Source organism: Varanus komodoensis, unplaced genomic scaffold (genome assembly GCF_004798865.1).
Source record: "Varanus komodoensis strain SLA01 unplaced genomic scaffold, ASM479886v1 scaffold6_2, whole genome shotgun sequence".
Taxonomy (NCBI): domain Eukaryota; kingdom Metazoa; phylum Chordata; class Lepidosauria; order Squamata; family Varanidae; genus Varanus; species Varanus komodoensis.
The window spans coordinates 23,114,499-23,400,925 of NW_025336346.1; the positions used below are offsets into that span (position 1 = coordinate 23,114,499).

At 42.6% G+C, this 286,427-nt stretch overlaps 2 protein-coding genes across 17 annotated transcripts in view; both read left to right on the forward strand.

Moving 5' to 3' along the window:
- The first annotated feature begins 28,725 nt into the window (after nt 1–28,725).
- On the forward strand, nt 28,726–164,080 carry TMCC1 (transmembrane and coiled-coil domain family 1). 14 transcript variants are annotated; one of them, XM_044451391.1, is made up of 8 exons: nt 28,726–28,929; nt 31,192–31,266; nt 33,411–39,674; nt 39,841–39,897; nt 42,608–43,324; nt 149,246–150,177; nt 156,604–156,739; nt 159,496–164,080. In XM_044451391.1, the coding sequence occupies exons 5-8, from the start codon at nt 42,776–42,778 to the stop codon at nt 159,808–159,810; spliced, it is 1,932 nt and encodes a 643-aa protein (XP_044307326.1). In that variant the 5' UTR covers nt 28,726–28,929; nt 31,192–31,266; nt 33,411–39,674; nt 39,841–39,897; nt 42,608–42,775; the 3' UTR covers nt 159,811–164,080. The 14 variants fall into 14 exon arrangements, with proteins under 14 accessions (XP_044307326.1, XP_044307323.1, XP_044307331.1 ...); XM_044451388.1 differs by having other exon boundaries at nt 33,411–39,897; XM_044451396.1 differs by having other exon boundaries at nt 33,411–39,897; nt 43,077–43,324.
- An 88,415-nt stretch (nt 164,081–252,495) lies between these two features.
- Nucleotides 252,496–286,427, forward strand: part of PLXND1 (plexin D1) — a 183,428-nt gene continuing 149,496 nt past the window's right edge. The window contains exons 1-3 of one of the 3 annotated variants that reach the window (XM_044451307.1): nt 252,496–253,491; nt 253,579–253,857; nt 253,906–254,133. In XM_044451307.1, coding sequence (XP_044307242.1) covers nt 252,637–253,491; nt 253,579–253,857; nt 253,906–254,133 — 1,362 coding nt within the window. In that variant the 5' untranslated portion in view covers nt 252,496–252,636. Of the gene's footprint in view, nt 253,492–253,578; nt 254,134–255,003; nt 255,202–286,427 lie in introns of those variants that run through there. The other 2 variants (XM_044451304.1, XM_044451305.1) reach the window with 2 other exon arrangements.

The window sequence follows — 286,427 nt, forward strand, 5'->3', positions numbered from 1 at the left end:
GGTAATGATAAGGATGCCTGGAGACATGGGCCAACACATCTGGAGGGTGACCCATTGGCCAGCAAACACTGCAAAGATAAGCAAGAGCAAGCCACTCCCTGGGAAGGCCCAGAGGCTTTTGCATCCAAAACTCAAGCACAGCTCCTGTGGTACCTTCTTCATGCATTCCCTCAGGTATCATGCAATTCCAGCTTGCGGTAATGTTCTCTGTGCCCTTGCGCCAGTGAGGCTGAACACGGTCATCCAAAGGCCAGAATTTGGGCATGTTCATTCTGAAACGTTGAAATGTACAAATAAACAGCAGAGTTCATCAAATGAAATGTTGCAACTTAGAGAGCCACTTCATTCTCAGCTTTTTAATTTCTCTCTGTCTCCTTCCTCAAGCAATTATTTGTGCTGTTTGCTTCTCTTGCTATCGATTATCGAAGTCCATGTAAAGCCTTTCTTCCCTTAATTATGTTCTGCTACTAATTATTTTCTACTGAACTTTCTTCATTTTGTTTTAGAAAAGAAATCAGGTGAGGACACTGCTTATATAATTTATCCTTTTATTGAAACTGGTTTTTTCCCATTTGAACACATATGTGGTTACTCACTCTCCTTTTCTCCAAGCAGTAACAAGTGTCTGGGGCAGAATTTACCACGAGTGTTTGGCTTTCTTTAGTGGGGAAACCTATAGAGGCATGTGGGGTTTGGAGATATATTGACAAATCCATGAGTAGGACAACAGCAGAAGGACTCCAGGAAGCAGCATATCTCCTGCTCTCGCTCAGATTATGGGTCACTGCCAAAATAGCTTCCAACCTTCAAGCATCTGTCACTCTCTCTCTCTCTTTCAGTCAGTCTACATCTGTGCCCTGATTCACATGATGCTAAACCACAATTTAGCCTGATATGGATAAGATGTGAGCATCAGCTAAGCCTTGCTCTTGCACACTTCCCTTTCCTGCTCTACCTACCATGCTGTTCTGGAAGGGAACTTAATCAGGATTCAGGTTCTATCAATCCTGGCTTTTTAGTACATGTAAACCAGGAATCATGGTTTAAAACAAACTCTAGCTTTTTTAAACAGGCCATCCAAACTGCCTATTGTTTAATTCAGCAGTGTACAACCTAAGGTCCAGGAGTTAAATCCAACCCTTTAAGAGTCTCACCCCAGCTCTCCAGGGTCCTTACAAAGCCATAGCCTTTCCCCTGGCTCCACCTCTTCCCCCAAGCACTGATAGTTTGGTGGTTCCCTGGCTTTCATGAAGTTTTCCCCATTCTAAAAGACTGAAATGCCTCTTCTATGCTTAGTCACTGACAATAATATCTTTAAATGGTTCAGATGTTGACTCATTAAGTATTCGACTAAGCTTTGTTTCCAACCATGAATTCTGTAACAAGAGGGCAGGGATGCTGGAAACATAATTCTGGTTAAGTCCTCCTCTCAGCCAGACTACAGGCAGGGAGGGGAGGAAGGAATATGAAAGCCCAAGGCTTCTCTCTGGGTCTCAGAAGGTTAAAAATGCTGAATCATGCCTAAGTATCAAATTTGAGCATGAGCATTATTTGTTGAACTGCAGTTTCGTTTGTAACATTTCATACAGAGAGGAACCTTTTGTTAGTGTCCACCTCCTTACATCATGGGGGTCACAGGCATGCCACCTTGTCCTGGCCCTGGCAGATGATGGCTTCAAAGGTGAAACCCATAAGTTGGTTTTCATTAAGAAAGTTTTCTATGATCATTGTAGACCATAGTGATTCCTCTGAGAAGGGATACAGCTGGGCCAGCTTGCATACCAACTATTAGGAATTGCAATTCTCCCTATTTTTAGCAATCTACTTTTTCTAAATATGAATTTCCAACCTGTAAATTAAAGTTTCTGATTGTACCTTTTAAACAAATGCAACAACTCCACAAACATTCCATAATAAAGAATTGAAAAGGCAATGCTTTTCTTGGTTCCTGACCACCTGAGAATAGCTAAGAACCAGAATGGACAGTAGAAGGAGCCATGTCAAAATAACTATACTGTTCAGTAACTAAAGGCACATAATTAAATTCCTGCTTTGCCCCAACATGATAACAATTTATTTGCACTAGATTCAAGGTTGCTGCATGCCTGGATCTTATATTTATAAGACCTAATACTTTGAGCAACAATAAAAAGTTTGTTTGAGGCACATTGCCCAATGAATTCAGCAGTAAAAATTGGGCATTGCCTAGCAATAGTTGTTTGCAATCGTACAGCTATTTGCAATCATATAGATGTTATTAAAAGATTCCTTCCATTATTCTATAAACTGATTGCTAATTGCAGTTCCTTCTAAAAATACATTTTCACAAATGATATATCATGTAAGCATAATTTGAGTGTTTCATTCATGCATGGTCTCTTCTCTGATGAGAGAGTGTTGGAAGATCCATTTATTGGCAACGGTTCTTCTCTAACAGAAAAGTGTTGGCTGGGAACAGCTGGTCCTTTTTCTGGACTGAATGTTTGCTTGGTGACAACACATTTTCTCACTGAACATCTCTGAGCCCATGCTCCATTCATACAACAGGTTTCCTGTGAAGCTAAATGACATAAGGACAGGCGCTTGATGTGCGAATCCAGTCTTTTCAGTCACCTCTCACCTCTCTTTTTGGATATAACTTACTGGTTCACATGAGGCACAGGCAGAATACAGTATTGGTGGGAATGTGCGGCATTAGAAGGAGATGCGCTCTGTGGACCGTATGACATTCTGGCAGATTAATTACAGATCCCAAAATCACAAACTTATCAGAAAAAGGAACTAGTGTAATTAAAGACATTCTAATTATAGAGGTTATATAATGTGGTTCTTTGCAGATTTGGAGTGGTTTTCTACCTCTGACAGTATGGCTGGGAAACACAGATTCTCATTTTATTTGCAAAATATATATATAGTGACCTAGTCCAGGAAACTGGATTTTATACCTCATCAGACTACTGGAATGCACCCAGATTCAAACTCCTCTTTCTTCCACAGGATGGGTTTTGAGGATGAGCAATGAGAATCAGGATACAGCAGGGAGGACAGATGGCGCAGTGACAGAAGCCTCTCCTGCAGCTGCACTATTGTCCTGCCTGCATAGCTATAAGTCAAGCCAGCATGTTGAGTCACCTTTGCTAAGCTGGAAAACCACAGACCTGCAGCTGGATGGGGGACCACATGTGGAAGCATGTGGAGCAGGGGGTTGGACTTGATGGCTTTCCAACTCTGTCACTATTCTGTTCTGTTCTAAAGCCCAAGATGTAATCTCTGGGTTTTAACATGGCAATAGTGAGGCTTAACCTTTGCCGGTAACACTCAAAACCTTATTCAGCTTGGCTTCTTGGAGAAGTAGTAGTGAAGCTTAATTTTAAATGGGTCAAATATATCTCGCATCTTCTTGATTTGGGTGGGCCAGGCTATATTTCATAGCTAATTCACTAAGTAAGAACAAACCAATATGAAATGGGATGCCTCACCACTTGATTGTCCTAATGCTCAACCTGCATCATGGACAAAAACCTACTGTTAGGACAGAATAAGGAGAAAAAGAATGGCAAAGGCGTCGGAGAAGGTTGTATTTTATCTCCCTCTGTTCAATGCATACACAGACCATAGCATAAGGAAAGTTGGATTAGCATTAGAGAAAGAGGCAGTGAAACTTTGTGGAAGATGCATCAATAATTTAAGATTACTTCAGCGTAGGGCCACAAGGATGGTGACTGGATTGCAAGGAAAGCCATATGAGGCAAGACTGAGGGAGCTGGGTCTTTTCAGCCTTGAGAAGAGGCGACTCCAAGGGGCTCCGTTGGCGACATATAGGTACGTCAGGGGTGCCAATTGGAGGTGGGTGGAGACCTGTTCTCCCCTGCAGAGGAGGGCAGGATGCATTCCAGTGGAGCAAAGCTCAGGGAACCAAGGTTCAATTTGGATGCCAGGAAGTTCTTCCTGAAAGTTAGGACCCCGAGGGTATGGAATGGGCTTCCACAGGAGGTGGTTGAAGCCCCATTGGTGAGGGTGTTCAAGGTTAGGTTAGACATGCACATGGTGGGTGTCATGAGCAGAGCTGGCTGGAGCCGGGAGTCAGACTAAATGGCCCGGGAGGCCCCTTCTAACTCTGTTTCTATGTTTCTAAAATATGCAGGCAATACCATATTACTGCTAGAAATCAGCAGAGAATGGACATTACTCCTGATGAAAGTGAAAGAAAGTGAAAAGCAGGACTGCAGCTGAACATTAAGAAAACAAAAATCATGACCGCAGAAGAATTACAGAGCTTTACTGTTAACAATGAAGAAATCGAAGCTGTGAAGGATTTTACTCGTACATACCTCAGCTTAGTCAAATGGAGACTGCAGCAAAGAAATTCGGAGAAGACTGAGATGCGGAAGGGCAGCAGTGAAAGAACTGAAAAAGATAACCGACAACATTTCACTGGAGATCAAGGCCAAGATCCTCCATACTATCGTATTCCCTATCGCAATGTATTGGTGTGGAAGTTGGACAGTGAAGAAAGCGGACAGGAGAAAGACTGATGTGTTCGAACCATGGTGCTGGAGGAGGGCTTTGCAAATACCCCACACTGACAGAAAGATGAACAAGCAGGTCCTAGATCAAATCGAGACATTAAAAGCAAAAATGACAAAACTGAGGCTGCCATCATGAGAAGGCAAGACTCATTGGAGAAGACAATCATGTTAGGGAAGGTTGAAGGCAGAAGACAAAAGGGAAGGCCAAGTAAGTATGAGATGGATTGAATCCATAAAAGAATTCACAGCCTTGAGCTTAGAAGAGCAAAGCGGGCTGTTGCGGACTGGACATTTTGGAGGGCTTTCACCCATAGGGTTGGCATAAGTTGGAAATTAGTTATTTTCCTACATTCATAGAACAGTAGGTTGGAAGCAGCCAAGGAGGCCATGGGGTTCAACCCCCTGCTGTTGCAGGACACCAGGTTACTCCATCCCACTCAGATGGTTGTCCAGTTTCTTTTTGAATGTCTCTACTGTGGGAGAGCCCACGACCTCTCTTGGCAACTGGATCCACTATTGTACTGCTCTGACAGGAAGTTTTTCCTGGTGCCTAGCCTGAATCTGGTGTGCTGCAGTTTAAGTCTATTGTTCCATGTCCTACACTCAGAGATGAGTGAGAAGAGGTCTTTTCCTTCCTCTTTGTGACAGCCTCTGAGGTACTTGTAGAGTGCTACCATATGCCCTTGTAATCCTCTCCTCTTGTGGCTAAACATGTCCAGCTCTCTCAGTCTTTCAGATCCTGGATCATCTTTGCTGCCCTCCTCTGAAAACTTTCCAGTTTCTCTGCATCTTTTTAAAACTTGGGTGAACACAGTACTGAACTGAACAATGTATTCCAGGTGAGGTCTGACTAGTGCAGAGTAAAGGAGAAGTAGTACCTCTCTTGTTCTGGAACTGATGCTTCTGTTTATGAATCCCAAAATAGTGTTTGCCCTTTTTGAAGCTGCATTGCATGCTGGCTCATATTTAGCTTGTTGTCCACAGCAATTCCAAGCTCCTTTTCAGTGCAGTTGAGCCAAGTGTTCCCCATCTTGTATTGATGCATTTGGTTCCCTCCCCACCCCACAAGTGGAGAACTAGGCATTTGTCCCTGTTGCATTTCATTCTGTTGCTTTCTGTCCAGCATTCTAGCTTGTCTAGGTCATCTTGGATCATTTTGTTTTCCATACTTGACAGCAACAACATAGGAGAGTTAACCAAACCCCCACTCTCTTGGACTGAAACAAGCATAAGGGGTTGAAAGTATCGCATCAGCTAACCCTGCCTTTTACCTCCGATGTCCTCATTGGCCATGTGTATGGCAGTGTTTGAAGCTGAAGTATTTGGACCTGATATACACATGTCAAGCTCATCATATGAAGGAAATTCTGAGCTAATTAGAATTTCACTTTGTATGGAGGAGCACTAGGTATGTGTGTTGGGTGTGTGCATAGGGCCACTTCACACAACTGCTGGAGGCACAACTGGGGCACAGTGTTGCAGGATAACTGGTACAAGGCACCTTACACATGCTCACAACTCATTTGGAGGTTCCTACATACTCTTGAGTCTCTGGAACTCAAAAGAACTGAGAGCTAATCCAACTATCATTTGCCCAGAGCAATATACACGGTGCATTGGATCATGACTGTCTTGAGTCCTGTGAGGTTTTAATGGGTCTACTCCAAATAGGACTAAATAAATCTAACACTGTGTTCCCCTGCAAGCTTACAGAGACAGAATAGAAGTTCTTTGCCACAAGGAGTTTATGATCAAAATCATGCAGTGGGGACAACATAAGGAGAGACAAGTATAAAGACAAAGAATATGGGCAAATATATTTTCCTACAATTAAGGCTTGGTTATATTTGGAAATAAGTTTAAACAGGTTAAGGTTAATCCAAGAACAATTGTAAGCAACCCAACAGTTGTAATTCGATATATTGTAAATTAGTCCTGGGCTGTTTAACCCTAAAACAACCCAGGGTATCCAGGTTCAGATGTCACACTAATAACCTACAAACAGGTCTATTGCAAGTTGTTAAAAGAAAATGTCAGAGGAGAGTGCATCAGAGACAACGTGCCCTCGCTCTCACATTCACACTCACATATAGCTCTGTCACAAAGCCCATAAACTAGCATTATACACAAATAGAATCTTTCAATGAGCCAAGTCGCATAGGCCCTTCTTATGTGCACTTACACCTGGGAATATGTCCCACTGCAACTGTGGCTTGCTTCTGAATAGACATGTATAGGTTTGCCCTCTGCATTTCCCTGAATTTGGTGGGACTTTTATTCTGAGTAGACTTGCACTGGATAGTGACATTAGTTAGCTTTGAGATTCTGCAACAGGGTCTCCTCCTCAGTCCTACTCTGAAAATTTGATCCTGCCTTCTCCAACCTGTCATCCTTCAGGGGTTTTGATCTATAATTCTTATCAACTACAGCCAACGGTCAGGGAATGCTGTAAATCTAACTGCTACTACATTAACTACTAGATCTAACTATAGTCTCCATTATCCCTCTGCAAATAAGACTGCAACACCCATCATACCAAGAGTACGATAATTAAGCATGGATAGAGATGTGAATTCCCAGAACTGGGGAAAAAACTGAACATGTTCGGAAAAATTCAGCAGGAAAATATTTTCCCCCAATCTCTTTCCCATATATTTTTGAACATTGTAGGGAATACCATTTTCTCCCTGAAAGTTTCTGGGGTTTTTCCCCTATCCCTCTTTCCAATAGCCTTTAATTTTCATTGGTTTAGAAGCCAGTTTACATCGAGCTTCTCCAGGCTCACATAAGAAAGTCTGAGAAGTCAAATCTAGGTTATTGCTGCCTCCCAGTGGCTGTAAAGAACTATTGTTTCTGATTTGAAGATTACCTGGACTGGTGACTGCAAGCCCTAATATATTTGTTATGAATCAAGAAGTAGCATGCTGTTAGTAGGCTATGGATCCATAGTAAATGTCTAGCTTTACTGCAGTCCCTTTTAATTTTTATGGCAAGAAGTATGAAATATTATATTTCAATTTGGATTGTTTCATGATACAAGATACTTCTTGCCATAAAATTACAAAGGAATACAGTAAAGTAAGTCCTAGACTGAATCAAGGCAGAACTTTCCTGGAAGAAAAAATGACAAAACTTGAAGACTCTACACATTAAGAGAAGGCAAGACTTACTAGAGAAGAGGATCATGTTAGGGAAAGTCATGGGCAGAAGAAGAAGAGGAAGACCAAGTATAAGATGAATTGGATCCATAAGGGAAGCCACTGCTTTACATTTACAAGAGCGGAACAAAACTGTGAAACTCAAAGCATTTTGGAGGGCATTCATTTACAGGGTTGCTGTAAGTGGAGACAACTTGAGAGCACAAAACACAACAATAACAGCAGCAACAACAAATAGCTTGTGTACCCATGATATAAAATCATACAATTGGAATGGGCCTAGGAGGCCATCAGGTCAAGCCACCTGGTCAATGCGAGACAAGTCACCCATCCAGATTTCGGCCTGGTCCAACCCTGCTTAACTTCCAAAATTAGGCAGGATCAGGCACTTCGGGCTATATGGAAGTGATCTGATGCCATAGGGTTGAGAGGACAAACAGGAAGAACATAGGAAGCTGCCCCATACTGAGTCAGATCATTGGTCCACTCAGCCCAGTATTGTCAACACTGGCAATGGCTTCCCCCAGATTTTGGGTGGGAGCTTTCCCAGCCCTGTCTGAGGATGCTAGGGGTTGAACCAGGGCCTTTCTGTGAGCAAAGGTCGTTCTTTGCCACTTAACCATTGCCTCAAGGGCAAAGTAGCACTCTTGGTGATTGCCAGTTCAGCCAGTGGAAACCAAGCCATGCTGTTTGGGGATTCTTGGAGTTGTGGTCTAAAACATCAACAGAGCATTGGGGTGGGGGAGACTTACTTTAGATAGTGCCAAAGAAGAACAGGAGAAGTGGCCTCAGGTTGAGACGTTTATTTAAGTTGGTCAGTAGGACAGTGGCCCAGTTCACTAATGAGAAGCCACAATGGGTGAGCTTCCACACAAGATTTCTTATCATGCCAGTAGCCACCATTTAAAATATTTGGAGTCCTGCAAGGCTGCACCGTAGCTTTTCATTACATATAAACTTGGTGAGGGCAGGTTGTTGGACAATCCAGCCACAACCACACCAGCAACGCACCTTCACTGGGGTCCCCACATAATGCCAAGAGGCGGTATCAGTGCCTTGGATCAGTAATGTGGCATCTGCAGGCCCTGCAACCCACTGTGGGCTGCAGCAATTATGCAAACCAAGTCTCTGAAAAATGCCAGGGCGGGGCCAACTTGCAGTGAGATGAAGCATTTTTCAGACAGCTTGAGGAACTGGTTGGTGTCTGGATGGCCCTGAAAGACTTTTTAAAATTTTGGCCCTAGAAGGGAGGGAGAATGCCAGTTGGATTTCATGCCAGGCAGCAAAGTTTCCTGGCTCAGCACTGCCCAGGATCTCAGGCAGATGTAGGGTAATCACAGGCTTGTTTAATCTTAAAATGAAATCTCATGACAATGTGATGTTACACCTGTGTTTGCTTCATTATTTATTGAAATATTTTTAACCCACCCTTCATCCTACAATACCAGGATAGTAAGCAACAACAATGGCAATATAAGAACTAAAATATGCCACAAGTACAAAATAATAACAATGTAATCAATTATAAAGCATAAAATAGAAATAAATCAGAAACACACAATAGGAAAGCAGCTAAACCTCAGCTGGCACTACACCTTAACATTCTATTTATCTCTTTACAGGATGTTGACACAAGTAGTAAGAGCTTTTCTGCGTGAAGCTGTTCATCACGGTGTCTACTTTTCATTTGATTGCACATTTAGATTGAGATAGCAGAAACACATAAGGCAAAAATAGCACCATCTCCCGCATCCCCCTCCCCACCAAAAAAGCAGGAAATGCTCTGAGAAAGAAGAAGTGAGACTGGAGGTCTCATCTTAAGAGCCGGTAAACAATCAAGAGTAAGGAATCACAAGCACATAATAAATGAATAGTGTAGAAAAGCTCTAAGTCAACAAGCATAGGATTGGTCTGTGCATCTTTTGGCAAGTATTTCAGTTTCCTGATTCTATGTAACCTTTGAACTTTGGGGTTCCCTTTAAGATAGCTTCAAAAATAAAATTATTCTGAAATTATTCTTATTATAAAGACATTTATAAAGCAGGATGATAAAACATTAGCAATATTATTGCACCAGGTGGCACTGTAAGATAAATAATAGCAAATAGATCACAGTCTCGATTATTGATCACTTTTCCTGAGCTACTTCTTTGATGCATTTGACACACCTATTGCCAAACCTTGTTTAGTTTTGAATGAACCTGTGCAGTGCTTTCTTGTTTCTATTTTACAACCGTATGGCCAGAGGGACAAAGAGCAAATATCATGGCAAAATGCTTTATTTTGCTTTAGTAGCCACAACTGGATATGGTCTTGATATGTATCTCTGTCTATAAATAATTTTCAAGATTCTTTCATTATTCTAAACTGAACAAGACATGACACTTTTTCAGTCAACCTGCCATTTGCTCTCTTGTTGCTACATTCCTCCTAATTCTCTTAATCCCGCACTATCTGCAGTTCTGCAGACCTGGGATAATCCTGCAACATGATTTATAGTCTATTCAGTTTTAAATGATTGTGCCCCAATTTCAGGAAATCCTCTTTGAAGACTAAAACAAAAACACACAGAAAATGAATCTGAAGTAATTCTGGTGAGAAATGTATCTTTTTCTCATACTCTGAGATGGGTGGTTAATTTCATAATAATTCTTCTATGTCATATAAACTGGAAACACATGTTTTCTTAAGTCCATAGTTCAGCAAAGCAGAATATTTTCCTGTCTGAATGAACATCTCTCTATTAAATGTCTTGTGCCATCATAGAGATACCTAGGTACAAACCACATGCGAAGTGCAAACTATTAGTTGCAAATTACACACACACACATTTTATTTACAACTGGTCTTTCTAAGATAGGTAGAAAAGGGGACCAAATACCTTTTTGTGTGTATTTTTAGGGCTGTGACAGCTCCCAGGTCTTGTGCGCTTGTTTCCCATTACCTCAGTTCTCAAGAAGAATTGGGTGAGTCTCACACACACACACATACAACACTCCTTCCATCTCCTCCTTTCCTTTTTACATCATATCAACTTCCTCATCTGCCACTTCAGAAATTTCCTGTTAGGGCAACGCCAAGGTATTCAGCCACTGCAATGCCACTGACAATGTTTTGCTCCCTTTATGAGCTTGGCTGATCCTAATCATGGCATTTCGATTGTGGCATTTCTGTCACTGGCTGCCAGAGTTCGGTCTCTGCATCAGATGCTGGAGTGGCCCCAGGAGAGACTGCGTGTGGGTCTTGGACAAAGGGGCATGTGGAAAACACTCCACGAAAGAGGAAGGAAGAATGCTGCAGTCCAAAAGATGTGTGCTTGATTGTATTAGGTGACTGACTAATGCATAAACACCAGGAATTTGTGGAACTAGGTAGGAAGTGGTGTCCCCAGGACTAGTTGTGACACAAAGCAGCCTTCCTAACCAGTTATCCTCCATGCGTTGCACAACCACCCCCATCATCTCCAGCAGCACCAGTTCTGGGGGTCTTGAGGGGCACTGGGCAAGACGCTCTCAATGGATCCTCCTGATCAGTACGTCTTCCTTCCTGTGCCATTGCTACCAACTGCTTTCGCTCCACATCCACCTTCTCACTGTTGCTGCCACGTCTTTGCTTGGCAGGCAAAAGGCCAGCGAGCAAGTCTGCTTGGGCACCTTCTGCTCCCCCTCGCCACACCACCACCGCTGCCTGGGCCAGAGCAAGAGGCAGAGGAACAAGCAGCTGCAGTGAGGAAGAGGGGCGGCAACCCCAGGGGGCCCATGCACAGGGCCCAGCTAAGCCTACCTTTGCTGCTGGCCCTGATCTCCAGCCCACACAGCCGATATAGCAAGCCATACTAAAACCACAGCACCATGCATGCTTGATAGACAGATACAGCTTAAAAGACCTGGAAAACCAAGAAGGTCTTTGCCCAGTGCCAGAAAGATATTAAGGCTAGGTATTAAGAGGCAGGCTAACACTTCTCCTCCTTGCCTTTTCTAGGCCTCCTTTTTATTATTATTATTATTATTATTATTATTATTATTATTAATATTATTATAACATTTCTATGCCGCCCCTTGCCAAAGCCTCGGGGCGGCTTACAACACAATAAAATACATTGAAATACAATAGAACATAATAAATTACCACTAAAATTGGCTTGGCTCAACTGCTTGGCTCAACTGCTGCCTCCTCTTAGAGCTGAATAGCACTCAGTGGAAATACTTGCAGTTCCAACGATGGGCAAATTGTGAGGGAACTTCTCCTGAGCACTGTATCCTTGAAATCAAAAGAACTTCAGCAGGTGTTATTTTAGGAATGGAGCCTATCATATTTCAGAAATGCTTTTTATTTATTCAGATATTCAAAACACGCACATTGTGATAAGGAAAGAACATATTTGCTCCAAACTAGGAAGGAAAATCCACACATGCTGTGAATGGCAATGCATATATTGAAATATACCCAGCAAGTCTCTCTTATGCTTGACATCAGCATCTGTTAGCACATCTGGAGTTGCATAACAAAATCTCAGGATTGGGATGGTCCATGGCCACATGGACTCAGTTTCAGACTACTGTAGGACAGCTGACCTATTGGACAAATCTGCATCTGCCTCCAATCTCACATAAACTGGATGTCTGGGCATATGTTTGGACCCAAAAGAGGTGCACAGCTGAGGGAGAGCAGAGCCCATTCCATGCCTTCTGAAACCTCTTCAGCCAGGGGCCTATCTCCCAGCTTGCACAGTTCTGTAACCAGAGCAGTTTGGGCTTACAGGGGATATGATGAGCCAGCCAGCAAAGATGCAAGCAGTGGGTGAGAGAGGCAGCATCACTGCTAGGCTTGAGAGGGTCCTGAGAAAGACACCCCCTGTCTTTCCCAGGCAAACGAGGGGGCAAATTGGGTGTTACCAGCACAGCAGGCAGTAGTGGGAAGAAGCAATAGCACTCAGCTCCACACTCCAAAGAAAAGTGGCAGGCAAGGTATCTGCACATGTCACCTTAATTGTCCTAGAATCATTATATGACTCAAGGCATTCTGGGAAAATTAAGATGGCTACAGCTGCTTCATCTGGCAAGTTCAGAGCACTCAGCAGGAAAACAAAGGTGGGAGTGCTAGCACTGATGGGTCCTTCTAGGCCTGGGCAGTTATCCCCCTATGCCAGGTGGTGCTGGTTCCAGGCTCGGAGAGAGGACTGAATGCCACACATCTGTGCACTCCTTTTGCTCTAGCCTCCTCCCTACATTACAGGATTGGCAGACCGGCCAGCGTTTGTCGCCAATGCTTATAGTTGGATCCCAGCTGACCACAAAGGCCGTGGCTTCAGAATGGCCATTTTGGGACTGCCATTTTACGGGTGAAGCCCCATTTTATGAGCACCTTCCTCTTAGGATGACCCAGTTAGCAGCAGGTATCTTGCAGGTGAATGTCCTTTGAAGTAAATGAGTGTGCTAAAAATAAAGGCCATGCTGGGCTGACTGTACTCTCTGTACTCTTCAAAGTCAGAAGCATCACACCAACAAATTGCACCCACTGGAATGGAGACTGTAACCTAGTTAAAGTACCAGGAAGATGAGGGAGAAGGTATTTGATGTATGAGTTCCTTCCTTGTAGAATGCATGCAGTGGGGATGATAATCCTTCACTGTGACAGCTGACCTGTTTCTTTCTGATAATAATTTGACTTTGCATAGAGATCTTTCTGATTTCCTTGGTTAAGAGCATCCTTCATGCATGTTCAATTTCTAACTTAATGAGTGTCCTCAACTGTAATATCTTGCAAAAATGTAAGCGAGGGCGGGGGGAGTCAAAAGTTGACAGCATGGTAAGTTGACAGTCCTGCCTGTCTTCTTGGCCATAAAGCTCACAGCGTTCAGGACGGCTTACTTCCAGATATGTGTATGGGGTTGTGCTGAGTCTTCTGCGTAAGAGTAAAGAATAAGAACTGTAATAGGCAGGGGTGTCCCACTCCTGAGCCACCTGTGCTGTTTTGCCTTGTTTGCATTGTGGAATGATTAATCTCTTTGGGGTTGGGAGCGTACAGAAGAAATGCTTGTAGAGCAGCTTTTCGGCAGTCTCCAGTACTGACATGAAGTGCTCCTTTCTGCATTCACATGCTTCATCCACATTTATCCAAAAGCAGGGGCTTTTTTGGCAACTGCCTTCAGTGTCAAATACAGGGAACTGACCTGAAGGTGGTGGCCACATACGGGAGCAGCCAAGAGTGGAGTTCCAGGTCCTCTTAGCTGCTGGCCTTTGGAGCTGCAGCCGTGTGCTCCTCTGCTGCTGAGAAGATGATATCTGAAGTGATGGGCCAGGGCAAGGAGGCAGACCAAGTGTTTGCCTGCTGGAAAGTGCCTAGTACAACTCTCTAGAGTGCTGAGCACCCAAAGCCTGACTAAGAGCCACTCAGAACCAGCCTGGGCCAGGGTAGGCTCCCTGGGAATCTCTGTCCCACAGAAAATTCAGTGGCTGAAAGCAACTGGTGAAGCCCTCCAGAAAGCACATCCAGAGGCAATGGAGAGAAGGCAGAGGAGGCCCAAGGTGATGCAGGGGAAAGCATAGAGAATAGGAGATGAGATGAGGCCCAACAGCAGCAGAGGCCAGGAGGTAAGCAGACAGAAGCAAAGTGGCATCTGGGGGACAGAAAGTGAGGAGGGTGGTTGATGTTGCTGAGGTGGGGCACCCAGGCACCCTCTCAGAAGAGAGTCTGCTTGGCTAGAGCCAGTGCCTTGGCCGGTTCCTGGACCAGGGACTAAGAAAAAAATTCGATGGTGATGACAACCCTTGACTGGGCTGAGGGTCTGCGACAGGATGCATGCTTGCTCTGTTGCATGGGTCCCGCCGATGGAATTGTGGAGATCACCAGGAAGATGGTTGCATTGTTGATCCCGAGGGTAGTGCTGGCAACAGCTACCACAGGGGTGGGTTAGATAGAAAGGAGGCTGTGTCTGTGTTTGGGGTGTCAGACTATTTCCTTACCCAGGGTGCCAAAATAGCTCAAACCCATTTCTATGACTGGCATGCTTTGTTGTGTCAAATCAAGGCAGGCTCAAGATAGATTATATCAACTGCTCCCACTTCAACAACTAATCATGCTGTGGTTTCCTGGTCTTTGTGTGGTTGTTTTCCTAGCTGTAAAAGGCTGAAACACCTCTTTCGAGGCTTACTTGGAAATAGCAAAAGCATCCTGGTATTTCTGGCATATTTGCTCCTTTTGCCCCACCTGCTTTGCCCTCATCCACACCCACCACTGGAAGGGGGCCTCCAAGAGCTTCTCCAGATTGGAATTCAGCCTTCGGGCTGGAAGAGTTCCCCACCCCTGCAATAGCTGCACAACATTGGAGCTATGCAGAGCTACTAACGATGCATGGATTCCACCCATGCATCCATGGTACATAGTACTAGGCCTTCTGCATGTAGGTACTAGCCCTATTCTTGGTGGCTTGCAATGGCTGCACCCAACTAGCTGACCAAAACCCAAAATGCTGTCATGTCAAGGCTCAGTGGCTGACAATTACCAATTCATGTAACTCAGAGTGTCTGCTCCAAAACGAGAATGGCACATTTCCCAGCAACTGTGAAAGGACAAGGTTTGCTTGAGGTATCTGATGACATTTCATTGCTGGCAGGCAGCACTACAGCAAATCCCATGGGTTGAAAAGAAAAGGGATAGAAACTGAAATGGTAGCCATCGCTGTCATGTATGTGTTATGTGTCATCAAGTTGTCTCCGATTTAGGGAGACCCCATGAATGAGAGCCCTCCAAAATGTCCTGTCCATGACAACTTCATTCAGCTCTTCTAAGTTCATGGCTGTGGCTTCCTCTTTGGATTCAGTCCATCTCATACTGCATACAATCTGTAGTACTTGTATGTTTGTTTATGTATTTCATTTCTATACCACCCCACAGCTGAAGCTCTTTGGAAAGTTTGCACAGTCCATTAAAAAGTTGATAAAAGTACAATAAAAATATTAAATCAGAAAAATATTAAAGTTTTAAACAGCTAAAAACAGACAACAAGGAATAATATAAATTTTAATAATATCAATATAAATCATGGATGCAACCACATTTGGAACATTCTTTGCACATCTGGTCTCTCCATCATAACAGAAATGATCTTGTAGAGCTGGAAAAGGTGCAGGAAAAGGGGGATAAAAATATTGAAGTGTTGGAACCATTCTAAGAGGAATCTCCACATTTCCTGACTATATGCCTCTGAAAACAAATTGTTGCAGGGCTAGAGGGCATCTGCAGATACTGCTTGCAGGCCTTGCTTGTGGACTTTTGCAGAGGAATGCTTTGGCTGTCTTCAGAAACAAAACCTGGATAAAATGGGCCTTTGGTTTGATCCAGAAAGGATCTCTTTAGGGGCTCTTCAGACTCCCCTTTCCAACCTCTTCTGATGCATACTTGTGCTTTGCTTGACCACAACCAGTGAAGGCCTTGGTTGGGGCTGGGGTGATCAGGTTGAACTGGCATTCTTCTTACACTGAGACCCAGCCTTCCCAAACCTGGTGCCTTCCAGAGGTGTTGCACTGTGGCTCCCATCATTCCCAGCCAGAATGGCCACTGGCTAGCCGGGAATGATGGAGTTGTAGTCCACCACCTCTGTAAGGCACCGGATTAAGGAACAATGGCATAAAGCAAAAGAGTTAGCCAAGCAGCTTTCTCATTCAGCACACTGGCACCTCCTTCAGGGTATCCCACACCACTGGACCACTTATTTAAATACAAGTTTTTATTGCTTGTTTGTGTATTTCTAGACTGTCCAAAAGCCAAAGCTCTGCGGGGGTGGGGGATTATGGCATAAGGCAGTACCTGGTTAACACAAACAGGAGTTAAAAAACGCAAAGCTGAAACTGATGTGAACACCTAACACCCATGCTTATTTGGCATCCAAACATATTCATTTTCCCTGTACCCATTTTTTATCTTCCTAAGCATTACTGGAAAAGCACAAAACTACACAGCTTATGTGGATTTGCACTGGAGTTTCTGAATGACCCAGGGCAAAAGAAATAATATAAACTGAAGGAAAGTCAGTGCTATGAGAAAATATAATAAAAGCTGGAATGAATAATACCCCCCCACCCTGCAGAGGATTATGATAATATATGCGAAGTAATCAAGTTACGGATGGAAATTGCTTTCAAGGCAACTTCAGTGCAGTCTGATTCAGAGATCAGGCCAAGATAACTATTGACGTAATACAGGTTTGGTTGTATTGCAGTCAGATAAGGGGATTGGGTGAGATCCTGCTTGCTTGGCAATTTTCTGCACAGAAGGTGAAATCGAGTCCTTAGCAGCTTGCTAGGAAGTGACGGTTTTCATGTGGGAAAGGAGGTGTTCATTGTTACCATAGCATTAATAGCAAGACAGCTGTACTTCAAGAAGGAAGACAATTTGCAGAATCAGTATGCTTGTGTGTTTATCATCCTATTACTGTATTATGCCATTGTCAACAGAGTAAAGTGAACCCTGCAGGATATTACAGGCTATAATTTCATTTCTGGTTTATTAGGATAGCTGGGCCATGAGAGCATAGCTGCCTCAAATGAGTCACAAGAGTCAGCAAATTACAGCTCCTTCTAGCATCCAAGGAAGGCTCTGCTGCTGTGATGTACCCTTACCTGCACTTTTTAATCATTGGGTTGCCCTTTTAAGATTGCCACTTCAAAAGTATTCAAACCCCAAGGTAGCTTGTCACTAATCTTGAGATATTAATTTAGCTTCCCGCATAGCATGATTAAATGCAAATAAAATGGTAAGTCTTCTCCACTTACGTGTATTTTATTATTTCAAATATCTCTGTGCCAATTGTGAAGAGAGATTTCCACAAATGTGACTTTCCCCATCCTTGCAACAGCATGATGGGCATAACTAGAAGAGACACACACACTTCCCTGAGGTGTAGTGCAGACTGACTTTTCGGTTCTCCAGGGCACTGGTCCTGCCTCCTGTCAATTAGCCCCTTCCTTGTTTGGCTTGAAGATCCTTGGCAAAACTTGTGCAGGTAATACCAGAAGCCATGGATGTGCCAGTGCACGGAGGGTACCATTTTGCCAAAGTGATCCTCCATAACTATAAAATTCAGAAAAAAGAGAGGATCTAATGTTCCACTAGAGGGAGTCCATACAGGAGCTGTTCATATTTGCATTGCTTTTTCCACTGTTAGGCACTGTGCTGAAATGCAAAGAGAATGGTTTTTTTAGTCCCCAAAGTGCATTACATATAGTAGGGATGTAGGTATGTGACATGCATCAGAAGTGCTGCAGTGCTATGGTATATTTATTTCCACATCCACACAAGCACACACTTTGGAAGGAAGTTTGATTAAAATCAAATTAAGCCACTTCTCATAAAAAAAACTGGGCTCTACCATCAACACCTGATGTGCCTGCATAACTGCAGTTGTCCACAAGGGAAGCCAGATTGAAAGGGGAAGCAAGAGAAGCCAAATTGAAAAGAAAAAAAATGTAAATATTTGCAGAATCTGGGTGGGCCAAAAATACTGCTTCATGTTTCCAGGACTGCTAACTGCATAACTATCCACTGTGCCTTATAAGACATCATATTTGACATGTCATGAGAACCCACCATGAGCTTGTCAGGGTGACTTAAGATTGGCTTATAGGCTACCCTGATAGTCCATGGCTTCTGGTAGATTCTGTTTGATCAGATCTGGATGATATGACCCAAACAGAGAGTCTTTTGGCAAGAGAACCCCTTTGCTGCTCTTTCCAAGTGGCTACTAGGCGAGCACCGGTGCCACTTTTTATTTGAGAAGATAAACTAGTTTGAGGATTTCCCTTTGGACAGCTAAAAACTGTCCCTCTAAAGTACCCCAGCAGTACCTTGAAGGACTGCCCTGGTTGTGCAGCATGTTTTTAAAATTCCTTTAAAAACAAACCACTTGTGATTGTGTGAAAGCATTCATTCACTTAAGTGCAATTGCTTGAATTTCAAGTCTCAGGGCAGCAAGTGTCCATTTTAGATATTGCCCAGAAAAGGCTGAAATGCAATCCCTCCTAATTATCTCAGTATCAGCAGGAGTCCAAGGTGCTTTTTTAATGTCTTCAAGGAGGAAGAGCCCAGAACTTCTCCAGGTAATAGGTTCCATTGTCGTACTCTGACAGTCAGGAAATTCATCCTGGTGTCCTGTCTAAATCTGGTTTCTTTTCACTTAAATTTGTTATTCAGTGTCCTGCACTCTGGAATGGATGAGAAGAGATCTTGTCCTTCCTCTTTGTGACAGCCTTTCAGGTACTTGTACTATCATATCTTGCCTCAGTCATCTCTTCCTGAGGCTGAACATGCCCAGTTCTCTCAATCTTTTCTCATAGGGCTTTGCCCCCAGTCCCTGAATCATCCTTGTTGCACTATCCTTTCCAGCTTTTTTGCATCTTTTTAAAACAGGTGCCCAGAACTTGACGTAGAACTCCAGGTGAGGTCTGACTAGTGCTGAATATAGTCGAACTGGTACTGCTGGTACCACTTATGGAGAAGGTTGTCAATGGCTACCAGTCCTGATTGGCTATTATGTTACCTCCAGTATCAGAAATACCATGCCTATGTCCACTAGTTGCTTGGGAGCATGGGCAGGAGGGTACTGTAGCGCCTGCACCTGAGTTTCCTGTGTACAGCTAGTTGGCCACTATATGGAGAGAAAGTTGAACTGAATGGACCCAGTTCATCTTGAATCCTTACAGGAAAAAAGTCTCCACTGTTTCAGACAGCAAGCTCAAAGAGAAGCTCTTGGGAAACTCTGTTTTGTCTTTAGAACATGCACTCACTATCCGCGGAGCAAAGGCCCTCACCAGGGTCTGGCCAACAGCAATGATTATGGGAACAAACATCTTTCCCTTCCAGTACGAGAGAGCAAGCACTAAACCCTAGCAAGAAATTAAAAAGGCCACAGAACATTTTTCTGAAATAAAAAAAATCTAGTAGCTGTAAGGGCAATTCCTGCAATAGATATGGGCATGTCTACAGGATCAGGCAGTGCCCAGCCTTTGGAGAGATGTGCAAGTAACCTGCGGGAATTAACCATGTGGTTAAAATGTGCAGGATACAGCCTGAGGCTTCCCATGTCACTAAAGATATGAATGCCCTAATATGGGAATAAAGATTAAATGTCACCAAGGCAAGCACACAGGAAGGCCACATGCCTGGCATGGCACAGTCACTGTAGCTGGCCTTCCAGTTGTTTTCTCAGCTGGACTCCAGTGCTGATACAGTATCACCCCCAAGGACATGTCAGAACATTTGCAAGACAAAGGGCACAAGTTAGCTCTGGAGGACCTGAAGTCCAAATGAGGAATGACAGTGTAGTTTCCGGCAAGAATAGTCCCAACACATACAATCTGACATTCTATGTTACAGACACAGGAGATCCACGCCTCCTAGGTAGGTCAGCCTTTGTAACACTTGACTTGATCAGACAGGTACACATTGGAGCCCTGCATTCCTCAGCCCAGATTGAGGGCTTCTTCAGATGTTACCCTGATGTTTTAAAAGGCTTTCTTCAAATGTATTTTAAAAGCCTGTGGTGGTTTCCAGGTGTGCATCACTTTTGTGTGGATCCTTCATGGATTGAGAATGTGTTCTTATGCTGTCACTCCCCCTCTGGAAAACAACCTTGGAAGTCCAAGGAATCATTGCAAGGGTGTCTAAACCAACATCATGGGTCAACATGAAGGAATAAAGGCTCGTTCAGATTATACCTAGACCTCAGGAATGTCAACAGGACACTCACACAACAATACTTCTCAGTTCCTGTGATGGAACATGTGCAGAGGAACCTTGCTGGGGAAAAGTATCTTGGATGAGAAGGATGGCTATTGGCAGGAAGCCCTAGACAAGGAGTCTGCAGAATTATGTGCTTTCCACATTCCATAGGGGAAGTACCACTTCAACAAGTTCCTTTGGCATCAAGTCAGCCAGTGAGGTCTTTCAACAAAGAATTATGGGGAATTGGGGACATTCCTGGCATTCACATCATTGCAGATTGCATGATCATTGCAGCATCCAGCAAATAACAAGATAATCCAGAAGGCCCTTCACAGAGCACAGAAAAGGGCAAAGTTAAGGAACATGTGTTTGATAGTATCTGGACACTTTAACAATGTTGTGCAGCCAGCTGACAGCAAGGTGGAAGGAATTGTCAGACTACCTCCTCCTGAAGACAAAGGACTCCAAAGGGTTCTGAGCACCGTCCAATACTTGGCCCATTACTTATCCAATGAGTCCAGTCTGACAGTTTTTCTTAGGACTCCTTTACAGCATGATGTCAATTGGCAATGAGGGTCTGAATACCAGACAGCTCCTGATGGACTCAAGCCAGCCTTCACAAAGGCACCAATCCTGTAGAATTTTAAGTTCAAGAAGAGTCTAGGGCAGTGGTGGCGAACCTATGGCACACATGCTACAGCGGGCACGGAGAGCCCTCTCTGTCGGCATGCAAGCCAAGTCGCCGCAGCATTGCCCCAGCAGCCGAGCATCAGCAATTTCTCAAAGGACTGCAAAATCTTCATCCTTCTATTAGGCCGGTTATGCCCACATGGAGTCTTTCGGTTGTCCTTCAGGCACTTACAAGACCACCGTTTGAGCCCTTAGCGACTGTCGATATGTGTCTCGTGTCATGGAAGATGGCCTTCCTCGTTGCAGTGACATCAGCTCGTAGAGCCAGTGAACTTTGTGCTTTTCGAATTGATCTGCCTTATCTCAACTTCCATAAGGAAAAGGTGGGTCTAAGGTTGGATCCGGTTTTTTTGCCTAAAGTTGCCACACCGTTCCACCTGAATCAAGAGAGTGTGTTGCCTGCCTTCTTTCCGTCGTTGTCGAACCTGATCAAAAGGTTCTTGCATACCTTGGATGTACGACGATGCTTGGCTTTCTATAGATCACGCACAGAGTCTCTTAGACGCTCTAATAGACTTTTTGTAAAGTACTCTCAACAGGACCAAGGATCACCTGTTTCATCTCAGAGACTGTCGAAGTGGATTGTTCAAACCATTTTGTTAGTGTACCAGCTTGCAAAGATGGACTTACCTGTTGTTCCAAGGGGTCATTCCACTAGAGCGGTGGCAGCTTCCTCCACGTTTGCCGTGGGTGTCCCAATCCAGGAGGTCTGCAAGGTCGCAACTTGGGCTACTCCCTGTACTTTTGCAAAGCACTATCGCCTTGATGTGCGTGCCAGAAGAGACTGTTCCTTCGGGAGGGCTGTTCTTTCTGCTGTTCTTCAATGACGACACCGCCCACCACCATCTCTGGTAAGCATGCTATTTACCCATATGTGTGATGCACAGAGGCCATGACGAAGAAAAGCAGGTTGCTTACCTGTAACTGATGTTCTTCGAGTGGCCATCTGTGCATTCACACAACCCACCCGCCGGCCCCCCTCGGTGTCGGTGAGTGGTTTTCTTCATCGGTACCATATGATACTGCTTCGGTACCTCATACTTTATTATATCATCGGTACCGTGGTTGACTACGGCGGTACCTGATAAGTTGTTATGCCATCTTCTTCCATAAGTTGGTGAACGTTCGGTCTCCAAAGACTGGAGAAAATGGCGGACACTCCGCTCTATATATACTACCGAGGAGGAGGGGAGCGGAGTTTTCCCGCCAAAACTGTTAGCTTTCAATCTTTCTGGCTTAGGCACTGCACAGGTGCAGCACCCATACGTGTGAATGCACAGATGGCCACTCGAAGAACATCAGTTACAGGTAAGCAACCTGCTTTTTTATTGCATTGTTTGCACTTTGCGATAATAAGTGGGTTTTGGGTTGCAGTTTGGGCACTCGGTCTCTAAAAGGTTCATCATCACTGGTCTAGGGGCTTAGGCTGATGCTTCCAAGAATGATTCAGAGCATGCTTATTCCATTGTATTCATATTGTTTCAGTGCTCCCCCACCCCCAAGTATGCACTAATCTTTCCAAGGAGGCCTGCCTGGCTTCCTCTACTCTCAGGCATTTGACATTAAAAGGGTATTCAATTATGTCCTGGATTTTCTATTGTTGATTGTTTAAAATTACCTAGTGCACACACTCTCTCTGTGCATCTATGCCTGCATGCAGTCTGCTTATATGTAAGTGCTTTTATAATATACATAATATTGCATTTTTAAGGTTAGTGCTCAGAAAGCTCCAGCTATTGGGCTGCATATAACTGTAGTTAATGAAATGAAATGAACATGAAACTTCCACTTACAAGTTTATATAGAAAACAAAAACAGTGAGTAGCTGTCAATGAGGCCTTTCCTTTCTCAGTGCCTTGCTGGAAAGATGGAGAACATTTTTCAAATCAGGGTTCCACAAGTGACTAAAAATGATATTATGTTGAACATTTTTCACTGGAAACTGTTCCTGCTTTGGATTTGATATTTGGAATTGCCAGCTATGGTGTAACGAGAAACTCTGTTCAAATACCATCTGAGGCAAACAGAATCTGAGTCATCACCTTCCGTGCACAAATGAGGCTGGTTGGAGGCTTTGAATCCATATCCCATCTGTTCTCCAGTGATGGTTTCTATAGTGATTAATGACCAGCAAAGAAAACGTTGGTTTATTTAAACATACTTTTTCAGTGCAACACACTGAGTGTCATCATCCTTTTTAGATTATTAGAGTGACAGATTCTAATCAACCTAATGATTACATCTTACACAAACCAGTGTTCCTGTAGATACTTGAAGGACTTTATTATTATTGCCATCAAGCTTTTATTGAGTTTATTTTTCTTGCTTTAACTGTTTCAAATTTTGCATATTGGCATTTCATGTTTTATATATTCTATTCTATGCATATTTGATGTCATTGATTTTTACTATTGTACTTATGTTTATGAATTCCTGTGACCACCCAGAAAGCCTTGGCTTTTGGGCACTATAGAGATGAAATTAATAGGCATAGTTGGGCACCTGCCAAGGGCTTACATCCCAGCAGGGACCCAAATGCCACCCGTGTGGTTGGTCCTCCAGCTGTGCAACCTGCTTGTTCACCTGCCTCTCACTTTGACCCAGCCAGTGATAGTGATGAGAAGGAAGAGCACAGATGCCAGTGCCTACTCGCTTAGTGGCTGTCACCGTGTCACATAAGCAAGTGCTACAATTGATAAGAAAGTACAGGAGGAATTAGTGGCATTGGTGCCAAGAAAGTAGAGGGGTCCCACCAAGTGTATCTTGCCCAAGGATCCCTAGAAACCTGAAGCAGACACTGCCATCAATGCACATGGGGTTGGATCCCACCTTTATTATTTGGTGGGAGCAGATCCTGAGCAAATTCCACTCAGAATGTTCATACTGGGGGAAGAAAAGAGAAGGTAATCCTCAGAATTCCCACCCACCCACTGCTTCCCAGCCCTCTGGATGATCTCTGTCTGTCTGTCTGTCTTTTTTTGTGTATAATGCATTCTTGGGGAAGGAAAGAATGAACAAATGAGCAGTGCAATTATTCCATTGGACCAGAAACCTCCTGCAGAAAAAAGAAACCCCTCTGCCTGCTGGAGGCTTATGCCATGGTTCTGTACAGGCTTTCAAAAGTGAATAGAACAGCTTCCCACTCCTAGGTGAGTAGGGCTTCTATATACACGGCGATTCAGCCACAGCTCTTGATACTGTGGTAACAGTTGGTTTCCTAGTAACTACTACTGCAAGAAACATAGCCCCACAATAGACCAGATACTTTGCAAGTAGAAGGCTCAAGAAGCAAGTAATAGGAAAGACCTCTTCTGGAAATCCTAGAGAGCTGATTTCCATCAGAAGAGATAGCAGTGAGATGGACAAAGTCAACTACACATAAGGCAGTCTCCATTGTTCCTAACACTGTATGGAGAAGCAAAATTGGGGCTGGCTTTCACACCAGGATGGATGCTATTGCATGAATTCCTTCCTATGTAACTCTCTTTGCAGGTGGGTTTTAGCATGTCATTTGATAATATTAGCTGGTTCTTAGTTAGGATTGTGCTACTTTGATTAGTACGATTGTGAAGAGTTTACTTATTTGAAAGCACCACCACATGAAGCCATGTGCCATAACAAAGCTTACTATCTCTAAAAGAAGGCCTGAAAGACTCATATTCTTTCAAAGATGGTGAGTATGGGTGTGAAAGAGCCCCTAGTGCATGGATGACACATAGCTTTCCCTGTCTTCCTCCCTGGTCTTTAGTCTAATCCCCTTTCACTTCCTGCTATCCAGAAGAGTGCACAGCAGCTGAAAAGGCTGGGTGAAAGGACCAAGGAAGAAATTTGCGAAAGAAGCTGCAGCAGTCTCATCACTTGCTTACTGACTCAATAGTTAAACTTGCATACTGGCAGTCTAGGTCAGTCACAGAGCAGGTGATTTCCTTATGGAATGACCACCAGCATCTGATTGGCCACTGTGAGAAACAGGATGCTAATGGTGTGATCCAGCAGGGCTGTTCTTACAAACAATCATAAACAATCAAAGCCAGGCCAAGACCTTTCTGAAAGGCAGTTACCGCAAATCCAGTAATCCTGTGTATTTCTCTTTTCAAGAAAAGCTGATAAAGTGCACATGGCCCAAAGATTTATATGGGAAAAATGAATTAGCCAGATCCAAGGAATGGCTTCCACTTTCCACTGAAATACAACCCCTCCCTCCCCACTGCTGATACACTAATTGTATCAGACAAAGATCAAGGGCACTCTTTCCCCATATCAAATTGGCTTCCCCTCAAAGGGGTGTAGTTGTCTAAAAATACACAGGACCAGTCACACTGGATAAATATCAAAGGCCCAAGAGACTACTTGCTGTTATATCACTACTAGATGTATTTCAAAAGGTTCTAGGAACAAACCTACATATTCTGTGATTATACAAATGAATATCTTCTACTTTTCCACATGCCTGAATGACAGCTGATGCACAGTACTAACACAATTGCAAGAAAAATGTGTAGCGTTTCAAGGTGTATAAAAACATGTTTTCCCCCACTTCTTAGCTTGGCATAGAAAATCAGAAGGGTTATGTTCTCTCAGATCACTTGGGGCTTTCAGAAGCATCTACATGTGGTAGTTGATGACCATATTGTGAGGGCAAAGTAAGGAAGAAATATCGGTTATCAACTGATAAATTCAAGAAAACAGTTTCAGTTGTACTGTTTTCTCCAGAAATGGAAGAAAAGCTTGGTTACAGCTCAACATAGTGAATTAGATAAAAGGACTCTTGACACAAATGAATGAGGGAAGGAGAAATTGAGAAAATTGAGAAATGTGAAGCAAAGTCATAAATGTTTTGTAGCCACTGAGAACCTGGTTAGGATCATGCCATACATGACATGCAGTATAGAAATTTTTGAAAATAAATATATACAAGTTATTAGCTTGCCTGTGATTTGGCCTCAAATGTCAGTTATTCTCCATGCACCATTCCTCTCAATAGACGAAACTTTAGGTTAACCTAGTGTTAGGTTCATTAAACCTTGTCAATGAACAACAAAATCAATTTCCTAAGGACGTTAACTTGGTTCATTTGCAAGTTGTATACAACTAGCATATTGCAGGAACCTGGATTTGTTGAAGTATTCTGTTTTTATTACACTTGCCACAAAAATAGGCTCCCTAAAAAGACTGCAATGCTAGAACAGTTCAGAAGTGAGGACTAGCACCAAGCTATGAGCAACCCAATATGGACCCCAGCATACTACTCTCTTTCAAAAAGGTCTAAGGCTGAACTGAGGCCTGCTTCTTAGGAAGAAAATCAAGGTTGCCTAGCAACCATTTTCACCTTAAGCTCTACTGTGAAATGAAACCTGCTTATCCATTCAAACCAGGATGTGGAAACAGGAATCTTACACCACAACATTCCAAGGCCAAGTGAACTTAATGTGGAGGTGTTCTGCCACACCTAGTGTCATATCAGTGTCCATGCTGCCAAGTTAATTTGAACAACTTTGGGTACCTGTATATTTTGACAGTGCAAGGCTTCATTATGAAATGTGCATAAATCCCTGCATATGGAGTGGCATATCTTGATGGCAGGCTACCTGCTCTGGCAGAACTACCTTTCTAAACAAGGGGCAGATTTCCTCACTCTCTCGGGCCATTGAGCCATGATCTACAGCCAACATTTTCTGCTGTGAAGATGCCAGTATTTGTCCTGGTTTTCATAATACGTTTAATGTAGCTGTAAAGATTCTGTACCTGTATCAAATACCTCCTCTGGAATTTGTACAAGATACAGTATTGCAGATATGCTATATGTGGTGGTGCCAGATGACCAGAGGACAGCGAAGATGCAATCAGTTATGGGAAGAAGTGAACTACATTTCATTCCTAGTCCCCTCAGATGATCCAGTAAGAGACTATGGTTGATAGTATTGAGAGCCACTGAGAGATCCAGCAGAACCAATGGGGGCACACTGCCCCCATCAAGTCTGAGCTGTAGATCATCCACTAGAGTGACCAAAGCAGTTCCAGTTCTGTATCCCACTTTGACACCAGTTTGAGATGGGTCCAGAAAGTGATGGCACCATGCAAAACTACATCAGTATTTACTATAACTTGCTTATATTCATTACATGTCAACATTTTGAACTCAAGGGTGAGGGGAAACCATTTTAAGTAACCTTGGCAGAGTTTCAGAGATCAGAGGCAAAACGTGTACAGCTTCCATTTCCCATCTTTCCCAGGAAATACATGATATCCTAAAAAAATGGCTTGGAAAGCTAATTTCTAAACTATCTAATCCCACCAACTTCCCAAGTTCTAGTAGATCGGGGAAATTGATGTAGCAAGCCACAAAGCTTGGAGATTATGCATTGCATTACTATTGCAAACTGTTTTCCCCATCCACCCCAGAACGCGGTTTCTTGGAATTTCAGGATCTGTACAAAATATGTGCCTATACTGCATCATTCCATCTGATTCTTTGTGACTGGTAAGATGAACTGGTTTGGCTTTCTTGAAAGGTGGCACTCCAAGGTGTTTTCAAAGGGTGTTTTGTTTTTTGTCAGAACAGATACTGGAACATGATTTCTGTAGCCAGATGTAAAATACGGCTTGAGTTTCATCTGGTCTAGTAAGGCTTGTGAATTTCTTTTGTTTGTATACTTCGGAAGTTAACCTGTCGGCCCATTTTTATGCAATGCCGCTTATTGCCCAGAAGACTGTAGCATGTGCTTTTTGTGGGTATTTTGTGGCTTATCGCATTCATCCTAACCAGTCACATGTTGCTGGTGGATTGGGCTTGGCTAGCTTAGACCGATAAAAGTGCAATAGCTGATGGATTTCAGCCCTTAATTATTCTCCTCGGGTGTCCCTAACACACTCGACCGTTTGTGGCATTAAGTTCTATAAAAAAAGGGCCCGTTCTGCCTTTACAACATCCTAGAGAAAGCCAGGAGGATAGGCATGTAATCAAATTCGGTGACGATCCTTTGTAACGTTGAGCACGTGCCCGCGAAAGCTGAGCACAAGAAAGGGCCGAAGGTGCATTTCTAGGATTCGACTTGAGTGCTATTTACTGGTACAGGCAGAGTGTAAATTGGATGAATCGGTAAGTAATAGGATCACGGACATAACACCAGCGTGCAAGCTGCTGCAGAAGAAAATATACCTGGGGGGCGGGGATAGGGACAGCCAGTGTTGACATTTAAGAAATGATATCCTAAAACAGAGGTTAAACAAAATAAAATACAAACTAGAGGATTGGGGAGAGCGATGAATAGGGAGGGATCCTAGCGAGCCCAAAACAAAAAAATATGCCATGTGTGCGTCCCTGACAGAAAATCGCTTGCCCACCCGCCGGCAGTCGAACACGTGGGCTTGGCACGCAACGAAGCGTGCGCCTCCCGCTCTGCAACCGTGGGAAAGAGGAAGCACGTCGGCCGCTCTCCTCGCCGCAGAAGACGAAGCCTCCGCAGGGAGCCGGGCGGGCCCCGCCCCCCGCCCCCCGCCGCCGCCGCCGCCGCCGCGCCGCCAATGGCGCGAGGGGGAGGGCGGGGCCAGCCGCTCGAACGGCTCCCCACGCCGCCCCTCCCCCTCGCGACGCGCTGAAGTGGCTCGCGGTGACGTGCGCGGAGAGTTTCTGAGTGTGGGTGTGCGGCTTGCGCAATAACGCGGCGTCGTCCCCTTGGCCGAGAGGCGGCAGCGGGGGAGGCCGGAGGCCAAGGAGGGTTGGCGGCGGTGGCGGCGCCGCCGGGAGCCGGGGCATGGAGGAGCGGCAGCCCCCGCCGCCACCAGCGCCGCAGGAGTCGCTGGGGCGTCGCCTCCCCCGACTCCCTCAGCCGGTAAGTGGCCGAGGCTAGCAGCTTTCTTCTCCCCTCAGCGCCTCCGTGCCTGGGCAGCCTCCAGGGCCCTGCTGCCCTCGCAGGGGCACGCGGGGCCCTTCCCTCTCCCCGGTGTCGCCTCCCTTCGCCAGTTGGCCGGTTCCCGTGTTGCCTACCTGTTCCCCGCTTCTCTCTTCCTCATCCCCGACATCATGTGGCTCTTCCGGACGGGCCCCTCTCGTTCCCTCAAAACTCCGGGGCAGGCTGGCGCCTTGCTGTGTCCCCCTCCTCCGCCCGCGCGCGCGCGCTCGTAGCGTCATCGGCTTCTGAGTAGGGGGCGAACCTCTTCCCCGAAATTCACCATGGCGGAAAAATAGTCGCCGAGAGTTTGCATCCTCCTTACTTCTTTTTCTTCTTGGTGGTATTCGGGCTGTTTCTGAGACTGCGTAAATTTTTGCATTCTACAGCCTTCTCTAATCTGATGTCCTCCGGATGTTTTGGACTTCAGCTCCCATCAGCTCCAGGCAGCATGGCCAGTGATCAGGAATGCTGGGAGTTGTAGTCCTAAACATCCGAAGCCTGGCCATATTGCATAGGTTGTGAAACAGCACTGTGTCATGTTTTTGATGAATAATACAGCAAAATCCTGTGTGGTGTTTTGAATGGGCTCTTATAAGTGTCACCCTTCCTTCCCCCTTTTCCTAGAAATCTTGCTTTCTAGCATAATCCCATACCAAGAGTAAACAAATAGAGAGGAAGGCATGAGGGGAAGCTGTATTTGTTAGGTAATACAGAAGACTGTCCTTGGTAGTGTGGCTGTCCCATTTCAGTTGTTGGTCAATATTTCAACAACATTGTGTTGAGTTCTTCTGAGTCCTGCTGAGTTCTTCTTCGTGTGTGTCTTTATTATTTGTGTTTCTGCATTATACATGAAGTTAGTAGCAGATACCTTAATAAAATACTGGCACATCCTTTCTCTCATTTATGAATTAGAGAAGCAGTAGAATGGATAGGATTGTAGGAAGAGGAATGGACTTCGAGATTACAATGCAGGTACGTTTTAATCTGAGTGGGAGGAAGGACTATACAGCATTATTGGTATTACAGATGCTGGAAATAACTTGCAGAGAATGGAGCCTTCTAAATCAAGCATCTATCCAAAGCATTTTTAGATAGTTTGAATTATCAACAGCATATAGCTGTGCCTCTTGCATTTGCAATTTAGGTGTGTTGGTGATGTGGAAGTCCTTAGCATCTGTCTTGATGCTTCTTGGGGTGAATTGCTCTTTCCTACTCTACTGTTGCCCAGAGTACAATGACTTATTAGGCAAACAAATAGTGTAATTTAAAATATCTGTTTTCTTTCTAATTTTCTTTTGTTTCTCTTGTCATGAAAGTAATCTTTTCTATTAAAATTAATGAAGGGTTTTAAATAATCCTGATAGAATTTTAATAGATTTGCAGTTTTGCCAGCAATCATAGAATTTCATCAGAAAATACATTTACATGGAAGACAGCTTTTTAAAAATGATGGGTTTGGTGATAGCATGCTGGATGGTCACTTCTGAAGGAAATAGTTGGTATTTTACTGGTATTGGAAATTAAAGTCATTCCACAGTAAACTTCATTATATGTCAGTTAAAAGGATTGGAAACAATTCTTGAGAACTGCCTAGTTCAAATGCATAGCTGCCTGTTTAGTAAGATTTTTTTTACATAAGCGTATGATGGTTTCTTCTAGATTTCCTTTAGATTTGGAACTCAGAACTGTAGCTTTCCTATGCTGGCAGAGCTCCTCTTCTTTTGCAGAGCTTTAAATACTTTAATGTGATCTGGTTGGCATTATATAACTGAACTTAAGAGAAGCAAGCAGTAGCATACTACTCATGTTAAGCAAAATTAACAGCTATGAATTCCATAAATTGAAACACTGAATTAAAATTCCTGTTGGCAGTGAATTTGCTTGAAGTTCTTCTGATTCTCAGTGTCTGTTTTACTCATCAGTCAAAATGGAACTGGTGAACTATACTGTGCTTTAGTTGTGGGGAAAATAATGTAAAATGTCAGTTTAAAAAAACTACCTTTGTTGCATTTTCTGGATTCTGGATGTTTTCTGTTGATTTACTTTGGATGGAATGGGGATAAGTTATAGTCTATGCAACTTACCAGAAAAAAAAACCAACAGCAGCAGCAACAGGAAAAATTAACATGTTTGTTTTCCACAATCAAGGAAAAAAATTGGCTTTCCCCCTATAATACTTTTGATGTGATTGTTCTCTTTTAGGAGGAAGGTAAGAGTCCCAGTCTTGCACGAGTCAAACAACATAAACAACATCAACAAACAACATAAAATGGAAGGGTATGATCCTGTTAAAAAGCTAAAGTTAAAAGTACTCATTGGACCAGTTTATGCAACACAGCTAACATATCAGGGGTTATTTAACCCATGATGTGCTGTGGTGTATGTTGGGTATGCTTGACTGCCATTTTGAATGTGCAGCCCCTGATTGGAGCAATTGGGGGTTATATAGTGTTGGGTAAACCCAGCAATGCTGGGTTTACCCAACACTAGAGTTAATCTTCACCTAATCCTACTACTAATTGAGGTTTATTTAATCCTAAAACAATTGGTGATAGGCAAGTTTACCCAACAAAGAATAACCTTTGATGCCCCTGCTCAGGAGTTGCACATTCAGAATAATGGCTATATGCATCCAGTGCATGTCATGGCTCATCACAGATTATTTAACCCACAATAAACTACCAGGGTGCATTTAAGAAACTTAGTCATGTTAAATGCATGGCATTTGTTTTGCTTTACTGTTTAAAAAGAGAGAGTAATGGTGTTCTTTTTGGGTGGTTTCGGAGTAGAATTTAACCCTTTCCCCTGTGCTGTGGTTCTTCATATTAAAATTTAATCCCCTTATTATAAAAATTGAATCCATTGTGGGATTTGCATCCCAGCAAATTGTGGGTTAATTAAGCTACTGTTTGCCACCATGACATGTAATGATGCTGGGTATCAGGTGCTTAGAGGAAATTTCCTTCATACTGTCTTTGTGGAGTTCTTAGAGGTATTTAGTTAGCTGCTGTGGAAACAGAATGTTCTACTGCTTGGTTTTTTGGTCTGGTCCAGGAGGTTTGTCTTATTCATAATGAAACATACTTGATAAAAGCATTCTGCTTTGCTTATACAGTTTCCAACCACATACCTATGGGAAGCCCACAACAGGACATGACTGTAATAATACCCTGCTGGTTTTGTTCTCCAGCAACTGGTATGCAGAGACATGCTACCTCTAATGCTGGAGGTAATATATAACCATCATTATTAGTAGACATTAATAGTTTTGTTCTCCCATGAAAATATTCTTATGTTTTCTTGACTTAATCTCAAGAAAATGTGTGGGATCAAGCTGTAAGGGAAATTTCTGCATTTCTGCTTAGAGGTGTTACGGTGAAAGCTGAAATGTTTAGCCCCATAAATAAGACTAGGCTTAGAATGCTGAATCTTTCATTTATCTTCATGCCATCATAGGGCTTCTCTACTATTGGCAAGACTGCCATAGCTGCTAGAAGACAGTAACAAACTTGTATTTCTACTAGTAACAACCAAAATGGTACCGGGGGGGGCGGGTGTACATCCATGTATTATGCAATTTGTAGTATCATAGAATCATAGAAATGATTTCTTCTCCTTTTTGTAAATAACGTGGATTTTGGATTATAAGCACTATTTGTAGCAGATCCTGAGTTGGTTTAGCCAACCATCAACTTGTTATGGTCCCATCACAAGTTCTTCCTTCTGTGTGAGGAAACACTATGGTAATAGTTATTTTGAAGCTGACCTACAAACTTGACTACATCTCTGTAAACATGGAAAAGGGGAAGACACTGCTACTTTGACTGCTTTCACAGCTCTTTATATGTAAAGCAAAACTTTAATTTCGAAACCTCATTTTAGCAAGGTAGCAATATCTAGTACTTTAGGAAATATGTCTTAATATTTGATCAGATCTTGTCAGTTTCTAAATGTTGTCACCACTGATATTTAAGATAGTTAAACTTGACAACTAGATTACAGTAGTTCAGTTCCGCATCTCATGTCTGTCCATAAGGAGAGAGGCTAGAAGCTTTGATTATTGGAAGCATTATATGTAATTTCTTTGCCTTCCTGTAGGAGAGCTTCCTCTAGCAGGGTATTAAAAAAAACATGGTGAAGAAATAGAATGTGATATGACAGCTTTTCTTACCCTAGAAGGAGTGCCAAAATGCCTAATGACATGTGGTTGTTGCTAAATACAAATAACTAAAACATAAAGAACACTGGAGATGAAATTAGTTGAATATGCACATGTGCAGTGAAGCATTGCAGTTCTGCTGCTTGCGTAATAGTGAATAAATTGACCTCACTTCAACTTAAGATACATAGTTCCAAAGGTTTTTTTTAAACAGTAGTTTTCTGTAAATATAAATATTCTTATTATTTCTCTTGTGTGGCAGGTGATGTGTTGCCTGTGTAGAGCTTGGGATATTGAAGCACAGTGGAGAAGTGACTTACTCCTGACAGAAGTATATCAGAATTAATTGGGGTTGGCCCCTCCTGTGGAATTGTCAGAAAAAAATACTTTGTATTAATAAAGTATACCGGTTTGCTTTTGATGTGTCAGAATGCTTTACAAACTTCAGTGATTTCAGGGTTACCGATACAGTCTTGAAATAATAAAACATTTTCACATTGGATAAATGTGCTCTAAAATTGAATGTGGTATCAGTTAATATAATCTTGCCCAGGAGCATTAAACATGCAGCAAAGGTTTTAGTTTATTCTCTCCATTCAAAACAAGATTACTCTTTATTTTTAAAATATTTCTATCCATCTTTTGGTCTCAAATCTGCAAAGTGGTTAAAGAAATAGACATGAAGCTTGGATCAGACATATTGTGAAAAAGAATAGGCACAAATTTCCTTCTATCACTTTTCCAGTGTAGTCTCCATTGGTTCTCCCCATGAATGGAGCTAACATTCTGGATTAAACCTTAAGGGCAAATAAAAATAAAGACACAACAGGATAATTTTTCATCTCTCACTGTCTGTCTCTCTCTCAGTGGAGCAAAATTACAGATGAGATCTAGAGCTCTGATTAATCAGCCTAGATTTTGTTGAAAATGCAGAGTCTTTGATGTTTGCCAAAGGGAAAGAAGCAATGAAACTAGGCACTGTAGCTGTGACAAACTTCCTTCATAGGTGGCTGCCATTGCAGTATTCAAGTTTCTTCAGAATGTATACACCGCTGCTTGTTGATCTTTCTTAAAATTCTTATAGACATGTTAGCCTTTCCTATTTCATACTTTGGTTCTGAAGACTGCTTCTGTAAATTGTTTAATGTTGAATGTGGATGAAGCTTCTTGATGGTTTTAAAATAGCATTTTCAACCTCAGTCTGGACTGGGTCTACATTTGTAAAATATATTTAACTCAGACTTGTTTCAGTTTTGACTGAATGTATGCAATATCCAAATTTTAAGGCTAAGTGTATCGCTTCCCTCCTGCCTTCTCTAAAGCACTTACAATTTATTGCAGTGATAACAGGGGTAAACAGCCTCGCCCCTTTCAGTTGATTTGGACTACAGTTTCCCTAATCCCTGTTAATTGGCCATCCTGAGAATTATTCAAAATATTTGAAAGACACCAGACTGCCTATCCCATGACCTAAGTTTGAATGCAATCATAATTTGTGTCATAGTAAAACTCAAAACTTTTATGTTATACATGTTTATCCTAACACTCAGCTATATGGATCAAATTCCTGTTGATTGTTCTCCAGTTTGAAATATTAAAGTGTTTGGCATATGTGTGATCAGCATTCAGCAAACCAAGCACCCAAACAAAAATGCCTTGTTGATACATGCACTAAGCTGGTGTGCCTTAGTTGCTGTAGCACAAGGAAATCCTTGTCCCTTAAGGATGGGGTATGTTCTGGTGACCACACCTTTTTTATTTAGCTATCAAGATTATCCAGAATTTGTTTGCACCTGGAAACAAATGCATGTGAAGAATTTTAAAGCAATTATGGCCTGCAGTACCTTAAATACCCATTGAACTTAAAGCTTTACAGAGTTATATGAGGCAACATTTTAAATTGCATCCTCCTCCTCGAGTTGAACCAAGAACAATATGTTACTTGCAACCAAATGAGAGAAGGATTGAGCTTTAGAAAACTATGCTTCCAGATTTATCGTGTGCATGGGATTACAGCCCTTGATTTGAGGCACAGAGCTGCTTTATAAAATGCTGCTGCTGCTGCTGTAAGGCCATAGTAAGAGAACTGAAGTAGGAGCATTAGTGCAGCTTTGTTGGGCGGTTTCCTCTTCTTTGAGTGAAGCTGTAATAGCAAATGATCAGGACGTTTCTACCTATATTTTAGACTTAAATGTCCACTAGGATTAGTCCATGTCAAAAAGCATGGCTTAAAAAAAAACACTCTAGAACAACTGATAGGAGGCTTTTGCAATGACATATCCAACTGTTGCCAAACTTGACCTTATCAAATATAGTTAGAGGTAAATGAAGAATGTGAACTCAAGATATACCCAGATGAAATTACATGGATACATGATATTTTCTAACTGAAATACTAATGCTTCAAGGGGACATGAAGAATAGTATTCCGATGGGTTTTTTCCCTAAATCTGTTTTAATTTGTATTTAACCTTTGGCTATAGAGATTATATATTGAAGTACTTGAATGTTGGGAGTTGTGTTGTCTGCGTAACAATGATCTGATAGCTCTACAAAGGTAAAGGGATTATTGGTGTTACTACTTTTTAAACAAGAACTATTTAATGTCTAGTCTTTGCTTCCTAAATATGGTCAGTTTCTCAGTGCGTGAAAGCATAAATAATTTATATGTGAACTTGAATGTTCCCAGGAGGCTTTTTTCTTACACAGAGAGCTTTACTGAGTGAGCTTTCTCATCAATGATTCCTTGCTTGAAGTAGTGAACCTTTCAACTGGAAATAAATTGCATACATGTGTGCACACACCCCAAATATGCATATGCAGGTTGTTTATGAGATCAGTTTCTTTTTTGTTGCAAATCTGTTCAAGAAAATTGCTTCTGAAGAAATGGGCATTTCATTGTTGCATAGTAACATATAGAGAGCTGTCTTTTAGTTTTTTAGACAGCCCCTGGGATGCCATGGAAAGCTATGGATATCCTCTAAGCCTATAAAAAGAGCTACGGGCATGGAGAAGGAGATCTGATTGTGCATCTTCCCTCCCTCACTGCTTCCATAAAGCTTTCCTCATAAGTCAGCCTCATAAGAAAAGTTGGAGAGGGAGAAAAGGGGTGTATTATTGGGAGGAGTTTGGTGAGGCCAGTATATGCAGTATTTTATAGCTTTTTCAGTTCCCTTCCCCTCCACCAAAAGATAAATCAGGTAGACTGTGTCTGCGGTTCATTTAGCTGCTTTTTATTTTAAATGGAAAACTGAGGAAAAATCATTCCCCTATGTCCTGCATACATTTAGAGCTCCTGTTCTGTTGGCCCTTGCTCTATAATTTTAAGACATCTATGGAATGGAGAACTAGAAGACTTGTTGTTTTCAGGGGTGCTGCTTGCTTTCTGTGAAGTATTAACAGATTGATCTGAAGATTACTGAATAAATTGTAGTGACTGTTCTTAGTTTAGGCCATGTTGCTTTCTTCTCATCAGGAACTGGATAATCCCAACATAACTGAAGTTTTGTGACCCAAATAAACAATGTTATTAAGACAGGATGTTGTCGAAAAGTATATTCTTTACTAAGAAGAAATTATTGCTAATTTTCAGTATGAGTGGCCAGTAATGAATTTCAAATTCATCTGTGGATTGTGCAGAAGCAATTGCATAAAGTATTTCAGTGACTGTGAAATAAAACAGTGATTAGCATAGCAGTTGGATTTTCTTGAATTTTTACTTGAGTTGTGTGAGCTTTTGCTTAGAAGGAAATGCTTGGTATAGTATACACGTTTGCAAACAGTAAAGGCTACTTTTTATGCTCTCCAGCATTGATCAACACCAAATTTGGCTGCAACATAAGGTGTACCTTAGCCATGCTATAAAGTGAGGTATTGGTAAATTCTTTTTTAAACTAAATATTCACAACTCACAAAATACAGGGAAAGAAAAGATGCCATCATTTGAAAGTAAGAGCACTTTTGTCAATATCCTGAAAATGTTTAAATGCTGAATAAATTCAGTTGCTTCAAGTGGGATTGGCAATGAAATATCATGCGGCCCTACCTCTGAATAGAATTGCTCCTATTTAGAGTTCCTAGCCTTGAAACATTTCAATCCATCATTCTGCTGTGTGTGTTTTTTTCCAATTGACATTTAACATTCTGAGACTACTAAACATGATAAGATAATCTGGGCTGTTTGAGCTTTTCACTTCTTAAAGCAGCCTTTTCCATCCCCCACACATGTAGATCCTAATTACTGCTTGCTAGTACAAAGGAAAAGTGGCAGTATGCTGATGAACTCTGGCAGTGCGATTAAAGTGGAGGCAGTGGTATTCCTGCTGCCCTGGTGCAGTTCCATTTCAAATCACTGTTCCCCCTTTGCTCTAGTGAGCAGTATATTTGGCTTACACTAGCAGAACATAATTAGCACTGGGACACTACCCATAATATTTTGGACTACAGCTTCCATCAGCTCCGGCCAACATGGGCAGTGGCCAAGAATGCTTGGAGTTGAAGTCCAAAGCATCTGAAGGTCACCAGACTGCTTTAGGATTATTGCTGTTGCTTTAAATTACTACAAGTCTGGAGGTTTCCCCAGTCATCCTGCTACCTTTCTCTTGTTTCTCCGTGGCCACTTCTTGGCTCCTGTTGTTACCTGAACCATATTTTTGGTTGGGCTTATGCCACCACTAAAGACCACTGTGCTACCATAACCAGTCAGGTAAAACACTGAGCTGCCTGTCAGTTGTCTCCAGAGAGATACAGTGCAAGCCCATGCATGCTGTAGGTCAGCATGATATGTTTTGTTTTATGGAACCATCATGACAAAGTGAGTTCATTTTTATTCACAGGAACAACATATACTATGTTTTAGGGGTAGCCTTGTGAACCCTCATATCTTCATATGCACAGATTCTAATTGCACTGATAGAATGTTAGATTAAAGAATTAAGATTTCAGTCCCTTAATAAAATTCACTGAAACCTCAATAAGGTGTTCTTCAATAAGTTATATGTTTCAGAAATCTGGAATAGTTCAGGCTAAATTTAATTATATGCAACATATGTAACTGGACATGTAGCTAGTGCCATGTATGGAATTCCATTCTTATTACTACCTGCTTCATTCTGTTGTACTCTTATGTCCATTCATCACTGGGTAGTTTGCTAACTTCTTTTAAACTCAAAACATATATCAAATGCACTGGTGGCAGCTAAGGGCAACTATATAAATTCAGTGTTATTTTAAGAACTTCCTCCTGCAAAGAAAAAACTAAGCATATTAGTCTGGAAAGCATCCTGTACATGACACAGTAAAGATAGCTTGTCAAAGCAGGTGGGTGCAAGACAAAAATAAAGTACAGTGATTGTGCTGGGTCTATCAAATCAGTATTTTGACATTTTAGGAGGTAATTTTTTTCATGTCTGAAGCGAATATGACTGTAAACTTTGGCCGGACAAATTGTGAATATGGCAGTGAGCAAAACACAGAAATAAAAACAATACGGCCTGTGTGGACTGGGAATATCCATCTGTGTTTGTGGTCTCTTACTATTTGGAGAGAAACTTAAGTGTTGCAGGTGGACATAAACAGGATCGAGATTTCTGAGAGAAAGGGAATCCTTGCAGCATCTGAACTGTATATGCATAGTCCCTGGTTACCCACAGAAGGCCCTATGCAGCCATAAGGGCTGTAGAACCTGTGCACTCTGACACACAGGCTCCCCCGTTCACCTGCATCTACATCTATACAGGATCTCATTTCGAGGATTTCCAGACCCACAGAAGCAGATTTTCCAGGATTTCAGGGAAGTTGAGGAAAGGAAAAAGTGGGGAAACTGTTCTGTGAACTCTGCTTCTATCCTGCAAATACAATTAACTTCCAAGCCAAAGTATGGATAAAATGAAAGAATCTAGATTAGTGGGCCCTGAGTAAGAGAGGTGTTGCCACATCCATATTTTTCCATTGAGGTTTCAGTTAAAATACTGAGTGTGTTAAATTCTCTTTATTGAATAACTTGTTTGCTAGCACTGTCCTGATGCTGTACGTAGCCTTATGTCTCTAGATATGTGCTGCAAGCTTAGCAGAAATTCTGCTTTTCCTTAGAGGAGAAAATGCTATTGTAGACAATGCTTTATTCTAGTATTTCTCATGAAATAACCAAGTGCTGCTAGGAGAATGGTTGGGCATTATCTGTTTTTTTGTGGGGAAGCATTTGTAGAATGATGGGGGGGGGTTTCTTCCCATATTGTTACAGCTGTATTTGTTAGTGCTAAAACTGAATAAATGATTGCTTCAGAAAACAGCTTGAAAGAGAAAATACTTAAAAGGAGAGGCAGTTTTGTATTTGCCATTATGGTTTATCAGTGAAACTTCACTACAGCACATCTGTTTTTGAATAATTTGGGTATGTGGAAGGTTCACCTTGCAATATCCAGATGTTGGCTGCACCAGTTTTTAATGCTAGTTCTTCATGTCCACAGAGACAGAATAGGAGCAGACCCATGGAAACTGTGATTCAGCAGAATGTGGATGGCAGCAGGTGCATGGAAGTCATTGTATTTCTCTGCTTGGTTGCGGTTGGTGATACTGAAGCCAGCCATAACTTGGAGCTTAACACAGTGTTTGGCTTAAAGATGCTCGATATATTGCATTCTCTTATTGTATAAGTTTCTGTTGTAACATTGCCTGACTTTTTCTTTCCCAAGCTGCTGTTTGACAGAGGAGCCCCACCAGCCAATCATGTTTAAGGATAAGTGGTGGAGGTAAGTACCTTCTTTCCTATTTTAAAGTATTTTTTTCATTCTTGAAAGTCTCATAAATGGTATTCCAGTTGAAAGAATACTAGTTTTAATGTTCATAAATATGTTGCCCATTGGCTATACGGAGTTCTTCAGTTTGTTCCATCTTCTGGATTAAATAGAATGTATGCTGCTTATTAAAATAAACTTGCACATATTGTGGTATGAAACTTGCTGTCTGTGTTGTTACCGTAATAGAATATTGTAAAACATTCTACAGAAAAAAGTTCTGTACCAAAAATATTACAATATTCAGAATGTGAGGGGAAAAGTAGGTAAACGCAAATATTCTGAGAACATGAGAGTAGTTCTGACTCACACTAGAAATAATTTGCAGAAGCTGGCTTTGGTTGCCATTTGGTTCATTACCTACAAATGCAGTGCATTTTCTTCCAGCATGTGGTGACTCTTGAAATAACTGCATAGTGAGAGCCTTGTAGAAAAATGTTACATGGAAAGAACTGTAACATTGACCACAGGATCTATTGTGCTTTCTCTCAGGCTGGCAATTTGCACTTGGTTAATCTCTGGTACGTATGGGGAGAGTTTTAGACATATATATGTGATTACTACTCAGGCATTAAAACCTTCACCTTACTTGAGACCTATTACCTTTAGCAATTTTTTTAATTAGGGGGGTTAAAACATTTCTCTCCAATTATGAGGAGGAAATCTGCCAGTTTTAGAAGTTTAATAGTATTAGATTTGGATTAGGAAGTCTGCATGATCACAAACATAGAGGCTCATGAAGCCCATGTTGCAACTGAATGCTACCATTTGAGAACTCTCAAATCTTTCTAATGCCCCATGCATAATACCAATCATGAAATCAAGAATAGTTAGTTTGTGGATGATGCCCTGTTTACATTTGATGGTAAACTGATGCTGAATTTGATATAGAAACAGGGAGTCAGAAGGGGTCTCCCAGGCCATCTAGTCTGACCCCTCGTTCCAGCCAGCTCTGCTCATGTAATCCCCAAAATGTGGCTGTCCAATCCTTCCTTGAACACCTTCACCAATGGGCCTCAATCACCTCCCTTGGAAGTCCATTCCATATCTTGAAGATCAGCGTATCCAACCTACGAACTACATAATTCTGCATTACTGAGATTTCCTTAGACTTGAACTGATACTTTTGGATGCTGCATACACAGGTCTAAATCAGGCTATCAAGTGAGTTCAGGGATTTTCTATAGAGTTATAGAAATTCTCAAAATTAGTGATAGCCTTTGAAAAGTACATAGATATGGAACCCTGCTTTGTGCATTGCAGTGTAATTTTAATATAGTTTAATCATCTTACATAGCTTATGATGTGGTCCCATGAATCACATAACATCTGAATCTCTCTGCACTTCTTCAGCTTCTCCTTCCTGGGTTTTGGGCTCATGAATGGGGATACTAGTAGTATCTATTTTAGGATTGAGTTCGTTTCAGTATATCCAAATCAATGGGGGAAAGTGTTCTATATTTGGGGTTATTTTTCTTGATCCACGGTTGTCTTTTTTCTCCTTATTTGTGCCTTTGTAAAATGAATGTAATGTTTATTATAATTAAACATTAATAACCATACAAAATGGGTCATGGAAGTAACTGCTTATTGTTAGCTCTGTGCTTCACAGAATTATATCACTATTCATCAAGAAGATGGTGTATATTTACGTAAATTACTGATACGAATAAATGTTAGAGGTTTTGGTTGCAGATTTAACCTCCCAAATATTTACTACCCCCTCACTTTTTATTGCACAACGTGCCCAGAATGGGTGGCAAAGGGGCCACTATTTCTGTATTGGTAAAATTTTGTTTTATCAGTAATGTCAAGGCCTAATGTTTGAAATATGGTCTAGATCTTTTTCTCATCAGTTTGGGAAATCTGGTCTAAAAGTTTCTCACAAAACAGGAATTCTGAACTAGATCCAATATGTGTGGGCATCACAGAGATCTGCTGGATATTTTCTCCAATTTAAATATGTTCAAATGTTAAAAGACTTATTTTAAGAGTGCTGCTTCTGCCAAGACTGAAAATTTAATTGTATGAGCTGGTTTTCATCTTGCACAGCTTTTGCATGTCATCCCTCTCACCACATGTGAAATCCTTCTGCACTTACTGTTATCCTCAGATAATAGTTCCCTTCTAGGGGTGTTGCTTTAGATTCTCTTGCCTACTTCCCTGCTTTCATTCTTGCAGTGTATAATGGCTTCCCTGTTCCTCCTATATGAAGTTATATACTTCAGGGATCAAGTTTTAATATCTGCTCATATAACACTAAACTAGGTTTAGTTTTGTTATTCTACCATTTGCTGTTGCTTAAGTCTAAACATGACTTTTAAGGCATTTTAGCTCAGAGAGCTTTTGTTTGCATTCTTGGTACCCATAAGATCTTTTAGCCCTGACGACATGGCATACTGTCTCTGCTCAAAAGCAGATATTGTGCGTTTTTCTAAAACGTTTGTGGTAATGAGTATTTAATTGGAAATATAGAGCTGTGTGTCAGGTTACATTGGTCTTGCTTTGAATACCATGGTGATGAGTGCTATATTGAGCATAATGGGTTGCAAGGCACTTCTGTAATTTGAGTTAAGGAAGAATAAACTAATTGCATGTTTTCACGTGGATTATCTTAATCTGTGCATGATTTTGTAATTTTTTGGTTTTTTTGTTTTAACATTAGATAAGCATGAGACCAGCGTGGCACAGCTGCATGTGTATTCACTCTTGAAGCAATTGCACACTTTATTGGCTGACAATCTTGGCATTTTTTAGCAAAACAAAAAACAAAATTTAAAGACACAGGACATCTGTGTTTGATTTGTCAAATAAACTCGTTGGGTGTCATCTGATGGAGCCATCTGCTGGTGAACAACTCTATGATGACCCCGACCTTGGAGTCAAGTCTCAAGATCCAGAGGCCAAAAGGCAACATGAATCAGAGCAAAAACTGTCAAAAATTACCCACAATGCCTTTGAGAACATTAATGTGATTGGTCAAGGCTTGAAGCACCTCTTCCAGCATCAGCGTAGGAGGTCTTCAGTGTCTCCCCATGATGTTCAGCAAGTTCAGTTTGATATGGAGCCTGAAATGGAATTGGAAAACCAAAACACCTGTGCTGAAATTGATGGTGTCTGTACCCACCCTACAGCTCTAAACAGAGTTCTCCAGCAGATCAGAGTGCCACCTAAAATGAAGAGAGGAACAAGCCTCCATAGCAAGCGGGGCAAGTCAGATCCACCGAAAGGAAGCCCCCAGATCAACAGAAAGTCTGTTCAGGATATTCATTCAGGTCGACCCAGATCCTCATCAACTACTGATGCCCCTACTAATTTGACAGTGCTGGAGATGGCTGCTTCTGTTTGCCAAGCAGGTGAAGAGGTTGCATCGGCTGAGCGGGTGAGTGCTGTTTATAGTAAAGCATGTCAGATTCTAAACTGCCCCTTTAAAAACAAAACTGACTGGTCAGAGTAGGTGCCAGGCTAAATCTCTCTTCTCTTCTCTTCATTCCTTATTTTTGAAAGCCCAGCAGCTGAATAAAGGAGTACTCAAAAAATATAAAACATATTACTGGCTTGTCAATAAAAGCAGATGACAGGAATTACCACTTTAATACAGCTTGTGACAATTGAGAGCAGTAGATGCTAACTTGCAGTTTTATTTTTGGAAGCTATTTAGCTTGTGGAAATGGTGGAAACTCCTCAGGTAGACTCCTTTGAAGGTAGAAAAGTATTCCAAGCATTGATTAGGTTTTTTTGCTCCCGTAAATCTAGCATTGGATTGAATTTAAGATAGATTGGTCTATATAAGGTATCCTAGAAGTACTGCTGTAATATGAAATTCCAGCTGTGCTGGTTACTGCTGTTAGCCTTGGTGAGAGAATTTTTGATGATAAAGCAGCGTGTGTATTGTGCTGGCTTTGTAATGCATTCTCCTGAATAACTCACTTAGTGGATCAATGGATCAAAGAGAAATACCCAATTAGACTTGTATTTTGTTGTTGTTGCTGTTGAATTCCTAGTTGAAAGGCTGACTTTATACACCTTAGAATCCAAACCAATTTCAGAAACCACTTTCTGATTTTACTTAGACATTTTTAGCTTAAAACAATTGTTAATAATGTACTGGGTGTTCACATAATCTGATTAAAATGGTGATTTAGGTTCAAATTCTGTTTTGTTCTTTATTAAAATGATAATGTAATTTTGTGCATTTTTGTGTACCATGTTGGAAAGTATGCTATTCAGAAGATGGAGAAAAGCTTTATTTAGCATCTATTAAATATAATACTGTTTGTTGTAATTATTTTATCATATTAACTTGGATCTCCACATACAAAGCTTTTAGACTGATGAGAAGAGGTGCCTAGAAAGATTTCTGTGACTATTAGTAATAGTGTGAATGATTCTTATATTATTGCTGAAATTGAAGAATTTAACTGCTGTGGATGACTGTAACAACATTATGGCTATGTTCAATTCTACTAGGTACAGTTAATGAGTAGGGCTTTCCAAGCTTGTAGTTCTAGATCTATATTCGAAGGTACAAAGGGATTTCATGTTGCACAGATGTAGATGAGGCTTCTGGCAATTGTTGGCTGGAGTGCAGTGATGGCTTGGAATGCTCATGTGGTGTAGTGGTTAAGAGCGTGGGACTAGACTCAGGCGATGTGGGTTCTAGTCCCTGCTCGGCCATGGAGCCAACTGGGTGACTTTGGGCCAGTCACAGACTCTTAGCCCAGCCTACCTCACAGGGTTGTTGTTGTGGGGATAAGATGGAGGAGGAGATGTAAGCTGCCTTGAGCCCTTTGTAGAAAAAGGCAGGATATAAATCGAAAAATAAAATAAATAAATAAGTGCTTGGAGAATGAGATCAAGTATTTTTAGACTATCAATGAGGGAAGTAAAAGTTATTATGGTGGGATCTAAAACTTTAAAAAAATTTCTAGATACTAGGATCTGTGCAAAACAAACAGCAAATGTAATGATATTATGGTTAAAGGGCAGGGTGCAGAGAGACAAGGTCAGCATTGGCCTTCAGTCTAGGTGGAAAAAAGAGCTCAGGAAACAGGCAAAGAAGATAATGAACTCAGGACACTTAAATGTCAGAAGAATAGACGATACTGTGTGTTGATGATAACCGGGATGGCTGATTGAAGCAACACTGGCTGATGACAGAAATGTATGTGATAGCCAGTTCTGTGGGGTTTTGTTTTGTTTTGTTTGTTTTTTGTTTTGTCCCTAAAAACAAGTGTGGGAGGCTGAAATGGGAACAAAGGAGCAGCACTGAGAGATGATGCTGTTTATCATCATGTTGTTTCTGAGCTGAACTGGGACTCTGGAGATCTGGGTTCTAGTCTCAGCTCACCATGAAGCTTAGTGGATGGCTTTGTGAAAGTCGTAGATTCTCAACCTAATCTATTTACATGGTGGTTGTTAGGATAACATGGAGATGGGGAGAACCTTGTAAGATGCCTTGGGTTCCTTACAATAAGAAGAAAGGAAGGGTATAAATGTAATTTAGTAATAGTAGTAGTAGTTTGTCTAAAATCTCCAGAGCTTCAAATTGCATCAGAATCTATGACTGGCCCAAAGTTAGCCTCTAAACTTCATGGGTGTATTGGGACCACAACCCAGATCTCCAGAGTCTCAGTCTAACTCAGAAAGATTAACAACATAATTTCCATTGCTGCTCCTCTGTTCCCATTCCAGCCCCCCATGGTTGCTTTTCATAAACTTTTTCAGGCTACCCTACCTCTTTGGTAACACGATAGAGAGTATAAATGCAGTAAAAACACCCTTTTAATTTTCCTTACTACTGCTGCAACTATTTAAACGTGACTAAATTAGTTTGATTGAGGAAGGATCTTTACAGACAATGTGGAAAGTGAACAGTTGTTGATGCGCCTGCACATTATATTTTCCCAGCTCTCAAAGGCTAGATTGAATTACTGGTAGCAGGGAGCTACTCTTTTCCCTCCCCTCTAGTATATCCATTTCAGCTCTGAGTCATAATCTGGAATGTGCTTTCATGATCTATTAGTTAGGTCTTATGGTACCATTAGTTACAATCAGTGCAGCATAGTCTTCTGCCCACCCCACCCCCAGTGAGAAGGTGCAATGGGGACCAGAGTTGTATGCTATAAAATTAAATACCTAGTAGTGGTGACCTCTTAGCTTTACTGTAAAGCCACTACTTTCCTAGCCCTTTTAATAGTGTATTGTGTGTTTGGAGAAATGTTTGGTTTATTTGGAATCCCTAACATAGCTGTCTAGGACCATGGGTCTTAATAGTGCTTTGTTAGTCAGTCTTACAATATTCAAATATACCAGCCAAAAGATCCTTGAAAGTACACTTATAATTAAACATTAGACATAATTGCAATGTATTTTGCTGAAAGGCTTTTTCTTGCCTAAGAATGAGTAATATTACTAGGCCTACTCTGCTAAAGAAATCTGGTGATGTCCAGATCTTATGACTGTAATTTCCAAGTCTAAAAACCAGACACAGCAACAATTTTTAAGAATACTTGCATCTGTGCTTCAGATAAGTATCTTCAAATTCTGTCATTCATTTCTACTTGTATTAAAACTTTTTTGTCCAGTGATTTGTATTCTTGTGTAATTATGTTTGATTCCTGCCTTGTATCTGAAGATTTGAATATCTGATAGTGCCAAGAAGCTGAGAAAGAACCAAATGGCCCTATTATAAAAGCTCAAAAGAAGCAGAATACCTTCAAGCTGAAATACAATTTTCAAAATTAGTCCTGTGTACTGAATATACACATGTAATTGTATATGCTTGAATATTTTTTATTCTTTTTATAATACTTAGTTTCATAGCTCTATTTTTCAAATCCTAACTAATTATTGAATGAGCAAATCATGTTCATATGTTTTGGATAGTACATCTAAAACTTCATATGTTCCTTGATAGAGTATGAGAGACCATTCCTCCAAAATGAGGAGAGAGACAGCTGCAGGGTACAGAGTACTTATTTTATTATTTTATTTATTTTATTAGAACATTTCTATGCCGCCCCTTGCCGAAGCCTCGGGGCGGCTTACAACACAATAAAATACAATACAATACAAAAATAAAAATATAAAATTAAAATTAACAATATAAAATAAATAAAAAATATAAAAGATATAAAAGAAGTTATAAAAGAAAAGAAGTCGCCCTGGCCAGATAAATAAGTAAATATTGTTAACAATTAAAATGACGTTTAAATAAAAAGGTCTTCACCTGGCGCCAAAAACAAATAACGACGGCGCCAGGCGGACCTCTGCGGTGGCGCCCAATCTATGGAATGTGCTCCCCAGAGAGGTCCGCCTGGCGCCAAAAACAAATAACGACGGCGCCAGGCGGACCTCTCTGGGGAGCACATTCCATAGATTGGGCGCCACCGCAGAGAAAGCCCTCCTCCAAGTACCTACCCTCCTAATTTCTTTCACGGAGGGTTCCCGGAGAAGGGCCTCTCCCGCAGATCTCAAGGGGCGCTCGGGCATATATGGATGTAAGTACTCCTTCAGGTAACCAGGACCCAAGCCGTTTAGGGCTTTATAGGTCATAACCAACATCTTGAATTGGGCCCGGACTTCAATGGGAAGCCAGTGAAGCTGACGGAGGACTGGAGTCATGTGAACATAACGCCCCGTCCCCATCAGCAACCTGGCAGCTCTATTTTGAACCAATTGAAGTATCCGGACCATCTTCAAGGGAAGCCCCACGTAAAGCGCGTTACAGTAGTCAAGGTGGGAAGTCACCAGCACGTGTGTCACCGTCACCAGGCAGTCGTACTCCAGGTAGGGACGCAGCTGATTAATCAGCCGAAGCTGAAGGAAAGCGCTCCTCGCCACCGCTGTCACCTGAGCTTCCAATGAAAGCTCCGGGTCGAGGAGTACTCCTAAGCTGCGGACCTTGTCCCTAAGAGGGAGTGCAACCCCATTCAGGACCAGGTTAAATCCGCCCTCTCCGAAGCCCGATCCGCCAACCAACAGGACCTCCGTCTTGTCTGGATTGAGCTTCAGTTTATTGGCTCTCATCCATTCCATTACCTCGACCAAGCACCGGTTCAGCACAGCCACTGCCTCACCTGGATTAGTGGAAAACGAGAGGTAGAGCTGGGTATCATCAGCGTACTGATGATTCCGCAGTCCACACCTCCTGATGACCTCCCAGTGGTTTCATATAGATGTTAAACAGCAAAGGGGACAAAATGGAGCCCTGTGGTACTCCATGGCATAGCTGCCATGGCGCAGAGCCATAGTCCCCCAGCACTACCTTCTGGAATCGACCGTTGAGATAGGAGCGGAACCACTGCAAAGCAGTGCCTCCAACCCCCAATCCCGCTAGCCTATCCAGAAGGATACCATGGTCGATGGTATCGAAAGCCGCTGAGAGGTCCAGAAGAACCAACAGGGACGCACTCCCCCTGTCCTTCTCCCTGCACAGATCATCGTACAGGGCGACCAAGGCAGATTCAGTATTGTACCCAGGTCTGAAGCCGGACTGAAATGGGTCCAGATAATCAGTTTCATCCAAGAGTGCTTGGAGTTGTCCTGCCACCACCCGCTCTAACACCTTGCCCAGAAACGGGATGTTGGCCACAGGTCTATAGTTAGTGGCCATCTCTGGATCCAGTGACACTTTCTTCAGGACCGGTCGGACTACCGCCTCCTTTAAAGGGGCAGGCACCCGACCCTCCCTCAGAGAAGCGTTAACCACTTCCAAGATCCAGGTCCCAATCCCATGCTTGGAATTATTTATTAACCAAGACAGGCAAGGGTCCAATAGGCAAGTGGTGGGACGTACTCGTCCAAGCACCTTGTCGACATCATCAGGCCGCAATAACTGAAATTCATCCGATAATTCTGGACCAGACGGCAGCATTGACGTCTCCCCAGAAACCTCTGATTCATTAGTGGTGTCCAGCTCGTGACGAATCTGAGCGATTTTCTCCCTGAAATGCCTGGCAAAGTCGTCACAGCGGGCCTTTGAGGGTGGCATCGGATCTTCCTTAGGACCCGGGCGAACCAGGCCTTGCACCACTCGAAAAAGCTCTGCCGGACGGCATTGTGAGGAGGCAATGGAAGTGGAAACAAACTTCTTTTTCGCCGCCTTCACCGCCACAGCATAGGCCCGATAGTGGGCTCTCAAGTGTGTTCGGTCAGATTCATCCCGTGATCTCCTCCACCTATGCTCTAGCCTTCTCCCAGCCTGCTTCATCGCCCACAATTCAGGTGTATACCAAGGGGAAGAGCGGGCTCTGCCCGGTGGGAGAGGACGCTTAGGAGCGATCGTGTCCACAGCCCTGGTCATCTCCCCGTTCCACAGTTCGACCAGAGCCTCGACAGGAGCACCAGTCTTGTCAGCCGGAAACTCCCCCAGGGCTTTCAGGAATCCATCCGGATCCATCCGGCTCCGGGGGCGGACCCACACAATCGGGGCCGCACCCTTACAGAGGGAGAGGCCGCTCTCGAGCACAAACCTCACCAGGAAGTGATCTGACCATGACAGGGGAGTCAAACATAAATTCCTCACCCTCAGGTCACCCTCTTCCTGCCCCGTCAAGAAAACCAGGTCCAGGGTGTGTCCACGTTCATGGGTCGGGCAGGAGACATGTTGAGACAGCCCCATGGCCATCATGGAGGCCATGAAGTCCTGAGCCACCCCGGTCAGACAGACTCAGCATGGAGATTGAAGTCCCCCAGGGCCAACATCCTGGGGGTCCTCAACACCAGGTCCGAGATGGTCTCTGTCAGCTCAGACAGGGAGACTGTTGGGCAGAAGGGTGCATGGTACACCGACAGAATCCCCAATCTGTCTCGTTCGCCCAACACCAAGTAGAGGCACTCCAGCCCTGGCCTCGAAGGGACTGGAAGTCCTATGGGAGAGATGGAGGCTCGGTAAACCGAAGTGACCCCCCTCCCCTCCCCTCCCCTCTGGGCGTGAACAGTGCTGAACCAGATACCCGGGCGGGCACAGTTGAGAGAGGGCAACATCCCCCCCCCCTCGCCCAGGTCTCCGTTAGGCAAGCCAGGTCGGCCCCCTCCTCCACAATCAAGTCATGGATGAGGGAAGATTTATTATTGACCGACCTGGCATTGAGCAGCAGCACCGTCAGGACTGAGGGGCGGTTGACAAGGCTACCTGGCACCCTCTGGCTGGGGGAAGAACCAGAAAGAGGGACAGGTGTCAGCCATCTGTCCCTCCTTGCATATTTTATATACATAAGAACATTGAAAAACTAATTTCCAAAAAGTGATCTGTTGGGTAGTCCTTGTGTCAGTCTCAGTTGGTGCATTAACCTTTCCATAAGCTGCTAGACCTATGCAACTGTCTATAGAAAGGGTGGCCAAACTGAGTCTCAGGCACCACATGTGGCTCTTTAAATATATTTTGTGTCTTACCACATGGGTGTCCATGGATGCTCCTCCTCCACTCCTGCTGCCCACTTGCCACTCACCTCCTGCTGCCGCCATCCACGGGCACCTGCTTGCGGCTCCCAAACATATGACATATACTTTACGTGGCTCTTCAGCTGAGCAAGTTTGGCCACCGCTGTATAGCACAGAGGTGCAGAACCTCAAGCTTGGAATTCCAGTCCAACCCGCAGGTTTTCAACTGAGAGCCATGCATCCTTGGCCATGACCCCATCCCCTTCCTCTTGACCTCCATTGGTTTGGTTGTTTCCCACATTTTGTGCCATTTTTTCCACATTCAACAAGGTTTAAATGGCTCTCCTAAGGCTTTCTTACATGAAGTGCTTTAAGCTGGAATATGTTGGTATTTTTCATTTTGCACTTTGCCACTGGCCTTGTGAAGCACATGGAATACAACCCCTGAATGCTTCTCCAAAATGAAAGTTGGCCTAAGGCTGGAAGAGCTTTTCCTCCTCTGGTGTAACCTGTGGCCATTTTCACTTTTTTACTAGCACCATTCATACACCAAGCTGTCAACAAGAAAGTAGTGGGTTTTGCACAGCATGAGGCAATGTGTAGGTTTTTTAGTAATAATAAGCTAACCTAGCAGTGTGTTGTGTTACATTTTCACATTCTGCAACAAACTAACATGCAAATCTTATTCCAGCACTCTTTAATCACAGAACAGGCCCATCACATTCTGGAAAGAATCTTTCCAGAATCTTTATACCCTCTCCGACACAAAAGTGATAACCTGCTGCTAATGTAATGACACTTGCTTGTAGCGCAGTATTACATGTAGATCAATTAGAATGAGGATTCCCATGCAGGAGCTGATCCTGTTTTATTCTGAGGGTGCCACATGCTCTGCTTGGGTCACCTCAGGAGAGCACCTTAAAGAGCAGTTGGTATGGCAGCACCCACCCTCTGGAATACTTCACCAACTGATACTAAACAGGCCCCCACAGTTCTGATGTTTGATGTCTTCTTAAAATTCATCTCTTAACAGAGGCTTTAGCTGAAGTGTGATCCAGCCAGCTATGTGCTGTGCATGATTTTATTGCTGATTAATTGTATTGTGTGGTTTTTATTGTTATATTTATAGTTGTTTATATGGCCAAATGCTTGCTGTATACTCACCATTGTGATACTTTTTTAGAAAGCTATATATAAATCTGAATAATAGATAAATTATTGATCATTGCATATCTGCATTTCATAGTAAGCACTTAAGAAGCAAATACAACTAAGCATACAACCATGCTACTTATGAATAATAATGTGGCATTTAAAAGGAAATTTGGAGTGAATCGGCAATGTTTTTGTACTGTGAGCATTAGTATAAACTTGGATGAAAAGAGTAACCATAGTTCCCGTTGGACATATTGGCACTTATCTGACACATATCTGATACACACACACACACACACATTCCCAAAAGCGTAAAAATGACAGCCATTGAACAGGATGATGGTTTTATTATAATTATTAGTCATTTTAAAGTACTTAAAATTATCCATGTGCTATACACATATTAAATGTTTCCTTTGTAATACTAATTGTGCTTTTGACAAAATGATGATCACCCTTAAAAATATGTCAATCCAGGGACCTTTCAAGATATGAAAAAGTGTACTGAAGGTCAGGTATTCTGCTTAATGGAATTCAAGAGGAAGACAGTCTGGAAAGTACTGTGAAAATTTGTGCTGGGGATCCTACACAGTGGGAGAAATAATCGAAGCATAGTCTCTGTGGGCTGCTACAAAGTCTGTCATTATGCACTGCTTCTGTTATATTTTCCTCTACAATCTGAATATAAAACGTGTTGAAAACATTTGCTGATTGTGTTCCCCTTTCCACATCTGTTCAAGGACTTTCAAGGACATACTAATTTCTTCATGGTCATGCCAGTAATATGTATTGCATTCCTTGGAGGTCAAGTGACCTGCCTTTTAATTGTATGTTAAACACAAGAACTCAGATTTGCCCAATAATTTCTAAGATGCAAAAACTTGTGGTCAAATTCCTTTAAAAAATCATTTGGTAACATATTGTCTTAATCAAACAAATTAGCTGTGGCCCACTAGCATTGCAGAAATCCACTGTAATATGATCATTAGATCATTCCATAATGGTGTAAGCTCTTAGCCTAAAACTAGATTGATTACTGTGAAAACTGCCAGTGCTGTCCATCTTGGTTTTGTTCGAAGCCATAGTTTTCAACCAGTTAGTGGAAATAAGTTGTGTTCATGTTATTGTGTCTGTTGTGTGGCGGAGCAAAGAAGCATTAGTTTGCTGTCGCTAGTGTGTCCTTGAATCGGTGTTCAGCAGTGCTGTTCTGAGACGTCCTTAGCAAATGGGGCCCTGAACCCCTTAAAGACAACTGTGGCAACTGAGTCGAGAGAGGTTGTGCAAGCCCTAGAACAATGTCTGGACTTAGTGATGGGCTGGATGAGGGCCAGTAAACTGAAACTGCATCCTGAAAAGAAGTCCTGTGGGTAAGTGGTTGCCAAGACTGGGAGACGGGCTTATTGCCTGTTCTCCATGGAGTTGTATTCCTCCTGAAAGAGAGTCTGGGGGTACTCCTAGATCCATTGCTGTTGCTGGAGTCTCAAGTGACTGCTGTGGCCTGGAGTCCCTTTGACCATCTCTGATTAGTTTGCCAGATACATAGTTTGGTGACAGTGATACAGGTTCTGGTAACCTCAGTATTGGATTACTGCAATCTGCTCTATGTGGAGCTTCCCTTAAGGCCACTCTGGAAGCTGTAGTGAGTGCAGAATGCAGCAGCTGGGCTGTTACACTGTCTCTTTACAGTGTACAACTGCTGAAGGAACTGTATTAGCTATTGATTCATTTACTGGGCCAGGTTCAAGGTTTTAGTACTAGTGTAAAAACTGGGAGCCAGGATTCCTGAAAGAGTACCTTCTTCTTTACTGACCTGAGTAAGGTTACTGTGGTAATTGAAGGACATACTCTTGATGGTTCCACATGGACCCATGGCTCAAATGGAGTTCACTAGGAGAAGAGGCATTAGCATGGCAGTCCTATTTTTATGGCATTCCCTGCCTTAGGAAGTCAGGCAGGCACAACCAGTTTTGGCATTCACTAAAGGCAATCTTATTATTATTGCTATCCCACCTATTCCTAGAGACTGGGATCCTTGGCTGATCACAATATTAAAATTCACACTGTTAAAGCATGCAAAAAGCATAAGAAAGTTAAAAATATAATTAAATCAACTTCATATTAAAATTAAATCTCTATATAGCTTAAAAACCCTACAAAAATATAAATAGTAAGATTAACCCAGCACAAACTCACAGGTCATTCCCAAACGCCTGCTGGATTAAAAAAGCTTTAGCCTGCTTACAGAACCATAACAAGGAAGGCATGAACCTAGTCTCTCTAGGGAAGGGTATTGGGATAGGGACAAAGAAGGCTGTCTCCTGCGTTCCCACCAAATATGCATGTGAGGGTGGTGGGACCAAAAGAAGGTCCTCTGCTGAAGTCCCTAGGACCTGCACAGGCTCATGCAGGAGAATATAGTCTTTGAGATAGCCTGGACCCAAGTTGTATAGGGCTTTATAGGACATCACCAGCATTTTGAATTGTGTCCTGAAACAGACTGGGAGCCAGTGAAGCTATTTAGTTGTATGCTTCATGCAGCTAGCCCCTGTCTGGCAGGTCTCTGAAACAGCTGAAATTTCCAAGCTTCAGAGGCAGCCCCACATAAGAGCACATCACAGTAATCCAGATGGGATGTAACTAAGGCATGTATCACTGTGGCCAAATCAAACTGGAATTATTCTAGGATTTTTTTAACTGAGCATTCATGGTCTTAATGTTACTTCGTGTTTTAAGGTCTCTAATATATTGCTTATATTCTTTTGTTTTAGCCTTACAGTGTTAGCTGCTCTAGAATCTGTGTGGATATGGAACTGGTACCACGACTGAGTTTTATTGTTGTTTTATTGTCTGATGGGGTTGCCTGGGGAGTTCACAGGCGCCACAATTGGGGTGGTGTTGGGCAGGAGAAGATATGGCATTGGGGGATTAACACGTCATTATAGAAGAAGGAGGGGCAGATGCTTGGTATCTGTCCCCTCTTCTGGTTATTCCCCCAACCAGAAGATTCTGGGCAACTTTAGCAACCGCCCCTTGGGCTTGACAGTGCTGCTCCTAAATGCCAGGTCGGTCTCAATAAAACATCCCTCATCCATGATCTAATAGTGGATGAGGGGGCCGACCTGGTTTGCATTACAGAGACCTGGGCAGGAGAGGGTGGGGATGTAGCCCTCTCTGAGCTGTGTCTACCTGGGTATCTAATCCAGCACCAGCCATGCCCTGGGGGGGGGGGGCAGTCTGGTTCATCGAGCTTCAATTTCCCTCGTGGGGCTTTCTGTCCCCTCGAGACCAGGCCTAGAATGCTTATACCTGGCAGTGGGCGACCAAGACAGATTAGGGATTCTGTTGGTGTACTGTGCACCCTTCTGCCCATCAGACTCCCTGCCTGAGCTGACAGAGATTATCTCGGACCTGATGTTGAAGACCCCCAGGATGCTGGTCCTGGGGCACTTCAGTCTCCATGCTGAGTGTTCTGACCGGGGTGGCTCAGGACTTCATGGCTTCCATGACAGCCATGGGGCTGTCTCAACATGTCCTTGGCCAAACCCACAAACAAAGTCACACTCTGGACCTGGTTTTCTCAACGGGACAGGAAGAGGGTGATCTGGAAGTGAGGAACTTGTGTCTGACTCCCTTGTCATGGTCAGATCACTTCCTCGTGAGGTTTGAGCTCGGAGCTGGCCTTTCCCTCTGTAAGGGTGCGGACCCCATTATGATGGTCCGCCCTCGGAGCTGGATGGATCCGGATGGATTCCTGAGGGCTCTGGGGGATTTTCCAGTTGATAAAGCTGGCACTCCTGTTGATGCTCTGGTTGAGCTGTGGAATGGGGAAATGACCAGAGCTATTGACATGAGCGGTCCTAAGCATCCTCTCCCACCAGGCAGATCCCATTCATCTCCATCGTATACATCTGAATTGTGGGCATCTGGTCCATCTTTATTAACTGAATTTCAGTTAATGAGGCCTGATGATGTGGACAAGGTGCTTGGACAAGTATGTCCAACGACCTGCTTACGTGACCCTTGCTGTTCATGGTTACTTACCAAAGCCAAACACAGGATTTGTTCCTGGATCCAGGAGGTTATTAATACCTCACTGAGGGAAGGCTGGGTCCCTGCTTCTTTAAAGGAGGCAGTGATCTGACCTGTCCTAAAGAAGGCATCCCTGGATCCAGAGATGGCCACCAGTTATACACCAGTGGCCAACATTCCGTTTCTGGGCAAGGTGTTGGAGTGGGTGGTGGTGGGACAATTCCAGGCACTCTTGGATGAAACTGATTATCTGGTCCCATTTCAGTCCTGCTTCAGATCCGGTTACAGTACTGAATCTGCGTTGGTTGCCCTGTATGATGACCTGTGCAGGGAGAGGGACAGGGGGAGTGCGTCCCTGTTGGTTCTCCTGGACTTCTCAGCGGCTTTTGATACCATTGACCATGGTATCCTTCTGGATAGGCTGTCGGGACTGGGAGTAAGAGGCACTGCTTGGCAGTGGTTCCACTCCTACCTTTCAGAAGGTGGTGCTGGGGGACGTTGGCTCTGCACCATGGCAATTCTGCCATGGAGTACCGCAGGGCTCCATTTGGCCCCCTTGCTGTTTAACATCTACATGAAACCACTGGGTGAGGTCATCAGGAAGTTTAGGCTGCGGAGTCATCAGTATGCTGATGACACCCAGCTCTACCTCTCCTTTTCAACTAATCCAGGTGAGGTAGTGGCTGTCCTGAGCCAAGGTAATGGTCTGGATGAGGGCCAATAAACTGAAACTCAATCCATATAAGACAGAGGTCCTGTTGGTAGGTGATTCGAGTTTCCAGGTAAGTGACCTGGGCCCTGCCCTGGACGGGGTTGCACTTCCTCTAAAAGACAGAGTCCACAGCTTAGGGGTGCTCCTCAACCCGGAACTGTCCCTGGAAGCCCAGGTGACAGTGGTGGCGAGGAACACTTTACTTCAGCTCCGGCTGATCCATCAGCTGTGTCCTTACCTGGAGAACTGCCTGGCAATAGTGACACATTCACTGGTTACCTCCCGTTTGGACTACTGTAACGCACTCTATGTGGGGCTGCTCTTAAAGACTGTGCAGATACTTCAGATGGTGCAAAATAGAGCTGCCAGGATGCTGTTGGGGACCGGTCATTATTCTCACATAACTCCAGTCCTCTATCAGCTCCATTGGCTTCCCATTGAAGTTCAGGCTCAACCATTATTTTACAGTTAATTAATTTTAATGGTATATTTATTTATTTCATTGTAACCATGTCGTGGTGTAGCCAATTTATTTATTTGTTTAGGATTGGTGGGGTTTTAATGTTTGTAAACCACCCAGAGAGCCCTCTGGGCTACTGGGGTGGTGTATAAATGCAATAAATTAATAAAGTAACTAACTGTAAAATACTATAAATAAACCAATATGAGCACTTTGGAATAATGGCAGGATGCAAATGTAGTAAATAAAATGTAAATCATATAGAAATATGCATTTTGGTCTGATGCAACATCTTGTAGTTAGTCTGTTACATTAAAGCCTAAATTTATAAACGGTGTACTTTGTCCAGATCTGCTCTGAACTCCAGTATTAATGAAGAGGCAGCCGTTGGCACATGTATGCACACACACCTCCATCCAGTGGAAACTATTCACAATTTGAGCAAAACTGTTTTACTATATTTAATGGTCAGCAGGGTGGTAAATCTGGTTCTCAGGACCATAATCTATTTGGGATTGAAGGACGGTATAGCAAGGAATTGTAGAGCTAAACCACGTGGCTTTAGGTTACATATTTATCAGTAATGTTTCAAGTTACATGGGAATTAAAGACTGTCAGTTGTATAACTGTACAGATCAATTTTAAGACTTGCTTTAGGCATGCTGGAAAAATATCACAAGCCCAGTGCAAGTTAACCACTGCATTTATTTTGTTATACCTTTCCATTGCTCCCAAGCACATCTCCACAGTCTGGGCACAAGCTATCTCTTTATAACAGATGCTTACACTGAAGAAAACTTGTCACCCAAATTTGGACGTAATGTTCAGTTAGTGGTACTCAGTGTAGGAAAACCTCTTGCAGTCTGTCATTCTTTCTTCTACTGCCAGTGTAGTGCAGGAGTGCAGAAGAGAGATTTTGAAACCTGGTTTGCCTAATTACCCACCCTGGTGCATCCAGGTTCTGAAACCCCAATGATCCATATGCACAGTACCAAACTGATTTTTCCTGAGGAATGCAGATGGCGAGGAAAAAGTTTATAGAGCAAAATTACTCAGATGAAGAGCAAATAGAATGGCAGCATAAATCAGAAAGCAGCAATGTAGGAGGAAGAGAAATGGAAAGGCAGGTAGAGTGTCATACTTGTAGAATTCAGTACTCCAGTGTAATGTATTTAGAGAAACATTTAAAGTCAGTGTTGCTTTGCTTCATGTTGTATACACCCTATAATACATCATTCTGTCACCAGATTTGCTTTACTGTGTTCTACATTTTGAACCCAATTAATTGTTTAGCTATTGTTAAAAAGCATCTTTTGTTGACAGTGTACATTTTTTATTTTTTAATTTATCTGTTTTATAACCTAATATGTTTAGGGTTACTATATATGGAACACACAATAAGATTGAGACATAGAGCTGGAATACTTACTTAAGAGGGTGGTGTTAGACACATGCCTGCTTGTTTCCCATCAGCAGCTGGTTGACCACTCTGTGAACAAACACTGGCCTAGATAGGTCTGATTCAGCATGGCTCATATGGTGTTATATAATATTATTATTGGATCAGAAAGAATTTAGTAGGAAAATCATGTTTTGAGTTCAGACTTGATTTTAATTCTTTTCCCCCAAAATCTTACAGGTTGATACGGTCTTTTGCTTCAGTTGATATAAGATACTAACATTAGTTGTGAGCTTAAGTAGACTCCGGGGGATGGTGGAGGACAGGAAGGCCTGAAGGAATGTTGTCCATGGGGTCGCGATGGGTCAGACACGACTTCACGACTAACAACAACTTTCACATTAGTGATAGATGACGTCCTCAATTTCTGGGTTGTGTCATCTTTGCATGTGTTGACATTTGCATGTGACAGAAAGCCAAAAGATTTGAGTTAAGTCAGGATATGTGCTAGCAGAGAATACGTACATGCTAACCAACCAGTAGATTGGTTTTCTCTTCTCTTCCCAGCCCCACACCAGTTTCCATGTCCCTCTGGCTACTTGCTTCCATCTACACTCCCAGCTGCTTCTTGGTCAGTGAGAGGGACCGAGGAAGCAGGACGGAGCACCCTGCTAGTCAGGGGAGGGGCATTCAGCAAACTTCAGACCAGATGGCCTTTGTTGCCAGCTGCTCCAGGGCACCAATGAGGAGGAGATGGCAAGGCCACTCAACTCAGCTGGACCACTCTAGCCTGTGCCAGCTTCTGTACCCCTCTAGCTGCTTGCTTCCATAGCTTCCATAGCTGCTTTCTGGTCAGTGAGAGGGAGCAGGAAAGAGTGCCCTGCTGGCCTGGAGTGGAGCATCCAGCTGACTTTCAGCCAGGTGGCCTTTTTTGCTGTCTGACAGTAAGCGTGGCAGCTGAAGGGTAGTGCCAAAGGGCAGTGCTTGTTTGGCAATGGTTTGGGGTGGTTCTGAGCCTGGGTGGGTTTTTTCCCCCTCTTTCCCTTTTTTGGTTCTTGTCCAGTGTATTCCGTTATTTCTTACATTGTTCTGACCACAGTACCAGTTTTATGACAATACTATTTTTATTGTTTTAGATGATATTTTAAGATGGTTCTGGGAGACCCTGGGGGATGTGGTCACAGATAGGGGGAGGTATGATGTTGAGGGAGCAGTGGGCCAGCAAAGGAGAAAAGGGGTTACATATTTAACTGCTGTCCCCTCTTCTGGTTCTTCCACCATCTGGAGGATTCCAAGCAACTATAACAGCCTACCCTCAGGCTTGGTGCTGCTGCCATCGAAACCCAGGCTGTCCCAAAATAAAATTCCTCTCATCCATGATCCTATGGTGGATGAAGGGGTCGACCTGGCCTGCATTATGGAGACCTGGGTGGGAGAGAAGGGAGACGTTATCCTCTCCCAGTTGTGCCTATCCAGGTATTAGGTGCAGTACCAGCCTCACCTCTATGGTTGGGAGGAGAAGTAGCCATAATCTATAGGAATATACTTCCTCTCTCGAGGCTTTCTGTCCACTTGGAGATGGGTGTTGAGTGTCTGTAGCTGGTGCTGGGCAATCAAGACAAATTAAGGATTCTGTTAGTATATTGCCTATCCTGCTGAGCTGATGGACGTGGTCTCAGACCTGGTGTTGAGGACCTCCAGAATGGTAGTCATGTCACTTGCCACTCACTGATAGGGTTTTGATATGAGTCTGCAAGCAATTGATTTATTATGGGCTCTGTGTAGTCAAACTTCTCTGCTAATGATAATCTGTATTTGCAGGTAATCTGTATTTTCTATACAGATTTTCTATTTTCTGATCCTTTCAGGGTTTTTTTTCCCAAATAAGCACATTGTAGCATGGAGAATAAGCTAATTAAAGTTTTGGAACAAGCTGCTTACCTTGTAAATACAGTACTCTCCATGCTGTACTTAACTGTGGAATATGTTAAATATGTACTTCCTCCATAATATTGCTTAGCTGTGGAATTAGAATGACAACATTACACTTAGTTTCATGGATTGTAATGTACATTCATTCTATTAAAAGCCTAATAAATATAGTGAAAACTCTAGGATTAAAAAATGCTTAGGTATAATTCTGAGGAATGTGTCATGTAGTTGATTGTGAGTTTATTGAAATTTAGGATATTGGAATAAACAGCTACTAAAACATTCCTTAAGCTTGGAGGATTGGGATCACTATATCTGATTTGTCTAGAAATCATATTACAGCAAAGTTGCTGATTTCTTGTTGGATTTCTAATGAAGTATTGAAGGAAAAACAATTTTATGTTGATCTGCACAATTATACCAGACTTTGTAGACAGTGAGCCATTGATTTGTAACTAACAGCACCAATTTAGTAACATTTCTCAACACTCCTGTGCTCCCTTTGAGTTAACTGATTTGTCTCCACAAAAACTTGTATTACCATAATAGCTAGACTTTAACTCTGATTCCTATATTCTTGCTTATGATGCTTTGTGCTGCAGTAAAAATGAGATACAGCACAATCCTTCTGCCTTCCCAGGAACCTGTGTTTTTGCCCAAAGCAGTAGACAGATCTGGGTTACAGCTGGTCTTTGTTTTCAGAAACGAGGATCAGACCTTGCGCTTTTGTTCCAAAATCATAGGCGTAATCAGATTTATTTATTTCAGAAACGCAATAGGTCTGAATTTTTCTTCCCCCTGTTGTGAGCCAAGGTTCCTCCTTCACCAGCCAGAATCCTTTTTCCTTACAAATGTTCTTTATTGCCTCTAGTACAAGTCACTCCTACCAAATCTCTGAGCATGCGCAGAGCAGTTTGTTGAACCCAATCTAGTGATTACTTCCAAGTAATCTCTTTATGAAGAAGCCTGATTCCTCCCCCTGCAGGAGGAGTTGTCTGAAGGCATGTCCGCCTTCTTTCTGTACACTGCTCATCTAACTGGGCCTCTGGCCTCTGCTGGCACCTTGCCACAGGGTTCAGCTCAGAGGGAGGGAGCTGGTCTGCATCTGGGAGCCCCTCCATTCCATTCCCAGTATCTGTTTGGAGTGGCGAAGCGTCTGCCCTTGAGCTAATTGCCTTGGCCTCCTCTCCCTGTTGCATCCCAGGACCTTGAGCCAAAGCCTGCTCCCCAAACTCACTGAGACATTCTTCATCATTCAAACCTGAATTATCACCTGCGATGCAGTTGATGCCTTGTGGGAATGCTCACCCCATCCCTGTTGACCCCAACACCTGCCTTCTTTGACTTTTTATTAGTTCCTTCATGTTGATTTTTTTCTCTAAAATATTGCTATCCATATACATTAGATATGTATAAATACAGTATTTTCTAAATACTAAAAGCCCTCCATTTTCCATCATTTTGTTAGCATCTAAAAGTGTATTAAGAATCAATCCCTCATCCCACCACGAGTTACCGTATTTTTCGCTCTATAAGACACACATTTTCCCCCCTCAAAAGTAAGGGGAAATGTCTGTGCATCTTATAGAGTGAATGTGTGTGTGCCCAACGTCCAGGACGCTGCTGGCCACCTGCACCACGTGGCACCACGTGGCCGGCACGTGCTCGGCGCGCCCTGCTCCACCCCCCCCTCCAGCGCAGGTGAGAGCTGTGCCGCTCAGGGGGAGGCGTGTGGAGGAGGAGGAGCCACGGCCTTTAACCCGCCGGCTGCACAGAGAGCACGGAGAGACGGACTGCTCACCCCCACCACCTGGGAAGACCTGCCGCTGCCGCCGCCGCCTGCCCAGAAGACCATCGCCAGCACGCTGCCAGCCGCCTGCACCATGTGGCACCACCTGGCCGGCACGCGCTCAGCATGCCCTGTTCCGCCCACCCCCCGGCGCAGGTGAGAGCTGTGCCGCTCAGAGGGAGAGGTGTGGAGGAGGAGGAGCTGCAGGCTTTAACCCGCCGGCTGCATGGAGAGACGGACTGCTCACCCCCACCGCCTGGGAAGACCTGCCACCGCCGCGCCGCCCAGAAGACCACCGCCGGCACGCTGCTGGCCCCACGTGGCACCACCCGGCCAGCACGCGCTTGGCGCGCCCTGCTCCGCCCCCCCTCCTCCGGCACAGGTGAGAGCTGTTAATCACAGGTCGGTGTGTGTTTTCAAATGGCAACCCGTCTTTCAATGAAGCCCATGGGGAGGTGATGGGGAATGTGCCTGTGATTATCAGGAAGCTTTCCATGGATCAGTTATCTGTTAGTTGATCAGACACATTTTTTTTTAGGATCAGTGGATATTTGAACAGCATTACCTTCGTGTATGAAGTTTATTCTTCAAAGGCTACTTAGTCTGCTGTGTGTTTGATTTACCGTACAATATCTCATTTTTTGTCAGAAGTTTTTTTCTGTTATTTACTAGTAGGGCAGCGTGGACATTACTGGCTTTTTTAGATTTGTTATTGAATTGTCTGCAGCAACTCTTGTATAACTGGTGTAGATTGTGGATTCCTTCAGTAATTCCACTACTGTCTAAGAAAGTGATGTCAGTGATTGTGAGCAACAGAGCTTCATAAATTCTGACTCTAGTGATGATGAGTTCTATGGGTTCAACGAAAACTAGAAGAGTACTCGAACTTTAAAGTCTCTCTTTTGTTAATGACAGTGATGATGGTTCTTAATGCCACTGTTGACTGCTGTTCACTTTACAAGGTTGAAATACGGTATTACTATATTCTGTTATAGTTTATTAAATAGTTTAGTAAACCACTTGATTCAGAATATTTTTTTCTTGTTTTCCTCCTCTAAAAACTAGGTGCGTCTTATAGAGCGAAAAATACGGTAACTGTTCTCACTTGGTTTTCTTTCTTTTGCAGAACACTTGAATAAACAAGAATGTGACTAGTCTTTGATTTTGGCCACTAAGCCTATTGTTTGGATCTGGGTTTAAATAAGATATTTGATCTGAGGCTTTATTTATTGTATTTATATCCTGCTTTTTTCCTTTTAAGGAATTCAGAGCAGTGCACATCATTCGCCTCCTGCTGATCTCAATTTTATCCTCATAACAACAACCTTGTGAGGTAGTTTGGGCTGAGAGTTTATGACTGGCCCAAAGTCTCCTAGTGGGGAGTCTGGCTGAGTGGAGACTGAAACGCAGATCACCTGCATCCCAGTCCTGCACTCCTACACCACATAGACTCTCAAATTTAGTTGATAATATTTACAGAAGTACACACTGTACACACCCCTGCTCCCCCCCCCCACATACTCGGAAAGTGTGTTTCTTGCAGTGCACATCTAAAACCAGTAGGAGGTAGTATTCACTTTGAAAGAAGGACAGTTATATGGGACCTTTTTGTAGAATAAGAATGCTGTATACTAGTCTCTAGTCTCTGAAGATTCTTTCAGTTGTGATGAAAATTCTTTCAGTTGTGATGAAAAAAGGCTCAGTAAAATTCCCAAATTATCCATATTCCATGGAAGAATCTTGGTGAGTTTAAACTAAAGAAAGGTTGATGAGCAATCTTACCTCTTAAAAGTGGCGTGGTAGATTTTTTATTGTGGATTGAAAGTGTATATCCTGTTCCCTAACAAAATGGGACATCACTCTGTACCAGCTAGCAGATTTGTTTGGGGGTGGGGGGATTGTTTCATCTTAACATGGATGTTGATGTGTCTTCACTGATGATATACTGCGCTAATTAGAGGATTAATCTGCAGTTACATTGCACTAGCATACACACAGGCTACATTTCCTCTGAATGATATAAATATTTAAAATAACTCTTCTTGAAGTAATGTTTACCAGAAATGTCTGTGGAAAAAATCTGTCTGCACAGGAGAATATTTTGTAAGGACAATATGTCTCATAGGCTTGCTAGACTTGCTTGTAGCCTGTGGAACAGTAATAAAATATTACTGCAAAATATTTAAATAGCCAATCTCTCTTGGTATAGCGATCAGTAGAAAATTGAAAACTCCTTAACCGAAGAAACATGGAAGAAGATTTGGATAGCCCAAGATCTGAGGGTAAAGTGAGTAAAGATAATATTACTATCTCTGTGGTGGTACAGATTAAGTAAAGTTACCAAATCAAGGTTATAAAGTAACTGAATCAAGGAAGAAATTAAGAGTATGTAAATTGTAAGGTTTGACTTCTGGTATCTTCTGTTTCATTGAAATTATCTATCAGACAATGACTACTTTCCCGTATCAAAACTTTATCTTTCCAGTGTGTTTGTCTGCTAATTTTCAGCCAAGATTCAACTAGGTGACATTCTCAATGAATTCTTGGTGAAAAGCCAATGTTAATATGAATGTTGTTCTGAAAAGAATAGGTGTAGTTTAGCCAATGCATCTGTGTACCATAGTAGATGGTTGCCTTTTGGTACAGTTTCATCTGATTGTCATTCCAACTGTGCTACATTTTTCTGCATTATATTAATCAATTTAATTGGAATTTGGGGAGAGTTTAGGGGGAAAGGTAGTTATGTCTTGCAGTAATAGGCAACTGTCATTATCTTTGCTTGCCCTCATTTGAATATATAATGTCACATTTGGAATTCTGTGTACAGTTACAGTCATCACATTTTAAAAAAGGATTTTGTAGAACTCAAAAAAGCACAGAAAAGAAGAGCTAAAATGATCAAGGGACTGGAACAACTCTTCTTTGAGAAAATGTAGCAATGTTTGAGGTTGGTAAGATTAGTAAAAAGTTTGTATACGGAGACATGGGCTGCATGTTACCCTATGAGCTTTACATGTTGTTAAGCCTGTTGGCTGTCTTTGCTGTCTGCAAGGTCAATAAATAGATTTACTTAAACTTTTGGCAGTTAAAGCTCATAAGGGTTTTAAATCAGGTGTGACTACCCTTACATCCCCTTTTGCTTATTGAAAAGTTTTAGTCACTCAAGAGCAGACTTGGGCATCGTACGGCCCGCGGGCCACATCCGGCCCGATGGCTGACCCTGACTGGCCTGCATGAGGTTGCTGGCAAATTAAAAGTCAATGCAAATATATATCGTCATAATATAGATGCAAGCAATACAACTGCACTGCTTTTATTTTGAAGGATCTGCTAAATTGAATTGAATTTATTGCTTTTCGTGTAATGTTAATATTTTTGTGAATATTCATTAAATAGTGTTGTTTTGTGCTCCACATTTTCATTGTATCATTGTAATATTTCATTTACTGTTTTTATAGAGATACATTATGAGCAGAGCTGTAAGTGTATTGGTCCGGCCCTTAACAACTGTCAAAGTTTCTCATGTGGCCCCATAGGAAAATTAATTGCCCACCCCTGCTCAAGAGTATTCTCCTAAAGTACAATTCTAACTCCAGATCATAAGACTTATGTTTAATCTATTCTGATAAAATTTCCATACCCATTGCTGATGCTTTGTACAGAGATCAGATTACAGAGCAAGATAATTCACTGTCACAGGGCAGTGGGCTAACTGAATATTGAGAAGGTACTGTCTCAGCTGCAGGATTGTTTTATAGGCAGACTTTAATCTCTTTCTTTCTCCTCTGTGCATTGTGATAAGAGATCTCTTTTATACCGAGCAATAGTTTTGAATAAAAAGTATAACAAAACCTAAGAGTACATGCTGTTAAGAACAACGCATAGAATATTTGTGCATGCGTGTAAACCTTTATTATTAGCAATAAATGAATGAGGAGACCTTTTCTTATTGGGAAATCTTTATCCATTCCAAACATAACTCCATGATCAAGGTGTATATGCTGGTAAAAATATAAGCAGAACCTTCTGTCGTGCATAGGCTAGGCCTCCGCTTAGGGCCTGGCCCCAGAAACCTGTTTTTCAATGCTTAACTATAATTAGACACTGTGTGTGTGTGTGTGTGTGTGTGTGCACGCGCGTGTGTAAAATAGAGGGGTAAAAGTCATGCTTTTGTGCATCTGCAAACATTATTTTGGTATGTAATAACCATGTGCCTATGAGCTTCCTGTGGATAATTTCCTTAATTAATAATTTTGGTGCATCACCCGAAAGTATATTTGAGCCACAGGATCTCACCTACATTGTAGCAGGCACACAGTCATTCTCATGCACCTGCAGGTAAGGACATAGCAGTTTGTTTGTCATCAATCAATACCATTCAAGACACTGATAGTAGAAACAAAAGGAATGTGAGCCAGTACTCTTCCTTCTCTTAGGACACATTGTGCTGAGCTCTCTGGCTGACATCTCCCACTGAACTGGTAGTGGGACCATCTAAATTGCTAGATAATAAAGTAAAGAGGGATCAGAGTTTATCATCCATGAATTGGTCCAGATCTTTTTGATTCACGTATATATGCTAGGGAATAGACCTGCATAGTGTTTCTAGTAGAAGCAGATCATATAATCTCTCAACTGTGTCTCAAATGATGCTGGTTTACTTTGTCTCATAAAAGTCATAAGCCACTGAAAGAAAGAAGTCCCTATTTGCATAACTTCTCCTTCATCTAAATATTCCTCTTCCTGAACCTTAGTCACACTAAGTGAAAGGTTTGTAGAACAGTGGCTTAATGAAGAATCAAGCACTGGATGGATTCTCATGACACACTAAACCAGTGTGTGACTAAGCTACATAACAGACAGTGGGACTCACTGTGGATTGTTTTCCAGCTCCTTTCCACTTGGTCCTTTACCACAGTGGCCTGGTAGAACTGGTTTTGTCTCTGCCTCCCTGCTCTGATTGCTGTCCCTTTTTGTTAACTGCTGGGGCTTGGGGATGGGTATGCTTTTCAGAGCCTGAAAAATGCATAATTGGCGTCATTTTGTTACTATCTTTAGCCCCAGAAAATTATGAAATGGTGTTTATCATGTAAATCAAATATTGTTTTTTCAGAGATTCACAACGGTGTACTTGTCAGATTATATGTCAATGTTCTTGCAAGTTTCAGCTGTCAAATGGAAGGAAGTTCCTTTGTCATATAGGTTGAAATTGACAAGATGAGGCTACATGTAGGTTAACTTGCACACAGTTGCTGAGCTGTCAGTCGAAGATCAGGAATGAGGAAAACAGGGTCACTAAAGGAGGGTGGCAACATCCCACTTAGCAGTGGAATCTTCTGAATTTTAAGAGTTGACATGACCCTTCCCATTGTCCTCCTCATTTTCAATATTTCTCTGGGTCTCTAGCAACACCAGAAGTGGAAGATATTCCCTTCCCCTTTTAGAATGTAGTAACAGCTTCAATGACTGCAGTTCCCTGAAAATTCTTAAAAAAAAAAAAAAAACCCTTGACAAATTTCCACCTATGTTACCAAGTGCACTTTTCTCTCTTTGACGAAAACTTTCAAGAACATGGACTGGGCAAGAGTATGTATGGCATTGTAAAGTATGGCATTCATTTGAACAAGAACTAGTAACAGCCACCAATTTAGATAACTTTAAAGGGAAATAAATTAATGGAAGAGAAGGCCATTAATCGTGATAGCTGTGTGCTCCGGTATCAAAGGCAGTATGCATATGTATACCAATTGGAGAGAAAACATGGGCAGGACTCCTAGTCTTATCCAGTAGTGCGCTTACATTTTAAAGATGTGTTTGAGGAATTACTACTGATTTTTTTCTTTGTCATTGTTTATTAATAGGTACATTTGTATACTATGCATAAAGTGTGCTGTTTCATACTGTGTGGAATGTTAGTGCTAACTGCTGCTGAATCAAATCATGGGTCAAGAGTCCTATGAATACTTCTATGTGCTTCAAATACCAAGCCTGTTTGGAAGTGGGTGGATTTTCTCATATTTAAATAGGTGTTCAGAACAAAGCAACTGTCTTAGGTCTCTTAATTTTGTAGTTTTTAAATGTAGGTGGTTTTTTGTGTGAGCACAGATCAAGTTTTTTAAAATTTTTGATGTGTATTATAGGACTGTGAAAGCATGGGTATTGCCTTTTTAAGATTGCAAAAGCAGGGTCAATTCAACAGTGGAGAAAGGAGCAATTGCTGTAAATCAGCAGAAAAACTGGAGTTTAGGAGTTTCACAGAACTTTTCACATCTTTACAGTGGGAGTTTTCACATTCAGAAATCAAGATTGTGCAGTATGGAGACATTTTCTAGTGCTAGAATCTTAATATAAATCTTTTCTGGCTTAAGCTGTGCTAAGGCAATTAACAGAAATTTTCTGTGGCAATGGAAATTGTGACTGCTCTCACAGAAAGCAAATAACCATAGGGGCTTCCAAACTTTAGCATTATGCCAACAGAGGGTGCTCTGGGCCTTCTGAAAATGGTTAGCATCTCAAAATGGTTCATCTGACATATTTAGATAGGCTATTACATAGCTGTGATGCACACTGACCACTGTTATAAATAAACACGCCCCAGTCACAAGTTGCTATTGCTTGTTGTGTTGTCTGAGTCTGAATGTGTGCAGCAGGAATTATTTGAGAGTTAAATAACCCTTCCATAACCAACAAATAACCCCTGCACCTAGGTTCAGATGAGATGGAAAGTCATAGTAACCCCTGGGTGGGGTTTGCATATTCTTGCTGGTAGATAGCGCTCAGTTAATTAAGCAACATTGGGATGTTGTTTCAATCCAAACCGAAACAGTGATGTCAGTATCTTTTTATGAAATGATAATCAAATGTACTGTGGTTTTGGTAATTTTGTTTTTGTTGTATAAAGGTTTACATGTTATTCTTTTAATGTATATATGTTATGGAGAAAGGATGATAAGAGTTAACATCTCAACATCAAATATAGAGTAATGATGTGAGGTATAACAGAGGCAAGCCCAGTAAATAAAAACATCAGATTAAAAATTAGTGTAGTGGTTAGAGTGTTAGACTGGGATTCAGGAGAAAAAAGGTAGAATTTTGAAAAGTGGCAAAAAAAGGGGCAACCAAAATGTTCAGAGAGCAAATCAGCAATGAGAAGAAGTTGCAACATTTGGGCCTTTTTAGGTTAGAAAAAAGGCAAAGAACATGATCAAAGTTTATAAAATTCTATAGTATGGTTAAGAAGATGTATATTTTAGCATAATAAGAAGAGAAAAGCATCAGATTCAACCAGTGAAGATGAATAGTGGGTGACTTGGAACAGATTTAAAAGAGGTACCTCACGCAGCACATAAATCTGTGGTATTAACTACTACAAGATACTGACCAATATTTAGATAGCTTTAAAAGAGGTTATATGTGAGCGAGAGGGCTATTGCCTTTGTGGCTTCCAGTAGGCATCTGGTTGGCTACTGTTGGAAACAAGATTGTGGATTAGATAGCTTGTTGTTTGATTCAACAGGTGACTTTTATTGATTTTACTTGGCTTGTACCCTGCCTTTCTACCAAAAATATGGCACTCTACAATAATATTTGATTACAACAATAATAAAACAATACATTAAGGTACAAGAACAAAATTAACATTAAGCACAATAAGACCTGCTTAAATGCTGAAGCCCTGTTTGCATTAAGCAGCCTTTGCCTGTGGATGGACAGCAGAGAAGGAGAAAAACTACCCTCCCTTGGCAAGGAGTTTCACAGCCTAGGAGTGGTCACTGAGCATGCCCTGTCTTGCATCACCATCAAATGTGATTCTGAAAGTGGTGGTGCCAACAGAAAGATTCTCCTAAAGATCTTAATGCAGATTCTTATGGGAGAGGGAGATACTTCAAATAATGACCAGCACTTTTCAGTTGTGCCAAAAACAGGCAGGTAGCTGGTGAAGCTGTTGTAACAAGGAGACTGTTTTTTCCCCTATAACTGGCCCCAATAGATAGTTTGCAGCATTCTTGGCTAGCTGAAGTTTCTGAACAGTTTTGAAAGGCAGCTGCATGTAGAGCACAGTATAGTAGTTCAAACAGGGTGTAACTAAGGCATGCATTAGTGTGGCAGATAGGAACAGGTGCAGTTGGGCCTGAAAGACACTGCAAGCCTGAGTTTTCAGGGGAGTATAACCCATCCAGGACTCACTGAATCCCTATCCCCTTTCATCTGATCAGGAGTACCTCTGTCTTTTCTGGATTAAGCTTATATTTGTTTGCCCTCATTCAATCCATTACAACTATTAGACACTGATCTGGAACTGAAACAGCCTTCTTAGTTTTAGATGGAAAGTAAAGAGAGAGTTGGCTGTCATCAGCATATTCATGGCACTGAACCCCAAAGCTCCAGTCACTCTGTCTCAATGATTTCATGTATATATCAGACAGCATGGGGGATAAGTTTGGGACCCAGCAGGTCAGTGGCCACATCATCAGATAAGATTCTTGCTGTACCATCTTCTAGAAGTTCCCTTCCAGGAACAACCAGAGAGGAATGGCTGGAAGGCTGATTGATGCTATTGAAAGTGCTGAGAGGTCCAGGAGAACCAACAGAAACACTGTCCCTGTCTAGTTTCAGCATAAATTGTCCAACAAAACAACCTGTTCTATAATCATATCTGCACTGCAGCCAATTTGAAAGGAATCTGGATAACCCAGAAGCTTCAACGGCCAATAATGGAATATTGAAGACCGGCCAGAAATGATCCACTACAGTGGGGCTTGGGGAGGGTTTCTTTTTTTAATGAATATCTTACCATTCCCTTTTTTAGGAAAGATGAAATAGCATCTATTCTCACTTCTCTCTCCCCCTCCTTCACCACACCCTGGTAGCTCCCTGTCAGTGGGCACCATTGTGAGTGCAGATACTATAGCTGCTTATTTTCTGGCTGGGCATAGCAAATCTCTACTGTGGCATTCCCCAGGACCATTGATGGGGGTGATGGGAGATGTAATTGAATGTATCTGGAGAACACTACATTGGGGAAAGCCTTCTTTGCTGCACTGTCTCTTTAGTACCTCTAGGCAATTGGCATCAACCTTTTCCATTGCCCTTGGTTGATCCATTTGGTAGCACCAGCATACATTTCCCTCAAACTCTGATTCTCAGAGTAATTTCTGATATGAGCATATTTTTTTCTAGCCACTACATCTCTCTGGAAAAAGTCAGTCAGTTTTGACTGCAATCAAATCTAGTCTTAAAATGAAGAAACCATATGGGATTCAGTTTCCTGGATCCATGTATTTTCTCCAAAACAACCAGTTGTTAGTGAGGACCAGTTACTTTCCAAGCATCAGGGATGGGTTGAATGGCACAAGAATGTGGGCAGCTGGTAGAGATACTATTGGGTGACATCATAAAATCAGCCACATGACCAAATCGATTACTTTCTACTACTTGCCAAATGGGGAAGAAACCAGCTAGCCCTGATATCCATAACGTATTCTCAGTTGGCTGGTATATAAATGTAGTGGCATACACCTTTCTTAGGTTGCCTTAATACTGTATACTTTCCTAGGACTGGAAGCCTTTTTATTTTTATAGCTCTCCTTATAGTTCATGGATATTCCTGTGTCATTGAAGTCTCTTGCTAGTTTGCTTTTCTCCTGAAAATGTGCTTTCAAAATGTCTTAGTCCATTCCATCTTCAAGAACACAAAACAAGTTGGGGAAAAGTGATATGTGTAAAGGTTTCATGCATAAAAAGCACCCACTTTATGCACATTGGTTAATGTTAGAACATATTATCAAATTTATGCTAACTTTAAATAATTTGGAAGTAAAATTGACACGGTGAGTTCAGGTGACTTGTTACTTACCATATGGTGTGTATGTGCAATGCCTCCTTGCCCCAACCCTTGCCCAACCTAAGATTTCCTATGAATAACTTTTGATTAATGCATAGCAATGCCATTTTTGTTAATAACTCATATAGCTGATACTTACTAATTAATTCTGTTCCCTCTGGAACTATCATCATCTAGATAGCTAATTAGATCTACGGAGTATGGAGTTTGGTGGGATTTGACAATAAATGAAATACACTATGCATCCTGTTAATGAAAATTGTGTATCTCTGTCCCCAAAGATAATACCGCTGTATTCTAGACCAGGAGTCCTCATTTTTTTTTACCAGGGGGGCAGTTGAAAGCTGCCAGTGCTGGGTGAGGGCCGGAAAGGTGGTGCCGGCAGTGCGCGGGGGCCAGCAAGGGGGCGGGGTGCACAATGAGGCGAGGCATGGCTGGGCGTGTGCGGTGAGGGGAAGTGAGGCGAGGTGTGGGTGGGCACGTGCTGCGAGGCAGACGCATAAGGCAGCGGCTTGCTTGCTTGGAAATCATTTTCTCCAAGCAAACAAACCACACGCAGGGTGAGGTGGGCAGTGGTGGGCGCATGTGTGGGCGCGGGCGGTCCAAATGGGCATGGCGGACCAGATCTGGCCCCCGGACCTTAGTTTGAGGACCCAAGTTCTAGACTGTGAGCAGAAAATGACACCAAAAGGTGTTAGCTTTTATTATATAATAAAAGGCTAATTTATTTATAGTTTGGTGCCCATTTGAGGTATTTTATAATAATTTGGTGTCTGTGATGGCCCTTCTGTGGGTAGATTGGTTAGTCTTCTTTTCTAACCCGTCTAATGTTTTACTTGAATATTATAATCACTGGACAGAAGTTCCTAAAGTCTAATGAATTTACTGTGGCATAAGCTGTTTGGGCCAGAGCTCACTTTGTGAGACATATGAAGTGGTTACCTAAGAGGGAGGGTGTTCAGCTTCTACTTGACTGGTTGATTCCAAAAGGTGGTGCTGGGAGATTATTGCTTTGTGCCATGACAGTTACGTCATCAGTATCCCTTTTTACCCCTTATGCTATTTAACTTCTACATGAAACCGCTGGGGGAGGTTATCCAGAGGTATGGGCTGAGGTACCACCAATATGCAGATGCTACTCAGCTGTAACTCTCTTTTTCATCAAACCCAGCTGAGTTGGCAGCCACTTGAATCAGTGTCTGAGCATGATCATGGATTGGAAGAGGGCCAATAAACTGAGGCTTAGTCCAGGCAGGACAGAGGTGCTGTTAGAGGATGGATCATCTGTCCAGTTGGGTAATATCCAGCCTGTACTCCCCATAAAGGACAAGATTCATAGTTTGCGGGTGCTGTTACAGTTGGAGTTGTCATTTGAGGCACTTTTTATCAGCTTAAGCTAATATACCAACTACAATGCTATCTGGACAGTGAGAGCCAAGCTACAATTATTCATGCTCTAGTAACCTCTTGTTTGGATTACTGCAGTGAGCTGTATGCAGGGCCACCTTTGAAAACTGTCCAGAAACTTTAGCTGATCCAAAACAGGACAGCAAGCTTGTTAATGGGCACTGACTCACAAGAAAATGTTATGCCAGTCCTCTTGCAGCTGCACTGGCTTCCAGTTGAAGGCTAAGCCAAATTCAGAGTGCTAGTATGAACATTCAGAACTTTAAAACGGGTCCCCAACCTGTGGCTTGGCTGGCAGGCAGTGATGTGTATGTGTACCCTGCATTTAATTTGAAGCCAACTTAATGGCATATCCTCTGCTCCAGGCAGGAGGCTGCCCTGTCACTTGCTGTTACACTCTGTCTTCCCTTTGTTGGAGGGCCCCAATTTTTAAAGTGCTAGCATTGTGTAGATTTAAATCTCAAGGCAGTGTGTTTATTAAAAAATAAATCTCATAGTATTCATTGTACTTAGGATTGCAAGTCTGACATCTGGTAGGTCAAATTCATAATACATTAAAAAAAAATTATTCCTAGCCTGTGCTTATGCTCGATATTCCTTAGAACTGTAGAGTCAGGGGTCTCTTCTCTTCTTTCCCATGGTCGAAATGAAAATTCTCAGCTAACAGCATCCAGAGTGGGGTGGATTTGATGAGAATGGGAAGAGTTCAACTTCTATAGCTATGCTTCTCATATTTTTTTATTTATTCGAGGATAATACTGTAACTCTGCTAAAAATTCTGTAAGAGATGTCTGCAAAAGAAAGTGCTGCTTCAAAGAAATGGGAAATTGCCGATGAGCACCGTGTCTTTAATGACAAATGGACTATTGTGTACTTCTTTGTTTCAAACAAGGATAAAGCAGTTTGCCTGATCATGTCTTGAAACTGTCTCAGTATTAAAGGAGTACAATGTTAAAAAGCACTTTGTATCCTGTCACAAGAACTATTCAATATATCAAGGGAGGTGCAAGTAAACAAGACAAATTCTCCTGAAAATCTATGCTTTTGCAGCGAAGTAGTTTTAGAAAGCATATTGAAGAGAACCTATTGACTGTGAGGGTCAGCTATCATGCTACTAAATGTGTTGCTGAGCATGTTAGGCCTTCACTGAGGGTGAATTTGTCAAGAAGTGCATGGCTAAAGTAATGGAGGAAATGTGCCCTGATATCTGCATCTACAATCACCAGGCATGTTGAAGAACTAGAAGAACAGCTGCATATGTCACAGATTGTCAAGGCAAAAAGTTTTGATTTTTTCCTTTAGCATTAGATGAGAGCAATAACATTACAGACCCTGCTCAACTACTAATATTGATCTGGGGGAGAGATTCCAGCTTCAGAATTACAGAAGAATTGTGTGCACTGCAGAGTTTGAAAGTGCAGAAGACATATTCTTGAAGGTGTATGAATCAGTAGACAATCTTGGTCTGAGCTGGGGTAAATTGAAAAGCATGACTGCTGATGGTGCAAGAAATATGGTAGGAAGTAAAACTGGTATAGTTGCAAGAATTAGTGATGAGAGATAGAAATTAAATAGTACACTTCTCATGCAATTTCACTGCATCATCCATCAGCAAGTCTTGTGTAGTGAGATTCTTCTGTGGGAAAGTGTGATGCATATTGTTGTATCCAGCATTAATTACATCAGGCATCACTTATCAGTTTCAAAATTTTCTCTCAGAGGTAGATGCAGAATATGGAGATGTATTGTACCATGCAGAAGTTAGGTGGCTTAGCAGAGGCAAAGTCACCAAACATTTTTTCACACTTCATCATGGAGTTGAATTCTTTCTCAAGGAGAAAAGAAAAGGTCAAGAAGTACTTTCTGACTCTGGATGGATTTTTGATTTGGCTCTCTTAACTGATATCACAGAGTATCTGAACATATTGAATGCAAGGTTGCAGGGAAAAGCAAAGTTTGTGTGTGGCATGTATTCTCATGGAGCATGGCTCCTTCTCTCTGTTACTGTGTTTTTCTTTTAAGACAAAATATGTTAATGTATGAGTTGTTTTTTTCTAAACTAAAATTTCAGTATTCAGGTTTTATTGCAGTGTTGGCACTTTGTGATAAATAAGTGGGTTGCAGTTTGGTCACTCGATCTCTAAAAGGTTCTCCATCACTGCCTTAGGGAAAGATCTGTTCTCAGGCAGAATACATGTATATCTATCTTGAGACCAAATTCCAATTTGGTGATTTCTCATTTAGTCTTTCTTTGAAACATTATTCTTGTATGTCAGCTTTCAAGGTTTGATACAGTCTAGGTCAGTCGTTTTCAATCTTTTTACAGTTGGGGACTAGCAAAAATAGGAAAATTCTTTTGGGGACCACTGAGGCAGAAATAATAAGCATTATATACATAATACAGTATTTTGTTTATTAGTTTTTAAATATAGTACCAAAAAATGAAAATTATCTAACCAGAAACTGAACAGTAAGAAATGCTAATAAAAGAATTAAATATTGAAATTAAATGTAATTGCATACAGCTGAATTTTTTAGAGAGCAATATGTAATTCAAATAAGGCTACTGGGAAATCTGCTGTTGCTTCTTTTCAAGAATACTTGATCAAAAATTTGCAATAGCAAAATATAAAATCAATATAAATACCATACTGTGCTCATAGCAAATACAAATTCAAAAAAATATTAACAGCAGAGCAATACAAAATTGGGCAAAGTTACTTAATACAATAATATTCATAATGTTAAATAATGAAATGCAACAAATCCCTCACTCAAACCCCCGTGCACACCACCACAGACTGGCTGAGAAAACATCCTCAGGACAACCCTGCCTCAACATTTCTCTTCCCAGTAGAAAACACAGCAGAAAAAGGGAAAGGCCCGGTCTTCAGGGCCTTACTCAGAGGGTGGACCTGGCTCGGTACGGCTCCCAGCTGGCTGCTGTTGAGCTGCTTCTCCCCTCCCCAGCCTGCTCAGCAGAGGAAAAAGTGGGGAATCAGCAGCAAGAGCACAGCTAGCCCTATACTGGTTCCGGCAATCAAGATGCTGCTGTCATGCACGTGCACGACAGAGGCTCTTTCACGGACTGGGAGGAAATGTCAGCAGCCCAGTGCAGGTCCCAGATTGGTGGCTGAAAGCTACAGGTCTAAATCACTGGTTCTCAAACTTTTTTCATGAACTACTTGAACATTGTTGGGGTTACTTTGCAATTTTAACTTCCCCTTAAACTTGCTTGTTCTATGAACCAAAACACCGACCTATTACCAAGGGGTTTCTCTCGCTCTCGCCAAGCAGCTTACACACCACTTCTCCCAATCCACAGTGGGATTGGTCTTCTGGGGTTGGATGACATGCCAGCCCATCATGGCTTCAACAACTCCTACAAAAAACCACAGGTTGTCAGAGTGGCTTGTTGCAGTAAGCAGTCTGGCTTCAGGTGACTCTCTGCTCAACAACCTCACTCCTTTTCTTTTTCAATTCTGAGAGGCTTCTAACTGCAGTCTTTATTATGTTAAAGCTGGCCAGCCATGACTCACTTTGTGATGTAAAGAGACTAATATATAGGTTGTTAGCAAGTTTCATTAAGTTAAGACTCTAATTGAGGAGTGAGTTCTTTCCCATACCAGGAGTTGATCTAAACTGAATTCCCATCCTTCCCTCCCCACCAAATGGAGTTGGCTCCACTCTCAGGAAGGTTTGTACTGCTTGTGGGCCACACAACAGGAATGCTGGACATTACTGGTCTGCTCATTTGACTTGACATGGAAGCAAGAGGGTGATAAAATCATACCCTTCACACTCCACCCCTCCCTGTTCCAGAGGGCCTCCCATCCAAACCAAAGGCAGTCCGGTTCTGACCTTGAACCTCATTAACCTTTTCATTTCAGCTAAGTGGTCTGACCCTAAGTCTTCTACCAGTTTAGATTCAGAGTCTAAAACACCTGCTGTGGAATTCAGTATTATGGGAGAAACAGGCCCAGTCCCCACAACAACCCAGCATGGTTTGTTGCCCACAATGGATTTCTATATTGTCTGAATACAGTCATTGTCATGAAATATTATCTAGGTTAATCTGACTAGAAATGCTTGTCCTGAAGGAATTAGTATGTGAAACAAAACACACTTCAGTCTAGTTGGATTCCATGCTGAAAATAGTTATATGATGTCACAGCTGTGCAGGGTGAAGAAATTACATTTTATGTAATTAAAAATATTTTCTTTAATGAGCACTGATGGCTAGAAGTTAGCTGTTTGAATGAGTACAGGTAGCTTTTGATTCTAGTACCAGGCCAGGAAGTTCCCAGGTGTGTGGGCACAATTTGGAAAGTTTATGGATGCTGCCACAAAATGGTTGCTTGGAGGTATAGCCAGTCACAATACATTGAGTTCAAAAAGACAAACGAGTTATACTTAAAAGACAGACAATTTGCCCCAGAGTACAAGACAGAGGTGGGATCTAAACTTCAGCATACATAATTTCTTTGACCATTTTTCCCTCCAACAAAACAGAAGGCAAGCTTCTTTCTTTCTCTTTGACCATCATCTCTTTTATGATAATTAGCTCCTTGTAAATATTTCTCTTGCCCTAGATGGCATCCGTCTATACATGCAGACACACCCCTCCTTTCACTGCAGATCACCACATAAGCATGCATCCTGTGTGCTCATCATACACACCCCCTTTTTCCTCTTCCCTGCCCAGCCCCAGATCTTCACCATCCTGTTTTATCAAATAATAACAGCAGCCCTGTGGCCTCTGCCTTTTTTCTTTAATATTTTTCCAGGTATTTAGACAAGATAAGCATGCACACACTCCATTTCCTCATACTCCATTTTCATTATCTAAGAATGCCTCTGGGCTAACTTGGATATGTTGGAGAAGTAAAGCCTTGGAGCTTGGGGTTTACTTTGCAGCATATTTGACTACAGAGTAAAATAACAAAGAATTTAAAATAACAAAAATAAAATTCCAGCAGGGAGCAAAGGGGCCTTGGAAGGTATTCTGGGAGGCATCTGCAGGTGCCACAGAAACACACTGGAGGATCCAGCATTACCCACAGTACTGCATTGTATGGGGAAAAGTGGAAAACTGGCTGTTGGTCGCAAAGGAAGAGACAGAAGCCAGTGGTTTTGCTGCTAAGAAACTGGTAAAAAGCCAAACTGTAAAGAGTCAGCTAGGAGACTGGTAAAGAACCATGGTTAAGCCTCTAGTGCAGGGTTCATCAGCCTTTAACACTCAAAGAGCCATTTGGACCCGTTTCCCACTAAAACGAAAACATCTGGAGCCGCAAAACTCTTTTGACCTCTAAGATGAAAATAATACTGCATATATTGTTTTTTACCTTTATGCTATGTATAAAAAACCTATAGTGTGTTGCATTTATGAAACAGATTGGCGGCTGTGCTGTGCCGGTGCGGGTCGCAGATCGGCGGCTGTGCTGTGCCAGTGCGGGTCGCAGATCGGCGGCTGTAACGCGTATACAGAACAGAGGGATTCAAGAGCCACGTGCGGCTCTGGAGCCACGGGTTGCCGACCCCTGCTCTAGTGGCATGTTTGCTTTTGGGTAACTTATGCTGCTTCACAGACTAGCACTGTCTGGGTGCTTGTTTGGTCAAGTAAGTCTTTTCAACATATGCATTTCAAAATCACCATTAGTCTCAACTTTTTACAAGGAAACTGAAATGCAGCCCTTGGGAAGGGGAAGCATGGATGGCATGTGAAAGTGCCTTGTCTACAACACACAAAAACATGCTTTTGAGTAACTTTTTTTTCATTTTAACTTTCTTATCTAGAAGATTTGTACACACACTGTTAAGGAGGGAATGCCAGATCCTAAGTGCTAATAAGACTGGCTACCATGATGAGGCTCGCTGGGGAAGGTTATGTTGTTCTGAATTCTTGGCTCTCCCTGCCACCCCATTCAGATTGTATTTGATTCAGACAGTGCACTTTTTAATCCTTTAAAACATATTCTGTCAATACAAATAAAAAACAAGATGGGTAGTATGTCCCATCCTTTCCATCTTTGTAAGATAAATACTAGGATTTATATTACAGTGAGTCTGCCTGTCTCACTATGAACTTTGCTGGATATTAAGACCTGCAAGAAAGAACTTTTGAGAGCACCATTGCCTAAGGATTCTGGTTTGCCAGTCCTGCTTGCAAGGACCTTCTCTTGTAGTGCTCCCAAACTATGGAATGCATTCTCTTGCCATGAGTAGCCCCCACTACTTTGAACTTTAGAAATGGTTCAAAGAGGTATCTCTTCAATTTAGTCTTTTAAAATGTGTCATTTTAATGTTCTTAATGTTTTTGTTTTAAATAGCTTTTTAGTAGATAAAGTGCACTGCTGCCAAACTGCTGGATTTCACTGACATAAACAGCCCAGGGATTTTCACTTCTAGTGTAATCTATTGTGATATCCAGTCAATCTGTCTGGATGCATTTTTGTGAGGCAAAAATATGTCTGCATTTTTGTGAGGCAAACAACCCAGCATTTGTACCCCTGGTTAAACCATGGAGTAAGCTCCATGTACTTTGCTTTTGTATAAACATGTATAGGATTGAGTTGCATGGGTTTTCAAGTGTAAAGTGTTTGGAAAGGAAGAGTTCTTGAGATTTTTCTTTAATCCTGTGTCAGATATGATAGTATAAACAACTACCTACATTTATAAGTTTGACTGCATAATATAATGCAATTGAGGTAAAACGTAAAACCTAATTCTCAAAGGCTGAATTATCAATCCTTTTTCTAACCTATACTTATAAAATACAAGGCATCGCTGAACATGTTTCACTGGATGTACTACTTTTATATTGTCTCAGGTATTAATGCTGAGCTTACTAACTTGTTCCAACAGCTGTTAATACCACATGGTATGAAGCAAGACGGTGCATCTTAAATGGGTTAATAGTAAACCACACTACAACCATTTCTGATAAGGCTCATTGTACTAGTGTGAGTGCTCAGTTTTGTTGGATAAAAGTATAATAAAAGCTGAAATGGTGGGATCGTTATGGTTCTTTTGTTACCAACTCCATAATATTTCAGGCAGAACAAAGACTTGCCATTAGAAAGGGTATCTTTTAGCCCCTGTTGGATTTACACAAGTTTTGCTTCTTTAACCCATGAGCAGAGCTGGCTGGAGCCGGGGGTCAGACTAGATGGAACACGCTCCCCAGAGAGGTCCGCCTGGCACCGTCGTTATTTGCTTTTCGGCGCCAGGCGAAAACCTTTTTATTTAAGCGGTATTTAACTGTTAGTATTAACTGATTTTATCTGGCCAGGGCGGCTTATTTTATATTGTATTTTTTGGATTTTTAATGTTTATATTAATTTATTGTTGTAAGCCGCCCCGAGGCTTCGGCGAATGGGGCGGCATAAAAATGTTTAAATAGATAGATAGATAGATAGATAGATAGATAGATAGATAGATAGATAGAGGACCTGGGATACCCCTTCTGACTCGCTCTGTTTCTTGCCACCCCTGCAGACTGCTTCATAGGAGTGCACTGTGTAAGAATATATACCTATATTTCAGGTTAGCTTAACCAGCTCTTCAGTGCTAATAAGCATCCAACTCAGCTTTATAAAATTAGATGCTGCTGCTTGACTATGACACCATCATTTAGTCCTCATGATAATTGATTGGTTTGAAACCCTTTTGAAAGACTAAAAAGATGCCATCATTTAATTGGCCCATACATTTTTTAGTGCTCATAAAAATTGATGATGTCATATGCCATTTTGGAAGAGAGGTCTTCCACCTTTTCTTTTTTGCAGTCAGAAATGTATTTTTTGAGATGGCACCTCTTGGAACACAATCATAATTATTTTTTAAAAACTATTCCTTTGAAACATTTTATTCAGTTAGAACTTATATGATGGATTGTTTCTTTAATTGAATTACAGCCCTACTTTCTACCATCTAGGACCCTCAAAGTAGTACACATTAAACACAATAAAAGAGGTTAAAGCTGCATATTCAGCTTTGTTTCACTGTGTTCATGCACTTCCTTTGTGGGTAGGGTGTGTGCCCTCTGCTGACATTTTCTCTCATCAAAATTACCACAATCAAGCTTGGCTTTGCCTAAAATATTATGAATACATAAAGCAATCTTTGTAGAAAAGCAAGTAGCAGCAGAAAAAGCAGAGCCTTCTGTAAGGCCTTCTAGACTACAAAGGTCTTAACCAATCTCAAAATACTAATGGGTAGAGGACTGACAAATGCTTTTTAGCAGAAAGCTCTACAACTGGGATGTCACCACGGAAAAGGGTCAACAACTTACAGTGGCTATCCTAATTTCAGAATATTGAGACCATCTTGCCAGGCTCCTATCCGATAAAAATTGCATATGGGGAGATTTCTAACCTATCATTTCATTGTATTCTGTAACATCAGAAGGAAAAAGCGCTTAATTTCTAGGAAATATGAATTCGGACAAAGTGCATTTAAAAGCTGATCTAGTTTTCAGATGCTGCAAGTCAAGAAGTGCTTAAACAAGCTGATGTATCTCTGCATTTGAGAAAGCAACATTGTCATCATTCTCCAACTTGAATTAGTCATTTGAGAAAGTAGTCATTTTCTCTGGTGTGCATCCCAAGTGGCAGATTAGAAAGGGTCAAATTTAGAGGCCGTGCACAGTCCTTGGATAGATGAGATCCTCCTCTCTTCTCTGTCTTCTCAGCCATGCCTCCTGAGGGACAGTGTGGTGTAGTGGTTAAGAATGTGGGATTGGGACACAGGTGATCTGCGTTCTTTCACCCAAGTGATCTGAGTCCCCACTTGGCCATGGAGCCAGCTAAGTGACTTTAGGGCAGACACAAAGAGGGCGGTTGTTGTGGGGATAAGACTGAGAGCAGCAGGATTGGAATGAAGTAAGTTGCTTTGAGCTCTTTAATAGAAAAGGGCAGCACATAAATCAACTAAATAGATAGTATACTTTCCCAAAGTACTAGAGGACTCTGAGTGATTGTCATTTGCTGATTTCCCTCTTTCCGTCTGCAAGCTCCTGCACATAGCTGCCAAGTTTAGGAACAGCAGGGAAGGTGGCACAGGTGGGCTATACTAGAAAGGGAAGATCTGCAAAAATGGCAGCTCCCCCTCCCTGTTGTGTTGTGGAAATGTTTCAAAGGACATTCAATGAATAGAAGGAGAGCTTTGGAATACAACCTATAAAAATATTAGCTGCAAGGTTATTTCATTGTATCCTTGTTCAGCGAAGTTAAGATGGTATGGAAGATGCAACCATTGATCTCTGGCAAGCTTTATAATCAATGTGGGTTACTTTGGTCACAGTCACTGCTCATATACAGTAAAGTCATATTTAAATAATTGACAGGACTGTTTTCAGTGGCATACCACAGATTTTTACAGTGTTTAATACCTGGCTGTGCTTCATTGAGTTGAGATTTCAAATGCTGGTTTTATGCCATACCTCTGATGCTCAGATGTTCATTCTTGAAGCTGCTGAATTCACATTATGGGTGGCAGGGAATGGGTTAAAGATGCTGCCCTTTCCAGCTCTGAAAATCCTTTATTTGTATTGCAGTGGTGCCTAAAGGCCTTGAGTAGGCTGGGCTCCATTGTGTGATGTCTTATGCAAACATATAGTAAATTATCCTGCTTGAGCTAGTACTGTAGAGCTATATGTTGATGTTTTGTGTGTGTGTGCATGCAATGTTCAAAAGGCTATAACTGACTGTGGCATCTGTATGAGTGCCTTACACATCTGCATTAGTTTTCAAAATGCCCTATTCCTGGTTCTGCTGTTCTAGTGCTTTTGCCAGAACACCATGAAACGGTTTAGTCATTTCACACTTACGGGTTGTTGTTGTTATGTGGTGTCAAATTGTCTCTGAATTATGGAGACCCTATGAAAGAAAGCCTTCCACAATGACTTACCCATGACACCCCTGCTTAACTGTTTTAAATTGAAGGCTGTGGTAAGTGGTGTTAACTTGTTGCCACTTGCTCTCACAAGGGCAGTGCTTGGGGATATGAGTGCTGGGCAAATGAATTCCATTTCTCAGATGATGTTTTGGTTAAGTATCATTTGGAAAATATTAAGAGATAAAGCTAGTGAGTCTATAGAAATATAAGATTTAAACAAAGTAGTGATAAATTATTTTCCTTTTCTCTGAGGTGATGGTGTCTGAGTTTTTGTTAATGTTCAGATGGAAGTCGATTTCTTATTAATCATTTGCTAGGTTTTTTCACTCCCTGCAGCAAAGTAAACACCTCTAATTTGCTTTAGGAGACCAGCAAAGGTGGTGTCATTGCTGTAGTATGTGTCTTTGTACCTCATGATCATGGAAGAGGTGAACTCCCCTCCCCACATCATATGAAGAAGAAATGGGTAGCCAGTAATACTAGGCACAGCTGAGCCCAAGATATGAGAGTGTGGCTTCCTCTGAGCCATTGTTAATCACCTATCACTCCCACGCTTCCTGGGAGGTTTGAGCAAGATAGGTTGCATTTTGAAATGAGAGGGGTGTGTGTTTGTGTATCAAGCTGACACCCAGAAGAGCAGGAGGGAGAGCTGGTCAAATCTTTGTGAGGATCATTTGGCTGTTGCTTAACCTCCCTTGATACCGGTACTTCAGGCACATGCTTGCTAACCCCACCCAGTATTAACTAGAGCAGCAAGCCTGCCCCTTCCGAGGCTCAGGTGGCTCTGGTGTAACATTTAGCTAATGAATCTAGAGAGGGGGGTGGTCCATCTGTCAGGACCCCTCACAGCTGACTCACAGGAAGTGCTAAAAAGCTTGGCGCCGGGTGAGCAGCTCCAGGGTTCTTCCCCTCCTTCTATGCTGTCTCTGCCTGCATGTTTTATAAAGCTCTTTGGAAAAGAACAATGAACTGATTTGAAGTTTTCAAGACTAGGAGGGATCCCCTTGGAGTTGTCTGTCTAGCAGCCTGCAGCATGCATTGCTTTACACAGTCTTAGACAGCTGTCAGTCTCTCTTCTTTGGTCTTCTCCCCCTTCCTCCGTGGATTGCTTTGTCTGGACAAAAAAGGTGAACATGGTCCAACGCTTCAGCCTCAGGAGGCAGCTATCAAAGGTAGGTTACTTCTGCCATCAGGTTATGTTGGACTGTTCTCATTATATCACTTTTCTCTTGTAAATCTGTAAAATCACTGATTGTACAGAAGTGGGCGGGGGTCTCTATGAGGGAAAGCAGCTCTGCCTTTTGTTCATCCTTCCAACCGACACAAAGGTTTTTAAAGCAAATTGTCTGCAGGCAGACATATAGGTTTTTCCTCTCTAAAACAGAACTATGGACTTGGGTGAGCTTGTTATTACTTCCTTTCAATTTAATCTCTAGTGTGATTGTGTGGTATAAATGAAGTGGGGCTTGTATTATCATATCAGCATATGAGCTGATGAAAAAACAAGATAGGATAGTTAGAGCATATGGACTTTGGGGGTTTGATAGTATTTCATGGGGATCTGGTAGATCCACTTGGTAAAGCACAGGGCAGCTTCTGTGGCTTCAAAGTATCAGGCATGGTTTTTCTGTAGAAGGAAGAACAAAGGAGTTGGTCTGAAGAGATTTTGCAGCTTAATACCTTGCATCTTTTGTGTTTAATATGCTTTTTTGGGAAAAGAGACAGATTTGGGCATACAAATAACTTTATTCAGTACATCATTTTTTTGTTAGTTTTGAAATCAGTATATTTTTGAAAACTGACTGAATAAAATAAAATGCCTTCTGGGTGAGACAGCTTCTAGCTATAAATCATATGGGGGGCATCTTTGAATTGTAAGATTTTAATTGCCAAAGATTAATATCCAGAACTGGCTTATTTTAAAAAATAAATGTTATTGTGTATGTTTTGCATTCAAATGACTGTGAAGGCTTTCTTTTTAGTGTTAAATGCAGTGATCAGCTGCTGATCACTGCATTTAGGTCAAAATGCACCCCCTGCAGACTAGACAGTTGGGAAGCCTTATAGTAATGAACTAGCCTTTGGATGACAGTTTTCAGAGTTCATCAGCATTTCTGAAATTAATAAACTGTGAGCAAATCCATTATCAATGGAAAAGAGAATGCTACTCATCCTCCATGATCATAATTGCGGGTGAAGAAGGTTTGTATGAGGCTCAGAGATAGGGCAACTAGTGCCCTCCAGGTATTTTGAATTACAACTTCCATCAAACTCAATCAGCATGGCCCATGTTTAGGCATTGCCAAGTTGTAACCCAGAACATCTGCAGAGAGCCAGGCTGTCTGTCCCTGACAGTGTTCCCACTGTGACTTTATATCCTACTTCTAAACTCTTAATTTGGAAATAATTCCAAGTGGTGTGCTTACAATTTGGGGGATATAGATTATATCAGCACTGAAGATCTTTCTTAACAAGTTGGTATAAATGCTAACGCATGGCCTTACTGAAATGGTCGCTGTGTTTTAGAATTGGACTAGGCTTAGGCCCATGCACTCATCTGAGATAATAGGTTGTGGATGATCACTGTTTGAGCAGTATTTGGAATGTTGAGGAGTGGTCGTTCATTAGTATAGAGCTCTGATAGTTGTGTGGAAAGAGCAGTGTTGCTAAGAGTGTAATTAACACAAGCACATAAAAAAGCTATGTTGGGTCTGACCTGCAAGTGGTTCATCTAGTCCAACATTCAGTTCACACTGTGGCCCACCAGCTGTTTGTGGGAAGCCCATAAGTGGCACTCTCCCTCTCATGTTCCCTCCAAATGGTATTCATAGTCATACTGCCGCTAATACTGGAGGTATGTAGACATCAAGACTAGTAGTCTTACCTGCCATGAATTTGTCTAATCCCGCTTTAAAGCCATCCAAATTAGTAGCCATCATAACTTGTCATAGTGGATACTATTGTGTGTGCTGTGTGAAGAAGTACTTCATTTTATCTGTCCCGAATCTCTCACAAATTGACTTCATAGGATGAACAAGGGTTCTAGTATTATGAAAGGGAGAAAATGGCCCCTCATCTAGTTTCTTCATACCATACATAATTCTGTACAGCTTTATTATGTTTCCTTACCTTTTCTCTAAGTTGAGCAGTCCCACATGTTGAAACCTTTTCTCATATGGGAATTTCTCCAGCCTTGATCATTTCAGTTGCCTATTTTACACTTTTTCCAGCACTACAATATCATTCATTGAGTGTGGTGATGAGAGTACACTGTATTCCAAGTGCGGTTGCACCACAGATTTGTATAAGGGCAGTATGATATTAGCAGTTTTATCTTTAATTCCTAATAATGCCTAACATTGAATTTGCTTTTTTCACAACATTCACACACTATATTGACATTTGCATTTAGCTATTCAGAACAGCCACAATATCTTTTTCTTGGTCAGTCACTGCTAGCTCAGATCCGATCAGTAATATACACGAAGTTGGGATTTTTTGCTCTAGTATGTATCATTTTATACCTGCTAATATTGATCCCTTTTTGCCAGTTGATGCCCACTCTTCCAGTTTGAGATCTTTTTTGAGCTTTTTGCAATCCCTTTCTGTTTTAACCACCCTAAATAATTTTGTATCATCAGCAAAGTTCACCACCTCACCGCTCACTCCTAATTCCATATCTTTTATTAACAAACTGAAAAGTATTGGTCCCAATACAGATTCCTGTGGGACTACTTTTCATCCCTCCATTGAGAGCATTGACCATTTATTTCTACCCTCTGCTTTGTGATCTTAAACAGATTACTGACATAAGAGGCTCTCCCCTCTTCCTCCATGACTGTTAAATTTGCTCAAGAGTCTTGGGTGAGGAACTTGAGTGAAGCCTTCTAGAAGTCCAAGTAAACAGCATCTACTGGATCACACCTGGCCACATGTTTATTGGCATTAATTGTTTATTAATGTGAACTTACATTGAACTTGAAAAGTTCATTAAGACAGGACTTACCCTTTTACTCATGAGGGCCATAAACTTATTTTGGTAACTCAGAAGCTGTGATTCTCATCACACTAAGCTCTATTCCTAACACATTTTTGTGCATCTGCAGATCATGAAATCTGGGCTTGAGTTGGGAGGAGTTATCTGCCATCTGAGGGAGGCTATTCCTGTTCATTAGTAAGAAGTAGTGTTTGGGGATCCTTCAGCTTTAGGATTTATTATCCGTATTGATGAGTGAGCACATGGAAATGGAAATCTCTGCAGCCATCAATTATGACAAAATACAAACCCATGATGGGCTGTGGAAAGCCTAGTATCCATTCATACCATTCAGTGTAGATTAATTGGAGTGTATCTGCTGGAGTCTTAAGAGCAAGGACTTATAGCTGGTATGTCCAGACCATGGTGAGGCAGCAGTTCCAACCCAAATGCAATGGTACCTGAGTGAGACAAGGATACCAAATCCATGACCAAAGACTACTTGATGGGAGGAATACACACAACCAGCTGTGCTTAATTATTGATTGTGTGCTATTGGCAATACTTGCTTTGGTAATTTGAGTTTTATTATAAATGCTTGCAGCTTCACTAGTCTGGTAGACAAGGCAGATTTTCTAATGGGAAAATGACACAAATACTAAAACAGTCTATTTCTTTTTCACTTGGAGGGGTAGATGAACCCTGATGTTGTGGCTGGCATTATAGGTCCTGTGATAGTATTGCATGAGTAGATATGTCATCACATTGATATCTTGAGTTGTTTTGGGTTCTGGTTCCTGTGTTTGTGTGGCCTGCTGCAGTTGAGTAACTGTTTTATGCTAGGGAACTGCCCAAAAGTAAGGACAGGGCTACCATTCATTTTAGCTGGAAGCTGTAGATTGACGACAAGTGGTGCTCTGCTACATTTTTGCCTGTAGGTCCATGTTGGTAATTTCAGTTGCATTATAACTTTGGTGGAAACTTACCAGGGATTTATTATGAGACAGGTTTCACTACTTTTAAAAAATACTAAATTATATTACATTCTGACAAGGATCTCAAAAGTTAGCTTTTTTATATATTATATTTAATTGATATACAGTAGTAATGTAAAATAAGGAAAAAGGATGTGTACCATAATGTATCATCTTTAATCAGTTGGATTTAGCCTGTAAGATCCCATTCAAATAGGTACCACAAAATGGCAATACCAAACTGTTCCTTCAAACCTTGCAACATTTTTCCAGTGATACTTTTGCAAATTCTTGAAGCCAAAAAACTCCCTGCAAAATTCTTATAACTTATGTGTAGGTTTTGATCCACCATTTTGTACTCATAAAACATAGTAAATCCTTAATTTTTAGTTCAGGGTAAATAACTTATCTTGTATATGAAAATATGAAACACCTCCTTTAACCCTTGTTGGAACAAGTAATAGAAAAGGACTCATTTGTTGATTCATCCATTGTGCTGTACGCCCTTTACCCACTATTTCAGATTTCAGTTATGCAACATTTCTGAATGACCCCAAGCGGTTTAGATAGCTTGTCTATTAGATAACCAAAAATGTAAAAGTTAGTTGTTTGCAACATCTTCATTTATATGGCTCAAACCTGGGTACTTTTCCATTCAGTTCCAATAAAGTGTACAATATCACTTGAAATTCTCCACTCACTAATAGACTAGAACAGAATTTTTATTTAGATTTTTTAAAAACTTTTTGCGAACCACACAGTTCCCAAACTATTAACTATGGTGGATCAGTGCATTGAAAGCCAGGAGTAGATTTGTAAATAAAAAGAGTTTTTGTTTACTTCAGCAAGCATACTAGAACTTTGGAATTAACTGCTTCAAGCCACAGGCAAATTCAGAAATTGGAAAAAAAATAGAAACAGAGTGAGTCAGAAGGAGTCTCTTGGGCCATCTAGTCTCACCACGGCTCCAGCTGGCTCCGCATACGACATGCCCACCATGTGCATGTCCAGCCTGTCTTTGAACACCCTCACCGATGGGGCCTCAACAACCTCTCGCAAAAGCCCATTCCACACCCTCGGGGTCCTAACTGTCAGGAAATGCTTCCTGGCATCTAAATGGAAACTTGGTTCCCTGAGGTTTGTTCTGTTGGAGCGCGTCCTGCCCTCTGCAGGGGAGGACTGGTCTCTACCCATCTCCGTGTGACATCCCCTCACATACCTGTATGTTGCCAACATATCCCCTCTGAGTCTCCTCTTCTCCAGGCTGAAGAAACCCAGTTCCCTCAGTCCTGCCTCATACCCCATCTCCTGCAAACCAGCCACCAACCTTGTGGCCCTACGCTGCACTGGCTATATCCTTTCTGTAATGAGGAGCCCAAAACTGAGCACAGTACTCCAGTTGTGGGCACACCAGAGTCGTATAGAGTGGTAGCAATACCTCTCTTGATCTAGAAGCCACACTTCTGGCTATGCAACCAAGAGTTGTGTATGCCCTCTTGACTACTGCATCACACTGCTGACTCATGTTTAGCTTGCAGTCAACCAGTACCCCGAGGTCCCTTTCACAAGTGCTGCTCTCCAGCCACTTGTCCCCTAACCTATACTTATGACACCTATTCCTATGCCCCAAGTGCAAGACCTTGCACTTATCCACATCGAACGCCATCCTGTTGTCTCCTGCCCACTTCCATAGTCTGTCCAGATCCTTTTGGATCTGGAGTACCTGCTCCTCAGTTGTGGCCACTGCTCCAGTTTTAGTATTGTCTGTGAATTTGATCAGCAGAATGTTCACCCCTTCTTCCATGTCATTTATGAAAAGATTAAACAGGATTGGCCCCAGGACAGAGCCCTGAGGGACCCCACTTGTCACTGGCTGCCATCCCAATGATTCCTCACTAATGGTTACCTTCTGCTTTCGGTCAGTCAGCCATGCCCTAATCCATCAGACACTGCTTTGGTGTATCCCAAAACTCCTCAGTTTCTCCACCAGGATATCATGGGGCACTTTGTCAAAGGCCTTGCTGAAATCCAGGTAAACCACATCCACTGCATCCCCTCCATCAAGCCATCTCTAAACCTTGTCATAGAATTCCATGAGGTTTGTCTGGCAGGACCTGTTTTTGTGGAAGCCGTATTTTGTGGCTGCCAGCCTCCTTCCCTATCTAGCATCACTAGATCTCTCTCTATTATGAGCCTTTCCATTGTTTTTCCTACAATGGACGTAAGGCTAACTGGTCTGTAATTCCCCATGTCCCTTCTACTACCCTTTTTGAAAATTGGGACCACTGATGCCACCCTCCAGTCCTCTGGAACTTCACTCATTCTCCACGAGGCCTCAAAAATGGAGGCCAGCGGGCGTGAGAGAACCCCTGCCAATTCTCTAAGTACTCTCCGGTGTAACACGTCAGTGCCTGGCACCTTTGTAATGTCCAATGCCCTGAGGAGCCCCTCGACTTCAAGGGGGGTGACTCTAATCTGTGCCTCTAAGTCCCCTCATCTAATCTCCTGGCTTTATCTAATCTCCTGTGCAGATCTCCCCCATCCTGCTTTGGGGAGAACACAGAGGCAAAATAGTCATTTAGCATCTGTGCCTGCATGGGAGAAGGAGATTGGAATAGAAAGACAAATAAAATTAGTATTTTGCTTCTGATTCAGAATGTTGCTCTGGAAAATGAAAGAGCTGCTTTCTTTCAGTCTTAAAGGACAGGATGTGGAGAAGTTATTTACTACTTTTTACATCATGAAAAAATAGATCAGTGAAGCATAAAAGTTTACTTTGGCTGATCTATGTTTACATAACACCCCAAATTGCTTAACTTTGGTTATGTACTAAAGAGCTGATACTTTTCCTCCTACTTTTTTTGTAACTTAATTTGACCCACACCAACACTAGCATCAATAATTTGTTCAGCAACCTACATAATATAGGCTGAGTATATTATCAGAGCACAATATTTGTGTTGATAAAGGTATGTAATATGGGCATTACAGCTGCCTAATAGAGACAAGTGTTAGCTTTATTTTATAGACTGCTGCTGTAAAGAGCATTGTGAAAGAAGAAGAAATCTTGGCAAATTATCTCAAACCCAGGAATATTCAACCCTTTCCCTGGATTTTAGCAGGACTTGCTGCTAAGTTCTCCACTCTTCTGCAACTTCCTGTCCTCCATCTCCTGTGGGTTGCAATGCACTCTTTTAAAAGGTCTTTTGAAAATACAGTTACTTTTTAACTGGAATTTGTAGGGCTATTGTACAAAATGTTACAGGAATATGCTTTAATTTGATCGTAGCGCATCTATCATATTTGCACAAAGCCATCAATTCTTTATTACCTCTTAGTCTGAGAGCCAACATTACATCAGATGTCACATACTGTTAATAGCCTGTATTTGAATTGAGTACAAGATCAGTGTTTATGTTCTCTTTCTGTGTTTGGGAGTTTATCCTCAGACCTGCATTTAGTTATCTACGTGATATATCATGGGAAGTTGGGTTTCCCCAGCAAGCAACTAAATAAATGTCCATAGCCAGATTGTGTTTGTACTACATTTTGGGCAGGGGGAATATAAATCTATGTAGATGTTTTGATATAAATACTTATCAAGCTGCCTCAAGTTCAGCCAACATACATTTGAATTAATAAATATCTGAATATTATTATAAAATATCTGAATATTACTATTAATGTATATAGACACACATTAATATCTAGCCATGTTTTCCCTCCCTGATGATCTTAAATTTCCTTGGAAAAGGAAGAGAGACACAGGACTTGTTTCATTGCTTGCTAATGAACAATAAGTGGATGTGCTGCTCTAGAAATGGAATCACCAAAAATTCCTTAAAAACCAAATACTTAACCCTGCTAAAAAGTTTACTTTTTCTTCCTATTTATTCTCCAAATAAATGAAAACTAACTACATCATATCAACTGTGTCTTAGGAGTGAAACTAAAAAATCATACTTTGAAGAAAATTTTTCCGGCAAGCGTCTACACTCCTGCAATTCTTCTCACCCTTCCCCCAAAAACCCACAAATTGGCTTAATGTAATGCTAACATGAAATGGTAGGCAATTTCCTGATCAGTGACGTGGTTAGATCTGTCAGCTGCTGCCATGTACATGCCAGTTGAAGTCACCTGTCTATCATGTCTGTTCATGTCTGTTCATGTGGTGAAATCTTTTCCACACTGCATGACTTGCCACTGCAACTTCATAGGGAAGTTTGGCAACGTTTGAATTCTGGGGCCTTCCTCCCACCCCACCATGCATGTCTAGGGATTGCTATAGTCAGTCTTGCCCAGCTTGCTTGCCATACTGTGTGAATCCAGGCGGGATGGCTTGTGGTTATTTTTAAGAAGCCATCCTAGAACCATACAGTAGCTCATAGGTTCTGAATGTTGTTTTAACCATGGCAACATGCCACCCTCATCAGGTTTGCATGGGGTGCAAGCTATGCCTGTGGGGTAACCATGTATTAATAGATAATGAAGATCACTGGGTTGTTCTGTTTTGTCCTCCCACTTCTTCCATTCCAGCCTTCCCGCAGGTATCCTAGGGATACTGCAAAAGCATGGACTAGTCTTCCATTTCCTGCTGTGAGCCATTTTTAGCTATGTTCATATGACAGTTAGCTTCCATGATCCCTTCTTTGAGAGCTGCTGAAAGTCCTTTCAGAGTGTCCAAGTGGCACCATGAAGGGACCTGTCAGTAGCTGGCAGACAGTTTTTAAAAATCATGGACACAATGTATCCAATATGGACTGGGTTTTTTTTTTGGGGGGGGGGAGAAGTTTGCTTATGCAATTGTAAAGATTTTAAGCTTTGGTTGAGGCATTGCCTTGGGGCTACCAACCCTGGACATGGCTCCAGAAGGTTCCAAATATTTTTCCTCCTTTGGTTTCTCCTGACAGCTGTCAAAAGGCAAGTTAAAAGATAGGAAAGGTCTCAGTGTTTTTTGCTTGTGAAAAGGAGGGGGTGGGTTTTACACCTCTTTCCTGAGACTCTTATCTTGTAGGGAAAATGCAAAAGTGCATCAATGCATCTCACCCTCATCCTTTATCTTGGGGAAAGGAGTTTGAGGAAAAAGGAGAAGGGGGGCTGTTGTACTGGTACCTGTTTTGCCATATATCTCAGTACACAAAGCTCCACTGCTCTGCCAGAACCCTTTTTAGAGGGGTCCCAACACTTTTATCTCCAGAGGAAGGTAAGACTCATTTTTTCTTTTAAATACAGGATGAAATGAAGAGGGGATGGAATGTGGACAAGGAGGGCAGGTTAGTATATCACTGTGTTAAAATGTTAAACACTAAAACTGTTAATAGACAAAAACACAACAGCTTATTGCATACACCAGCCTCCCCATGGGTGTCAGCATTTTCTGAAGTAAGGTTGACTTAAAGAACATAGGCTCAGTAGTGTCAAATTGCCTGTCTTTAGGACATGGTTCTTGGCAGTGAGCATGTCATGAAAGCCAAGCTGATTAGGAAAGTCCTTCAATATTCTTCCTGAAAAGCCTTTTCAGGAAAAATTATTGTACTTTTTCACATGTTCATAATACTACTTTCGTAACATTAAACCTTATTGTGTAATTTTAGATACTCTGAACAATGATGTATAATGGGAAAGTGGGTGACATCACTGTTTCTAGACTCCCAAGTGAATACTTATACAAACTACAATACAGTACAAGAAAAAAAAACCCTGTATGCTGTCAGCTTCTAGTTGCTGTAAATTGGGAATTGTTGTTTTAGAATGGCATGCTGTGGCATCATTACATAAACCTCAGTAGCCATGCCAGGCTGTCTGTAGAATACATTGGATGTTTCTGTGTATTGGGAAGTGGGGGCTGGAAGAGATATCTTTACAAGAGACAAACAGGATGTTGCAGAATATTGTTTGGAATAAAAGGTGATTTTCTAATAAAAACTGTGGTAGCAAAAGGATGTGAACAGAAGCAATTGGGTAGGCATTATTTAGTTGGACTTCCACAGAGCTTTTGTTTGTGTCCTTCACCAAAGGCTCCTGAGTAAACTTAGCAGACATAAGAGGATAGCTCTTCCTACAGGTTAGTAACTATTTAAATAGGGAGCAGATAGTAGAAATCAATTGAAAGTTCTCATTGAAATTGAAAGTTCTCATTATAGGGAGAGGTAAGAGAGCCAGTGTGGTGTAGTGGTTAAGAGCATGGGACTGGGACTCAGATGATCTGGGTTCTAGTCCCCGCTCAGCCATGGAGCCAACTGGGTGACTTTGGGCCAGCCACAGACTCTCAGCCCAACCTACCTCACAGGGTTGTTGTGGGGATAAGATGGACGAGGAGATGTAAGCTGCCTTGTGCCCTTTGTAGGAAAAAGGCAGGATATCATTCAATCAATAAGAGGGGTACGTCAAGAATCTGGCCAAGTTTAAGGACACCCAGTTATTCATTATAGTGAAAGCCCTAATAGACTGAAGCTCTCTGAAAGTACTTTCTACATACTGGACAGATATGCAGTAAATTGGGACATGCAATTAGGTGAGAATGTAAAGTGCAATTGGTGTAGGAGAAAAATACTCTTTTCACCTACCCATGTAATCTGAATTGATGGTGACTAACCAGGAAAGATCTTGACATAATGTTCTTGTTAAGACAAAGCTGGTATTTCTTTAGACATAGAAACAGAGCGAGCCAGATGGGGTCTCCTGGGCCATCCAGTCTGATCCCCAGTTCCAGCTGGCTCTGCTCATGACATGCACAGTAACATATAAGACATATTTATAGGCCAAAAGTAGCAAACCATTGACTGGAAGTTCTACAGGTCAAGTGGCTACAGTTGATTTATGATCATTTCCTGTCCCCATTTAGTTAGAAGTAAGCCTCATTGGATTCAGTGGAACTTACCTCTGAGTGGACATGTATAAGATTGCACTACAAATCAATGGAGGGATTGATTTCTCAGTCACAGTTAGCAAATCTACTTGGGATAAGAAGCACTTGCTCTAGGATTAACAGGCAAGCATCCAAATATAAAGATCTTTGAACTACTGAGGAGAAATAGCGCAGATATTGCTCCCACCCAGTGCTGGCTTTGTAGTGCTACAATTATTTCTTAGACTAGGTATAGAAGGAGTAATGCAGCTCTCACTCCTTGTCTTATAAGAGTATAAAGAGAGTATCTGAGAGGCTATTCTGGTATTTCTTTCCAGTCAAGAAATAAGCCCCACACTAGTTTCACTTCTAAGCCAACTTGTAAAGCACCATGAGAGAATTTGCAACAGCGTTGTGGTACTTACCTCAGAAGATTAAGTGCTAGAATATATCATGGGAAGTGCTAGAATATATCATGGGAAAGTATAACAGAACAAAATGTATAGTGGTGGACATTGGTAACATTCCTAGAACTATATATTGCTATTTCATTAGCATGTTGACGTCTAGAGTTTGAAGGTACGCAAGTCTAGTTGAATATGTGAGATAAAACAAGCCTGAGCAAAGTAATGTGGAATGCACTGGTATTTACTCTGGGTACTTAGAACTACATGGTGATAACTGAGTGAAAATATGAAGAGTATTCAGTTGAGCAATATTTCTGCTGTCCCAGTCTCTAAGGTGCTTCTGACATTTAAAAGGAACACGCCATTGAGCCTTTATGGTCAGATGTTTGTCACAACATTTTGGGTTTGAAGCTTCATGAAAATACAAAATGGTGTTAGGAAGCTGCTTTGTACTGAGACAGACCACTGGTCCATCTAGTTTGGTATTGTCAACACAGACTGGCAGCAGCTCTCCAGAGTTTTAGGCAGAAGTTTTTCCTCATATGTGTGGAGATGCTAGGGATTGAACCAAAGGCCTCCTGCATGCCACAGGCAGATCAAGAACCTTCAATAAAGTATTTAATTTACCTATGGTACTGTACTTGTATTTTCAGAGGCTGGTTTTGCCCAAGTTCCCATGCAGTAGTAACTGGTACAAGCTGCATGAGTGTTTTGGACAGGCAGCAGGCCACATAGAATCTGATTCTTTTCTTTTCAAGATGCATGCCTGGTTCATCCATAACAGTAGCTCATGCCATGGGGTTGTTATATTCTGGATTGTTATGGTGTGTGAACATGGCTGTACCAACAAACCAATGTTTTTAGCTGCAAACAACCAGAAAGAGAAGCCATGTCTTGTTGGGCTGTGAACTTTGGGTTATTCAATAAAACATGGTTTTATGTTACATGTGAAGCCAGGATTGTGGGTTGTTCATATGGAGTAAGTTATCAGGCTACAGTGGACAAGGGCAAGAGCAATTAAAGAAATACAATTGCTTCACTCTCTATATTTACAATGCTGCAATGACATTTGTGATACAGGGAGGGAGCAGGGGATGGAGGAGGGAAAGCGGTATTTCAGGGATTGAACCCCCCCCCGTCCCACAGTTTAAGTCTGCTACCAACAATCCTGAGGAGTGCAATAATCCATGAGCTACCATTATATCTGAACAAGGCCAAAGGCAATGCCCATTTCTTGCCATAGAGGCAGGAAAATTGGTGCAAAATACATAATGACTAAATCTAAAACAAACCATGGATCAACTACTGGGTTGTTTAACCCCTAAACAAGCCAGTGTGCAGCTATTCCATATTTTCTCCTTAACTTAGTTTTTGTGAAAAGAAAAAAGATAAGCAATAGTCAAAAATAAGAGAACAGGGATGAGATTGTCTCCTGTAAAATTCTGCAAATTTGATAGGGCAATTTCACAATAAAAGTCTCATCTGAATCAACCATTGCACACTGACTACTTCCAACTGTGGGAAAGGCATGTGACATACATTTAGTGCATTAATGGCTGATTTATTTACCACAAACTTCTTTGTAGTCAGAAGTTGAATTCATCAAATGCATGATAAAACAAATGTATGCAAGGTGTTCAGAGGAGGTCAGAGTAAGATAATGTGTAATCCATTCTAACAAACTACCTTTTGGGAATAAAAGAAAGAGCCTCAGCCTACAAATGTATATAAACTTCCTGTAGAAAGTGAATCTGGATTTCTCCCTTATGCAATATATTCATATTATATTTGATATTAGGGGCCGATTTCCTCTTGACTCCAGTCTAAGACTAAATTTTCTAGTCTTGCTAACAGGAGGGGGCACAGGGCTAGAGAGAGAGAGAGAGAGAGCACTTGTTTTACATGTAGAAGGTCCAGATTTCAATCCCTGGCATTTTCAAGTAAGGTTAGAAAAGAACCTTCCCTGAAACCCTGTCAGAAGTGCTAGGCTAGTTGGACCAATGAACTGACTCAATATTAGGCAGTCTCTTATATCGCTGAAGACTTGTAAAGATAGTGGAAGATGTAGGTTGCACCAAATAGAAAGGATCTTAATGTGCTGCACAGAAATCAAGCCTAGATGTTCTTGGCACAGTTACTAGCTTGGCTATTGATAAAACATTATGTGAAACTAATGAACTTAGAAGATCCTACTGATAAGACTGTTAAGCAAAATGGTTCTATCACCTTTAAACTATATTTAAGATTATTTGGCCAGAATAGGATGTGTATATTTCTTGTTTAAGGATATGGCAACTAAGTGTATTTGCTAATCACATTAATGTTGGTTCTAATGTATTTAGCACTATATTGCTGAAATCCTTAGCATCTTCATAACAATATAGAATATCATGTGGGCTAAATGAATAACAGTGGGTCTAGTACAAATTCTTTTGTGAAAAAGAATCCAGTGTGTATGGCTTGCTGTTGAATTGTTATCCTGTATCTAGGCCAATGTTTCAAGTTGCTTGCTTCTAGGTTATTGTACTTTTAAGTAACTTCCAGAATTCAGAAAAGTGAAAACCTGGGCAATCATTTACATGATCCTGAAATTGAGAACCATGCCGTAACACATTGTTTACACTTGCTTCATTAATGGAACTGAATATATATTTTGTTCTTAACAAGGAGGAAAGTGAAATAGGCATCTTTTTCTGATAGAGTAGGAACATTTTATTTATAAACTGCTAAATGTTCTAGGTATGCTGTTGAAAGATGAAAAACAAGACCCACTCATGCCTGCAGGGTTACAGTTGATTATATAAGACACCAAAGAGAAAGGGATGGGGAGGGAAGAGGAAAGCAAGCAAATGCAGGCATCATTTTTAACTGTTTCATAATTATTCTTTCAGTAATAGCTAGAATAGATTCAATTCCTGGATGGGAGGAACCAAATAATAATTAGTCTCTGCTGTACAGATAGAAGGCTGCTCTTTGGAGATGATTCTTTGGATCGTGTAGACAATATTCCCCTCTTGGATGCATCCTATAATAGGGTGAGGAGGTTTGAGAGTCTCCGAATGCCACCAGGAGTCCAGATTCTCTTTTGATCTCACTATCTGTTCAATGTGTATGCAGAACATATCATAGGGAAAGCTGGATTAGCATCAGAGAAAGGAAGAAACAGTGACAATTTGTGGAAAATAACTCAATATTTTAAGATACACAGGTGAGACCATATTATTAGCAGAAAGCAGCAGAGAACTGAAGCAACTGCTGATGAAAGTGTAAAAGCAGGACTGCAGCTGAACATTAAGAAAACAAAAATCATGGCTACTGCAGAGTCATGCAAGATTCCTGTCAATGAAGAATTGAAATTGTGAAAGATTCTATATACCTTGGCTCAATCATCAATTCAGACCTGGACTTTAGCCAAGAAATTGGAAGAATCTTTAAATTCTTTAAAGGAAGCTACAGCCTTGAGCTTACAGAAGCTGAGCAGGACTGTCAAGGACAGGGCACTTTGGAGGGCATTCTTGATACTAGAGGATGAGACACTAGTCAGTATCATTCAGCACACGGATTGGTCACTTTTTCCTTGGGTTGAAGTCCATGATTCTTCACTAAGTATTCCCTGCCTCTTACAACAGTGTTGTTGAAGGAAATCACCGCATACAGTACATGGGTTTGGGAGCTTGTCGTATAGTGGCAGATCAGTCAGGGAAGCCATTTGAATTATCTGTTAGTTATTATGAAATTAGTGTAGTTCAGGTACGTGGCATATTATGCTCATTTAAAAACTGCCTTGAATGGCAGATTCAGTTCTTTGTAACTGCATTGCTATTTTGACTGCACAGTAATGCCTGTTTGTGTGTCTTATAGTACACTTCCCCCCATGTACCCAAAGAAAATAAAGTTCTTTCAGTGAGATTTTTCCATTAGCACTTCTTGATGAGTTAGTAGGTTGATAATTAACTGAGTCCATAGTCAGACTTGTGATCTCTGAGCTTCACATACGTTGTGGTATATGTGTTAAAACCACCTTTGTTTCATGAAAGATAAAGTAGTCTTTGATAATAAGCAAGTTACATTTGCAAATAGCTTAGAATTAGTATTTTTCAGTCTAGGACTGCTAATGAAGCCTGGCTGTTTGTTTGTTTTGTTTGGTTTTTTGGTAGAGTGGCTAAATGGATGTATACATGTCATTTTTATCCAGTTGTATAACCTTAAAGTTAGGTTTGTACATGAAGTTTGTCTATTCTTTCACAACATGTTTTAAATTTGAAGGTCCTTCTTTCCAGAAGAGGGGAAAGCAATGGGATTGCATGTTGAATCTTGGTTTCTATGCTGTTCATAAAGACACTTTAAATAACAGTAAATGATTGCTTTATGCAACTACTATTTCTACACAAAGTGCATATTCAGGCCTTTAAGGCCATTGTTCAGTTCAGTATTCTCTGGATTACAAAGAATAGCACAGGTGAGAAGGGAACAGATACCATATACAATGGTATGAAGTGGGATTGGTTTAAACCAATTCTTTGTTTTAGCTGACTTCTTAGAAACTGTTTGCTATACTTATATTTCTTTTGAAGTTTATTCATCTGCATGCCATTAAGTTTAGACTTTTCTGTTATGATCACTGGGTTCCCCCCCTACCCCCCAGCTCATCTTCTTCCATTACCTTTTCTTGTGGAATGCCTGCAAACTGGTTTGTAACTTTGTTCTTCTAGCTTTTATAATTTTGTTTAGTACAGTACTGTAGTTAGAGAATCGGAATCTATTTTGTTTTTAAGCAAAACTATGTAAAGGAAGGAATGTCAAGTAAAAGGAAAGAATAACACATCAAAAACAGTAATAACTAGTGATATGGCAAATGGAGCCTATTTTGCTTTAAGAAGAATAATCTCTGTCTATGACTACCAACCTGAGTTTTAACTTGATCCATTCCATTCCTAGCACCTGTAAAGTCAGTTAAACAGTCTATGAATTGTGGAGTAGTATGTGTAGCTCTCAGGAGGAATATCAAAATATTCAACTGTCTTTAATGCTCCAAACCTGTTTTTGTGTTGTATTTCATGAAACTGATATTTAAGCAGGCTGGTATGAGCTAAAATCTGCCACCTGAGTGTAGCTGTATATTTTTGTTGAAGATGATGGCTTTTGTAAAAGGGACATACTGAAACTGCCATTTGTGCTTGTCTTTCAAATCAAATCAGATCTTAATAGGTGTCAAGCGGCTTTCCTTCGCCTTACTCTAGAAAGCATTATATAAACATGAACATTTGGTAATTTTAAATATTCAGAGTTTCATAGCTGATAAAAGAATGAGAAGCCATTTCACCAGACCAGCAAGTAGAACACCATCTTGGAAGGATTGTGGTGGTATGTAAATAATAGAGAATGTAAATAAATAATGAACGGGGACTGGTATAGACATTTGTAAACTATTTTCCCAGCTTTTGTGCGTTCATGAAAATTGAAGAATAGGGTGAAAGAGTAAATACCTGGCTCCTTTATCAGTGACAATCAGTAGCAGAAACAACTTCCTTTGACTGTATATTAATGATGCCTGGGCACACAATGTGGCAAATTGGTAACAGTACCCAAATTGGGATGCATCTATGCCTCATGTATGAAATTGAAGCCTAGCAAACAATAGTCCAGAGAGCCTATGGCTAGTGGGGTGGTATATAAATTGAATAAATAGCATCTAGTGAGTGAAACCTCTTCAAAAATAAACAATTGTGTGGGATTCTTTCTCTTTCTAGCCCTTCTCATGGTTCAACAATAGTTGTTCTGAGCAAGGATAGATTTGCAATGCTAGCTAGGGAACATGCATTCATAAGTTAAGACCTTTTTATTTAATCAATATTTTAATAAGTTTTAATACTGAATTTTATCATATTTTAATTGCAGCCAGAGTTGGTCATTAATTAATTAATGTTATGTTAGATATTTGTATTTTATTTGTGTAAGCCATCCTGAGGCTCTTGCAGAGGATGGCGTACGAATATCCTAAATAAATGAATAAATAAGTTTCAGTTCCATTTCTGGTTAGCCATTTTGTCTGAAACTGAAACTATCTAGCTTAATTTGCTTACAATCCAGGATCCCAGGTCAAGTTTTGATTCTGGTTTCTGGAAATCATATAGTTGGCTGGATTTAGGCAACATGTCTGTCTAGGAACAGGAGCGCTAATCTCTTATCATGTGCAGGAGAAGTGCTGGAAAGACTATGTAAACCCAAGACTTTTTGAATTCATAATGTGGTCTAGGATTCCATTCACAAGTAATGCTGACAAATTATTTATGTCAGCATTTTGTATATGCAACCTCCACTCAGTCTGATTGAAGGTTGTTCCTTGACATCAAAGCCAGATGTTACAAATTAATAATAGCTTAAACCAGCCTTCCCCAACCTTGTGCGTTTCAGCCGTGTTTGGACTGCCACACTCAGATTTCCTAGTCAGTGCCCTAGTCAAGTTGCAGTCCAAAGGCTCTGAAGGTTACCAGGTTGGGGAGGGCTGGCTTAAACAACCTGCAGTTAACCTATAATTAGTTCTTTTAACTGTGGATTTTTGTAATTCATGATTTATCCATATTATCCAGGTTCAGATGTCATGGAACCATTCCAATCAGGTTGTTTCACAAGTGCGTATGCAAACTGGCAAGAGCACACACTATAACAAGTTGTGAGTAATTTATTCCATGCTTTCCTGCCATTCAATGTGAATGGGACCATGATTTATTGATGGCTTCAAGCAACTGAAGTTACTGCTTCCTGACCTTGTTGTACATAGAGCTGTATGGACATTTATAGTTATTTTGGCTAACTGTATTGGGGCAAAAGGTGCTACTCACATCCTGTAGCTTTTCATTTCAACAGAGCATGCATTCAACATGACAGAAAATGTTAAAGCATGTCAATGAATTAATGTATAAAAATGGAATTTGCTTAAGTGAATTTTAACATTTTCTTAATTATCTTGCCCTTTGTTGGGAATGGAACGTATGGTTGTTCTTGGGATGTGTTCCAAGGTAAGGCAGATTTGGACTCATCAGATGAGAAGCAGGAGGGTCCTTGGGAGGAGGCAGTCTCAAACATTGAAATGGGGGAGGTGGAGGGATTTATCTCAAGGCCGCCTTCTGCAGGTGTTCAGGCATATTCTGAAAATAGCCAGGGTCTACAACTCATATCTTGAGACTTTTCATAAAATGTGATGCAATATAGCCAGGAGATCACTAGGAAATCACTAAGATTAACTGGCTGCCCTGTCTTCAAGGCTTCAGATGTTTTGCCTTGAAGGGACTGTTTTTTAGTATTGCCCAGGAGACACTTAAAGAATGTTATTGACATGAACAGTCTACAACTGATGGGTGAGGACATGGGACGGGAGCCAGCCAAGCCTGGTACAACTCTTGATCCCACAACACAGAGCCAGGAGAGAGTGACTAGCCAGCTAGAGAGAAGGGGCTTGCCTACCTCCAAAAGGGCCCTTCCAAAGGGAGGGGCCCAGATGTACTCAGAAGGAGGGTTCTTGGAAGTAGTTGCTATATTGAGATCAATGAACAGCTCTGTGCATGCTCAGACATGTATTCTGGTGATTGTACTTACTGGATATACTTTGGAGAATAAAGAGCTTTTGCAAAGGAAGGGTCTGTTGCCTTGTATGTGTGAAAGGGAGGGGGGAACCTAGCTCCCACACCTTTCATGAATTGAATAAAAATGCTTACATTAAGGTATGATAAATAGCCTGGGGTAGTCAGATGGACTTGGCCAGTATTGAAGCTTTACTTATTACAGCAAATATTTAAAAGGTTTAACAACTATAAGCTTTTAGATGGAATGACATAGGAAATTGAAACGACATATGCATATGCATTTGTCTGCTGGGCATTTCTAATGCTACAAAATCATAATGGCTAGGGAAGATCCAGTTTCCTTCGATAGTCATGACTTTGAAGTTGTAGACCAGGGTAGATTTGATTTAGATCACAAGTCAATAAGACTAGATTTAAATTGTGGTTTTCCACATAATTTGTGTACATGTTTGCCTTACACATAGGCAGAAGAACTTCATTAAAACATTCCCAAACTGGGTCTTTTTTATGGCCTGCTGCCATTATAGGCTTCTTCTCCAGGGAAGGAATAATATAATAAATCTCAGGCTATATGCAAAAAGATCCAAAGACTTGTGGAGTATTCAGCACGAAAGGTTTCCCTGCTTGCCCTGCCCTCCTGGCACTTTTCCTCTCCCAACAGTCATCTTTCATTCATTGAATTTTTTTTTGAAACTTCGCTCTTAAGAGGTAAAGGGTTGATTCTGTGTACATAGAGTTGCAAAGGAAAATTTGGATGGAGGTCTTTTTCACAGCTCTGTATATTATTTTGTATATTTTTGCTGTGAAGAAGAGGAGACACAAATCCACAGCTTTAAGAATTGTAAAACCAATCACCTGTAATATTGTGTAGAAAGAAAAATTGCGCAATAATCTTACAGAAACCTCTGGAAGAGCATGACATTGTGAATGGATTGATTGAATTTATTTACTAAAAATTTAAATATTATATACAGGCTCATGCTATATAATTAAAAAACTAATCTTGTTTCATGATGAATGACTTTTGGACTATAATGGAAAGCCATCCTTAGATAGATTTTAACTCAAAGCATTTATTTATTAAAAATCAAATTTAAAACTCTGATTTAAATTAAAATCCAATTTAAATCAAAACATCATTTTTTAAAATCCTTGATTTTTATCCACCCTGTTGTCAACCTAGTGGTGTGGTGAGACTGACCTATTGAATACTCAAATCTAGCTTCTTCACTCCTGTTTCATCTGTTCATTTCATGGATCGAAATCTGTGGGAATAATTTGCCTTAGAGCAATTTTTAGTTCTCCAGCTGTTTCCATAGTTCTTGCAACACTGCTCTTGTAAAGCTAAGGAAAAGAACTGTAGAAGATTATAGGTGAAAACATTGTGCCTGATGATAGCCATGTTATGGTTGAAGTAATGCTCCTAGCAGCAGTATTCAAGGGTGGCTTTCTTCACATAGTTGACAAGGAGTGCATTTTCAAGGTTACTCTGATATTTTACTTCTTGCTAAGTTTTGTGCAAAACATCATGTGTGCTTTCCAGTGAGGACAACCTCAACTAAAAATTCTGCATGCATCTTTTGTAGCATGCAGCTAGAGCATATTAATTTTAACTAGGGTTAATTTTACAGAGTTCAGTAGAAACTTTAGGGCAGGGGTCCTCAAACTTTTTCAATAGGGGGCTAGTTGAAAGGCGGAGGCTACATGCATGGGCCCGTGGGGGGGGGGGGTCCTGGGTGCACAGGCTGGTGAGGCTTTGTCAGGTGTGTGCAAGGTGGCGTTGGGCACGCGCGGGTGCAGCTTGCTCGCTCCATCTCCCAACGAATCCAAAACGATCTCCGAGCGAGCAAGCCACCAGCTCCCACCCGCAGGCCGGATGAATGGGTATGGCGGGCCGGATCTGTCCCGCGGGCCGTACGTAATTTGAGAACTCACGCTTTAGGGGAACAATTAATTTTCATTCCTCTGGGTAGATTTTGTACTTACTAACACATGTTTTACTTGAAAAATTATTCATAAAGGAAATAACCAGAAAAGGTTCTAATCTGCACTTCAGCATTATTCAGTAATATCCCTTTGTTTTTATTGTTTTTGGCAGAAATATGATTAAACACCATGGTACAAAAAGAGCCTCACTGCAGGAATGAATTTCTAGGAAGTAATAAATAGTTTGAATCATCTCTCTGTATGTGTGTTTTTGCATATTGGTATATAAGCATTTGTATGTGAGATTGCGAGAAAGCTTCTGTGGGATCTGTCCATGGATTTCCTCTTATTCTTAGGACTGTTTTAGAAAGTGAGCCAAGTCAAGAGGAAGTCTACAAAAGCTCATGGATCCCCAGTTGCACAATCAGTAACCTCCTTCTACATTACATGCAGCACAAAGGCTGCAAATAATGTGCATGGAAAGAAGGACACTGCTCGCACAGCAGTTGTGCAGGGATCAATTCCTGGTGAATGCCATGTGAACACTCAGTGCACTCCCCTGTTACTCAGACTGTAAGAAAGCAAGGAATCTGACAAATTCCAGCCCCAAAAAGAAGTTTCTCACACATCCCTATTTATATGCTGCTTTCCCTCACAAGAAGTACTTCCTTTTACCTGTTCTGAATCTCGTACAAGTCAGCTTCATAGGCCTAGAGTTAGGGAATTTTCCAATTGGTTCAACAGTGTTACATCTTATACCATGTCTTGAGGAACTATAGGAATTCTGTGTTACTAACTTAAGAACTTTCGGTGTTATTCCATAGCTTTCGTAAGAACATAATTTGAAATTGCTTTGTAGAGTAACAGAACTTTAACTGGAGGTTGCAATTATTTCAACATCTGTACTATTTAAAAAGATCAAATTCCCTAAGTAGTTACTCTGAAACCATTGTCTTGTCTTATCCTTGAGTATGTGGCTTAGCTTCATGTTATTCAAAAATAACAGTTATTTACAGGCTGTTATTTAAACAGTGATTTATGTTTTGGCCTGGCATATTTTCATAATTTGTTGCACAACCTTCTCTGTGTTGCATAGGTTATGGGGTTAAAAAATGTTCTTCCTTTAGGGAGAATGTTAACTTACACAACGTTTTGGTCCTTCATGTTGCCAATTTTGTGAGAGTGCAATATTTTTTTTTCTACAGTAAGTCCATAGACTACCCATAGTCTTACAAAATAATGGAAAAGAAAAAAAAGTCTGTCTACCAATCTTGAAAGAATCAGGGCCATTTTACTCAATAGTCACATTTATCAGAGAACTACAACAGTGTTTACTGAGCTAGATTTAAAGAGTAATGAATGATTGGCACATGTTCCTTATACTTTTAGTTGCATTTATAGCCACCTTTTCTCAAGTTAACTCACAGGGTATCGGGCTCTCTTCCCTCAAACAATTTTATCCTAATAACCTTGTCCCCAAATGACCCAATGACTTACTTTGCTGAACACACCGAGCCACTACAGCTTTGAAACAATAGCGGCATAGCGAGTTCTGAACCCAGGTTCCTTCCTGTGGGTTGGCTTCACGGTGACCATAAAATCACCCCAAGAAGTCATGGCTTGTTTTAGTATTGACTTAACCCTCTATGGCTTAGCATGTTGTCTGAACCCATATGGCACGCTAAGCCATAGTCAAGTGAAAAGAGCTACTTGCCCGAAGTGGCAGGAAGCCTTGCTCCTCTGCTCAAAGGTATCATTCCCTGCCCCATGATGTTGAGAGAAGGAAATTGTTCTCAAGGAAGTGAACGAGTGCAGCACAGATTGTCCCACTGCCATTGTTTGTGAACAATCCTCCTTTTTTGGCCTTGGCAGAAATGCAGGGCAAAGAAGCCAGACTGACCTACACTGCATTTGAGGAGAGGCAGAGCGCAGTGTAGCTCATCTTCCCTGCCCCATGCTAAGCAGCAGCTGTGCTCTCCTAACATTAGCAGGTGTGCAGGGAGGAGAAGTCAATGACAGCTGCCCAAACTGCTGCTTGGGCACTTTTCAGCAAAAGTTGTTGAGCAGAGTGGAAGCCCCAGGTTGTGTTAAGCCCAAGGTGGCTACATGGCAAAAACATCCAGTTTTATGGCTGATGGTTAGGGATGGGGTAGGATCTACTAACCCTTACATTACTTGTTTAGAAACATTCATGTGCTCAAAATTCCTGTGTTCGTCCCAGACATATCTGTGTTTGTGCTTCTTGAAACAAACATGAATGCTGTGTAACAGCATGAAACAGTTTTAATATCATAATGTAGTTCAGTGCCTGCGGGCGGAGGAGCAATAAAAAGGCACACTGGACGCAGTAATGTTGGAAGCAGCAGATTGCAAAAGCATTACATTGCAAACCCAAACTGCGAAAAGCAAATCGGGGTATAGTTTCGAACTATAGGCTGAGCTTTATGAAGGCAACATAGCATAATGGAAATTTACAGAGTCAGACTTTTCCCTCAGATAGAAATGTGTAGCTTAGGCTGCTCGTATATCCTTGGTACTGATCTCCATGACTGCAATTCGTACTGAATGCTCTTGAATGGGTTAGAATGAATACTCAGCTAATACAAACCTTTTTTCAAAAATCGAGTATAAGAAAGACTGACAAATGATGAGGAAGGATTGTGCTTTGCTTCATAATCTTGAAACAGATGCTGGGAAATGTTGCTTTAGCACAGTGCTACAATTTGCAGCAACAACATAACAGAAACTTATAACATCTATTAAAAATGGTTTGCCTAGTATGAACACAAATACACAGCAACAGCTGTATTATGGTTATATTCGTATGTAAAACAGGGTATAATTCTATTGTTTTTAACTGAGAGCTGATTCTGTATAAAATTGATAGAAAACATGGTAGAAGATGGACAACTACATCTATTCTGACTGGGAGATTTAAAAAAACTTGAGGTTTTTCTTAGTGCAGTTGAACATTCAATTACAAGCTACTCCTTCTGAGATAATAAAACTGTTTTAATCTATATGCAAAGCCTTCAAATTGCATTCCTTTTGTACTTGCCTTTGGGAAGCCATTTCAAGTGAGATACTGCTTATCTCTGCTGCTATAACATGAAGATTTACAATTCTATTTCAAAAAGCCTTTCAGAAGTTTAATAGATGGTAATTTGAGATTGTTTTCTAAGAAATCGCCTCATATCTTCATTATAAAGGCAGAACTATGTCATCTTTTGTTTCTTTCATCAGTTCTACATGCTTAAAGTGCCCTGGACACAGATTGGTTTAATGCCTATTTGCTGATTTCTGAGATGTATTTTGTAATGAAAAAAATCACTGTAAAGAGATTGCTTCAAAACATAAAAATATCAACTGAAGTAGCCATGCTAGTCCATTTGTCAGCTGCAAGAAAAATCCACAAATGCATGAAAACTTTCGGTTCTTTAGAACCTTTTATCTTATTAGGTGGGACAAAAAAAGTGGGGGGGTGGGGGATCGGAAAGAAACCATGTCTAAAGATTTGGTCACATAGTGTGGCTGTGAGATCACAAAACAGAGTCTGAAGATAGAGATTTGTAATCTGAATGAATTAATCAGTACTATGTGTTGCAGGCATCAAATTATACCTAGAAATAATTCAATACAGTGTTGGTACTTTAGTTGAACTGCTATCCTTGTGATAATACTACACTTCACATTCTAGTATGCAGACACCATTTCGAATCACTTGCTAAGCTCTGACACAGTTGGAGTAGGCAAGGGCTGTATATGAATCTCTTTGGGTATGTGTTGCAACAGCCTTGCACATCTCTGTCACTGGTAACTCTCTAAAGCTTACTGATATCCTTACCTTCTGCACTACCTTTGCATACTGCAAAAAAAAGCACACAAGCTCCTGTATGACCACTCTTGTTAAAACTGGTAAATTTCCTCCTGCCAGTTTTGCATATTTTAGTTTGAAGAGGTGGCCTCAACAGGTTATGCCTATGACAGAGTGATCACACTAAATTTTAACTGAGAAATTAAAATTAAAAGTGTGATGTAGTGGTAAAGACTGCTGGACTAAGGACCTGGGAGATCTGGGTTCCAGTCCCCACCCAGTGGAGCCCATTGGGTGACTTTGGCCCTGTCACTGCTTCTCTGCTTAACCTACCTCACAGCATTTTTACAAGGATAAGATGGAGAAGAGGAGAACCTTATCAGCTGCCTTGTAGGAAAAAGGGTGGGATATAATTTAGTGTAACCAACATGAGTTTCTCATCATGTTGAAAACTGTAATTTCATAGGCATATAGCACCTCAGCTCCTGAATTATTAAATGAGCTAGAATGAGATAGGAATCATAGTCAAAACTCAAGATGCTAGCTCTAGCTTCTGGGAAGTCAGTCCATGCTACACAAGGAATCAAATAGTAAGATCCATTGTGAGCTCAATATTTTAAAAGAATATTGATAAAGCACAACCAATATCTTTAGAAACTCTTCAGAACATAGAGCTTTGTTGCAGTACAAAATCCATAGCTTCTCCTTCTCTTTAACCTGAGTGTCCAGGGTGCAAAGCAAGTAACTTTTGAAAAATCGGTGGTGAACCAGTAGAGGAGGCCAAGCCAGTGATTGCCTGAATGCTGCTTGGGTATTTGGTGAAATGGCTGCAGTGGCCCAGTGAGTTCCGTAAGAACAGTAAGGATTTTTTGCCACTTTGCTGAGTTACTTGCTCATCACTGCCCTGCATCCACAATGGGATCAGTTTCCAATGTTCACATACATAACCCATCATGGATATAGGAATCCTTAGGACAAGCTATAGATTGGCAGGGAGGCTGGTTGCCCACAAACCCTGAGGGAAGCAATCCAGGGTCACACAGCAACTCAGTGTGCCCATTTACCCACAATGGGCTGTCATGTTCTCTAAACCCAGCCTTGGTGTGTTTAGGAAGGATTTTCATTATTGGCCAAGATCATATTTATGCTTGCAGAATGAAAGCTGAATTTGATAATAATGCCACGTGACTGAAAACGATCGCGAAGCTTGTTCCTGCCTCACTTTAAAGACAGGAACAGCACACAGGAATAAAAAGTTATTGTTGTTACACACCATCAAGTTGTCTCTGACTTAAGGCAACCCTGTGAACATACGCTTTCTGAAATTTCCTGTGTTTGACAGCGTTGTTCAGGTCTTGTAAATTCAAGGCCGTGGCTTCCTTCAGGGAATAGATCCATCTCATAACTTGTCTCCCTCCTCTTCTTCTCCCTATGACTTTCCTTAGCATTATTAACTTACTCAATGATTCTTGCCTCCTTATAATTTGGCCAAATACAATGATTTCAGTTTTGACATTTTTGCTTCCAGGGCATGTTCTGGCTTCATTTGATCTAGGACTTTGTTTTTCTTTCTGTCAGTTCAGGAAAATCATAAAATTCTCTTCTGCCACTATGTTACAAATGCATTGATTTTCTTCCTGTTAGCTTTTTTCAACTGGCCAACTTTTACATCCGTACATAGTAATTAGGAAAACAATGGTGATGTTAGCCATGGTCTTCAGGGAAACATCCTTACACTCAGTGATCTTTTTAGTTTCTTCATTGCTGCCCTTCCAAGTCTCAGTCATCTTCTAATTCCTTGGGTGAAGTCTCCATTTGAATTGATAACTGAACCAAGATATGTAAAATCTCATAATTTCAGTTCTTCATTGCTGACATGAAAGTTGTATAATTCTTCTACAGCCATGATTTTTCTTTTCTTAATGTTCAGCTGTGGTCCTGCTTTTTCACTTTCATCAGGAGTAATTTCCATTCTCTGATGCTTTTTGGCAGTAATATGGTATCACCTTTGTATCTTAAAATATTGATGTATCTCAGTCTCTCCTCATAGTGTTTCCAAACCCTGGATCATTTTTGTTACCCTTTTCTGGACCCTTTCTAATTTTTCTGCATCTTTCTTAAATCTTGGTGCCTGGAACTGTACACAGTATTTCAGATGGCGTCCAGGTCCCGTTGTAGTTCCAGGCATATAGGAGAACTACTACTACTCCTGATTTGGAAGAAATACTTCTCTTAATGCACCCCAAAATAGCATTGGCAGCTGCATCACATTGTTGGTTCATTTTTTTTAATTTATATCCTGCCTTTTTCCTACAAGGGGCTCAAGGCAGCTTACATCATTCTCCTCCTCCATCTTATCCCCACAACAACAACCCTGTGAGGTAGGTTGGGCTGAGAGTCTGTGACTGGCCCAAAGTCACCCAGTTGGCTCCATGACTGAGAGGAGACTAGAACCCAGATCGCCTGAGTCCCAGTCCCATGCTCTTAACCACTACGCCGCACTGGCTCTGTTGTCCACAATAACTACAAGTTATTTAGCCTGTTGTCCACAATAACTACAAGTTAATGTAGTTTCTTTTTCTTTTTCAGTTCTGTTGAGCCACACATTCCCCATCTTGTATCGATGCATTTGCTTTCTTTTTCCTAGGTGAAGGACTTGACACTTGGCATTGAATCTTATGCTGTTTTTGGCCCAGTGTTCAAGTTCCTCAGGATCACCCTAGATCTTCTTCATTTTATTCCACCCAGTTTTGTATCATATGCAAATTTGGTTATCGTTCCTTGAACTTCCTTATCTAAATCATTAATAAAGATGTGGAAGAGCACTGGGCCCAGGACTGAACACTGCAGCATCCCACTAGTTACCTCCCTCCAGTTTGAGAAGGTGCCATTGATGAGTATTCTTTGTGTCCAATTTAGCAGCCAGTTCAGCAGTCCACATTTCTTCTAATTCACAGTCTGCTGAGTAGAATAATGTGAATCTGTACTTTATGTGGACTTAAAATTCCTCAGGAATGCTATTTAGGTTGTGTTTTGGTACTATATTTCAGTTAGCAGTCTTTTTTCAGTTTGATAGTAACTATTCATGGTCATAGGGACTGCAGGTGGCGCAGTGGTTTAAACCGCTGGGCTGCTGGGCTGGTTGATCGAAAGGTCGCCGGTTCAAATCTGCACAACGGAGTGAGTTCCTGTTGCTCCGTCCCAGCTCCTGCCAACCTTGCAGTTCGAAAGCATGCAAATGCAAATAGATAAAACGGTACCACTTCAGTGGGAAGGTGACAGCGTTCCGTGCACTTCGGTGTTTAGTCATGCCGGCCACATGACCACGGAGACTGTCTGTGGACAAACACTGGCTCCCTCGGCTAGGAAACGGAGACGAGCACCGCCCCCTAGAGTCAGGCATGACTGGACTTAATGTCAAGGGGAAACCTTTACCTTTATTCATGGTCATTACCATAAGGTGCTCCTCATCCAGTTTTGGTAATGACACTATACCTTCTCCACCTTTTACTTCCAGTTATGTAATATAAGTGATTTCTCTGTTGGCCATATGGTGATGCCTATGTGTACAGTCATCTGATCAGGTCTTCATCATGGTCTCTGTGCATCACACACACAGGGGCTTAAGTAACAGCAGAAGGCCTACGTCAGAAGAAACTTCTGCAGCTCAGCATCACAGAGTAGGTGAGGCCACCCATTCCCTCTGGAATCCTGCTGTAAGGGGAGGGGGCCCCACCCAATTCCTCAGCTCTTTTTCAGCTGTACACTGCTTAGGTCAGATTAGCTTCTCGTTCCTTTCTCCTCTTTATCTGCCATAGTAAAAAAACAAACAAGATGTCACTTCTTGTATTCCTTTCTTTCTTTCTCTTTACAATAGCCTGCCAGCCCTTCACTGGACTGTCGCCCCCCCCCCCCCAAAACTACAGAACAGGGCCAGGAAGATGGGCCAGGGATGCTTACATAGAAGTTTTAAATTTATTCTTCTGCACCTGTTGTTGGAGCATAAACTTGAATGATGGTAATATTGATGTGTTTTCCTCAAATTCGGATTGATATGATTTGCTCAGACTTTGCGTTACATCCCTTTTCAGCTTCTGCTACATCTTGCCTCAGTGTTAGAGCCACTCCATTTCTTCTGAGTTTGTCATTTCCAGAGTAAAACATTTTGTGTTTGTCTGATGGAAAATGTCTCATTCCAGTTCACTTTAGTTCACTCACACCAAACACCATGATGTTTAACTGCTCAATATCTCGCCTTACACTTTCCAGTTTGCCTTGATTGAAATTTCTCACATTTCATGTTCCAACTATACGTATTGGGCAATGTCGGACTTACTTTTCACCTCTGTGCAGATCAACCCCTAGACATCCTTTCAGGTTTGATTTAGTTGCATCATTAGTGTACTAAACTCCAGCTATTCATACTGGTACTTTGCTTGTCCCTAGTGGCTGAGTGCCTTCTGACCTGGGAGTCTCATCGTTCTTCATCTTGAATTGTTTCATCATAGGGTTTACAAGGTAAAAATATTCAGAAGTGGTTTCCATTGCCTCCTTCTGCCCAGTATTAGCCAGAGTTAGATTGAGATTCACTGCCAATGTCTGTGAAGATCTACCAGTGTTGCTTTCAACTACACCTGCTGTCCAGTAGCTTCCCTTCAGAAATTTCTCAGCTCACATAACTATTAAAGATATCCATTCTTGTCTGCTGATGTGACTGTTTCTCCTGAAGAGGGTGGATGCAGTTTAGCCTGGTGTTTCAGCTTAGACCATTCCACCTTGGATGACTCTGCTAGGTGAACAAGCTAGTAAGACAGTCTGACCTCCTAGCAGCGTTGCTCTCAGCTTCTCTGAGACTCTCAAACCTCCTCATCACTTTAAGGGTGCATCCAAGAGTGGGAGGAATAAAGAATATTCTAATGAAATATTTGGAAATCACCCTGTTGTAGTAATTAATTTATGAACATACTGAAGATTTTTAATTCTAAAATTTTAACTAATGTGGATAATGGATGTGTGTCTGGATATAACCTACTATGTAACCCTCTGCATGTTTGTTAGTCCCATTGTTTTCAGTGTGACTACTTTAGATAATAAGGCGTAGTCTTGTTTTGCATAGGAGAAAAAAAAATCATTTATCTAACACCAAAAGTATCTAGACAAACCTGCAAAGTATAGTCCACTGAAACATCAAACACATTTAAAATCACCATGTAATTTTCGTAGCATATTCTGGTGTGATACAGCAACTGTTTGGAAATGTATCAAAGTCTTTCATTAGTTCCCAGCTTTTTAATTAGAGGAGCTCAAGAGTAGAAGTTGTTCATTAAGGAAGGGCTGGAGCATATGGTCATGAGGAATGGAGGAAGTGCCAACATTTCTGTGCATATTGTCCTCCGAAGTATCTTCCTACACCATGCTTATGGAGCAGGGATCAGTTTTGTGTGGACAGCTGTATCACATTGAATTAATAAATGTCTGATACAATCTTGGTGTCAGGGGATAGCTGCTTCTTTCACGCTACAGTACTAGTATGTTTTCATCCTGAAAAACTTTAATTTTTCATGACTTGGCTTTTAAACCAAAAACATACTGCTTGAAGTCTGTAGAAATTAAATATAAAATAATTGGACTGGTGGGCAAATGGTCTCTCATTGTCACATGCTTGGCTAAAGAGCATAAACCAGTGGGAGAGACAGAGCTATACAGCTGCCTCCTCTGCCTCTTTTGCAAGGTATGCAGACCCATCACCTCTGGGATTCTAGGGTATACCATTGTAGGGTCTAAGTCAAGCGGTCCCAACAGGTGTGGTTGCACTCAAATGGAGTGATTCTCACATTGCCTGAAGACTTCACTGTATATAACAAAGGGATATTCCGACCTGTGTGCAGCTGGGTCTGTGTGCTAAAATGAATCTAAAAGGCTTGTTTTAGTGAAAAGTAATGTATGGCTTTTTAATATTTTAAATTTTAGCTCTCCATCCAGTTCTAAGAATCTCTCCTCAATTTCTGCTATTGATGCAGTTTTAACACGTAACTTTTTTTTTTCTTTTTTCAAGTTTCCAATTTGCTTTCAAGTTCATTCTTTCCTTCCTTCCTTTGATATTAGCAAGCTTTAACCAGGTTATTTGCAGGGCCCCATTTGGACTAAAAGGTGACTAATAAATTCAGATAAATAGATATGTAGAAAGGGCTATTCTGGCAAACCTGTCTTAGGAGGCTTGGACAAAGCTGCAGAAATCATTCAAGCTAGCCTAGAAGATCTTGCATCCCAGCTGTAAGAAACCCAGAGCAAGGGTTCATCATCAGTCTTAATGCTTGAGAAAGTCTGTATCAATCTAGTTAATTATTCATATATAACCATCTGGTATTTCAGCTAATTGGGTATTTTTATCTTACATTTGATGTAGACCTATTGGAAAACAAAAAGCCTGTGCTTCTCTGTGATACCTTTACTTATTTAACAGCCTTCCTATTTTTGTGATGGATAGAATGGATTCCTGTCTTCAGGGAATAAGAATGATCTGAGCTATACATTTGAGCATTGTGGTACACACAAACCCAATATTTTAAAAATGTCACTTAACGATAATAAATAATGACTCTTTTGGAAAAGGTAGAACTTAGGATTGTTGTGCGCAAGTATGATTGAGCCCAGTAAATGTGACTTTCTCTTACATGTATATATTTGAATATATACATTGTGAATATATTTTCCCAGCATGGTGTGTACAATTGTTTGTAATTGAGGAGAACAGTTTATCCATTGCTATTGCTGGATGTCCTCTCCCATAAACTCACCCCTTGGTGTAGATCTCGTAAAACAAAAACAATTTATGTCCATTTTGCAGGTTCCTCTGTTCCACCACTACGCTATAATCAACTTGGTAGGCTCTTTTTCGCGTGCGTGTGTGTGTGTGGAGGGGTGTTAAAGCAGCAAAATTATTACAAGATACAATTATTATCTCCTTACCTACTTCTCTCTTCCCCTACTTGCACGTTAGGAATCTTTACTAAGGATTGCACAAAGGGTAAATACAGTCCAGGTATACTTCTTTTCCTAATAGAGTAAAAAGCATCCTAAACATATGCGAGATCATTTTGTCTAGGTTCCAGACAGGGTGGAATTTGATCAGTCCTCAACTTGTTTGAGTCAGATCTGAGAGGTGTAAAATTTGCACAAAGGTCTACCAACAATATTGTACTACAGAAGTCCATTCAGAATTAATATGTAATGTAGGAAGCAACCGTTCTAATTGTCATTTTGTGAAATTTCTACCAACCCCTTTCCACTGCAGGATCATAGCAGCTGTCCTTAGCTAGGAACTAACTCACAGCGCTCTAGCCAGACTCATTCTGCTCCAATTAGTTTTTCATTTGTTTTGGAGAACAAGGTACCGCTTGGTGAAATTGTATCACATGTAATACTTTGTATATCTGGCTGAGAGCTTTATTTGCTTGAATTGGATGCCTTCCTACCAAGACCACTTTTACCAGTTTGCTGTGTAAGTGCAAGAAACAGCCTGTTTGTTCAAGCTGCTGCTCCCCTTTATTGAAAAACCATCTCTTGAGACATACGCTTCTGCTTCTCTTAAAGTCTCCATGGACCTGGGCTGCTACTGGCTTGAGTTCTTAAGCATGCTTTATGCTTAATTACACCTAACAGCTCTGCCTTGTTTTTTCTGTTTGGTGAATGGTAAGATTGCTTCTGCATGTGTTAGAGAAGATATGGTGACATATTTTGGTAGCTTATTAAGATCTTGCTTGCTTTTATTTATCAACTTGCATGTTTCAATGAAATTCTATTTTTCGTATGTAGGTCATTCAAAAGAGCTCTGTTACATTCTCAACTTTAAATGGCATCTCATTTTCATGAAATTTGGATAAAAGGTTGACTGAATTCATGCAGATACTGTTTTCTTACATCAAAGCTGGAAAAATGTACAAAATATTGCATAATTGGGCCCCAAATTTTGAGTTTGAAGGTGTCTTTCCATCTCCCAACCAACCATTCTCTTCTATTACCCAAACTCTCTATTCTGAACCCCACTTTTGCAAATTTCAGTTGCTTTCCCTTTTAGGGCCAGTTAAAAGAACCAGAATGAAGCTCCCAATACTGAGATCATCTAACTTGACATTTATAGTCGGGGGAGGACCAACAGAATTCTTTAAAACTTTGTATTATACTAGTCCATGTGCTTGTCTCAGTGAAAGCTATATATAGTCTTTTGCAGCGTAGGAAACAGCCTTATACTGTTTCAGAGTATTGGTCCATCAGTATTGTCTTTACCTACCAGAAGTGATTCTCTGGGAATTCTGACAGGTTTTTCCCCTGGCTTTACCTGGAGATGATTCAGATTGAACCTAAAAACTTCTGTAAGCAAAGTATACCTATTCCACTGAGCTATATATAACATGAACTAATGTAAATAAAGATTAGTAATAATAGCAATCAGTGATTGTTATTTTCATTTCTATAAGGCCAAAGCCCAAGTTCTCTGGGTAGTTTACAACAGAGTATAAAAGCAATGAAATACAATGATAATAATTAATAAGAATTAAAATTAATTTAAAATAGCGTAAAAGTATTAAAGACAAAAATACCCAGCTAAGAATAAAAGAAAGGAACGTGGATAATTGTGTCAGACCCCCGAATGACCGGGGAGTTCTTTAAATGTCTCTGCAAAGAGGGCTATCATAACTTGGTGCTGAAAAGTTGGCAAATTTGACACCAGGTGGAACAGGGAGGTTGTTCCAAAGATGGCGGGCCTGACAGAAAAGGCCCTTCACCTAGATGCCACCCTCCAAGCCTCTTGAAGTGTTGGCACTCGGTGGAAGACCCCAGAGGTTGAACATTTGTTCTGCCCATCCTAGGCTTCAGTATTTGCCCAGGTCAGATGAGGACTATTCAAGAGTAAGGTTCTCCTACAATAAGTTTGAAATTTGCTGTTGTCTCAAGAAAATTGGGACAAATTGGAATATAAGCAAAGACAGTAAGATTACTTGCTCATCAAAAGAAAAGATTGATTCATAAATGCAAAGTGAGTTCATCATTGTCCTTTTGTTTGATGGTACAACATGTGTACCAGAGAAAGGTATTCCATCACTTTCCTCTGTAGAATTGTTCCACTGTTGTAAAATGAAGGGAGTTGTTAAATGTGCGAGATAAACATTGAAAAAGAAGGTCGGCAACCATACTGATGCATCTGGTAAATGAAGGCAGAACTTGCTCCTCAACAGCTGCATGCACTAGAAGAAACATTTGTTTTTAATATTGTGTCTAATTAAGGATAATGTTCTCTTGCTTTAAAGTCTGTCAGATTGAGCCTTCCTCAATGTTTATTGTTTTCATCTTGCCTTCTTTTGCTGTTTTATACAGTACTGCTTGTCTCAAGTCATCCTTCCTTTAGGGATTGTGGTGCACTTGGTTACAAATACATCTTGGATGAGCTTAATGTTCAGCCTGCAAGCTGTAGTTACAAATGAATATGTTGGTAATGTCTCTCAAATAGATCTTATTTTCCAGATGCTGCCTAATTTGTCCTATCAATTTTTGACAATACCACATTTTTTTCATGGGTTCTGGTAATGTTTATTTCTTCACCCATATTTGCATAAGTGTAATTGCAGCTGTAGTTGCCACATATTGCCAAATCAAGACACGCCCCCTCTCCTGTTACATAAATGCTTGGCAAACTTACTAGGCAAGCTCAGGGAAGCAGGAGTGAGTTGGTGGGTGTCTAGCCTCTGTCTCTTTCCCCTGCATTCATACAGTGTCTGTTCGAGCAATATAGAGCAGTATAATGGGCTTGGAGCTCCCTCCTCCCCCCCCGAACACCCGCTGCGCTCCGCGGCTCCGACCATCAGCCGCGCCGCGCTGTCGCCACTGCTGCCGCCAGGCCTGAGGGCACCACCGAGCCGGGCTAGGCCAGCTGACGCCACTCCCGCGGCCACCGCTGGGCCACCCCGGGCACAGAGGACGCCAGGCCCGCCGTCGACAGTGCAGAGGAGGGCGCCGCCATTTTGCTGCTGGGTGGGTTTCCGCGCCCCTCCCTGTTTCCCCCCCCCGCCGGCAACGGTGAGAGCAACGCCGGGGCGCGGCACGCGGGCAGGCGACGGCCAAAGGGTGGTGCCACCGTTTGTGGCCATGTGGGGCTGGGCTGGGGGCGGGGCTAGGTCGGTTGGAAGGGACTTCTAATTTTGTGTTGGGGGGAGGAAATGGGGAGTTTTTGATTGTTTTAAAGTTTTTATTGCATTTCAATCTGTTTTTATGGAGTCGTCCCTGGCCATGTCGACGCTTGAGTTTCCTGGGGATCGTGGGGGCGTCGCCATTGGCGTGGTCATGGGCAATGGGCATTACAGCGGTGGGGGCTTAACGTGTCTGCGTAGAAGAAGGAGGGACAGATGGTTGTCATCTGTCCCCCCTTCTGGTTCTGCCCCTAGCCAGAGGGTGCCAGGTAGTCTTGTCAACCGCCCCTCGGGCTTGACAATGCTGCTGCTCAGTGCCACGTCGGTCCGCAATAAATCTTCCCTCATCCATGACTTGATTGTGGATGAGGGGGCCGACCTGGCTTGCATAACGGAGACCTGGGCGGGAGGGGGGGGATGTTGCCCTCTCTCAAATGTGCCCGCCCGGGTATCTGGTTCAGCACTGTCCACGCCGGGAGGGGAGGGGAGGGGGGGTCGCTTTGGTTTACCAAGCCTCCATCTCCCTCATGGGACTTCCGGTCCCTTCGAGGCCAGGGCTGGAGTGTCTCTATTTGGTGTTGGGCGACCGAGACAGATTGGGGATTCTGTTGGTGTACCGTGCACGCTTCTGCCCAACAGTCTCCCTGCCTGAGCTGATGGAGATCGTCTTGGACCTGGTGTTGACGACCCCCAGGATGTTGGTCCTGGGGGACTTCAATCTCCATGCCGAGACTGGTCTGACCGGGGCGGCTCAGGACATCTTGGCCTCCATGACGGCCATGGGGCTGTCTCAACATGTCACAGGCCTGACCCATGAACGTGGACACACCCTGGACCTGGTCTTCTCGACGGGGCAGGAAGAGGGTGGTCTGAGGGTGAAGAATTTATGCCTGACACCCCTGTCATGGTCAGATCACTTTCTGGTGAGGTTTGTGCTTGAGAGCGGCCTCTCCCTCTGTAAGGGTGCGGACCCGATTGTGTGGGTCCGCCCTCGGAGCCGGATGGATCCGGATGGATTCCTGAAAGCCCTGGGGGAGTTTCCGGCTGACAAGACTGGTGCTCCTGTTGAGGCTCTGGTCGAACTGTGGAACGGGAAGATGACCAGGACTGTTGACATGATCGCTCCTAAGCGTCCTCTCCCGCCGGGCACTCTTCCCCTTGGTATACACCTGAATTCCGGGCGATGAAGCAGGCTGGGAGACGGCTAGAGCGTAGGTGGAGGAAATCACAGGATGAATCTGACCGAACACACCTAAGAGCCCATTATCGGGCCTATGCTGTGGCGGTGAGGGCGGCGAAAAAGAAATTCTTTTCTGTTTCCATTGCCTCCTCAAAATGCCGTCCGGCGGAACTTTTTCGAGTGGTGCATGGCCTGGTTCATCCTGGCCCTAAGAAAGATCTGGTTTCACCCTCAAAGGCCCACTGTGACGACTTTGCCAAGCATTTTAGGGAGAAAATCACTCAGATTCATCACGAGCTAGACTCTACTAGTGACTCAGAGGTACCAATGCCGCCGCCTGGTCCAGAATTAATGGATGGATTTCAGTTATTGCGGCCTGATGATGTGGACAAGGTGCTTGGATGAGTATGTCCCACCACTTGCCTATTGGACCCTTGCCCGTCTTGGTTAATAAATAACGCCAAGCACGGGATTGGGACCTGGATCTTGGAAGTGGTTAATGCTTCTCTGAGGGAGGGTTGGGTACTTGCCCCTTTAAAGGAGGCGGTAGTCTGACCGGTCCTGAAGAAAGCGTCGCTGGATCCAGAGATGGCCACTAATTATAGACCAGTGGCCAACATCCCGTTTCTGGGCAAGGTGTTGGAGCGGGTGGTGGCGGGACAACTCCAAGCACTCTTGGATGAAACTGATTATCTGGACCCATTTCAGTCCGGCTTCAGACCCAGGTACGGTACTGAATCTGCCTTGGTCGCCCTGTACGATGACCTGTGCAGGGAGAATGACAGGGGGAGTGCGTCCCTGTTGGTTCTTCTGGATCTCTCAGCAGCTTTCGATACCATTGACCATGGTATCCTTCTGGATAGGCTAGCAGGATTGGGGGTCGGAGGCACTGCTCTGCAGTGGTTCCGCTCTTATCTCAATGACCGTTTCCAGAAGGTGGTGCTGGGGGACTATGACTCTGTGCCATGGCAGCTATGCCATGGAGTACCACAGGGGTCCATTTTGTCCCCTTTGCTGTTTAACGTCTACATGAAACCACTGGGAGAGGTCGTCAGGAGGGGTGGGCTGCGGAATCATCAGTACGCTGATGATACCCAGCTCTACCTCTCGTTTTCCACTAATCCAGGTGAGGCAGTGGCTGTGCTGAACCGCTGCCTGGCCGAGTTAATGGGCTGGATGAGAGCCAATAAACTGAAGCTCAATCAAGACAAGACGGAGGTCCTGTTGGTCGGCGGATCGGGCTTCGGGGAGGGTGAATTGAACCTAGTCCTGAATGGGGTTGCCCTCCCTCTTAGGGACAAGGTCCGCAGCTTGGGAGTGCTCCTCGACCCAGAGCTTTCACTGGAAGCTCAGGTGACAGCCGTGGCGAGGAACGCTTTCTTTCAGCTTCGGCTGATCCATCAGCTGCGAAGTACGACTGTCTGGCGACAGTGACACACGTGTTGGTGACTTCCCGCCTTGACTTCTGTAACGTGCTCTACGTAGGGCTACCCTTGAAGACGGTCTGGATACTTCAATTGGTTCAAAATAGAGCTGCCAGGCTGCTGACAGGGACGGGGCGTTATGTTCACATGACTCCAGTCCTCCGTCAGCTTCACTGGCTTCCCATTGAAGTCTGGGCCCAATTCAAGGTGTTGGTGATGACCTATAAAGCCCTAAACGGCTTGGGTCTTGGCTACCTGAAGGAGCGCTTACGTCCATATATGCCTGCCCACCCCCTGAGATCAGTGGGAGAGGCCCTTCTCCGGGAACCTTCTGTGAAGGAAATTAGGAGGGTAAGTACCTGGAGGAGGGCTTTCTCTGTGGTGGCGCCCAACCCATGGAATGCGCTCCCCAGAGAGGTCCGCCTGGCACCGTCGTTATTTGTTTTTCGGCGCCAGACGCAGACCTTTTTATTCAAGTGTCATTTTAATTGTTAATGGTATTTATTTTTATTCTTTGGCCAGGGTGACTTATTTTATACTGTTATATGTGTTTTATATTGTTAATTTATGTATTTTTATTTATTTATTTGTAAGCTGCCCCGAGGCTTTTGCGAATGGGGCGGCCTAGAAATTTTCTAAATAAATAAATAAAACAGTAAATGATTTTAACAGTAATGAAAGATCTTGGCGCAAGTAAGCAGATATGCCAAAGAAAACATATATTGTTTTCTTCTTAACCCAACCCAGAGCAACTGGTGTAGACTATTCTTTGAATATAATAGAATATAAGTCTTAGTATATAAAATCAGCAGTGTTGAGGGAGGCTACTCTTTAATGCCCTGCATATGGTGAAAAAGCATCTTCAGAAAAGTGCCCTTTTAACTTTCTCCATTTAATTCAATACTGATAATAACCAAATATTCAGTTTCAGGGCAATGACCTAGACCCTTACTTATGATTTGAGAAGGTCATTGTAAGCTACATGTTTTAAAATGTTGGACTTGGTCATAGAATCATAGAATAGTAGAGCTGGAAGGGGCCAATAAAGCCATTGGGTCCTAGGTTCCTAGCAAGGAAGAAGAAAGGATATTGTATAATAATTTGAGTCTGTGCATTCAGGCTCATGTGGGAGCCACATTTTCTACTCTGGAAGGCAGGGCAGCACTGTTCATAATTTTGAATACATTACATAGGGTACAAGTTTGCGTATTACATACTGCATTAAGAATATGAACTTAGTACATAGTACTAGTCTGAATTCAAGCCTTGCATTAAAGCAGTAGAGTGACCAAGAATTGCATGCAGTTGAATGCATGGAACTCCATGCAGGTAGATTAGAAGCACTTGTCTACCCCTCCCCACCACCCTTTCTCAGTGCAAATTGCTAGGGAAGGGAAGCCTGTGCCAGGATAGAAATATGACACACTTGCATTTATTCACAAGTGCACACATGCAGCAACAAATGGGGCGCTTATTGGAAGAGTGGCAATATACCTAGTGCATTTATGCCTTGTTTCAACAGAGTGAGAAGAAAATATATGTAAAGTGGGGGAAATTGCTCAAACTGTCTATTTCTATTTGAGGCCAAAATTAGAAAAAGATTTTATTTGAAATTATCATTCTGATACAACCAGTATTCACAGCAATGATAGGAAGACCTAATGGAGGCTTAGCTAGCTTTAAGGATTCCAGAGCCACCACAATTTTGTGTAAAAGTAGAAAATAGCAAGGTAAAGCTGCTGGCTGTATGCTGGAAATGATGTATAGTCAAAGCTAATTAGCTATTTGAATTCAAAATAAAAGATATCAGAAGGGGTTTCCAACTGGTATGTAAACCCTTTGGACCCGTCTGTGGATTGGAATGCTTCAGACTGGGCCAAATTTTCTGCCAAAATTCTGGATTTATTAATTTATATGTGCTCTTGTGTATGACTGGCTGGGAGTAACTTGGCAGTGAGGCTTTGCATGTTTCCCTGGTTTCATGGGGGTAAATCCTTTTAATCAGCAGAGGAAGCTACATGCAGTTACTCTTGCCCTTCTGCAGGCATCCAGGGCATTCTTGTCCTTGATAGCCTTCCCTCCCTATGGCTGTGCTGCTGCATCTGGAACAAATTAGATTCTTGACAAAGGTGTCAGCATAATGTCAATGAACATATCAAGTGTATGTGTACGTAGGTGCAGTAATTAACTACATGTATATATTTATCTAAGCTTCTCTGTTACACTGTCCTTCCACTGTTCTGTCATCTCACAGCAGGCTGGTAATACATCTTGGAGGCTTCTAATTTTTGTAGGCTTCTTTACAAAGGTGCTTTATTACTTCCTATTTATTCATGTAAAGAGCAGGCTTAGTTGGGAAGGAACGGTGCTAAATGGACATAATTAGAGTAGGGGTAAAGCTGTAAAGGAAATACTGGGTTAATTATGTCAGCAGTTTCTTTCAAATGCTGGTCCCTTGTCTTCCGTACATGACCACATTTTAGCAACAGTGAGGAAATAACATCAGAAGTACCCCTCCACCCTTCACCACAAATGAAATGCTTGGATGATGTGCTCTTCTCCTCTCACTGAGCTACTATTGCATGCGAATGTTCTCTCTCAATTTGGCAAAGAAAGAGAGCATACTGAAAGAGCCATAGTGCCCCCATATGCTTCTTAGCTACTGAAATAGAAGAGCTTAACTGCTGTAACTATGTTCATTTTTCTGCCAAAAGAGATGGTGGAAGTGCATCAAAGATGGCAGCAGCCAGCAAAGCAAAGTAGAATAATGTGGTTGTTACCATCTGTGTCTTCTTCCTTCTAGAACGGAGTGTCCAGGCTGTCAAAAGCCATTGACATCTACGTTAGTTTGACCAACAGTGGATGGTGCAACTTTATTGTTTGTCTGCCATGATATAAATTAAATATATGCATGTTTGGGAAAGTAATGGGGGACAGCTTCACAGTTGCAGTACAGGAAGTCCCCTACATGTGAACAAGTTCTGTTCCAAGTCTGTGCTCGTAAGTTCAACAGAGTTAGCCTATGTGTATAGTACTGTACTGTAATAGGTTTATAGCAGCACTGGAGAACGTCTGGGTACTTGGCAGTGTGGAAGTATACCCATGTTGTTCTGGGTACATGGCAGTGTGGAAGTATACCCATGTTGTTCATCTGATGGGTTCTTCCTCTTATGGCGTTGCCGTTTGGTTCGTGCAATCTGTGATATGCTTTGCTGGACTTTTCTCTCATTATTACTGTAAAGTACACAAAAGCATGTTTGCATCTTTGAAAATTCGCAACTTGAAGGTTCATATGTAAGGGACTTCCAGTACTGGGACTGTATCTAGTCACCTACATGCAGTTTTTAGTTGCCACAGATATCTACAAAACTATACAGTTACAAGACTGTACTGACACATAAAATGCATTTTGCTAAATCGCTGCAGGAATTTAAATTGTGAGTTTGGAGAACTACTTAAAATCATGAATAAAGCCATGGGGCTGAAGCAGGGATATTAAATGTTTTCTTTCAGATTAAATCTATGATAGAGAACTATTGTAAGTTGCCTTATATGCACTGGAGTTCAGTTGGTGAAACATTTGAAGGTCTCATTGATTTGAAAAATTGAGTATATGCTAAACTTTAAGACTGAGGTTATTAGACCTAAAATTGTTTTATTTTGGTTGCATTGTGCTTATTTGGTTTTTGATTAGCTCTTAATAGACCAAAATGGAAGTGCTTCCTATATACAGAATTGTGAAGAGTTTCACAGTATATAGGGTTTGTACAGCTTGCTTGTTGAAAAGATTATCTTTGCTAGTTCTAGAATGGTATACACCATCTATTTCCATTAGGTTTTTCTGAATATCGAGTCATTTATGCTTGTTATATTAATAAACTGTAGGGAATATTGATGTTTAGTATGCAAAGAAACCATTTATAAAAGAAAATCTATGGATATATAAACTAAAGCTTCTTCCTCTGTTAAACAGTCAGTTCTTCTTCTGATAGCTATGTTTTATTAACTTATTTACATCAGTATGAGACTCTAGTTGTTTGTTATGTGCTATCAAGTTGTCTCTGACTTATGGCAACCTTATGAATGAAAGCTATGTTCTTTATCTTGTCCATGACATGACAGACCCATTCCACTTTCCCACGCTCAAGACTGTGGCTTGCTTTCGGTTCAGTCCATCTCGTATTTTGCCTTCCCTTTTGTTTTCTGCCTTCAACTTTTCCCTAACACGATTGTCTTCTTCAGTGAGTCTTGCCTTTTCATGATGCATCCAAAGTATGACAACCCCAACTTTGTCATTTTTACTTCTATGGAAAGCTCTGCCTTGATTTAATCTAGGACCCACTTTAGAATCTAGTTACTTAACTTTAAAATGGCTCCTAATTTACTTTTTGTATTCTCTTAGTATTGGGACTTATAATAAGGAAAGATGTATTATGAATAAACTCAAATTCAGACTATTTCTTGCACATTCAATCTTCCTAGAAAATTTCATTTTTTTATTAGAACTAATTAGGACAAGTACTGAAAGTTGTAATTTAGATTCCAAAAGAAGTCAAAATTGATCTGACAGTTTGTGAAAATCTGGTATAACTAATTGGTGAATTGAAAATATGGTTGCATGGACTAAAACTCTCAAGACAAGTTTATATTAAAAAGTAAAAGACGACCCAGTATGGTTAGGGAGGCACAAAAAACTGGTTGTCACCTCTTTTGACTTTGATCTGTATTAACAAGTAAAAATGCTGTGGTGCAGCAACTACTTCATATAGCAAGCTAGCTGCACATGCTTTCATTTTATCCGGTAAGATGCAGAAGGGCAGCTCCACATTACTGGAGTATGTCCTCCATGTGTCACTGGGTGTCATGCTATCTCGCCTCGTGTCCTGAGGTCTCACCCTTGCATGGTAACTACTCATGAGCAGTCTCCCCCGCCTCTAAATGGCAGCAGATATCCCATCAGCCCCCATGACTCAGAGTCTTCCCCGGAGTACACCACTCCTGTCTCTCCCCCATTAGCCAGCACAGTCCCCTGGGTGTGCCTCAGCCAGCTACCTTTTTTAGTTTTTTCCTGCCGCTCAGTGATGCAGCAGGCTGCTCACTAGAATAGTACTGTTGCTTTACAAGAGCACTGCAGGAACACTCCCCCCTGCTGCCCTGCTCTGCACCACATGCAAGTGGCCCCACCTCTACCCACTCCTTCACTGCACATTTGTGCACCACTGCACAGATACAGGACCTGCACCACACGCCAGCTGGTGTCAGGCTCAGATGGCAGGGGGAGTTGTTCCTCGCCAGCATCCACTGCCACAGTGTCCATGTCTGCACCTGGCCTGGTAGCTCCAGGTTCTTTTCCAGTAGTATGTTTCCCCTTATCTCACAGATGTGGTGCAGGATAGGTCACAGCTGGCATGGTCTGCTTTATGGTTTCCATGCTTCACCATTGTTTCTTTAGTGTTCCAAACTCAGCAGTACTGGTATGCAACTACCATAAAGTACACTAGAATGGGCAATGGCTGCAGGAGCGACTTCAGCCATGCAGCTGGAATTGAATTCCAAGCATGGTGGTTGATAGAATGCTTGCCAACAGTGGGAGGACTGAGCAAGGAGGGTAGAAACCATGGTAGAGTAGAAACTACTTGATTGCCTGTCAGGCACCTCCAGGCAAAAAGCCATGCACTGAACCCAGCCTATGTCTGATGAGGTGAGATGAGGTGAAGAAGCAGGCTCATCCACCCTCATCACAGGTGTATTCTCCTAGGTTTTCCCTCCTCTTCTGGCTTTCTGAAAGTAAACTGAACTTTACGGGTGGGAGGAATATTAGTTGCTTGACAGTACCTTTGCTAATCTCCTTTTGCAAGCCAAGGAATTCATGCTAAATTTCTAGTATGAGAGGTAATGGGACTGAAACATGTTTGAAAACCTAACTTGGAAATCCATGGTCCACCAGTCACTCCTCGCCCCCCAAATAGTGGTAGGCAAACTATGGCTTCTATAAGAAGGTGCTTATTGGGTCAAAAACACTAGGTTAAACACACATCTCATCTACCTCAGTAGTAGCAGGGGAGCTCTTTACAAGTTGCCACTATTAAAACTGAACAAAAAAATGCAGACTTGCAATGAGTATTCTAGCATAGCTTTCAGTTCAACTTGACATGCAGTGCTAAAAGTCACCGAGATGTGTTCTTGCTCGTTTTGTATATTTTATACATAGCTGTACTGCAACAAGAAATGAGCTCCACATTTTCTTTCTCTGAGTCTGGGAATACTTTCAGTGAGCCACACAGCTGAAGATTGTTCATGTGATACACAGGCAATTCACTTGTTCGGAGTCACTGTTTCTTTCTGGAACATCCACACACAGCTCTGCTGCCAACATGCCTAGGGTGCCCCTGCTCTCATATTCTATTCAGACTGCATTGTCAGGATAGAATTCAGCCTAACAAGGCTGGAGCAATGCTCTGCTTAACTTTACTCTCTAGGACAACATGTTCAAGCTAAAGAGAAGCCTTGGGCTCAACTGCACATTCTTTTGCTTGTTTTAAAGCCAGCATGGAAACCTCACCATCCTCTTCTGAGACAGTACGTTAACTTTCCTTCAACGGTGGTGCTTTGATGGGGAGAGAGAGAGAGAGCGAGCTAGCTCAACATGTAAATAGGCAGTGAATAACCACAATTTAAGCATTCCTTCTGATACTGCATTCACTTTTAAAATAGCTGCTACTAGTGTTATCACAGAAATACAACAAAATCTTGGTTTTTCCAGGCAGATACAGGAATGAGTCTCAAGAAAAGATGGACATAAAATATGTTGATATGTAGCAGCCATAAAATGTGTTCATTATGTAAAAGGATTCAGCTATGGGAGGTTTAGATGAATTAGGTATTATTTATCCACATGCTTTCTGTTGCTTGCTGTTTTGGAGCAATAAATACTTGATATGCTTACATTTTATGTTTTGATTATATGATATAAATAGAACCGCTAAGAAATAGTATGCTTCCACATGGTTTGTTTGGGTTTTTTTGATCTTGCTTTTATGATGGAAGAATAAATGGGCATTGTAAAACAGCCATTCTTATGTGTTATGAATTGTAATACAAATGGTTCTTGTCCCTTTTCATCCTCATTATAGAACCACTTTGTACTTACACAGAGTGATATTTTCCTCCTCAGGGCTTTGAGGTCAGACTTTGCTTTAGCAACAAACTGAAATTCAATCTTGCATGAACATGTTAAAATTTCACAGAGGCAAAACACAGATTTGTCTTACACAAAACCCAAAGGAAGCTCAAATGAGTGGCATAAATATTTTAGTGAAAGGAGAACTTCCATTTCTTATCTTAAGTAAGTTCACATGTCTTACCTATTAGGAGGCATTGATTATTAGATATGCATGCAGGAGCTTGGGTTTAAAAATCAGAAAATAAATGGTCCTCAGTGTTTTAATTTGGTAAAAGCTGCTCTCCTAATCAATTGGACCTGTTAATATTCCTTCAGGCATACCAGTTCTTAAGAACTGAAAAACAAAATTCCTTTCACCACCATTGCTGTTCCAGAAAGACTTAATTTCTTTTGTCTTATGATTAATCTTTCAATGTTTGCAGCAATGTTTGGCTTTACTTTGATCCTTTGTCAGCATGAGTGAATCACAATTTGTTTGCTCAGAGGTTATGAAAGGTCAGTTGCTTGTGGTATTGTTCAGCTTTCAAATCAGCTACCAGTTCTATCAGGAGATGTGAAAGTAAGGGAGGAATGGAAGAGTATTTGCAAATAAGCAGTCCATAGGAATGAAAAGAAAAGAATGACATACTGTACTTGATCTCCTAGTTCTTGCTTCTGGAACAGAGCTGCTTTGTTGGGACAAAGAAAAGAGGAAAGAAAAGCATTTAAATTATTTCCTTTCATTTTTTGTGGAATCTCTCTGTCACTGCTAAACTTCAGAATTCATTGCAAAGCCATTGCCAATTAAAAGATGGATAAGTGGAAAGGAGAACATTTCAGGAGGGATATTTTGAGGGAATTGATCACTCCAAAATCTCTGTAAATTAGCTTAGACTGACATATAGCAACTTCCCAAGGAGTTCAAGTGAAATACTTGGGCTTAATGAGATTTGAATCCAGGCCTCCCCTCATCCAAGTCCAATGCTGTCCTCACAATATCACGGTAATGCTGCTTTCTTGCACTGCCCAAAATACAGTTCAAGTTAGGACAATGCAGAAAGAAGTCACACAAATTATCATTGTTTCTTATTATATTCTATAAAGTGAACAGGGAGCACTGATGGGAGTAGCAAAACCTACTTCTCTTCATCCCATGGGCATTGCCAGGGTCAGTTCAGTGGGTTGAGTGATGGTCTCACGTAGATCTATTCTGTTTTTATCTGCATGAGTGCCAGCTACTGTCCTATGGGAGAGGAATTAATGTACTGCGCTTCGCTGCATTATTCCTCATTGTTGGCCACTGTGGTAGACACAATGCTGCTCTGCATAAACCTTAGTCTGATTCAGCATGACTCTTATGCTGTGAATGTAATGATGTGGGTTAGAGCTAGAGAATTACAATGTATGCACACACATGAAGTATCATAGTTGCTGTGATATCTGGTCATATAAGATAAGTACTGAGTATGCTACCAAGTTTCTCTGCATGCTTGTGCACATGCACACACACATTCTTATATCTTAAAGGTGGCTATTTTGCTACCTGAAGTCATTTCCCATTTGGCACTTCATCTCCTATATATTTAACAGTGGTACATTTGAATTGTTGATGACAGTGGTGATCATGCATGCAACTAATTCATTATTAATATTCCTTTGTGCTCATAATTTCTGTGTAGGTAAATATGTCAGTTACAGTTGGCATTTAGCGTGCAACACTCATAAGTCACCTTGCAAATATTACTGTATTGTAAATGTTTTTATTTCTATTTTGTTGTCTTTGTTGGTCTTTCACAATTGCACTCTCATTGCACTTTCCAGTATGTGTAAACTTATCCAGTCAATTTCTTTGTATGTACATGGAAATTGATAGAGCAAGGGTGCATCTAGGCTACGTTGCACACTGGGGGACCTGGGACCAGTTGCTGAGTTGTCAGTGGAAAAGCAGCAGTAAAGGCAGGAAACTGTCAAGGTAGATGCACCAAAAGGGGGAGGTCCAACATCCTCCAGTGAAGCAGGTGATGCAGTGGAAAATCATAATTAACAGGCTGGTTTTGTCCATTTTGAAGTGGCCTACCCCTGCAGTAAAATATACATTTATTTTAATTGATGCGTTTATTTTCTTTATCTGATTACAGATAGTAAACATAATTAGAAGGAAATAGCATGAATTTTGTTTGGTATGAATTTTGTTTTTATAATCCATGTTCCAGTTTCTTATATCATCTTCAGCATATTATATAACATTTGAAATTTAGCCCCTTTCTCTCTACTTATGCTGGATATTTATTCTTTCCTACAGTGTATAATGAAACAGTCATGCATATAATTCTTCTCCACACACCCCCAACCCATCATGCTGCTTCTGTAAAGCATTTTTCTTTCATTTAGAGTCCTTTCCCCCAGAATTATATAACAAGCGGCTTTTGAAGGGCCATGCATTCCACAAATAGTTGTGTTCATTTATGTATGCACACAAGGATTCTTTATAAAAACTGGCTTAAGGGGGAAAAAAACCCTTTATTCAGAGTAACATTCTCCAATGCATTGAAAACACAGCTCTAATAATTTAGCTATTTAAGGATTAAAACTAAGGCTGTTTACAAATAGTCTTCAGTGACCTGAAAATAGTATTGTTGGCCTTAGATTCACATGCTAATCTTTTTTCCCTTTTGTTTTTGTCCTACTACTGTCTTCGTTCACATAGTTGATATAAGAAGAGTTCTACTTTAGGATTTAGCCCACAGACTAACTGAACAGAAAAGTATGGATGCTTATTTATCATAGAACTGTCATACTATCTTCAGGTCCCTAAAGTTTGCACACACATGTATGGTTTACTTTGTATGCAGTGTTAACAAGGGGACTGGCAGTAAAAAGTTGCAATGTCAAGTGCTGCTGTTCACAATTCCAGCCACTCTGCGCAATTTCCCCTCCCTCCCAGTTTTCTGTCCCCCCCCCCCAACACACACACACAGACCTGGTTCACACAGTCAAAGCAGCCCTCCATGGCTTTTTAAACATTCACATAACCCTGCTGCCCAGATTCATGTGACATGACAAGGCACAGTAATTGATTGCCAGATGTCCCTTGCATATTCAGTATGGTGGAGGCCTGTGCCCTAGAGTCACACAAGTAAATTACCCCAAGGTGACTTACTGTGACATGCCAGTCAGCCTACAACTATGCTGCACAGTTGCAGAGTGCTTTCAGTTCTCACTGGATTGTTTGCCCCCCCCCCCCCCCCCGCTCCTTATGGTCATTTATAAAGGGTGTAGTTTTCTTTTGTACTTCTGCAAACCTTGGTTCTGATTCAGGTGTTGCCAGTTTGGCTACACAAACAACTACATGCAGAGCTGAATGGCTTAATTCTCCTGCTGCTAGTTTAGCTTACACAGTATGATTTATCTGTGTATGCTAGTAGTGGTGAATATGTGGCCCTTCATATACGCTAGTCATACAACTCCCATTGATTGCATTGGTTAGACTGATGAGATTTGTGGGCCCAAACCTCTAGAAGCCACAAATTGTCCACTTTTGATCTATATAGACACCTCAAATTCAAATGAAGGGAGGATTACAGTGGTGTTTTCAACTGCCATGGCGAATGATTGAGCAGACTGCTAAAGCAAAATGTCACTTGGGCAGTGCAACAGCTGTCAAATTTCAGGTATAAGCTTCTTGGATGACCTTAAATGTAAAGATTTTTTACTTTTAAAAAACTACCCAGCTATTCAGAAGGGACAACCTTCAGCACACCACATATTTCAGCCATTGTATGAATATTGCCAGACAGCATACTGATAAATATTTTACAGTACTGGGCAACTGATGATAAAATACAGTGAGGAGGAGTGTATGTAAACAAAACAGTATGTGTTCGTTTGTTCGTTCATTCTGTTAGGTGAGTCTGTGTTTATAACACAGATCTGGACTTATACAACAAGAATTGTAAGTTCTGATATAACAAGCGTGTCTTCCATGGGAATAGAAAAATGGAATCAACCTCAAAGATGGGGAACTCTACATCTGACATTAGCAGGGACTATGATGACTGATTTTGCAGATGAGACAGAAGCCATGGCTTCTCATTCTGTAAAGGATCAATTCTTCCATCTTTAATTTCTTCTGTCTTCTCAGAGGAGAGCAGTATATACTTTAAGTAGTCCTTCTTTCATGAATGTCGAACATAAAATATTTTAAGTATAGAAAATAAAAATTGGGGGACAGTATAGGCCATGCTATAGATTTTATTTCATTCACAAAATATCACTTTGGTAAAACCTATAGAAATGTTTACACAGTCTCTGTTCTAAAAGTATCTTACCACCTCATAATTCTTTTGCTGCTGTTTTTATTTTTAATTACTTAAAATTTCTGACATCAGCCTTCTTTTCAGCAAAGACATTATACTCTTCCTTTTCCATTATTTCTAAAATTATTATTCCAAACATACTTGTAAAGGCTTCCCTTGTTAACTACACTCATGTGAGTATTCAGTTCAAAAGTTTTTAAGCCCCATCAGAATTCTTGATTCTCCTCTTTCTATTTTCTGTTCTATTAAGCAGCTTGAGCTCCAGGAAGAATCACTGGAGATAAAGAAAGCTGACATTTCATTGTACCTAGCATGTCACTAATGTACTTCAGAATTCAGTAGTTGGAAAAAGAAAGCAGGAAGAGACTATTATTTATTCATTAATTCATTTGTTAAATTATTATTTATTTATGCATTTATTTATATCCCACCTGTTTGTTTGTTTTTTAATAATTCAAAGGGGCTTACATCCTCCTCCTGCCCTCAGTCTTACCTACAGCAACAATCCTGTGATGTAGTTTAGGCCGTGAATCTGTGACCGGCCCAAAGCCACCCATTTGGCGCCATAGCTGAGCAGGGACTAGAACTCAGATCACCTTAATCTCAAACCCACCCACTTTACTGCCACAGTGCACTGGCTGGCACTAGTATGTGGGCTTGGCTGATGCTGAAGCCTTTAAGTGCATAACATCCTGTGAACAAGGTAATCCTGGCTACTCTAGAAACACTTGACATTCTCTTTTGGCATTGAGACACATATGAGTATACAATGTTGTCTTCTTTTTTTCAAAAGTACTGCAGCTTGTGGCTTCTGAACCACTAGTTAAATTATTTCATGCAGTGCTGTCACCTTTAAGAAAATGCTGAAGCAATAAGAAACAGAACTGGAGCCATGAAATGTCAGTGCTTGTGTGAGTATGCTTTCACAAAAGCAGGCAACACTACTGAAGAAAACCTTTAAAAACCTGTACATTTGTGTATGTAATGCAGGGGTCCTCAAACTTTTTTGACAGGGGGCCAGTTGAAAGGTGCTGGTGGTGGGCATGGTTTGGAGAGGGAGTGGGGGCGGAGGGCACGCAGCAAGGCAGGGCAGGGGTGGGGCGGGGTGAGGTGAGGTGAGGTGGGGGCAGGTGCACGGCGGCGACTTGCTCACTCGGAGATCATTTACTCTGAGCGAGTCCAAAACCTCTGAGGCGGGCCGAATCCGGCCCATGGGCCATAGTTTGAGGACCCATGATGTAATGTTTCAACTTCAGAGATGAGTTAACAGAGCAGAGGAAAATAAGACTGTTGGAATGAAGAATGAGGGTTTTTCTTAATAGAAGTAAAACTGAAAATGATAGGTTGTTTGAAGTTTGCTATGTATAAGGTTTGTTTAGTCTTCTACTAGTACTTCCAAAAATCATAGATACTCAACTGTTGGTTTCAAGTTTCAAGATTCTGTAAATAGCAAGAAACCTTACAAAACAGGTTTCTTCCTTTTCTAGGATCATATTTACCATACGTGTCTTAGATAACTAGTTTTATTTACATCAGAGACTGAATGCTTTTTGAATGAGTCCTATGTGGATGGAGCATGCCATTTCTCCCTTTCATAGTAGTGCAATAGGTGCACAAGAGCATCTAATAATATGGCAGCATTTCCAACATTTAAGATAACTTGAAATTACAGAAAATAGGAAGGGGATTGTTCTGATTAACAAGGACTCGCTGCTAAAAAGATGCTATAAAATACAGCTGTATGGAAGTACTGTGGGAATTGGGTACTTCAAAATAAGAAAGAAAAATGAATCAGAATAGGTACCAGTGCTTGTTCTCCCAACACCAAAATTTCCACATGGCCTTCTAAGGTGAATTTTGTGGTCTCTGTAGTGGCAAAATAACAGCCAGGAACACGACATCAGGACAACTTTGAAGACATTTGCGTTTAGTCTTCTTCCACTCACATTCTGTACACATCCCTGCCCTGGTTCTGAAGTAGACATGGAGTGGAAATAGGAACCCAAAGCTTGCATATCCAGGGGCTGAGAAGGTATATAAGTGAAATAGATTGTAATGGGCATACAGCTGTGTACTCTGCAACTTTAAATCCAAGTGCCAGTGAGCTTGCATTTTTTTTAAAAAAAATGTTTTCTGCTGAAGAGACATATACCATCCGTGAGCTCAATGTAACTGTTCATTTGCATCAATGATACTGGAGCACACTGAGCTGCTTGTTTTGGCAAATAGTCTGTTTATACAGCAACTGCCCAGAGCTCTTTCAGTCTTGCAGATGTAGGGAGCAGAGTAGGCACTCCGGGACTCGGTCCGAGCAGTACCTAGCACAGGGCAAGGCATTGCTGATGGGCCATGCAGCAATGTTTATGTGGTGCTGCTGTACCTGTGTGTGCTGTGAAAAGCATTTCAGTGCGCCTGTCAAGGTGAGATCATCTAGAAAACATTGCTGCATCTGATTTGGCTGCTTTCTTTAGAACTCCAGTAGTAACTTAGCCTCATTGATAAGACATATTCTTGGAAATAATTTTCCTCCGTCCTCTTGCTGGCTTGGCTGTTTGTTATCCAGTAGTCGTATAAACATCTGCAATTAAGAAGCTTGGAAGTATAGAACCTCCTGTCTGAGTGAGTGTTAATCTTGATTATAAACAGCACATTCTTTTGTAGGAGGTAATCTCAGTGTGTCAGAGAGATGCTTTGGGCAGGCAAATCTTTTGATGTAAATGGTTGTTTTGTTTTTTCAGCTATGCAATGAACTTCATGGAGGTATAAAACATACTGCAGAATCATCATTGGTTTTGGACAAAGAGCAAGTATGGGCAAATACCCTTATCCAGTGTCCTTCTGAAATAAAACTAGCTGTCTTTTTTCCCCCACTGGCACATCATACCGCAACATAAGCAGAAGTAAAAGTGAAAATAGCAGGCTTTCTATTTCTCTGCATCTTGTAGAATGAAAAGCACTGAATTTCTTGTCTTGTCTCATAGAGTTATGCACATGTCTATTAAATTAAATTAAATGGTTGATGCTTCTGTTATCATATGACTCCAGTGCATAGAGGAGAGTAGATAAAATGTTTATTTTACACTTTGGTAACTTCATGTCAGAAGATATGATTTGACTGATTTCCAAACCTGGAGTAGAAGATGCTCATGCTTAAGTACATATGTAAGGCCCTCAGCACTATAAGGACAGTAAAAATAAGTTGTTCCTGAACACAGATACAGTGCTCTGAGAAAATAGTTTTCAAAAAAAGCCAAGCTTTTTTTGTTTATCGATAGAGAATGTGCTCTTGCACCAATCAAAGCTTTTGCTAAAACTAAGTATTTAGTAGAAAATGCTTCAGAAGTAGGATCAAGCACCATTGCTGCTGCCCATATTTCTGTTTAAACAGGATAAAAATTACAAGTCCTAACAGCAGCCCTTCCAAAGGGTCTGTGGGGAACATGCATCACTGTGTACATTTCTTTATCCATGGAAGGGGGACCGATCTACCCCATGTAGAACCGCAGCCTTTATTGGGATCCTTTACCACCAACATAAATAATTCACAGTGCCTTAATTTACCCACAGGGGCTTTCACATCATACCAGTCACTGGCTAACACAGTCTTTGCATAATGTCCAACTTGCTGTGGTTTGTTGTATCATGTGAATACAGATAGCAAGAGTTATTTGAGGATTAAACAACCCAAGACTGGTTTAAGGTTTATTTCAGGTTTGTCGGTCATCAGTTAATTTGTATCGCCTGAATTCACATGGCATAACCAGAGTAAGATGAAACCTATGTTCCCCATGGTCATCCACATGACATGGTAACCCCACTGGGTAACATCGGCCACTTTGGGCTAGTGTGCTGTGCAAAGTAAAGCAAGAGGAAAGTATTGTGTTGCAAATATTTTTTCTTTAAGGTAGAGGCCTCATAGTGCATATTTCTCCCAGCAACACAGTACCTGCATCAAAAATAATCTCTAACCAGCCTCCCTGTCCCCACCACACACACACCCCTGAAATATAGAGGTGCACATACTCTTTATATACTTAAGTGGTTGGGCAAAAGATGAAGAGGTCCAGATTTAGGCATATTCCACAGTAGGTCCCCCTTTTTGGTTTGCATGCATGACTTTTCATACATTTCCTTATTAAATCATTCATTCATTCATTCCATTTATATACCACCTCATTGATTGATTGATTGATTTTATATACCACCCCAATAGCCCAGAGGGCTCTCTGGGTGGTTTACAAACTGTTTCTTAGTCATATATTTCAAGATGGGTTATAACAAAATTAGAACAAACACACATTAAGTGAACAGAAGACCAGTATCCAAACCACAAAGATGCTCGTGGAGGAAACCCACATTCTCTTACAAATGATTAAAACATATTCAGAACTATTATTTAAAAATGCTGCATAGGATCTGATAAAAGAAGGAATGGTGAGGCCATTCAAAGGCCATGAATGTGTGTTTTGCTGGTATTGAAAAGCCATCAAGCCATCTATAACCTGCTTTGCATGTAATGGTGGCAACATGTGGGTTAATTAAACTATGATTTGCCACAATAGATACCAGACACATTCATAGCCATTTTAAATATAAAAACCACAATTGGGCCAAACAAGGATTGCTGTGTGATGTCCAAACCCATGCCATCTATAGGTTAATTATGGATTAAACAACCCACAGTTATCCTATAATTAATAGTTAGGTTAACTTTTGTTTAACTCTTGATTGGCCCATGATGTCTAGGTTCAGATGTCTCATAGCAACCCAATAGGGAGTTGAATATTCAGAAAGACTGAGAAACATGTGTGGCACACATTCCAGCAAATTAACCCAAGATTGGTCACCGCTAATTAACTGACACACCAAAACTGGAAAGGCAGTGACCTTTATTGCCACCTTCTTCACCTTCAGGACACACTGAACATGGTATCCAAAATGCTCTTAAATCAGGCAAGGATGAGTATTTTACATTCACTCTCTCTTTCCCTCTCCGTATAGTTGCAGTTACATTCCCCCCCCCCCCCACACACACACACACAATTGCTGCTTCTGCACTTAAAACAGGTATAGTGCATAGCAGAAAAGCTGTTTATAGCAAAATGTACAAAACCTTTCTGAGCAGATGGGCCTTTAAATAGGAGGAGGCTCTTTTTCCTGTGCTAAATGCTTCTTAAAATTAGTGGGGTGAGAAAGATTCAACTGTGGAAATACTTGAAACTTGATGTAAGAATGCACTTTGTATCTTTCTGTCAAAACTTAATAGGAGGAACACAGTGACTTACACAATTAGAAATGTACAGAGCGTTCTTAAAAATGTTGAACAAATTTTCACTTGTGATTGGAATAAACATCTGTCTAGAATATTAAACCCAGCCAGTGGATTGATGCTTATATACTCCAAAACACAATTGTCCAGGGTCTTCAGAGGATCTTAAACTTTTTTTTAAATATTAGAAATGGCAGAACGCTTTGACATGATTTGGATGTTCTGATGTATGTTTTCATTTGCTCTTCTGTTCCTGGTCTTTTAGCCATATATTCTACCATGCTTTTTATGTTCTAAAACTATTATGATAGATATGTAGCAACTATTTTCCAAGCTTGATCTCCAGTACATTTGGTCCCTCTGATTAATCTTAACACGCCCAAAGTGAATTGGAATTCCAATTTCTGTGAGGCAATGCAGAAGAATTGGTTGCATTTCAGTCTATGATTCACTGTACTTTAATATTTTTTTATTTACTACAGGCACGCTCTGCTATTGCTCCCTCCTGGTGGCATGGTAGTTGAATACACCTAGCTCTAACTCTAAGGATAAGACTGGAAACAACATTTGGAAGCTCCTTGAACCACCACAAAGGAAATTGTCCCAGATGAACCAGGGAACAGAACTAGTGAATAATTATGGTTGGAATAATAAAAACAAATAATACTGATGCAAATATAATGTGCTATTTTCAAATTACCAGAAGGCAGTGACTAACTGAAATACAATTCAAATGGGTGAGATTAAGCCCTCCAAATAGCATATAAGAACAATAGCTTTCCAGATGCTGACTGAGCTAGATCACTTCAGATACTCAGCAGTGTATTCTGTGATTTAAGTTTTTTTCCCCCTGAGGCCTGAAAACTGTGATGCACTGCTGAAGCTTACATCTAAATTGGCTCCTGACATCACCCTAAAATGGGTCCCAGGCACTGCCCAGCAGCTACATATTGAGTGCTTGAGATTTTGGACTGGCTTTCATAATTTTTTAGGTATTGATCCCTCATACACAATACTTAAATACAATTCTACATATTCTAAGTAATTATTAGAATGTGGATATTAGAACTGGATACATTTATATCCTTGCAGTATTTTTAAGGAGGCTTGACTATCCTTTGTAGTCTGTTGCTTTGATTTTTTGGCTTCTTTCACATTATGAAGAGTCACAGCTTCAGACAAGATTGTTGCTGATTGTGGAGGATCAATTATTAAGATCAATTTAACCTACTGGAAGTTTCTGGCTCATATGTATGTGTGTGCTGCATGTACCTGATTGGTAAGCTTTGTTACATATTGATATGGGTATAATCTCCATTCAGGTGGAGCACCATAACTGGGCTAACCTAAACAAGTGTGTGCTATAACAGGAATATAACTCTGGGAGATATTGTGTACTTATTCTTTTCTAACATCTATCCACTCCTGTTAGGGGTATAGTCAGGTCTTTTTTTTGTTATAGAATGCACCGGAACAGTGTTCCGGCACCTTCTTTTGACGGATTTTTCCAAGTGATTTTGAATCGTCCTGTCGGGAGTAGCAGGTCGGCGGCAAAAATCATTAAAATAGTGCATGCAGGCTGCTTGTGTGTCCGCGCTGATTGTGAGGGCGCTGCTCAACTTGGGATTGGTTGTGTGGTCACGCACTGAGTTCTTACTGTCGGCGGCGATCATTATGTTTATGTGTGTGTAGAGTGACTGGCTACGTGCAAAAGGTAAATAAGTTCTTTATTTCAAAAAAAAGTTGGTGAATTAAAAATCTTTTTTACTGTAAAAGTGTGTCCCCAAGACGTGAGTTCCAGCACCTTTTTATTTTTTCCAAAAAAGCACTTTTTTCCCAAAAAAAAAAGGGTTTCATAAAGGAAACATAAACGAAAACAAAGCAAAAGCAGAGGAAAGATGGCAAATGTTCAAACCATAGTCTGCTTCTGTTTACACATACTTAAGAAATAATGTGGCAGGAAACTACTTATATTCAAATTATGCTCTTTCAGGTGCAGAGATGGGTTTGAACTACACTTACGACTCTCTTTAGGACTGCTGGGATAGTGGATTGCATGCAGCAATAACTCGAAGTACAGCATTTTGAACAGTGCCTTGTCATTATAGGTGAACCCTGCACTATGGTTTAACTGGGGTTATTACCACAAACAACCCAGGAAGAGAATCTAAGGCTTCTTGTTAGGCTGTGAACTCAGTTGTTCAAGGTTAACCCATAGTTAAGCCATAATGTAATGTTAACACATACCAGCAATGCATTCTCAACCCGTTCTCTGGGTTTTCATGTGCAAAGCAGGTTGATCAATGGTTGATCTCCCATTTTGAAAGTATATTACTCAGAACCATTTCAGTTTTTAGGTTCCTTGGAAGGTAGAAAACAAAGTAGAGATAAACAAACATGGATATTGTTTTGGTGTAGTGAGCCAGTGTGGTGTAGTGTTTAAGAATGTGGAACTGGGACTCAGGAGATCTGCGTTATAGTCCCCACCCATCCATGGGGCTAACTGTATGCCTTTGGACCAGTCACAGACTCGCACCCCAAACTACCTCACAAGGTGGGATATAAATATAAACAGACAAATAAATTGGATGATGCACCTCCTAAAAAATATGTCCAAGGATAAAGTTCCAGCTTGAAGTGGTATAAAATCATCTTTCTCCCGTGTAAAGATAATCTGTTTTATTGTACTTATGTGCTGGTTTCAGCATTTATAAGCTATCCAGAGAACCCTTGGGTTATGGAGCAACATAGAAACAGAATGAAATAATAAATAAATAAAGATAGATCCTGCTGTAAAATACTTTTATTAGGCCAGCTAAAGTCCATACAAGTGTGCACAGGCTTTCAAGTTTTCCAGGACATGTCATTGGCGTCTGTAAATCATGTGCACCACTATCTCTGGGTGAAGTCAGCTTTATTTTTCTGCAGCAATGACTCTTTATTCTTAAAGCATCTGAGTCATAAAATCAGCTCACAAGCAATTTCTGGTCTAGTTACTTTGATTCCTAGGGTAATGTAAAGAAAAGTTGTTAGAATGGAGAGGAACTGCTGAGTGTTTAAAGAAAAATGTATGTGGGCAGGAAGAGACAGGAAGTGTGTTACTAGAAGCCGGTTGTGATTATAGGTACTGTCCAATAAGTTCCTGCAACAGTCATACCATTAAAATAGCAAAGATGATTACTCTAAGCAGAAAGGAATGTAGTGTTTGGTCAGCTACAATAATCTGCTGGTAAAACTGGTTTTTTCAGTTACAGGGGCTCAGCGTGTCTGCTTTTATTCACACGGATTATTGGGCTGCAATAATAGAAGGGCTGAAAGGGACCAATAAGGTAATCAGAACCAAGCCCCTGCATAATACAGAACTCCAAATTAAAGCATCCCCTAGCAGATGGCTGTCCAGTAGCAGCTCGAATGCCTCCAGTGTGGGAGAGTTCATAGTATTTAACATTGTCCAGTTTATATTCAAAGCACATACCTGAGTTATCCTTGTAACAGCCCTGCAAGGTAAGCTGGTATTGTTAGCCCTATAATACAAAAGAGGGACTGCAATTGAAAGAATTGCTGGCTGCACACAATGGGGTTTGTAGTCCAATGCATTTGAAGGGCGAGTGACCAAGACTGCACTATGGTATATACTTATGAAGTTGTCTTGATTAAAAAAAAATCTAAACTTAACCTTGCTATTTGAAAGGGAATTGTGGCATAATCTGTAATGCCCCTATCATATCTTACAATATGTAAGATTTGAGGGATGTTTTAATCAAGTGTTAAGATCTGTAGAATATTTCATCAAGGGCATAATTTCATCAAATTATGTCTTTATTTACCACATTCCTCTGTCTTTAAAGAATTCCTGAAAAAATAGCCCAGAGACAGAGAGATTCCTTAGAAATAACCTACAATAATTGTTTTCTTCCTGAGATAGCCAGGTCTGTGTATTTTATTCTTTGATAATTTAATTGGCATAAAAGGATTTAGTTCAGTGTTTCTCCAGCATCTAAGAAGCCTGCCTCACAACCACAGTTCTGAATGACTGAAAGCCAGAAACTCAAAGCAGTGACATATATATGACCATGCAGTCTGCTACATCCTAATGTTAGGGTGAATGAATGTTCTACTCATACCCTAATGCAGAGTAGGCATAAAACAACCAGCAGAGCCAAGGCTAGAGGAGTTAATAATTAAAATTCAGCAAGACCCTTCTCTGAGTAAGAACATTGGCTCAAGGGGGTCTCCAGTTGTTCAAATTTTGTGGTACTTTTAGCATCTTTTTGCACTGGGATTTCTCTTGCTGCACATAGTGACTGCATGGCATAACTTACTGTGGGTTGTTCTCACCCACAGTCAGTCATCAGGTCATGCAGACCAGAACTGCTTCCTCCATGATGGGTTGTTTATGTGCATCAAGCCAGCCTGGTAACCTCTGGCTTGTTGTAAGGTTGGACCCACAATGGGTTGCCATGTCATCCAAACCCAGGCAACAGACCCCATCATGGGTCCAACACCTTGCTGTTCTTGTCAAGCTTCCCCAAGGTATAGTGTAGATTATGAAGACTTGAATTCATTTGGAATGAATATTTTTTAATACTACAAAAGTAGTATTTAATACTACTATGGAGGCATAATACCAGATCTCATACAAGTATCTTATACAAGTATCTTACATCTTAAACCATACATGGGTTAAGACCATGAAACCCATAGCCATTTACAAAAGTATTTTCTCCTCTCAAATGTCAGAGGTGAACATACCCACAATTTGTTTCCAGTTGTACTGTAACAACTTTAATGGTATGTGAGTTTCAAATTGAAAAGAAATTGGATCTGTAGAGAAGGAAAGGCTGAATAGTGTTCCCCTTGAATATTTGTGGGTATCTAGTCTATATTGTATCAGAAGCATGTTCAGTTTAGTCTATTCCCAAAGTAATTCCATGAGTCCAAAAGTTCCTAGCAGTTAACTTTTTCCAGATACACCACAGCAAGCTTGCCCCTTATGTTTCTCTATTTGTTCACTTCTGAAAACATTGTGCTGTTTGGTCAAAGTAGAAGGAAATACAATGAGCAATAAAATAGCTTCCTGAAAACTATCTGGAACTGTACTGTGTTACTTGCCTAAACACTGTTTTCCTATTTGGAAGCAAGTAAGATCTTTTTAAACACATAAACAGGTGTTCTGTTTGGTTTTGGGAGATACACAGAAGTGCTCCCCTAAGGCTTCAGTCAACAGCATGTGGGTGGACATCCACCCTGCAGCCTCCTTGTTTTCCAAGAATCCTTCAACGTTCCAGCACAGCCCTTGGAGTCACAGGGCACTGCAGACAGAAGGGAAAACCATTCCACTACCAGTATCTGCTCTGCTGGCAAACCAAGTTGGATGCAAGAGAGTTTTAAGCAGGTAACCAGTCAGTAATATGTGATCCTTTTAGACTGGAATAGGAAACCTTGTGTCCTCCAGATTTTTGCATTGCAAATCCTACAAGCCAGTGGCAAAGGATTATGAGAGTTGTAGTTCAAATGGATGGAGAGCACCAGGTTGCTTACTGTGCTTCCCAACAGTATGGAATTCTGGCAACAAATCCCTGAAGTGCTATGCCAGAAGATGGATATCCATTCCCACTTCACTAAGCTAATAGCAGAACAACCATCATTTTTCACCTATCTTATAATCACACTGTTAAAAAAATGTAATTCCCGCAGGTGTACAACAAATGTGGATTCCTATCTATATATCCCTAGCATGACTTCATGTTGTATGAGTACACTCTATAGACCATGTCTTTAGACAAACTTCCTTTCTTACAAGGTTCTTAATTAAGTTAGCTTGAGAAAAATTGTCTTGGCCGCACAAAGGCAGGAAAAGGTGGGATTTTATTGATTTGTTTTACTTAGTTTAAAGGCATTGTAGAAAGACTGCACCAGTTAGGAGAAGATAATATGCCCAGTAGCTGTACCTCTTGTATGGATTATGCTGAGCCTCAGCCATAATGATTGTGAGAAACATAAGCCTCTGCAGAATATTCATGTATGTATTGTTGATCATGTTGACCTGTGCAGATTAAATTGTATGGCAGTTTTTATTCTTAATGGAAGATTGTTTCAGTGCATTGTTGTCTTATGCAGAGAACTATAGATTTACTATATTTATTTATTATATTTATATCCCACATTTTTTCCTTCCAAGGAACTCAAGGCAGCTTACATAGAAGAATTTTTCTTCCTGTGGTAAAATCTGGACAGCAAGTGATTTTTGACTGTTCATTGCATTTGAAAATTCCCAAGCTTCAGAGAGCCAGTAAAATCCAAACATCTTTCAGAGGTGCCTCTTCCTCATGTAGATGTAGAGTGGGGAAAGTGTGACCTCCATATGTTAAGTGTACTGCCACTCCCATCAGCCCTAGCCAGCACAGCCAATAGTGATGGATGTTAGGAGTATCAGCCCGCCAACATCTGGGGTGACAGGTGTTCCCCATCTCTCACACAGATGGTTACTCTGAGAAGGCAGTGAGACACAGAGCAAGGAATGCGTGGTTTCATTGAGAAAGACCAGCCCAAAAGGCTAGAGATAATTTGAAATGATGATGGAGCAGCACTGCCATGAGGTACTTCTAATTAATTCCTATTGTTAGGGGAAGGGGAACAGGTAATCTCTCACTCTCTTTCTTTGGAGTTACAATGAAGCTGTTATAAACTGTTCCCAACCCTGTTTTTTTTATTTTGGTAACACTAAATGTATGGCAAGGGGCATTTGCAGGAACAAGTTGTAGGGGCTTTCACAGGAAGTTGCCACTGGCCAGGTCAAAGTAGTTTCCCACCTTGCCCGGTATTGTCGTTTCTGAGCAGGAGCGGTTCTCCAGAGTGTCAGGCAGAGATCTTTCTTCTCAGCTGCTGTTTTTAAATAGATGCATTTGGAATTGAACCCACAGGTCAGTCATGCATACTGCCACTAAACAGTGGCATCTAAACATGCCCCTCGTTGCCATTTTAACCTACTCCTTCCACCTAGAATCTGAATACTGGAAATAAAGCCCAAAGGGAGGAAAACCATCCAGGAGTGTTTGCAGGAAAGAATCAGCACACACACCCTTCCATTGTCTATTGCCACCCCTTCCCCTTTCCAATCCTAATACATCTAACAAATAAATAAATTCCTTATAAAGCCTTCCCTACCTATGGACTCACTGGAGATTAGCTAACACTTGAAGCTCCACTTATGAGTTCTATAATGTAAGTGGTAGTTTCTACCCTGGGTTTCTCTTAACCTTAATTTACAGGACCTGTTTTAAAAATCACTTCAGCAATAACTGTAAATTTTCGTATAAGCCTTCTGTTAATAGGAAAATGATCGTGAGAGTAATCTGCAAAAACATAGTGATACAGAACATGTCAGCATGCTGAGTAGGCATGTGAAATTTCTGGACATTTTCCCTATTGTTGATGATTTGACTGATCATTTGTTTCCTCATATGTTTCAAGGGGGAAAAAAGTGGGAAGATTTTTTTTTTAAATAATGCCTTTTTAGTGCTCGATACAGATCTAAAGTCACTTGGTTGTTTTAGGACAGCGTTCTCCAGCCTGTTGCTCTCCAGTTATTTTGGATTTCAGTTTCTGGCAACCTCAGGTCAAGAATTCTGTGCATTGCAGTCCAACACATTTGGAAGGCACCAGGTTGGAGAGAGATGTTTAAGAGGAGCATAAATGGGAAACTTGAGTGTGACTTGGAACATCCCTAAATGTATGTCTGCAGATGATACTTTAGATGGATCATTTTAATATAGAAAGAAATAGCTCTGCGGGGGAATCTGCAGAGATTATTGACAAATGTTTCCCCCACGGCTTCATTATTCCAGGATGTTTTGCATCTCTGTTCTTCTTATAGAAGTGTTCTTATTGCATAGTTTTTAGAAACTGGGAGTAGTAAATATTGGATATCAATAAATCAACACAATATCTATTTATTGTCTTAATTCTATAAAAGATTTCATAATGCAAAGCTTCTCAATTTCTGGGAGAGAAACAGGAGGGAAATGGAAAAAGATACTGATTTTTTTCTTCTGAAATCCTTTAGTTTTTTAGCATGGCAGTATTATGAGATGGTGGAAACAGTCTTAAATCAAACTTGCAAAATCTTTTGTGTAAGTTCACTACTTATCTTTGGGTTGTTCTAAAATATGTTTAGATTATTCCTCTTGCTAACTAGATTCCTCCAGGCCAATTTTCAGACTGATATAAATCTTTATTTTTTTTCTTTTTCTTTTTTGGGGTGTACAGACTTTTCAGCAGTTACCATTATAACCGAGGGGAAGGGGGAGAGTAATCCCTGAACTACATACAGCTGCTCTTTCAGTTCTATAAGACACTTTTGGTACACTGTTACAACTCAAGTAAAAATAGTTATCAGAAAACTTAAGGCACTTTACCACTAGAAAACTGTTGATTTTAGTTTGCTGAAGCTTTGTTATAATTTACCCTTATGCAGAAAGAATGTGTCCATATATATTAAAGTATACATTTTGGATTGTTCAGGTAATTAGTAATACATTGGTTGCTAATTGTTTTCATATGAAACAGACTTGAGTATCCCAAATGATTCAGTAAGTTAATTCTAAACATAGGCAAAAAGGGTGCTGCTACAGTGTAATTATGATTCATGTTTGTGCATCCAGTAGCCTATTTATTTATGTGGTGCTTTCAAAGATTATAGTTGACTCACATCACGTGCAAAATGTAGATTTGTTTTTTACATCCTCGGGCTTAGTATGAATATGTAGTGTGAATAATGCTAGCAGATACAGCTTCACAGTTGGAACTTCACTGAGCAGCGGCTGTATATGTTGATGGGGTAGTATATCCTTTTGGAAAAGTTATACACCCTGGAGGTACTTCTGGATCCAGCATCATTAGTTGCCAGGTAGCAGCTATGGCAAAAGGAGTGTGTAACTGATACTCATTATGCTTCTCCTAGGAACCTTGCTGCTATTGATGTATTTGTAACTATGAGCATCAACTAATTGTGCACATTAAACTACTCTCATTTGACTTTTCACCTTAAAAGTATTTTTATTACATCTCTATTTGTGCTTTGTCAATAAAAAAGGACAGACATCCCCCATCAAAGGCAAGTACAAATAAATCTCCCCTTCCTGGGACCATTACTGCTAATGTGGCAGCAGATAGGAATAGCACCCCAGTGTTGGAGTTGCAGTGTTACTTAGGGTTTGAGTTATGCAAAGAGATGCTCCTACACATAACATAGACCCCCCCATATACGCGCATGTGCGCACGTGCACACGCACATCTCATTCTCTCTCTTTGACCTTGTTTGCATGACACAACAGCCCTTGGGTTATCCTACTTTGTACAGTAGTGGTCTGTCCCAGCTGCCATTATGAATATGCAACCCCAGCTAGGTTTATTGGTAATTATCATTTTGTACTGGTGGTGGGAGGATTATTTTAGGACTGAGCAACCCTTTCCTAACCCTACTGTGGACTGTTGTTTTACCCTCAATTAACCCCTGCCATTTTCCAATAACAGTTGGGAACTGTGTAATGGCAGATGGCATCTGCCACAATCCCTCAATAGCCATGATAGCCATGATAGGCTATCATTTCTCCTCCACCCCCTTCTCTCTCACACACACAGGGGGCAGGGGGAGAGACTTGCTATCTTACATGGGGATTGCTAATCCCCTTCTTCCAAGCAAATAACCAAGTGTACCTTATAGTATATTAATCCTCTAAATAACTGCTTAGCCAAATAAGGTCCTCAGAAATAAGTATTTTTTCAAATCCAAGTTTTGTTTTCCTGTTGCTTGAATGATGGTAGAACATATTGTGAAAGCGGAGGAGTGTCTAAAGTCTGCTTCCTCCTCCCTGATCTCAGTTGCCACCCTTTCCCCTAGAAAGCTTTGCCTTTTACATTATTTCTTGATTATAGTCTGACAGTTCGTATGGTGGCAAGTCTTTACAGGGTATCGACTTTGTTTCATTTGGAATGTTTGCCTTTTTCTTTTAGAGAGAGAGAGAGAGAAAGAATCCTCATAAAGTCTGATGATGTCATGTTGCTGTTTTTTATACTCCTGTAAGGAGGAGGCCTAATATGTTCCCTGTTTGGGGAGGAGCTGTTGAGTAATTAAATGATTCACTGGTTTCTCTATTAAGCTGCCTTCCTTGAAACTTGGTTGTACATCATTCAGGACGGGTTTGTGGATTAGCTTTCGGCTAAGCTACAACAGCAGGCATGTGGCTGCTTTGTTCAGATCATGCACTGGGAACAGCTATTGCGCCTCAGAAAAGTCAAGGTAGGCTAGAAAAAGAAGAATGCTTTCTTTCCTGTACAAAGCAAGCCTGGAAGATTTAATTTTCATTAAAAATCTGAGTATTTAAAGTAATTCACTGTTTGAGAAGAGACTGTATGTTAAGTTAAAAAGCTAATTTAATTTTCTTGTACATTTTTCTGTAAATACTTCCTGTGTAGGCTTCAGCACATGTCAGTATAATTTTGTTTAGGCAAGTTTCAACTAAGAACAATTGCCTGGAAACTTCTGATAATGCCTTGACTTTTATACCTCACCTTGTTGAATAAGCCTGCCTTCTTCTCTCTACTTAGCCATTTGCACCAATATGCTCCTGTTTGTGCTGAATGAGTCAGTGAAGGGGTGGAATGGAAGCTCCTCTCTGGATATAGATCGTGGCTGTTTCAGATCTGGGAATGCTAGTGATAAGTGCTGTTATTAGGTCATGTGGAAGGAACATGGGAGTTGCAGTTGTACAGTTTATGAAGGATTAGGGTACTGTATATAGTTATTAGGTTTATTTGATACACAAACGAGTTATTCTGTTGCCTATTTTATTTGGAATACATTTTTTGTGAGTATTTTTTTGCTCTCTCTGTCCCATAAAGTAATGTGTATGACAGTGGTAGATAAATTTCCTCTGTACTTTTCTACTGTTCACTTTATTTACGCTAGCGCTGCTGGCTGACAACTCTTCTCTCTGTTTTTCCAAGTATTCAGAAAATGAAAAGGCATATAGATATTATTCTCATTATTGTAAAGACTGAGATTCCACCTGAACATTGAACAATAACATCTAAAGAAAGCAGATCCAATTACTTATCATAACATTACAAATTTATTAAGTAGATTGTTTCACTTTCAAGAGGATGTATTTTAGATGAGCTTTGCCGTTATCAAAGCAATCTTTAATGTCATTTTTTTATTCCTTCTCCAGATCGAGCGGTTAGATGTAAGCAGCCTAGCACAAACGTCTAGCGCAGTGGCCTCAAGCATAGACTGCAGCATCAATGCAGACTCTGTTGATGGAACACCAGATCCTCAGCGTACGAAAGTGGCCATCACCCACCTGCAGCAGAAAATACTGAAGCTGACAGAGCAAATCAAAATAGAACAAACAGCTCGGGATGACAATGTGGCAGAATATCTGAAATTAGCCAATAATGCTGACAAGCAACAGAGTGCCCGCATCAAACAGGTCTTTGAAAAGAAGAACCAGAAGTCTGCCCAGACAATCCTCCAGTTGCAGAAGAAGCTAGAGCACTACCATCGGAAGCTACGAGAGATTGAACAGAATGGCATCCCTCGACAGCCCAAAGATGTCTTGAGGGATATGCACCAGGGGCTAAAAGATGTGGGAGCAAGGGTCACTGGATTCAGTGAAGGAGTTGTAGATAGTGTTAAAGGTGGACTTTCCAGTTTCTCCCAAGCAACCCATTCAGCAGCAGGTGCTGTCGTCTCCAAACCCCGGGAGTTTGCCTCGCTCATTAGGAACAAGTTTGGGAGTGCAGACAATATTGCTAATCTGAAGGATGCTTTGGAAGAAGGTCAAGAAGATGGGAGTGGGGGAAAGACTTTAGGCATTCATAACTTTCAGTCAAGTCCAAAATATGGCAGTGAGGAAGATTGTTCCAGTGCCACATCAGGCTCTGTGGGGGCCAATAGTACCACAGGGGTCCCTGTGGGAGCGTCAAGCTCCAAAACAAACACTCTGGATATGCCAAGCTCAGGTTTTGATACAATACTGCATGAGATTCAAGAGATCAGAGAGATGCAAGCACGACTGGAGGAATCCTTTGAGACCCTCAAGGTTCACTATCAGAGGGATTATTCCTTGATAATGCAGGCTCTGCAGGAAGAAAGATACCGGTGAGCATTTAGAAGTCCAACATTTCACTGATACTACTAACATTAAGGCACATCCAGAATAATCTGGATACATAATTCACCCATTAACAATCCTATCTTTCTTTTACAAATCATCATTTGGCTGATATGTTCCTACCCACCCCTTTCTTACATGCTTAAGTTTATTTTCACCCCTAGTCTTCTTGCTACATATCATGACACATCAGTTCTGAATCCCTGTCCTAATTTTTGAACTTTTTGTAAGGCTGTGCTACAGTTTCCCATCCCATTCCATAGATCCAGACTTGCTGAATATGGAATTTTTATGCACAGCCTTTTCTGATTACCTTTGTGCATTGAGGATTGAGCGAGGAGAAAGCCTGCTAAGACATGGATATTGAGTGCTGTAATGACTTGTTTGTGCTCTCAAAATGTATTGCACGGGTTACAACATTCCATTGAAATAATGCCTCTGTAAAGGTATGCCCTAGTTCCAGGCACACCAAACATTAAGGAATATTTGCTCTTGCACCTTCAGTATTTATTACATGTTGAAAACAATTAAATTCTGATATGATATTAATAGCATTTCTTCAGCTTTACTCAAACTAAGCATGAGTGGAGCCTGCTCCATTGCGCAGTAAAAATTGTTCAGAATTTTTTCTTTTACCATGTTTTGTAAGCTCTTCCTCGGAGGCTAGATCCCTAGAAGCAGTACTGTTGAGCTTTGGCTGGTTCTCTGTCTTCTCCAGCTCTTAATGTAATATTGCACTGATCCATTAAACTTGATGCTGTTTTTCATTATTCTTAATTATGAGAAAGGTGTTTAACCATGCAAATAAACTAGTATGGCTAAAATACCAATCTTAAATTGAGTGCTGAGGGATTAACAGGATCTTAGCCATTCTCATTTCGGTTTATTAGTTATTGACAGTCTTAGCTTCACAATGCTTACATTCCTTAGCAGCATAAATCAGCTTTATGATACAGCAGTACATTGTCACTTGATGACCTTGACGTAGGTACTCTAATTTAAAAATAAAAATATCCTAAGTCATTTCTGTGGTGTTATCTAATTGTAGAAACATAGAAACAGATTGAGTCAGAAGGGGTCTCCCGGGCCATCTAGTCTGACCTCCAGCACCAGGCGGCTCTGCTCACAACATTATACATGCTAAAAAATATTATATAGCCAACCATAGCAATTATGTGTTACAAATAGTCCAATAAACCCGTCTGAAGTTTGGTAAAAACTAGAACTGAGTCAGTAGATTAAGTGGTCCTTTGTATTCCTTGGACAGGCAGAAATAAGCAGGTCCTCTCAATGTCTAAAAATCTGCATTTGGAGGGATCTGAATTTTTTCCACCAATGTGTCGCACAGCTGGGCATATGAAGTTGTCTTATATCTACTGGGCCATCTAACCCTGCTAATTGCTCATAGAAGAGTATTAATTTAACAGTTTTGGGGAGCTCTGTTCCTAGGAAAATTTGCCTTCTCAAGACAAATCTAATAACCAAAACCAGGAGCCGTATAAACATTTTTCTTTTCAATTAGGAACAATAATCTAGCCTTTAATGCAAAGCAGAAATCTTGTTGTCTTCAGACTTTTTCCATCAGTGTGGAAACTTTTTTCCTGGCAGTTTTTATGTCACCATTCTAGGATAACAGATAAAAAAGAGTATTGTATCAAAAGCCTTAGTATAAATTACCTTTATTGCCTTTTCAGTGTGGTTAGGTGTTTTCCTTGATTCCAGGTTGAGAGATTAGTAAAGGTCATTTTAAAACATCTCACAGATAAGTTATTAGTCTCCTGAGAGAGATATTTCCAACAAAACACTGAAACATGGGACAGTTTGTTGAATACCACAGTGAAACTAGTATAGATTTCAGGCTACATGTTGCTCCAGTTCTGTGGATAAAAAATGCCCAAGTAGATTTATGATTCCATTTTTGCAATGGTGGGAAATCTGTCCCTGCAGATGATGTTGACTACAACTTCCATCTGCCCTAACCAGCATGTACAGTAAAACATCTGGAGGGTCATTTATTCCCCATTCTTCACCAAAGAGTTCAGATTCCTGTTTCTAATTGGTTTTCTCTAACAAAAGTGTTTGTCTAGTTTGTTTGTCATTCCATTTTGCTTGTGGCCTGCCTTCTCCCTGGCACTGCAGTTGGTTTTGTGTTCACTGGATTTTGTAGTTGCTAGAGCAGTCTCTCCTTCTGATTCTTCTCCTCTCTACCTCCTAGACACCTTTTAAGGACAGTATGATTTCTGCAAGTTACTTCTTTCCTGTACAGTAATCCTAACATGTTGTTAAAAGTTAGGCAAAAGCTGTGCTGGCTGCCTATTGGACAGATTGTGTGGCCTCATAGTCCAGACAGATGAGCCACTCCTTTTAGTTCTCTTTGGCAATTCAGCTCTACTTTCATCTCTGTCTTTTTGTAATGGCTGCTTTATCAGCCAGATCAAACTCCAAAGCAAGCTCTTGCTTATCAGCTTTTAGAATGATGTTTATGGGTTAAAAAAAAAACTTCCTGCCATTGTAAGAGTTCAAGTTGAGTCTCTTGTTACAGTTCATGTCCCACTGCAAGCTTTTTTTTACATTTGCTGTAGAAGTACTAAGAAATATGAGGTGCAAAAAATTACACAGTTCATTTTCTTTGTACCTCAAACCACCAGTTTTCACAAACCACACTGAGCAACTCAACTGAGCTGTTAAGCTGCATTTGTTTTATCATTTTTGAAAGCTTGGAGCTTCAAAATCATGCTGAACAAAGTGGAACTGTAGAACAGTTATATGCTTAAGCTTACAGCCTAAATCTACACAGGAACATCCTGTGCCACAAGCATTTTCTTTTATTTATTAAAGTATGCAATTGCAGTTTGGAAATGGAAGAAACAGAAAGCAAAATGCTGAATTTGATTAATGCCTCTTGTTTCTAGATCAAGGCATTTGGTTATAAAGAACTGTGGCAGCACATTTCAATTAACTCACTGCTTTATGAGTCCTTTAGACTTTATAGCAGTGGTTTGGGAGCTGCTTTCCCATGGTTTCTTCCCACAGTGCTGCTGTGGCACCTGAGGATAACCTTAGATATCACACTGTTCAAGACAAAGCAGGGTACTGCATCAGAAACAATATTTTTGCCTTACAGTGGGTTAAATTTTCATAAAATATAAGGCTCTTTACAGCTATCTATATAAACTCGATTACCCAGGCTGCACATACCCAACTAGAAGACATAGTTAAGTATTCTTGCTTTCATGTTTAGAAGAGAGAATCATAAGCTCAATAAAATCATAAATAGTAATGGGTTTGCAGAAATTCTATTTAGCAGTAAACTCCATTGAGTTCAAGCAGACTTATTCACAACATACACCATTAGCTCACATTACTTTATTTGTTTTATTTAATGAATGTATATATTCAGTAATTTTTGGGTAGTTCATGCTTTAGAAAGAACAGAATAATTCATATTAGAACAATTAAAAATTAATACAAAATAGTAGGCCTTTGCCTGGCACCAAAAACATATTAATATAAGCACCAGGTGAGTATCTCTGGAAAGAGATTTCCCTGAGCAAGCACCACAAGCTAAGTAATACTTTGGTGGCAGAAATATTTTATATTTTTGATCTGTCTGTGTACTGTTTTATAAGAGCCCTGTGAGTCAATGTACAGTCCCTGTAGAGAGACTAAAATAGGAAATGTAGAAATGCTAGTATTCACAACCTATTCCCCTGGCTCTCAGGATGGGGACCTTTCTGCATCATTTATCAGAATGTACTAATCCATCAGTATAAAATGAAATCAAATATCCTGTTAGCTTCCTTGTCTACGGGCAGCAAACTAAGAAGGTTCCGTAAGATCGGTGGAAGGTTTCCATTCATAGGAGAGACTTGCTGGCTTTGTAGAAAAACACGAGGCATTGGAATAACTCCTGGATCTCTCGCCCTCCCCACCAATTGCCCCTTTATTTGGTTGTGCATGTGCACCTCATTGTGCCACTGGAGAATGACCTGGTAGCAGGAGGTATGAGCCCTCATACCAAAGCAGGGATTAGTTGTGTGGGTGAAAGGGATACAGGCAGAGCTTGTTTCATTTCAGTGAGCACAAAGGTGAGTGGCAAGGGAACCAGTGCCACATCCTGACATCCCTTGGAAATGGGAGGCAAAATCCCCTGGGGAAGTGGAACTCCTCATTGCTTGAACATGTTGGGACCTAAAGTTTGAGAAACCCTGAGTTTAACTCATGGTTCCCATTGGGTGCCTTTCAATGTTACTTGGAAGGTTAGAGAAAGCCCCAAATATCCTGCAGCACAATGTGCTGGGATCATGGCCCAGCCTTCAGCTCCTTACTTGTTGCAGCTTCCAAAAACTCACAAAGGGCAGATTGTGGAGAATCTGATTTAGAATTTATTTTAAATAGCCGCAACAGAACAACATTAGAGTTAATTAGGCAACCAAGGGTTCCTGTTCAATATGTAGTATTATAGTTGTGCAAAATTACCCGGTTATGTTTAGCCCTGTGTCGACATGCTTATGGATGGCATGTGATTTGTAGCTGGATCCAAAGCCTTCAGAAAAAGAAGCATATCAAAGGCCTTGAGCTCCCATCCTGTATTGCTTTATTTGTTTGATAAATCCAAATTGGCTTCCAAAAATGTTCACAAACTATATTCAATGTTGTGCAAGTGGACTTCAGGTCTTATAGTGAGACTTTCCCATCGTCCCCTCCCTCCTGCAGTTCCTTGAATACCCTAAAACCTTCTCTAGAGGACCCCTTAGTCACATGAAGGCCAGGGAAATGAACAGGAGAAAGAAGATTGGCTCCAGTGGTATATGCCATTCTATCAGCAACAAGTGGTTGTTGTCCATTAAGCACAATAAAAATAGTTCAGATTACTAAAATCACTACTATTGCTTCCTGTTTGCAGAGTCATTTTGTGACCTGCAAATGCAAGTACTTTCTCATCTCTCAAAGATTTTCTGAGTTTATAAAGCAGGGAAAGAAATCTTATTATACAGTAGCACTTACCTCTGAGTTAGAACCTCTTGAATCTGTCTGTAAAGGAATCCTCTTCTTCCTGGGAGGAAACAACACTTGGAAACGATCAGAGGAGCCCCTTTAAAATGGGGTGAAGGAGTTTTTAATGATGCAACATTATACTCAAATATTCTAGCCTGATGGTGATGCTGACCTGAAAAAGCCAAGGATTATGGGTCCATTGTAAGCATGTTTGCATAGAAGTAAACCTGCAAAATTGTTGCACTATGCTGTAGACATACCCACTTTTTAAAAAAGCAAACAGACATGCACAATTATAGCATATACACGCACAAAAAAATGGGATGCTGAAATGGTGCTGAGAGAGGTGTTTCAAGATGTTGGGAGAATCAGGGAAGGAGAAAGGGACAGTCGTCCCATTTAACTATGTTGTGCCACAGAACAGTCAGTGCACACAGGGGTGCAGTTACACACACGACACACACATGCATGCACTCCTAGATCCCTTGAAGTATGGACCAGCCAGTGGGAATTCCACTTTCACCTTCCTAGTGATTGGCCGCACTCAGAACCCTTCACCCCAAAGCACCTTTAATTTCTAGACAGAGATGCCAGGGCTAAAACATCTCTGATAACTCCACCTGCAGTCTTTTCCTCTCATCTTTGGAATGGGGGCTGCCTTTTTAAGTATTTATGGAAGTACATTATGCACCTCTTGAGAGGCATTTTAATATATTTTCATTGATACAATCCAAGGTTGAGACTTGGCACAGAAAACAGGTGCCAGGGTTGTACACAAATTTAGCTCTGCAATAACATTCCGTTTGGTTTGGCATATGTTCCTAAAGTGGAAGGCATAGCGCCAGCCTCTTTCCTAGGCTGCAGTTCTCAACATTTTCAACACATTATTTATGTTTACCCTAGTTTAGGGATATGGAATAAACATTGTAAAATCCTGATTGTAACTATGCAGACTGTAAGTTGGCCAGTAATTGTTCTATATTTTCCTTTGAAGGAAGCCAAGCAAAATAGATTATTAAATAATGGCTTTAGCTTTTGGCCCCTTTGTTCTCTTCCCACATGTATTAGAAACTCTTTGTACTGTTTGATCTTGATAATTAGCAAAGTACTTACATCACTACAATTAATTGTTTGTAGAATAATTCTGCAGTTTTAGATCCATTGCATCTAAGGATGTCTAAATTACTGCTGCGTTGTTGTTGTTGAGTCTTTGGGCCAGCCCAGTATATTGTTTTAGAGTACTTTTAAGCCCTGCAAAAGGGTGCAGGAGAACAGGGACAGTCTGGGAAGACCATAAAGCAATCACAGGTTGAAGCAACCAATTACCAGAGTTCTCCTTAAGCCTCCGAGAAATGCACTGAAAGGCAGGTAAAATACATTGAAAATAAGGCAATAGCCACGTTTCTCTGTTCCAGATGTGAGCGGCTAGAAGAGCAGCTGAATGACCTGACTGAGCTCCACCAAAATGAGATTCTCAATTTAAAGCAGGAGTTGGCCAGCATGGAAGAAAAAATAGCTTATCAGTCGTATGAACGAGCCAGAGACATCCAGGTTAGTGCAAGTAGTATAATTTTCCACTTCGTAAAAATAGTGTCTGTTGATGCATATTTCCCAGAAATGTGGTTTATATTTGGATCTCCTTTAAAAACAGAATTGATTTGGTGTGTTCTAAATCCTGAATTACTTTTATCTCTATTTTTCTTACTAAAGAAGAAGGCATTAGGGCTGTTCACATCACATGGCAGACCAGCATGGGGAACCCATGGTTTGTTTTTGGTTCTGTGAGAGTTATTGGATGTTCACATAAGTCACTTGATTTGCACTGCATGAGAAGCTTGCATGGGGTTGTGCATGCAGTTTGGCGGTTGTGAGCATTGCAGTTCACTTAAGTTAATCCCCAATCAACTGAAGTGTGCCATCCAGTCATTGTTTAGGTGCACACAGTACATCAACCCATAGTGGTTCATTCGCCATGGTAGTTCAGCATGTTGTCTGAATCAAACACTCTTCCTGCAGGATGCTTTATAAGCTACCCTGATGTGGCTTCCAAACCAGCCCAGCTAGCCATGGCTTCTAGTAGGGACTGTCTATCAGACACAAAAGAGTTTAACCACAGTGCAAGATAAAAATTCCTGAGGGATTTTGTGAACCCGGCCATTGTGTATTTACCAGCACTGCCCTTATTAAACTCCTGATAAAGACAAAGCTTCTATGTAAAACTTCTTTTCTTTGCTGCCCAAGGTTCAAATGAGAGCTAGCTTTTGTCTTTGGATGAAGCTGTAATAAAGATCCTCATGTACTGGGACCAAAAGGCTGCACCCTGAAGGATGAGAGATTTTGATGGTATTGTTCTCAGAAAGCTGATGGCAGGAAGTGTCTGTCACTAATTTTAATGCAGTTGACCCCGATGTAAAATTAAAAACAGTAGCTGGCTTTGTGCATCCACTCTGCCCATTCCGGAAGCAACCTAATCGGTGCTGCTTGCCCAAATAAGGAAATATTTTGACAGAAAAGTTTTTGGTCTGGGTGAATGAAGTATTTAAAGTTCAAAAGTCTGGAAAGTTGGATTTAGAGAATTGCAGCTGCAGAGAAAATAACCTAAGCAAGCTCCTGTGCTCAAGCCCAAGGCTGACCACTATTGAAGACCTAGTTGTAAGTAGCACATTCACCTAAGCACTGGCACGCCAATGCTCTTCTGGTAACTTACCAGCAGCCAGGATGCCCAGTGTTTGGGGGAGCTGATTAGGCATGAAGGCAGCAGACCTTTGTGCCTAGAAAGTAGGTCTACCAAACCCAGCTATCCCCCAGAAAGGGCCGGGGGTGGGAGCCGAATATACAATTTGAAAGGGTGGCTATGGCCTTTCCTGTCAAACTGCTCCCTCCCACAGTGGTTTTTCTTCATGCCAAGCTTTGAGACTAGCAGTAAATTGAACCAGGAAAAATGCAGCTGAACAAAGAGAGATTGTGGAGGCAAAATCAGTTTAGACCTTCTTTAAATCTCTCCTCAGCTGTCTTAGAAAAGTGATTCTTAAGAGGTACGTATCAGGTGCAGCCAACAAATGCAGAGCTGCCTTTGTCTGCGCTCCTGCCCTTCTTCTGGGAGTGACAAGCACTTCAGCCACTGGCCATTGGGCAAATCTGGTGATTTGCAGTGGCTTTGCTTGCCGTGGCTAGGGCTCCTACAGCCCCTTAGGGGCAGACTTATTCGTAACCCCCTGCCTATCCCTACTACCACTACCACTATAAGGCTAGGCATCTTCATTACTGATATGACAAGAGCAGTTCTTGTTGTTTTGATTTTGATTGATACTCAGATGCAGATTGATCAGGAAATGAGGGAATTTTCAGTGTTGTGGTTGCACCAGTGACCTAAAATAGGTTTATTTACACCAGTGGCACTGTTGCTACATCAGCATACATGCATCAAGAGTAGAACTGTGACAGAAGTCCTTATACCACAGAATGCCACCATAGTTGCTTATCAGGTATATGAAACACAAGCATTTTTCAAGAAGGAAAATGGGCAGGTAACTGAAAATCATGCAGAAACTGGTATTAGTCCATTCTCTCTGCAAGGCAGCAGCTCCTCACTCCACCCACAAGTAAAGACCCCATGAGAAAACATGAAGTGGAAGACACCCAGTGCTTGCTGCTGTTGATCATTGCTGAGAGTAAATTAGGGTTGGGCAACTTCTGGCCTTCCAGATCCTTGGACCTACATCTTCCATGATGCCCCACCATTGAGTGCATGACCAAGATGGGTGGGAGTTGTAGGCCAAACTTTTAGGAGAGCCAAACATGCTCACCTCTGGGCTGAACCACAATCACTGTGTTCCTGTAATTCACAAAGCACTCTGAAGCATTGCAGTAAATAACTTCATATACACAACATTGTAAATGCAGGAATCAGCAAACACCAGCACAGGATCCCCTACTTATTATTAAGACCTGTTAAACTATGCAATTCAGAGAGGACTGTATTTTTGCTGCAGGATGTGAAACAAACAGGAGCTACTCACGCCCTGTGGAGTGTGACCAAGGCCCCAGGAATGCCAGAGGCACACCGCAGTATGTTCATCAGGAGCTCCCAGCGTGTTTAAATGAGGATGTGCCAAACCCTCGTCTTCATCATTACTGTGTCAGCCACCCTGGGTGCTTGCCACTTGATCTCATGGTCAGCAGACTGGAGCAATTCAGAATAGAATCCGGGCTCTCTCCTTTTCCCAATGTACTTGTGTACAAAAAGCATGTATACAGATGAAATGAAATGCAGTGCCATTACTGAACTATTCTCCTTTGCTCAACAGGAGGCACTGGAGGCATGTCAGACCAGAATCTCTAAGATGGAACTGCAGCAGCAGCAGCAGCAAGTTGTCCAGTTAGAGGGCCTTGAAAATGCCACTGCCAGAAACCTCCTGGGCAAATTAATCAACATCCTCTTGGCTGTCATGGCTGTTCTGTTGGTCTTCGTCTCCACCGTGGCCAACTGCGTTGTCCCCCTCATGAAAACTCGCAGCAGGACGTTCAGCACTTTACTTGTGGTGGTCTTCATTGCCTTTTTCTGGAAGCACTGGGATGCCATTACAGGCTACTTGGAACGGTTTTTTTCACCCCCTAGATGATATCAAGAAGAACTGGCTGTTGCCCCACCCACTCCAGCTTGCTCTGGCCAGTGCGCGTGGCAAAGCTTAGTCAGCTACTCCTTCCTCTGCTGAAGTTTTAAAGGTGTCAGAGTGTGAATTTGTTTACAGCTAAAATAACGTTTTCTCTCTACGAGACACATTGGCAATAGCGTTTTTTAGATTTTATTCAAGAGCTCTTTTTTGGCAGAAATCCTGGATACTTTTTATGTAGCATGGTTCTCTTTGGATGCAAATCTTAATATTCCTTAAGTGTGTATAAATAAAACACCAATTTGGAGCACACCAATGGGCAATTTAAATTATGGCTCAAAACTGCTGTACTAAACCTGTTGGGAAGAGGAAAAGACAATTACATAAAGCATAAAATTAATCTAGTAAACAGCGGTACCGTGATGATCCCATAATGCTACTGTGAAACCTAACTACATTCCATGTCCGAATGTAAAGCTTCAAGGTGGCTTTCTCTAGTTGAAGACCACTGTAATGCATGGAACTCCTTGGATCCGTTGCTGGGTTTGCTGCTTCCACTAACCTGGCATCCACCGTTTTTCTATAAGGCCAGTTAAACTTTTTGGCTTGGTATATGAAGTGGATGAGTTACACCATACACAGTTACTGCACAGTTGTACTACAGTATTTTGAAGTAGCCCTTTAAATACTTTAAGCAAAAGCCCTTGGTCGCACTTTTACTGTTTTTTAATATATGTATAGTCACAGATTTTAAAATCCAAATGGCATACTTGAAGAGTGTAATACTCAAACTCTCAGTGCTTCCTTATTGTTTCTAATAGGATTTTTTATTATTCTTATTGGGGGTTATTTTTGAACCTAGTGGTTGGGAGGGTCATCACCTTTTCCCCTTTAAAATAAAGAAGTGATGTTCTTAAATGAAGATATGTGTGAATAAATGTGAGCTGTCTTGTCCTGAAATAGTTCTGAGGAGGGCAGAAAATAGCTTCTAGTGCATTTAAATGCAGACCTATACAGATGTATCGGTGTCCTCCTTAACTTACAGAATGATGCAGCATCATGAAAAGAGATCCCCTTTCTCCTCCTATCAGTCTTCACATAGTTCCTTTTTATTTTATTGGGAAGGGAGCAAGGAGTGTTGAAAAACTCTTCCCTGGATCTGCTGCATCTAAACTTGAACATTTGCATGAGGGTAAGAAAATCTTTGTCTGAAAGGTAATTTTTTAACAGCAACTCAGTGAGTGAGCTGAAGTTCTGTTCTGAGAAAAGCAACTGGTACTTGGCCATCTTGATCTCACTGATAATACATAGGACTTAAACTTTCCAGTTTAGGCTCCTGAATACCAAAGTTGGGATTGTAACTGGGATAATCTGCATCCAGTCAACTTTGGGTCTGTTCAAAAGGTTACCTTGTGTCTTTAAGGAATGAGTCAATGCTTGAGGAAACATCAGGGCAAAAGTCCAGTCCTTTAGATATTTGCAGTTAATTTATTATTCAAATAAACCCCTGATAATTGAAGCCAAAGTTGTCCTATTAGCAAACTAACAGTTTGGTGTTTTTCATGTTTAGACACACACACACACACACACACACACACAAACACACGGTATCCTACAAAATCCCGTTTGAGTTCCCTGCCTGATCCCGTTTGAGTTTATCCTGCATGGTATGTTACAGAAAGAGCCTCTTTCCCTCTGCAAATAATAACACTTGGTACAGCTTTCTGGGTGGCTGGTCTTACAATACCAAGAAGTGGGGAAGACAGAATTGCCAGTGGCTTGTGCTGCTTCCTCCTGCAACCTTGTTACTGCACATTGCTTTGCTTCTGACATGCAAACAGGAGTTCATGCAGATGCCCCCACAGAGCTTGTCCTGATCAAGACGTGCATCAGAAGAGAAGTGGGATAAGGAGCAGCAAGATGTACTTGTACTTCTGCTTTCCCTGCTTTGGAAAAATGTGAACTGGTCCTGCGATTAAGAATGTCAGTTAAATTTGTGACTCTTTGGCCATACTGTCACGTCTTTCTGCAGCTTTTTTTAGTACAGGCCTGTAGGGCTGGTATCTATGGCATTCAGAGTCATTCTTAATTCTAGTTTCCTGTTTTCACTGTTGAAAAGAGTGTTCTTTTAATATTGTGGAATTCAATGACTTACAGTAATGTATCCTTGGCTAGTGTTCTGTCCAGGACTCGAACAATGCCTAGGTGACCTAAGATGATTTGGAACAGGGAATGCAGGAACTCTTGCTGTTAGGACTTTGTTCTTTAGAACTATGTTTCCATCTCCTTTGCATTCATTAATGAAACTTACTCTTTTGATTGGTATCAGCAAGCACTGGGAACTTTCCCTCTGCCTAATCATAATTCAAGAGATTCAGCAGATTTCCAGTACCACAGCTCTTCCTGGATTCAGAGTCATCATATGAATAACACTGAGCAAATACCTGCTTGTCCTTCTAAGGAAATAAACTGCCAGTTTCAACAGACTCATGCCAAAAAAAAAAAAAAAAAAAAATCCCCTTTCCTTATCTAGAACCGGTTTGCTAGTGTTCCCATTACCTTTTATCTTGATCTGCCATGACAAAACTCTGTTGAGATTATACCTGCTGTGCAAGCAATATCACAGAATCAGAACTATAAGCACCTCACTGTCCCTCCTCCTTCCCTCTTTCCCAATTGTTATTATGACAAATTAGCTAACCAGCAAGGGCAGGCTGCTGGCTGCAACATGAAGTGCTTAAAGTGGGTTTTTTTCCAGAAACATAGACCCTGCTACCATCCTAGGATCATTGAAAGTACATAGAATTCACTATAGATAACTTAGCCAGGGTTCAAGTCAATAGAAAATACATGATATATGAGCACTGTGGTAGTCCTCAACAGCTAAAGTCTAAAGGGATGTTTTTATTCTTCCTTTGTTCCTATTAAAAAATTGGCTACAACTTCTTCTGGCTAAATAAATTGTCTTGTTTAACCAAAGGAAAATAATTGATGGAACCCCCAGTCTCCAAAACTTTTCTGTTGAAGGGCCTTTGTCTTGTCATTACAAGCCATTCTCAGTATGTTTCCAGTTTTAAACATTTGCTGTCGATGCTGTGTAAAGTTGCATCTAGTCTGTTGACTATCCGAATATGATTCTTGTGTTGTCATTTTCCCTTTTTTGCTTATAGAACATACATTTCCCCCTCCTGTTGGTCTGAAGGGCTGTGACTATATCAAACTGTTTAACAAATGTTAACTGTTTGAAAATGTGAATCTAGCTTTAAAACTCCCATTCCCTTTGCAAGTGCTGTATTCTTTCTCTTAAAGGTGAAGCATTCCTGGATGTCTTCTTAAAGGCGGTGTCTGCCAATGAGTGCATGTGTGTGTATGTAACATTATTATTATTAGTACTACTACTACTACTACTACTGGTATGGCCCTCAAGTTGTGGAATTTTCCACAAAAGTTCCTCTTTGGATAGGATGACATGTTTAATGTATTCATCATATATCTGGTGATCACAAAGAGGACCAAATGTAGCAGATTGCTTCAGTGGAAAGGAAAATAGATATATGAACACACTTTCTATTATTAGTAAGATATTTTGTCCTTTCCCTACTACCGGAAATATTTTTGAAAGGACTGAAGTGACTAGTTAACCATGTTTATAATCTTTTTCTTCCTTTCCTCCCCTGCAAAATGATACTGAGTATATTCTGAGTATACACGCCATGATGATATTGAGCATGTTCACAGTAGTTACTTAATTGGTTTATTCCAACCTTGTGGACACCTGAGAATCAGATTTCATTGGGGAGTTTTATAGGTTGATGCACTGGCCAAAAGGAGGCAAATTCTTTCAACTATTGGAGGGGTTGGACCGTGGAGGGGTAGGACCGTAGGAACAAAAGTTGCAAGCAGTACGAACAGAAGCCAACTGATGAAGGCAGGTGGCTGGGTGCTTATCCTGGTGGGGTCATATGTTGGTCCTAAGAATTTTGAACGTGGCTAAAGAGGTCTACATGTGTGCGTGTCAGTGTTGTGTATGCCAGGTGGTGTTGTGCATTAGTAGGCAACTGACATAGTTGTAAGTGTGGTTTTTTAAAAGTATAAAATGAAAACTCACTTGCACGGGATGAAGAGTACAGAAATGACACTTGTGAAGGTAACACTGTAGTTTATAGATCTTTTAAGCTGCTAATTGTTGAGAGGGATTGACAATTGTCTTGTCTGGTAGTCACAGGCTTGTCTGTGACACATACTGTATATAAAATTAAATAAAAACCTCAAATATTAACTTCTGTGCAAGTTTGGTGTTTCGAACAGTTGGAAGGGGAAGAGAGTCACACAGTTGTCACACCTATGTGAATACAAGTAGCATGGTGAAATGTGGCATGTTTGGTTGCCCTGAATCCCCATGGGGAAAAGTCTGTTCTAAAGAATGGTCTGGGCAATCTGTACATGTTTCTGCAAGCTTGTTTTCAACTCAAATTTTCAATGTCATTGGCTGAACAGATCACTCCCTAAAATCCACATGTGCACACATATTTTGCTACATTGGCCCATTCAGCAAAACTACTCCAAAAAACAGAAGAGCAAGGAGGGGAAATTAATGGACTGAAATACTGGGTCCTTCCACCTTTACTGAAACAGAATTACAATTTCTTCTTTTGTATATCTTAATTCAAGGTACATACTGAAGATGAAACTCAAATACTTTGGCCACCTAATGAGAAGGAAGGACTCCCTGGAGAAGAGCCTAATGCTGGGAACAATAGATGGGAAAAGAAGAAGGGGACGGCAGAGGATGAGGTGGCTGGATGGAGTCATGGAAGCATGGGGTCGCGATGGGTCAGACATGACTTCGCGACTAACAACAACAATTCAAGGCAGCATTATCAAAATTGAGCTTTGTATCTGTGCTCAACTATTATTTCAATTTGTTTACTGCTACAATGGGTCGTACCTGGGCTTTCTGTGCAGTTTATACTGATTAAAACATAACATTCTATAATCAACTCTAAATCAACATATTCAAAACATAATAGCATAATCTAAATTTAAAAGGACAATGCATATTAAAATATTACATAAAAACATTAGAATAAAACCATTTAAACTAAAATCAACTAAAAACCAGAAATAGGGTCACTTAAATTCAAATTATTGCTATTATTAAAATAACTGGAGAAGAGAGATGTCTTCCCCTGGCACCAGAATAACAGCAATGGCACCAGGCACATCTCTCTGCAGAGCCGATTCCAAAGGTGGGGTGCAATCACTGAGAAGGCCCTCCTTCTAGTCATCAACCCCCTCACCTCTCTAGGGGATGGCTCCTTAAGAGGGACTGCCTAACTTGATTTAATGGACAGGTAGGGCCATATGAGAGAAGGTGATCCTTCAGGTACTCAGAACCCAAGCTTTACAAACACTTTAAATTGGGTCCAGACTTCTACTGGTAGCCATTGTAGATGATGTAAAAGTGGTTTGATATGGGCCTTGAAAACTAGTTCTTGTCAACAATCACTTGGCCCTATTTTGAAGCAATTGGAGTTTCTGGACCATCTTCAAAGGCAGCCCCTCATAGAGTGCATCGCCATGGTCCAACCGGGATGTTACCAGAGGCAAGTTTTGTAGAGATATGGCCACAGTTAGCTACATTTGAAAGAGAGTGCTCCTGGCCATCAAGTCCACTTGGACTCAAACTTCAGACCCTACTCTTTAGGTGGGGCATGACTCTGTTCAGGAAACAGTATAGGCCATTCAGCCCATCTGCCCACCAACAATGCATCTGTCTTGTCTGGATTGAGCCTGTTCATTGGCCCTCATCCAGTCCATTATCAAAGGCAGGCATCAGTTTGGGACAGACACAGTGTCACCTGGATTTAATGTAAAAGAGAGGTAGAGCTGAGTACCATCCGTATATTGCTGTGATCTCAGATCAAACTTTTGATTTACCTTTCCAGTGGTTTTCTGTAGATACTAAAGTGCATGAGGAATAGTATAGAGCCCTGTGGAACCCCTTGGTATATTTGCTATCTTGCAGTACTACCTTCTGGACCCAGTCAGCCAGGTAGCAGCAGAACCACTGCAAAGTGGTGTCTCCTACCTGCACCCCGGCCTGTCTGTCCAGAAGGACACCATAGCTGTTGGTGTTGAAAGACACTGAAAGATCCAGGAGAACCAACAGGGTCCTGCTCTCCCTGTCTGTCTTCTAGCAAAGGTCATCCCACAGGGCAACCAAGGTTGTATATACTGTGAAATATATACAGATGACCTAACTGGTAATTATAAGGCTGAAAATCAGCTGTCCTCCTCTGCAAGGCCCACAGGGTACTGGTAACTCACAAAAGCTTCAAGTGCAGCTCCTCTTGCTCCACATTGCTACTTAATCTGACAGCAGCATGAGGTGGGATGAATTCACAAACATGTATACAACTTCTAGAAAAAGCTTCTAAAAATAACACATAGTATTAGGCACCAGCCAGATTCTCTAAGATGTTCCCAGCAGTAAAGGGTAGGTGTTGGAGGTGTAATAGTAGATGAACTTTTGTTCCATAGAATATTGGAAGATAATAAACAGCACAAGATAAATTGCAGGCTATAAATTGCAATTAACCCCAACAACTATATTCCTGTGTGATATTAAAGACTAGATCCCCAGAGATTTAGTGGTGATGGTGAATTGCTGTGATGGTGAACAAGACTGAAGGCCATTGCTGCAATATTCATTAATTGCCATGGTCCTACCATATCTCACATCCTGTTGTCACCGCCTGCCCATATAGATTATTTCCAAGCAAACTGGAAGATGGCCATAACAGCTGTTCAAAAATGTAGCTACACCCCAGCATCTGGCTCCAAGTGAGGAATCCTTAGAGTGAGGTATTGTGGGAGGAAGTGTAACCCTGGACATCCCTTCCACACTTTCTGCTGTATAGAAGGACCACTTACTTGGAGCCAGACCCCAGAAGAGCTGTGCCAGCAGCTTTTCCAGCCAACTGGAGTTCAACTACCAATAGATCTGGTGGCAATAAGGGAGTGAGAAGGGAGACAGGGCTGGCAGGGGATGTGGCTGCAAAAAGAGGAGGAAAACAGAGGGGAAGGGCAGCTGTCATACTGCATTTTCTTTTTTCCCAAATTGGCCCCCACTTGAAAAATAGTGAACACCACAGCTATAGGTTGGTTATGGTGGACTAGAGTTCTTACCAGCTCTAGATAACGTTGTCAAGTGGGAAAGGAGACACTGTTCAACAGCATCCAGAAAGTCACATGTTCCCCATCTTGGCTTGTAAAATATTTAGAATTTCCTCTGAGCTACTCTGAAGTCTGTTTTATCTCTCAACAGAAAGAAAACAAGGCTGGTTTTTAACGTATTTATTAGTTATATTTATATTCTACCTTTCCACCAAGTAGTCCAAGGAGGTATGCAGTTTATCCACAGTCCATTCCTGCAAGGTAGGTTAGTTGGCTGCAAGCCATGGCCAGATGATGATGATGATGATGATGATGATGAGCTTCATGGCCAAGCAGAGAATCAACTCAGTTTTTAAGAGTGTAGTCCAGCATATTTAACCACTTACCAAACACTGGCTCTGAAGCTGACTGGATGTTTGAGCCCTGTGGGGCAAATATTAAATCCAATTTTAAAATGTTAAACATACCGCCACTGTATTTGTAAACAGCTATGTAGACAAGAACCTAGGGTTTTTTACAATTTAAAACATAAAGCTTATCTATTATTTTGCAGACTGCATAAAATGTTTTGGGACTACCTCGCCTATGGTGAGAGGTACATACCACATACTTGTGTATGTGATACACTACGAAGTCCCAGTTAGTTCAAAGTACCTCCCCACATTAACCTTTAACTTCTGGTTAAAAATACCTATTTGTCTTCCTTTGGCTTTTCTCGATCTCCATGTACTGCTGGTCTTGCACACCATCTGGTGGTGCAATATCATCTTTGCTGCTATTTGTTTTATTTCCGCAGCTCCTCTGCGCTGGCTTTCATTCATGCCAGTCGCCACCCTGCAAGCAAGTATTTGCAGGGTACCATAAACAGGATGGGAGCAGGGACCTGCGGTGTGTGAGCCACAGCCCCTCCCCCACACCCTCTTCCACATTTGTGGAGGGAGAACTTGCTTGTGGACATGGGTCCCTCTGAGGTTAGACTCTAATTCCAAGATCTGAGATGAGATTGTCACCCCTGTTAGATCTGCTGCCTGAGCCCTTCCCCAGCACAGGCTTAGCCACATTGCCCTGGTCTGGCTGGGGCTGACGTGTGGAATGTCTTCCAAAGACCTAAAGCTGGGCAGGTGGGTCACTTTGATGCAATGATATTTGGTACTACTTTTTCGGTTAATCTCATTCTGGAAAACCATTTGTGCTATCTGGAATAGAAACAGCAGAGAAACCTGTAAAATTGTTTTCTTTATATATTTCCTGCCTATTACGTGAAATGCTTGAGGCAGTTTATTATGGGTTGGCTCCAAGATTGCCCTGAAAGCAAAGGCTTCATTTGCAGAAAATTCCTCCAGCTGATTTTTGCAGAGTCCATTCTCCACATCACTCAGCAACTCACCCCATCCAGCAAGGCTTCCTGCTTCTTGCTGTAGCCTTTTGGAGGGAGGGGGCGGGGGATGGTGGCAGGGAAGTCCAGTATCTGGATCCAACCCAGAATATTGAAAACACAATGAAACCGAGTTCCTTGAGAGCGCCAAAGGAAGGAGCGCACAAGCGCCTTCCCGGAGGAAACGGTCCCAGCCTGGGAACGGCGTCGGGGGAAGGCGCTCGTCCCGCGCGAGGTGGGGCCTCCCTGGCGCATCCAGGCGGCGGCAGGGCCTTCCTGCAGGCCGCCGCCCGCCCCTTCCCGTTCCTGTCCGCAGAGGTTCCACCTGCAAAAGTAAGCAAAACACAAGCCTATAGAATACGACGAGGTGGGTGTTGTTGTCAGAAGAAAAACTGCAGCCTCCCCCCGCCCTTCTATGCCTCTCCTGAAGACAGGGACACTTTCTTAGAGTTTCACGGGGCCATCACGCTGGCCAGTCAGGAAAATCCCGCTCGAGTTCCCTGCCGGATGCAGCCAGACCCGTCGTACCGTTGGCTGTGGCTGACACCTGGTGGCCGTGAACACTCATTGTCCTACAGGCTCCGTTGCACGACTAACCCGAAGAAGGCCGTGGCTCCGAAACGGTTTCCCTCTTAAGGGAAGCCTCGAGCTACCGATGGGACGTGACTCTCCACCATAGCTGCTAAAGAGGCAAAAACCTTACAGCAGCATCCTTCCGGAGGTCGCTGCGAGCAAAGTTGTTCGTCAACAGAACAGACTTTCTTGGTTGAAAGGACAAAAATTGGAATACAACCGACAACTTACCGTTCTATCTTTGATTAATGGGATTAGATCTGTGCGATCTCTCTGTCTCTCAACTAGCAGCCAGAACAGATAGGTTTATTTATTCATTTCTAAATAAGAGCAAGGTGCTGCACCTAGACAGAGACCCTGGCTTGGAAAGCTTTCTCCTTTCTCCTGCCCCTGTGCAGTGGTCCCAGGTCAGGCCAGGGCCTGCGGTTTATATTGCCAGATATTTGCCCACTACAGCAAGTGCCAACAGCAACTTCTAAGAGGTTCTCCACACTCATGCTTTGTACTCTGGCCTGAAGTCAAAAAACTGAAAGATCACTTGCTTTGGGTTCAATATTTTTTCTAAGCATGTATCCAACTCCCGACTTCCTCTGAAAAAATGGGAGGGGAGGAAGCAGGAACAACCAACCCAGGCCAAGAAATGTTAACTGCCAAAGATTTGGGGGCTTTATCATCTACTTGTTGTTTCCTACTCACAGTTATTTATGGCTTTTAAAGACAATGGCAGCTTTGCTTCTGCATCTAACTACCACTCTCGGGAAGAAAAGCTCAGAGCTGCAAATGACATCAGCCCTCCCACCCAGTGAAACTCAAGGTATACGGTCATTGTCCCAAAGGCCAGCCAACTTCTTTTTGCATCTTAAGCAGAAAATCCCACAACCACCACTTTGCTTCCCTGGCAAAGCAAATACCAGTTTTTCTGTACTGGTCTATTCATCAGCTGTATTTACTTTGAGTTTTGCCACATAATTGAGACCTGGAAGCAGTTCCTTCTCTTCTTTTGCACTGCATAACCTTTAGGATGCACTGTGGTGTAGTGCAAATGCACGAGAAAATCAGCTTTCCCTTTTGCAGTTAAAAGCTGACTTTTCCCTGCTCTGAAGAAAACTCCATGAGAGTTCTGGTCACACACAGAAGCAACTCTGGAAGGCTGTCTAAAGTACCTGTAAATAGTCATGACTAGGAAATGCCTAGCACATGAGAGAGCCCCAGTGTGTCATGGATCTAAATTCTTCATACTGGCTTGACTAGGTACCCATCAAGTCAACACCCCTGGGGAATGGGGAACAAGAAAGGAACAAACTCTGGAGGGCCAAGCTGGAAAAATCTGTCAGGTTTTCTCCCCACGAATAGAATGCATAGAGCTCTAACAATCCTGCTATACCACAGCACCACCTAAAGGTTGTATAATAGAATGTATAGAAAAGCAGGGAGAGAAGCAGATCTTTATTTCAGAAAGAATTCTGAAGCAAAAGTTTCAGTAAACTGGTGAGATAAATGCTTCACGTAGAGCTGAGTGGGTAAAATCAAACCCAGTATAAATCAAAGTTATTTTTTAAAAATGGTCATAATGCCAAAGGAATCTCAGACGGGTCCTCTTTTGCCATCTGTGTGTATGCCCAGTCAAGTTAGCTTCCACCACTTCCTTCCCATGAAGTCATGGCTATTCTTGTCCCAAGGACCAGCTTTTCATCTCCTCTTTAACAGACTGGAGGTGTTTGTGTAGTGTGAGGTGCTTCCTCTCCTGGCCCCTGGGAACGCTTAGTCCAGGCAAGTGTCACCCTCGTTCGAGGGAGGAGACCAGAATCCTTGCATCCTGTACAAACATATTTTTAACACAGGGATTAGATTGGAGCCCAGTAAGAGATTTATCTGAAAAGTTGGCTAACTAGAGTTGGAGTTCCTCTTGCTATTCTTTCACTGACTTCATTCCTATGCCTGTCTGCCCAGGTATCTGCACCTCTGAGTTCAGTGGGGCTTACTTCCAGGTAAGAGTGTACAGAAGCACAACTTGCATCTCTTTCATTGCAAGAGAAAAGAGCGTATATCCGACTAGGAGCAGGTTTGCACAAGACATTGATGCCCCTGAGAATTTTATCCACACACAGCACTGACCAGGCACAGGGGAGGGTGCCTTCCTTCCTCCCCTGTCCTTCCCTCTGATCCCAGGGGACCCTGCTGGAGCGCCGAGGGAAGTAAGAGGACAGTGGTCAAAGTGGGCAGTTTGAGGTGCTGTCTCCCACTTTCCCACCCAGAGCTCCTGCCACCGCTGACAGAGGAGAATTACTCGTGAGCAGTCCTGCTCTCCCCACATCAGCAGCTTGGCTAAGCAGGCAATGTGGCATGTGAAGCCACAGGAAAAGGCTACTCCAGGCTTCGTGTGAAGCCCAGGAGCACAGCAGGAGGTGACCTGCTGCTTGGCTTGGAGGCTGCCCAGTCCTCATCCCACCATGCAGCACGGCCACAGTTGGCCAGCGGTGGAGAGGTCAGGGACACTTTCCTCTGGTTCCTGGGAGGAGACCGGGCTGAGCACACTGCTCTGGCCACAGCCCCCACCCCCGCCCCCAAAGTGAGCCTGCAGTCACCCGGACGAGCACTTCGCCAGAGTGGCAGCAATTTTTTTACTGCTCTGGCCAAGGGACTCTCCAGTTTTGGCTTGACTGTGGCTCAGCATGTCTTTGGGGTTTGGATGAAACCTTCAGCCATGATGGGTTCATCAAACCCTACATCAAACCATAGTTAACTGGGGTGGCTTGTCTGCCACTCCACAGGCTTATAAGCTATGGTGGGTTATTGTGTCACCTGAATCCAGTCAAAGTCTATAGATGCCCTTGAAAGCAAACTGCTTGCATGGAACCGGAAAACAGAGCAATTTGCCTTGGGGAGGGTTCAGTGGACACCAGCCCTGAGTGCTCTGAGCTGCCCCCAGTGTGAGAGGCAGTACCCCTCCCAACAGCACTCGCTGGGAAGCAGGGATGGAGGCTGCTGTGGCAGTCAGGTCTTACTCAAGGTTGGTGGCTGGTTTGCGGGGGATGCCATATGAGGTGAGACTGAGGGAACTGGGTCTCTTCAGCCTGGAGAAGAGGAGACTCAGAGGGGATCTGTTGGCGACATACAGGTATGTGAGTGGGTGTCACACGGAGGTGGGTGGAAACCTGTTCTCCCCTGCAGAGGAAGGCAGAACGTGCTCCAACGGAGCAAAGCTCAGGGAGCCAAGGTTCCATTTGGATGCCAGGAAGCACTTCCTGACATTTAGGACCCTGAGGGTGTGGAATGGGCTTCCACGGAAGGTGGTTGAGGCCCCATTGGTGCAGGTGTTCAAGGATAGGCTGGACGTCCACATGGTGGGCATGTCGTGAGCAGAGCCGGCTGGTGCCGGAGGTCAGACTAGATGGCCCGGGAGGCCCCTTCTGACTCACTCTGTTTTCTAAGTTTCTATGTTACTCCTGGGTTTCTCTGCAGCAGCTGGTTGGCCATTGAGTGAGCAGAATCCTGGGCTAGGTCTGGCTTGCCTCTGGGCCAGTGCTTTTACTTTTGGGTGTGCTGGTGGATACTCAGTGTACACGTCTTCCATACCCTTCCCAGATTATTATTACTACATTACACTTCTATACACTTTATTGTTGTAAGCCGCCCCGAGGCTTCGGCGAATGGGGTGGCATAAAAATGTTTTAATAAATAAATAAAATAAATACTGCACACAGCCAAAACTCTCTGGGTGGTTCACAACATTTTAAGTCACCGATCCAGATTTCAGCCAGGCCTGACACTGCAAAGCTTCCAAGATTAGGCAGGATCAGACACTTCAGGCTGTACAGAAGCCACAGTGAAGCCCCATATGTGGGACACCTCAGACCAATGTCTTCTGGCATGAGCCTAGCTGAAGCATTTCTATATTAATGCACAAGACGACATATACATGCAAGTGTTTGGGGGATCCTGAAGAACAAGATAGTTTGAACAGGTATTCATTCTGCCTTTCCCTTTGGCATCAGACCACCCGCATTTGTTCCTCATGAGCCAGCGTGCTGCTGTTCTTCAGTTGCCCTCTCCACCTTGTGTTTTCGACATGCCACGCGCATTTGTGAATCCTGTCACCGCTAAATGCAGGTGGCTCTTGATTGCTCCCAAATGCCTCACTTCATGCCTCTGCATTATCAGCCAACCCGTTTTCCTTTGTATTATCCCATCGGGGGTTGAGTGTGCAGGTGGAGCTGCGGCTCTTTCTAATTCTGGAGAACGAAGCAAGAGAAGGAAAAGCATTGCATGCCTCTAGAAGAAGAGGTAGACAACACCCCATTTTCTGTCTTGATTTCTGTGAGATGTGACTTCCAGCCCCTGGCCTCATAGTTCCTGAACTCTGCGTGGCAGGGGCCTTTGGCCTGAGTCACTACCTGTCTAGAATGCATGTCATACAATCACATTTCCATTGTGATACGCACACCGCTTTGCACTGGTTTACTTGAACTTTTATACCACCAAGACCGAGGCTCAGCCTAGTGCACCAGAAGCATCCTCCCTAAAGTCAGCAATAAAACAGGAAGTGCAACTACGAATCTGCAATAAGATAAAAATAGTGGCACCATCATTGACCATGATTATAATCCTATGCAGGTGAGGCACAGATTGAGCGCATGTTTTCATCTGAGTAGAAATGGGAACCCAGCCTCTTGTTCCAAACATTTTGCTTCCCATGCCCCTGTTTTGGTTTGTGCATCTCTTTATTTGAGCAGAGAAGGATTGTTCTGCAGGCTGCTTTGGGGGCAGACACTGTCCCATAGCTGCATAGCTGCAAAATGTAGAGGAAGCCCAGCCTCCCGGCTTCACAAAGAAAGTTTCCTCTACCACCACCCTGTTCTCCTGACATTTGCAAGGACTTTATCTGGAAGGAAACAACTGGGTGAGGGCACTCAGGAAGCCAGGCACCGGGCAGCCCCCTGACAGGGCACTGCAAGCAGCTGATAACAATGGCAAGGATGATAAAGGTCTTTCTGGGGTTAGTGAGATAGCCTGGAACAGCAGAAGGGCTGCCTGGTTTCGTGCTGCAGAACTCAAAGGAACTGGTGCTAACCCAAGCACCCTTGGTGGGGACCAGAGGGCAAAACCTCAGTGATTCCTTCTCAGAAATCCAGGAAACAGAAGATTCCTGCAGAGCACAAATAATGTCCCTTCTCCAGAAAAAAGGATTCATATGAAGGCGACAGATGGAGCACAATTATTTTATGTTTGACTTCTACTGTTGTACTGAGATTGCATTTTCATTCACTCAGGATTGTTTAGGACAGATGATTGTGGCAAGAAGGCAAGGGCAACTGAATTCCTGGGGTTGTTTGGTTTTTCTTTGGGTGAAAGCTTAAGTAGAGATAGATAAATCAGTCTTACTTTTCAGTTTGTGAAAAATCCACATATGTTCCATCAATAGTCTGTCCTAACTCCTTTCTGCATTAAGCTGTAAAACAAAAATGCTCAAAAATTCACAGTAAAGTTTGAATCCAATTTCCCCAAAATACACATAATGTGCTCAATTTCCCTTAAAATATGCACTTTTGTATGCATTTCCCCATAATATACACATATTGAGCCAAAATGTGTATATTATGTATTTTGTGTGAAAAAAAATCAGGGAAGAGTGGCATCTGAATGAAAATTTTGCTTCATCTTGGTCTGTGAAGTGCAGATTAGATTGGTTTGCTTTAAAATGTCCACTGAACAAATTGTGCCTTATTCTCAGAGTGTTCCATGGGGCAGGTTGAGAGAACTTGATTCTGTTCGATTTATTGCATGTAGAAGCAGGTCATACAGCCAAGGGAGGCTCCCATAAGCAGGCATTGTTCAGCAGCACCTTCAGCTCCTACCACCATATTCTTCCTCCTGTACCGCAAAGATCCACCAGGGGCAGGAACAGGAGGAGGCTGTGGTGGCCCAGGAGAGTGCGCAAAGCAGTCCAGGGTTGTTGTTGTTGTTGTTGCACTTTCATATTTATTAGGGCATTTCCAGATCTAGACCTTCTCAGGCAAGTGGCCATAAATGTGATGGGCACCTCCTCCTTTCTTTCTCCAAGATCTCCCTGGAACCTATGCCATTTTGCTTCCGGATGGTTCCATTTAATTCTCATGGCTCACAGCAACCAATAACATCTCTTCATGTCTATGATTCTTAGTGATCAAGCCACTACCTGCAGTGCAGATGTCTACCCAACGATAAACACAAATCTTTTCTTTTGGGCATTCCTGGGCACTGTTGGGGTTGCTCTTTTAGCACTGGCCCACAGAATTTTGGATATCTGCCTCATGTTTTATTGTATTAAATTTATTTTGTAAAAATGTTCTGATGTTTTATGCTAAAAGATGCCCTATCGATAATTTAAATGCATACCCAAATAGTTCCCCTACAGAATTTTAGCTAACTAGGGGTTGCGAACATGTGAACTACCAAGTTTCATGTACTTAGGTGTTAGTCTTGGAGTGATGGCACTGCCAGACAGAGACAGGCTTTTTTATTATCATTGATACCATCATTCCTGAATTAGTTTTTCTCTTGAACCCTTCACTTCTGGAAATCAGTATTTCCATCAGATTTCTCTTAACACTTCCGTTGGTTGGCGTGACTATATTTAAGACACGCTGGTCTCATATGCTCAATCATCTGTGCCTATTATCCTTTCACTTGCATGTATAAACACACCCGGAGTCTATCGCTTCACCATACTCTGTCCATACACGGTCCCTTCCTCTGCCTGGCTCTCAGCTATGATGTTTTATCTTATTTTTGTAGATTGTGTTAGTGTAACTAAGACCCCTGAGCCAGCCTGAAATGCTGGAACTGAAGGGCAGGATAAAAAATCCATCAGGCAAATGATAAGTAAACAACTGTTTCCACTTCATCAGCCGCAATCTCTCAAGAGCATGAAACAGGCACAAGTTTGTAGGCCTCTCCACTGTTTCTGTCCGGACACACCCAAGTAAAGCGACATTCCCCAGCAGAGCCATTTCTCCCTGTTTAGAGCTGGCTCTTCCTCTCGATGGGGGAGCTCTGAGACCAAGAGCACATTCTAGCCTTGACCCACGAAGTTATGCAAACATCTTGCTGATGTTTCCACAGGGCTCTGACGATTCCCGCCTTCTCCAAATAAGTCTGGAAGCTCTGCTTCCTGTCGATTGGCTGGCCAGGGCTGCACTTCACAGCAGGCGAGAGGAAATAAAGCGGAGGCCATTTCCGGAACGTGGGGAGCTTTTCCGCTTTTGCTGCACGCTGGCATCCGGCCTGGAAATGAAGGAGAAATGACACCGCTCCAGAAATGCCCCTTTTATGAAGCTGGGCCACACAGTTGCCCTTCCCAAGAGCCGGCTAACCCCAAGGCGCAATGAAGACATTACTGTGGCACAACCAGTCGATTATAACGCAGGTTGTGCAGAATGGCTGAAAGGGGGGGGGCAGTTAAAGTGGAGCCTGAGCACACATGATAGTGTTGAGCACTCCTCTCCAGGACACACACACCTCCAGTCACTTCTTCCAGCTGGATGTTCCTGCTCACCTGCTGGTGGCTATTACACGATCCATCAATGACAACAATGGTTCCCTGAATTTTTGTTCTCCCTCCCCATCCATTTTTCCTTTTGTAGCATGTCTTTCTGATTGTAAACCACAGGACAGGAACTGTCTTGTTTTTATTACCCTGTAAGCCAATCTGAGGGCCTTTCCAGCTTGAGTGGGGTAGAAATTGTTTAAATAAACAAATATCTCCCAGCAAACAACCCAGTTAGTATAATTAATGATTGACTCTCCCAGGATAATTATATCTTAATATTTTGTAGCCACCCTTCCCTGACCTGCTGCCTTCTGTATACTCAGGATGCGAATTCCTAGCAGCCCCAGCAAGTATGGCTAATGGTCAGGAATGCCGAGAGTTACAGTCGAAAACATCTGGAGGGCACCAGGTTGGGGAAAGCCTGGTTTAGGAACCTAAGAAGGGTCTGTCTAGCCCAGCATTCTGTCCACACACTGAGCAACCGGCTGCCACAGGGACCTGCAAGCGGCAGGGGGTGCAACCACACCTCCCTGCCCGTGTCCCTCAGCGGCTGATAGTGAGGGAGCATTCGGCCATCAGGACCAGGAGCCACGAGCAGCCTCTGCCTCCATGAATTCATCCCATTCCTTTCTCAAGCCATCCAAATGGAAATGGAAATGAATTTCATAGTTTAATTAGATGCTGTGTGAAGAGGTAGTTCCACTTATTGGTCTACAATATCATTTTTAGGTGTGGTGACTAGAAGAGCACACAGTATTTCATCTGTGATCACTTCATAGATGTTTTTATAACGGCAGTACGATATTGGCCATCCTATTTTGAATTCCCTCCTTATTTTTGCTTACCATGGAATTTGCCTTTTTCACAGCAGCCTCCTGCTGGGTTGACCTTTTCACTGAGCTGTTCACCAGAACCCCAAGATCATCTTCTTGATCAGTTACTGCTAGATCTATCCAGTCAATGTGGACACGAAGTCTGAGCTTTTTGCCTCAACATGTAGCACTTTGTAGTACTTGCTAATGCAGAACCAAATTTGCCATTTTAATCTCCATTCTCTTAGTTTGGAGAGATCTTCTTGGATGTCTTCACAGTCCTTTCTTCCCTAGCTGTCCAGAATAATTTGGTGTCATCAACAGTTAAAACATCTGTAATAATACTTTCAAATAATTTATCCTACCCAAACGTTAAGCTAACTGGCCAGTAATTTCCTGACTCCTCTGGATGCCTTTCAAAAATCTAGTTTTACATTGGCCATTCACCAATCAATTGGTACGGTGGCTGATCTAAGAGATATGTTATATATTAAGATCAGAAATTTAATATTTGAGTTCTTTAACAACTCGAGGATGGCTGTCTTCTGGACCTAGTGATTTATTAATTTTCAATTTATCAATAAGGTTGAGAACTTCATCTTTTGCCTCCCCTATTTACCTCAGTTCCTCAAACTCCCTTCCTGAAAATATCAGTTCAGGCGTACGTATCTGTCCTGTAAGTTCTGTAGTGAAGACCTATGAAACAAATCCATTCACCTTCTCCACAATGTCCTTATCTTCCTTTAGTACTCCTTTAAGTCCCTTTTCATCCAATGGTCCAGCTCCTGGCTTTCCTGCCTCTCATGCATATGTAAGGAATTATTTATCATTGGCCTTGATAGAGTTAGTGATACATTCTTTGGAATGCTTTTTTGCATCTTGTATTGTCTAGCTGCACCTCTCCTGTGTAAGCTTGTGCTCCATTTGCCTCATTTGTCGGAGACTTCCTTCTTCTAAATGAAGGGGTCTTTTCTCTAATAGCCTCCTTGACACTACTTATTAGCCAGTGCAGGTAACCTTCTGTGCTTGCTGCTAGTTTTCCCAACATGGGGCATTAACTCTTCGAGCTTAAGTTACTGTGGTTTTGAGGAACCTGTAGCATTCTGAAGGTCGTGGGAGACACCACTTAGGATTAAATCCAAGGTCATTTCTCCTCTGGCCAGTTCTGTGACCAAATCTTCTAGGGCTCAGTCACTGAGAAATGTAACCTCATTGTGACTGGGATATACGCAAATCCAATCAACAGCACAGCCACTGAATTCACTTACTATTACTGCCTTCCCAAATGACTTCGTTTTTCATCTCAAGGTCACCCTGAGCATTTTGGTCTGGGGAATGATAGTCTAAATCAGGGGTCCTTAAGCTTTTTGAATAGGGGGCCAGTTGGAAGGCTGCGGTGACTGTTGCAGGCTGGTGAGGCGGGGGTGCCTGGGGGCGCCTGGGGGCGTGGGCCGGTGCGGTGCAGTCGGGCGCACACAAGGCGGCATCGGGTGTGCGCAGCGGTGGCTCGCTCGCTCGCTCGCTCGGAGATCTCCCAGTGAGTCCAAAACCTTCTCCGAACGAGCAAGCCACCACCCCCCTGCCCAAGCTGTGAGGCAGTGGCAAGCCTGAGCGTATGGGAGGCAGGAGGCAGGCGGCGGCGGCGGCAGCTCGCTCGCTCGCTCAGAGACCATCCCCGAGCAAGCAAGCCACCGCCTCTCCACCCGTGCAGCTGGAGCGTGCGCAGCCGGCAAACAGCGGCGCAGGCCAGGGGGATGGCCATGGTGGGCCGGATCCGTCCCGCGGGCCGAAGTTTGAGGACCCATGGTCTAAATGAATTTTGGACCCAGATATAGCCAGCCACAGTACTTTTGCAGAGGAGCGTAAACCTTTTAGGTTTTCTAGTCTGCCTAATGCAATGTCTTCTTCGCTGTACAGAGCAACAGCTTTTCCAGTGCACTCTTCCCTGCCTTTTCATATGGCAAACACCCAGAAGTTTTTTGATTCAGTTCCTGGCATCTCCAGGCAGGATTGGGAAAGACTTTGGCATGAAACTTTGGCCACCTGCTGCTCATCACGGAGGATGATAGCAGCCTCGTGGGACCAGTGAAGTGGCTTGTTAGGAGGCAGAAGGTCCGCAGGTATCCACTCTGCTGCACCCTGTGGCCTTCCCAGCAAATGCCTTTTCAATTCTGAAGATTTTCCATTTGTAATGGGCTGATGTGCCATCTGCTCATGCATTCATTTTTTATTTAGGTGCTCATGGATGCTTGCTGGGGAATGCTGAAAGCTGTGTGGCTTTCTTCTCTCTAAACATGCATAGGATTGCTACGTTAGGAACCTGTGGGTGCTATACACACGAGGAGACAAAGAGGTGGCAAAGAAACAGAGACCATTTTGGAAGTTCTTTATTCAGGTCCAGCATAACAAGTAGGCATGGTTGGGCACTTTCCAAGGACCCACACCCAGCTGGGCCCCATGGACAAGAGCCGCTGGACTCGCTTCTCCTCTTCACCATTGCAGCCTGGTGCTGTGCTGGTATGCTGAAAAGAGGGGCAAGCGATACTGCTGCCCCCTTGCCCACTGGCTCTCCCCCTGTCAAGCAAGGAAATGGCTGCAATTATGAGAAAGAGGACCAGGAGCAAGAGCAGCTGGTGATCCCGGAAATAAAAGGGCAGCGGCACCAAGCAAAGGGGGCAGTAAGGTGACTTACCCGAGGGTCTCCCATACCTGTCTGCATCCCTCCATTCTACTGGCTTCAGAAGGACATGGGGAAACATGCATTTTAGCTGAAACGTGTGGGGATGGTCCCTAGACTCCAGGCCCTAGAGCTTCTGTCCCTTAACTTGCTTTTTTATTTTGCCCTTTGTTATTCCTGATGCCTGGCATTGGGGTGCCATAAGTTGCTTCTGCAGTGCCCCTGAAGCAGGCCTAGCCGTGAGACTCTTCTTTCCCTCCAGGAGAAAAACATGTTCAGGTCTACAGAACTTGTCAGGGAGGGAGCTGCAGACAACCTTGGAAATAAATCAAGTTCCAGCCACCTGCATGGAGGCCGACTTTGACAGCCAAGGATCAGCAGAGAATGCAGCTCGAGTCTGAATTTATATCTGTGCTCCATGCAGATGAAATTATCCCGTCTGTAGCTGCCGATTTATGGCTTCCAGTAGCATCCTTCAGATGAGCGGGACAGGATTCTCATTCAAGCTGCAGCGGCCTGCACTTATGCCAGCCTTCCCCCACCTGGCATCCTTTGGCCAAGCCGGCCGGAGGAGGAGAAGAATTGGAGCCTAGACATCAGGAGGGCACCAGGTTGAAGAAAACTTGCTTCTCCAATCAGCCCCCTTCCCTCTGCCAAGGGCCCCCACCCAGCTAAGGAGGGCTCCATGCGGAGGCAAGCTGACCCTCACACATGGATTGGCAGGTCAGGAGAGTGGCAGATGATGCAGGCACCTGAAGTAACCCCCCTTTATCCCTGTATTCCCCATGGTGCTATCATTCAAGGGAGTTTAAGTGCAAAGTTCTGCTCAGCTAGAGGTGTTTTACTGGTATATATTAGGCTTAGCAAACAGCATCTTTGTTGTGGTTCTCAGAAATTTAGTGCCAGTCGTAAAGGATGGAATGGCCATTGCAGATGATGGGATGGGGGGGGGGGAGGAGAAGGAAAAGGTTCATTGTTTGGTTCGCAAGTGAAGTAATATGGATGGCCATCCAAAGCCTCTAACTCACCGCTCATCATGAAGCCCAGGTTGCACGAGCACTTAGCTGTGCTACTGAAGATCAGGCGTTCCCCATTTTAAAGTTCCAGTTGTTAGAAACACAGCCACCAACACCTCAGAAGGAACACACTTCCCAGGAACATGAACATGGCTTCGTCCTAGGGGGTGCCTTTGATTTGAAGTCCCCAGTCTCTGTGAGGTCCTCTGCCCCACCACCCTTCTGTCCAGAGGCCACTTGCTGAAAGAAAGATATCAGGACCCTTTTGATCTCTGCTCCATCTGGACAACCTGGATGAGCTGGCTTTTTGCCCTCCTGCTACTGTCCCCCCAGTCTTTCTGCCTATATATTTTCCCCCAAATCAAATGCCACGCATCCCTTTTTACAGGTAGGAATGTTCTTAGAGGACTTTAAGAAATGGCGCTGGCACATTTGTGCTTGCTTGCTTGCTTGTTTGTCCTGTGGGTCTGAGCCTCAGATGTTTAGCTACCTGAGCACCAGCCCCCCCTGCCACAGAGGAGCATCTCACAGCTTGATGGGCTGCTAAAGGGCACCAGAGAGACTTCCTTTTAAGGCTTCTGCTTCTCACTCTTTTCTTCCAGCTGCCGCCGAAAAGCAGCTTGGAGTTTCTCCCTTGCTGTTTGTGCTGTTTGTGAATGCCAGTAATGAGGGAGAGAGAACACAAAAGAGCTGCTCATCAAAGGACGGCACATTCTAGCTAATTAGGTTTTCCAGATGCAGTTACTGAACGTGGAAATGCATAAAAATGCCTCAGTGTCATGCGTGGAAACACCCTTATGGCACAATCCTATGCAACTTTAAACAGAAAAAAGGGGAATGCTTGGAGTCTGGGGCCTCTCTTCCGTCTAAACATGTGCCGGAGCGTGCCCTTAATCTCCAGTGAAAGCTGGATACTGTTCTTGCCTCAACGGAGCAGCGATTACTGAAATGCATTCCTTTTCCCTCAAGGAAGTCCTTGAGGGACCAAAAGCAGGGATCTGCAATGGGAGCCGGGACGGGGAGCGTCTAACATGTCTATCCTCTTCAGAGCTAGTTCCCGTTCTTTGTTGTGATCTAGACGCTTTCACCACTGAATAAACCTTCCAGTCTAATCTGTATTTTTAAGTAAGAACACTGCTCAAAACCATAATTCTGCTTGATGACAAAGGAAACTTCTCTGATTTGGCCTGACTTGGCTCAGCTTGACTCCACAACCTCATTATAAGATTAAAACTCTGCCGGTGGGGCGGGCGGGGTGGGGGGGGGGAGCAAGTGTAGTGTCCAAGACAAGAGCTGCATTGATAAGGCCTGAGCGAGTCATGTTCAGCCACGCTAGTTGGATCCTTCGGGCTGGAAGCTAAAGCAATCTTATCTCCAAGGAGACAATGTGTTGCTGTGATAGCAGATAAAACCTTGCCCAGTCACCTAGGAGCACATGGAATCCAGGACGATGTTGGGCTCAATCCACCAAGCTCTGCGGAAATCCAGGGAGTTGAAGCTGCAGCGTTTGGTGCATTATCCAAGGACTTGGCACATCCAAGGCAAAAGGGGAGGTGTCTGTCTGAGGCTCAGTCTGGAGATACACTGTGTGCGCACTGTGAGCCCCGGCTGCTGGAGAGCGTCCTTCGCTCTTATATGCCGCAGGAGAAGTATGACAGGGCGCAGCTGCGGCACTTTTCCTGGGCTCACACACAGACGGTGCGCCCCTTTTCCACTGGCTGGGTTGGGAAACACCTTGGGTCCTGGTCAGCCAAACAGAATGATCTCTGCTTACAGACACCACCAGGGCAGCGGACCGTGAGGCTGGGCACTGCTGCTCACGGAAGACTAAAACAGGACAAATGAAAGAGAGTCCTCCTGAGCAGACAATTCAGCCACCAATGGAGGATGCGCTTATACTGAGCCCCAGTGCAGGGGTGGGAACTTTAGGAAGCAGATGTTTAGTCCTCCCCTCCTGATGCACAGTGGTCCTGATCCAGATGAGGCTGCGTGCACTCGCCCTATAGTAGAACCAATATAAGGCTCAGCTATATGCCCCTCAACCTGCCACCTCGCTCCCTCCCTCCCTCTCTGAGCTATCCTCCTTCAGGAGAGCGTTTTGCTCTTAAAATAGCACTGCTAGGATCTGTGGAGGAAGCACAAATACAGGTCTGATTCCTAAGCAGCTCTGTCTCTCTGCTGTGTACTACTTTTCGGAGGAAGCAACACCTGGCAAGGTTGCCCGGCATCCTTTCTATTTAAACAACAACAAGAAGAATGAGAAGACTGCCTCCCCGCCCCCGTAAGAACCCCAGGGCTGTCTTGCTTCCTTCGCTTTAATTAATCTCACTGTATGGTAGCTGATGTATCGCTGGTCTCCTGTGCAGATCTTCAATTTTCAAATAACAGGTGCCGTACAAATACGTGCAAATTAGGAGGATTATTCATCTTTCATGTCGCGTTATCGGCAAAGATGAAAACTCTCCAGTTCAGCATTCTTAAGCTGGATGCCCCCCTTCCCTCTTGCCTTTTCTCACAGTTCATGGAACTTTCCGCGGCCTCACCTCCAACAGGGAACGCTTTTAATCCTGCATTAGAGCTCTGGCAGATGAGCAGACGCTTGACATCATGTAACTGGTGCTGGGCTGTTGCAGCAGGGAGGGCACGTGATGTTTCGGATGTTCCCTCCGTGCTCCCAGACTGCCAGGCAGAGGCAAAGCCTGCACACCTGGGGCAAAGTTAGCCTGCAGCCTTGGTGCTGAGGTGCTATTCTGTAGGGCTTGGCAAGCTCCAAGTTTAGTGGGTGCCTTCAGTGACCCCTTCCTCTCTTCCCGATCTGCCCTCTTGTTCTCCTGCTAGCTCCCATCCTTAACTCTGTCCAGAGGTGTGGGTGGCAGGGAAGGAAAAGGCCGTGGCCTCTGCTTGTTGTCTTGCTTGCAGGCACTCTTCCTCCAGGCCAGTCCAAGTGGAGGAGGACTTCTGGAGTCACCGACGGCACGGCTGTGGGCAGATGCCCAGCAATGCTGACCCTGCCCTGACGCACACTGCTTGCTTTGCATCTTCGACCCCTTTCCAGAGGCCCCAAATGGCACAGCTCCCAGTGGATGCTTCCATGGGCTTCCACGGTGTCTGCTTTAAGGATAGGAGATTATGAAGCTGAATGCAGTGAGGATGAGAGTGTCCAATGTATCTGCAGTGCTGAAGACACTGAGCCCACTCGCTTTAAATGTTTTTGGGATTATTAAGATCCAGCATTGCAAGGAACAGTAAAGCACTGGATGTGCCTGCCCCACTAACCAATGTCCTCGCTAGACATCTCCACCAGTGGGCACCCATTCAGAGATGCAGCCATTTTAGCCTTGACCCAATCAGCCCCACAGAGATTTCCTCAAAAAGAGGGGGCTGTTATTAATCACACAAGAAGTGTACCCTGTTATTACTTGGGGGCAATAAGCAGGTTAGCATAAGATGCTCATACAAACTCTAGACAGCTTCAGTCAATTCATAGACTGCAAGAATATGCAGAGCAAGCAGACACAGCCAAGAAAAGCAGGATGTGAGTATCTATGCATTGGGGTTTTATGGGAGGAAGAGATGCCTGGTGGCTAAACCGAGGGCTACAGCCAAAGGATGCCGGGGCAGAGGATGTGTGTGGGTTGTTTGGACTGGACTGAGATCTAAGAACATTTCAAGGTTAGGGCTGAGCAAGTTGGGACCTTCACGCTACTGGAAGAGGGACAGAGAGAAAGATAACAGTTTGGGGATTAGCTTGGCCAAATAGGGAGAAGGAGAGCACGAGGATTAGCCTGGACTCACCTCTGTAAAGCTAATCTTGGGCACACAGCTGCTGTGGCAGAAGGGGAAAGTAGGACTGGGTTTACTTAGACTGAATGCACACACTCTCCATTTCCAGTGCCTTGTGGAGGGACGGCCACATCTCCCTTCAGTCCATCTTCCTGGTGGACCATTTCTATCTTCTCAGTCTGCCAGAGGGTCTCCTACCATTTGATAAGCTACAAACGGCTTGCTGGGGAAGCAAAGGGGGCGCTAACAGGAGCTCAGCTGCAGTCCTTGCTACTGGACAACCAAGAGAAGTGGCTGCGCAAACAGTTTTTGAAAATAGACCAAATTGTAGCACAAGCACACGATGGCAAAGAGGGTGCAGAGTAGGTGCTTACAATGTCTAGGTGGAAAACCTCCAGAGGGTAGGGCAGGGCTTGAAAGATGTGTCCCTGGCTCTTGATGGAACCAACCTGCGGAGGCGACTGAGGCCTTTTGGGTTGCCCAAGGTTTCATTTCATTATTACAGTTCCATTGAAGGTTTCTGGGTGATTCACTGAGATGTTCAATCAGCTGAAGCAGCAACTTGGATGGCCACACCCTGATAGTGACGTAGCAAGGCAGGTCCCGAGAGCCAGAATGTTTTCTGGGAATGAGTGAGAGCTGATGGAAGCAACTGGGACTACTGGAGAGCTGGGCCCTTGGAAGGTCATGAAACTCCAGAGTTTGTCATGCCCCAGGAGCATGTTCATCAGCCTATCTCTGTGGGCTGGCCAGGACACCAAGTGGCCTCAGTGGGTTTGGACTAGTGTGACCAGCGTGGAACCCAAGCGAGGGCTGTAGCTAAGTGGAACCAGTCAGTGGTTACAGGAGCTAAGTGTGGCATTATATCTCTTGGTGACCAGGAACCCTGAGGGCTTGAAGTTTAAACTGCTTACATTAAAACTTCAAAGGGACAAAATATCCCCGAGTCCAGTCATGCCAATAAGACAAAGGACATGAGAAAGCATCTGAGTCAACAGAGGTTTCAGACTCACAATAAGAGATTGGGATAACGTGCAATAAGCCGAAAGGCTAGCCTACAAAGGGCGCACTCTGATTGAGGCAGTGCTGCACCGCAAAATTGTCATATTCTGACATTTAGGAATTTTCCGATTAGTCACAACGGGGAAAAACCACTCAGTATCTGCATATGTGCAATCTAAGTATTGTCAACTCCTGCAGGGGCACCTGTTTAAGTGCTATTTGATTTGAGTGGTTGTGTTCAGTTTAGCTTTGCATACATGACTTGGGTATCTTTCTGCTTCCGGAAAGGCCAGTTGGCCAATTGTCCTGTTATGACTCTAAATCCTGAACTTCCATCATCATTTTTGGGCTGCACCTCCTCAAGCAAACTCACCAAAGGCTGCCAGATACCACGGCGGCTGGCCAAGCTGTTTGATGCCAAGCTGCTTTCCAACACAACACACTTGCCAGTGCCAAATATGCTTATAGCCTTTGGCCTCAGGAAGAGTAAGGAAAATACTGGAACCAATACTGTTTATCCTGTGGATAAAACAGCCACGTTACAAAAAGTTGGCCCATTAATATATTCATCTGTATTTAAAGAGCCCATTGCAGGAAGTGCACACAATGAAGAGATAGATGTCCTCTTGATCTTCTGGCATTTCTATAAGAGTGACTTTTGAAAGTGACTTTTGCAGGACCCCATGATACGGGGTACAATTTCAGCAGAATCTACCTATGCCTGAGATTCATAGATAGGAAACTGTTGCGGAAACACATTGAAGTATTTCTCTGTCTAAAGTATCCACTGTTCTGGAATGTGTCCTAGGCCAGGTCTAGCCTAGCTAAGCCATCCTGCTGCCCTCACCCCCAGCTCAAACTCAAACCCAAACTCAGTCTGAGTTTAATGTATAAAATGCAAAGGAGGGGGTCCCACTAAGCTGCTTTGGGATCCTCTCAAAAGGAAGAAAATGATATAAATGTAATCTAATAATAACTCTGATGTACAGTGATACTTCAACCCTGACTGCTCCTTAGAAGGCCAGATACTGAAGATGAAACTCAAATACTTTGGCCACCTAATGAGAAGGAAGGACTCCCTGGAGAAGAGCCTCATGCTGGGAACAACAGATGGCAAAAGAAGAAGGGGACGGCAGAGGATGAGGTGGCTGGATGGAGTCACTGAAGCAGTTGGTGTGAGCTTAAGTGGACTCCAGGGGCTGGTGGAGGACAGAAAGGCCTGGACGAGTGCTGTCCATGAGGTCGCGATGGGTTGGACGTGACTTCGCAGCTAACAATAACAACACAGTGATACCAGTAAGCTTGAGATGTCTCACACGAATACGTCTCACACTGCAGGGCCTTGCTGGTACCACATGAGCACATCTTTCATCCAAGGGGTGGGATACTTGAAAGCCTGCTCAGGAGCACCTGGAAGCAGCTGTCGAAGCTCAGCTGTCCGCTCCTGCAGAGTCAGAGCTGAACTGGAAAACGCTGGAGCGGTTGGGGAAGGCAGGGGCAGCTACACAGAATTCCCAAGGCCCATCCCAAGGAAATGCTTCTTGAAGGAAAAGCAGCATAATCTCAAACATAAAAGAGCATGCTAAGGGCTATCCCAGATCATATCAGTGCTCAGCAACAGGTCCAGAAAGTATTCAGTTACCAAGGGCATGTCAACGATTTTGACCAGGTGTTGCTGAACTCTGTGCCAGGGCACAAATCCGTTTTATGTGGGCTGCATTAGATGCAACGCTAACATGCCACATTTGTGCAGTCATCATTTCCCCTTGCTAAGATATAAAGCACAGGGCAGGTGGGCTGTTTCCAATGCCATAGGAGTGAATAAAACTGGACTGTCACTTCAGGATAGAAGGGTCGCACCCGCTCTGCCTGGAGAAGGTTCCAGTTTCAGTCACTGGCATCTCGAGATAAGGTTAGAAAAGCTGCTGCCAATCAGAAAATCTGGAAAGCTGCTTCGAGACGGACCAAGAACCTGATTCAATGTAAAGCAACTTCCTGTGTTTTCACATTCTGCCCTACCGATGCCCCCAGTTTCAGTCCCCAGTTCTTCTGGTTTATGTTCAATTGAGTTCTTTATGTGGACTTAATTTACTTAAGTTGTAGTCAGCCACTCAAAATCCTTTGCTCACCAAACCAGAAGTGTTGCTGAGACCCTTTCAGCTCTCATCCGTGTTTCCCTTTCAGTGTTAAAGCAAGAGAGAGAGAGAGGGAGGGAGGGAGCTTTGTATGTGTGAGAGTGGGAGAAAACATTATTCCAAAAAACATGATGTCTAGTTTGATCCTATGTCTCCAGCATGGATATAAGTTGCCTAAACTTCTGCAGGAGGAGAATAAACAAAGGGAGCTAGAACGGTGAGGTCATTTTGTGGATGTGTCTTCCTGAGATCTGGGCAAAATGCATGTGATTCAGTCTTGCCTTCTGCTAATGTGCCCAAAGTACAACAGCTTCCATCTGTCATGTTTGCTTCCAGGAAAACTTCTGGCTTGATTTGATCTAGGACCCACTTACTTGTTTTTCTGTCAGTCCACCATATTCAAAAAGCTCTCCTCAAGCCCCATGTCTCAAAAGCATCGGTTTCCTTCTCATCAGCTTTCTTGACTATCCAACTTTCATACCCAGACACAGTGAATAGGAATACACTGGTGTGAATTATCTTGACCTTGATCTTTCGTGAAACATCTTTATACTTGACTATAATTTCTAGTTCCTTCATTGCTGCCCTTCCAATCTCAGTCTCTCCCAATAATGTGATTTAAGTTGTATTTTGGCACTATGCTTCTGTTAGTGAGCTTTTGAACTTTGATTTTGATGTTGCTAGTCCACGGTTGCTACCACAATCCACTTTTGGTCTTGTTTTGGCAGTGAAAATAAAGCTTCTCCACCTCTTATTTCCAATTATCTAGTCTATTTGATTTCCATATGGACCATATGGTTCTGCCCGTGTGTACAGCCATCAGTTGCCTGAAGTATGTATTTGAAATAAACAGATGGCTGGCTTCACTGGATTCTGTGAGTCACTGTCCTGCCTAGTTTCTGATGCCTGAGTCAAATTCTCCCACAAAATGGAATTCTGCTTTGCTTCCTACTTTTGCATTCTAGTCACCTATAATTCTTCCGCGCAATCCTCACCTGAGTTAGCTTGAGAGCACTGTCATGATCCGTGAAAGCTTCTCCACCAGAGTCACCTTCAACTATCACGGCTGCCCAGTAGCTGCCCTGAAGCAATTTCTCAGCCCTCCCACCATTAGGGATGCCCACCGATGAGACCATCCCTCCTGAGCAGGGTGGGCCCAACTTAATCTGGGGTCTCAGCTTTGATCATCCGCTTTGGGTGACCTTGGTAGGACAATAAACTAGTGAGAGAAGCCGGCTTCCTGGGGGTACGATTGCAATGAAGCTCCTCGGAATCCATCCTCCTAGCATTTGCCAACTTCTCCTGCTGGGCCCTGTCTGAGAAAGCCGAGAGGAAGCCTGGGAAAGCTCATGGAATGGAAGTTGTGCAATCGGCAGCCTCCTCCTGCCCCGTGTGCAGCACAGACAGAGCCTGCTGCACGTGATGTGGAGGAGGGGCTCCACTGGCACAGTGCTCATGTGGGGCTCAGTCTGGCGAGCACCGTGCAAATGCTGGGCACACTCGTCGGGGGTTTGAATCCACAGCCAGGACACAGCGGGCAGGAGCCCAGGAATCCCCATGCGTCGTTCTTGCCTCCTGCCACCATATTAGGGGGTGCACCAACATGGGAGCGACTGCTTTTCTGCTCAGGCTGCACACACGAAAGCAGGGGAGCTGGTGCAGCATTTCATCTGTGGAGGACGCAGCCCCCTCCCCCCCTCGGCGGATGCACATGCGCCTCTGAAGAGGAAGGCCTGCAAGTGTCCATGCAAGATGTGAGGTGCGGTGGTGACTATGTGGCCGCTGCACCTTGCACCCCGCATTTTACCTAGAAGGGCTGTTTCCGGCTTCTAGATTTCGTGCCTGGGAAAGGAAGGGGTGGCAGCAGGGGTGCCCATTGGAACTGGCACAACTCTGCTGCTCCAGCCGCCTTCCCTTCCCAACCCCCCTGTCCCCGGCACATCCCTCCCCACCCCCAGGGATCCAGGTGCAACCCCCACTTGGGAAGGGGACAGCTGTCATCCTCCTTTACACACCAGCTGTGAGTGGTCAAGGTGGGACTCCAGAAATGCTCGTGGTCTCCCAGGTGATGTCTTAAGGCTTGTGTCTTAAGTTAGTAAGGAATCGATGTGAAGGACACGGGTGAGGACTCCCTGACAAAGTGGGGACAGGGCGGCCTTGTCCCTGTCTCTGAAGCCGTGCGGTGCACGCCATATGCAGCTCACCTATGCAGACCATGATGCTCGGCTACCATTGATATCATTCTCCTCAATATGCGCACTGCAAAAAGAACAAATTGAATAGGTCAGTAACATCTTTACCACGGAGTTTTCATAGGCATCATTTCGATATCCAGTCACTACCTGAAGACTTTTAACTAGAGACAAACTATTCACAGTTCGGTATTCTGGGAAGCAAGAGAGACGGGTTCGGTGGCCAGGATGTTTCACATTCATTTTGAAACTTCAGTTCTGCCCTAGTTCCATTTCCACCATCTGCAGCATCCCTATCTGCTGAAGTGCCAGAACAAACCGATTTTCCCTGAGTTGTTTTCTCATCTTTACGGATGTTGTTTTGTCAGCGACTCACTTCCATCCTCCTTGCTTTTCATTCTTTGGTGAATTTTAAAAGAACTCTTACTGCAGGCCCCGCATCTGAATATTTGGCAGATCACCTACTGCTCAAAATGCTTCTGCTTGTTCTGTTACAACCCGGGAGGGGGTCACACAGCCACTCAAAGGGCGCTTGAAAATGGGAGCAGCACACAGAACAGGTTCTCCCACCTGGACCTCCACTGCTCTGAGCGTTCCTGTTCACTTCCACTTATTGTTGGCCTTGTTTGAGTTTGCTGGGGATGCTTCCCCGGATGCTTGGCTTTGAGAACAAAAAGCAGCATCTGGAAATCCTGGAAAAGTCAGACAAGACGCACTCTCTCACAGCTTATGTGCAAGCCTTGTATCATATCACAACCAGAACAGGGTCAACACTTTGAAAGCAAATGTGATGCTTTATTTATTTCAAAACTTAGAATGTGGCGATTTGGGCATGTTTATAATCTGCAATGCCGAGGGCCCTTGGGCACGGCTGGTGCCTTCCCACCACCAGTGTCACCAGCTGCTAGCCTCATGCATCCTCTTTCTAATCACTGCCCCATTTGTGGGTTAGACAGGCTGAGCAAACAAGCAGGGGCACCTGCTGTTCCTCCTCCTCACCACCACCACGGTCTGGGCCAGAGGGAACGGCAGGTAAGGAGCAGGTTGCAATGGTGCAGAGGAGGAGCACCAAGTCCAGGCCTTTGTCAGTGGCCTTAAGCGGGAATACGTTCCCTTAGCAGGTACCTGACTATGTCCACCTTCAATGCTGGCCATGAGAAGCAGCAGGTGTGTTCTTGCTGTCACGGTATGCCGGGACTCCATCACAGGTAGCCAGGCTTGCTTTGTGACTGATCCTGAAGTGGTGGAGGATCACCCTACACATGCTCAGGAGAACTCTTCTTCATTCAGCCCTCAAGTGCAGGAACAATCGTCACAGCTAGCAGACAGGGAGGTGCTTCCTGATTAAGGTTTTGGATTTTTGGCTTGTTTGTTTTGCCTTGCCTGATTCACTGGGTTTTACAAGGGGCAGTGGGGTAAGAATGAGATGGTTTTGCCACAGCTGCTTCTGTCTCTTTTCTTTCCACAGAAAATCTGTTATGGGGAAGACAGTGGAAGATCTGCACCATTCCTTGTGAGCGGTCAGGCCAGGAGCCCTCTGTCTGCCGTCAGGCAGCAGAGGCTGGGAGGTGCAGAGGGGACGGAGGGAACAGGTGCGTGCTCTGCGGCTTGCCCTGCGCCCCACATGCTCTCCCACTGCGAAAGCAGGAACTGTGGTGAAGTGGTTAACCCCGATAGGACTATTCGCACTCCGCAATGGGATGATCTCACTCTGATTCTTCTCACGCAGAATTCGACGCAGGCACTGCTCAGTTCCTCTGGAGCAGAAGGGCCGGGGTGCTCCTTGCTTCTGGAGGAGCTGGAGTCGCCTGCATTCAGTGGGGTGGGGGCAAGTGAGACTTGTTTCTGCTGACTTGGGGAGCCCCAAAGCTCATTGTTGTAACCAGCCCAGGGAGCCGTACGGCAAATGGGGCGGGGGTGGGGTTAGAAATCGAGTCAAATCAAAAAATAAATCTGAACCTGGTGGGGTGCAAGGCCCCATGGCAGCAACCTCTTGCCATTCCCCACAGCCACTGAGATGCAGACAGACAGGGTGGTGCAGTGGTTAGAGCGCTGGAATGGGACTCAGGAAATCCAGGTGACTTTTGGCCAGTCACTGACTTTCAGCTGACCTCACAACCTCACAAAGATAAAAAGGACAGGAGGATGACCATGCTAACTACCCTGGGTTCCTTGCAGGAAAAAGGGCAGGGTATAAACATAATAAATGCATAAATAAAATGGAACTACAGCTCCTCCCCTTGGCATAACGCCTGTTTGTTTATTTATTTGGAATATCTGTGGAGCACCTCTTCACTTAACAAGTGCTCAAAAAGATACACGCAGTCCTGAGTTAAGAACATCAGAGTTACAAACTTCTGTACTTACGAACAAACTGCCATAAAGCCTATTAATTTAAAATTTTGATTTAAAGACAAATGGTTCATTGTAATGAACATGGAAACTTTAGGAGTTTTGCAGCCTACTGTGGAAAATCATCCTCACCACAGAAAGAGAATGCGTGAAAGGGGAGAGGAGGAAGCCCGAAGCCTTCTTGCTCCACCCATCCAGAGAGGGAAATCCCTCCATCATTTCCTTGGTCCAAAGAGGGGGCCCTGGTGAGTGAAGGGGGGGGGGGGAATAAGAACATAAGAATGCAATAAATACGGAAAAGGAGTCCTGCTGGATCAAATCAAGGTTGGGGGGCAGGGATTAATCCAGGACACATATGGCAACAGTCTTAAGAGTTGAGGTTTGTGGGAGGCTGGAGATATCTGCAGTTTTTCCACTTTCGCAGGGTCCTGCTCCTCTAACCACTGGGAATGTGGAGGGCCGAGTATATGGAAGCTTTTCTTAAGTGTTTGATATGCATAGAAAGGTAAAATGAGTACATATACTAAGGCAAACATTTGGCTTCCTCGTGCTAAATATGACCCATACAAACGTGACCTGACTTACATGCAAATTTGACATAAAGACATTCTCAGGAACAGAACTTCTTCGTAACCCGGGGATTGGCTGCATATAATAAAAACACAAAGAATAAAACCTATACAAATACAAAATCTAAAACATATTTTAAACCTAGGGAGTGATAAAAAACAGAGCAGCAATAGTGATGTAAAGCTCAGCAGAACAGTATCTTCTGCAGCAGCTGGACGCAAGGAGCAGGCTGGCTGAACTTCCCTGGGCAGGAACTTCCAGGGCTGGAACGCTCTGACACAAACAGTTTCCAGCAAGCTTCTGAGCCTGTGAAAGAAAGAAAGTCTGTGCCGTGTTGCACAAGCCATCCAGAGTCACGTTACGAGAAACAGATCTTGTGCGATGGGCCCGAAAAGCCCCTCGCACCAGCAGCCCTGTTCATGTGGCTGCAAGCAGGACTCTTCCTAGGAGGCATGTTTCTAGCAGAAGGAAGCCGCACTGAGTCCCGTGGGACTTACTCTCAGGACAGCAGCCTCGGGGAGCAGGCACCATGCTACCCTGCGGGCCTTCCTGCTGAGTTGCAGGATTGTGTTCCCCAAACAGGAGGTGGTTGCTTGTCTTAGGCATCCTGACATCCGCTCTGTTCCTGTTAGCCTTTCCCTCTGGCTCAGGTAATGCTGCCTGTTGGCTCAAATGTTCTTTATCACGTTAATGTATCAAATCCATCTTCCTCGATGATGCCCTTTATCTCAGGGCTGTCTTTTGTTCTGCATCTCTCTCTTTTCTTCCTACCTTTCTGCCATTCTCAGCTGGAATGAGATGCCTGAGAAATACTTCCTTTGATTTCATCTGCTGTGAACCAATCTCTTCTCAGTCCCCATCGGCTTTAAGTCACCTTTAAAAACAAATGAATAAATTAAATCACTCCTTCCTCTCTTTTGGATTTGTAAGGCATCTAAAGCTAGGATGCAATGCACTTAGCCTTCTAAGTGTATTGCTTTCCTGAAGCTCTCCAGATGCTTGGTGCAACACCTTCCATCTTTCCTTCCCACTGGGATTGATGTCTGTTGCAGTACAAACCCTCTGGAAAACAACACACGGAGGAAGGCTGTTCCATGTCGTCTTCACAGATACAGTGTCACTTATTTTTTATAGCAATTGCATTTATAAACATGGTGGTGATAATAATAATATATCCAGTGTGGTGGGCAAGCAGAAAATCCATGCTACGAAGAGCAGAAGAGCAGAACATGCTCTTATGCTGAGAAGTACAGAAGATATTAACTAGTGCATGCCATTACTTTAAGCATTTCCTATAGAGTAACATTCCTTTAAAAAATCTTGGTGTCAGCTTTGGATGTAGACCTTATTCAACTCCTTACCTAAGCCCTGAGCTGTTTCGCGGGCTTGTGGGCCGGATCACACTGGACTTGACCCCTTCCCAGCTGCTTCAGCGGCACACATGCTCACGGGCTGCTCTCCACACTTCACGCATGATGCCAACCACTCCTCTCGGCCTGTCCTGCGGGGTCTTCCAGCTGCAGAGCTCCTCGGCCTGCTACTAGCTGGCTTCTTTCAGGAAGAGGGAGGCCAGCCCTACCATTAGGCGCGGTAGCACAGCATGCGATGCCACGGGCTGGGAGAGGTGCCACGGTCCTGGAAGACAGCTCTCTCACTGCTGCATAGTCTGCCCTACACCCCATCCATTTGCTGCTGCCCTCAGATGCCAGGTGGGTACGGGCCCACCACCACTCCTGAAGGTGCAGCAGCCATGTTGTGGGTTTCTGGACATAGGACAGCCATGTTCCCTTCCAGCTCCAGCAACAGAATGGCTCAAGCTGGCCCCGGGGTTCCATCTGGGAAACAATTCTGCCCACTTTTACATAGATTCAAGTGGGAATTTAAGGACCTCATAACTTGTCGTGCTGGAGTCATGCATAGGTGACGCTCCGAGCAGCCACTCATGGATGGAATGGTGAAAGCTCTTGCCAGCCTCCGTCAGGGACAGCGCCACGTGCTGATCGGCTCATCAGCCGGCCCAGTGCCCGAGGCTACGGCTAGCAGCCAGTCCGAATGGCTTCGGATGGGGGTCTTTCCCATCTAGCCAGGAGATGCCAGTGACTGAGCCTGGGGCCTGCGACACACAAACTTTGTGCCTCTGCCACGGTGGCTCCTCAAAAGTGCCATCACATCATTTCTCCACAAACCGCAAGACGCATATTAAACCTACCCTTGCTTCACAGCTTCTCAGAGGCCCAGATGGACACTCCCTGGAGACAGCGCTTGGAGCACTCTGCGTTTCCTTGGTTGGGGTAAACGAAAGCCTGCTCAGACCTTGGCATGACTGCTTCCTGCTGTTGCTGCCCTTTCCCCTGCAGTGGCTCACATGCATCTTTACCTGTCAGGAGGAGTCGTCCAGCAAATGCTTTCCCTTTCCACCCCTCGTGGCTGACACGCCATTCATGCATTTTTAGTTGCTAAATCATCCACATTTTGGGGATGCCAAGGGAAGCGTGAGGTAGCTTACAATTCAATAAACCACGGTGCTTCTTTCCCTGCTATAGTAACAAATCAGAACCAAAATAGTATCTGAGGAATTAATGTGTGCCCTTAATTTTCAGCTCCACTGTTTATAGTTGCCTCCCATGGATAAATCGACAAAAGTTTTAGTTTATTAAGTTAATGGTTCTACTGATGAAAAATTGCAGTCTGGTTTTTTAATTAAATGTACATCATAGCAGTGTTACAACCAAAACAAACAAGCAAATAAAAAATCAGAGCCAGGACGCAGCTTTAAAAGGAAAGATCTGAACTGTGTTGCTAACCAAGCTGAATATTGTCACTGGTAGGTTTTTTCTTAAGAAGGGGAGCAGCTGCAAAAGTCAGCCTGGCAAAATAGATTTTGATGCTCTATCTCTCTTATTCTCATAGGAAGTCCCATGGCTCTGAGTCACATCCTAATTCTAAAAGGACTGGGTGTTATCAGTCACAAACCCTGACATTTTGCCAAGTAATCTGTCTGCTTGCTGAACTCCAGAAATAGCAAGGGCACTGTTCCTTTAGGACTGCAGTGCAGCTGATTTGAAAAAAAAGTCCCACTGAAAGCACTAGGACCTCCTTCCAAGGAATCATGGCTAGCAATAGGTCATGGCCATGACTGAGGCCTCCATGAAAAGCATACTTGCTTCAGAACAGATCAATGAAACTTTCTTTGGAGTAAGCATATTAGATTGGGATGCTAATTTTCTGGTTCCTAGAATCAGGAAGGAAAATAATCAGCATCACTCTACTCTGATTAGTGGGGCTGATTGCCTGAAAAAAACAAGACATTTCATGTGGTCAGTATCAGCCTTTAAACATTTCGAAATAATGCAGATTATTCTTGATTCGGCCGACATTCTGGGACTCCTGCAGTGAGAGTCTTGCTTGGGTTAACAGCCAGGTTTTCAACTTCCAACGTCAGCCAACGTTGACTTTGGATCAAAGGCCAGCACTAGTTATGGGAAACACATGCCTGCTGCTGAGAACAGCTGCCCTGAGTCCTCCTCTTTCCTCTCCTGCCTACATATAGCCCTATTAACATGGCCACCACATTGGCCAGTTAAATGGAGTGTCAGTGGAAGAACGTGAAGGGTGGTGCCATGACACCATCACAAGCTCTCTGCTTAAACTGAATGGAGAGAGAATGAAGAAGAACTGTTGGGCTCCTGCTTTTGGAGACCATGAGGGCTGAGCCTGCCCAACTGCTTGGTGGCCATGGAACATGGTTCGACTGCTGGAGTCTGGGGAAGCCAGTGAGCCATGGGCAGGGGGAGTAGGGAGAAAATGGAAAGAGCTTCTGGAGCCCTGAACAGGAGCCATCTATGCAGCCATATTTTCTTGCAAATCCCACTGACTTTCTTGAATACTTAGTCCCCACTAAATAAGGGATTAAAACTGCATCAAAAGATCAAAGCTGCTAAGAAGATTTAGAGTTTGAACTGAATATAAACTCAGTGCTGGAGAACTTCATGTCTGTTTCAATATTATTTTTCACCATTTTATAGATAAGCAGCATAATAGCGTCAGTGGGCCATGGCATCAGCACTTCCTCCTTAGATGTGTTTCACACCATGTCTGGGAGATATTTGTGAACACCTATATATTCAGTTCTAGAATGATTCCTTTATCTCCAGATGCTTTAAATCAGGGGAGCAGCAAATGAGGTCCATAGTTCAAATCTGGTCTCTTGTGGGGTGGGGGTGGGGGGGTCTTAATCCAGCTCTCTGTGGTCCCTAAGATGGTTGCACCGAGATATGTAAGGTTTCTGAAAATTTGAAGTAATGGGGAGAAAACCAGTTTTATTCTATTTTTTTTCCTTTTTGAAAAAAAAAATCATTTTTGAAAACGTAATGAAATGAAATATGAGCATGTTTTCAGATTCAATGTCACTTTGTTACTTTAGTAAGCTAAAATATATTGTGCATAATTTGGTTTAGCATAAAAGTATGATGTCTGGCATATTCCAAAGTACAGCATATTCAGTCAATAATTACAAACCAAATGTACTTCCTTACATTTGTTTGCTTGTATTCTGATTGTAAGGAATACCTGAATCATAAGGAGTTCTTTCGGTTTTGCTGATTTATGAGAAGCAGGCAAGAAACAAACTGAGGAAACCATCAATATTAGTGAAACGAACAGGATTAGGTTTCCTTTAGTCCTCTCCTTCTCAGTGTGAAGCACTGAGAGAAAAAAGGGAGGGGGGAGCATAAACCAAGACTCAAAGAATATGCATGAAATTTAACCAGTTTCCTTCTCTAAGAAGCTGTTGCTATCATTTTCCATTTCTACTTCTTCTGTTTAGTCATCATCTTTTTGTCATCCTAGTTCTCACAGCCTTCTAACAACAGAAGAGAAGTAGAAGAAGAGACAGAGGCAGGCAGAGCACAGTGCTGAGAGGCCTGAACTAGCCTAGTCGACAGTCTCTTCCAAGAGGCTGTGTCCTCCTGACAGCCACAAGTGAAGAAGTGTCCTGAGACCTACAACTGAAAGGGAGTGGACTGATTGCTAGCAGCAGCTGTGTGGATGGGGAGACATTCTGGTTCCTGGTTCCTGATTCTGGTTCCTGATTCTGAGCTGAGCAGATCAGAGGAAGCTGCCCCAGCTCATCTAGGGACTCTGGGATACAAGCAGCCAAGCTCCCAGGGAGCAAGTGAACAAGGAGAGCAAACAGGAGTTTGGTGGCAGAGTTCAAAGGGGTGGGGGGGGTAACTTTTTTCTTTTTCTTTTTTCCCTTTAGTCTTCCTCCTGCCTTTGTTTTCTTCTGTGCAACACACTGGTAAAACTGTATCGTTAACCTTCAGGGAAGACGGGAGGAAGCACTGGTTGTGCTATAACAGGCCCCGCAAGGTGGAATCAAAGAGGTAGCAGAAAGAATGGGCCAGGAAGACTCCCCACTGGCCGTGACCTGCAACTCCCCTGCGATGTTTGTTTTCTTGCCCGAGGCCAATATGGCCTCCGTGTGCAACAAGTGCAAGCAAGTGGCCCTGTAAGAAGAAAAGGTGAGAACGCTAGAACAGCGAGTGCCTACCTTCAAGGTAATAAAAGAAGATGAAGAGTTTTTAAGCAGAGGTATAGAACTGAACCAGCTAAGAGTAGTACAGAAGCTAGAAGTATAGCAGCAAGCTGAGGCAGAAGAGGAGAATCCTGAGGGAAGGGAAAATGAGAAAACTCTGTGAAAAAGAGTGCCACTTAGGTGTGGAAGAACTTGAAGTATTAGAAGACATTATGCACCAATGGAAGCAGTGGAACCTTCAAACCGTTTTTAGTTACTCAGGAATGAGACTGGAGGGCAGCCTGCAATGGAAGAACTGCAAAATCTTCTATGCAACACTGAACAAGAGGCTAAAGGTCAACCAAGCATTACCAATGATACCAAGGCTTGCAAGGGCATTAGTTGTTGGAGACTTCCTGTTCCATAGGATGAGAACCCATGTATGTCAGGAAGACTCATGGACCCATCAGCTGTGCTGCTTACTTGGAGGGCAGATTAGTGATATAACTGAATGATTACCAAGGCTCGAATTGCCCACTGACCTGTATCTCTTCCTTCTTATACATATGGGAACAAATGACACAACCAAATGGACTATTGAAGAAATTACATCAGATTTTGAAGCTTTAGGAAGGAAAGTGAAGAACTTTGGGGCCCAGATATTTTTCTCTTCAATCATTCCAGTTCTTGGAAGGGAAACAACAGGAAAAGAAAAATTCTCAAAGTGAATGCCTGCTTATGAAAGTGGTGTTGACATGAAAGATTTGGATTCTTGGACCACCTGCCATCCAAGAAGATGGAATGTTGGCAAGCTGGTGGATTGCACCTTATGAGAACTGGAAATGATGTGTTTGACCACAGCATGAAGAAGCTTTTTGGAAGGGCTTTAAACCAAATCCTACAGGAGTGAGAGAAGTACACCTGAGTGTAACAACAGACAGAGGCTTATGTACCACAGCAGGGAGAGCAGCTCTAACAGTGCCCAATAGTAGTCTTTCAAAAAATGTAGGAAGAAAGCTAGGGTATGAAGCATGTGGCCTTCAGCGTCTATATACTAATGCCCAGAGTATGGGAAACAAACAACATGAACTTGAGCTCTTAATGTAGGCGGGTGAATAGGGCCTGATAGATATAACTGAAAATTGGTGGAATGACTTCCATTACTGGAATTCAACAATTGAAGGATATAACCAATTCAAGAAGAACAGAAGGAACAGAAAGAGAGGTGGATGTTAAAGATAACTATCTCTTCAAAGAAATACAGGAGGAGTTCAACAGCCCCATCAAGAGAAACCTGGTGGTTGGAACCTGTTATCCAGTCAAGAAGAAGGCAAGGTTGAAACTTTTGGAAAGCAAATTGCCAGTGTTTCAAGGAGGCATGATGTCATAATTATGGGAGACTTCAATTTCCCCAGTATCTTTTGGGAAACAAATTCTGCCAAATATGGCCCCTCCAAGAGATTCCTAACATGTGTTGCTGATAACTTCTTCCAGCAGAAAGTGAAGGAAGGAAGAAGAGGAAAAGCTACCCTTGACTTGATACTACCCAACAGGGAAGTCCAAGTAGACCAAGTGGCAGCTACAGGAACTCTGGGGGAAAGTGACCATGCCATACTTGAACGCTTGATTCTAAAGGAAGCAAAAGCTAAATGTAGCCAAACATGTACCCTGGCTTTTAGGAAAGCCTGTTATAATAAACACAGAATAATGATAAATAACACCCATGACAAGTGACTCTAATGAGAAAAGGAGTCCAAAATGGGTGGGAATTTTTAAAAAGGGAAATTCTAAAGGCACAATTGTATACAATTCCAACAAGGAAAAAGGATAGAAGACAACAGAAAATGCCCATGTGGCTTCATAAAATGCTTAGAGATGATCTGAAAACAAGAAAGGACGTGTACGGGAAGTGGAAGGAAGGCTGGGCTACAAAGGAAGGATGCAGGCAGGTAGCACGGAATTGCAGGGATTATGGCAGGAAGGCTGAAGCTAGGAATGAACTGAGGCTAGTGAAGGATGGTGAAGGCAACAGAAAAGCTTTCTTCAGATATGTCCAGAGTAAGAGACAGAGGAAAGAAATGTGGGTTCAGCTACTCAAAGTGGATGGCAAAATGATAACAGATGAGAAGGAAAAGGCAGAAGTTCTCAGTTCCTACTTTGGTTCAGTCTTTTTCCAAAAGAAGATCTATGGCCTTTCTGATGAAGGGGAAGTACAAGCTGATGGAGCAGAATGGCAGCTTGCGATCGACAGGCGAATGGTCAAGGAAAGTCTAATTGGGTTGAATGAGTTTGAATCTCTGGTGCCCAATAAACTCCATCCAAGAGTCATAAAGGAGCTGGCAGAAGAACTCTCAGAATCACTGTCAATTATCTTTGAGAAATCATGGAGGACAGAGGAAGTGCCAGATAACTGGAGAAAGGCAAATGTCCCCATCTTCAGGAAAGGGGGAAAAAAGTATCTGGAAACTACAGACCAGTCAGTCTGACATCAATCCTGGGAAAATTCTGGAGCAGATTATAAACCAGTCAGTCTGCAAACACCTTGAAGACAAGGCAGTGATGACTACAAGTCAACTTGGATATTTCTCAAAAATAAATCCTGCCAGAGTAATCTGATTTGATTTTTTTGATTGGGTAACCTTTCTGATGGACTGTGGGAATGCTGTGGACATAATCTTTCTTGACTTCAGCAAAGCTTTTGACAAACAGCCCCATGATATCCTGATTAGCAAACTAGCTAACAGTGGGCTGCATGGAGCAATGATCAGGTGGATCCACAGCTGACTACACAATCAGATGGAAAGAGTGCTCCTCAATGGCACCTTCTCAAACCAGGGAGAGGCAGCAAGTGGGGAAATGCAGGGTTTGGTCCTGGGCCCAGGACTCTTTAGCATTTTTATTAATGATTCAGATGAGGAAGTGCAAGAAACAATTATGAAATTTGCAGATGACACAAAAGTGGATGGGGTAGCTAATACCTTGGAAAACAGAAAGACGATTCGAGTTGGTCTTGATAGGCTGGAGTGCTGGGCTGGAAACAACAGAATGCGATTCAGTGGGGACTAATGCCAAGTGCTGCACCTAGGAAAGGGAAACCAAATGCATCCTTGCAACTTGGGGAACACTTGATGCAACAATACTGCAAGTGAGAAGGCTCTTGGAAGTGTTGTAGATCACAAGCTGAATATGAGTCAACAGTGTGGTGTGACTGCAGGAAGGGCAATGTTATTTTAGGCTGCATTAATTGAAGTATCACTTCCAAATTATGTGAAGTACCAGTTCCCCATTACTCAGCACTGGTCTGAGCTCATCTGGAGTACTGTGTACAATTCTGGGCATCACCGTTTAAGAAAGATGGAGTAAAGCTGTAAAGGGTTCAGAGTAGGGCAACAAGAATGATCCAGGGACTGGAAACAAAGCCCTGTGAAGAAAGATTGAAAGAATTGGACATGTTTGGCTTTGAGAAGGCTGAGGGGAGTTATGATAGCCTCTTCAAGTACTAGAAAGGCTGTCACAAAGAGGAAAGCCAGGATCTCTTCTCGATCATTCCAGTGTTCAGGAAGTGGAATAACAAGCTCAAATCACAGGAAGCTAGATTCTGGCTAGACATCAGAAAAAATATCCAGACTGTTAGAGCAGTACAGCAATGGAACCACTTGCCCTGGAAGGTGGTGGGCTCTCCCACACTAGAGGCATGCAAAACGCAACTGGACAGCCATCTGAGAGGGGTGGTTTAACTGGCAGTTCTGCACTGAGCCGGGGGCTGGACCCAGTGGCCCTCTGGCCCCTTCCCACTCTACTCTTCTATGATTCTATGAAGTGGCTTGGTTTGAACAAGCATTCGTAGCCTTTCAGACATCTATTTATTCCCTGATTTGGTGAGAGTATTTCCAAACACTGGCCAGCTTTTTTCATGCATGTTATCTTAAGCACAAGGGTGCTATAGGTGGGCTATAGTGGATTTGTGGCAATGCATGAGGCTTTCATCCCAGTTTGTCAGGGTTTAAATATTAAATATTTAAAACCAGACTTCTTTTGCCCAAAGCCATCACCACAATTATCCCTCCCCAGCCCACAAAGAGAGAGAGAGAGAGAGACAGACAGACAGACAGAGACAGAGAGAGAAGGAAAATGAGGAGAGACTCTGGAGCATCATCATGAAAAGGCCACATGATGGATCATGAATGCACAATAAATGCCTCATGAGAGAAGCCAGAGTCTTAAATGCGGCGCTTGTCTTGTAATCTATGCACATGTAGCGATGTTGCTATCATCACTCACATTTCTGCTTGTGAATCTTGGATCCAACGGATTCGCAGCAGCATGAATTGGATGGCAGCAACTCCTTCCTCTTTCTCAGTAAAATCTTTCACTTGACTGCCTTCTGTACCTGCTAGCGCTTCAGAACAGTTTGTTTGATCTTGGCCATTTGGTAAGGACTCCCTGCACCTGACAGGACAGTTCCTGGCTCAGATGCAGTGATCGCTGAAGAAACTGGCTTCAGAATCTCCAGGGGCTTCTGCAGCTGAACCCAGAAAGCATCTTCATCAAATACAGTGTCCTTTACACTTCTGTGTACATTAAAATCCTTGACTATTGCTGCTGCTGAAAGTTTGCTAATAGTTTACTGAGTGGGTTAAAGTTTACTAAAAGTTTAGTAAACTTTCAGCAGAGAGCACCACTCCACCCCGTTGAATTTTACTACAGAGCTTTGGTGTCTCTATTGTGTTCAGTGCCCCTTTTTCTTCTTGCTTCTTCTTGAAGGCTGCAGCTATAAAACATGCAGCTGTTAGCTTGTTTTGCTCATCTATAGATCTTTTGGAGAGCGTGCAGTTTCATGATGTCATTAAGAAGCAAGTTTAGCACATGACACACGCATCCTACTGCAGTAATGACTTGCTGCTGCTCTATTATGACCTCCCAAGCCGCTCTCATGTCGCTTGCATTGCCAGCCAGCAAAGGAGATGCTTTAACACTTGCATTTCTTCATAGAACTTCATATACTTTACAGCTGAGATACTCTGAAATAGGTCTCATCTCTCCTGTCTCAGTGCTTCCTTAAAAAACTGTTGTTACCACAAAGTTTGTGATTCTTGCACAATGCACATGTGGGAAGCAGGTGGCATATGTTGTACCTGTGCTGCAATTGCACCTACTTCCTTCTTGACACCTGTGCGAGTACTCAGTGAGGGCCAGACTTAGAGCAAAGAGAAGGTAGTAGCCACACTGAAAAAAAAATCTAATGGATATCCCCCCCTCACCCTCACATCTGGATTCCCAGTAGGGATCCAAAGATCAGCCTGGAATCCAGCTCTCCTACACTCGCTGGATCTCCTTCCAACAGTCTGCAAGTTGCATGTGCAGCAGCAGGGCTTGGCTGGTGTGCGTGTGTGTGTGTGTGTGCGCGCGCGCAAGTCAGCGACACGGGCTCACCTGAACTCGCTTCATGGCAGATGCCCGGTCTTGGTGCAGTGGGTTGGTGCCCAGGGAGCTGGCCAAGGAAGCCTGATAGGTTGCCACCTTTAACATGGATTTCTCAGACATCACTAATCATTGCTTGTTAGCGATATTTGTTTACTTGGAGATGCTTATTCTGATTGGAAAACTCTTTGTGGTAATGGTAGTTTTCTGGAAGAAGTAGAAGGAAGACTTCTGGAATGAGGACGTTGGAGAAAACAACCTGCACTTTCACCAGTAAGATCCTCTTCACTTATGTCTACAGGGCCCTTCATACATTCTTGAAGAACATGTTAGGTTATCCTAGTAGCAGTGGAAATGCTTCATTTGACAGTATTTGCAAATCTTTGGGTTTGTGGAAAGTCCCCATATGCTAGATGTTGGTCTCACCATTTTGCTGAGGGAAGGAAGGAAAAGAAAAAATAATAATTTCATGGCTAGTTTGCCAGGAAACACTAAACTATGAGGGACTGCAGTTAAGTATCAGATTAGTAATAATTAAATTATGTTTTATATAAGGGTTGAAGATAAAGTAATCTAGTTTAAATGTGCTTCAATTTTCTGAACTCAGGTAAATTTAAACTCTTACTTTTCAAAGAAATATACTTTCACCTTTCTTTCTTCTTTGTGTTGTCTCCCAGAAACTACAGGCCCAGGCAAGAGAAAAGAAACAGATCCACCAACTACTCCAACAAGAAGAAATATATAACCAGAGAAGAAACTGAAATCTTCTCCTTTCTCTTCTAACAAAGGCAGTGCTCCCTAGCTGAAGGTAACGCACAGTCCTATTGTATCTGAGCGTGGCAGGATGCCCCACAGAAACTGCTGTAAACCTCCAAACATGGAGACTCACAAGCATCTCCTGAAAGGTATGAGCTACCATGACAGTGATATCCAATGCTGCTCTGCCTTGCACCCTGCAGGCTATCTAGGTAACTGTTCCAAGCCATTGAAATTTGGAACCCTGGATGAGGAGAGAAAGAGGCAAGAGCATGGAGTAGAACTGGTACAGTTCCACAGCCCCAGCGTCCTCCCCTCCCTACCCCCTGGCATGCCCCTTTCCCCTTCCAAGACCCAGTTTTGCCCGCCTGGAGTAGGGGGAACCAGCATAGTTTTGACCAAGGGGTGGGGCAGAAAACTGGCCTCTGAAGTCCAAACACTAAGGTCAGAGGTCTTCACTGAATGACCAGACACCAAAAAAACTATGGTCTCACAGATTATTTGGGGCTGGGGGCGCATCGAATTGTGCCCGTAGTCTGAGATTACAGCCTAGAATTTGCTTGTCCTCAGTATACAAGAATTCAAATATCTAATATCCTACATAATCTTAAACAGATGTTTATTACATAGTTTTAAGAAAATATTATGTCAGAGTAAACATATGAACACCTTGTCTATGACATTTTATTCATCATTCTGAAAGAAGATCTTCCATAATCCCTTTTTCAATGCTTTCAATTTTTCATTTAAAAGGTGGTTCAGGAGGGGGGAAAACTACAGAAAAAAATGTGATTTTTTCTTAATTTTTTCCAGGGCTTCCATCTCTAGTCACACCTCATTCCCTCCCACCCCAATTCTTTCCTCCCAACCACCTATTAATTGGGGCTTTCCAAGCTTTTGTGAAGTTATTTGTTCATTCTAAAAGGTTAAAATGCTTACTGCTAAAGCAGTAAGAGCTTTAAGCTAATTTATGCTGGGCTTCTTTTTTGTTAACCCAATTCCTTTTGCCTTCAGCTACACCCACTACAGGAACCTGATCCTCCAAAGGTTATCCAAAACAGAATTCCACCCTCAGGCTGAAAGGGGTCGGCACTCTTGCTTTAGGTAAATAGTACAATAGAAACAACTGGAAGTCATAAAAAGAACTGTTCTGAGGAATAGCAATGTCTATTCTATTTCTGTAGATGTAAACAATCCTTTCCTTGTTGTTTCGATTACAAAAATATGCTCATAGTTTAGTCCTAATTGAGATGTAATAATTCTGACAGCCATTTGTAGTTTTGTAGTTTCTACTTTCTCAGCATCACACTGCCACCAAAAGCTTATTTCTGTGCACCCAACTTCATTTAAAGCTGTACGGCATCTTGTACAGGTACAGTGTTTTGCCCAAAAGAAACTTAACTGGGCTGACATTAATTTTTCAGGTTTGCCTTTTAAGAAACTTTGGGATAAATGGTAGTTCTAACATGGCCTGGAAATGTCACCAATCTTGGTTAAGCAGGGCAGCTCCAAGGGCGAGATTAACACAGAAGTCTGTTGCTCAGGTGCAAACATCTAGATCCTGCAGGTAAAAATAAATAAACACTCAAACAAATAAAGGACCCTCAAAAGACCTCAAGAGTCAGAAAATCTCCATGAGAATTTGGACAAAATTGCCGTAATGACTGATAGAAAATGGGTTGTCCTTGGTTACCCAGTTAGCTTCCTGGCTAAGCAATTATTCCAGGATACTTTTCCTGACAGGATTCACTGTACCTCCTGGGGTTTGAAAGAAAAATTCATAATGGGCATGATAAAGACTAGTGCAAAGACCCCCTAATGTCTTTTCTAATCCATTGCCTTAACCATGCAGACATAAATTCCACATAAAATGTTTATTCATTCCTGTACTTTACAATTCATACCCCCGCAATGTAACTTCATGGAGCTCTCTGGACAGCTAACAATATAATAGGCAACAGTAAAAAAAATTATCAATTTAAACTATTCAATAGACACATCATATATACTCCACAAAATTGGCAGTGACAGAGCAAGATATAAACCAAAACAGAACAGTCTGGTGAATTCCAGGAAACACATGCCAGCTCGTTTCTCAACAGGACCTCATCTTGCACCCACAGCCTTGAAAAAAGCCTGTTGAAACAGATGGCTTGTTACCAGCTTATTACAATAAAACTGAGCAATAAATCTTATTACAATAAATCTGGGTCTCTTTGGGGGGGGGAATCTACATTGGGGGTGCCACTCAGGAGACGCCTTGCTCTGTTTCATCCGGCTCAGGCAGAAATTTGTCACCAAACTGAAATCCAGGCACAATGTGAGGATTGTTTCCTTTCCTGCTATGTAATCTCCAGGCAGCACTGTGGTATAACTGCAGAAAAGGAAATTGTGCTTTCTTCTGCTTTCACGATTAAATATGGCAAGTTCCCTGCTTTAAAAAGAAAAGTTACTGAAAGCGCTGGTTTCAAAACTGAAGTGTTATGAAGTCATCTAGAGAATGCTAAAATCACCATGAGTAGGGATGAGCACATGATAAATGATTTCTGTAGAAAAACCTCCAGGATAAATGGTATTACAACCACTTAAACAGCATTTTAAATTGTGCTCCCAGATTCTGAACTTATTTAAAAACATAATGATATTTAGTATTTTATAGGACACATTAAAAATGCTCAATGTCCCTCACATATTCTATATTTACAACCCCGTAAAGCAAGTCAGTACTTTCTGTTGCAGTGGGAAGTTGAGGCTGAGAAACAATGGCTGTCCTAAACCCATTCAGTGAGAGAAAATGAGGTGGCATTTACATTTAACAAACCAGAACAGGCTGAACAACATGACTGATGGGACCCCCTTTAGTGTCTTCCTTCCTTCCCCTCCCCTATAGAATAGCTCATTATTTCAGCCCCTTTCCTCTAGATCACCCCACCAGGGTCTCCACCTGAGCGCAAAACTAAACATGAGATGAACACACAACTGTCATCCAAAATGGCAGCTCTACATCCGGCACCCCCCCCTTCCCTTTGGTAATGTCTATGGAACTTCCCTGGTGCCGTGATGTCATGATTCTAACTCACATTTTTTGACCTCTCCCATTGGCAGCCAATGGAAAGGACTGACGGTGGGGAGAATTGTGACATCACAGCCATGCAGTAAATTCAAAGAGCAACTATGTAAAGTGGGAAGGGAAGAAGGAAGGAGGGAGGGAGGGAAGAAGCGGGGTATGGATATGGTTGTCCTTTCAGTAGACGATACCCCTTTCCCATCACATTGAGTATGACTGTGTTGCAACCTTGCAGCTAGGTAATATTCGACTCTGCATGTAATGTTCTTATTCCCACCTCCTTTTCCACAGTCAGTTTGTACCCCTTCCTTTGTGGAGCAGACAACCAACATTTCTCCCCCACCAACCACCCGTTCCCTGCTTTGCAACTGTTTTAGAGTTTTGCATGTTATATAAACTATAGAGATGCAAGCTAGAAAATAAAGTTTGTTTTTGCTGCTCTGTGCTAAACAGATTTAGGACCATTATATTGTGGAAAAGTAACATATTTTTAAAGTAAACAAAATGAACATTACTAAGCATTTACATGCCTGTCTAGCTATGCCCTATAAAGTATCTTTAAAATAGGAAGGGAGGGAGGAAGAAAGCTGTAGCAAGCAGCAGTGAAGATGAAACTAAAGGTGGAACTATGAAATCTGCTGCAGGACCTCAGTGTTGAAAAATCTTTGAAGCTGTGCATTTTCTACTATGTAAAACCCAACCTTATTATTAATATAAGTAGTGTTGGAGTTGCCCTAATAAAACTTATTAGGATTATAGAAAAGCTTTGCCTCCCTTCTTTCATCTCCCTCCGAACTGCAGGGTTTTTCCATTCAGGGTCCTTCTAAGGAGACTAGCCCCAGGATATGCGAATAGATACTACTGCAAATGTAATCTTGCCAGAGACTAGCAAATCTCAAATCTCCACCAGCTGCTTCTGCCAACTCCCTCATTGTCTTTAGGGAATTTCCTACCTCAGACTGTAAAAAGCAAACATTGAAGCCTGTTAAATTCTGCAACTTCTGATTGTTTTATTATTTTATCTGTTACTCAGGGTCTCAATGTGTCATTAAGTTTTCCTGATGTCTCTGATGATTTCTTGATGCTTCTGTATTTTAATTTTGCACTTCTATATTGTTCTTATATATATTTCCCATTCTCTTCCCTGCCACGCGAAGGTGACACCAACTCCATAAAACACTCTGTGTTATGTTCTGGTTTTGGTATTCAGTCTTAAACTGGCTCTTCCTCAGCACTGTTGTAATTTAGGAATATCTGTTTGCTCTAAATAAACTGTTGGATGATTCACTGGATCCATACAGTCATTCTTCCCAGGTCTGATATCCTGACAGTGGTAAACTTAATACTGGTGTTGAATCCAAGATTGTCATTCCAGAGCAAAATGGATTCCAGTGGCACAAAGAGACCTCCCCCCACCCTCTGCCATCCTCACCAAGCCTCCTCTAATTACTTGGCTTGTGAAATGTCAGATTGGTGCTTATCTGCACTACAGGGTAAACGATTTGAGAAATAATTCCCCTGCACCACAGAAGCCTGGGAACTATCATCCTGAGAGAAGGTCTTTGTGATTTTTATTCCCAGTACCTTCCCATACTGCAGGATTCTTCAGGAGAAGCCAAGGCAGTTATGCTGGTACAACACCAGTATACATTTGTAGGAAATCTCAGGAATAAATTCAAGTGGTACTTGCTGGTGTTCAGTCTTGGTTCTGAAAAGCCAGGCAGACAGGGCTTTTGGGCCTACCGGAGACTTCCATGCATTAATTCTTCTCAGAGCGCACAATGTGGAATGTGCTGGCTTAGCTAGGTTAGAAACATCCTCCTTCGTAGATTGGCCCTCTGCAAGGAGCTGCGTGCGTGCGTGTGTGTGTGAGAGAGAGTGAGCCTTTCATTGTGCAGCCCAGTCCTCCATTCTGACATTATGTAAACTCAGAAGGGCTGCGCAACATGCTGTCTCTGCATGTCGGCATTGGATGTTCAGTTCTCCCGTTTGCACCTTTGTGATCAAAGAAGAAAAGGTAAACGAACCTATGATGGGTAGGAAAGTATATTAGATTTCCAAACATCCGTCAGCTGGGATCATTGTTGGCTCTTTAAATGCATGAATTTTAACTTCATGCCATTTCTTGTAAGATGTGGCTATCTGCAGCTGTGGCATTTGACTGTTTCTGGCGACGAAAGGTGACCTTTCCTGAGGCTCTGTTATGTGCGTACAGCGTTGCCATGTGCTATCCCTTTTGCTCTACATTGAGGCCTAGGCGATGGCTGACAGAATGTTTCCAGGACTGAGCATTACCATTCCTTTTCATCTCCCTTTCTAAAGTATAGCTCTTCTCCAGAACTAACAACCCATCTGCAAGAGTTCATACATAATACAGCTGAGCGTTCCTGAGGATTTTCCCAGACCCACTTAAGTATAAAAAAGCAACTTGTCTTGAAATTGCTGTGGGAAAACCACAGAAAAACCTTGATGCCAGCACATGCAGATCCCAACACTGGCCAATGTATTCTCAGCTAAGAGAGACAAGAAAGTTCTCGGCAACCCCAAGCAAGAAATGGCATCAGCTCCAGTTTACTTGCTTTGCCCCACAAGACCATCACTGCAGGCCTTTCTTGCCCCTCTGGCTGGTGAAATTGAAAAACCGAAAGCCACTTCAGCCCTTATCTGCTTGGTGTTTAAAACTTGAGGTTGGCTTCAACATGAAAAGAATGGGAAACAATAGAGTTAAGTGTTCTCTCCCGTTATTCTTTTCTCTTTTTGAACCGCCTGAGCATACAAACCAACCAGTCATAAAGACCACGGCCATACTCTCTCTCGGAAACAAGGCCAGCTTTTCTGTGGCAGGGGTGCTAAGCAACCAGCCCACAGCCCCACAGCCTTGTGGTCAGTGGCCCATTTCGCTCTGGCTAGAAGCAGCCCCTGCCCTCCGTGTTTGTCCAGGAGATGTGAATCTGGGAAGCTTCCTCTTAGCTGAATTCATAACAGCCCTGCAATCCTTTCCTAACTGCATTAAAGTGCAACTAACGCTCATAAACGGTGATGAATCATCCTGAACTTTTCTCTTAGTCACAGAACAAAAGAAAAAGCAGTTTATTTCAGTGGCAGCTTCTGATTTGCCAGCTCTCAATACTTTAAATTAGCATTGTCCTCATGTGTAGCCTCCATTAATATTTATCATTATTGGTGGTATTTATTTGTTATATTTCACCATTCCTCCAAGGTGGTCAGGGTCATGATTACTATACCACACTGCCTTGCTGCATCACATCTGAGCTCACTTAAGCTTTGTAGCAGTCCTGGGAGATGGGCTAGACTATGAAAGTGTGGCAGTCTTCATGGCAGAGTGAAGATTTGAACTCTGATCTTCCTGGCCCAAGCCAGCATCTGCTCTTGCCAAACAATTCCCTTGTTCTAAGCTTTCTACCACGATGGCTCGTTTTGTCTGGGTTCAGATGACACAAGCTGTAATTATAGCGGGGGAAACTCTAGAAAAGGCCAGTGTGCCTTATTGCGGTTGACAACCACAGTAAGTTACAATGGTCAATCATCACAACCAGGTTGCATGACACAACTAGCAACCGTGTTTTTTTTTTAAGTCATTGGTTGTTTGTTGTGTCGCACAGACGCAGACACAGGCACAAGAAAACCTCCAATGTGTCCTCAGCTTCCATTAATTTAACCAGGACTTGTATGGAAATCCTGTGCAGTACGGAAAAGTTCCCAGGGTTCAGTTTTACTGGATTGTTTTTAAAGTCTAAATTTGCATATGCTAATTTGCACCAGTCTGTAGAGGATTCTGTCTCCTAAGGACACCCCTATCTGTAAAAATGAATGTATGAACAGCGGAAAGGAGGGCATGATTTCAGAACGCTTTAGGCAGAAAGGTTCAAGGTTGGAGGCAGCAGGTCATGAAGCACTTGTGGGCAAAAAGTCAGCACCTCCAGGGGGAAGAGGGATCACAAGGCAACAGAGAGCACTGTCATTTTGGCAAGTGCTGTGCAGGGGGGTGGGGCAGATGGCCTCCCAGAGATGGGGGGCTCCAAGCACCATCTTCGATCTGGGCATCAGCAAGGAAAGGGGACTGTTTCAAGCTTGGCAGATCATCAGCTGCACAGGCATCATTTCATGGAGACCAAATACGCATCGACAGCAGCAGAGGTTTTATAACAGTGATCACTCTGAGAGGGAGTCACCATATTGCAGCCCAAGAACAAGCTGAGGAGCTCCAGGAGTAAAAGACAAGGCACCCCCTTGCATAAGCCAGAGGTCACCTGTGGGGATGGAGAAACATGTAAATCCTGAGTATAGAGCCGTTATCGTTAGTATTCTTGATTAAGATAACAAAAGGCCAGTCAAGTGTATCACCTGACTGTGAAGAGTACAGCGTGAATACAAGATGCAGTTTTCATGGGCGTGAATCAGCCATGACTGGCAGCTTCTGGGGATGACTATGCAGAGTAAGGTGAAGACTACAAATATATATCCAGTGTGGTGTAGTGGTTAAGAGCGTGGGACTGGAACTGGGACTCAGACGATCCGGGTTCGAGTCCCTGCTCAGCCATGGAGCCAACTGGGTGACTGGGCCAGTCACAGGCTCTCAACCCAACCTACCTCACAGGGTGGTTGTTGCGGGGATAAGATGGAGGAAGAGAATGATGTAAGCTGCCTTGAGCCCTTTGTAGGAAAAAGGCAGGATATAAATCCAATAAATAAATAAATAAATATCTGCCAAAGAACAGCTACTTTCTGTATCAGGAAAGACACCTCTGATCTTGACTGAGTCTCAGTTCAATGAAATCAACTCTGATCATACATTTAAACTCTGCAGCTTAATGCTGGCGTTTCTGTCTGAACCCTTTTTCTTGGAGCAAGCTGCCCTGAATACAGAGGTGGGTCTGTTTGGGGGTGACATTGCAACCCCACTGAAATTGCTGCCAAATTTGCTGCTGTGGCAGTAGCAAAATTAAGCAGCAATTTTACTAGGAACCAAGGGACACAAGGAGCAATGAAGTACTGCAGCCCCAGGAAGCCTTCCTAGGAATGTGATTTAACCTTTGAGAGCTGGCAACTCAGAAGCTGCTACTGAAACAAACTTCTGCTTTTTTTTTTTTTTTTTGCTGTGTGACTAAGAAATTCAGGATGCTTTGTCATATTTTATGCATCTAAATGCAGAGAAAAATGGATTGCAGGGTTCTTAGGAATTCAGATAAGATGTTTCTCAGATTCACATCTCCTGAGCAAACGCACAGGGCATGGGCTGCTTCTAGCCAGAACTAAATGAGCCACTGACCATAGAGCCACTGAGGTTGTGGCCTGGGTATTTAGCACAATCGCAACAGAACATTTAAATCTGAAATCTGCTGTTGGAGGGTGGGGACCTGCTACACTAGATTTGGGTGTGGGGAGAAAAGGGGGAAATCCTTTTGCACTAGTTTGCAAGACGCCAGATGGAACATACTACAGTTTCTCCTAAGCCACTATTTCTGAAATTTCTCAGAAATCGATTTACCATAATCTATGTATCATTAAATGAATTCCTATCTCAGATGTTAAGGATTTGTTTGTGTTCCCAGTTTCCCAAGCATGAAATCTTTCACCAGAAGTCCAGTTGGGTTTAGCTTCCTTTTGGCTAGAGAGTGGTAGAGATCTTGAGTATTTATATTTTATGCCTCATGTTTATATCCCAGTTTTTTTCATCTTCCAAGGAACCCAAGCTGGCTTGCTTTCCCCTCCTCCTCCTCCTCCTCCGCCGCCATTTTATCCTTGCAACAACCCTATGCAGTGGGCCAGCCAGAGAGCCTGTGACTGGCCCAAAGTCACCAGGGAACTCCATAGTTAGCAGAGAACAGAACCTGGATCTATTTGTATCTTTCCACCTACTAGGCCACCCTTGGTTTGCAAAGCATAACCGTCCTACAAAACAGGGGACTCCTGTGCTTCATCTGTGCCCCGTGGAAGCCATAAATGTGCACTATCATTTGCTTTAAGGAATCCGGTTGCCAAGGACAAAGCAAGCTGCCTGCACAGAGCAGAGTTTGCTTTTACAGCCGTATCTCTGGAGACAAAGGCCAGCACGCCTGACACAGAGGCGCTGTCAGACAGTAGCGTTCAGTGGCTGACTCATTCTGATGCAGAAGTTCCTCCTTCTTCCTCATTTGGCCACAGGTTCTAACATTGCAGTCTGGCACTAACTGCAATCATGCCAAAATGCACTTGTTATGCTTTCACATTAAAGGCAAACATGGTCATGAATCAGATTTTTGAAATAATTAGTGGTGTTGTTCATTACACGTGCTGACATTTTGCCAAAAGGTCGCTTTGTCTTTCTCCTGAACTGTAGAAATGAAAAATGCAATTTATTTTATCCTGGCTTTTTTCTCTTTTTAAAAAACATCCTTAGATTGCTGCCTGACCTTAAGAAATTAGAAAAGTTTTCTTTCTTTTTAAAATGGCCTTCTATCAACAAGCAGACTGTGACCACAACGAAGGGAGACCATTTTTCTCTGTCTCTAAAAAACCATGATGGAAATTTACCAGTGAAATTAGAAAGGGCTATCCTGCCTCTACCTGCATCATTGATTACAATATCTGCTCTTTAGGTTAACAAGAGTTGAACAATTATGGGGAACTTGGAATCTTGTTACCCCGATTCTTGGGCTACATCCACACTGTAAGGTAACTTGCTTCCTTCTACAAAGCTGCCAGCTCGCAACACTGGTAACGCGTGGAAATTGAGCTGTGCCGACTAATCATCTCCTCTGTTCTCCCACAGAGCCTCTTGTGTAAGGACATAGCCAGTTGGAATTTCTGCATAGCTGGCTACACTATGCTTCCCCGGCATGTTCAGGGTCAATTTTCTACTGTATCAACCTTAGTGTAATAGCAAGGTTTGAGAAAATTATACAGCTGCTGGAATCTCCCACTGAGATGACTTTGTCTCATCCTCTGACTCTGAGTTTTGTGCTAATTCTGAAGCACAATTCAATGTGGTAATCAACCTAGTTTCACTGCTAAACTTTTTTAATGCCATGATTAAAGCAATTCAAGGCATTGTGGGTGTTCTGGAGCATGCATGGAACTCTTGCAGAAGCTGGCTTTCCCATTCACTTCAATGAGCTGTTTCTCCCCCACCTTATCCCCAGAGCAGGAAATAGCAGGGAAAGGAATAGTAGGGGAGCTCTGTGGGCAGTACAGCTCCATTTTGCATCACAGCTCCTGTGCCTGAAAGCAATCACTGATTACAATAAAAAAATCTAGCCCAGTCCCCCAGGAATGGAATCCAAGGTCATTGTCTCACAATTTTAATGGATACCACTGGGGAAATAGAACTTCCCCACCCCTTGCAGCCCACTGCAGACAACTTCTGCTCTGGTGGGTCCCTCAATCCTCTGGAGCAGATCTGGGGGATGTGCATGGGGGAGCAGAGGAAGGGGAGCCTGCTCTATGGATGGCCCAATGAGCTTGGACCCAAACTCAGTAAGTCTGGATGCAAGCGTTTCCCAGATTTCCTGTTGAGGAATCAGCAGTGCCCATCAGTCTGCCTTTAGTTCTACTTACCACCATGCTTTCCAGCTTTTGTTTTTGCTTTGTTTTTTTTTTTGCATATGCTAATTTGCACCTGCTCTCACACCATCTGTCACAAAAATATGTACAAGTAGATGCTGAGAGTCTCAAATGGTGTAAATACCTGTTGCAGTAATGGTGTGGCTTCTCCCTCATGCTACTGCAGCACTGTAACACTGATACAGCTGTAGAAGATTGATACCTGCATGAAAGGAATGGGCCACAGGATGGGGGGACTTCATTTTCCAAGTATTTAACACCAGGAGCGGAAACTTCCGGCCCTCAGATGTTTTGATTAAAACCCTCATCAGCCCTTGCCAGCATGGTAGGAATGATGGAAACTGTAGGCCAGAACATCTGGAGAGCCACAAGTTGCCCACTCCTGATCTCATGGAAGTCACATGTCCATATTCTTCCTTAATGCAGAATACTTGTTAGGGAAAAACTGACAGGCGAGGGTCAGGGGGCCTCCAAGTCGTCCCTCTGGATGCTAGCAGTCGTCCCTCTGGAGTCACCGCAGGCCATATTTACTTCCAGGTTCAGTAGCTGTGTGTCTCTGAATCACCGGCTCCTAGAGGACAACAGCAGGAGAGGACTATGGCCCTCATGCCCTGCATGAGGATTTCCCAGAACACCTGGCTGGCCACTGCAAGAAAACAGGACGCTTGCCCAGACAAGCCTTTGATCTGTCCGGAGGGCTCTTCTTGTGTCCTTATGTTTTTGCCTAACAGTACGATCCGAGGGCTGCTAGACATTATCTAGACAACCATAGGATGTTTGTTTGTTTGTTTGTTTGTTTGTTTGTATTTCCAGCTATGAGGATGAAAACATCCGATCTTGGGTGTCACACTCAGAGTTGAAAGAACTGGGCCAGCTGCTTCTCTGAGCTTATCAAAATGACCTCTGAGAAGCGTTTTGGGGGCATTCGGGGTGGCAAGCAGGGGAGGAAACTTGTTCTGCAGGATATGACATAGCCTGGCGTTGCCCCAGCATCTGCGCTCCTTGCTCTGGAGCATCACATTTAGGCCATGAAAATCTTTGCCTAAACACTCTGCCTCTGCATTCCTCCTGCCCAGCATAGCATCCCTCTGAGTTGTGGACTGTGCCCTCGGTGTCCATTCTGAATGTTCCAATACTAATCTAGACAAGCAAGGATGACAGGTAATTTGTTCAGCAAAAATACTCTGGAACCTCCCTCCCAATGTGTGCAAACACTTGTGATTTTTTAGAAGCAGGACTGGATGGTACATCGTTTTGAAATGTTGCTGTTAAATTAAATAGGGCGACAGCCATTCCACGCAGTGAAACACCAACGTGCCCTCGGCAGACGAGGCGGGGGTCTGGTTTTAATCCCAAAAGGCCTGTGTGTGTGAGGCATGCAGGGCTCTCCCCTGCCCCTAGCTTACATCCCCACAATCGGTGCTCCAGGTGTGTTCCTTCACAATGTGGGAGGTAATCTTGACTGGGGAAAGGTGCCTGAGCAGGTATGCACTGGGCTGGAAAGGACTCAGCATGCCTCACCTGCCGCCTCTTTTACTCTGGCAATCAGGCCCCAGCCGCCTTTGTGACTGGGGCAGTTCTGAATTTAAGTGCATGGAACTGCTGTCATCACATCCAGCGCAAACGCACAAAGGAGGTGAAGGATGGGGGGAAGGAAGGAGGGAGCAGAATTCAGAAACATAAGTGTGCCTCCCCCACTCCCCCCAGTTGTGGACCAGCAGAAGTTGACGCATCTGCTACAGAATTTCAGCTGGACAATGAACAGGATGATGTTTGCAGCCGAAGCCCGAATCCAGGAAACAAAAAGCAGGGCTTGGACGCTGTGCTGTGCTGCGATCTCTGATCTCTGCCACCATCTATGTTTACACCAGCGATTGCAGTTGATATGCACTGGCAGCAAATTGGCACGTCTGCTGCTTGTGCCCTGTGGCAGTTTTACTCCTTGGAGAGAAGTTTCATCCTCGGGGACCATCAGACTGGCATCGTCAGCTAGCATTATATCCCCACAACCCCCACTGGGTATTGGAGAATATTAATGCATTCTCCTTGCTATTATCATTCCTAACTCTATCATTTTCTGAGCCACTTCCTTTGGGAATCTCCAAGCAATGCCTCCTCTCCCCAGTGGATGCCCATCAGAGTTATACGCATATGCAAGGAAAGGAGTGACTCCTCTTTAGGAGAAAATTGGTGTAGGCTGGAACAACTCTGATTGCATCTTAGTGAAAGACAGTTCTGTTCTGCCCAGGAAGTGAAGTGGGAATAGGATAGAAAAAGCAACCCTATTTACATGCTCTCTGGAATCACCTCATACTTCTGTATCTGAACTGACTAAAAGCAGGAAAGGAAACAGGATGTGCTGTTTGAACACCCTCTTTCCTGTGCTTAATGTCCTGCTCAGAAAGGGACCAGGGTCTCTTTCCCCTAGTTCAGTCCTAACCCAGAATCAAGCACTACAAATACTGCCATGTTGATAAAGGCATAGGGTTTGGAACTAAGCAACAACAGCAACAACAGACTTGTCTCATTGGTTCAATGGAATATGTTATGGACATAGGAAAAGATACTATATAAATCAATTTCTTTTGCATAATTTGGCATAGAGTATTATCAGAGGCATAGAGTATCATACATGCTCTGTTTTCTTTTGTTGTCTCCGGTGAGGAGGGTAGGTATGGAAGGGGGCCTATTCAGCGGTTGTCCCTAGCCCTGGAATTCATCCCCCATCTATTTTCCTCCATGCTGGACACCTTCTTAATTCAGAATATCTCCAAGTGCCTATTATCTGCTACTGGTATTTAACAGCTGTATTTCTTATTTTTACATGATGATGCCATGCATTATTATTTTCAACATTGTATCTCTAAAATGTTTCTCTAACATGTTAAAAATGTATTATTCTTATGTTTATACACTGCAGGGTTTTCTGGCATTTTTAATTTTGTCATCCATCTTGGACATATTATGTAGAAAGGCGAGATTAAAAAAAGACTGATAACATATGAAATTGTGTAACCTCATGATGAAACTTGCCATTTCAAAAGACAAAACCAAAACCCATTATTGGAATTTCTAGCATGGAATTGTGGAAGGGGGAATGCAGAGAAGGCAATAAATATATTCGTCCCTAGGTGGAGGACCGGACATGAGGCCTTGCAGGATGCAGGTGTTCTGTCCCCTTCCGCTTCATCAGGCCAGTCCACCCACTTCCCTTTTGGTTTCTGAGCCTGTGAATTGTGCCTTTGAGCTGACAACTTCTCACATATTGTCAAAGCTTCCTCTTCAATCCAGAGTGGGAAGTGGCTGGTGTATATGTGCCGTTTAGAGCAGTTAATCCAGTCTAGTCTTTTCTTTCTTGTTTTAGTGAGTGGTTTTTTGGTTTTGTTTTGTTAAGATTCTGAAAGGATCAGCAGATTCTATGCAAGAGAAAAGTCAATTACTTTCTGGGTCAAGAGTGGGTGGGAAAGGAAAGGACAGGAGAAGACAGGAAGAGGTGTGATTTTAATAACGTTGCTTTTAAGAAGGTCTCTACCAGACAGCTGAAAGCCTTTGATAAGTATAAATGATAAAAGGTAGGGGAGTGATGAAAAAAAAATCAGACTCTGGTTGGGCTGATAAAGTGGGTGGAAGCTACATTGGCCATGAAGAAGTAATAGAGATGCAGATGAAGGTGAAAGAGATGGAGGAACTAGAGAAAAGGACAGGAGGAGGAAGAGGCAAGATGAGTGAAGACTGTCGAGCAGCCATTTGTTCTTTCCATGAAACCCCTTTCAGATGAATGTAGGTGAAAGATATAGCAGGCGACAAAGTGTACAGCTGTACAATTTCACCAGCCCTGCTGGGACTAACTTCATGCCAAACCAGGACTGTTAGTACCAGACAACCAGAAGACAGCAGGAGAGGGCCTTGCTGGCCATACCAGTTTGAGTCCAGGGAATCTGTAGGACTGTCTGTTCCTGTGGTAACTGGTCCCACTACTGGCAGCATCAATAGAGGTCCCACTCCTTGACCCCCATGGCCAGAGCTAAGGAGGAGATGGGCACTTCTTAGTACAAAGCACCTCATCTCTGGAATGTCCTTGCCTGGGAAACTGATGAGCTCCATCCCTGTTTTCCTTCAGATGGGCTCAGCATGCTTCTTTTCTTGTGTCCTTTGCTGAAGTCTGCTGATTTAGCTGCTGGTTTCTCCTCAATTCAGTTTTAGTGTCTTCTTTTCTGCTGCTCTGTATGTTGCAGCATCAACGGGCTGTTTCTTTGCAGAAGCCACCTAGAGCACTGAACAATGGAACAGTGCAGGGCACAAATCTAAAAAAGTCAATAAACAAAATGGGCCCCATAAGGGAAGGACTGGGGGCTCACTGGCCCCCTCATGCTAGCTGCTAGAGGCCCTGGCTGCTACCAACCCTGTCCTTTTCTAAACCGATGCTTTGCTTGGTAAGTGAATGTAGTAGGATGCAGCACAGGTTGGTGACACTTTGGAATATTCAAGCTATAATTGTGGCTTATGATGCTTTCTGAACCCAGCCAGGCATAGGTAACAAGCCACTCACAACCCTAAAGCAGGGTTCTGGGTGGTCATACACTTTGCTGGTCATGCATTTTTCCTTCACAGTAAGTGGACACAAGAGTAAAAATTAAGCAATAGTTTGTTTGTTTGCTTGCTTGCTTAATTTCTCTACCTCCCCAATAACCAAAGTTTAAAGTTCTGGTGGTTTTGTGTCAATGGATTCATTTGAGAAAAAGGCCATTTTGGTATGAGCAATGGTAATTGAATGACAATTTAGCTAGTTTTGTCCAGAAATTATGGCTTGGCCATCTTTTAGAAGCAAGATTACCAGACAATATGAGGCTAGAAATGGAGAATTTCAAGAGGTTTGAAGATGGTTTAAAAGAGGTATTACACTGAATATGCATGTTGTTCTCAGTTTTTAATAAAGACTGGACTATTCCAGCCTGCTTTAAACTGAATGAGATTTCTGATTAACCACTACATACTATCTATGTATTTATGTTAGAAGGTTAAGAACATAAAAAGAGCCCTGCTGGATCACACAAAAGGTCAAGTAGACTTTTCAGGTTTTTGAAACCATACAAAAAACCTGCCACACCTAATTATTTAGTGAGGGAGAGGGAATGAATACGCACACTCTGAGCAGCTTTTTGTGATTCCAACATCTTTTTGTTGTTTGAAAAGGCTACTTTTATCTTAAAATGCACACCAGATTTAACCACTGACTTCCTTTCTCCCTGTTGCTCTCCCATATTTGGGGTTCTCCAAATTTTTTAAGGCAGAAAAAAAAAATGGATCAGGCAAAGCAGTCTGACACTGCATCAGCGAATGCAGAGATGAGTTTGGAAAGGAGATGAGAGGCACTCTGACAGTTCTGCTTCCACGCCAGTCCTTTGTGTTTCTTTTCAGGCCACATGAGGCAGGATGTGCATTTGCATTCAATCCCTGACCCAAACTTCCAATTGCTGGAGAAGGGGGAAAAAAAAGTCAGGACAATTACACTCATTTGTCTGACTTGCTTTTACTGAAATCATTCAGACAAGGAAAATTGCATTACGTTGATTCTCTAAGGTATAATTTAGGCATGAGATGTTTACAATCAGGCCTCATTTACATTAGTACAGAGGGAGGAAATATGGGTTTCTGTGGGATATTTCAATTGGTGGGTAATTTGCCAGTCTAAACACTAATGTTTACTTACATTGCTGCACTTAAGCAAATGATGGGCCAGATTCTGCATATATGAGTAATGTGAACAATCCCCGTCAACATTTTTTTGGTGTGGAGGAGGGAATTGTTTATTACAGAAAGCACAATAGGGTTGGCTGTAATAAACTGTTTAGAATCAAACAGATTGAGCAGGTAACATATAAAAATGCCCCCTTAGGACATTTTTGGCTCTGGTACTCCCAAAGTGGCATCAGTCCCAGATTCACAGTAGTATCCCTGGAGGTACTGCCATCTTCTCCTCCCTCCCCCACCTCCTGAATACTTTTTCTAGCCAGCTGAAAAAACCTTTGTCCTTTTCTGGCTAAATTCAAAGAGCTTTTGGCACAAAATCTTTTTAATCCTTTGGGGTAAGCCACTTTCCTAGCACCTTCCAGGCATCAGTTACCTTCTGCAGAAAAGCTCAGAAACAGATTAGACTCTGATAGGGTATTAGTAACCATTAATGAAATATCTGTTGCTCATGATCAAGTAGCAGATTATATGAGAACCTAGAAAGGGAGGGCTTTCTGTTCCCTAGATGAAGGAGAATTTGATGGCTACGATAATATGCAGCAGAGCCTGCATGCCCAAATAGGCTCATCAGATTTTATTGTGGGATGCACAGAGATATATCTTTCTAGTTTACATTAGGATGCAACTCTTCCTACAGTTTGGGAGCATCCCACGGTACTGCAACGGCATTAGTGCTTGCAGTGCAACTTGGAAAACTAGCCCTGATCTGCACTTGTTCTGGAACAGGACAAGTCTGCAGACATTTCTGTGGAGAGCTGTGTAGACTTGGCCCATTCTGAAACATAAGTTCAGGCTGGCTCCTTATGCTAGTGTTCATTTCTGCTGGTTTTGCAGCAACACTGGTTACTCCTCTTTCATTTTAAAATATGCTTTAAAATACAGAAATAAAAAAGAGCAGATTGTCTGCAGTATGCACACACTCCTTGATGCTGCGGTTCTGTATATTGTTGCCTGAAAGTAGGCTCCACTGGATGCAATGGAGAAACTTATCAAGTAAACTTGCATAGGGTTGCACTGTTAATTACCCTTAACTAATGGCAGTTTCCAACTGCAAATTGTCCCCTCTAAATGAAGGAAATCTCAAAGGGAAGAACAGACTCAGAATTGTCTATGTTTTCTCCAAATGTATATTGCAATATGAGCCCAGCAATATACTTGACATTGCTTAGAGAGGTCTTATAGTCTATCATATACTCACATGGGAAATCCGCATACTCCCAAGTCCAGACTGGTGGGCATGTCATGCCAGAGGGCAAGCTCATGTGGCACGGGAGGTGTGGCAAAGCTGTGTGTGATGTGGATTAGGAAAGCACCTTGCAAAAGAAATCTGTTTTGAGAGTTAAAATGGGGAGATGGAGGGAGCCTAAAGACTGGCAGAAAAGAAGGCCATTCTAAAAATAGAGAACTGCAAATCAGAACTCAGCAGAACTGAAGCACCAATAAGATGGGGAAAGGAGATAGAGCATCTGCTGCAGAAAGGTAAAGCACTTTTCAAATTGAGGACTTTGAAGTTGATGCAAACCAGGATAGGAGATTTGAGGGCAAGATAGAATGGTGGCAGCCCCAGGAACCTACAGAAGTGCTTTCTACTGGGTCAGAGCATCCGTCATTGTTATCTGCGCTTGCTGTGATGGCAGGCAGAGAGGAGCCTGGGTTCCATGAACAGGAGATGCCAAAGACTGAACCTGGGACCAAGTGGACAAAGCCCATGCTCTGCCTCTGAGCTATGGATGAACAAAAATGGTTATCAGAGAGAACAGCAGATTGAAAGTCCAGTAAGAAGTGAATTAAAGTTGGCAGAATGTATGGCTGCCAGGGAATGGTCCATTCAGGAGGCTGATTCTGATTTAGGCACATGAAGCTAGGTTGGTAGAAGCACACTTCCCTGACCCCCCTTCCCTATAGCAGCTTCCCCTCTTCCAAGAATGCAATACAGAGAGTTGGGGGACTCTACTGAATCAGGTCAGCTGTGGTGTGGAGCAGGGGGGGATCCCTGAAAATCAGACACTTTCTGTGAGTGAAGCCATTCCATCAACAGATGGCAGATCCTGGATCAAATAATCCAGTTTTGATAGGCTTGAAGAAGAAAGAAAGAAAGAAAGAAAGAAAGAAAGAAAGAAAGAAAGAAAGAAGCAACATGACTTGATGCTTCTGGGAATTTGAAAGAGGAAGGATGGAAGGAAGTTCTGCACTCCCATAATGTTGTCTGATGCTTAGGCTTAGTGTTTACCCAACCACGGCATGCCAATGAGTTGAACAGAGCACCCTGGTAGGCAATGATGGTGGCAAAATGGGGAGAATGTAATGAGGGCCAACTGAGGTGGTGACGTCTGGAAAGAGAGCATGACACAATGCAACGCAGAGGTACCCCAAAGGAAGCACGCGCTAGCATCTCCGTGACATGAAGGTGGCCCTCATGCAAGGCTGAAGAAGCTTGGACCTGGTGGCAGAATGCAAAGCATGAGAGAAGATCCTGGAGAAAATCCCGGGTCAGACTCAGGATTTTGAAAACACTGACACCCTCTTCTGTCCATGGGTCCCTCTGCACATTTCTGAGTATGCCTCCTGCAAAGGTCTGTGTGATGCTGATGCGCGCCTACTGGCATCTGACCTATGGCCACTCACTCATTTTTTCATCATAGGTAGCTTAGCTTTATTTGGGCCAGGCTTTGGTCTCATTCAGGCAGGCTGCTCTTGAGATGGAGGGATCAGCAGCGTACTGAAAAGAGAGTCCACAATTTGTCATATGGTCACAAAGCCTGCCCCCTGTGTGTATGTTTTCATAGGATAAAACACTTAGTCTCATCCTCACGGAATGTCTTCCATGACAGAATCATTAATCACAAATCTCTGAAGTAACCGTAAGTTCAAACTGAAAAGGCAAAGGGAGTGTTTTCATGACTTTAGGCTTTTCCACAGTAGGCTGTTAATCAGTGTATACACTTTTGTTGTTGTTGTTGCAGCATGGAGATCTGAGCTCCATCCAAAGAATGCTTCCTTTTCTGCTTTTCCACTACATAACTTCAGGGAGCAATCTGCACTAGGCAGTTTCACTGGTATTGCAATGCCTGACTTACGGGCATGTCGCTTGATGCGCATCTGTACCCGTTCTGCTTGTGCTATTTCTGCCGTCATATCCGGGATTTCTTCAGGCCAGTTAAAGCACAGCTTTTAATATGTTGTGTTATTTCCTCTGTACATCCATCAGTGTTTGCAAACGTGCAGCACAGTCCTGGGGCCTGGAGGGTTGACTTCAGTGCACTGGTGGGGAAGAGGAAATTTCCTGTTGAACTTTGACAAAACAGCAGCAACTTGGAGAAGGAGGCCCTTCTGTTGCCTTCCCAGTCCCCCTACCCTTGCCACGGGCTTCTCTTCCTCCCTACTTCTCTCTTCCCTGTCCTTTGAAAAAATGACATTCACAATGTCTTTTCAAGCTGTTTTGATTGTCGTCTTTGTTCTCATACATGAAAGAACAACAAGCTGAAACACATATCTACTCAGAAGGAAATCACAGAGTGCTGGACAGGGGCCCAGGGAAAGCTGGGCGGTAGCCCCCATTTGGCTATGAAGAGCACTATGTGATTTTGGGCCATTACTCACTGCCAGTCTAGCCCGCTTCACAGGGAGGTTGCTGTGGGGATAAGAAGGCGTGGAGGAGGTCTGTGCAAGCCACCCTCAAAAAGAAAATAGTTAGGATAGAAATGCAGTGTTGGTACTGTGAATCCCCTTACTCTATTGACTTCAATAGAGCTTATTTGTGAGGAAGTCAGCAGAGAAGAAGTGGAGGGGTATGGGAGAACTGGCCTTGCTGGTTTCACCTCATGGATTATGGCAGCAAGCAGCATTTCGGCCTCCCATTTGCCTCTCCCTTTCTCTTTCTGCATGATTTGTGTGAGTGGGCAGAAGGAACCATCTTTACCCCATCCCTTTTAAGTCTCTGCTTCCTTGCTCATTACACCTTTTTAAAGCGCAAGTTTCCTGCACAGATCACCTTTCCAATTCCTTCAGCTTCTCCCATAGCTGCATTTGTGTGTGACACAAGATCACATTTTCAACACAGTGGTAACTATGCTGCACCCCAACTGCAATAAATGTGTTTTTCATAAATGCTGAAACTGTGTTCTCTCATAAATTTAAGGGGCTCTAGTGTGGATTTCCCCTTGGAGGAGCTGTGCTATAGCAGAATAGCACAAAGACACAAGGAGAAACAGTGTCGTGTCTCTTGTTCTGATAGAACACCCCATTTTCCTCATGATGATGATGATGATGATGGGGGAAATAGAAGTGAAACTGGAGGAGCATGCCATCATCTAGAGAGCCTGTAAACAACCGTGAGTAAGGACTCACAAACACACAATAAATGCTCCATGTAGAAAAGTTCTCCAACAGACGCCGGTTGTTCTAAGCAAAGGTTCCAGCACATGTGCTCATTAACTGCTAAATCTACCCAGATGGAAAAGGATTTATTCACAGCTTATGGTCTGATTGCACAGTGCTGCGTTTTGCTTAAAGTAATGCTAGATTGGTATAGACTGGTTCTGTGAATGTTTCTTGAAATGGGCATTTCAGCTTCAAGGCTGGAGTCTAAAACAAGCATTTAAGAGACCGTACGTGAGGCACAAAGATTTGTTCACCAAGATCCAAGCCCTACTTTGCCATAACCTTCTGCACGATCATCATTGCCAGCATCGTTGTGATGACTGCAAACCAAAGGCAGGACTGTTTTCCTGAAATGGGGTCGTGGTCTCAAATGCCACCAAGCCCATCTCTTATGGGCTATGGGAGAAAAGTGTGGTCTCCCATAACCCATAACTCTTCCCATGCCCCTTTCGCTCTCATATGCTTTTTGTGGCTCAGAGGCACTCAAGCTAAGTTGGGAGTGTCTGGAAACTCTCACTTTGCTTTGAAGCAATTGCAGTGGTCATTAAGACATTTTGCTTTGGTTTTTTTAATTGGAAGGGGCGGGATAGGAAATTCGGCAGGTGCAACAGGGTGCACTGGTACCCACAGGTGTCATATTGCTGCCTCTGGGCCAGAACACTGCTGCATTCCAGGTAGCCCTTGCCTTCCTCTGGCCCGCAGTCGGGCCTCAATTAAGGAACAGCTTTCCACAGGAAACTCAGCTACTCCATGCTCTCTACATCTTCAGACATTAATTAAACCATTTTATTTTATCTTATTTTATTTATTAAGCATCACTTTCCAACAACTGTGGCTGCCCAATGTTTTTAATTTTTAATTGCTACATTGTTGGTGCTGCCCATTTTTCCTTTTCTTGGTTTTTAAAATGGCAATTTCAAGTTTGTGCTTTTAAAGGAAGTGGTTAGCTGTCTTCCTGGCTCCGTTGTGGAGCTGAAAGGCAGGGTAGAAATGTTTTGATGATAGATAGATAAATAAATAAATAGATAAAATGAGGGAAAGGGATATAGAGACATGTTCAGACACACCTTTCCATTTCCAGCCTTACCTAAGTAGTAATCAGGGCTCTACAAAATGTAGAGATTTTGTAGGGTTACAAGTTCTTTCCATTCAAGCAATTAACTAGAAAATGCTCAATAGATTCAGAACATCAGCAGGGGTTGGACTAAATGACCTTTGAGGTCTTTTCCAACTCTGTGATTCTATGACCAACACATCTATAAAGCATATCTTTGAAAACAGAATTCCCAGAAATAAAACTCTTGCATGAACAGAAAAGTCCTTCATCCGTCTCTGGCATCTGCTGAGCTTTAGAACTGGGAAGCAACCGATGGAAATGCTGGCTGATGTGTCCATGCATTGGTACTAAGTGGGGGTCGAACTGCAGGGGATGCGAACTGCAGTGCGGGGCTGGCACTTCGGAGGAAGACGCTTCATCAGGATTGCAACAGGGAAGAAAGAGTTAAGCCTCTTCTGTTATTTTCCCTCTCCCCCCATGCAATTTGCATTTTTAAAGTGTAAAGATGAAAGAAGACACATATTTACATATGTTTTGCATATGATATGCATGTGCTAATTTATATGTAAAGAGGCACATTTAGAAATAATTACCATAATACAGACAGAAGTAATACACATCTCACTATAGTGGGGAAGGCCCTTCCAAAGGAAGGGAAGCAGGTGGCTACCAGGAGGAGGGCCTTTTTGGTTGTGGCACCTGGCTTTGGAATGAACTCTCCAAAGAGGTGTGCCTGGCAGTATAAAAATGAAATAAACAGAACAGGGTTGTGATCAGCTGACCTCTGTGCCTGTTCCTTCAACTGGTGTACAGGTGGACAATTTCAGGTCGCTGTCGCTTCCATCCTTTTTTAATGGTCTTTCTCTTTCAACTGGGTTGGAATGATCAGTCCTTTAAATAAAGGATACCTTCAAGCAGAGGACTGTCCTCTGGCAGCCCTTTGAATGGAAGACTCTCCTGCATAAAGTAGGGCACATGCCACCTCATGTGTAGTTGCGCAGCGACACATATGGATGTAGACTTAGCACTTCCGCAGGGCACGCAGGGAGAAGGGACGGAAGGACTTGGTTGCATCCTTGCTACCTGTGTGTTGCTGATCGCCAGGCATCTTTGCTCCATGGTTTGCTCCTCGTTCAGTTTTCGTTTGCTCAGACCTTTTAAAACCAGCGTCTCTGCTGAGATGTCTTAGACCAGAATGCTGTTCTACCGTCCTAACGTGCATCCGTTAATGCAGACCTAATTCCCCACCCTCCCAGTAAAAACAGCAGCAGCCTGCAAGTCTGCAGTCCAGGTGACTTGACAAAAGCCAGTTGGATTCATAGACATCCAAGCTCGTTTGAATCTGTTCTGGATTTCTCGGACATCCCTGCCTCCCAGGCATTGGATCCCTGGTGTGCAGGGCTCTGCTGCATGCGCAGTCAGCCATGACCCAGCTCAGAGATGAGCCACGTGGAACCCCCTGCAGATTTAAAGTTGTGCTTTGTGCTGTTTCCTTCACACAGCCAGCCTCACATTTCGCCAGGCCTCCAACGGCATGTAGAAAGACGGCTCTAGCTTTGGAAGTAGAGGAGACTATTAGGCCATGTATTGGAGACTTTTATCACCAGAGTACCTGACAAATGCCTCACCTCAGTGAATATTCGTGTTTTGAAACACCATATTTGGTGTGACTCTTAAGAGTCCCAGAAAAGGACTTGTTTGATTCCGGCTTAAGCCGGCTATTGCCTTTTCTAGATTTGCATTCTCTACCCTGGTAGTTGAGACAGCTGCAAAAAGGGATGACCCATTAGCCTAGCATCTTATAACAAACAGCTGTCCATCTTTGTCAAAGAAATGGGCAAGTTCAGGTAGGGGAGACATCACAGTTTGCGTTGATTATGCTTTCACCACTGTCAAATCCAAAAGGGCAGGCAGGCACCTTTCAATAGAGATGTCAGCCATTTTCTTTCTAGCACTCACAGCAACAGTGAGTAATGGAGCAAAAGATACGCTTGATCTTGGCACTCGGCCACTTCAGAAACCCTTGGATGTTTATTGCTCTGTCTGCTGAAAGATCCTTACAGCCACGTCATAAAACCATGGCAATAGAAATGCTTGTATTAACAGAGGCTCTTTGGGCTTTGCATGGCCTTCCACAGACGCGGCTCGCTCCTTTTCACCGCCTTTGAGCAGTGGCGCAGCTGGGGTGCTAAAACCCAGGCCCCGCCCCCAGGAGGATCCAAAGGGTGGAAGGAAAAGGAGCAGGTGACGGGAGCCCTGGCAAAGCAGCCTGCCCTCGGCCCCTGGGCCAGCAGGGGCATGCTAGGACGCCATGTTGTCAGGACTCATTGAAGTAGGGCAGCCTTTATTCAGAGAAATACCTGCTTTCGTGTGCAGGGCAGGAAGAAAGCCCTGATAAATGCTCAGTTCCTTTCCACACCCCTCTTAAATGTGTGTCTCTGGCACACAAGCAGTTGTTACCTCTCAGCCAGTTGTGTATGCAAGACATTACATCACATCTGCATGCCTCAAACCTTCCAAAATGACCGCCACCTTTGTTGCCTGACATTACCTGGCAGCGTCTCTTTAATGTTTCTCCCATTAATATGCTGGCAGCAAATGTGGATGCATGTATAAAACCCGTGCTCCAGCGCTGACTCCAGCCATTGACATAATCACAGAAGAGATGTCAGCGAAAAGATCAAGCTATTCAGACCTGTCAAAAAGAAATGCAACGTTAGATGACACTCTACAAATGACATTACAGTGTGGAACATCTATTAGTGTGAATGCAAAACACATGCTGCCAGGGCCCCGAAAGGTCAAGGATTTATCTCAGAGTGGGTGATAGTGGCGTCTCCTAAGATCAGGAATGAAAACATTTCCCATTTCTCTGTAAAAATAGCAGAGGTGCACAGATTTCCAACAGAAGCTCAGCAAACACAGCCAGATCGTAAAGGCACGCTGGTGTAGTGCTCTTACTAGACGGGAGATGCTTTTCATAAGCACTGATGCACCTTAGCACTGGACCTCAGGAACACAGCAAAAGCCTTACTGAAGCGGGAAATTGCTTAGCATCCTATTTGCTAAAGGAGTTGCTGCATGTGTCTTGAGTGAAACCCACAAGTGGGGCATGACAACAGAAAATCTCCTCCACTGCTGAGTGTCCTGCACCCTTCCCCAATCTGATATCGTCCAGGTGTGCTGCACTGCAAATTTCACCATGCCCAATGCCATGTCAAGCAGCTGGGAATGATGGGAGTGGTATAACTGCACACACTGGCACACTGCATGGATGGAGACTCCCCAGTGAAGAGGGAGTTGGACAGATGGGGGAGCTCAGTTCAAGCTCTGTCCCTGCTGCAAACTCCCATGCACAAGTCACTGTGCCGCAGCCTCAGCTCTGTAGCTGTAACATGGGGATACTTATGTTCTGTCTTATGCAACTGTCATAGAGAAACAGATTTAAGACTCATAAATTAAATGTTACATGAAATTCAGCAGTAAAATAATATAAAAGCATTAACAAAAGTGAATAATAGCCTGGTTTTTGACATGCACATCAACATCTTGCATATATGTGGTTCCTATTAGGAATTTAGACAAAAAAAGTTGTAAGAAATTAGCAACCTCAGGCACCCGTACATTATCATTAGTTAATTATACTTAGTGCTTAGTATTAATGAATTCCCATCAAATTGCTCAATCAGGCAGGTAAAAATGCTAGAAAGCCAAATTAGTCTGTATTAAAAGCATTTAAAAATACAAACTAACAATGATGCAAAAGCTATAAAAGCCCAACCATTTACATAAAGAAGAAATGCCTGCCTGGTTTAGGTTTCCACTTTCAAACCTGATTTCAATCATACACATTTGGAAAAGAAGTAAATGAGAACGGAAGGCTACTGTTGGAGACAGCCTTGGCTGGTGGCCATTGTGTCTGGTGGGGCAGAGCATGTGTCGGAAGAGACAGAGCTGCAGGGTCACCAGAGTGCAATCAAGAAACTCAGCCTGCAAAGTAGCTTGCAAAGACAGCCATGCAACACAGCAGTCTTGGAAGCAAAAGGCACTGAAATCACAGAGCAGACTCTCCAAACTAATGTGTTTTGGAGATAAGTATGAAAAAGGAGTGCTCTTAATTTAGTAGGCTTTGACTTTTGTGCCTTTCTTCCAACTAGATTCTCAAGAGAAAGTATTGGTGCCGCTCATAGAAAAGATGTACTGCCCATTCCAAAAACATGTACTAATGAATAAGCCTCTCTGGAGCAATTATCAAGTATTTTTATCAAAGGCATGACATCATGCAACTTTTGATTGGGAAAGCAGCCTGGCTGAGGGCTGGATGTGTTGACTCAGGATGGAAATGCAGAGGCTGAAATGTGCTCCAAGACAACTTCGCAATATCTGATGTTTACATGAGTGTCCGTGTTTAGGATCAGATTCCAGAACTGATCATTTCCCAACACCTATGACACTGTGAAAAGACACTGCCAAATCGTGACAGCATTACTTTGGGGTGGAATCACAGCACAACAAGACAGCTTATTACAACATATTATATAAATCACTATTTTTGTGACAGTCTTTAGTCTATTTATGCATCTGAAGTAGAAATCTGACACTGACACACATGCCCTTCCCATGCCAGTTAAAAGCGAGATATTTGTTCTAAGCTTTTCCTTTCTTGGAGGTGTATGAGCATCCAGTGCAGGAAGAGAGGTGGAGGAGATGGCCTCCAGCATGCTTCCCACTCTGTGCTTCGGCTGGACAGCTCCTTTCGGCCAAGTAGCTGTGCCACTTTATGGGGAAGGGAGGGAGGCAGGTGCTGCAGCATGTTTTGCATCTTGGCATCCCCAGTCCCTCTCCCACCACCAACCCCCCTTTACCTGCTCTCCAAGGTTGATCTCCTGACCTTGGAGAGGCAGCTGGTGCAGTCTTCAGCCACATCAAGTTAAGATATCTCATGTTCAGCTGTTGCTTTTTTTTTTTTAAATTCCTATTTTTATCAGTCCCGTTTTTATATAAGTAATTTTAGTTTATATTTTATGGCTTTATATCTTCTTTATAAAGCACTTCAGATATTTGGGGGTAGGGAGGGTATAAATCCATTAAATAAATAACTAAAATAAAAATGCTACTACTACCACCACCCTTCTTTTTTATTCCAGTTTGAGGATTGTTGGGGGGATTATGCAAAGTTTTTCACATTTGCAGGATGTGAAATTCCAGAACAAATGTTATGAATAAATTCTACAGATCACTCAGCTGCAGCTTGATGTCTGACTTGTTAATGAAATAATATGCAAATGATCCTGCCAACCATATGCAGCTTTGCTTCTTCTTATGCCCTGTATCCATTTTTCTGCTATTGCTTCCACTAAAGCACTCTCTTCCCTCCTACCGCAAGCTTCTCTGTCCCTCTTCATTGCTGACCTCTACTCCTTCTATCTATTATTCTCTCTTTTATCTTCTCTACCTACTTTGTCCGGGTACTGCCTGATTTTTCCCCTTCTTTCAGCCACCTGGCTTCTATATTATCCTACCGCTTCTGGAGATTCTTTCTCACTCAACTTTCTTATCTGCCTTAGATACATGTGAAATTTCAGTCCGACACCAATTGAGCCCACATTTTCTATAGCCAAAAATGTATTTCTTTCAACAAAGAGGATGTTGGTGAACATTCTGTAACATCATGGTAATTCAGTGAACTACTCAGTCTGACCTCAATGCACCACCACAAAATCCTCCAGAACATTGAAATATAGATCATATGACTCCAGTGGAGTAATATTTCATGTATTTAATTCTTTTAATTAGAATTGGTGTTTCCTCCTGGTTCTTTTGAGGAGATAATTTAAACATGCCTGGGGGGAAAATAGATCCATTGCTGCTCGGTTACCAGATGCCTGTTATCGCTCTCTCTTCCTAATTCTGGGAAACACCTCCAATAATCTCTGAATCACAATAACTGGTTTTTTAAAATGCCAAACCAATTAAAACTACAATTGGCAAAATTTCTTTAGAAAGCAGCAAATTGCTTCTGGCACAAATTACCTACTGACTGGCAAGTTTCAAGGCAGATGTTGCCAAATTATCCTATTACTTTTCCAAAAACAAGATACTGTGCAAGAAACAATAATAAACTGGACAGGAGCAGTATAGTGTAGTAACAGATTTAAGAACCATACATACCTTTTTCAGTCACTTTCTCAAAATATGATCTCAGGCAAGCCACTCGAACCTTTGCTTAAACCCTGAGTTTGATCTTCCTGATTTCTAGCCATTTTGCTTCTATATGTATTACATTAATAGAAATGGCTCTGTCCTAACTCTTTTAGGAGCAAGTCTCAGTGATCTCACAATCACATGGACAACCAAACTAAATGTACTTAGAACTGCCGCCTATGTTGCCTCTTGGTGGCATCCGTCCACATAGTCACGGGCATATTAAAGACCAGTGAAGTAGTAACATAATTTTCTGCCTTCAGTTTATAGAGATTGAATGGATTACATGAAAAGCTCATGACTGGATGGGAAGGAGAGGTTCCTCCAGTTGGCTGCCAAACACCTCACAATTACTGAGATTATCGTAAGTCTTTATCCTATCAAACCCAACATAAAATAGCTTTTTGTTATCACAGAGAATACTTGAAATGGGAAGGTGTGCTATTTATTGTTTACGAAGCCTCCACCAGTACTGGATTGCCAAAGAAAAAATATTTTCATGGTAGCAATCTATATTTGTGCAGCTTTCCTGACAGTCAACTGTTTCACTTTAAATGTATTAGCGCACTGTGTCCGGGAGACAGAGCTGTGACTGATTCTTGGCAGTAAACAGTTTGTAAGGCTCTGTGTTGCATCAGAAAAGGCTCATCTTTTAAATACAAGGACTTTTGAGGGGAGAGCATGATTCCACTCAGAAATCTCCTCAGGGCCCCAGTAAATCACCATCTTGTTCACAGCAGCAGTTGCAGGCGGCAGCTTCGTACCACTGAAAGCACAGCGATCATACGTGACTCATTTGCCCTTGGAGCTAACATCTGTGTGATTTGTTTGCAACAAAGCCCATGACCACGCTTTGGAGTCTGTTTGGACTGGGAATACTCAGGGGAAAGAGCCCTGCCTGACACTTCCCACTAGAGTCTTGCATGCTGCGGGGGCTTTATACATCGTTAATAGTGACAAGTCCTGAAATCTGCCTGATTTAGCTGTAAGTTACCACTGTAATGAAAATTAAGGATAATAATAAACTAGAATCTCTGAACGTGTTCAGCTGAAGTGTTGCAAATCAATCAATCAGAGTACTACATCTCTTCTATTTCTGAATATCTAGCCACGTGGGAGACATTTTGATAAAGAAAAACACTGACTTGGCTGCAAGGAGTGTATTTTTTGCATCATTTTCATAGGATTGTGTAAAATGCATTGGAATGTTAGAACGCGTTCATCTGAACAGGCTTCTGTGCTCTGGCATAGATCTTCTGAAACATAGTCTGTAAGGAAACATGCAGGTAACAGAACAGAAAGAGGTATGGGAGCAGGCCCGGAAAAAATATGAGTTTTTGGCAAAAGCTAGGAGCGGAAGATCCACAGTCCCCTGCTTAATTTTGCATTCCCAAATGCACTAACTTGCATGTGGGAATCCCTTACCACCAAGTCAGCCCCTCTTACATGAGGAGAAAGTGAATGAGAAAAGGGGGAAAAGCAGCGACCAAAAGAAAGACCAGCAGCAGCCTCAATAAGATATTTAGCTGGAAAATTTAGCCAGAAAACTATCCTATGCATGTTTCCTTGGAGGTCATGTCTACTACGTTCAGTGGGATTTCTTCCCAGAAAAGTGTGCTTAGGATTGCAGCTGTATTCCTCAAGGATCGGATTATTGTAAACCACCCAGAGAGCTTCACCCAAGGGATAGCACAGAAATGAAGTGCAGAAGACAAAGAAGGAGAAGGAGATATGTATGGATTAATAAGTTTGTCCTGGAAACTGCAAACATCTTTGTCACAAAGCTTGGTTATGCATTAATTTCCAGCAGAAGGTAGCAACTCTGGTGTAATAAACACTTGTACCAAATGGTTTGTATAAAGGATTTTAACAACATTTGAACTTAGGTGACATTTCTAAATTTGACATAAATATAATTGATGAAATCTATAAAGTAAGACTCTCTAGAGCTGTGATATTTATTCAGAGATTTCCAAGGTCAATATGACTGTAAGTGATGAGTTATAGAAGCAGCAAGGCCTATTGCCATTAAACGTTTGTGTTTCTTAAATATAAAACAGCAGAAACAAGACCTTTGTAACATTCCTTATGAAGCCACATTTCCAATACATGTATACATTAGTCATATGCCTTCCCACTGTGATTGTAGCAATCAAGACTTTACTGCAGTTTCCCCTGTTGGCAGACGTAACAGTCTTCTGAAGCAAAGTCTTTTGCCCATGCATCCCAGCCATTCCTTCTTCTCTCGGCTAATGATCGAACTGCATGGAGATTAAAGCTACGGTGGTCAAACCAAGAGGACTGTGCTACCCCCAGTATCAGAGGCAGCATGCTTCTTTATATCAGCTACTGGGGGACAGCAGTGAGAATGGGCTTTGCCCTCTTTTGGGCTTCCCAAAGACATCTGGCTAGCCAGTGCTGGAGAGAATTCTGATCTAGCATTGGACTCTTCTTACACTCTTACATAAGTCCCGTGTAAGAAAACTCAGCTGCCTGTTTCTTTCCTTCTTTTTGTTTTCAATACTGAGGGATTTCTAGTGGAAAAAATGGCAGGTGGGTCTCTAACCATTTCCCTCCTTGGCATGATTTTCAGCTATGGCTCTCTCCACCCATGCTGCTCCTTGCCCCAGAATCTTAGACGCTGATTTTCAGGAATAAACATATGCATGGAACACAACAGCTGGGGATCAGCTTCTGACAAAAATGGGGCAAGTGGGGAAAGGACTGCGCAGCATAACCCATCCCTTCTTCACAGAGAACCCACCTTCCTAAAGCCATTTCTAGCAAGGAAGCGGACTGTCAGGTTTTGGTCCCAATATACACGTGTACACTAAGTCACCACAGTGACAGGCAGATTGAAACCCAGTCCTAACATTTCTACGTTAGGAAGACGGCCATGGCTTTCAGGAAGTTGCATGTGTCCTTGGCATGAAATATGAATTTCAGCTCCCTAATGAATACCAGTGCAGCATTTGCTATTTCTCTGTCTTCCACAAAAATAATGGCCTTTTGTGTGTATGCAGGGCCTGTTTTTTTGTTGGGGGAGGGATCATATTAGAGTTCAGATGGGGAAATTGAAACTCAGCTATTCAAATGGCAATGCACCTAGGCAAGCATTTTTCAGTGGCTGTTTTTAATGATTGGCCCTCCCTTCCCTTTGAGGTTCACCTGAGCATTTTCTGAACAGGCATTTGGTGGTTGATGATAAGGATGGGGTTATTTTAGCAGATGTATTTTTTTGGGTGGGGGGATGTCTTATTTTTCTACACCATTTATATTTTTATCTTTTAATAAACTACACGCCACCTTGAACATATTGGATAGGAACGGGAATATATTTGAAATTAATAAACATTCAATTTCGTTGCAGCAGTTCCCAAGTAGCTTTTGAATGCTAGCTTCTTTTTTGTGCTAATCACTCACGTGGATATGAAAAACGGACAAAGTGAAAACTGTTGCTTTAGCCACTCCAAGCATACCTTTTAAACTTGCTTACATGGGTTGGAACTGTTCTCCTCTCCCTGATTTAATGTGGCTCATGCTGGTTTTCTTTTCTTGAGCATCTAGCAGGACAAAGTAGAACCAAATTAGGCACTGTTGGGGGGAGTTGGAGCTGTTAATGCTCAGGAGCATAAATGGCCTGCCCCCGCAGAGGGTTTTTTTCTCTTTCCCCCAGAGCTCTAATGCACTGATTCAGCCCATCTGATCCCCGCAAGCCACATGGCACTCAGGTACAACTTGCATTGTCCTTTGCTAAATTGAAAAGCAGACTAGGAGAATTGCAGATACACGAGCCTGGGTGCGATCCACACAGGGAAAGAACCGATGCAGGCCTGTGCAGCATGGTCTCCAAATCACGAGAAGCCCCTGTGGGTAATCTTGCTGTGTCTGTTTGCATACCTTTAAATGCATAAATTTGCTCAGTTTGGTTGACAAGGGAAACTGGCATCAACCCTTTCCTCTTTTCTTTTCTCCTTTTTCCAGGCAACCATTATTGTTTGTCCTTTTCTGTTTAGAATATCTCTGTTGCAAACCTTCCGATAAAGATTCCCACTAGCAGCACTACATGCAGGCTAGGAAATGGGCGAAGCATTTCTAGGTACAACTTGCATAACAAATGTGTATTTGCATTTTTACACATCACACTGGAAGGCTTTGAAGAAGTTTTCCCTGAAGTTCCCTGGGAAGAAAGGATAATCGTTCTGCACTGCACCCCAGTGTATGTGTGCGCGCGCACGTGTGTGCAGTGGTGAGCATGTGTGCGTGTGTGCGAAGGGGAGAGAGAGAGACAGAGAGAGAAGGGGGCAGGGAGGAAAAAGGGATAGGATAAAGATATAATGCACACTGAGGCCTACTCTGCATTGGGCTGCAGTCCTCTGGGTGAGCTGTTCTATCTAGAAGTCCCTCCTTCTCCACATTTCCAAATGACAGGTGATTTAGGGTATACACAAATATAAATGCAAACCAGAACTTGCTCTGGTTTTTTAATTCCCCTTGCAGCCAAAGCCTAGTGTCTTTCGCACTTCATAATTTATTTGACAGATGTAATGGCCAGCAAATTGACTGTTGATTGTGTTCTCTGTCTTTCTCTTTCCCTGCTACTTCAGATGGGCTAGCCAGTGGCCAACTATTTATATTTAAAGCACCACACATACATTTATTCAATTAAATCGATACTCAGCGCACCCTTAAAAAGGGAGAATCGAAGTTTTGAATGTTGAGAAAATGTTTTGGGTGGGGAGGTGGGCTAGAGATGTCCCTGCTCCAGCCAATCAGTGTTGTGCTGAGCAACTTTCTATTACAAATACATCATTCTGTCAGGAAAACAAAGGATGACTAAGTTTACATTCAGCCAATTGGATATAATTGTATATATTTTGACCAGACTCATCAGTAAAATTCATGTTAAAAATTGCATTAAGACATGCCATTCAAAGAATGTAAGAAAATGCAACGTTCCATAAACATTAATTTTTCACATCCTTTCTTTTTTCAAAGATGGAAAATTTCTCACTTCTCATTTCTTATAAGTTTGTAGAGTATCCACTGCACAGATTAACTTTAATCCTTAGCTGTGTTTGTTGGGTTCTGTAAATTATCCGTGATACTGACATTTGCCCCTCATCCAATTCTTACAGGCAAATCATTTTAGAAACCATTAAATGTAGCGATGTGTTCCTTAAGATCCTGCAGTTATGGAGCTGGAGCTCCAAGGACCAAGGCCCTGTCCCTTGCAGCCGGTGCAGCAGAAGGAACCGTGCAGGCCGGCTTCCCCAGTGCTCTAAATGCGCATCAGAGCAGAAAGTGAGGCGCATGCCATGGGCTGGTAGAGAGGGGAGGAAGCTCGGACTGAGGCCTTGCGCCAGGTCCTACTGGCATTCCAGCCTCCTTCCCTTCCACTTTCGGGTACTTCATCCAGATTGCTACTTAGGTAAAACCAGGGTGTGAAGCATGGTGGTGTTGGAGACCAGCAGCTGCACCTTGTTCCGGGCAAAGGCTACACATAAGCCTCTCTGTTTGGAGGACGGGGCAATAGGACTGTGCCCTAAGCTTGATGTTTTTGTTTTCCAGTGCAATTTTCTCCATTTTTCACTCTTTCCACACTATATTATTGTAGCAGATACAATGCATCTGAATAAGTTTTAAATAATCCTCTGAGTTAAAATGTTCTATGCTTATTACATTTTTCTTATTAAAGAAAATGGAAACAAATCCGCCAATTTATTTTGAACTCTTCCTATACCTCTTATAATTGCCTAATCATTTTGCTGCATCCCCTACTGGCACTGCAAACTGGTAGATGCTTTCCATGATATTTATTTATTTATTTTGCTCCTCCATTTTCCTAAGTCCTTTGGGGAATCCAGAACCTCTTGATTTATAGGTGTATTATTTATTCCACTGGCCTTCAACTCATAGGTCATGACCCACTACTAGGTCACACCTTAAGAAGGATCATAGCTCTGATAGGGGGCAGGAGGAGAAAGAGAAAAGTAAAAAATACAAAATAAGTTATATGATGCGTCTCAGTGTAATGACTGTGAGTGACATTTCCTTGGTTGAAAGGTGGGGTGCGTGTGAATCATTAATCTCATCTCCTAAATTGTGCTGTGCCCTCTATTCTGGGAAAACCTTTCTGGAGTTCTTTAGAGTTGTGTTAGGGTTTCATTCTTGCAAATATCCTGGCATCTACCTCATTAATGGTGCTTGTCCTCCAGTTTGCTCCCAGTTTCATAAATAATAGAGTGGGGAAATGGATCTTTCAGAGCATTAACCACACAGCAGTTCCCGATCAACAGGGTCAGTGACAGGTTAATTAATAGTGTCCTGCAACTCCAAGCTTGCTTGTCTTAATTTTGCTTGCTAGTGCAAGGGTCCGCTTGTACAACCAGTCCATGGTCTACATGGAGGCATTCATGATTCTTTAATCAGGATAGTTTACAAGGACTTGACACAATGGCATCACCTCCCAGGGCCTTTCCAATGCTCTCCAAGCATTTCTCAGCTGGTTTTTAGAGTGAGGATAATGAGCTATTACTTAACTAGCATGCTAGCAAAGCACATGTATTTCTATAATTGCCACCTTGTGGTTGTATAAGAAAACATATTGGAAGACAGAGAAGGAAAACCCTGGGAAAAACCACACATAAAGGACATGCTCTTCCTCCCACAAAGAAAACAGAAGAGGTAAAGCAACTGATTAAATGCTGATTAAGCCCTGCTAGTCCCAGGCCATACGTGGCCAATGAAGGTTTCTGCCACCTGACTCAACAGTTTTAGATGCTTGCAACTAGTAATCCAGTATCAAGAGACATGCTTAGTTCAGTCTTCTGTGATGGGTCCATGAAAAGTCATCCTTAAGCTAAAACATGCCCAACAGATGCCAACCCCAGCTCTTTCTGAAAAATCTCCCCTGGCAAAACCAAACCAAACCAAACCAAACCCAACCCAACCCAACCCAACCCAACCAACAAACAAATCTCTATAGAATGCCTAGAGATTTGCATTGCCCCCCCATCCTTCACTTTACTGCTATTTATTTATTTATTTATTTATTTATTTATTTATTTATTTATTTATTTATTTCTACTTAGGATGTTTTTCCAAATACTTATTTTAAACCATATTTCCTAAGATTAAATAATTGCTTCTTTCTACTTCTACACTGCATAGGCTGAAAAACCACTTTCTTCTTCTGAGATCTTTTAAATATTCTAAGGCTGTCCATGGACTGCTTGTTTCTTTATAAAGTGTCACACACGCTGGTGTTGCTATATAAAAATAACTAGAATATATCTACTTCCCCAGTCTCCTCTTTTCTAGCCTAAACTTTCTAGGGCTGGTCTTTCCTCATGTAATATCGCTTCGAGACTTTTTAAGAACTTCCAGTATTTCGAATTTCCTTCTTGATTTTAGTGCTCTGTAGAATCGGCACTGTGATAACCCTATTATTTCCTGTGCCTGGGAAATCATATTTCTGTTAATCCAATATTTTTGGTTGCTGTGCTGATCTATATTTACTTAGTTACCTATCGAAGCCCTTAAGTTTTGCTGTGCCCGTCAATGTGCATTTAGTTCTCCATTTCTACATGCCTATTACATTAGTCTGGTAGATGAGAAATGGTGAGGCAGCAAGACGGATGTCATGTGCAAGACACGGACAGTGCAGGAGCAGCAGAGTCCTGCACGGGGAGTGGACCCTTCCTGCAACAGTCTGAGGGGATTCACTGGAGCTTCTGGCCATGGCAACTTCTGCCTCTCCTGGCTGGCTGTTTCCAAGTTCGCTTCCAATTCAGAGCAGCAGGAGTGCCCCATCCAGAGCTTCCCGGTGCGACGCTGCAGGCTACACTTGTCTCTGGCCCTGGGTGAGGATTCTGTGTGTTCATCTGCCAAAGCAATGAAGCTGGGTTGGAGAAAGTTTAGGAGTTCTTTAGCTCCTCAGATCCAAAAGGTTTTCCGAAACTCTGCATGAGTCTATCTTCTGGATGTTTGCATTCCCTCAACACGCTTGATGAAAGTACTGCCTACTCCCAAGTTACTTGTGAAAATCAGAACGGCACTTGCTCCAGCACTTATTTCTGCCAAGCATAGCTGGTTATGTTATTTCAATCACATATCAACACATTCATGGTAACCCAGTTGTTTTGCCAAGCAACTGCGTATGAATCAAAGTGAGCAAGCCTAGCATCTCTTGCTACTCATTAGATTGTTTCTAAAGACCCTTGCTCTGATAAAGCATAAATTCTGTAGCAAGAAAAAAGCAGGACTGCTGTGTTAGCAGGAGGCTACCCCCAGTGTAACCTCTACTCAGCGTAAGAGCAGCAACTGGGTCGCACGGGGGACACGGTGCAGGGCGGGAGTGGGCCTAATAGGAAGAAACATAGGCTGGCTCAGGAGTTACTCTTTCCTCTAGCACTGGCATAACACTGGGCCTGCAGAAGAGGTGGCATTATTAAGCATTCTCATGCTTAGTTGGGGAGCCCTAGTCAACCGGGTTGTGAGACCCTAAGCAACACAGCAGCTCAGACCAAAGGACAATTTAGTGCAGCATTAGCAGGCATGAGCCCACAAGCAGAGCAAGGGAACAGCTGGTCTCGAAAAGAACATTGTCTATCTTCCTTGCCACCATGACCAACAGCCACAGACTGCCTCATCCTCCCTCTTCTCAGCTCACAAAGTGACAATGGAGAATCAGATTCTGATGAATTCTGCAGCCAACCATGACATACTTTCAGGGATACCTAGAACCCACCCAGGGATCACAGGTGATCAAGACCTGTGGCTCCATTCTTATCCCATGTTCAGAGGATCAGGAGCACATGGGAAGGACCTTTGATGATGCAGCGTGGCATTTTGCACAAAGGGAACACTTTGCAGAAACAGCAAACGCTACTCAGTAGCTAGTTGGGTGCCAGGAAGGGAAAGACCAAGCTTCAAAGTATGATGCAAGCATTTTTATTATAGGTTCCTTTACCAAGAAAAGAGTAAAGGTTGAGTATGAGTGGCTGTTGCAACTCTGGGTTGTTCATGGTTACCAATGCATAGTTAAAGCACAGTGCAGGGTTCATATGTAATGGCAACTCACGATTCAATGACAAGCATACTCAGCCCGTACTCCAGGTTGTTACACATAAACCAGGTCTATGAGGTCATCTTTCATAAATTTCTCTGGCCAAATAATTATCTGTTAGGCAAGAGTGTCTCCCATACTACAGACCATGATCTTGCTTGCATAATCATGTATTAATCACAGTCCGTTGTGGCACCCATGGCCACCAGGTTGCTGGTCCAAGCCCCTGCGGCTGTTGCTTCTCATGACATGCAAACTTGGCCAGAGTGGATGGTTGGGATGGTTGACAAGCCACCCAGAACCCATGAGGTGAAGGTGTTGACAACCCCGACAACCCCGCCCTTGTTGGAGTTGCATGCCAGGAGGAGCTAGGGGATGTCTCCACCACACCCCAACGATTCCACATGGTGCCTGCCACCCCAGTGAGATGAGCCACTGGGCATCTCATTACAAGAAACCAGGGCCACGTAATCCTTACCCCGCCCATCCCACTCCACCCATCGCCTACATTGCACCGGTTAGAGCAATAGGAAACATAGATACCTTTGCCGGCAAATCTCAGGCACTCCACTTTGCCCCTTGCCACTCCTGGCTACGTACCATGATGTATTTATTGCTTGGAGGATCAGAGCCAGAACAAACCAAACCTGTGAATTTCCAGGGCACAGTCATGCCCCAGGTGAAGCTTCAATTCTCCTTTCCGCTCATTTCCCTGACACCTTCTTCTCCCCCTCAAAATGCTACTGTTCATCGTAGGGAAAAAATACGAGCACAAACAAACAGTGTGCAGTTATGGAATTTGTCTGCTTGGCAGTCTTGCTCCACAGCAGGACTCCAATGCCCCTGAGAAGCCTGATTCTTTTGAACAAGTTGCTCAATACATGACAGTTTCTGCAAGGAAAGGCCGACATCTCCCTGCTTTGTGTTCAGTGTGGCAGATGCAGGTGCTTCATGTTTCTCTGGAAAATTTTCTCTTTTATCAGTAACAATGAATCGATGCCAATTGCAAATACACTGTTAGGCGTGCATGGCACCTTCAAAGTTACCATTAATGTTTTCCAGGTGATTATCCCAAGTAAATATGTCAGTGAATACACATATGTGTTGAAATACACACACATCTCAGTGTGGAATGCAACAACTGACTTCTGACAGGGAACTCAGAGGGCTGTGATGACCTTAAGAGAAGGCATGTTAAACCATGGAAACAAAAGCATGTTTGTCAGCATATTGTACAGTTCTTTGCATTGCTAACATTAATTAGTGCAGCCTTTGCCAACCTGGCGCCCTTCATGACAACTAAAGGATGGTGTGAATCGCAGTCCAGCGCATCTGGAGATCACTAGGTTGGGGAAGCCTGAATTAATGAGCTAGCTATTTTCAGTACCTTTTCAGTTTTTCTTTATATTTAACAATGTTAGAGATCTACTTGCTATTCTCTCTAAAGTTTTAGAAGTATTCCAATAATAGTCTCTGCATAATATAAAATTTAAGTCACATTAACTGTGTATTACGTTGTATTTTATAGTGTTAATTGTTGTGAACCATTCAGAGAGAGTTGACTATTGAGCAGTACAGAAAGGCAATTAATTAATTTTGTTGTTGTTACATGCCGTCGTCTATGACTTATGGCAGTCCTATGAGTGTTTGTCCTTCAAAATGTCCTGTCCCTGACAGCCCTGCTCAGCTCTTGTAAACTCAAGGCTGCAGCTTCCTCGATGGAATCCACCCATCACCGCTTGGAAAATAATTAATTAAGCGTGCTCTGATGTTTTTCCTTCAAGCACATCAATACTTTTGATGTATTAGGTTACTTTCTGAGCTTAGGTATTTACTAAATACAAATAAACAGACTAAATTATATCGGTGCATAGGGTTTTTCTGAGGCAAGCAGAATCTCTTCCGATGTAAATTAGTCTGTACATGTTCAAGTAAGTAAAGTAATTTGCATAAGAACATTTTCTGGAGAAATCCAAGTTTTCAAGAAAACCCACATCACTGTTTAGGTGAAATCACAAGCCTGTGTCGTTGCTGTTGTCGCACGGCATTCATATCCCATCTTGTTTCCTCTTGTGAGGAACCCAAGGTGGCTTGGATAGCTCTATAACAACCCTCTAAGGTAGATTAAGCTGAAAGTCAGCGTCATGGCCAAGTAGGGACTAGAACCTGGATCTCCCGGGTCCTCAGTCCAGCACTCTCACCATTAGACTGTCTGTGACTGGGTAACACTGAGGTCTCAGCCACAGCTGTGTGTGACATCGTCCAGGGCATGTTGGGAGTGCTATGTAGATTAGTTTTTGCTGCAGCTGCTGTTTTGGTGTTGCCTCTTTTGTTGCTTGAACACAGGATGAAGAGTATGTTGCATCAGCACCATCCCAGGGTAGCCACTACTTAGTGTGAGGACCACGGGACTGGCTATTATGTAGCTCCCCATAGTGATAGGGGTTCCATCTTGCATTTAAATGAGCCTGATTTTTCATTAGTCATCCTGCCTAATGATATCCACCCAAAATCTGAAGCATCCCTGAGCAATAATGTTGCTTTAAATTACAGAACCATCCTACCTTATGCTATCCTTTTAGGAAATGGGTAGTGATTTGTCTGTAGCTCAGCAGGATATCATAAAGTTTAATTAACTTATACTTAAAAATTTTTTTGACACTTTCCAATCTAAAGTGTTAAACATAAGGTGTTATTATCTTCAAAACACTAATGTTTATTTCCTGCTCACAGTTGGATTTGATACCCAGAAACAGAAATTGTAAAATCCTAGCAGTTACAGAAGTACATATTTAAATAAAAAGAGTTAATAACTCAATCTATAAGGAATATAATTAGCATGAGCAATGCGATAGACAGGCAGACAAAGGGAAAGAAAATCTGTATTTAATTTAACACACATTTTCTGTGGACATGAGCTGGCCACTGCTGTTATATATTAATTAGTGATCTGAAGAGGGAGAAAGGGCTAGGAGGAGAGTGAAGCAAGCTGGCAGGTGTAGAAATAAGATTAGACAGTAACAGGAGACTTTTTTTCCCCGGTCTTGGCTACACGGATGTCATCCAGAATTCCCATCACTATGAAGAGCCATGCAGGATCAGACCAATGGTTCATCTCGTCCAACATTTTGCACACATGCTGGCAAACCAGCTCCCACAAGCGCATTATGAGTGCAACACACCCTCCTTACTGAGTGACTGGTGTACGCAGAAACACTTCCTCTGATGCCAACGGGAACAAGTAGCCATCAGGACCAGCAGTCACTGACAGCCTTCTCTTCTATGAATTTGCCCATTCCCCTTTCAAAGTCATCCAAACTGGTAACCATCACTGCATCTCATGGAAGCAAATCCCACAGTTTGACTATGATCTGTGTGAAGCACTTCCTTTTATCTGTCCTGGATTTCCCTCCAAGCAACTTCAATGGATGACCCCAAGTTCTAGAATTATGGGAGAGGGGAAAGATGTATTCTTTCCACTTTCTCCATACAATCTATAATACTTCTCCTTATTTGCCTTTTTTCTAATTTAAACAAACTTAAATTTAAACGAACTGTTGTGAACTTTCCTCATACAGAAATTTCTCCAGAATTGTACACAGTGTGTAAATTCTATGAGTATAACCTTGGCAGTTTTATTTCCCTTTTCTCATTATGCCTAAAATGAGGTTTCCCTTTTTCAGCACAACCAGTAACTGGGCTGCTATTTTCATTCACCACTTGTCTATTGCAACCACAAGATCTCCTCCTTGGTCAGTTACCACTAGCTCAGATCCTATCAGTGTACATTGAAAGCTTTTTTGTTTTTTCTTTTGCTCTAATGTGCATTACTTTGTGCTTTTTACACTGAACTTTACTTACCATGTTGAGGCCCATTCTCCCAAACTGATGAGATCCCTTTGGAGTTGCTCATAATCTCTTTTGGTTTTAAGCAGCCTAAATTGTTTGCTGGTATCAATCAACCTGGCCACTTCACTGTTCACTCCTAATTCCAGATTAGGGATGTGCAAGAAATCTATTTTGAGGGTGGAATTTTCCTGGGCTGAGTTCCGCAGGCTCCGGACTGCTGTGACGGGCCATGAGTCTCAGCTCCTAGCAAGTGCACCAAGCGTTTGTGCAGAACTCACCAAGAATGGGGCTCCACATGAACAATACACAAGAAGCATCCATCTCCCACGCCATGAATCTTTGCGCTTGTGCGCTGGGCATGGAAGGTTACCAATTGCACCATCTTTATTCCATGAGTGCTCACAGACTTCCTCTCGGCTTGGCTCACTTTCCAAGACAGAGCCAAGCACAAGAGGAAGTCCACGAATGCTTGAGGGACAGATTCCTCAAAGCTGCACTGCATCCCTGTTCCAGATCATTTATAAATTAATTGAAAAGCACTGTTCCTGATATAATTTCCTGTGGGATTCTACTCTTTCTGGTCTTCCATTGAGAGAAATTACAATTATTTATGAATTATGTTTATTCCCATCTCTGCTTTCTATACTTTACCCAGTTAGTGATCCATAGGAGGGCCTCTCCCCTTCCATGACTGCTATGTTTGTTCAGGAGTCTTTGCTGAAGGATTTTCTTAAAAGCCTTTTGGAAGCCCAAGTAAACAACATCTACTGGATCCCCCTTCTCCATGAATGTGTTGACACTCTCAAAAAATTCTAAAAAGATAGTGAGACAGGACTTACCTTTGTGGAAATCAGGTAGATTCATTTTCAGTAGGGTTTGTATGCTTACAATTTCCATCTTCATTAACACTTCCAACCATTTTATGTGGAACTAATATTAAGCTAACTGGCCTGTAATTTCCTGGATACCTCTTGGATCCATTTTTAAAAATGGGTATAACCGTGCCATTTTCCAGTCCTCTGGATCTTATAGACATGTTACATGTTTTTGTTGGAAGGTCAGCATTTTTATGGTTTAGGGTTCTTTAAGAACTCTAGAATGTATGTATATCATCGGAGCTCACTATTTTAATTACTTTCAGTTTGTCCATAAGGTTGAAACTGTAATTCTTGGTCACCAGCATCTGCCTAAGTTCCTCAAACTCCCTTCCTGAATAAATAAGGTCAGGAACAGGTATCTGTTCTGTAACTTCTGCTGCAAAGATGATAAAAGAATTCACTCATCTTCTCCACAATCTCCATATCCACCTTTCATACTCCCTTAACTCCATTACCATCAAATGGCCTCTCTAACTGGTTTGTTGCTTTCGTTGTATTTAAATACCAGGTGCCTGCTCCTTTAAAGAAGGCGGTAATCAGGCCTGTCCTAAAGAAGGCGTCCCTGGATCCAGAGATGGCCGCCAATTATAGACCAGTGGCCAACATCCCATTTTTGGGCAAGGTGTTGGAACGGGTGGTGGCGGGACAACTCCAAGCACACTTGGATGAAACTGATTATCTGGACCCATTTCAGTCCGGCTGCAGACCCGGGTACGGTACTGAATCTGCCTTGGTCGCCCTGTACGATGACCTGTGCAGGAAGGACAGGGGGAGTGCGTCCCTGTTAGTTCTCCTGGACCTCTCAGCGGCTTTCGATACCATCGACCATGGTATCCTTCTGGATAGGCTAGCGGGAGTGGGGGTCAGAGGCACTGCTCTGCAGTGGTTCCGCTCTTATCTCAATGACCGTTTCCAGAAGGTGGTGCTGGGGGACTATGGCTCTGCGCCATGGCAGTTATGCCATGGAGTACCGCAGGGGTCCATTTTGTCCCCTTTGCTGTTTAACATCTACTTGAAACCGCTGGGAGAGGTCGTCAGGAGGTGTGGGCTGCGGAATCATCAGTACGCTGATGATACCCAGTTCTACCTCTCATTCTCTACCAATCCAGGTGAGGCAGTGGCTGTGCTGAACCGGTGCCTGGCTGAGGTAATGGGCTGGATGAGGGCCAATAAACTGAAACTCAATCCAGACAAGACATTGGTCTTGTTGGTGGATGGTTCGAGCTCCTGGGTAGGTGACTTGGACCTTGTCCTGAATGGGGTTGCACTCCCTCTGAAGGACAGGGTCCGCAGCTTGGGAGTGCTCCTCAACCCAGAGCTGTCCCTGGAAGCTCAGGTGACTGCGGTGGCGAGAGCGCTTTACTGCAGCTTCAGTTAATCCATCAGCTGCATCCCTACCTGGAGGACGACTGCCTAGCGACAGTGACACATGCATTGGTTACTTCCCGGTTGGATTTCTGTAATGTGCTCTATGTGGGGCTGCCCTTGAAGACAGTCCAGATACTTCAGATGGTGCAAAATAGAGCAGCCAGGTTGCTGACGGGGACTGGGCATTATTCTCATAAAACCCCAGTCCTCTACCAGCTTCACTGGCTTCCTATCGAAGTCTGGGCTCAATTCAAGGTGCTGGTTATTACCTATAAAGCCCTTAACGGCTTGGGATCTGGATATCTAAAGGAATGCCTTCTTCCGTATTTGCCCTCCCACCCCGAGATCGGCAGCAGAGGCCCTCCTCCAGGAACCCTCCGTGAAAGATCTTAGGAGGCAAAATATCCGGAGGAGGGCTTTTGCTGTGGTGGTGCCCTGTCTATGGAATGCGCTCCCCGGAGAGGTCCGCCTGGCGCCGTCATTGTTTTTCGGCGCCAGGTTAAGACTTTTTATTCCAACAATATTTTAATAACTTTTAATATTGGCTTATATATGTTTTAATCTGCAGCCAGGGTAGATCTGAAATTCATTTGTATTATGTTTTATATTATTCTTATTTATGTAAGCCGTCCTGAGGCCTTTGCGAAAGGATGGCATATAAATATTCTAAATAAATAAATAACTAAATAAATCTTTATTGTTAGTCTTGATGTGATTAGCAAAATGCCTTTTTGTTTCTTTTATCATCTCCTTGCATCTTCCTTGCGCAAGCTTGTGCTCCCTTTTATTTTCCTCAGTTGGGCAGGATTTCCATTTTTAGCAGTTTCCTTGACACTGCTCATTAACTGTACTTTTGGACTTGGTGCTAACTTGTGGTATGCCTGCTATCTAAATTTCTATTATTGTGGCTTCACATAATCTCCAAGCATTCTGAAGGAATTTAAGCCATCTGTCTCCCTCTTTCAACTTCCTTTTTTACCAGTTCCCACATTTTAGAGAAATTTCCCCTTTTGTAGTCAACTGGGCCTACGCTGGACTTCTTGGGCAATCTTCTGCTCAAATGTACATTAAAGCTGATAACACTGTGGTCACTGTTTCTAGCTGATTCAACAGCTTTTATATCTCATGCTAGGTCCCGGGAAACCCCTTCTGGATTAAATCCAGGATTGCCTCCCCTCCCAGCAGTTCCGTGACCAACTGTCCTAGGGCACAGTCATTTAGGGCACTGAGATATTTAACCTCTTTGTCATGTTTGGAATATGCATTTATCCATTCAATGTGAAACTAATTGAAACCACCCATTTTTACAATACTTCATCATTTTGCAGCCTTCCTGGTTTCATTTACATCAACCTGATTATGTTTTACATGTATGAAATTGACCTGGAAAGGCTCAGGCAACTGAAATAGGACATGGCACTGTTTGACACCAGCATGCAAATGTTCCGCAGAGAGGTGCCTTTTTAATACTAACAGAGCAGTGCGTCCAACCCACAAACTATAATCCACAACCCACAAACCATCTTATTGTAAAAATCTCAGCCTTCCATAGCAAAATAAGACATCACCATTGCTCTCCAAAGCAGGAGAAGGCTATCCTCTTCCACCCAGTGTCGCCCTGGTGTTTTGGACTACAACTCCCAGCATTCCTGACCATTCACCATGTTGGCTGGAACTGATGAGAGCTGAAGCCTAACCAATGTGAAGGGCACTGGAGTGTGGATAGATGCTGTAAGGCAGGCTTCCTCAACCTGGTACTCTCCAGATGGTTTGGACTTCAACTTCCATCAGCCTGAAACAGAATGTTAAATGGTAAGGAATGCTGGGTGTTGTAGTCAAAAACATCTTGAGGTTGGGGAAGACTGGTCTAAGCAAAGACCATGCAAAGGTATGGATATCAAATTCCCAATTAAAAAAAACAAAACTCAAAGAATCACTTCCTTGCTATTCTTATGCCTATCAGAGTAACTAAATTAACACTGTGAGATTATTAATAAAGAAAATGCATATGGATGTTTTTCTTTTTTTGGTTCCAGGCCTTTAGGGGACACTACAGTCACATATTCCATTTTTCTCCGCGCATGTTTGGACAACTAAAATACTACATTACAAAAATTACTTTGATTTTTAGCAATATGAATATAGAAGTCACAGTTGCATCATTGTATACTGTGGTAATTTTAAGGTTAAATTGCCTTTATAATAATACGTTTTCTGATAAAATGTTGGCCACTCCATTGGCCCAGCAAGACACTGAATGAAAAAATGATACACGTCTTTCTCCTCCAATTGAATCAATCTAGTGGGAAAGCTTGGTCTGCCAACTACTAGTCACCTCTCATTTCCTAAAGGGCAACATTCTGGCCCTGTGCCAGTAGATGCTTCTATAGATGCAGCACTTGCAGAAAAATTAACACTAACAGTAGAAAATCAACCAATCACTCTTTTTGTGGGACTCAACTATAAGAAGCCATTCAACCAGTTAATCTGGGTGGTTCAGGACCAAATTAGATGTTGCCCAGTAGGCATGAGTGGCAATCCCATGATGTATGTTTAAAAAAAAAAACAAAACTCGATAATGGCACAAAAGCCTAACAATTTGATTTAAAAAATAGCAGAGAGCGGGCCAACTTACCCTTTTACTTCCTGGGGAACTCCCCTAATGGCTTTCCTACCTGCAGGAGGAAAGATACAGGCATCTGTATCTTTTTTTTCCAGTGGCTGAAAAGAAGCTAGGGGATTTTGAACAGAAAAACAGCAAGAGTGGAAATTGGGTTAAGCAGCTCTGTGCCCACCGTATGCCCTATCATATCTGCAGCCTCCAACAGCTGTTTTCCTTTTTAAAAAAGTGGTCAGGATAATAAGGCCTTATAAGCATTACTTTTTAAAACTGAAAAGGGGTAAGCTGAAGATTTGTGCAATGTGTTATCTTTGCTTGGGTTCGTATTCTAAATAAAGAATGAGAAGTGATTCAAAGCCTTTGAATCACTCTTATTTTTTTATTCATGGACATGTGTATTCCTGTAGATGTGTACTGTCTTTTACTCCTGAGACATATACTCTTCAGCGAAACACATAAAGTGGCTTGATTTGTTTTGTTTGCATGAATATACAAGGAGTTGAGCTATGCCAGAAGGTGACAGGTACTCATACTAGGAGTAACAAGAAAGGATGCTAGCAACTTAGTAAGAGCACGTGAGAAGTAGTGGACACTGGAAGTAGATGTGGAAGGACAATCACTGTTCCAAGCAGCTGAGAGAGTCCAACAGTGCTAATCTGTGCAGTCTCTCTCTCTCTCTCTCTCTCTCTCTCTCTCTCTGTGTGTGTGTGTGTGTGTGTGTGTGTGTGTTTTACATTTGTATCCCACCAACCCCAGGAGGTTGGGCTTAGATCAGTTTTTTGCCTACTGAGAAAGCTTTTTGACAGAATGGGGATATGGATCCAGGTCTCCCTTATCAGTTACCCTACAGTAAATTTGAAGTTATAAATGAAAAGCTTCTGATGCTACACTGCTAATAAGCATTGAAAATTTTCTTTATCCCCTGCCATTTGCTAAACAGATCTCAAACACCCTCAAAACTAGCAACTGGCAGAGGACAGTTCCACCCTTTGCCAGGAAAGCTGCTGGGTAAGTAAGATGCAACCTTGGGCTGTATCACTACACCTGGTGTGTAAAGAAGGGGTCCCCGAGCCCATGAGCTTGACAAGTTGCCAATTCAGCACATTCTGAAGGACATTTCCAGCCCCTGCACGGCTGCATGGTGCCCATGGCTGAGCCACAGTGCAAATGAACTGATTCAGCCCTCCTTCATCTTACATGCTTGGCATACTTGTCTTCTTAATTTATTCCTGACCCCCAAACCCCAGACAGCCTGACCTTCTCTTCTTTGTTATCCTTTCTTGTAAAATTCTTTTTATGAGGAGGGCAGTCCTTCAATACTTCAAGGGGGTTGAGAGTTAACTTATTTTCATTGGGAGCAGGGGAAGAGAAAAAACAGCTATAACGAAAAGGTCGGTTGGTTTTGGCTTGCCTGAAATTAATGTTGTTTGGATAGGTCTATTTTTACAACTGATTGCATTGTTGCTTTGTGGCTGGAAGGAAAAAAGTTTTCTATCTCCTTCTCCTCCCGCCCTCAAGCCTCGCTCTAGTGGAGTCCTGCGTTCTTGCTTTCCAACATCAAAAAACACAAACACAAGAGTTATTTGTTAAGCAAGGCGCTGCTATCGAGAGCTACTTCTTTGTGTTTGGGGCTGGTGCGGTGATTGCCTTCCAGCTTTTGGAGGCGAGGTGGGGTATGGTTTTAACTTAATCATATTCACATGACAAACCCTAAATACAGAAAAAGGGGGGGGGCGAGTCATGAAAAACCCCCAAACCAAAACAAAAAAAGGACCTCGCAGAAGTGGGAGAGCTGCAGCTTGTCCTCAGGGGCGCGCGCGCACACTCGCACAGAGAGAGAGAGAGAGAGAGAGAGAGAGAGAGGCTGTCAGACTTAGGGGAGGGCGCAGCTTTTCTCAGACGTGCAGCTTTAACCCCATCTGAGACGCCGGTCCAGTGAGGAGGCAAAAAGCTGCCGATCGCTTGCAACAAAGGCTTGGGACTTCCCTCCTGGCGTCACTCAGGAGCCGAGGCGTGTTCGATCCTCCGCAGGAAACCGGTTTTCCTCTCGCGTGCTTTTTTGAATCTGTTTTGCGGCGACCGCAAAGCCCCGTTCGCCGAGGAGCCCCATGCGCTGCGCGGAGCGGCAGCCCCGGAGGCAGGATGCGGGCTCCGCGCGCCCGGCGAGGCGCTAGCCAGGTGCTGTCGCCCGACCGCCGCCTCCGCCGCCGCGCCTTCCTCGCCCTGCCGCTCGCCCTCCTGTTGCTGCCCGTGCCCGGGCGCGGGCTGGAAGTGCAGCACAAGTTCACCTCGCTCACCGCCACCAACAACTTCGCCCTGGATGGCTCGGGCGGCAAGGTGTACCTGGCCGCCGTCAACCGGCTCTACCAGCTCTCGGGCCCCAACCTGACGCTGGAGGTGGAGGAGCAGGTGGGCCCCACGGAGGACAACCCGCTGTGCCACGCGCCGCAGCTGCCCCAGGCGTCGTGCGAGCACGCCAAGAGGCCGACCGACAACTACAACAAACTGCTGCAGCCGGACCCGGAGCAGGGCATCCTGGTGGTCTGCGGCTCGGTCTACCAGGGCTTCTGCCAGCTGCGCAGCATGGACAACATCTCCGTCGTGGCCGTCGCCTTCCCGCCCGGGGCAGGCAGCGGCGCGGACGAAGGCGCCGACCAGGTCACGGTCTTCCCCAGCATGCTCAACGTGGCGGCCAACCACGCCAACGCCTCCACCGTCGGCTTGGTGCTCAAGCAGGCAGGGCAGGACACGCGCCTGCTGGTGGCCGCCACCTACACGGGCTTGGGCAGCCCCTTCTTCCCGCGCAACGCCAGCCTGGAGGACCACCGCTTCGAGAACACGCCCGAGATCGCCATCCGGGCGCTGAACGCGCGCGGCGACCTGGCGCGGCTCTTCACCTTCGACATCAACCCGTCCGACGACAACATCTTCAAGATCAAGCAGGGCGCCAAGGACCGCCACAAGCTCAGCTTCGTCCGCGCCTTCCTGCACCGCGGAGCCCGCCCGGAGGAGCGCCCGCGGCAGCGGGGCGCCCCCCCGGCGCGGGGCGGCCGCCCGGCGGGCTCGCCCCCCTTCCTGCCGCAGCTCGCCCCCGCCGCCCGCCCGCCGGGCTCCTACGCCTACCTGGCGCTCAACAGCGAGGCCAACGCGCGCGAAAAGGAGAGCCACGCGCACAGCCTGCTGGCCCGCATCTGCCTGGCCGACGCGGCCGAGGCGCCCGCGCTGAACGGCAGCGGCGCCGGGGCCGGCGGCGGCGGCGGCGCCGAGACCAAGAAGCTGACCGAGTCGTACATCCAGATGGGCCTGCAGTGCGGCGGCCCCGGCGAGCTCTTCAACCGGCTCGTGTCGGTGTTTCCCGCCAGCGCCGCCCTGCAGGTGCGCGCGGGGAGCGCCTCCGCGGCCCGGCCCGAGGAGCTGCTCTTCGGGGTTTTCGAGCGAGCCGCCGCGCCCGGGACGGGGCTGGGCGGCCGCCAGGCGCCCCAGCCCTCGGCGCTGTGCGTCTTCCGCTTCGCGGAGATCGAGGAGGCCATCCGGGCGGCCAGGAACTCGTGCTTCGTGGCCCCGGACGCGGGGCTCGTCGCCGTGCTCGACAGCGTGGTGCAGGGCACCGGGCCTGCCTGCGAGAAGAGGAACATCCAGGTAAGGTGGACGCGCGGGCGGAGAGGATCCCGTGCACGTTGGAAGGGACCAGCGGGCGGGGGCTCATCTCTTCCGTAGCCCAACATGATGCACGTTCTCGCGCAGGCTCATGGCTGACACTTGTGGTGCCCTGTCAAAAGAAAGTTTGCCCGCATATGCAGAGAATCCTTCCTCCTTCACCTGGCCAGGATGACCATCCTCTACCAGATCTAGGATTAGAACCATCAGATGGTTTGGCCTCCAACTCCCACTCCTGCTACCGCACACAGCCAGTGGGGAGCAATCATGGAAGTTGTAGGCCAAAACCTCTGGAAGCCCATGCATTGCACTAGACTAAGGTTTCAGGGCAAGCCTGTGGCTTAGTGCATGGTAATCTGGAAGGAAAGCACTGGTTCTTCCACTATGAGGAGGTTTGGGGTAGATGTGAGAACTCTGAAGCACAAGTGAAGTTACGCGGGGGAGTCCTCTCTGAGAAGGCAAGAGCTAGAAAAGGTAGCCAAAACTGTAAGGAAAGGACCACTGGAGAGGCATTATAAAAGTGAATGTGTGGTGTGGAGAAAGTCAGTAGACCCCTGCTCACTCTCTTACGCACTAAAGCGTAGGGTCACTGAATGAAATGGTTTGTACCTAGACTGCAAAAATTAAGGGCTTGCTCACCTGTAGCCAATGTTCCTTGGCTGCTCTGCTTCATTAATGTATGAAGTTTGCTGCTCCTTAGTGTAACGATGGCTACTGGCTTTGATGGGCTTGACACAGGAATGTGTGTTTCGCACTGAGGCCAAAGGCCTCTTGATACCAGCTGTCAGGTGTGGGTAGTAAGCAGGAGGAGATAACTACTGTTGTCTTCAGGCTCTACTTGTGTTCTTCCAGAAAGCATCTGTCTGGCTACCATTGGAAGGGGTTCCTGGGCGACCTTTGGCCCATTCAGCAGGATTCTTTTGTTTTAAGAAGTCTGTTCTACTCTCATCTTGTGTATCGGGAAACAGTTGTGGAATTGATATCACCTCTGTCGCCAAATACTTTGTGTTAATAATCCCTGAGCATTTGTACAGCAAGACAGAGAGCAAGGTATGGGTAGTCATCCATTGTATGAATGAGATGTATGAATGAGATGGTGCAGAGAGAAAGCCTGCTGATTGAACAGCCTGTGGAGGCAGTTTTGTAATCAAGGCTAGCTTGGAGCGCATTGTTTTGGTAGAATATGCTATGTGCCCCTTGTTTGGATGTGCCATACTCTATTTTGTTCTTTCCACAGTGCTGATTCTGCAAAGCTTGTCTAAGTAAATCTGCCATGCCAGTCTGTGCATGCACTTAATGCAGAACTTTTAAACTATGAGTTAAGTTCTAAAAATTTGTGATGTTGGGGTAGAATAGTCAAAGCAGCATCTAATTTAAACATGGCACAGTCATATGAGGCTGTTTTGTAGTCTAGAAAGCTGTTTCTCCAGCATTCTTTGTTTTGTCCTCTTTTTTATTACAAACAGAGTTTTACTTATCTGCTGTCAGCATCATTGATATGTGTAGACTAAATCAATACATTGGACCCAGATATCATTGAGCTCTGACAGGTTGATTTAGAGCCTATTATTTTTGATTTCTTAATTTGATTGCACATGCCAAATCAATTTCAAAACTTCCACAATTACATATAAAGATTTCTTTTCTCCTCTTAGTTACATTTATATCCCACCTGAGGAGCTTAAAATGGCATCCATACTTCCCCTCCCAATTTTATCCTCACAATGTCCCTGTGAGGTATATTAAACTGAATTTGAAGCTGGGTCTCCCAATGACCCATCACTCTGGCGTTTTGTAGCAGTTCTAGTAAGAATATAAGTTTTTCTCAAAGGTGGTAGTTGCTGGAGCATACACTCTTATGGCAATTTAAATTTCATGGTATAGATGTGTAGTTTGCAATGTCACCAAACAAAAGTCCTGTTGAAATATTTTCCACAAGAATTGTAGCTAGGAGGCTAATGTGATAGGCCTCAGGTGCCCATGGTCTCTTCTCTTGTTCTGTGGATAGAAGCAAAAATGATTTGATGGATGCTACATTTATTTCAACATAGAATCTCACTGTAACAAATCAATTAAAAAGTAGATGTTATCCCCTAAGGCCAGGAACATCTCACATGCAAATATGCATCGGATCACTGAGTTTGGTCAATTCTCCCCACAGTGAGGGTGGAAGGAGCACAGTTCAAGGCATAAGAATTTAAGAGCAGCGATGCTGACTCAGATTGAGGGTTCATTCGGTCCAGCATTCTGTTCACACAGGGCCAACCAGCTGCCTGTGGGAAACCCACAGGTGGAAAATGGTGCAGTGGCACCTTCCCAATCATAATTCTCAACCAGTGTGCCAGGCATACTGCCTCTGATATTGGAGCCATCAGGAGTAGTTTAGCAAATTCCTCCATGAATTTGTCTAATACCATTTTAAAGCCATCCAGATTGGCAGCCATCATAACATCTTGTGGAAATGAATTCCAAGGCTTATCTTTCCTGAATTTCCCACAACTTCATGGGATGACCCCAGGTTCCAGGATTATGAGAGAAGAGAAATGTCTGCATATCCACTTTCTTCTCTGTGATATCTCTCCTTACTTTTTCAAACTAAATTGTCCCAGACAACCAGCTCGTTTGTGAGACACAACTGCCCATTATGGCTTAATTGAGTTCGTGGGCTGTTGCGTTGTGGGCATCCAGCTTACCATCACTTGTCATGTTATGCTAACCTGGATGGCATGGATTGTTGGGAATAAGCAACAAGGCATGTTGGGAATGGGCAGCAACCAAATAACAATCTTCAAGTGCCCATTTCAACAGGCAATTCTGCCCATGACATGAAAAGCTATGATAGTAAAGGTAATTAAACAAATTGCACCAACATGAACAGCAGGGAAAATAAACTACAGTGGGAGGCTTATTTTTCTCACCATGAACTCAATCAGTGACTGGGTCCACATGACATGATAAGCTATGGTGCCTAATAAACCAGGGGTAGTTTGTCATAGTTTAACTACTCAGGCTGTATTTGGACATTACAATAAGCCACCTCTGGCTTATAAGCTACTGTGGCTTGTTATGTCATGTGAACCAATTCAGTGGCTATATTTGTATGATTGCCAGTGAAGAGAAGCCACAAAGGATTCTTCTCCCTGCTCTTGTGCAAGCCAGTCATACATGCTGTGTGGTTAGTCAAACTGTTTTGCAGCACGTGGCTTTCCATGTTGTGAGATGCACAGTGAATGTTGCTTCCAAACCGTCCCAGAACCATGGCTTATTGTAGGGTTCTGGAATGGTTTGGAAGTCATTCCTTGCTTGTTGGATGACATGGCATCCCATGTATTGCAAGGGTTATTGGGCAAATCATATGGCATGCAGCCTGGTCATGCACCATGATTTTTTCCCAGTGATCATGGAAATGTGGGAAAAATAACCTTTCCTACTATGGGAGTTGCTCCAGCCCCTTCATCTTTTTAGTTGCCTTGTTCCACACTTTTTCTCCAGTTTGCAGTATGTAAGCCCCATAATCTTTTCCAGGTACAATCTGGGGAGCAGGAAAATATACACAGAGGGACTCAATTTTTATTGTTTTCCCTCTGTTTTTCATGCCCAGCAACATTAAATTAGGTTTCCTAATGAATGTCTGCTTTCCTTAAGACCACTTTACATGTTACAGATTGAGCTGCTAAACATTATGTGTATTCATTGCAGCTAAAAATGTTTAAGGTGAATGCATGTGTCCAGTTCAATTCATCTGCTTCAGAAGAACATGCTACAGAGAGCCATAACATACTCTGGGTTTTCTGTGTGTACACAGTAAAATAAAGTTGTATGTCTGCTTTGTATGTTATGGGCACACTATAGGTACATGCTACATGTGTTTTGTAAACTTGCAACACATGCAGTGTGTCTTAGGAAAATGATGAGCCCAGTAGTCATCTTTCCCTGCAAAGTTTCTGTTCATGCATCATCATCCACCAAGCCTGGCTTTGTTGTGAAAGTCAGTTGGATTTTTTTGCAGCTTACAGTGAAGCCAAATGTACAGTGGCTTTGTGCAAACACATACACAAAGAATGTGACCCCCCACCCCGTTTATAAAGACGTGCTTTTCTTCCCATGTTCTCTGTCCCAAGTGAACTAGTGTGACTCATGCCTTTGTTTCCTCCTCCCCTGCCCACTTTTTGGTTATTTCTTATTGCACAGACACTGAGGGAAGGCAGAATGTGCGTTCCATTACAGTTGTTCCTTCCCACATCCCCTGGCCTGCATATTCCTGCAATGGAACAGCACTGGATGTGTAAAGTTCAGAGAGAAGAGACACAAGCTGCCTTGTTTTACTGCTTTGAGGGTGAAAGTTTGCTACTGTCATGATTTGTTACCAAGTTGACATGCATGTTAATGATAGCTGAATGCACTTATTTCCTCCCTTTTAAAACACTAAAATCACAGTACACTTTGGTCTTATTTTCTTATTCTCTGGGAAAGATGCACAATATATTTCTACCAGAGTTCATAAAATGTATGTTTGATTTTACAAACAAGATAGATCATGAAAGTTTGGTCTTTCCTCTCCCTCTCCCTTCCACTGGCAATATTAGATAGATTTTTCACTTTTTTCCCCCTGCATTGCACATGGCAGCTGTGATGCTCTGGTAAAGTTTGTGACCCTATTGCAATAATTCATAGATACGCTTTTTTAAAAAGCATGGATTAGCCACCAGAGCTGAGTGTTTCAGTTAATTCCTTAAGTGTAAATATACTAAATACAGCACTAATATGAATTACATATCTATATACTTAATTAGTTATAGTAAGTAAAAATCTGATTTTTTACTGTGGCTGCACTGTCAACTTCTTTAGAATCAGTACTTATGTTCTTTGTAGGGTGATGCTCAGATTTGAATTTTGAGATTTGACTAAAGAGAAGACAGTTTTACTTAAAAGTTCTGTTGTGTTCCTAAGCTGATTTCTAATTATGGGAACCATGACAACTAATGGTAAATATATTAATATTTTGGATTCACTATTGTTTTGAATAAGCCTAGTTTTATTATTACAACCTCAAAATACACTTATAATATAGATGAACATACATAAGTATAATTGATTGGGAATTAATTGATGGGAATGAGGTCAAAGAACTAACAGTACCACCTAAGTCAAAAGGGGCACAGGTATATAACTGTATGCACGCTCTATTTGTTAAAAAGAATTTTCCCTACAGATTTACCATAGAAAGCTAAATAGTCTTTAGAATTCTAGTACAGTAGACTCTCAACTATCCGGCTCGCAACTATCCGGCCTCCGTACTATCCAGCCTAGTTAAAAAATAATAATAATTCTCCGTAAAAAAATGAGGAATAATTTACTTTGCCAAGGCGTTGCAAGCGGGCGTCTGCTACAATCCTCCCACGTGCCGTGTGCATAACCCAAGCGCGGATTTCCCCCGCCCTGCTACCTGTTCTTTGCTTCGTCAGTTGTGTATCAGATGTCAACAAGTGCGGAATACGTTTACCATTGTTCCTGGTTACATTAGTAAATTGTTATTTGGTGCGCTTTGTTTTTTTTTTTAATTAAAGTTTACGAAATGGGTGAAAAACGAAAAAAGGTTGTAGTGACTATGGAGGAGAAACTATGCGCTATAAAGCGACTAGACTCTGGGGTAATGGCAAAAACTATTGCTTCGGAGTTAGGAGTTGGGAAAAGTACAGTTGGAGACTGGAAGAAAAATCGAGCAGAAATTGAAAAGTGGTGTGCTGCACAAGCTAGTGGAAGTGGAATGAAAGTAAGAAAAACGATGCTGAAAGGTAAGCATAAAGAAGTTGAGGAAGCTTTATTTTTGTGGCATGAACACTTAAGAGGAAAAGGCTTGCCTGTTACTGGGCCGATACTGCAGAAAAAAGCATTGCAATTTAAGCAACAAATAGAAGGAGAAGATTCAGAATTTACTGCCAGTGATGGATGGTTAGATCGGTGGAAAAAACGATTCAGTATTCGCCAGATTACCGTAAGTGGGGAGGCTTTATCTGCTGATAAAGAGGCTGTACCTTTGTTCAAAGACTATCTTTTTAAGCTTATTGAAAAGGAGGGAATTTCTGGGGAGCAGTTGTACAACTGTGATGAGACCGGTTTAAATTATAAGATGCTCCCTACAAAAATGCTTGCATCAAAAAAAGTAGCTGCTGCACCAGGATACAAGAAAAGCAAGGAACGAGTCACCATCTTGGCTTGCAGTAATGCAACCGGCAACCACAAGCTTAGGCTTACATTAATAGGAAAATCAAAGAAACCAAGAGATTTTAAAAAACTGAAAAATCGGGAATCACTACCCGTATATTACACACATCAAAAGAAGGCATGGATGAATTCAGAAATCTTTAAAACCTGGTTCCAAAATGAATTTGTACCGACTGTAGAAAAACATTTGAAAGACAACAATTTGCCGAGAAAAGCTGTGCTACTTCTTGACAACGCACCTTTGCATTCTGCCACTGACGAACTCACAGATGGAGACATCAAAGCTTTATTTTTACCACCTACTGTGACGGCGGTTTGTCAGCCGATGGACCAGGGCGTCCTTGAAATGCTAAAGAAAAAGTATTGTCGGCGTCTTCTCAGTTCGTTGATATCAGCAATTGATAATAATGAAGACTGCGTAACCACTCTGAAAAAGATTGACATGCTAGATGTCATAAGGTGGTTGGCCGAAGCATGGGAAGAGATTCCAAACATATCACTTGCAATGTCTTGGAAAATTCTTTTGGGCCATGAAGGTGGACATTTCAACCTTGAACCCGTGTGTGAACCCAAAGTAGAAGATGAAAACGATAAACTTGTTTCATTGCTTGAAAAAGTACCGGGCTGTGATGATGTCAGTGTAGAGGACATTACAGAATGGATGGCAAACGACAAAGTTGATGAAATAACTGACAATGATATTGTGGAAATGGTGAAACAGGGGCAAGTAACAGAAGAAGAGGAGGAGAAGACATCCTTAGATGACAGGAAAAATCTCATCCCACATTCAGAAGGGTTCAAGATGATTGAGGCAGCGCTGCAGTACATTAGTGAGCAGGAGGAAGCAACGCCAGCTGATATCATCTGCTTGCGTAAGTGGAGGGACATTGCATCGCGGAAGAGGGCTGAAAGGGAGAAGCAGTCATCTATCAAGGACTTTTTCAAAAACTAAAAACTGTCAGTTTTGACTCTTTCATCTTAGGCCTACCTTTTCACATTTGTGTAATCATTTATCAATGAACAGTAAAATAAGCTTAAATAATTTTTGTAAGAATTAAGCCTATGTTTTACGTTAATGTTTTGTTTATTTTAAAAGTGTATGTATTCATACTGTACAGTGTACATGATTTTATGTTTCCTGCTATTAAGTTAGACATTATAAAATTTATCTTAAAAAGTGTACAATATTTTTATCCTTGGACTTCCTTTTTCTGTAATAATTTTTTAAAACGTACAGTACATAACAAACATTTATAAAGTACTGGCCTGTACTAAGAGGTCAGAAAATATGAATAAGAGCGGGTTTTGGTATAAAAAGGGTGTTTTTAATGGTATGGAAGTAGGAAGGAAGTGAGCATTTATAGAACTTCGGCCTATCTGGCCTGCCCTTCCGCCATGTTAGGCTGGATAGTTGGGAGTCTACTGTATTTCAAAAAGTGGCTTGGGAATTAGTTCCAAGACTAATTCTTGGAAATTTGGAAAAATTGCATGCATGCATTGCCAGTACGTCTTGTCCAAAAGTTAATACAACTCCAAACTATCCTCAAAACTGAAGTTGTTTAACAAGCATGGAGAGATATTCTGTGGAGCATTTTCTAAAATAGAAATTCTGAGGGAAAAAAATGGGTATTCTTACCCAGCATTTAATAGTAATATCTGAAAGGCTACAAACTTGCAAATTTTAGTCACCTGCTTTTTATTTACAAGATAATATCCTGTTATGAATAAAAAGAAGAAAAAAAACATTCTGCAGGCTAGAAGCACAGAGGACTGGAAAAAGAGCACTCTGTTTCTATGTTTCTAGTTTGCTCCATTTTTATGCTGGCCATGGAAGAAAGGGCAGCATGCACTCTGGCCTACACAAAAGATGAACAGGCTGGTAAAGGAGAAACAGAGCAGTCTATTTCTCTTTTGCCAGTCTGTTTGGCTTCTATACTGGTCATAGAGGAAGTGAATTCATTCCTCCAAGTCAGTATGGAAGCTGAGTGACTAGTGAAAGAAGAATTGGGATGGAAAGCTACCCTAGATTACTTTCAATTCTTTGTGCAAACTGAATTGATCCTGAATGGTGTTAACTTTGTAAAGTACCCTCATGGCCAAACACCACAATAGGTCATTTTCTTCCCAGCTGAGCTGTGAGATGTTGGGATATGTTGTAGCATTTGCATCCTGCCCTTGCTCTAAGGCACTTAGAACAACTTCATTTGACTCTTCTCTCTTGCTCCTGTATCCTCACAACAGTCATTTGAGGTAGATTAAACTGAGAGAGAAAGACTGCTGAAGATCACCCAGTGAGGTGGCTAAATGGTGAACAGAGCCCAGATCTCACTGGTTCTTGGCGAAGATTCTTGCCCATTACATTACTGTAGCCATGTCTGCACATCACACTAAACCATACTCTGAATAAGTTACATAGCATGACAGATAATTGGGTTTACTATGGCTTGCTGTTCCCCTCAGTCCTCCAGGTGGTATCCTAGTGACCTTCACAGCAGGTAGAAGATGTTGTTGTTGTTGTCTTCTCCTGCTGCTGCTTCTCCATCATCTTCTCCTTCCTTCTTCGGAGCCTCAAAAGTGCTAAGGTGGACCTTTTTGTTACAGAAAATGATGCAATTGTGTTAATATTTATTTATTGCAAGTTCTCTATTAAACCAGTCTGATAAGTATGGGCTTGGCTGGTTAATATCATTGTATGTTTCAGTTGTCAGATGGAGCTGTGACATGGGATAAGTAACATACATGGAAACTATTGGATAGTAGATAAGGATCCACTTCATTCCAATCAAAGGATGTCAGCGGGGCACAAAAGCCAGAATTCTTATTGTTGTTCAGCAAACACTCTAGCCTCATTTCTGTTTCACCCACTCTCCACACACGCAGGTAATCACCACTGGTGGCCAAAAGGTCTGGATAAACTCCCTTGGTATCTGAGATCCACATGAGTTTGGTAGTGGGATATGGATGATCAAAGGTATTCCTGCAAATGAACTCAGAGCTGTCTTCATCCAACCCAACAAGTTGAACCTAATTATTGTATTCTGCCACGCAACTGCCAAGCCTGAGCCTGAAGCGCTTGTTGGGCCTGACACTCCAGTTCATAGCATACACAGTCCATGGCTTGTAGATCTCCTTGTGCTTCCCATGCAGCGACATGGCGGGCAGGAAGGCTTACTCCGATGATCCTTCCCGAGCTCCCGTAACAACCTCGGCAGCCGTTCTTCCCCTCACACAACAACATGCAGGCTGATTTCTGCATGGTTGCAAGGGACCAGTTGTGGAATTGCCAGTTAAAATACATGGAAAAAGGGAGGGAAGCAGGAAAAAGCTATGTACCACAAGTGTGTGTGAGTGCAGGGACCGGGATGACAATATCTTCCACTTAGTTGTATAACTGTCTCCATTTCAAAGTGTTGAACTGATACTTAGCAGATCCCTTCACCTTTTCTACTTTTCCCTGAGTTTCCAGCTACTTCAGAAAGGGACTATATTAACTCCTGCTATCATTTTCAGAGCATTTATTGTGCAGGTACAATGGTTCTCTAACAATTTAAAACAAAACCACAGAAATAAATGCTAATTTAATGGCTGGGAAGTAAATAAAGGAGAAATTGGTCCATCTCCACTCAGTTTACTTTTCAGCCCATAAACTGTCTCACCCCCCCTTCCCTGCCCTTTCCCTTCCTAGCCATTAAACTTGTATACATGTCTGTTTGTTGTTTTGTTTTTTAATGTTCAGAGAATCACAGTACCCATAAGCAGTAAGGGCTCTGAAAAGTAGGAAGGGATTTAATATTTTTCCTTTCTGCAGATTCAAGGGAATGTTGATAAGTTTCAGTTCAACACTTAAAATAGAAAAGATTACATTGCTAATAGGATGCTGATCTCCCCTCCCATTTTAGGTACACCTTCTTTCTCCATTGTTTGCCCTTTCCCAGTTTTCATTGACAGCTAGGTAAGTTGTTGTTGTTGTTGTTGTTGTTAGTCACGAAGTCTTGTCCGACCCATCACAACCTCATGGACAACATACCTCCAGGCCTTCCTGTCCTCCACCACCCCCAAGCTCACACCACCCAAGTCCACCCAAGCTCACACCAGCCACTTCAGTGATTCCATCTAGCCACCTCATCCTCTGCCGTCCCCTTCTTCCTTTGCCATTTATTGTTCCCAGCATGAGGTTCTTCTCCAGGGAGTCCTTTCTTCTCATTAGGTGGCCAGAGTATTTGAGTTCATCTTCAGTATCTGGCCTTTTAAAGAGCAGTCAGGGCTGATCTCCTCTAGGACTGACCAGTTTGATCACCTTGCTGTCCAAGGGACTCGCAGGAGTCTCCTCCAGCACCACAATTCAAAGGCCTCAATTCTTCGGCGCTCAGCCTTCCTTATGGTCCAGCTTTCACAGCCATACATGCAGTCTCACCTTGTATCAGAGAACCATAAATGTATACTTGCAAGGTACTGACCAAAATAATAATTTTTAGGATGCACAATTTTCAGAGACTTAAAAAATGCAACCATCCAATGGCACTTTTTTGAGGGACTGGTTCCCCCTGCCCCAAACAACCTGGGAAATGAGTACCAAAAGTGCTGTTTTGGCACTGTAGGGAGAGAAGGCACTAGCGAGTTTCCAAAAGCACACAGTGGGGGGGGGCATGGGGCAGGCACTGCTCTTACCAAGTACCTCTGTAACTTTCCCAACAATCCATGGTAAAACTGCTCTGCAGGGTTCAAGTAACATGGCAAGCCATTGTGGGCAAGAACACCACTAATGTAAGCCACACATTATCAGCATGGGTTGTTCATGCAAAATAAGCTATCTGGCAGAAAGTGTGCTGAGTTCAGACCAAACAGAATTCACCATGGCTAGTTACCCACAGTGGACTGTTCTGTTGTGCAGGTGAGGTTAACAGATCTTTTACAAATTGCAAAACCTCACTTACAAAAGTGGAACAAATAGAGTGATCCACTTTCAGAATACTTCTTCAGGACCTCTGAATTTTTATTTAGGAAAATTTTAATCTGCTCTTCAGTATAAAGTGAAACAAACTGCAGAACATAGTAAAATAATATAATGTTGTGAAAAAATAATGACACAAGGAATAACAGATAACTGTTTGCAGGATGCAGGATGCAGTAAAAGAAAGGCAAGAAGCATTCAAAGGTTTTAGCGAACAAACTGGTCTTTAGCTGGCAGCAAAAGTTTCTAAGAATTGGTGCTGTCCCTTTATGTGCAGGAAGTTCCACAGCTAGGATGCGTCTCGGGTCACCATTTATCCAATTCCAAGCAAGAGGAGATTCCCACCATCAAGAGGGGAGCCCCAGTCAAGCTTGATAATTGGGCAGATTCATAAGGAAGAAACTGCTCCATCAGGTAGCAGGGACCATCGTCCTAAAGGGCTTTTTAGGTGCCAATCTTTAGGTGCCTAAAGGTGCCAATCTTGGCACCTTGAGAGCGTATAGTTGAATGGACTTTTCATTATTTAGAGAACTGGAAACTAGATCAGAACTGGAAGCAGCTGTATACCAGTCTATGGCTTGATCTATGGTAGCACCATGAGATATAACAAGGTTGATATACCCTCCAAACAGATAACCACATGTTCCTATTATTCTTGTTTTTTGGATTTGAGAGGCCACTGGAATGTACCATCTGTACCAAAAAGGAGCAGTGTTATAATCTTGAGCTTCATATATAGATTGGAGGGAAAGCATCCTAGACAGGCTGAAGCATGTGATTCAAAACTGTACTTGACTGGTCATATCTCTTTGTTTACAAAAAGCTCCTGTAGGGGCATCTGATCTAGACTGGGACTGGGAAGAGCTCTTTTGTCATTTATTTATTTATATTTATATCCCACCTTTCTCCCATTGTAGAACTCAAAGTGCCTACATGCAGCTCCCAGGTGGTCACCTCTCCAACCCTTAACCTGCTTAGCTTCAACTTGGTGAATGCCTCATTTGCCTTCAGACCATCAGATCTTTTAAAACTGACACACATGGCTAACCCCCAGCCCCATTTTCCCATTGCAAATTGAAGCTGCCCTGAGTTTTAAGAAAAATATTGGGACAAATAGCTGAGGAAAGGCACTAAAAATCACAGCTGCTTTGTGCATTTTTTAAAGCAGGGAAAGACAAGGGGCTGGGGGAATTCTTAACAACTCCATGTAATGTGTAGTTTGGCTCCAAGTCTAAAGGCTGACTCAAAAAGCGAAGTGTAAAAAATGGCTACGTTTCATGCATAAATGGGCGTCTGTGATTATCTTCAGGTGAAATATTTTAATGTTCAAGAAGGATTAAGAAGTATTCTTAGAATATATGGCCCATAAATTTTTAGTAGAACCTAAAGCCCTAAGGCTGCTCTCCAAAGTGATGTATTTGAAAGTAGGTTCCATGGATATTAATGGGACATATTTCCAAGTCAATGTGTTTAGGCACAGAGTAGAAGTTACTTTGAGGCCTTTGAAAATAACACCCGTAAAATTTAATAGATATAAAAACAGAACTGTGTATCTCATCTAGTTGTCATAGCAATTAGAAATTATTTGACAATTATACAGTTTCATATTGTATTCAGCACCTGGAAGATATTGCTAGATATTGTAGAGCTGGAAAAGGTTCAGAAAAGGGCAACCAAAATGATCAGGGAGTGGCAAAACTCTTCTATGAGGAAAGGTGCCACTTTGTGGGAACTTTTTAGTTTAGGAAAGGAACATAAGGTTAGCGGTTTGATGATAGAGATTTATAAAATTATAAAGAGGAATTGAGCGCTCCTAGACACGCATCATGCTCCTATAATACGAGAACCTGGGGTCATGCGGAGAAGCTGAGTAGTGGGAGATTCATGGCAGGCACATAGTATACTTGGTCACACAATGCTGTGGAATTAGTTATCTTATGATGCGGTTGGGGTGTGAGGGGGGCAAGGTTTGATGCTGGTGAACTGGCATAAAATTCTTATGTTTCTAATATTTATGCATCCTTATTCACATGCGTCTGTATACTCATGTGCAGCAACTAATGCAGGTCCAAGGGGACCTGTATCTAGAGGTGTGGTACATTTGTGGTGGCTTTATGCACTGTGCTGTTACTAAAACAAGCAGAGTGCATAAACTCAAACACTTGTTACAGTCCAAAAGCATAAGCTTTATGTAAACAAGGTTTTTTTCTCAAAAACGTATGCATATTGGTATACCCACCTGCTGTAATGAGTCTAACTTGAACAGATAAAGACAAAGATTGTGGGAAAAGGTTGTTTACCAAATAAGAACTGGAAGGTGGCAATCAGGAAATGACAGAATAGGGCATTGTAAGACTATGTGGACAAGGCAGCTAAGAGGCCAGGGACAATGAACTGATTCAATAAGGGAAGCCATATCCTTGAAATTACAAGAACTGGCCATATGGATCAGTCAGAACCACCCAGCTTGCCTGTATAGTATCACTGAATTCTAGTCTGTCCCCTTGGTATTATTTATTTATTAGAATTCTGTCTTGCCTTTTTTCTTTTTTAAAAGAATGCAAACTTCATTCTTACATCACTTGCCTCCTCCTGCTCTCACCCCCACAACAACAACCCTGTGGGGTATGTTGGGCTGAGAGTGTGACTGGTCCAAAGTCACCCAGTTGGCTCCATGGCTGAGCAGAGACTAGATCCTAGATCGCCTGAGTCCCATTACATTGCTTTTAACCACAATGCCACAGCAATTACATGAAAAACAATGAAGTGACGGGGTACCTGAAAGCAAGTATTAGTTTATACTAATTACAGTCAGTCATATTTTCACCAGTCCCAGACAAGGGGATCTCATAATCTTATCTCGAATCAATACTGGGTGGGATAAGGGCTAATAAACTGGCTTGTGGAGATAAGACAGATGTTTGATGGTTTTAGGGAGGACCTTAAATGAGTGGCCTACTTTACCTGAGTTCAGACTTGCCTGAAGGAACAGGTCTACAACTTGGGAGCACTCCTAGAGCCAGCATTTGGGGACTCAGTGGGAAGCGGCGGGCATGAGTGCTGCTCAGCTCTGTTTGCTCTGCCAGCTCTGCCCTCTCCTTGGTGCTTTTTGTGCAGGCTAACACAACCACATGGTCACAATATGGTCCTTGTGCATGAAACCACAACCATATAATAAAAGAAAGAAATGTCTTTGTGTTTTTGTCCCAATTCAAAATGCTAATTCTGACTAGAAATATGCAGTCTTGGGGGAAAACATGGGAAAATTAGGGGAGAGGAAGTTTTCTCCCTCTAATTTTTCTGCGGGGCGGGGGAGACAGAAAAATGAGGGTGTTTGTTTGTTTCTGTGTTTGTTTGGCAGCTTTCTGTGAAAGCTTGCTTTTTCCCAATTCTGGGTTTGTTCTCCTGTGGGACCTCACATCTCTAGTTTTGAAATGGCTAAATCTTGCCTGAGGGATGTTTCCATTCACATATTCTGCATACTCCATGTGGCTCTCCTATAGTTGCTCCTGCCACATGGAATACCATCATGAGTGGCTAGAAGATTCAGAACATCATTAGAGCTGGTCCCCTTGCAGTGCAGCTCCTTCTCTCACTGCTGGCTCTCAGGTGGCAGGTGAGAACCTTCTTTCATATCACAAACCTTGCAATTCTATATTTGAAGCAAAATCTTCTGTCAGTTGTTCTTTTACCTTGATGGAAAGTGGTCAGAGAAATTTCCTGTGGTGTGGTGTGGTGTTTGTGTGTGTGTGGGGGTGGGGGGGAGTGAATTCAATAAACATGTAGAAACAGCTACATAGATTAAAAGTTTTAATATGTTCAACATCATGAGTCATCGTGGATCTTAATTAGAACTTTGAGATGAGCATTTTGTGGCTGCTGACATCCATAAACCATGCCTTGTCGAGAAGTGTTTACTGAAGTTCCTTTCTGGAAGTCTGCATGGGACTGAAAATGTCACCTTTTGTATCCTGAGCTCAGTGGTCAGGAAGCCTGACCATGATCCTGGTGAAAGCGTGTGCTGCTGCAGCTGTTACATACACACGCGCGCACGCGTCCCTCATACAGAAACTACAAAATCCCCTTTGCTGCATCTACTGGCCCAAGAAAATACAGAAACTACCCCCTTTGCTGCAACAGAAATCCCCTTTGCTGCATCTACTGGCCCAAGAAGTATTGCTCTGACATTTGGATTTCTGAGATATTCTGCAGGGGTGGCTCAGTCAACCTCTGATCCTCTCTGTCCCTTCTCCATTCATTCCCAGTCTTTAAAAAAATCACACCATATAACTATTTGCCCCTTGAACATACACAAAACTCCTGGTGTCAGAACTGTGGTGCTGGAGTTTGTTCCTCTCTGTTTCTCAGCGGCAAAACACAGGATCAGACAGGGCATGAAACCAAAATTAGAACAATTGTTCAGTCACTGGTTCTCCAGGAATTCTTCTTGGGGGGAAAAACCTTGTTCACATGTTATACAAAGCTAGGGAGTTACTTGCACAAGACCCTCCCAAAATGACAAATGTGCTTCTACATTCATAAGAATCCAAAAATATTTTGTTTTGTAATTTGATATGCAGTTGGGAGAAAGTTTCTCTGGAGAAGTGCTGTAGCAGAAGATGCCATTAACAGTTTACATCACTGGCAAGGGTGTTAGGAAAAAGAAGATATGGTTATCTAGGCTCAATAGTAGGCAGGTGGTCTCATGGTCCTGTGTATTTGCACAAAACCCTCAAAAATAAAATCTGAATTTAAAGAAGCTCATGAGTTTCCACCTTCATAAGAGCTCAAAAACTTAAATCCCTTTGGTGAACTGATGTGGGAAAGGTGGACGTTCCCTCATGAGCAACCCCAGTGGACCAATTTCAGAAATTATGGTGATGTAAGGAACAAGCAAGCGAAGACTTCTTCTGCAAAGGCCCATGGAATACATCCTGGCAGGAGTTGGGAGGACTGAGAAGGAATGACGGAGAAACAAACTATGGCATGTTGCTGACCAGGCATTCATCTGACAGGAATAACTTGCCCAGCTGCTTGAATTATAGAATCATACAGTTGGAGGAGGCCTAGAAGGCCAGCAGGTCCAAACGCCTGCTCAGTGCAGGACTCAAATTTCCCATCCAGATTCTAACCAAGGCTGGCTCTGCCTAGCTTGCAAGATTAAGCAGGATCAGGCACTGTATGGACACTGATGCGCTGCACTTCTTAGGACTTTAAAAAATATTCATCCCCAGCATGGTTTGGTTTTCTGATCTGTTAAAATAACTGTGTTATTATTTCCAAGTCTGCTTCAGTGGGAGAAAGGCATAGTCTTTTGAAAGTCCTTTGATAATTTTGGACTGGAGTTTTTACACTGCCCTTTGTGAAACACAGTATTGTTGTTTGCTTTCTTTTAATTTTCTATATGTCTCATCAGTTTGGACACTGACTATCTAGAAACATTGCCAAGGTTCACTGGAAATCCCATTGTCTGCTGTCTTTTTGGAAAGAGAGCTTTTCATGCCTCCCTCCATTTTTCTTAATCATTATGATTCCCAGTGAGTTAGCAAAGTTGCCTTTATTTCTGACATCTTAGAAAAAGGGAATTATAATGTTGTGTTCCTTCACACTAAAAGTACTACAATGGTTTTTACCTTTGAGTTGATTCATTCAATACATTCAAGCAATATGTATTTTAGCAACAGTGGTTGTAGTATAATAGAAAAGGAGACAGACTTAACTATAAGTGCCACTTTTCAGCAGTTAGTGTCTTTGCTCACGCACAATTCAAATGCTTAATCTAGAATTGAAGGCTAGCTTGTTTTGTCAAATTAATTGGTGCCATGTTTTAAATTCTTTAAATTCAATTTTTATTTTAGAGGGTTTTGTGCAAATGCAAACCCTCTTAACCCTCTTGTTACACTGTCGGGCCCTGAAATTCAGTGACTCTGCAATCCTGTATATCAGAAGTAAAAATACTTAGGTGCACTGCATAGTTATTGCTTTCTGGTTTACCCTGGAACAGTGACTACCTGTCAGCCAACCTCACAGGGCCATTGTGAGGATGAAGGAGGTGGGAGTAGCTATCTACTCTGCCTTGATAGAACTAGTTATGCTCTTCTTTGGGTTCTGACCTATGTACAGGAAATTTAAAGTAGGAGAGCTGTCACAGCTCTGTGATAGCATACCTGTCCTGCATGCAGAAGGTTCCAGACCTAATCTGTGCCATTTCCACTTTGAAAGTTCAGGTAACAGGTGATGATTGGTCTCTGCATGAGATTCCAGTGGGCCGCTTCCAGTCCGGTAGACAGGGCAAGATAGACCCAATCCTGTGCAAAGCAATTTCCCTATTAATTGACAACGACTTCACTGAGCCATCTCCAAATCAAGTAAGGTTAAAACAATGTTCCTCAATTTGTGGTTAGGCTCCCTACACTGTAGCAGTGAAGAAATTAGATTCCCCACAAGCATAAGGTAGTTTTCCCTTGATGATAGTAACTGGGTTCATACAACATAACGATCTATCATGGGCAACAAGCCATGATGGGTGTATCTGGACCACTTCCAGCAGGGTAGTTTGTTTGTAGGCTGCAAACTCACCCACACTGAAAAATCATGGCTTGTTGTAGGGATTGTTGGACCCGCAATTGGTTGTTGTATTGCCCAAATCCAGAAGATCAGCCCCACTCTGGTTCTACAGAAATGGTGCCCAAGCAGCTCAAAAGGTAAGGGAAGGAGGTTGGAACAACTTTATGGACCTCATATATCCTGGCTGCTCCTGCCTCCTCCCCTCTCTGTCCCCTGCCATCCCTGTCTGATGTTACTTGGAGAATAGCAAGTGTGTTTCTATCCATGTAGGCTACAAGCAGGTCAAAGCAAGGCAGTCAGAGCTCCAATGCCCAGTCTCCAGCCTCAAATGTGGCAATCTGAAAATCACAGGGTTCTCAGATAATGCTTAGGGGCCATAAATAGAGGGATTTGTAGAAGTAAAAGGAATAGAGTCCCAACATATTTACCCTAAACACAGTCCATCAGCTTGCAATTAGGGCATTCATGCTTCATAGTGGATAGTGTGGCTCTTGCTGCTCTTGGCAACTTAACAGCCCACCTAACTGTCCAATCCTAGGCATGTCTGTTCAAAAATAACTACTTGTGAGAGCCCTGGACTTATCCCTAAGTAGCTGTAAATAGGATCATCACTCAAAGACAAAATCTATAATTCCTCCCATAGTGACTGCTTCCATCTTAGGAAAACTCCAAAACATAGATTTACACAGTACTTTTATTAAGACTGACCAATTGAAATATTATACAATAGTGAACAAGAGTTAAGTTTCTCCAGAACTACCCTCTGATTTTCTGGATGCCCATTCCTGGATCCATTGTGAAAAACTGACATTAAATCAACCATTTTAATGTAATTGACATTGCAGTGGTGGAAAGGCCAATTTTAAGGTCATGATACTTATTTTTGTTAAATCAGATATTTTTCATGTAAATTCTTTAAACATTCTTAAATGGATATTAGCTGGATCTGGTGATTTCTTTGTTTTCAGCTTGACAATAGAATCCAGAACAGGAATGGACAATTTATAGCCTTCCTGAGGGTTTGGCCACAATTCCTGTGATCCCTTCCCATTGGCTGTACCACATAGGCAGATAGAAGCTTAGGTTAAACGATTTGGAGGGCCACAAGGTACCCTCTCATGGGCTAGAACATTATCTCTTATCATCAGCCATTGTCCCATTTCCTCAGGCATCCTCCTTGAAAATATAATTTAAGCATGGATATATATCCATCTTCTGTAGTGATGGTAGATGCAAAATATTCATTCACCATCTCTGCAATCTTGTATTCTTCTAGTATTCCTTTAATTTTTTGTTATCCAACAGTCCAATTGCCTTGTTAAGTATTTTCTTGCTTCTGATATATTGAAACAATTTGTTATATTAATGTTTTTCAGAATCCATTTTAGTTCCCCTTATTGTCTGCTTGCATTTTTTGTACATGCTTGTGCTCCCTTAGACCCATGGTGAAATGTGTACACACATTCTCAACATTGCCAATTCAATAAGAAAACTTTTAACCTTGGCAAGAGTGTGTCTTGGTAGAAGGAGACGCAGTGATTCACATTCACACAGTCTTCTTCAAATCAAGGGAAATTTATTAAACACACTCAAGAATTTAAGCTGTACACTAATTAAGTGGGGAAAATAGTACACAGAGCATTCATTAGAGACATCAAAACATTGGCAGCAAACAAACAAAATGTTCTTTCTGAAAAGTAAGTAATTCTTGGTTTTATACCTGAGCCACTGATTATATTGTGCTTGAGTAGATCACTTCAGGACAGATATATACATGCATAATTAAATTGGTGTTGGCACATCCTGTGCTTTTGAATACGTGCATGTTTGTTTAGATAGTGGTACTAGATCTGATCTTATATATATGACTTTCAGGATTTTCAGGCAAGAACACTTCATACTGTTGGGTTTTTGTTTTGCTTAGCTTTACTGAGACAGGGTTTCTTAAAGTGGCCACTTCCATGATTGCCAATTATCACGGATTCCTAAAGGGTCTAGGTACCCATAGGTACCTGGTACTGAGCAGTCCATTACACTTTTGTTCTCTACATTTGGGCAAAATTTCCATTCTATAATGATAGCCTTGGTGGGTTTTTTCCAAGCTACTGTAGCAGTTTGTTAAGCATGCCAGTGACGACTGGACATCGTGGCATCTTTCCCAACCTGCATTATACTTTGTAGCTGAACTTGCATTTTTTGTAGTTTTGAATAAGCCCAAGTGCTGTGGAAAGATTTTAGCCTCTTAACTTACTTTTACCAATCCTCCTGTTTTGAAGTCTACTAATTGGAAGTCATATGTGCCTATGGACTGCTTGACTATTTTTAACTTACATATAACTTACATTTAATAGCATTGCAGTCATTATTTCCAATCAGTTCACTAACACTTACATCGCATATTAGGTCCTGGGTGCCAGTTAGGATTAAGTCTGAAGTCACTTTCTCTCTGTGGGCCAGTTGCTCTAGGACACAGTTGTTCAGGATACCTGCAACCTTTACCTATTTGCCATGAATGGTGCATGCATTTATCTGATCTATGTTGAAGTTTAACTTTTTTTCCCCTTGAATTACTCCTGAATTTCATTTCCCATGTTGAGATTCTCTGAGCAGGCAAGCAAAATAGAATAGCCGCAGAACTAAATTAGTACATTATTGTCAACCACAGCAATTCTGTGAAGGAATTTGTCCATTGGTAGATTTGTTTTGTCTGATAATTTTCCCACTTTGACCACGGAGAAACACATTCCCCAGTAGACCTTTTTCCATCCCTCCTGCTGAGTTTATATTCAGAGGACACTGGATAGAAACTGAGGTTGCTTGCCGCTTTTCCACCTGATTTCGATTATGCCGCCACATCCATGATTTCTTTCAAAACTGACTGCTCCAAGTTCCTTATCTTGGAAGGATTGGAGGCTTCTAGGATTAGTATAGGAACACCTACACATGGGACTTCTCTAGGCTGCTGCTTCTGTTTTCTTTGCAGGAGGAAGACTTCCTCCTATAAGGGTCTCTCACCCCTGAGTTTGTTTGTTTGTTTGTTTGTTTTTTGCCTCTTTATATTCCATTATCAAACCACAAGGTTTGTAGTATCACTGCAGTATTGCAGAATTGTGACATTACAAAGACTTCAATTCATTTTATACTGCATTTGAAATTTAATAGATGCTAAAATGGGTAGAAACATGAGAGACACCCTGGAGCATAACCATTGCCAATGAAGAGCCACAGACTTTCACGAGTGAGGGATCATGAGTGCACAGTAAATGCCTTGTACAAAGAAGCCTGTGGCTCTCTAAATGAGTCCTGTTTATGCAGTTTCATGTGCTCTTGACTGGCAGGTCCTAACAGTGGCACTAGCACTAGTTACAGGCACTACCTGTATTTCTTTTCCCTCGTCCTCCTCTCCCATGTAACCCATGTTTAATCAATGCTCTTAGATGCATTAGCACCACTTTTGGCACCCACTCAGGCAATGGGGGTTCTAGTCCCCGATCAGCCATGCAGCCAACTGGGTGGCTTTGGGCCAGTTACAAACTCTCAGTCCAACCTACCTCACAGGGTTGTTGTTCTGTGGATAACATAGAGAGCAGCAGGAGAAGAAAGATGTAAGCCACTTTGAGTTCTTTGAAAATGAAAAAAACAGTGGGATGTACCTGTTTCTTCATCAGGTTTTTGATTGAATCTGTATGTGTATTTATGTTGTCCCTTGTTTTACTGTGTTATCAGAGTACATTTGTATGATTTTGCTGTGTTTTACCATTTTTGTTGCAAAAAAAAGTTAAAAATAAACAATAACTTTCCAGAGGGATAGCTGCTACTGTGAAGTCTGTAAGTATGTTGTGGCAAAGATAATAAGAGTCCTATGGAACATTAAACTCTAAGCTTATGCAATTCTTTGTCTTTAAGATACCACAGGACACTTTATTGTTTTTTACTCCATGGGAAACACATGATTGGCTGCTGCTCACGTGGTTGGCTCATTTAAATGTTACAACTGCCAGAGAGGAACAACTCACCAGACAACTTGCACAAATTACAGTGGTGCCTCCTACTTCGAACTTCATTTGTTTCAGGAAGCCATTTGAACTCTGAATTGTTCCGCGTTTGAATCACTTTGCCCCATTAGAAATAATGGAAAGTCGATTAATCTGTTCCTAGACTCTAAACCAGGGGTCCTCAAACTTTTCCACCAGGAGGCCAGGTGAAAGGTGCCGGTGCCGGGCGTGTGCCGGAAAGGTGGTGCCGGCGGCGCGCATGGGCTGGTGCGAGGGCAGGGACAGTGCGTGCGGGCACGCGCACTGAGGCGGGGTGGGGCGTGTGGCGAGGGGAGGGTGGGGGCGGGCATGCGCCACGAGGTGGGCGCGCAAGGCAGCGGCTTGCTTGCTTGGTGATTGTTTTCTCCAAGCGAGCAAACTGCTGTCTCCCCGCACCCGGGGCGAGGTGGGCAGCGGCAGGCGTGTGCATGGGCGCATGTGCGGCGGGTCCAAATGGGCATGGTGGGCCACATCTGGCCCCCTGGGCTGTAGTTTGAGGACCCATGCTCCAAACAATACCCATTTTGATAAACATCAAATATGGCCTCCTGCAATGAATTAAGTTCAAAGAACAAGGCACCACTGTATTAGAATTCATGTTGGTAATATTATGTAAGTGCATTTACTGTAACTTAGTGAGGCGTGGGTTTATATTTAGAACCAAAAAATAAAGCGAAAAAATCCCCTCTGAAAACGCATGAAAATGCACACACTGCAAATGCACTTATAAGCATTGTTACAAGGAACCACTGTACTTAAAGACTCCTTAAATTCTGCCCAAAACAAGATAATGCTGTAGGGAATAACAGTGGACTGCTGATTATATTTTCAGTATAAAAATTGCATACTATCCCTTATTTACAAGAATATACAGTAGACTCTCGTGTGAGGATAGACAGAAGACACAGCTTCCAATGTTGAGATGTCAGCTCTCAGAAGCCCTTGACAACGTAGTCAGTGGTCAGGCTTTCTGGGAGTCCAACTCTAAACTGTCTGGAGATCTCTCTACTTTCTGTTCACTCCTGAATGACTACAATGCTGATCTTTCCAAACTGCAGTGAAGATCTCGTTGCTTGATTGTGCGTCAGCATGCATCTTGCAAACCGCCAACTTGTCCAAAGGTTACATTGCATGGATCTATTCCATTTGGGTCTGTATTAAGACATGGCCTAACTCTTGTGCAGTCCTAATATCATCATCATCATCATCATCATCATCATCATCCTTGCATCTTGCCCTTTTCCTTTCGTGAGGAACCCAAAGCAGCTTACATAGTTCCATTTTATCTTTATAGCAATAACCCTATGGTGTTGGTTAGGCTGAGGGGTGGGTGATGAGCCCAACATAATCCAATAAATTTCATGGTTGGAGGAGGACCAGAACCTGGCTCTCCCAGGTTCCTGTTAGTACAGTGTGTTTTCTTCTATTCATTTAATAAACTATACAGGAGAATGGATTTAGGGAACCCCACAACAGCTTTCTACCTGTGCTGTTGCAGCGCTTTTGTAATATTAAGGTTGTATTTGTAGGTATACTTAGCAGCAGTAAGCTCTAATGAATCAGGGTTCTTTGTTGCTATGTAAACTTTCATAGGATTGTGCTTTAAAGCACTTCAGGAAAATTATATGTGACACTGGAGGATTTTAGCATTAACTCTGAATTTCCTAGCTCTTGTGGTTTGTTGTCAGGCCTTGCATATCATTTGAAAATGGTGCTTAGTGGTTCAGCAACTGGATAGACAATAGTGATTTCTACAATAATGAGTTTTTAAATAAAGTGCATTTCTTGGGTAAATTATATAAACATTTTCAGTATGTGTATACTTTGGTTTGGAAATTGAACCTAAACCAAGAAAATGTTCCCAACATACAAGTCAAATTCACATGGGAATATGACAGAGCATCTACTTACTGTGAAAATATACTCATGTCTCTCAGCTGGATTGAGTTTTAAAAGAATTGTATTACTTTGAAGTACTAGTTTATATTTAATCCAGAAAATCAAAACATGAGAATGAATTTTCATCTCTGCTTCCAACTGAATTTCCACAAAAATGAAAGTGGAAATTTTCACTTAATTTAAACATTAAGATTAAATCATAATTCCTGTGACAAATTTAGGCTGCAGTTACTGGGGAGTAAATCACATCAAACTCAGTGGGATTTACTTTTGAATAAACATAATAAGGATCATTCTATTAGTATCATGTCTTTTAAAAGTGGCTGTCTTTTTTTTAATACTGCTGACATAGTTTCATATGACAATAAATATTGGAGTACTTTCTTTTCAGACAAATAAATATGACTATCTCTTGCCAGAAATGCATAATTTGTAATTCTTACTTTGCTTAGATCAGATTTCAGAAAGCCTGCTTCATATTGGGGAGGTTAAGATAAGAAATTAAAGTTGCAGAAAGTTTCTTTCATAGAACACTGGATACATCGGTTTATATTTGAAAACAAGCCATGGCTTCTCTCTGCTCACTTTCAGGAGATAGCCACAAAGCTAAAAATCTGTGAAATGACACAAAGTTTGGTACTCTGGCAGAAACTGAGCTGTGCCTGACTAAGCTATCTTTTAGATTTCCTAGAATACTTAAGAGTTTAGTCCAAATTATTGCCTCACTTCATGAGTTCCATAAATCCATTTATTCCCAACTAACCTGAACTGCTGTTTGATTCTGATGCAAAATCACAAGCATGTTCTAGTTTGAAGCACATCAGTCATGATAAGCGTCTTGACTTCTTGCAAATTGTAGCATTAAACACTTGATCAAGTAGCTCCAATTCCAGACATAACATGCAAACCCCAAGCATGCTAAGTTTAATGGCGCATGTTCCTACATATTTGTCTTTAGGAATACAGTACAGAATTTTCAGGAAGAGTGAAATCTATGAACAATAGAAAGACAAAAGGAAACCCAGTTTTTTGTCTCTGCTCAGCCCATAATGTTGTTTTGATCCAACCTATCTAATAGTTATGTAAAAAGACAGAATGCATGTGTGATAATAAATATAATAAGTAAAAATAATCTGTGAATAGTACTTACATATTCCGTAGCATTTACCGGAAGAACCTGAGAAGAGACCGGCTGGCTCATACCAGCGATCCATGCAGTCCAGCATTATCTTCTCACGCTGGCTAGATTTAAATCATGGTTTTCTACATAATTTGGACACATGCCTGCCTTACCCATAGGTAGAGGATGTCAGAATCCCGGAATCTCAGTTTGAGAAGAGGGAATAAAACTTAGGTTCGTGGGAAAGACCAAGCATCCAGACCATCTGAGGCTTTATTGTATTTACCCAAGGTTCCCGCGGTACTCATGATAATGCATGCATTACTGGGCAGGCAGAGGTGAACTCTGCTGCAAAGCTTCAACACCATTGCAGGGTATTTTATAGGTACACAGGTACAGGGCAATTGATGACAGAATGCAGAGATTACAATAAGATTCTGAGGTCATCACATACAGAACAGATAAAGAAATGTCAGTCAATCACACAGTAACAATGAGATTACAATATTTTTAATTGCCTGTATTGACACTTTAGTTCAGTAGCTTGAACCCATCTCCAGGTTTGCTTAGACATGTAAATTCAAGCTGCTGAGAAACTATGCATGAGCTCAAGACTCTTATCTAGACTCTAGACATTCTGAATTGGCCAGGGCACATGGAGCCTCTGGGCTAGGAAGATACTTCCTTGAATTCCAGCAATGATTATTTAATCATTGTGAAGGTATACAATGTAAATTTGGACTAAATGACCTGTGTACTATAGCTTACAGCTAAAGGTGAGAGAAAGGAGCGGGGAAAGAATGCCATTTTAAACAGTGACAGCAAAGAGTACAGGATTTGATCCCACAATGCAAAAAGCACACAGAAGTAATGCTTTTCAGACAGGATTTATCCAAAATTTCCCAACAAGGAACGTCATAAAATATTCCCAAACTGTGTCTCTTTTATACAGCCAGCTGCAGTTATAGGTTTTTTCTCCTTCAGGGAAAGAATAATGTGACAAACCTCAGGCTACATACAAAAAGTTCCAAAGACTAGTGCAGTAGTCTGCTCAAAAGGTTTCACTTTCATTTTTACTGCTTGCCCTTCCCACTTAGTTTCTTGCGCAGATCTATTCCACTCCCAACAGTAATCTTCCATTCATTGGATTTTTTGAAATTTAGCACTTAAGAGGTAAGGGGTTTATCCCATCTACATAGATTTGCAAATGGGAGCAATGACTTTTTCTCAACTCTGTATGCCTATCTTAATAAAATATTTTCTGTGAAGAAGAGGCATGTGATATCTGCAGATATATACTCACAGTTTTGAGAACTGTAAAACCAAGCATCTGGGGTAATATCTTCGGGATAGAAAATTTGCCTAATAATCTTACAGAAACCTCTGGAAGAGCATGATGTTGTGAGTGGATTAATGGCATTCATTTACCAAAAAAATTAAACATGAATATACAGGCTCATGCGACATAATTAAAGTCTAATCCTTATTTCATGATGGATAACCTTTGGATTACAATGTATCTTAGACAGAAACCTATCTTTAGATAGACTCTTCTTCAAAAAGCATTTTATTTTTTTAAAAAAATCTAATTTAAATTTTAAAAACCGATTTAAATCACAAATCTGTTTAAATAGAAAATCTGATTTTAAAAAATGTTTATCCACCCTGCAGGCTACCCAGATGCCTCTGGGATGTGAATGCAGTAGCATGTACTCCCACTTGTATTTCCTAGCAGCTGATAAACAGTATTTGATGCCTTAGATATTGGAGGTAATATATAACTAGTAGCCGTTGATAGACTTATCTACCATGAATTTGTATAATCTCCTTGAAACCTGTCCAAGTTGTTAGCCATCTCTATATCTTATGGTTGGTATTTCTCCAGGTGGCCAAGCAGTTATAGCGATAAACTTTAGAAAGCCATGGAGCCCCCTGGGCCAGTCGCAGACTCTCAGCCCAACCCTACTCCACAGGGTTGTTGTTGTGAGGATAATATTGAGAGCAGCAGAAGGATAATTATATAAGCTACTTTTAGTTCTTTGAAAGAAAAATCAGTCAAACAAACATAAAATGGCCCATCCAGTGTTTCATAACTAGAAAAACATTTGAATTTTCCAATTTTAAATTACAATCAAACCACTACTGATTGTTATGGAGCATGAAGTACTTATTTCAACAGGACTGAGATACAATTATAGCTTATTCTAAACAGGAATATGACAAAGTTCTGAACTGAATGAAACAAACAAATGGGACCAACAACAAAATGCTGCCATGTGGAGTGCTCCTGTTTCAGTTTCCAGGAGTAATGCCTTTTGCAAGATACTCAGGTCCATCATCCCCCTTCTGTTTTCTCTCCTGTACCCAGTCACCCAGCATATAACGTTTGCCGTGCTGAGAATAAGTCCTCCTGAACTAAGTGGGGTTCTGAGTAGGTATATATAGAATTTTACTGCAAATCTCACAGCACCTCTTGGGGACAGGGCAAGTAGTAAAGAAAAACATATTTTCACATGGGTAAAGCTTCAGATTTGAAAGGGAAGTAACTTGTTTAGACAGTGGTTGGTTTAGGAATCCAAGGCTCCAAGCTTGATGCTGGGTCTATGGATAGCACTCTTCCTTATATCCTGAATTAGTTTGAGATATGTAAACATAAAGGGAATTCATTTGCAAAACCAGCATCAAGATAATTAACCTTTCTCTTTCTGTGTTCACAGAATATCTCTCTCTAGTTTTTGAGCAGTGGTTTCAAACTGACTGCTTTACCAGTGGTAAGAAACAATTTAAAAGTAACTGGAGGAATGAAAAATCTGTTTGAAATGAACCCTCTCTTTGGGAGACTGATAGAATTTATTGACATACGTATTTGAGTAGAAGGAGCAGCATTTATACTGAACATCTGTTTTAGAATTTCGGTGGATTCTGATTGAGGCTGTCTACAATTCCTGAAAGTGTTACTTCAGGTGCTCATTATAACTTTGCTTCCATATGCATGTTATTGGGAAATACATATGCTTATAACTTTCATCTTATTGTGAGAGAATAGGAATTAATTGCTCAACTGAATTTTAATTACCAACTGAAACCTATTAGAAATGACTCCTGAAAGATCTGTTTTCATAGAACAAGGGAATAAACGACAAGGAAAGGTAATAAATTATAAAGCACATTCAGCCATGGTCTTCCCTTACTCTAAATTGCTGTGGCCTTAACTATAGAGTCAAATGTAGAGTGTGGGATTTTTCTGTCCAGTCTGCCTCTTTTCTAGTCTCTATCAGGCTGAAATCAAGCACAAAGATGCAGAGGGAGGCAAGATCTCACTGTTGACCCAGGCAGGGAAATCTGGGCCTTATGGAGATCATGCAGCTGGGGATACACTTTAATTAATTAATATGCTTCTACGATAGCCCATATCTGGGGTCTCTGCGCAGCTCACAATATAGAAACATCACTCAATTCCAAAATAAATAACATTAAACCAACACATATTATCAACATAATCCAAATAAAAAAGATAATATATCAAAATTAAAATATAATCTAAAACATTAAACAAAACAATTTAAACTAAAACCAAAGATAGGGTCAATTTTAAAATAGTCATTACAATCCATTGTTAAAATAGCTAGAGAAAAGGTGTCGGCTTCAGGACCAGGCACACCTCTTTGGGGAGCCTCTCCCAGAGCTGGGGTGTGACTTCCAAGAAGGCCCTTCTTCTAGCCAGCATCCCCCTCACCTCCCCAGGGGATGTCTCCTTAAGAAGGACCTCCCTAAGAAGGTCTACTCTATGTTTTGTGCATGGAGAGAGAGAAAGAGAGGGAGGGAAAGAGGCAATCTGTTGACAGGTGAAAAAATATGTGGCGTGAATGTGGGCAAAGAGATCTGGGATTTTTGAAAATTTGGAGAGTTTGTGAAGTGAGCCAGTGCTGGAAAGTATAACAGGGAAGGGAGCAGGTAGAGACTCGTAGGACAAAAATTTGGAGGGATTCAAGTTGCCTACCCCTTCTATCATCTCTAATATATTTTGACGAATGAATGAATGAATGAATTTCTATAACACCCAATAGTCAAAGCTGTCTGGGCAGTTTATAGCTGTTCCTGCAAGCAAGGCGTAATACAATCCAATAAATACCATAGAATTTTCATACTATAAAATTTAAAAATCATTTTTAAATTACTTACCTAACTATGTCAGTTAAAAATACCTGACATGGGCCCATCAAGCTAGTAAATCTTATAAATGCCTCAGCCCAGAGGACTGGCTTAGTCTGGTGCTGAAGGGATGACAAAGTTGGCACTAGAGAGGACTCAGTGGGGGGGGGGAGTGTTCCATGGTACCCCTTGTAGCCACCTTCCACCTTCCAAGCCACCCTCAGAGGTGGCCCTCAGAGGAAAGCCCAGATGTTGCTTGAAGTGTCAGGTAAATTGCAGGTGGACGAGTATTGCAGTCTGAAGCCACACAGGGCTTTATAGAGTAACACCAGCTCATCAGTACCTCTTACGGCCTGCCATAAGTGACATATAGAATTGAGAAGTTAGGGGACCAAGCTCTAATCTGGTAAAATTGTAGTGCTATTAATTATGCATAACTCTCCCTGGGGTGTTGATCATGGCTTTTTTATTCCACACACATGTAAATGTATGGACTGGATTTTGGAGCTGCCCTGTGTGTTGGGCATGGCCTGCCTTTTCATTATCACCTGCCACTCCTCTGTATATTTTAACCATCCTTGACCTGCTAGGATCCTCTCTCTACCCTTTCAATACCATTTATTCACTTGCAATAGCTCAGACTGTTGCGTGAGAAGGGAAGATGGACACAGTTCCTGCCAAACAAAAACAACAGAAAGTAAAAGAACAGCAGTGACATACAACTACCTTACTCTTTTTCTGAACTGCACTGGATTTAGGAGGGTACCTTTCACAACTGTAGTGGCAAAGAAGTTTTCAGCTTTGTGCAGTTATCAAGCTAAGTTACTGGTAAAACAAACCCTAAATGAACTTCCAGAATGGTACTCTACAAGTTGTAATTCACAAACCACATCTTTGTTCAATTCTTGAGTCTCTTCCCTTTTAACCTCTACTTTGCTTGCTTTGTTTTCTCTTTCCAACCTGGCCAGGGATGCAGGAATCCTTCCACAGAAGGTGGAATTTTATCAAATCTTAGTTCCTTCATTGCTTTAGATGCATTGCCTTAGTTAGAAACATAATCTTTTTGTGTCTCCTTAAATAGGCTACAAAAATTTAAGAAGATAGTCGATCATCACTTAAGTTACTGCTATTGAAACAAATGGGAACTGCTCAAGAGAAGAGTGGTTTTCTTTCCTAAATCCTTTTCATTTCATTGAGACCTGCAAAAGAATCCCAGTGGATTATGTCAAAGATCTCTGTAACCTGTGCAAAACTGATACTGATGTAGGGATGCTGTGAGATATCAGACTTCTTCAGCAGTCACATTTCAACTAGTCCAACTAGAATATTATCTTTCAATGCCAGGTCAAAATTTTCTGATGTCCAGGTCATAACATTTCCATATTTTGTCACAATTCATTAGGCTGGGCACAGCTAAACAACGCTGATGGGGAAAGGCAGACTTATGTACCAGCCCCTACTGCAGCAATTGTCCCTCTAACTACAGAATATATCAAAGTCTAAACAAAATAATATTTAAGCTTCCCATATGCTATAAACTGTAGGCACAACCTCAGTAGAGTAATGAAAAACGGAGATAAAATGTCTTTTTCCATTCTTCTGAATAACAGCACCAGTGTGCCTCTGGACACTTATGTTGGCTCTATTCTCCCGTTTAAAACAAAACAAAAGAAAAAAGAAGAAGAAATCAACTAATTTCTTTTTAGTAGCCGAGATGGAGTCAAAGCGAAGTCAGGGCCTTCAGCTACTGCCATGTACACTTTCCGTTAATACCTTTGGGCCGCATATTGCGGCGGGTGGGACAGCCACAGAATCATTGTCAGGAAATTAAGATAATGGGTGGCTGCACCCACCAAGAAAAGCAAGCTGGCTTTTACCTGTAAGCTGGTAAACGAAGCAGGGAAGAGAGCAGTGAGGCCTAGGAAAAAATATTGTTAAACCTGCTGGTAGATTAGGGGAGTCAGTTGTGTGGTGGGGACAACAAGAAGCCAATGGGGACTGGGAGACGGAGCTTAAAGGAACAACTTTGGAGGCGGAGGTGCATTACGTGCTTGTATGTTTAAATGTGATGATGGAGCAGAGCTGCCCCAACACATTTTGCTGCCTGGGGTGAAGGACATGATGGCTCCCCTCCCATTCTGGCTACAAAGGCTGGCTGGACTGGAAGTGGAGTTGTTACTCAGCTTTGGCAATGGGACGGCCTCTTTCACCACATTTGCTAGAGGGGAACAAGCTAGCTTAGGGGGCACTGGGAAGGCCATGTGGCCACAGTTCCCTCTTCTAAGATTTTGCTGCTACCTCCCAGAATCTGCTGCCTAAGGTGACTGCCCCACTCTACCTAATGGTAGGGCTAGCTCTGGGTGAGAGATGTACACATTTGAAAGAAGGAGAAATGATTTGGGGAGAATTGTGAAGGGATCTTTAAAAAATGAATGTGATTTTTGTTGTATTTTTTGGAGTGAGAAGATGAGAAGGATGTCTATGTGTTTAAGTGGTTTATTGAGGCATTCGTGCATGTATGGCAGTTACATGGGGGGCATATGTTTGTGTGAATGCATGGATAGGGTCATCTCATTGTGTATGAGAGATGAGCTGGGGAGAGGAATGGAGGAAGAAGTATAGGTAGTAAGGCACAGTAAGTGCAAAAGAAAGAGAAATGAAGGAGGGAATGAATTGGCTGGCCTAGTGGGAAGTTGCAGGGAGAGAAAAAGAGCTTGACTTCTGTGACAAAGGTTTCTGTTGGTATGGAAAACCATGGGTCCTAAGGAGTTGTTTAGTGTTTTCAGTCCATGCCTGTCTAGTACTTAGCCTTTTGGGCAGATTATTTGTTTGTGATAGCCATGTCTCCATTTTGTGATGGTGCCTATGACAGTTTTGCCAAATGTGCCCAGGGGCCCAAAAAGATTGTCCTGCCTACTTCTTTTTTCCATTTTGTATCAAGACTATGGTTTTCCCAGTTGCAATGTATGGCTGTGAAAGCTGGACCATAAGGAAGGCTGAGTGCCGAAGAACTGAGGCCTTTGAATTGTGGTGCTGAAGGAGACTCCTGCGAGTTCCTTGGACCACAAGATGATCAAACCGGTCAGTCCTAGAGGAGATCAACCCTGACTGCTCTTTAGAAGGCCAGATACTGAAGATGAAACTCAAATATTTTGGCCACCTAATGAGAAGGAAGGACTCCCTGGAGAAGAGCCTCATGCTGGGAACAATAGATGGCAAAAGGTGAAGGGGACGGCAGAGGCTGAGGTGGCTGGATGGAGTCACTGAGGCAGTTGGTGTGAGCTTAAGTGGACTCCGGGAGATGGTGGAGGACAGGAAGGCCTGGAGG

Bases quoted from the DNA above. Each gene is read 5' to 3' on its own strand.
- TMCC1 (XM_044451387.1), top strand. From the start codon at position 42,776: ATGGAGCCATCTGCTGGTGAACAACTCTATGATGACCCCGACCTTGGA. The intron at 43,325-149,245 runs GTGAGTGCTGTT...TTCCTTCTCCAG, and splicing joins AGGTTGCATCGGCTGAGCGG to ATCGAGCGGTTAGATGTAAG. The intron at 150,178-156,603 runs GTGAGCATTTAG...TCTCTGTTCCAG, and splicing joins CTGCAGGAAGAAAGATACCG to ATGTGAGCGGCTAGAAGAGC.